Source organism: Anomalospiza imberbis, chromosome 2 (assembly GCF_031753505.1).
Source record: "Anomalospiza imberbis isolate Cuckoo-Finch-1a 21T00152 chromosome 2, ASM3175350v1, whole genome shotgun sequence".
In the NCBI taxonomy this organism is placed as follows: Eukaryota; Metazoa; Chordata; class Aves; order Passeriformes; family Viduidae; genus Anomalospiza; species Anomalospiza imberbis.
In genome coordinates, this window is record NC_089682.1 from 912,775 (window position 1) to 1,142,833 (window position 230,059).

The following is a 230,059-nucleotide window of genomic DNA, read 5'->3' on the forward strand; positions in this document are numbered from 1 at the left end:
CTCTGGGATCTGGGACAGACCCTTGAGCCCAGTGAGGGACGAGGAGCCTCAGCCTTGTCCCCCAGAGGGGCCCAGCTCTGCCAGCCCCGTGGGCACAGAGGTGGCAGCAGAGGCCGTGCCTGCCCTGACCAGCGCCTCTCCTTCCCTGCAGAGTCCCACGGAGGCCGAGCCGGCAGCTGCTGGCCCGGCAGGAGCTGCTGAGGGGCAGGAGTCCCCCGAGCCTTTGGCTCCTGAGGCAGAACAGGCAGCAGAGCCTCCTGCCCCTGTCGGGCCGCCCCGGGATCCGGTCCAGCGGGGTAGCCCCACAACTGGGTAATCCACAGGTGCCCAGATAGATATAGATAGCTCCACCAAAAAGACGAGAGGACGCTCTGGCTGCTGTAATCCAGGAGGGTCTATTGAAGGAAAGGCAGTCGGTGAGGGCAGGAGAGAGGGTGCAGGGAGACAACCACCCTGGAGGGAAGCAAGCTCTGAGAGTGCTGCCCCAGAGGAGGGGTCGGGATTATAACCAAGGGAGGAAAGGTGGGATCAGGGTCCAAAGAACCAGTAGGATAAGATGGGGTGATCGGGGGAAAACCAATGGGAGAGAGAGAGAGCTGTGGCTTCAGCCAGAGAACCAGTACCAACACAGAGAACAGAGAACTCTCCGGAACTGGGGATGGTACAGCGGGGTGGTGGACATTAACAGGGGAGGATACAACCAATGATAGACATGAGGAAAGGCAGGAACCCTAAGGCAATTAACACTACTGCAGTATCCCAGGGCACCCCTGTCGGATCTTTCCCTGGGCCGCCTCCCACATGCACCCAGGGAGGAGCTGCCATCCGCAGGGACACAGAGCCCAGCCAGTGTCACCCTCAACACCCTGGCCAGCAGCCAGCCTTCACCGGACTGGGACCACAACATCTCCAGGGTGATCAGGAGCCAGGCACTGCTGGAGAGCCAGGAGCTGAGGCAGCAGCTGGAAGAAGCAAATTCCCTCCAACAGGGGGTGGCTGTAGAAGTAGAAGCAGTTCCAGCTGAAAGGGAAGGGAGCTCCGTGCCTGCCCTGCACAGCCCCGCCAGCCCCGGGACTGCCCGGCTGGGAGCCCAGAGCCCCAGGGAGGAGCAGCAGGAGGAAAGAGCAGCAGCATCAGTGCGAGCAGGGCAAGAGAGCAAGGAGGGGACCTTGGCTGGAGATGACAATGAGGGGCAAGGCAACATGGAGCCAGAGCTTTCCCAGTGGGAGGGTGAGGAAGTCACAAGCTACCACCAGCTCTCCAAATGGGAAGAAAACTTGGAGCAAGAGCTGTCCCAGGGAGAAGTCAGCAGCTCCCAAGACCCCTCCGACTGGGAAGAATGCATCGAGCAAGTGCTGTCCGCAGGAAATGTCAGCAGATGTGCAGAACTTCCAGACAGAGAAGAATGCATTGGCCAAGACCAATTGGACAGCTTTAAGCAGGGCACGACTTAGGGACAAACCAACTTGGGGAAAACGTGGGGCGATAACAGAATGAACCATTTAACAATAATTTAATGAAATAAACACAAACTGCAACAGGTCCCTGCCTGCCCCACTGCTGTTGGGGTGCCGGGGCTGGCCCTTGGTGACACAAAAGGCACATGGTGTCACGGCCCTTTGTGATGTGGGACGTGCTGGTGGCCAGAGAGCCTTGTGACATCAGGGAGCCCCGCCCTGGCTGAGGGTGTCCAAGGGGCGCAGAGCCCTGGGGTGCCCAGTCCCAGGAGAGCCGCTCTCTGAGAAGGAAGCAGCTCCCTGGCTCTGTCTGTGCCAGACGCCCATAGCGATAGCGGCCGTCAGCGGCAGACAACAACTGCGACAAGGACAAAGCCAACTGCAACTCCCGGTCCCACAGCCCCTTGCCCAGCTGGCTGGAAGCCCCCAGCGGGCAGTGGTCAGGGGCGGTGGGCAGCTCAGTCCTGCCACTGTCACAGGCTGAGGAGGAGGAGAGGCCCTTCACTGGCATGGACCGCGAGCTTTCCCAGTGGGACGATACGCAAGAGACATCCCAGAGGGAAGTACCAGGAGCCCCAGAAATGTCCCAGCGGGGAGCCAGGAACAGCCAAGAGCTGTACCAAGGCCAGGTACGTGTGAGAGTTTGGGAAGTTTCCCTGTACAGAGGTGGGGCACACCAAGGGCTCTATGAACGGGAACAAACCATCAGAGCCCAGGAGCTGTCCCAGTGGGAAGAGGACAGTGAGATGTACCAAGAGGTGTGCGAGTGGGAAGAACGTGTGACAGCCCAAGAGATTTCCCAATGGGAAATAGAGGGGAGTGGGCAGCAGGAGATGGGATGGGGAGAAGACGAGAGATGCCACGAGCTGTCCCTGCAGAGAGATGTGAGTGTCCCAGAGGATTCCCAATGGGACGATGCCCAAGAGCATTCCCAGAGGGAAGGTGAGAGGTACCAAGACCTCTCAGCATGGGGACAAGATGTGCACTCCCACATGTCCCAGTGGGAAGACAGGAGAGAAGCAGGATTGTCCCAAGTGCGAGACAGCAGCGGCAAGGAGCTGTCCCAAGGACCAGACGCTGCAGCCCAAGAGCTGCCCTGGTGGGACGATGTGGGTGAGCGAAAGCTGTCCCAAGGGAGGAACATGTGAGCAGGCAGGAGCCCTCCCAATGGGGACATCACATCAGCTCTGGGATCTGGGACAGACCCTTGAGCCCAGTGAGGGACGAGGAGCCTCAGCCTTGTCCCCCAGAGGGGCCCAGCTCTGCCAGCCCCGTGGGCACAGAGGTGGCAGCAGAGGCCGTGCCTGCCCTAACCAGCGCCCCTCCTTCCCTGCAGAGTCCCACGGAGGCCGAGCCGGCAGCTGCTGCCCCGGCTGGAGCTGCCGAGGAGGAGGAGCCCCCTGAGCCTTTGGCTTCTGAGATAGAAAAGGCAGCAGAGCCTCCTGCTCCCAGGGAGGAGCTGCCATCAGCAGGGACACAGAGCCCAGTCCCTGCCCCTCCCAGCGCCCCAGGCTGCAGCCAGGCTCTGCTGGACTTTGCATGGAGCATCAGCTGTGAGATCCTGAACCAGGCACTGCTGCACATCCAGGGATGCGGCCATCAGCCGGAGGAACAGAGGCACCTGGGAGAAAGTGAGGATGCAGCAGTGTTAGCAACAGGCACAGCAGAGAGGGAAGAGAGCCCGGTGCCTGCCCTGCACAGCCCCCCCGGCCCCTCATCTGCCCAGCTGGGAGCCACGGCCCCCAGGGAGGAGCCAGAGTGGGCAGTGGCAGAGGTGATAGAGCCAGTGCTGGCACAGCAAGACAGCCAGGAGGCCTTGGCTTGGGAGGATGACTGGGAATCCTACAGTGAGGAAGAGGAAGAGGAGCAGGAGGAGGAGGAGGAGGAAGAGGAAGTAGAGTCAGAGCTGTCCCAAGGGACAGACTCTGTTGTCCAAGAGCTGTCCCAGGTTGAGGATGATGTGAGCTCCAGTTCTGGGGAGAAGCCTGTGGGCCCAGTGAAGGAGGAGGACACCCAGCCTTGTCCCCCAGAGGGGCCCAGCTCTGCCAGCCCCGTGGGCTCAGAGGTGGCAGCAGAGGCAGCCCCTGCCCTGCCCAGCGCCTCTCCTGCCCCAGGCAGTCCCACGGAGGCCGAGCCGGCAGCTGCTGCCCCGTCCAGACCTGCTGAGGAGGCAGCAGCGGGGTCAGTGCTGGCACTGCAGGAGAGGATGCACGACTCCAACGAGGAAATGAAATTCTGTCAGTTCTTGGATGACGTGGAGCCTTTCCTGGCTGGAGACCCAGAGCTGTCCCAGGAACCATCTGACTGTGAACAGCGCCTGGGAGAAGATCTGCCTCACGGGGAAGTTGAGGAAGTAATGAGCTACCACCAACTCTCTGACCAGGAAGAATATTTAGAGCAAGACCTGTCCCAGGGAGAAGACAGCAGCTCCCAAGATCCCTCGGAATGGGACGAATACATCAAGCAAATGCTGCCTGGAGGAGCTGCCTTCATCTGTGCAGAACTTCCAGACAGGGAAGACTCCGTTGGCCAAAACGTGTCCAGAGGGAATGGCAGCAGACCCTCAGGACACTCCCACGGGGAAAATGATAGTGACACGGGGCTCCTGCAGGAGAACTGGCCGGAGCAGGGCATCTCAACCAAACCCTTGTGCCCAGAAGACAGTGAGGGGGACAGTGATGTGAGCCTCCTGGAGCTGCCCCCAGAACTGGACAAAGTCCAGAAATGGGAAGTTTTTGCGGCAGACGGGCTCCCAGTGCCCGTCCCTCGGGAGGCCTGGCAGCCAGCTGCCCCCAGGAAACGTCCCTCCCGCTTCAGGCGGGCGCTGCGGGCGCTGCGGGGGCTGTTCCACTGTCCTTGCCTCAGGCCACGGACTGAGGAGTAAAACAGACGAGGAAGAAGATGAAGGCAAAGAAGGTGAAGAAGAGGAAGAAGAGGAAGAAGAGGAAGACGACCGCTCCTGCCGGTGCCGCCCCTCTGGTGTCGGAGCAGCAGCTGTTCGGTTCAGCTCGAGGGGCTGAAGGATTGCTGCTGCAGCTCCTCCAAGCCAGGGAAGGGAAAAGCTTTTGGTTGGGCCAACAAAGCCAAGCAAGCCAAGCAAAACCAAACCAGGCAGAGCCACGAACACCTGGGCAGTGAGGCTTGGAAAAAGGGAGGCTTTAGCCCTTCCAACGAACCCAAAGCTCCTCCCTTCCCTGCCCCGCACACACCCGGCCCCGGGCCCTGAAGGTGCAGCGACCATTTCTTGGGCACAAAGCAGAGGCTCCTGGAACAGACTCTCAGCACCAACCACTCCAAGACAACGGCAAAGAAGACAAAGGCAAAGAAGATGAAGACAAAGACACAGAAGAAAATGAAGAAGACGAAGACGACATAGCAGATGAAGAAGAGAGACAGTGAAGAAAATGAAAACAATTAAGACGAAGAAGATAAAGCAGAAGATGACAAAAAAGAAGAAGGCAAAGATGACGACTAAGAAGACAAGACGGAGAAGGCTTATTTAAGAATAGATAGGAAAAGAATAGTAATAAGAATTCAGAAATACTTAGAAGAAGAAAAGTTCTAGGAATAGGAGTAAGAATTTAAAAATATGTAGAAGAAGAAGAAAAAGAAGAATAGGAATAGGAGTAGTACTAGGAATAGGAATAAGAATATAAAAAGTACATAGAAGTAGCAAAGAAGAAGAGTAATAATAATAAGAAGAAGAAGAACCATAAGAAGAATAGGAATAGAAAAATGAAGAGAAAATTTATGGAATAAATAAAACTAGCAAATAATTTCATTTTATTACATATTGTTTGTTTCTGTTACAGTCTATGATGCAGAAACATTGCTATACCATATGTTGTGATTACAATACATTTTAATGTCCCCACACTGTTCCCGTTATTGAAGAATCTGTGTGTTTTCTAATAAAGTTTGTAAGGCACAAGAGCAGAGTGCCCAGATTCCATGTGCTGTCTCTCAGAGGTGCCGGGGTATTTTCTCAGCCCGTGCCACGGAGTGCCCTGTGAGCAGTGAGTGCTCAGCCCCAGCGGCAGCGGGAGAGTTCCCGGCCGGGCCGGCAGGGCAGGGCTGTCGCTGCTCTCTGCAGGCAAACTGAAGGCGCAGGTTGAGCCCGGCCGGGAGAGAGCTGTGCTGGGAAGCCCTTTGCAGCAGGGCTGCGCAGCCGCCGCAGCGAAGCCACCAGAGCCCCGCTCTGTTTGGGCATCACATCAGCTCTGGGATCTGGGACAGACCCTTGAGCCCAGTGAGGGACGAGGAGCCTCAGCCTTGTCCCCCAGAGGGGCCCAGCTCTGCCAGCCCCGTGGGCACAGAGGTGGCAGCAGAGGCCGTGCCTGCCCTGACCAGCGCCTCTCCTTCCCTGCAGAGTCCCACGGAGGCCGAGCCGGCAGCTGCTGCCCCGGCAGGAGCTGCTGAGGGGCAGGAGTCCCCCGAGCCTTTGGCTCCTGAGGCAGAACAGGCAGCAGAGCCTCCTGCCCCTGTCGGGCCGCCCTGGGATCCGGTCCAGCGGGGTAGCCCCACAACTGGGTAATCCACAGGTGCCCAGATAGATATTGATAGCTCCACCAAAAAGACGAGAGGACGCTCTGGCTGCTGTAATCCAGGAGGGTCTATTGAAGGAAAGGCAGTCGGTGAGGGCAGGAGAGAGGGTGCAGGGAGACAACCACCCTGGAGGGAAGCAAGCTCTGAGAGCGCAGCCCCAGAGGAGGGGTCGGGATTATAACCAAGGGAGGAAAGGTGGGATCAGGGTCCAAAGAACCAGTAGGATAAGATGGGGTGATCGGGGGAAAACCAATGGGAGAGAGAGAGAGCTGTGGCTTCAGCCAGAGAACCAGTACCAACACAGAGAACAGAGAACTCTCCAGAACTGGGGATGGTACAACGGGGTGGTGGACATTAACAGGGGAGGATACAACCAATGATAGACATGAGGAAAGGCAGGAACCCTAAGGCAATTAACACTACTGCAGTATCCCAGGGCACCCCTGTCGGATCTTTCCCTGGGCCGCCTCCCACATGCACCCAGGGAGGAGCTGCCATCCGCAGGGACACAGAGCCCAGCCAGTGTCACCCTCAACACCCTGGCCAGCAGCCAGCCTTCACCGGACTGGGACCACAACATCTCCAGGGTGATCAGGAGCCAGACACTGCTGGAGAGCCAGGAGCTGAGGCAGCAGCTGGAAGAAGCAAATTCCCTCCAACAGGGGGTGGCTGTAGAAGTAGAAGCAGTTCCAGCTGAAAGGGAAGGGAGCTCCGTGCCTGCCCTGCACAGCCCCGCCAGCCCCGGGACTGCCCGGCTGGGAGCCCAGAGCCCCAGGGAGGAGCAGCAGGAGGAAAGAGCAGCAGCATCAGTGCGAGCAGGGCAAGAGAGCAAGGAGGGGACCTTGGCTGGAGATGACAATGAGGGGCAAGGCAACATGGAGCCAGAGCTTTCCCAGTGGGAGGGTGAGGAAGTCACAAGCTACCACCAGCTCTCCAAATGGGAAGAATACTTGGAGCAAGAGCTGTCCCAGGGAGAAGTCAGCAGCTCCTAAGACCCTCCGACTGGGAAGAATGCATCGAGCAAGTGCTGTCCGCAGGAAATGTCAGCAGATGTGCAGAACTTCCAGACAGAGAAGAATGCATTGGCCAAGACCAATTGGACAGCTTTAAGCAGGGCACGACTTAGGGACAAACCAACTTGGGGAAAACGTGGGGCGATAACAGAATGAACCATTTAACAATAATTTAATGAAATAAACACAAACTGCAACAGGTCCCTGCCTGCCCCACTGCTGTTGGGGATCCGGGGATGGCCCTTTGTGACACAAAAGGCACATGGTGTCACGGCCCTTTGTGATGTGGGATGTGGTGGTGGCCAGAGAGCCTTGTGACATCAGGGAGCCTCGCCCTGGCTGAGGGTGTCCAAGGGGCGCAGAGCCCTGGGGTGCCCAGTCCCAGGAGAGCCGCTCTCTGAGAAGGAAGCAGCTCCCTGGCTCTGTCTGTGCCAGACGCCCATAGCGATAGCGGCCGTCAGCGGCAGACAACAACTGCGACAAGGACAAAGCCAACTCCAACTCCTGGTCCCACAGCCCCTTGCCCAGCTGGCTGGAAGCCCCCAGCGGGCAGTGGTCAGGGGCAGTGGGCAGCTCAGTCCTGCCACTGTCACAGGCTGAGGAGGAGGAGAGGCCCTTCACTGGCATGGACCGCGAGCTTTCCCAGTGGGACGATACGCAAGAGACATCCCAGAGGGAAGTACCAGGAGCCCCAGAAATGTCCCAGCGGGGAGCCAGGAACAGCCAAGAGCTGTACCAAGGCCAGGTACGTGTGAGAGTTTGGGAAGTTTCCCTGTACAGAGGTGGGGCACACCAAGGGCTCTATGAACGGGAACAAACCGTCAGAGCTCAGGAGCTGTCCCAGTGGGAAGAGGACAGTGAGATGTGCCAAGAGGTGTGCGAGTGGGAAGGACGTGTGACAGCCCAAGAGATTTCCCAATGGGAAATAGAGGGGAGTGGGCAGCAGGAGATGGGATGGGGAGAAGACGAGAGATGCCACGAGCTGTCCCTGCAGAGAGATGTGAGTGTCCCAGAGGATTCCCAATGGGACGATGCCCAAGAGCATTGCCAGAGGGAAGGTGAGAGGTACCAAGACCTGTCAGCATGGGGACAAGATGTGCACTCCCACATGTCCCAGTGGGAAGACAGGAGAGAAGCAGGATTGTCCCAAGTGCGAGACAGCAGCGGCAAGGAGCTGTCCCAAGGACCAGACGCTGCAGCCCAAGAGCTGCCCTGGTGGGACGATGTGGGTGAGCGAAAGCTGTCCCAAGGGAGGAACATGTGAGCAGGCAGGAGCCCTCCCAATGGGGACATCAGATCAGCTCTGGGATCTGGGACGGACCCTTGAGCCCAGTGAGGGACGAGGAGCCTCAGCCTTGTCCCCCAGAGGGGCCCAGCTCTGCCAGCCCCGTGGGCACAGAGGTGGCAGCAGAGGCCGTGCCTGCCCTAACCAGCGCCCCTCCTTCCCTGCAGAGTCCCACGGAGGCCGAGCCGGCAGCTGCTGCCCCGGCTGGAGCTGCCGAGGAGGAGGAGCCCCCCGAGCCTTTGGCTTCTGAGATAGAAAAGGCAGCAGAGCCTCCTGCTCCCAGGGAGGAGCTGCCATCAGCAGGGACACAGAGCCCAGTCCCTGCCCCTCCCAGCGCCCCAGGCTGCAGCCAGGCTCTGCTGGACTTTGCATGGAGCATCAGCTGTGAGATCCTGAACCAGGCACTGCTGCACATCCAGGGATGCGGCCATCAGCCGGAGGAACAGAGGCACCTGGGAGAAAGTGAGGATGCAGCAGTGTTAGCAACAGGCACAGCAGAGAGGGAAGAGAGCCCGGTGCCTGCCCTGCACAGCCCCCCCGGCCCCTCATCTGCCCAGCTGGGAGCCACGGCCCCCAGGGAGGAGCCAGAGTGGGCAGTGGCAGAGGTGATAGAGCCAGTGCTGGCACAGCAAGACAGCCAGGAGGCCTTGGCTTGGGAGGATGACTGGGAATCCTACAGTGAGGAAGAGGAAGAGGAGCAGGAGGAGGAGGAAGAGGAAGAGGAAGAGGAAGAGGAAGAGGAAGTAGAGTCAGAGCTGTCCCAAGGGACAGACTCTGTTGTCCAAGAGCTGTCCCAGGCTGAGGATGATGTGAGCTCCAGTTCTGGGGAGAAGCCTGTGGGCCCAGTGAAGGAGGAGGACACCCAGCCTTGTCCCCCAGAGGGGCCCAGCTCTGCCAGCCCCGTGGGCTCAGAGGTGGCAGCAGAGGCAGCCCCTGCCCTGCCCAGCGCCTCTCCTGCCCCAGGCAGTCCCACGGAGGCCGAGCCGGCAGCTGCTGCCCCGTCCGGAGCTGCTGAGGAGGCAGCAGCGGGGTCAGTGCTGGCACTGCAGGAGAGGATGGATGACTCCAACGAGGAAATGAAATTCTGCCAGTTCTTGGATGACGTGGAGCCTTTCCTGGCTGGAGACCCAGAGCTGTCCCAGGAACCATCTGACTGTGAACAGCACATGGGAGAAGATCTGCCTCACGGGGAAGTTGAGGAAGTAATGAGCTACCACCAACTCTCTGACCAGGAAGAATATTTAGAGCAAGACCTGTCCCAGGGAGAAGACAGCAGCTCCCAAGATCCCTCGGAATGGGATGAATACATCAAGCAAATGCTGCCTGGAGGAGCTGCCTTCATCTGTGCAGAACTTCCAGACAGGGAAGACTACGTTGGCCAAAACGTGTCCAGAGGGAATGGCAGCAGACCCTCAGGACACTCCAGCAGGGAAAATGATAGTGACACGGGGCTCCTGCAGGAGAACTGGCCGGAGCAGGGCATCTCAACCAAACCCTTGTGCCCAGAAGACAGTGAGGGGGACAGTGATGTGAGCCTCCTGGAGCTGCCCCCAGAACTGGACAAAGTCCAGAAATGGGAAGTTTTTGCGGCAGACGGGCTCCCAGTGCCCGTCCCTCGGGAGGCCTGGCAGCCAGCTGCCCCCAGGAAACGTCCCTCCCGCTTCAGGCGGGCGCTGCGGGCGCTGCGGGGGCTGTTCCACTGTCCTTGCCTCAGGCCACGGACTGAGGAGTAAAACAGACGAGGAAGAAGATGAAGGCAAAGAAGGTGAAGAAGAGGAAGAAGAGGAAGAAGAGGAAGACGACCGCTCCTGCCGGTGCCGCCCCTCTGGTGTCGGAGCAGCAGCTGTTCGGTTCAGCTCGAGGGGCTGAAGGATTGCTGCTGCAGCTCCTCCAAGCCAGGGAAGGGAAAAGCTTTTGGTTGGGCCAGCAAAGCCAAGCAAGCCAAGCAAAACCAAACCAGGCAGAGCCACGAACACCTGGGCAGTGAGGCTTGGAAAAAGGGAGGCTTTGGCCCTTCCAACGAACCCAAAGCTCCTCCCTTCCCTGCCCCGCACACACCCGGCCCCGGGCCCTGAAGGTGCAGCGACCATTTCTTGGGCACAAAGCAGAGGCTCCTGGAACAGACTCTCAGCACAAACCACTCCAAGACAACGGCAGAGAAGACAAAGACAAAGAAGATGAAGACAAAGACACAGAAGAAAATGAAGAAGACGAAGACGACGTAGCAGATGAAGAAGAGAGACAGTGAAGAAAATGAAAACAAGTAAGACGAAGAAGATAAAGCAGAAGATGACAAAAAAGAAGAAGGCAAAGATGACGACTAAGAAGACAAGACGGAGAAGGCTTATTTAAGAATAGATAGGAAAAGAATAGTAATAAGAATTCAGAAATACTTAGAAGAAGAAAAGTTCTAGGAATAGGAGTAAGAATTTAAAAATATGTAGAAGAAGAAGAAGAAGAAAAAGAAGAATAGGAGTAGGAGTAGTACTAGGAATAGGAATAAGAATATCAAAAGTACATAGAAGTAGCAAAGAAGAAGAGTAATAATAATAATAAGAAGAAGAACCATAAGAAGAATAGGAATAGAAAAATGAAGAGAAAATTTATGGAATAAATAAAACGAGCAAGTAATTACTTTTGATTACTTATTGTGTATTTCTATTACAGTCTATGATATAGAAACAATCGTATACCATATGTTGTGTTTAGAATACATTTTAATGTCCCCACACTGTTCCCGTTATTGAAGAATCTGTGCCTTTTCCAATAAAGTTTGTAAGGCACAAGAGCAGAGTGCCCAGATTCCATGTGCTGTCTCTCAGAGGTGCCGGGGTATTTTCTCAGCCCGTGCCACGGAGTGCCCTGTGAGCAGTGAGTGCTCAGCCCCAGCGGCAGCGGGAGAGTTCCCGGCCGGGCCGGCAGGGCAGGGCTGTCGCTGCTCTCTGCAGGCAAACTGAAGGCGCAGGTTGAGCCCGGCCGGGAGAGAGCTGTGCTGGGAAGCCCTTTGCAGCAGGGCTGCGCAGCCGCCGCAGCGAAGCCACCAGAGCCCCGCTCTGTTTGGGCATCACATCAGCTCTGGGATCTGGGACAGACCCTTGAGCCCAGTGAGGGACGAGGAGCCTCAGCCTTGTCCCCCAGAGGGGCCCAGCTCTGCCAGCCCCGTGGGCACTGAGGTGGCAGCAGAGGCCGTGCCTGCCCTGACCAGCACCTCTCCTTCCCTGCAGAGTCCCACGGAGGCCGAGCCGGCAGCTGCTGCCCCGGCTGGAGCTGCTGAGGGGCAGGAGTCCCCCGAGCCTTTGGCTCCTGAGGCAGAACAGGCAGCAGAGCCTCCTGCCCCTGTCGGGCCACCCCAGGATCCGGTCCAGCGGGGTAGCCCCACAACTGGGTAATCCACAGGTGCCCAGATAGATATAGATAGCTCCACCAAAAAGACGAGAGGACGCTCTGGCTGCTGTAATCCAGGAGGGTCTATTGAAGGAAAGGCAGTCGGTGAGGGCAGGAGAGAGGGTGCAGGGAGACAACCACCCTGGAGGGAAGCAAGCTCTGAGAGCGCCGCCCCAGAGGAGGGGTCGGGATTATAACCAAGGGAGGAAAGGTGGGATCAGGGTCCAAAGAACCAGTAGGATAAGATGGGGTGATCGGGGGAAAACCAATGGGAGAGAGAGAGAGCTGTGGCTTCAGCCAGAGAACCAGTACCAACACAGAGAACAGAGAACTCTCCAGAACTGGGGATGGTACAACGGGGTGGTGGACATTAACAGGGGAGGATCCAACCAATGATAGACATGAGGAAAGGCAGGAACCCTAAGGCAATTAACACTACTGCAGTATCCCAGGGCACCCCTGTCGGATCTTTCCCTGGGCCGCCTCCCACATGCACCCAGGGGGGAGCTGCCATCCGCAGGGACACAGAGCCCAGCCAGTGTCACCCTCAACACCCTGGCCAGCAGCCAGCCTTCACCGGACTGGGACCACAACATCTCCAGGGTGATCAGGAGCCAGGCACTGCTGGAGAGCCAGGACCTGAGGCAGCAGCTGGAAGAAGCAAATTCCCTCCAACAGGGGGTGGCTGTAGAAGTAGAAGCAGTTCCAGCTGAAAGGGAAGGGAGCTCCGTGCCTGCCCTGCACAGCCCCGCCAGCCCCGGGACTGCCCGGCTGGGAGCCCAGAGCCCCAGGGAGGAGCAGCAGGAGGAAAGAGCAGCAGCATCAGTGCGAGCAGGGCAAGAGAGCAAGGAGGGGACCTTGGCTGGAGATGACAATGAGGGGCAGGGCAACATGGAGCCAGAGCTTTCCCAGTGGGAGGGTGAGGAAGTCACAAGTTACCACCAGCTCTCCAAATGGGAAGAATACTTGGAGCAAGACCTGTCCCAGGGAGAAGTCAGCAGCTCCCCAGACCCCTCCGACTGGGAAGAATGCATCGAGCAAGTGCTGTCCGCAGGAAATGTCAGCAGATGTGCAGAACTTCCAGACAGAGAAGAATGCATTGGCCAAGACCAATTGGACAGCTTTAAGCAGGGCACGACTTAGGGACAAACCAACTTGGAAAAAACGTGGGGCGATAACAGCATGAACCATTTAACAATAATTTAATGAAATAAACAAACTGCAAGAGGTTCCTGCCTGCCCCACTGCTGTTGGGGTGCCGGGGGTGGCCCTTTGTGACACAAAGGGCACATGGTGTCACAGCCCTTTGTGATGTGGGACGTGCTGGTGGCCAGAGAGCCTTGTGACATCAGGGAGCCTCGCCCTGGCTGAGGGTGTCCAAGGGGCGCAGAGCCCTGGGGTGGCCAGTCCCAGGAGAGCCGCTCTCTGAGAAGGAAGCAGCTCCCTGGCTCTGTTTGCCCCAGACGCCCATAGCGATAGCGGCCGAAGGCGGCAGACAACAACTGCGACAAGGACAAAGCCAACTCCAACTCCCGGTCCCACAGCCCCTTGCCCAGCTGGCTGGAAGCCCCCAGCGGGCAGTGGTCAGGGGCGGTGGGCAGCTCAGTCCTGCCACTGTCACAGGCTGAGGAGGAGGAGAGGCCCTTCACTGGCATGGACCGCGAGCTTACCCAGTGGGAAGATGTGAACGAGACATCCCAGAGGGAAGTACCAGGAGCCCCAGAAATGTCCCAGCGGGGAGCCAGGAGCAGCCAAGAGCTGTACCAAGGCCAGGTACATGTGAGAGTTTGGGCAGTTTCCCTGTACAGAGGTGGGGCACACCAAGGGCTCTGTGAACGGGAACAAACCGTCAGAGCCCAGGAGCTGTCCCAGTGGGAAGAGGACAGTGAGATGTACCAAGAGGTGTGCGAGTGGGAAGAACGTGTGACAGCCCAAGAGATTTCCCAATGGGAAACAGAGGGGAGTGGGCAGCAGGGGAAGGGATGGGGAGAAGACGAGAGATGCCACGAGCTGTCCCTGCAGAGAGATGTGAGTGTCCCAGAGGATTCCCAATGGGACGATGCCCAAGAGCATTCCCAGAGGGAAGGTGAGAGGTACCAAGACCTCTCAGCATGGGGACAAGATGTGCACTCCCACATGTCCCAGTGGGAAGACAGGAGAGAAGCAGGATTGTCCCAAGTGTGAGACAGCAGCGGCAAGGAGCTGTCCCAAGGACCAGACGCTGCAGCCCAAGAGCTGCCCTGGTGGGACGATGTGGGTGAGCGAAAGCTGTCCCCAGGGAGGAACATGTGAGCAGGCAGGAGCCCTCCCAATGGGGACATCACATCAGCTCTGGGATCTGGGACAGACCCTTGAGCCCAGTGAGGGACGAGGAGCCTCAGCCTTGTCCCCCAGAGGGGCCCAGCTCTGCCAGCCCCGTGGGCACAGAGGTGGCAGCAGAGGCCGTGCCTGCCCTAACCAGCGCCTCTCCTTCCCTGCAGAGTCCCACGGAGGCCGAGCCGGCAGCTGCTGCCCCGGCTGGAGCTGCCGAGGAGGAGGAGCCCCCCGAGCCTTTGGCTTCTGAGATAGAAAAGGCAGCAGAGCCTCCTGCTCCCAGGGAGGAGCTGCCATCAGCAGGGACACAGAGCCCAGTCCCTGCCCCTCCCAGCGCCCCAGGCTGCAGCCAGGCTCTGCTGGACTTTGCATGGAGCATCAGCTGTGAGATCCTGAACCAGGCACTGCTGCACATCCAGGGATGCGGCCATCAGCCGGAGGAACAGAGGCACCTGGGAGAAAGTGAGGATGCAGCAGTGTTAGCAACAGGCACAGCAGAGAGGGAAGAGAGCCCGGTGCCTGCCCTGCACAGCCCCCCCGGCCCCTCATCTGCCCAGCTGGGAGCCACGGCCCCCAGGGAGGAGCCAGAGTGGGCAGTGGCAGAGGTGATAGAGCCAGTGCTGGCACAGCAAGACAGCCAGGAGGCCTTGGCTTGGGAGGATAACTGGGAATCCTACAGTGAGGAAGAGGAAGAGGAGCAGGAGGAGGAGGAGGAAGAGGAAGAGGAAGAGGAAGAGGAAGAGGAAGAGGAAGTAGAGTCAGAGCTGTCCCAAGGGACAGACTCTGTTGTCCAAGAGCTATCCCAGGCTGAGGTTGATGTGAGCTCCAGTTCTGGGGAGAAGCCTGTGGGCCCAGTGAAGGAGGAGGACACCCAGCCTTGTCCCCCAGAGGGGCCCAGCTCTGCCAGCCCCGTGGGCTCAGAGGTGGCAGCAGAGGCAGCCCCTGCCCTGCCCAGCGCCTCTCCTGCCCCAGGCAGTCCCACGGAGGCCGAGCCGGCAGCTGCTGCCCCGTCCAGAGCTGCTGAGGAGGCAGCAGCAGGGTCAGTGCTGGCACTGCAGGAGAGGATGCACGACTCCAACGAGGAAATGAAATTCTGCCAGTTCTTGGATGACGTGGAGCCTTTCCTGGCTGGAGACCCAGAGCTGTCCCAGGAACCATCTGACTGTGAACAGCGCCTGGGAGAAGATCTGCCTCACGGGGAAGTTGAGGAAGTAATGAGCTACCACCAACTCTCTGACCAGGAAGAATATTTAGAGCAAGACCTGTCCCAGGGAGAAGACAGCAGCTCCCAAGATCCCTCGGAATGGGACGAATACATCAAGCAAATGCTGCCTGGAGGAGCTGTCTTCATCTGTGCAGAACTTCCAGACAGGGAAGACTATGTTGGCCAAAACGTGTCCAGAGGGAATGGCAGCAGACCCTCAGGACACTCCAGCGGGGAAAATGATAGTGACACGGGGCTCCTGCAGGAGAACTGGCCGGAGCAGGGCATCTCAACCAAACCCTTGTGCCCAGAAGACAGTGAGGGGGACAGTGATGTGAGCCTCCTGGAGCTGCCCCCAGAACTGGACAAAGTCCAGAAATGGGAAGTTTTTGCGGCAGACGGGCTCCCAGTGCCCGTCCCTCGGGAGGCCTGGCAGCCAGCTGCCCCCAGGAAACGTCCCTCCCGCTTCAGGCGGGCGCTGCGGGCGCTGCGGGGGCTGTTCCACTGTCCTTGCCTCAGGCCACGGACTGAGGAGTAAAAGAGACGAGGAAGAAGATGAAGGCAAAGAAGGTGAAGAAGAGGAAGAAGAGGAAGAAGATGAAGACGACCGCTCCTGCCGGTGCCGCCCCTCAGGTGTCGGAGCAGCAGCTGTTCGGTTCAGCTCGAGGGGCTGAAGGATTGCTGCTGCAGCTCCTCCAAGCCAGGGAAGGGAAAAGCTTTTGGTTGGGCCAGCAAAGCCAAGCAAGCCAAGCAAAACCAAACCAGGCAGAGCCACGAACACCTGGGCAGTGAGGCTTGGAAAAAGGGAGGCTTTGGCCCTTCCAACGAACCCAAAGCTCCTCCCTTCCCTGCCCCGCACACACCCGGCCCCGGGCCCTGAAGGTGCAGCGACCATTTCTTGGGCACAAAGCAGAGGCTCCTGGAACAGACTCTCAGCACCAACCACTCCAAGACAACGTCAAAGAAGACAAAGACAAAGAAGATGAAGACAAAGACACAGAAGAAAATGAAGAAGACGAAGACGACATAGCAGATGAAGAAGAGAGACAGTGAAGAAAATGAAAACAAGTAAGACGAAGAAGATAAAGCAGAAGATGACAAAAAAGAAGAAGGCAAAGATGACGACTAAGAAGACAAGACGGAGAAAGCTTATTTAAGAATAGATAGAAAAAGAATAGTAATAAGAATTCAGAAATACTTAGAAGAAGAAAAGTTCTAGGAATAGGAGTAAGAATTTAAAAATATGTAGAAGAAGAAGAAGAAGAAGAATAGGAGTAGGAGTAGTACTAGGAATAGGAATAAGAAAAAAGTACATAGAAGTAGCAAAGAAGAAGAGTAGTAATAATAATAAGAAGAAGAACCATAAGAAGAATAGGAATAGAAAAATGAAGAGAAAATTTATGGAATAAATAAAACTAGCAAGTAATTACTTTTGATTACTTATTGTGTATTTCTATTACAGTCTATGATATATAAACAATCCTATACCATATGTTGTAATTACAATACATTTTAATGTCCCCACACTGTTCCCGTTATTGAAGAATCTGTGTGTTTTCTAATAAAGTTTGTAAGGCACAAGAGCAGAGTGCCCAGATTCCATGTGCTGTCTCTCAGAGGTGCCGGGGTATTTTCACAGCCCGTGCCACGGAGTGCCCTGTGAGCAGTGAGTGCTCAGCCCCAGCGGCAGCGGGAGAGTTCCCGGCCGGGCCGGCAGGGCAGGGCTGTCGCTGCTCTCTGCAGGCAAACTGAAGGCGCAGGTTGAGCCCGGCCGGGAGAGAGCTGTGCTGGGAAGCCCTTTGCAGCAGGGCTGCGCAGCCGCCGCAGCGAAGCCACCAGAGCCCCGCTCTGTTTGGGCATCACATCAGCTCTGGGATCTGGGACAGACCCTTGAGCCCAGTGAGGGACGAGGAGCCTCAGCCTTGTCCCCCAGAGGGGCCCAGCTCTGCCAGCCCCGTGGGCACAGAGGTGGCAGCAGAGGCAGTGCCTGCCCTGACCAGCGCCTCTCCTTCCCTGCAGAGTCCCACGGAGGCCGAGCCGGCAGCTGCTGCCCCGGCAGGAGCTGCTGAGGGGCAGGAGTCCCCCGAGCCTTTGGCTCCTGAGGCAGAACAGGCAGCAGAGCCTCCTGCCCCTGTCGGGCCACCCCAGGATCCGGTCCAGCGGGGTAGCCCCACAACTGGGTAATCCACAGGTGCCCAGATAGATATAGATAGCTCCACCAAAAAGACGAGTGGACGCTCTGGCTGCTGTAATCCAGGAGGGTCTATTGAAGGAAAGGCAGTCGGTGAGGGCAGGAGAGAGGGTGCAGGGAGACAACCACCCTGGAGGGAAGCAAGCTCTGAGAGCGCTGCCCCAGAGGAGGGGTCGGGATTATAACCAAGGGAGGAAAGGTGGGATCAGGGTCCAAAGAACCAGTAGGATAAGATGGGGTGATCGGGGGAAAACCAATGGGAGAGAGAGAGAGCTGTGGCTTCAACCAGAGAACCAGTACCAACACAGAGAACAGAGAACTCTCCGGAACTGGGGATGGTACAACGGGGTGGTGGACATTAACAGGGGAGGATACAACCAATGATAGACATGAGGAAAGGCAGGAACCCTAAGGCAATTAACACTACTGCAGTATCCCAGGGCACCCCTGTCGGATCTTTCCCTGGGCCGCCTCCCACATGCACCCAGGGAGGAGCTGTCATCCGCAGGGACACAGAGCCCAGCCAGTGTCACCTCAACACCCTGGCCAGCAGCCAGCCTTCACCGGACTGGGACCGCAACATCTCCAGGGTGATCAGGAGCCAGGCACTGCTGGAGAGCCAGGAGCTGAGGCAGCAGCTGGAAGAAGCAAATTCCCTCCAACAGGGGGTGGCTGTAGAAGTAGAAGCAGTTCCAGCTGAAAGGGAAGGGAGCTCCGTGCCTGCCCTGCACAGCCCCGCCAGCCCCGGGACTGCCCGGCTGGGAGCCCAGAGCCCCAGGGAGGAGCAGCAGGAGGAAAGAGCAGCAGCATCAGTGCGAGCAGGGCAAGAGAGCAAGGAGGGGACCTTGGCTGGAGATGACAATGAGGGGCAAGGCAACATGGAGCCAGAGCTTTCCCAGTGGGAGGGTGAGGAAGTCACAAGTTACCACCAGCTCTCCAAATGGGAAGAATACTTGGAGCAAGAGCTGTCCCAGGGAGAAGTCAGCAGCTCCCAAGACCCCTCCGACTGGGAAGAATGCATCGAGCAAGTGGTGTCCGCAGGAAATGTCAGCAGATGTGCAGAACTTCCAGACAGAGAAGAATGCATTGGCCAAGACCAATTGGACAGCTTTAAGCAGGGCACGACTCAGGGACAAACCAACTTGGGGAAAACGTGGGGCGATAACAGCATGAACCATTTAACAATAATTTAATGAAATAAACAAACTGCAAGAGGTTCCTGCCTGCCCCACTGCTGTTGGGGTGCCGGGGGTGGCCCTTTGTGACACAAAAGGCACATGGTGTCACGGCCCTTTGTGATGTGGGACGTGCTGGTGGCCAGAGAGCCTTGTGACATCAGGGAGCCCCGCCCTGGCTGAGGGTGTCCAAGGGGCGCAGAGCCCTGGGGTGGCCAGTCCCAGGAGAGCCGCTCTCTGAGAAGGAAGCAGCTCCCTGGCTCTGTCTGTGCCAGACGCCAATAGCGATAGCGGCCGTCAGCGACAGACAACAACTGCGACAAGGACAAAGCCAACTCCAACTCCCGGTCCCACAGCCCCTTGCCCAGCTGGCTGGAAGCCCCCAGCGGGCAGTGGTCAGGGGCGGTGGGCAGCTCAGTCCTGCCACTGTCACAGGCTGAGGAGGAGGAGAGGCCCTTCACTGACATGGACCACGAGCTTTCCCACTGGGAAGATGTGAACGAGACATCCCAGAGGGAAGTGCCAGGAGCCCCAGAAATGTCCCGGTGGGGAGCCAGGAGCAGCCAAGAGCTGTACCAAGGCCAGGTACGTGTGAGAGTTTGGGAAGTTTCCCTGTACAGAGGTGGGGCACACCAAGGGCTCTGTGAACGGGAACAAACCGTCAGAGCCCAGGAGCTGTCCCAGTGGGAAGAGGACAGTGAGATGTACCAAGAGGTGTGCGAGTGGGAAGAACGTGTGACAGCCCAAGAGATTTCCCAGTGGGAAATAGAGGGGAGTGGGCAGCAGGAGATGGGATGGGGAGAAGACGAGAGATGCCACGAGCTGTCCCTGCAGAGAGATGTGAGTGTCCCAGAGGATTCCCAATGGGACGATGCCCAAGAGCTTCCCCAGAGGGAAGGCGAGAGGTACCAAGACCTCTCAGCATGGGGACAAGATGTGCACTCCCACATGTCCCAGTGGGAAGACAGGAGAGAAGCAGGATTGTCCCAAGTGCGAGACAGCAGCGGCAAGGAGCTGTCCCAAGGACCAGACGCTGCAGCCCAAGAGCTGCCCTGGTGGGACGATGTGGGTGAGCGAAAGCTGTCCCAAGGGAGGAACATGTGAGCAGGCAGGAGCCCTCCCAATGGGGACATCACATCAGCTCTGGGATCTGGGACAGACCCTTGAGCCCAGTGAGGGACGAGGAGCCTCAGCCTTGTCCCCCAGAGGGGCCCAGCTCTGCCAGCCCCGTGGGCTCAGAGGTGGCAGCAGAGGCCGTGCCTGCCCTAACCAGCGCCTCTCCTTCCCTGCAGAGTCCCACGGAGGCCGAGCCGGCAGCTGCTGCCCCGGCTGGAGCTGCCAAGGAGGAGGAGCCCCCTGAGCCTTTGGCTTCTGAGATAGAAAAGGCAGCAGAGCCTCCTGCTCCCAGGGAGGAGCTGCCATCAGCAGGGACACAGAGCCCAGTCCCTGCCCCTCCCAGCGCCCCAGGCTGCAGCCAGGCTCTGCTGGACTTTGCATGGAGCATCAGCTGTGAGATCCTGAACCAGGCACTGCTGCACATCCAGGGATGCGGCCATCAGCCGGAGGAACAGAGGCACCTGGGAGAAAGTGAGGATGCAGCAGTGTTAGCAACAGGCACAGCAGAGAGGGAAGAGAGCCCGGTGCCTGCCCTGCACAGCCCCCCCGGCCCCTCATCTGCCCAGCTGGGAGCCACGGCCCCCAGGGAGGAGCCAGAGTGGGCAGTGGCAGAGGTGATAGAGCCAGTGCTGGCACAGCAAGACAGCCAGGAGGCCTTGGCTTGGGAGGATGACTGGGAATCCTACAGTGAGGAAGAGGAAGAGGAGGAGGAGGAGGAAGAGGAAGAGGAAGAGGAAGTAGAGTCAGAGCTGTCCCAAGGGACAGACTCTGTTGTCCAAGAGCTGTCCCAGGTTGAGGATGATGTGAGCTCCAGTTCTGGGGAGAAGCCTGTGGGCCCAGTGAAGGAGGAGGACACCCAGCCTTGTCCCCCAGAGGGGCCCAGCTCTGCCAGCCCCGTGGGCTCAGAGGTGGCAGCAGAGGCAGCCCCTGCCCTGCCCAGCGCCTCTCCTGCCCCAGGCAGTCCCACGGAGGCCGAGCCGGCAGCTGCTGCCCCGTCCAGAGCTGCTGAGGAGGCAGCAGCGGGGTCAGTGCTGGCACTGCAGGAGAGGATGCACGACTCCAAAGAGGAAATGAAATTCTGTCAATTCTTGGATGGCGTGGATCCTTTCCTGGCTGGAGACCCAGAGCTGTCCCAGGAACCATCTGACTGTGAACAGCGCCTGGGAGAAGATCTGCCTCACGGGGAAGTTGAGGAAGTAATGAGCTACCACCAACTCTCTGACCAGGAAGAATATTTCGAGCAAGACCTGTCCCAGGGAGAAGACAGCAGCTCCCAAGATCCCTCGGAATGGGACGAATACATCAAGCAAATGCTGCCTGGAGGAGCTGCCTTCATCTGTGCAGAACTTCCAGACAGGGAAGACTACGTTGGCCAAAACGTGTCCAGAGGGAATGGCAGCAGACCCTCAGGACACTCCAACGGGGAAAATGATAGCGACACGGGGCTCCTGCAGGAGAACTGGCTGGAGCAGGGCATCTCAACCAAATCCTTGTGCCCAGAAGACAGTGAGGGGGACAGTGATGTGAGCCTCCTGGAGCTGCCCCCAGAACTGGACAAAGTCCAGAAATGGGAAGTTTTTGCGGCAGACGGGCTCCCAGTGCCCGTCCCTCGGGAGGCCTGGCAGCCAGCTGCCCCCAGGAAACGTCCCTCCCGCTTCAGGCGGGCGCTGCGGGCGCTGCGGGGGCTGTTCCGCTGTCCTTGCCTCAGGCCACGGACTGAGGAGTAAAACAGACGAGGAAGAAGATGAAGGCAAAGAAGGTGAAGAAGAGGAAGAAGAGGAAGAAGAGGAAGACGACCGCTCCTGCCGGTGCCGCCCCTCTGGTGTCGGAGCAGCAGCTGTTCGGTTCAGCTCGAGGGGCTGAAGGATTGCTGCTGCAGCTCCTCCAAGCCAGGGAAGGGAAAAGCTTTTGGTTGGGCCAGCAAAGCCAAGCAAGCCAAGCAAAACCAAACCAGGCAGAGCCACAAACACCTGGGCAGTGAGGCTTGGAAAAAGGGAGGCTTTGGCCCTTCCAACGAACCCAAAGCTCCTCCCTTCCCTGCCCCGCACACACCCGGCCCCGGGCCCTGAAGGTGCAGCGACCATTTCTTGGGCACAAAGCAGAGGCTCCTGGAACAGACTCTCAGCACCAACCACTCCAAGACAACGGCAAAGAAGACAAAGACAAAGAAGATGAAGACAAAGACACACAAGAAAATGAAGAAGACAAAGACGACATAGCAGATGAAGAAGAGAGACAGTGAAGAAAATGAAAACAAGTAAGACGAAGAAGATAAAGCAGAAGATGACAAAGAAGAAGAAGGCAAAGATGACGACTAAGAAGACAAGACGGAGAAGGCTTATTTAAGAATAGATAGGAAAAGAATAGTAATAAGAATTCAGAAATACTTAGAAGAAGAAAAGTTCTAGGAATAGGAATAAGAATTTAAAAATATGTAGAAGAAGAAGAAGAAGAAAAAGAAGAATAGGAGTAGGAGTAGTACTAGGAATAGGAATAAGAAAAAAGTACATAGAAGTAGCAAAGAAGAAGAGTAATAATAATAATAAGAAGAAGAACCATAAGAAGAATAGGAATAGAAAAATGAAGAGAAAATTTATGGAATAAATAAAACTAGCAAGTAATTACGTTTGATTACTTATTGTGTATTTCTATTACAGTCTATGATATAGAAACATTGCTATACCATATGTTGTGATTACAATACATTTTAATGTCCCCACACTGTTCCCGTTATTGAAGAATCTGTGCCTTTTCTAATAAAGTTTGTAAGGCACAAGAGCAGAGTGCCCAGATTCCATGTGCTGTCTCTCAGAGGTGCCGGGGTATTTTCTCAGCCCGTGCCACGGAGTGCCCTGTGAGCAGTGAGTGCTCAGCCCCAGCGGCAGCGGGAGAGTTCCCGGCCGGGCCGGCAGGGCAGGGCTGTCGCTGCTCTCTGCAGGCAAACTGAAGGCGCAGGTTGAGCCCGGCCGGGAGAGAGCTGTGCTGGGAAGCCCTTTGCAGCAGGGCTGCGCAGCCGCCGCAGCGAAGCCACCAGAGCCCCGCTCTGTTTGGGCATCACATCAGCTCTGGGATCTGGGACAGACCCTTGAGCCCAGTGAGGGACGAGGAGCCTCAGCCTTGTCCCCCAGAGGGGCCCAGCTCTGCCAGCCCCGTGGGCACAGAGGTGGCAGCAGAGGCAGTGCCCTGCCCTAACCAGCGCCTCTCCTTCCCTGCAGAGTCCCACGGAGGCCGAGCCGGCAGCTGCTGCCCCGGCAGGAGCTGCTGAGGGGCAGGAGTCCCCCGAGCCTTTGGCTCCTGAGGCAGAACAGGCAGCAGAGCCTCCTGCCCCTGTCGGGCCGCCCCGGGATCCGGTCCAGCGGGGTAGCCCCACAACTGGGTAATCCACAGGTGCCCAGATAGATATAGATAGCTCCACCAAAAAGACGAGTGGACTCTCTGGCTGCTGTAATCCAGGAGGGTCTATTGAAGGAAAGGCAGTCGGTGAGGGCAGGAGAGAGGGTGCAGGGAGACAACCACCCTGGAGGGAAGCAAGCTCTGAGAGCGCCGCCCCAGAGGAGGGGTCGGGATTATAACCAAGGGAGGAAAGGTGGGGTCAGGGTCCAAAGAACCAGTAGGATAAGATGGGGTGATCGGGGGAAAACCAGTGGGAGAGAGAGAGAGCTGTGGCTTCAGCCAGAGAACCAGTACCAACACAGAGAACAGAGAACTCTCCAGAACTGGGGATGGTACAGCGGGGTGGTGGACATTAACAGGGGAGGATACAACCAATGATAGACATGAGGAAAGGCAGGAACCCTAAGGCAATTAACACTACTGCAGTATCCCAGGGCACCCCTGTCGGATCTTTCCCTGGGCCGCCTCCCACATGCACCCAGGGAGGAGCTGCCATCCGCAGGGACACAGAGCCCAGCCAGTGTCACCCTCAACACCCTGGCCAGCAGCCAGCCTTCACCGGACTGGGACCACAACATCTCCAGGGTGATCAGGAGCCAGGCACTGCTGGAGAGCCAGGAGCTGAGGCAGCAGCTGGAAGAAGCAAATTCCCTCCAACAGTGGGTGGCTGTAGAAGTAGAAGCAGTTCCAGCTGAAAGGGAAGGGAGCTCCGTGCCTGCCCTGCACAGCCCTGCCAGCCCCGGGACTGCCCGGCTGGGAGCCCAGAACCCCAGGGAGGAGCAGCAGGAGGAAAGAGCAGCAGCATCAGTGCGAGCAGGGCAAGAGAGCAAGGAGGGGACCTTGGCTGGAGATGACAATGAGGGGCAAGGCAACATGGAGCCAGAGCTTTCCCAGTGGGAGGGTGAGGAAGTCACAAGCTACCACCAGCTCTCCAAATGGGAAGAATACTTGGAGCAAGACCTGTGCCAGGGAGAAGTCAGCAGCTCCCAAGACCCCTCCGACTGGGAAGAATGCATCGAGCAAGTGCTGTCCGCAGGAAATGTCAGCAGATGTGCAGAACTTCCAGACAGAGAAGAATGCATTGGCCAAGACCAATTGGACAGCTTTAAGCAGGGCACGACGTAGGGACAAACCAACTTGGGGAAAACGTGGGGTGATAACAGAATAAACCATTTAACAATAATTTAATGAAATAAACACAAACTGCAAGAGGTTCCTGCCTGCCCCACTGCTGTTGGGGTGCCGGGGGTGGCCCTTTGTGACACAAAAGGCACATGGTGTCACAGCCCTTTGTGATGTGGGACGTGCTGGTGGCCAGAGAGCCTTGTGACATCAGGGAGCCTCGCCCTGGCTGAGGGTGTCCAAGGGGCACAGAGCCCTGGGGTGCCCAGTCCCAGGAGAGCCGCTCTCTGAGAAGGAAGCAGCTCCCTGGCTCTGTCTGCGCCAGACGCCCATAGCGATATCGGCCGACAGCGACAGACAACAACTGCGACAAGGACAAAGCCAACTCCAACTCCTGGTCCCACAGCCCCTTGCCCAGCTGGCTGGAAGCCCCCAGCGGGCAGTGGTCAGGGGCGGTGGGCAGCTCAGTCCTGCCACTGTCAGAGGCTGAGGAGGAGGAGGAGAGGTCCTTCACTGACATGGACCGCGAGCTTTCCCAGTGGGACGATACGCAAGAGACATCCCAGAGGGAAGTGCCAGGAGCCCCAGAAATGTCCCAGTGGACACCCAGGAGCAGCCAAGAGCTGTACCAAGGCCAGGTACGTGTGAGAGTTTGGGAAGTTTCCCTGTACAGAGGTGGGGCACACCAAGGGCTCTGTGAACGGGAACAAACCGTCAGAGCCCAGGAGCTGTCCCAGTGGGAAGAGGACAGTGAGATGTACCAAGAGGTGTGCGAGTGGGAAGAACGTGTGACAGCCCAAGAGATTTCCCAATGGGAAATAGAGGGGAGTGGGCAGCAGGGGATGGGATGGGGAGAAGACGAGAAATGCCACGAGCTGTCCCTGCAGAGAGATGTGAGTGTCCCAGAGGATTCCCAATGGGACGATGCCCAAGAGCATTCCCAGAGGGAAGGTGAGAGGTACCAAGACCTGTCAGCATGGGGACAAGATGTGCACTCCCACATGTCCCAGTGGGAAGACAGGAGAGAAGCAGGATTGTCCCAAGTGCGAGACAGCAGTGGCAAGGAGCTGTCCCAAGGACCAGACGCTGCAGCCCAAGAGCTGCCCTGGTGGGACGATGTGGGTGAGCGAAAGCTGTCCCCAGGGAGGAACATGTGAGCAGGCAGGAGCCCTCCCAATGGGGACATCACATCAGCTCTGGGATCTGGGACAGACCCTTGAGCCCAGTGAGGGACGAGGAGCCTCAGCCTTGTCCCCCAGAGGGGCCCAGCTCTGCCAGCCCCGTGGGCACAGAGGTGGCAGCAGAGGCCGTGCCTGCCCTAACCAGCGCCCCTCCTTCCCTGCAGAGTCCCACGGAGGCCGAGCCGGCAGTTGCTGACCCGGCTGGAGCTGCCGAGGAGGAGGAGCCCCCTGAGCCTTTGGCTCCTGAGATAGAAAAGGCAGCAGAGCCTCCTGCTCCCCGGGAGGAGCTGCCATCAGCAGGGACACAGAGCCCAGTCCCTGCCCCTCCCAGCACCCCAGGCTGCAGCCAGGCTCTGCTGGACTTTGCATGGAGCATCAGCTGTGAGATCCTGAACCAGGCCCTGCTGCACATCCAGGGATGCGGCCATCAGCCGGAGGAACAGAGGCACCTGGGAGAAAGTGGGGATGCAGCAGTGTTAGCAACAGGCACAGCAGAGAGGGAAGAGAGCCCGGTGCCTGCCCTGCACAGCCCCCCCGGCCCCTCATCTGCCCAGCTGGGAGCCACGGCCCCCAGGGAGGAGCCAGAGTGGGCAGTGGCAGAGGTGATAGAGCCAGTGCTGGCACAGCAAGACAGCCAGGAGGCCTTGGCTTGGGAGGATAACTGGGAATCCTACAGTGAGGAAGAGGAAGAGGAAGAGGAGGAGGAGGAGGAAGAGGAAGTAGAGTCAGAGCTGTCCCAAGGGACAGACTCTGTTGTCCAAGAGCTGTCCCAGGTTGAGGATGATGTGAGCTCCAGTTCTGGGGAGAAGCCTGTGGGCCCAGTGAAGGAGGAGGACACCCAGCCTTGTCCCCCAGAGGGGCCCAGCTCTGCCAGCCCCGTGGGCTCAGAGGTGGCAGCAGAGGCAGCCCCTGCCCTGCCCAGCGCCTCTCCTGCCCCAGGCAGTCCCACGGAGGCCGAGCCGGCAGCTGCTGCCCCGTCCAGAGCTGCTGAGGAGGCAGCAGCGGGGTCAGTGCTGGCACTGCAGGAGAGGATGCACGACTCCAAAGAGGAAATGAAATTCTGTCAATTCTTGGATGGCGTGGAGCCTTTCCTGGCTGGAGACCCAGAGCTGTCCCAGGAACCATCTGACTGTGAACAGCGCCTGGGAGAAGATCTGCCTCACGGGGAAGTTGAGGAAGTAATGAGCTACCACCAACTCTCTGACCAGGAAGAATATTTAGAGCAAGACCTGTCCCAGGGAGAAGACAGCAGCTCCCAAGATCCCTCGGAATGGGACGAATACATCAAGCAAATGCTGCCTGGAGGAGCTGCCTTCATCTGTGCAGAACTTCCAGACAGGGAAGACTACGTTGGCCAAAACGTGTCCAGAGGGAATGGCAGCAGACCCTCAGGACACGCCAACGGGGAAAATGATAGTGACACGGGGCTCCTGCAGGAGAACTGGCCGGAGCAGGGCATCTCAACCAAATCCTTGTGCCCAGAAGACAGTGAGGGGGACAGTGATGTGAGCCTCCTGGAGCTGCCCCCAGAACTGGACAAAGTCCATAAATGGGAAGTTTTTGCGGCAGACGGGCTCCCAGTGCCCGTCCCTCGGGAGGCCTGGCAGCCAGCTGCCCCCAGGAAACGTCCCTCCCGCTTCAGGCAGGCGCTGCGGGCGCTGCGGGGGCTGTTCCGCTGTCCTTGCCTCAGGCCACGGACTGAGGAGTAAAACAGACGAGGAAGAAGATGAAGGCAAAGAAGGTGAAGAAGAGGAAGAAGAGGAAGAAGATGAAGACGACCGCTCCTGCCGGTGCCGCCCCTCTGGTGTCGGAGCAGCAGCTGTTCGGTTCAGCTCGAGGGGCTGAAGGATTGCTGCTGCAGCTCCTCCAAGCCAGGGAAGGGAAAAGCTTTTGGTTGGGCCAGCAAAGCCAAGCAAGCCAAGCAAAACCAAACCAGGCAGAGCCACGAACACCTGGGCAGTGAGGCTTGGAAAAAGGGAGGCTTTAGCCCTTCCAACGAACCCAAAGCTCCTCCCTTCCCTGCCCCGCACACACCCGGCCCCGGGCCCTGAAGCTGCAGCGACCATTTCTTGGGCACAAAGCAGAGGCTCCTGGAACAGACTCTCAGCACAAACCACTCCAAGACAACGGCAGAGAAGACAAAGACAAAGGAGATGAAGACAAAGACACAGAAGAAAATGAAGAAGACAAAGACGACATAGCAGATGAAGAAGAGAGACAGTGAAGAAAATGAAAACAAGTAAGACAAAGAAGATAAAGCAGAAGATGACAAAGAAGAAGAAGGCAAAGATGACGACTAAGAAGACAAGACGGAGAAGGCTTATTTAAGAATAGATAGGAAAAGAATAGTAATAAGAATTCAGAAATACTTAGAAGAAGAAAAGTTCTAGGAATAGGAGTAAGAATTTAAAAATATGTAGAAGAAGAAGAAGAAGAAAAAGAAGAATAGGAGTAGGAGTAGTACTAGGAATAGGAATAAGAAAAAAGTACGTAGAAGTAGCAAAGAAGAAGAGTAATAATAATAATAAGAAGAAGAACCATAAGAAGAATAGGAATAGAAAAATGAAGAGAAAATTTATGGAATAAATAAAACTAGCAAGTAATTACGTTTGATTACTTATTGTGTATTTCTATTACAGTCTATGATATAGAAACATTGCTATGCCATATGTTGTAATTACAGTACATTTTAATGTCCCCACACTGTTCCCGTTATTGAAGAATCTGTGCCTTTTCCAATAAAGTTTGTAAGGCACAAGAGCAGAGTGCCCAGATTCCATGTGCTGTCTCTCAGAGGTGCCGGGGTATTTTCTCAGCCCGTGCCACGGAGTGCCCTGTGAGCAGTGAGTGCTCAGCCCCAGCGGCAGCGGGAGAGTTCCCGGCCGGGCCGGCAGGGCAGGGCTGTCGCTGCTCTCTGCAGGCAAACTGAAGGCGCAGGTTGAGCCCGGCCGGGAGAGAGCTGTGCTGGGAAGCCCTTTGCAGCAGGGCTGCGCAGCCGCCGCAGCGAAGCCACCAGAGCCCCGCTCTGTTTGGGCATCACATCAGCTCTGGGATCTGGGACAGACCCTTGAGCCCAGTGAGGGACGAGGAGCCTCAGCCTTGTCCCCCAGAGGGGCCCAGCTCTGCCAGCCCCGTGGGCACAGAGGTGGCAGCAGAGGCCGTGCCTGCCCTGACCAGCGCCTCTCCTTCCCTGCAGAGTCCCACGGAGGCCGAGCCGGCAGCTGCTGGCCCGGCAGGAGCTGCTGAGGGGCAGGAGTCCCCCGAGCCTTTGGCTCCTGAGGCAGAACAGGCAGCAGAGCCTCCTGCCCCTGTCGGGCCGCCCCGGGATCCGGTCCAGCGGGGTAGCCCCACAACTGGGTAATCCACAGGTGCCCAGATAGATATAGATAGCTCCACCAAAAAGACGAGAGGACGCTCTGGCTGCTGTAATCCAGGAGGGTCTATTGAAGGAAAGGCAGTCGGTGAGGGCAGGAGAGAGGGTGCAGGGAGACAACCACCCTGGAGGGAAGCAAGCTCTGAGAGCGCTGCCCCAGAGGAGGGGTCGGGATTATAACCAAGGGAGGAAAGGTGGGATCAGGGTCCAAAGAACCAGTAGGATAAGATGGGGTGATCGGGGGCAAACCAATGGGAGAGAGAGAGAGCTGTGGCTTCAGCCAGAGAACCAGTACCAACACAGAGAACAGAGAACTCTCCAGAACTGGGGATGGTACAACGGGGTGGTGGACATTAACAGGGGAGGATACAACCAATGATAGACATGAGGAAAGGCAGGAACCCTAAGGCAATTAACACTACTGCAGTATCCCAGGGCACCCCTGTCGGATCTTTCCCTGGGCCGCCTCCCACATGCACCCAGGGAGGAGCTGCCATCCGCAGGGACACAGAGCCCAGCCAGTGTCACCCTCAACACCCTGGCCAGCAGCCAGCCTTCACCGGACTGGGACCACAACATCTCCAGGGTGATCAGGAGCCAGGCACTGCTGGAGAGCCAGGAGCTGAGGCAGCAGCTGGAAGAAGCAAATTCCCTCCAACAGGGGGTGGCTGTAGAAGTAGAAGCAGTTCCAGCTGAAAGGGAAGGGAGCTCCGTGCCTGCCCTGCACAGCCCCGCCAGCCCCGGGACTGCCCGGCTGGGAGCCCAGAGCCCCAGGGAGGAGCAGCAGGAGGAAAGAGCAGCAGCATCAGTGCGAGCAGGGCAAGAGAGCAAGGAGGGGACCTTGGCTGGAGATGACAATGAGGGGCAAGGCAACATGGAGCCAGAGCTTTCCCAGTGGGAGGGTGAGGAAGTCACAAGTTACCACCAGCTCTCCAAATGGGAAGAATACTTGGAGCAAGACCTGTGCCAGGGAGAAGTCAGCAGCTCCCAAGACCCCTCCGACTGGGAAGAATGCATCGAGCAAGTGCTGTCCGCAGGAAATGTCAGCAGATGTGCAGAACTTCCAGACAGAGAAGAATGCATTGGCCAAGACCAATTGGACAGCTTTAAGCAGGGCACGACTTAGGGACAAACCAACTTGGGGAAAACGTGGGGCGATAACAGCATGAACCATTTAACAATAATTTAATGAAATAAACACAAACTGTGACAGGTCCCTGCCTGCCCCACTGCTGTTGGGGTGCCGGGGGTGGCCCTTTGTGACACAAAAGGCACATGGTGTCACGGCCCTTTGTGATGTGGGACGTGCTGGTGGCCAGAGAGCCTTGTGACATCAGGGAGCCTCGCCCTGGCTGAGGGTGTCCAAGGGACGCAGAGCCCTGGGGTGCCCAGTCCCAGGAGAGCCGCTCTCTGAGAAGGAAGCAGCTCCCTGGCTCTGTCTGCGCCAGACGCCAATAGCGATAGCGGCCGTCAGCGGCAGACAACAACTGCGACAAGGACAAAGCCAACTCCAACTCCCGGTCCCACAGCCCCTTGCCCAGCTGGCTGAAAGCCCCCAGCGGGCAGTGGTCAGGGGCGGTGGGCAGCTCAGTCCTGCCACTGTCACAGGCTGAGGAGGAGGAGGAGAGGCCCTTCACTGACATGGACCGGGAGCTTTCCCAGTGGGAAGATGTGAACGAGACATCCCAGAGGGAGGTGCCAGGAGCCCCAGAAATGTCCCAGTGGACACCCAGGAGCAGCCAAGAGCTGTACCAAGGCCAGGTACGTGTGAGAGTTTGGGAAGTTTCCCTGTACAGAGGTGGGGCACACCAAGGGCTCTGTGAACGGGAACAAACCGTCAGAGCCCAGGAGCTGTCCCAGTGGGAAGAGGACAGTGAGATGTACCAAGAGGTGTGCGAGTGGGAAGAACGTGTGACAGCCCAAGAGATTTCCCAATGGGAAATAGAGGGGAGTGGGCAGCAGGAGATGGGATGGGGAGAAGACGAGAGATGCCACGAGCTGTCCCTGCAGAGAGATGTGAGTGTCCCAGAGGATTCCCAATGGGACGATGCCCAAGAGGATTCCCAGAGGGAAGGCGAGAGGTACCAAGACCTGTCAGCATGGGGACAAGATGTGCACTCCCACATGTCCCAGTGGGAAGACAGGAGAGAAGCAGGATTGTCCCAAGTGCGAGACAGCAGCGGCAAGGAGCTGTCCCAAGGACCAGACGCTGCAGCCCAAGAGCTGCCCTGGTGGGACGATGTGGGTGAGCGAAAGCTGTCCCCAGGGAGGAACATGTGAGCAGGCAGGATCTGTCCCAATGGGGACATCACATCAGCTCTGGGATCTGGGACAGACCCTTGAGCCCAGTGAGGGACGAGGAGCCTCAGCCTTGTCCCCCAGAGGGGCCCAGCTCTGCCAGCCCCGTGGGCACAGAGGTGGCAGCAGAGGCCGTGCCTGCCCTAACCAGCGCCCATCCTTCCCTGCAGAGTCCCACGGAGGCCGAGCCGGCAGCTGCTGCCCCGGCAGGGGCTGCCGAGGAGGAGGAGCCCCCCGAGCCTTTGGCTTCTGAGATAGAAAAGGCAGCAGAGCCTCCTGCTCCCAGGGAGGAGCTGCCATCAGCAGGGACACAGAGCCCAGTCCCTGCCCCTCCCAGCGCCCCAGGCTGCAGCCAGGCTCTGCTGGACTTTGCATGGAGCATCAGCTGTGAGATCCTGAACCAGGCCCTGCTGCACATCCAGGGATGCGGCCATCAGCCGGAGGAACAGAGGCACCTGGGAGAAAGTGAGGATGCAGCAGTGTTAGCAACAGGCACAGCAGAGAGGGAAGAGAGCCCGGTGCCTGCCCTGCACAGCCCCCCCGGCCCCTCATCTGCCCAGCTGGGAGCCACGGCCCCCAGGGAGGAGCCAGAGTGGGCAGTGGCAGAGGTGATAGAGCCAGTGCTGGCACAGCAAGACAGCCAGGAGGCCTTGGCTTGGGAGGATGACTGGGAATCCTACAGTGAGGAAGAGGAAGAGGAGCAGGAGGAGGAAGAGGAAGAGGAAGAGGAAGAGGAAGAGGAAGAGGAAGTAGAGTCAGAGCTGTCCCAAGGGACAGACTCTGTTGTCCAAGAGCTGTCCCAGGTTGAGGATGATGTGAGCTCCAGTTCTGGGGAGAAGCCTGTGGGCCCAGTGAAGGAGGAGGACACCCAGCCTTGTCCCCCAGAGGGGCCCAGCTCTGCCAGCCCCGTGGGCTCAGAGGTGGCAGCAGAGGCAGCCCCTGCCCTGCCCAGCGCCTCTCCTGCCCCAGGCAGTCCCACGGAGGCCGAGCCGGCAGCTGCTGCCCCGTCCAGAGCTGCTGAGGAGGCAGCAGCGGGGTCAGTGCTGGCACTGCAGGAGAGGATGCACGACTCCAAAGAGGAAATGAAATTCTGTCAGTTCTTGGATGGCGTGGAGCCTTTCCTGGCTGGAGACCCAGAGCTGTCCCAGGAACCATCTGACTGTGAACAGCGCATGGGAGAAGATCTGCCTCACGGGGAAGTTGAGGAAGTAATGAGCTACCACCAACTCTCTGACCAGGAAGAATATTTAGAGCAAGACCTGTCCCAGGGAGAAGACAGCAGCTCCCAAGATCCCTCGGAATGGGACGAATACATCAAGCAAATGCTGCCTGGAGGAGCTGTCTTCATCTGTGCAGAACTTCCAGACAGGGAAGACTACGTTGGCCAAAACGTGTCCAGAGGGAATGGCAGCAGACCCTCAGGACACTCCAACGGGGAAAATGATAGTGACACGGGGCTCCTGCAGGAGAACTGGCCGGAGCAGGGCATCTCAACCAAACCCTTGTGCCCAGAAGACAGTGAGGGGGACAGTGATGTGAGCCTCCTGGAGCTGCCCCCAGAACTGGACAAAGTCCAGAAATGGGAAGTTTTTGCGGCAGACGGGCTCCCAGTGCCCGTCCCTCGGGAGGCCTGGCAGCCAGCTGCCCCCAGGAAACGTCCCTCCCGCTTCAGGCGGGCGCTGCGGGCGCTGCGGGGGCTGTTCCACTGTCCTTGCCTCAGGCCACGGACTGAGGAGTAAAACAGACGAGGAAGAAGATGAAGGCAAAGAAGGTGAAGAAGAGGAAGAAGAGGAAGAAGATGAAGACGACCGCTCCTGCCGGTGCCGCCCCTCTGGTGTCGGAGCAGCAGCTGTTCGGTTCAGCTCGAGGGGCTGAAGGATTGCTGCTGCAGCTCCTCCAAGCCAGGGAAGGGAAAAGCTTTTGGTTGGGCCAACAAAGCCAAGCAAGCCAAGCAAAACCAAACCAGGCAGAGCCACGAACACCTGGGCAGTGAGGCTTGGAAAAAGGGAGGCTTTGGCCCTTCCAACGAACCCAAAGCTCCTCCCTTCCCTGCCCCGCACACACCCGGCCCCGGGCCCTGAAGGTGCAGCGACCATTTCTTGGGCACAAAGCAGAGGCTCCTGGAACAGACGCTCAGCACCAACCACTCCAAGACAACGGCAAAGAAGACAAAGGCAAAGAAGATGAAGACAAAGACACAGAAGAAAATGAAGAAGACAAAGACGACATAGCAGATGAAGAAGAGAGACAGTGAAGAAAATGAAAACAAGTAAGACGAAGAAGATAAAGCAGAAGATGACAAAAAAGAAGAAGGCAAAGATGACGACTAAGAAGACAAGACGGAGAAGGCTTATTTAAGAATAGATAGAAAAAGAATAGTAATAAGAATTCAGAAATACTTAGAAGAAGAAAAGTTCTAGGAATAGGAGTAAGAATTTAAAAATATGTAGAAGAAGAAGAAGAAGAAAAAGAAGAATAGGAGTAGGAGTAGTACTAGGAATAGGAATAAGAAAAAAGTACATAGAAGTAGCAAAGAAGAAGAGTAGTAATAATAACAAGAAGAAGAACCATAAGAAGAATAGGAATAGAAAAATGAAGAGAAAATTTATGGAATAAATAAAACTAGTAAATAATTTCATTTTATTACATATTGTTTATTTCTATTACAGTCTATGATATAGAAACAATCCTCTATCATATGTTGTGATTACAATACATTTTAATGTCCCCACACTGTTCCCGTTATTGAAGAATCTGTGCCTTTTCCAATAAAGTTTGTAAGGCACAAGAGCAGAGTGCCCAGATTCCATGTGCTGTCTCTCAGAGGTGCCGGGGTATTTTCTCAGCCCGTGCCACGGAGTGCCCTGTGAGCAGTGAGTGCTCAGCCCCAGCGGCAGCGGGAGAGTTCCCGGCCGGGCCGGCAGGGCAGGGCTGTCGCTGCTCTCTGCAGGCAAACTGAAGGCGCAGGTTGAGCCCGGCCGGGAGAGAGCTGTGCTGGGAAGCCCTTTGCAGCAGGGCTGCGCAGCCGCCGCAGCGAAGCCACCAGAGCCCCGCTCTGTTTGGGCATCACATCAGCTCTGGGATCTGGGACAGACCCTTGAGCCCAGTGAGGGACGAGGAGCCTCAGCCTTGTCCCCCAGAGGGGCCCAGCTCTGCCAGCCCCGTGGGCACAGAGGTGGCAGCAGAGGCCGTGCCTGCCCTGACCAGCGCCTCTCCTTCCCTGCAGAGTCCCACGGAGGCTGAGCCGGCAGCTGCTGGCCCGGCAGGAGCTGCTGAGGGGCAGGAGTCCCCCGAGCCTTTGGCTCCTGAGGCAGAACAGGCAGCAGAGCCTCCTGCCCCTGTCGGGCCGCCCCGGGATCCGGTCCAGCGGGGTAGCCCCACAACTGGGTAATCCACAGGTGCCCAGATAGATATAGATAGCTCCACCAAAAAGACGAGAGGACGCTCTGGCTGCTGTAATCCAGGAGGGTCTATTGAAGGAAAGGCAGTTGGTGAGGGCAGGAGAGAGGGTGCAGGGAGACAACCACCCTGGAGGGAAGCAAGCTCTGAGAGCGCTGCCCCAGAGGAGGGGTCGGGATTATAACCAAGGGAGGAAAGGTGGGATCAGGGTCCAAAGAACCAGTAGGATAAGATGGGGTGATCGGGGGAAAACCAATGGGAGAGAGAGAGAGCTGTGGCTTCAGCCAGAGAACCAGTACCAACACAGAGAACAGAGAACTCTCCAGAACTGGGGATGGTACAACGGGGTGGTGGACATTAACAGGGGAGGATACAACCAATGATAGACATGAGGAAAGGCAGGAACCCTAAGGCAATTAACACTACTGCAGTATCCCAGGGCACCCCTGTCGGATCTTTCCCTGGGCCACCTCCCACGTCTCCCCCTTCTTTACAATTAAATAAACATTCCCTAAAGTTTTAACTGAAGTTTTCTTAAAGATGGTTAAAGCAAAAGAGATCATAAAGATAATAACTAAAATCCACAGGAGTCCTTTTAAAATTGGAATTACCCACCCAGGGATACCCCATTGTGTGAGCAGCCTGTGTACCGCGTTCACAGCCCGTCTTTCAGTCTTTAGGTCTTTGACTTGTGCTTGGATCCGCTGGATATTCGTTTGGATTGATGCACTTGTTGATGACGAGTTGAAGCAGCACATTCCAGTGAAGTCCTCACGGCCATGGCCTTGGGCAAGCAGTAAAATGTCAATGGCTGCTCGATTTTGAAGTGTCGCATGCCTGGTGGTTTCTTCGTCTGCCAGCAGGTCGGAAAGTGCGGCGGACGTAGCATTGGCCTGCTTACTCAGCCAACACCCCAGGTGAGAAAGCTCACCGAGGACCTTTGCTGCTGCATACCAGGGCAAAAAGATAGATGCAGCGACCCTCTTAGTTTTGTTCCAATTGTAGATTTTAGAATTGCAATTTGGGTCGAATTCAGTATAGGATCTCTTTTGAGGAGCCAATCTATTCTCTTTCTTCCAATCCATAATTTGGGTTTTGTTGGGGGTCAGTGTAGTAAGCTGGCCAAGGCTGCAGGGACCCCCTCTCTGGTGTTGGGGCTGTTCTGGTGTCCCTCTTTGGTGCAGGGCCCGTTCCGCTGTCCCTCTCTGGTGTTGGGGCTGTTCTGGTGCCCCTCTCTGGTGCAGGGCCCGTTCTGGTGTCCCTCTCTGGTGTTGGGGCTGTTCTGGTGCCCCTCTCTGGTGCGGGGCCCGTTCTGGTGTCCCTCTCTGGTGTTGGGGCTGTTCTGGTGTCCCTCTCTGGTGTTGGGGCTGTTCTGGTGCCCCTCTCTGGTGTTGGGCCCGTTCCGGTGTCCCTCTCTGTTGTTGGGGCTGTTCTGGTGTCCCTCTCTGGTGTTGGGGCCGTTCCGGTGTCCCTCTCTGGTGCGGTGGCCGTTCCGGTGTCCCTCTCTGTTGTTGGGGCTGTTATGGTGTCCCTCTCTGGTGTTGGGCCCATTCCAGTGTCCCTCTTTGGTGCAGGGCCCGTTCCGGTGTCCCTCTCTGGTGCAGGGCCCGTTCCGGTGTCCCTCTCTGTTGTTGGGGCTGTTATGGTGTCCCTCTCTGGTGTTGGGGCCGTTCCGGTGTCCCTCTCTGTTGTTGGGGCTGTTATGGTGTCCCTCTCTGGTGCGGTGGCCGTTCCGGTGTCCCTCTCTGTTGTTGGGGCTGTTATGGTGTCCCTCTCTGGTGCGGTGGCCGTTCCGGTGTCCCTCTCTGTTGTTGGGGCTGTTATGGTGTCCCTCTCTGGTGCGGTGGCCGTTCCGGTGTCCCACTCTGGTGTTGGGGCTGTTATGGTGTCCCTCTCTGGTGTTGGGGCCGTTCCGGTGTCCCTCTCTGGTGCGGTGGCCGTTCCGGTGTCCCTCTCTGGTGTTGGGGCCGTTCCGGTGTCCCTCTCTGGTGCGGTGGCCGTTCCGGTGTCCCTCTCTGGTGTTGGGGCCGTTCCGGTGTCCCTCTCTGGTGCGGTGGCCGTTCCGGTGTCCCTCTCTGGTGTTGGGGCCGTTCCGGTGTCCCTCTCTGGTGCGGTGGCCGTTCCGGTGTCCCACTCTGGTGTTGGGGCTGTTATGGTGTCCCTCTCTGGTGTTGGGGCCGTTCCGGTGTCCCTCTCTGGTGCGGTGGCCGTTCCGGTGTCCCTCTCTGGTGTTGGGGCCGTTCCGGTGTCCCTCTCTGGTGCGGTGGCCGTTCCGGTGTCCCTCTCTGGTGTTGGGGCCGTTCCGGTGTCCCTCTCTGGTGCGGTGGCCGTTCCGGTGTCCCTCTCTGGTGTTGGGGCCGTTCCGGTGTCCCTCTCTGTTGTTGGGGCTGTTATGGTGTCCCTCTCTGGTGCGGTGGCCGTTCCGGTGTCCCTCTCTGTTGTTGGGGCTGTTATGGTGTCCCTCTCTGGTGCGGTGGCCGTTCCGGTGTCCCTCTCTGTTGTTGGGGCTGTTATGGTGTCCCTCTCTGGTGTTGGGGCCGTTCCGGTGTCCCTCTCTGGTGCGGTGGCCGTTCCGGTGTCCCTCTCTGGTGTTGGGGCCGTTCCGGTGTCCCTCTCTGGTGCGGTGGCCGTTCCGGTGTCCCTCTCTGGTGTTGGGGCCGTTCCGGTGTCCCTCTCTGGTGCGGTGGCCGTTCCGGTGTCCCTCTCTGGTGTTGGGGCCGTTCCGGTGTCCCTCTCTGGTGCAGGGCCCGTTCTGGTGTCCCTCTCTGGTGTTGGGGCTGTTCTGGTGTCCCTCTCTGGTGCAGGGCCCGTTCTGGTGTCCCTCTCTGGTGTTGGGGCTGTTCTGGTGCCCCTGCCTGGCGGCACAGCCGGAGGAGTAGTGCCCACACCTGCACCAAGCCGGGCCTGGAGGTGGAGGCAGGGCAGCACCTGGGTGGGACAAACGTCCGGGTTGTGGCTCCTGGAGACCAGCACAACCGAGCACTGCAAGCGCAGGACTCGGGCCAAGGGGTGGCCATGGACCAAGAGCACCAAGGTCCCCCAAAGCTGCCGACCCTTTTCCAGAGGGTCTGAAAGAACAGACTGTACAAGAGACCCAATTTGCATAGAGGTATGAAACCCATTTCAGGGTGGGGAACCCAGTCCATAAAAGGGTACTCCCACCAAGCCCCTGACCCTGGACATCCCAACAGCTGGATCATTGCTGGAACTAGGAGTGATGTCCCCTCTTCTGGATCACTGCTGGAACCAGGAGTGACATCACATCAGCTGGGTCAACACTGGGACCAGGACTGATGTCCCATCAGCCGGAACCATGCTGGAGCCAGGAGTAATGATCTCTTTCCCCTTTCTTTCCTTGTCTTTCTGTCTGTCGTCCCATTTAAATTCATCTTTCCCTTTCTCTCTGCCCCCTCACCCTTTCCCTTTATGCCAAACTCACTTCCACGTGTTTTTATTGTAGGTCGGGATCAATGTAGCAGTTGTGTAGTAATAAGTCAAATTAACAAAATATTAATACATTGATTAAAAAAATCGTAAGTATTTAACACAAGGTTTTTATTATTTTGCAGATGTTCCAGCTTTTATTGTTGCTTTTGTCTCTCAGCATTTATGATTGTTGGGTGCTTCCTTCCCCTTATGGGTGGGTGATCACAACACGTTAATAAAAAATGCTGTTTTTTCCAATTGTGCTTGTCTGTGCCTGGAGAGCAAGGCAGGTGCTGGCAGCGCAAATAGTCATGGAATCATGGAATATCCTGAGCTGAAGGCACCCCCAGGGATCCCCCAGTGCCAGCTCTGCCCTGTCCAGACCCCCACCACCCCAGCCTGGGCATCCCTGGCAGCGCTGTCCAAAGGCTTCTGGAGCTCTGGCAGCCTCGGGGTCGTGCCCATTCCCTGGGGAGCCTGGGCAGTGCCAGCCCCCTCTGGGGAAGAACCTTTCCCTAAAATCCAACCTAAACCCTCCTGGGCCAGCTCCAGCCGCTCCCTGGTGCTGTCCCTGTCCCAGAGCAGAGATTGGAGCTTGAGGGAAGAGCGACTCGTCTGCAGATTTCCTGACTCCATCTTCCTCTTCTGCAGCACTTCTCAGAAATGTGACAGCGCCCAGGTAAACTTTAAAAAGTTATTCTTGCATCATTTGCGTTTATTCTTGCATCATTCACTTGCTCAAGGCCGGTCTCAGCTGTGTCTGACATTGCACAGCCCCACACCAGCTGTGCCACCACAGCTGGGAACAGCACCAGGCCTCACACAGAGGGGCACAGTTTAAGGACTCTTGTTCAGTTATACTTTGTCTGTAAATGGAATTGTTTAACCAGGAGCGACTGAGGAAACAAGACATTCACAGCACCTGAAGTAAGTTAAAATTGCATTATGAGAAACAGTACTGCCTGATGCATACCTATTACAAATGCCATAAAAAACAAAAGGAGTCATCTTCACAGAACAGATATTTTAGTGAGGAAAGTTAAATATGCTGTAAATGAACAATACAAATTAATTGCATTTTCTTGAAAGAAAGGGTAACTTTATCTTCTATTGCCAGATAATTTTTTATAATGCCTTCATAATTTTTTGGATCATACAAAATCTACAGACAGTAGAATTTTTCTCTGGTTTACTTAAAAACGAAAAAGGGAATTAATCCATACCATTTGTTTGGCAAAAAGCAAAATGTGCGCTAAAAAGCCAGGGTGAGATGGGGAAGAGGGAGCAGCACCTCTCAGAGGGTGGGCAGGCCCTGGCACAGGGTGCCCAGAGCAGCTGGGGCTGCCCCTGGATCCCTGGCAGTGCCCAAGGCCAGGCTGGACACTGGGGCTGGAGCAGCCTGGCACAGTGGGAGGTGTCCCCATGGCAGGGGTGGCACTGGGTGGGCTTTAAGGACCCCCCCAAAGCATCCTGTGATTCCCTGAAGAGCAGGGTTGGAGACAGGGCCAGGCCCTTGGACCAGCACCATGGTCCCACACCCAACCCTCTCTTCCTCCTGTGTCACACCACAGTTCTCTTTCCATGGAGCAGCTCCTGGAACTGGGATGGATTTCCCTTCCCATCCATCACCCTTCAGACACCCAGCCGCTTCTGGGGGATGGAGGGAAGGCAGAGCTCCTGCTGCTCACCAAGCTCTGGTCTTGCAGCTCTGTCCCTGTTTCTTCTTTCTCCCCCTCTCCTGTGCTCAGGGCAGGGGCAGGAGCTGGACCCAGGGGCTGACGGGGGCTTGGAGGAAGCCCCAGTTCCCTTGGCTTGCACAGCACTGTCAGATCCCAGAACTGGCCCCTAAATCCAGGGACAGTGACACTTTGGCAGCTTTACAGGCAGCCAAGGAATTGACCCACGGTCACAGCAGAGCCTTTGACAACTCTATCAAGTAATTAGGGCCATTTAACAGACTCTTACTGCAGTTCTTTATTTTTTTTAATGAGATCCTAAATACATCCTCCTACATACAGAAAAATAATTTCCTGAGGACACTCCCTCTTTTAAAATATTTAAATGAACAAACAAAACCAGGTGCCTTTAAATGCTTTTCTGTGAGATTTACTTGGTATTTGACAATGACAACAGAGCTGTATTTTTATACTCTATGTACAACAATCACATATATATCTATAAGCATGTACTGAACTCTGGCTTCAGCAATGTGCATGTAGGACAGGAGTGGAGAGGCTGAACAAAGCAAGGGAAGATGTGGAATGTACGCACAGAGCAAGCCCTCAAAGTAATTCCTCCTGATTCCCAGCTCCTCCCTGTTCCAAGGGCTTTGACTGCTGGATTTGAATGAACTGAGATTTCACCGTGACAAGCAGAGCAGTCTGGAACCAGGCACTGCTGTTGGAGTCAGAGTTTGGACTTGTCACATCTCAGTTTTGAGAATATATGTTAGAAAAAACTCCATTACCCACGTTTCCCACCCTAATCCTCCTCACACGTAACAAAAAGTGACTGAATTGTTTTTAAAGGGTAAAAAAATTGTAAAATGAGCATTGAAAAAGTGCCCTCATAAAAACTCACATTGAGATAATACTGAGTAATTAAGTGCATCTAGAAAAAAACCTGCTGCAGTCACTCAGCTCTTTGGCTCAGTGTCAGCTCAGAGCTGGGCTCTGGCTCCCAGGTGCCCAAGTCCCTTCCCCAGCTCTGAGCAGCCTCTCCTGGTTTTACAGCCCAGCTCTCATCAGCTCTGCCCCGGGCAGGCTCTCAGCATTTCTGAGCCAATGCCAGCCTGGGGATAGTTTTATTTTACAGGATTTCCAAGTGCTCAGGCCTTGGCAGGGGCTGCCCAGGGAGCTTTGGAGTGCCCATCCCTGCAGGTGTCCCCTGGAGGTGGCACTCAGAGCTCTGGGCTGGGGACAAGGTGGGCATGGGGCACAGCTGGGACTCAGTGGGCTGGGAGGGCTGTTCCAGCCCCGGGGATTTGGGGATTCTGGGACTCCAGGAAGCACATTTCTGTCTGGGAAGCTGGCAGTGCTGTGTGCCACCGAGCTCCAAGGGCAGTGACGCTGTCACCAGGGCATGGACACAGCCTGTCCCCCATGCACAGGGACAGGATGAGCTTCCCCTTTAGCACGGGACTGATTATGGGGGATTCACTGGATACCCGTGAGCCCAACCCCAGCCTTTCCTCATCAGTGTTTGAGCAAACCCTGCTGGCACTGGCGGGAGTTCAGCAGTGCTGTGCACCCAGGAGGACGGGACATCCCAAGCGATGGGGCTGGGAAGGGGCTCCTTCTGTCTCAGTTCCCCAAACCAGGGCAGTCCTACAGGCTGCTACAGCACTTCCCTGGCAGTGGCAAGGTTGGATGGGGCTTGGAGCAGCCTGGGACAGCGAAAGGTGTCCCTGCCCATGGCAGGGGGTGACACTGGATGGGCTTTAAGGTCCCGTCCAATCCCAACCATTCCGGGACTTTCTGATGTCCATGCCATGGGCTGCAATCTGAGAGGGGCCCCTGAGTGAAGGGTCCCCCACTTCCAGCACCAAATGAGCCTCAGGCAGGTGCAGCTCCCTGGGGCTCCCTCCAAAACCCTGCCCAAGGTTCCTGCATTCCAGCCACGAGATTTTTTTTTTTGTCCTGTTGGCCAGTTCAGCTGTCACTGTAGTTGATGCTGGTGAAATGACACTATTAACAAACAAAGTGATGCTACTTGTGAAACACTGAAATGAATGTTCACCCTGTTGGCAGCACTGAGTAAAATTAGGACAGCAATAAAAGGTTAGACAATGACATTTAATGGTACTCCAGTAATAGATTTTATCACTTTTTTTATCCTACCACAACAATGTGTATTTTCATATACGTTATATTTAATAAAATGTATTGATATGGAATTAGGAAAGCATGGGTTTAGTACTATTTACATATTTTAATTGAAACAATTTTCTTAACAACATTGAAAAATAGAAACTTAAAGTTCTCTTAATCGTGTTTTCAGCCAGTTAGTGGTAAACAAATGCATGCCTAGGAAGTCACACTCCCTCTAAAATGTGGTCAGTTGAAAGTTTCTAACTAAAGTGTGTATCTCTGTTTTGTTTCAAAAAATACATAAGTATGTCTGTCATTTCTGATACAAAATTCTACACTATCTTCAATAAATAAATAATAAAGCGATTCTGAAAAGTATGAAATGTAAACTTTGTTGTCCCTCCAACATACATTTTTTCCCTTCCCATTGCTTGAAACATTACAGTGGTCTTTTAGGAAATTATAATACACAGACACTTCCCAGCACAGTTTACACTTATTACCATACTGATCTACCTACCTGTTATGGATATATCCTAATTTCCTAATGGAAACCAATAAGACTTGGAGTGCTAGAGAACACCGCCGACACAGGAGAGGTGGGAACCAGTACTGAAAGGACATGCAAGGAACACCAAAACCTAACAACAGCTCCACGAGAACGTTCACATGCGAATGACACGGGCTGGCACCTCCCATCCGGAATGAAGTCCTTACAAAAATACCAGTGGATGCGTGGCAGGGCATGAACAAAAGGAATCCAAGCAGAACAAAGAGGAATTTGACTCTCAGGGATCTTTTGTCCCCCGAGTCCAGACTCAGCAGGGCACTCACACGTGTGCCTGAGGGAAAGCAGACGTCGGTGCCCACCTGGAGCCGGGAGCTTTGCCAAACGGGGACGTGGGCCGGGACGTTGTTATCCATGGAGTGAAACGGATGGAGGGCCCTGGCATTGCCCCGAAGGCTCTGGGTTCCCCACTCGGCAGCACCGCCCCGAGCTCTCTGGTGACATCCAGCAGCCGCCGAGCCCCCGGGGCTGCCCCGAGGCCCCGTGTCCTGGCTGCACACAGGTGAGCACGGCTCAGCTCCACCACCTGGGCACCTCACACTGCTGTGCACACCAGGCCCTGCAGGCTGGAACTTCGCTTCCTCAGCTGGAGCCACGACTGTTTCTTCTTCTTCCCCACTGCAGGCGACGCCCAGCCTGGGAGCAGCAGCAGTGAAGGAGTACCCAGGAGGTACACACGACACCCAGCAGGGCTCTGTGCCTCACCCTTGGCTTCCTGCCCCAGCACTTACAGTCCCCTGGGGACAGCAACTTCCAAAGGGACCGAGGGCTGGACTCTCCTGGAGTGCAATTCATCTCTGTGCAGAAGGCCTGGACAGCTTTTATTTTCAGGGGCGACACGAGTCATGAAGTGGTATGTTAATAGAATCTTCTCTGTTTATAGATATAGACTATTTATTTTCTAAGTCTTTTCAGTACCATCATGAAGATCTTCAAAGATCTTCTTGCTGCAAAACTGTTCCTTCCATTCACTCACATTTACACACCACTCTGCTAGGCAATAGGCACAGAACCCCTGAAGGGGAAACCTTCAGAAAGCCTCCAAACACACCCACACCGCCTCCTCCACGGGAATTGAAGAGCAGGGCAGCTGGAGCAAGCACAGCCACCCATGTGTTTTGCCAGCCATCCCCACTGCGGCACAGGGAACAACAGGGTTGTTTCACCAGCCCAGGAAACCAACGCCAAGTTCCACACAGGGAGATTGAGGGAGATCTCCTCACTAAATTGGGATTCATGTGTTCAGTGAGAATTATCAAGGCACAAAGCTGCTCCTGTTTGCTTTGATAACCCTCTGACGTGTGAAGGGCGAGCAGTAGTTTCACGCCACACCAGCAAGGACTCGGTGACAGCTTCTGCAGGCACCTCCTGCAGTGAACTCTGGCTGAATTCTGACACTGGCCCCTCTCTCCTAAGGCTCATCAAACAGCTGCAGGTCCAGGCGCACCACGATCTCTCCCGTGGGGACTTCGTGCAGAAGGAGACACTTTGTAACTGGTCCCTTGGAACCCTGATCCTTCTTGATGTCTGCCACACGGATCTCTGTCCTGCCCAAAAAGTCTGGAATGCAGAAACACAGCGTGCTCAGGAAAGGGAAACCAGAGCCTGCAGAAGGACCTGAACTTCCACCCACACACAACACAAGAGAAAATGAGCCCTCGGTCCAGCTCTAGTTGTGCACTTGAAGAGGGCCAAAGGCTGCCAAACTGCAAAGAAGGGCATTTAGCCAGACCATGTTAAACAGTAGCAGCATTAAAACTAAATGGGCCCATGAGTGGAAAAACCCACTACGGAATTCACAGCTGCCTCGCTTCTTGATTTTATGACATGTTAGCAGAAGGCCAAAGTTCTCAGTTAAACCTGAGAGTGAACCTGCTGGAGATGACAGAGCCAAGCAGGTCATCAGCCCAGCAACGAGGTCAGTGAGCCAGTACCAGTCCTATCCAAACACTGCCCGAGAGACTGTGACTCCAAAACACACCCTGTGATCCTCCACAAGTTCATCCCGGCTCATGAAGTAAGAATGAGAGAGGCTGTGGAAACCCCACCCCTGGAAGTGTTGAAGGCCACTCTGGATGGGGCTTGGAGCAACGTGGGATAGAGGAACGTGTCCCTGCCCATGGAAGGGGTTGGAACTGGATAATCTCTAAGGTCCTTTCCAAGCCAAACTGTTCCATGACTCTATTGGGTTTGGAATCCTGGGCTCATTTTTGCTACTGTTACTGGAGCTCAAAGACATTCCTCTTCCTCCTGCCTGACCCCATCTGTGTGCAAGCAGCATCCAGAACTTTCTGTAGTCTTAGCAGAATTACAACTCGCATTTTAGTTGTTGTCAACTGCACAAGAAAAGGAACTCTCAAAACCCAGGGGGAGCTTCAGCCTTTTTGTGCTGATACTGGGTGGAGCGAGGTTGACTCCTAAATAGGCAAAGAAGGTCAGATCTGGGGTATCTTTAAAGATCATCTCCCAGCCCAGCCCGTTCCCTCTGATTTCCCTCAGCAGGAATGCTCCTCCTCAAAAAAGAGCTTTGCAAATGCCCCTGGCGGGGGCAGCCCCGTACGCACCATCCGGGGAGAACTGGTCCCGCTCGAACACCGTGATGCACAGCACATCCTGCTCCAGGTCCTTGATGAAGAACTGGCAGTTGGAATTCCACTTGGGATTGAGGGTGTCCTGGATGGTCTTGGTGATGTGGCACTGAGAGCCCATGGTCACCTCGCAGTAGGGGTTGCTCTTTCCTGGGAAGATGGGAACAAACAGAAACGAGCGGGGCTTTTTTAGCTGCGTGCTCCTGCTCCTGAGCTTCCTTCTGCTCCAACAGCCAGCTGAGCTGGGAAAGGCTTTGGACACACCAGGCCTCTGGCCCCATCCCAGGCTCTGCTTCACTGCTTCTGTCATGGGCTACATTAATTAACGTAACAGTGAATAAATGCTCTGCTGGCTGCTGAGCACCCTCCACTCTTCCCTTCAGGACATTATGGCTTGTGTGGTGGAAACTAAGCCAGACTGAAACAAAAGCCTCGAGCAGGACAACTGCAGGACCAGGCTCAGCTGCACAAAGTCACCTCTGCCTATTTTACCTTCATTAAACCCATGTCATCTAACAAAACCCTGTCTGGGACAGATCCCTGCAGAGTTAGGCTGGCAAACGGGAATGTCCTCTGGATGGAGCAAAGAAAGCCAAGGCACTCACCATGGGACCTGCAGGGTTTTAGCTCAATGCCTTCAACAACATTCACCATCAGCCTCCCGATGCCTGTTGCTCTCTGAGAGCGAACTGCGGTGGAACAGAAGAGCAGAGAGAAATGTCACCAATGGATTTTCCTGCCCAGGGACTATTCCACAGAAGATGAGACCCCCACATCCTATGCTGTACCTAAGTAGGCCTTTTCCCTCTTCTTCTTTTCAGTCTCTATGTAAAGTTCTGAGGCAGCTTTGATCTTCTGAACCCAGGCAGTCCTTCAGAAGGAAAGAAGAAAAAAAGTTGCAAAATGCCATTTCTGCGTTTCCCTGCTGGAGCACAGCAGGCAAAACTAAAGCTGTCCCTCCTTCCCAGCCAAGGCTCTGGCCCCATCCCAGGCTCTGCCATCCCACAGCTGTCTGCCCGGAAGGGATCTTCTGGAATTCACAGCACCTGCAGAATGTAACCATCCCAAGGCAGCAAACCCCAGCACACAGAGAAAGCTCAAGAGAGCCACGAGCAGGAGATGCTTGCTGAGAAAACAAAAGGTCTAAAGAACAGGTTTGCTTTCATCCAGCCCCTTGTTTTCCTGAAGTAAACTGATTTCTTGGAGTCAGGAGGGACAAGACACCGCTGCTGCTGAGGTGGCCACTGTCCTTGAGATTGGTCCCTGAAATTTCCTTCCCAATTCTTCTGACTCTCAGGACTTTAAAAGCATAACCTGGGGAGTCCACGGGTGGTGAATGGGCCCTTCTGGGAAACCATTTCATGCTGAGGAATCACTGAACATCCTGAATTGGAAGGGACCCACATGGGTCACTGAGCCCACCCCAACATGCCCAGCCTGTGCCTGAAGGAGGCTGAGGGGAAAGGTTGCCAGAGAAAAAGAGTGGCAGAAGGGCTACTAAGTGACCTCAAGGGCTTAGAAGCACTGCTGTGACATACAAGGGAGCCTGAGTCAAGGAAACATGGGAGAATCTGGAGGCTGTGGATCAATTTTGGAACCCCAAATGAAGAGATGCTGCTCCACAGGACATTCATGGTTTGGGTTGGGAGGCATCCTAAAGCTCACCCAGCTCCACTCCCTGCCATGGGCAGGGACACCTGCCACTACCCCAGGTAACAGCAGAAGATAGAACTGCATCTCTTGCCTTCTTCACGTTACCATAAAATGTGAAATGCAGCCTCAACATCCACCCTCAGCCATTTCATCACTGGCCTAGCTGGAATTCAGAAAACGTCATTATTTCTCCCTCTTTTTCAGATCACCATATTCCCAATAAGGAATTTTCCAGTCTTGTAAAATAACCAGCTTGGAAGTGCTCTGCAAGTTTCCATCACAACTATTCCCATCCTACATTTACCAGACTTTTTGAAGGCCCATGAAGGCACTTACCTTTCGTTAATGCTTTCGGCCCGAAGTGTGTAGACTCTGTCAATGTGGGAGATGTGGAAGATGGGCTCATCTCCAGAAGGGTCTGTGGGTAATTTTACCAGTACCTCATTTAGGAAAATGGGCTGTAAAACATCAGCAGAGCTGGAGTTGTACTGCAGAGTCTGCACGGGGGCATTCAACACACATCAGCTCACAGCAGGTTTATTCCATGCCCCAAGTATCTCCCCCCTTCTGCCTCCTGTATTTCTGCAGAAAAATTTAAAAGCTGACAAAGACAGAGGTGCCTGCATGGCCTGGGGACACTCCTGGAGAGAGCCAAGCACAGCAGAGTTTCCTCCCCCAGAGAGCAGTGAACGCCGCTCTCCCTCCGCTCCCTCAAACACACGAGCCCTCATGGAAGAGTTTTATTCAAGCAAAACCTCAAAAGCATCTTTTCTTTTCTCACTAGAGCACACAGCCACCCTTCCTGCCATCAGCCCCTGAACCCCAAAGCTTTCAAACTCTTCTCTAGGAAGGCTCTTGCCCACACCCCCAGAATGGAGCTCCTGAGCCCTGTCCCCATCCCCGCGTCAGAGCAGCACTTACAGTTTTGTACATTTTGTATTGCAGGTTGGACTTGGGGCTGAAGACCTTGTCTGTGCCGGAAGAGCCAAGAGGTTTTATGATCTGAGTGAGGAGGAGGAAGTCGTTGAAGAGAAAACCATACAGCTCCTTGTTACTCTTGGCTTTATAGAGCTTCCCACTGTGCAGGAACTTGCGTGGTCCCAAGCAGTTTGTAACTGAATTAAAAACGAGTTGCTGCGAAAAGTAGAAGAAGAACAACAACGCACTGTATAAAGTGAAACAATCGGGGCTGCCCTGCAAGAGACCAAATACAGTTTTGAGTCCTGGTTCCAGTCTGTGTCACAGGGGTGACGAGCCATGCCTCGAGCACGACAAGCGGCGCAAGTCACAGGCGCCCCATGAGAGTCCCCTGAAGGTCACAGGGGCACGGGCTGGGCAGGCAGGGGGAAGCCAAAAGCATCTGTACCCCCTGGCCATGCACATGCACCTCCAGGGGTGGGACCGAGCCAGGGCACCTGTCCTGGATGAGCAGCAGCTCTGCCAACGGCCTCTCCACAGGCTGAGCTTCCTTAAGGGCTGCATTCTGAATTGTGGTTGAATTTCACCCCTTAAAACACCCCAAAGGACTCCGGATGGCCACAATACCCCGAGTTAGAGCTGCTGACCGCTGGGACTGGTGCAATCCCAGACTCAGCCAGGCCTTGTTAGGGATCAGCAGAGTCTTGCCCTTGCCTGAAGCGCCATTTTCAGGTTTATTTTCACCAGGGTTTGGCACAGCTCTCCCCACCCAGGGCAGCTGGCTCTGGAGGAGCTCCTTTGGCAGGCTGGAAACCCCTTGGACAGAAAACAGGGAGAGGCTGGGCTGTTCCCTGCCATGGCTGGGGCTGCTGCTGGTGTTACGGTGCAGCGAGCACCACAGGCTCTGTCAGGGTGTGGAGCTGCTGTTCTGGGGCCAGGCACCACCTACAGAAGAGAAAAGCAGCCACTTTCCTGTTGGCAGGCAGCTGGATGTGCTGACATTGTCACACCCGTCCTTCTCCCAGAACAGTCAGACTTCCTCAGGTGAAATGCAATTTTTCTACTTTATGAACCAACCGGTGCTCATTATTTTTTTACCTTCCAGAATGGTGCATACTTTGAAAATCAAGTTGTGATCTGTCTGCCTCTGTTACCTCCACCACCAACAGGAAGGCCAACAGAATATCTTCCCTCCTTTTGCAGGACATACAAACAGAGTATTTCTAGAAACTTGCCACGTAACCATAAAAAATGACATGGCATGGGAGGCAGGGGTCCTCTCTGTAAAGTCTCCAGAGACTTGATCAGTATTCTTGAGCTTTCCAATGTACACAAAGCTTTATCACAGAAAATATTTCTAAATATTTGGTTTTTAAAGCACTCCGTAGTGGTCAGGCACAGCTTTGGAGCGGGATGCAGCAGCCCCATAACCACTGCTCCACCAAGGACTGGGAAACTGGGAAGCGGTGGTTGCAAATGGCAGCACGGAACCCGGGACTGCTCCGGAGCCAGGCACCCGAGCAGGGCTCACCCCGAGGGGCAGGAACACGAGCAGCAGCCAGGAGGGGTGCAGGAGGCCAGGTGGGGACAGGGCACAGGGGACAGGGGATGGGGTGGCTGCTGCCGTGTCCCCAGTCCCCGTGGCCAGCGTGGCCAGCCCCCGGCGAGCCGCGGTTACCTCGGAGAGGCCCTCGCACTGCACGTGGGCCTGGATCCACTCCAGTCTGTCCGAGTTCTCCTTCTCCCGCACGCCCTCGTTCACCTGCGAGCACAGCTCCTCCGCCTTCTCCAGGGCGTGCTTCAGGTGGCTGTGGTCAGGGTGGTTCTCGGGGGTGTTCTCTATTATCTGCACAAAGCAAAGCCAGCGTCGGGCTCCTGGCACCACAGCTCAGCTGCACTCGCTCTGTCAGCCCCACGCTGCCATTCCAGGCCTTCACTGCCAGCAGAGCCAGCCCCACGTTTATTTTCCTCCTTGACAGACATGAGAAATGGGACACAAATACTATTTGGGAACAGCTGGATTGCAGGCCTGCCTGCACAGCCTTTGCAGCAGGACACTGCCGGCTCCTCCGACAGAGGCGCACGCATTGCAGCCAAATACAGGAACGCAGCCACGACTGCTGAAGGAATCCCTTAAACACCAACATCCGCCTCATAATTCCCTGTGAAAGCCTTGGGCCACGTTCCATGGCGTTATGTGGGATGGGAAGTGTTAAGCAACAAGTGGAAGTTAGGAAAGGGCTGTAAATCCTCCAGCACCATCAGCACAGGGGGAACCTGCAGCAATCCAGGCTCAGCCCGTGGGGAGGGAATGGCACTGAGGGGAAAGGCAAATGTGAGCACAAGGTTGTCTTGTTGCTCCTGTTATCTGAATTTAAAATTTTCACTCAGCACTCGCTGCCTTCTGGTTCTTTGGGTGCAAGCTTCATCTCTGTTTCAAATGGAAATATCGAATAATTTTGCCAAAGCCCAAGGAATGATCCCATTTTCTATACTGAAATCGAGTATTAAAGGACATCCCACATTCCCCAGCACATCAGAAATCTCCCAGTGACAAAGCCTGACACAAATAAGGAAACAACCCTGTAATTAAGGTGTAAGCAAAGCAGCACCAAACCCACCGCGTGTGTGAAGGAACGTACATTTTTAATTATTAGTGGGTATCTGGTTACCCGTTGCATAGGCTTTAGTAGAAAACTTGATAGTGGCATTCCTTTACAGCGAGGATCCATTGCTAACCTCTGAAACATTAGAGAGGTAAAATCTGGTTAGTCGGGTGGTTTAAACCCCAAAAAATGAGCTCCTCCAAGAAAGGAAAAGGGAAGGCAATAAATGAGCACCAATCCTCAGCTAAATCTGCTCTGAGGTCACAACATCAGTAGGAGAACTCCTGGTGGTTTTTACAACACTTCTTCACCTGCCCTGTCTGGACAAGAATCCCAGGATCACCAGGGCTGGAGGAGCCCTTCAGGATCACCCAGTGCCACCCCAGGAGCACCATCACCACCCCAAAGCCTGTCCCCAAGGGCCACATCCAGCCACCTCGGGGACCTTCCCCGAGACAGTGACTCCAAACCTCCCTGGGCAGCCTCTGCCAAGGCCTGACCACTCTGTGAGAGACAAAAATGTTTCCAGTCTGCATTCTGAGCCTCCCCTGGTGCAATTGGAGGCCATTTCCTCTCCTTTCCCTTGGGACACGGCAGCACAGCCCGACCCCCCGGCTGTCCCCTCCTGGCAGGAGCTGTGCAGAGCCACAAGGTCCCCCCTGAGCCTCCTTTGCTCCAGGCTCAGCCCCTTCCCAGCTCCCTCAGGAATTCTCCAGTCCCTTCCCAGCTCCCTTCCCTGCCCTGGACCTGCTCCAGCCCCTCCAGGTCCTTGTTCAAGTGAGTGGCCCAGAAGTGGACAGAGCCCTCGAGGCGGAGCCTCCTTGGCTCAGCAGATCAGCCAGGTGAGAAGATGCGCAGAATTCCCAGGGGTTGCTGCTTCTCCTACCTTGACAAACTCCTTGAACTCGGGCACTTCATCCGTCTTCTGCTGGATGAGGGCGGCCCCGTTGAGCTGGCAGCTGCAGAACCTGATGTAGGGCTGCATGTGGGGCAGCTGGGCTGTCAGGATGTCCCCGATCATCTTCACCGGCATCTTCTCCCCGGACATCTTCTTCCTCACACGCAGGGCCCTGAGCAGGAGCAGGGCACGGGGTTGGACAAAGAGCCACTCCTCAGTTATGGAATAAAGGGGTGGGTTCTTATTCATTATGGAAACCCAGAGAGCCATAAATACATCAGCCACAAGGTTTACTGCAAGGATACAATAAATAACCCAGGCTGCACCCCCAGCCAGCACCTTCCTCTCTCCTGGTCACCCAGCTGCTGCTTGACTTTAATGCAACGCCAGATCACAGGTGACAGAAAGAGGGGGGTAATTTCCTTTTCTATTGCTTTAGAAAGAGAGTTCCTGATGTGTGAATGAGGCAGGCAAAAACCCCATGCCTTAGAGTTTTTAGCCTGGTTTCCTAAGGAAAAACCTTAGACCTTCATTGTCATTTGTCCTGTCACTGCCACAACTTTTCACCTCGTGGGCCATTTTCAAACACATTTTACAAAAACAAGGAGATATTACAAAGCTGTAAAATCCCTGTAGGTTCAGTGAAAATTAGCGGCTGAGTAGGGAAAGAAAAGAACTTTATTAATGCTTTTACTTATCAAGGTGCAGGTTTAACTGTGCCCTCACTGAGTTTCCCTGGCAGTGATGTGGGGCAGCAGCACCCAGAGCCTTTGGAGAGGGGTGCTCTGGTACAAACCCTCTGGAAGCAGGCAGGGAAAGTCCTGCCCTGTGGGAAGCCTTGGCAAGCCCTGCTCTTCAGGCAGAGGAGGACTTGCTTTCTGCAGCACAGGAACCAAGTGAGTGCAAATGGCAGAGAACTGCTGGGTTCTTCTCAACAGCTCACAGCAAACTCTGCCCCCAGTTTGCTTTTTCCCCCATGGAGAAACACGTGGCCCTTCTGGTTAGGATTTGTGTAAGTGGCAAATGTTTTCATGCAGATAAAAGGAGAAGCAGGGGGGGAGGCCCAGGGTTCTGTTTTTGTGAAGTATGGGGGAAAAAACCAACTTACTTCAGTAGTTTTATATTGCACATAATCAGCTCCTTCCAATTCACAAAAATCATGGCAACTTCTTTTTCTGTGACCAGCTCAGACTCCATCAGTGGTTTCTGGAAGATCTGGGGAGTCAGAAGAGGCCATTCAGAGTGCACAGGGTACGTACAGACAGACCCAGCATGTCCAGTGTCCCAGACTTCCATGGTGTTCCCTGGGATGGCTGGGACTAAGGAGACCCTCAGGAATGAGGGGCTTTAACAGGGAATACTCTGAATTTGTAGGGGTGGTGGTGTTAATTCTGATCTGGATAATCTGTTTGAAACCTGGGAATTTTAGCAGAGCTCTCCTGCAAAATATCCCAGCATTCCTTTGATAATGCAACTGAAAATAGATTTTACTTTGGACTCCTCTATGGAAGACCTGATTTCTCTGACAGACCCAAGTTTTGCATATCTTGAACTCTCCTTCAAAAAAGGACTTTTCTTCTCTGTCAAAAGAATTGTCCATAGTTGTCTGTACTAATTCCCTTTTTTTCTACCTCTAAAGGCAATCACAGGAAGTGATAACTGAACCCCCCTGCTCAGTTATCACTCAGTATCACTACCCCCCTCAGAGCATAGGGAATGTGCTTCATTCCAGAACATTTGTTTAAGCTTCACAACTTGTACGTGAGAAATAAACACTGAGAGTTGGGAGCAAAAGGGCTTTGCTAAAATGACACTCCAAACACCAGCATTTCGGTGCTGGTAGCACAGGGGATTGCCACGGTTTGCACCCACCCACAGCTGTATCTGTATCTGTATCTGTATCTGTATCTGTATCTGTATCTGTGTCTGTGTCTGTATCTGTATCTGTATCTGTATCTGTATCTGTATCTGTGTCTATATCTGTATCTGTATCTGTATCTGTATCTGTATCTGTATCTGTGTCTATATCTGTATCTGTATCTGTATCTGTATCTACCTGTACCTGTATCTATCTGTATCTATCTGTACCAGTATCTCTATCTGTATCTGGATCTGTGTCCCTCTCTATCTCTATCTCTATCTCTACCTCTGTCTCTCTGTATCTGTGTCCCTATCGATCTCTATCTCTATCTCTCTCTCTCTATCATCTCTATCTATCTCTATCTCTATCTCTATCTCTATCTCTATCTCTATCTATCTCTCTCTCTATCATCTCGACCTCTATCTCTGTCTCTGTCTCTGTCTCTATCTATATCTCTTATCTATATCTCTTATCTATCTCTATCTCTTATCTATCTCTATATCTTATCTATCTCTATCTCTATCTATCTCTCTCTCTATCATCTCTGTCTCTGTCTCTGTCTCTGTCTCTGTCTCTATCTCTATCTATCTCTATCTCTATCTCTATCTCTATCTCTATCTCTCTCTCTATCATCTCTACCTCTATCTCTGTCTCTGTATCTGTCTCTATCTATATCTCTTATCTATATCTCTTATCTATCTCTATCTCTTATCTATCTCTATCTCTTATCTATCTCTATCTCTATCTATCTCTCTCTCTATCATCTCTGTCTCTGTCTCTGTCTCTGTCTCTGTCTCTGTCTCTATCTCTATCTCTTATCTATCTCTATCTCTTATCTATCTCTATCTCTATCTCTATCTCTCTCTCTCTCTATCATCTCTACCTCTGTCTCTGTCTCTGTCTCTGTCTCTATCTCTTATCTATCTCTATCTCTTATCTATCTCCATCTCTTATCTCTATCTCTTATCTCTCTCTATCTCTGTCTCTTATCTCTATCTCTATCTCTATCTCTATCTCTATCTCTATCTCTATCTCTATCTCTATTTCTGTCTCCATCTCCATCTCCATCTCTATCTCTGTCTCTAATCTCTCTGTATCTCTGTCTCTCAGTATCAGTATCAGTATCTCTCTATCTCTATCTGTGCCTGTATCTCTATCCCCAGAGATGAATGAGGATTGCACAGGGCCCCCCCGGCAGGCAGAGCAGCAGTGAAAGCTGAGCTTTGCCCAGTGCAGGGACTGGTGCAGCCGAGGCTGCAGAGCTGCCCCACCTCTGTCACCAGCTGCAGGTCGGTGACGTAGTTCTCCTCGGTGACGATGAGCTCGTGGATGTAGCCCTGCCTCTTCCTCTCCGTGGGGGTCAGCATGTCCAGCAGGTGCAGGTCTGCACACCCTGCAAAACACAACAGCACGCGGCCTTCAGCGGGCTGAGCCAGAGCGGCTCACGCCTGCGGCAGCCGCAGCAGCCCTGAGTGAGCAGGAGCTGCTGCCTGCTCTGGTCTCCATCACCGCTCACGCGGCACAGCCCCCGCCATGCTCCGTCTCTTCCATTTAACACCTTTTTTATTTATTGCAACAAAGCCATCCCTGTGCGTCAACTCCTCCCTGGTGGCCAAGCTCACCTGTGCCCGCCCGTTGCCAGCCTCACCCTGGAGGCCCCCCACCCCTTGGGTTGTGTCCTTCCAATCCCACAGGGAGGGCTGGCAATGCAAAAGGGGGAAAGGACTCCATGTGCTGTGAGGAAAACGCAGCGGTATCCCAGAGGGAATCAGGGAAGAGCTGCAGTGACCCTAATGCTCCAAGGGGCACTTTGGAAGGAGGCCCTCAGCTGATGGATGCTCCATGTTCAAGGTTCACCTCGACCCTTCTGCTCACAGAAATCCTGCTCAGGAAGGGCCTGCAGGGCCTCTTCACTTCTTTACACTTCAGTCAAACACTGCTCCCAAATGTTTGAAGGGCTTGAGCCAGGACATGCAAAGGTCACTGAAGAGCCCCAGATTCCACTCATGTCTGGGCCAAGCCAAGGGGTGGATTTTGTTCTCCTTCACATTTAAAAGCACGGGCAAAGGCTGGCACTGAGAGCTCCTCTTCCATCAGTTTTGGCCTCTCATTGCTGCAATCCTCCCTTGCACTGACCCCCTGTAGATGGGAGGATTTTTATATCAATTCCACAATCTTAAATTTTCTTTTCTACTCTGAATTAGACAGAACATTTAATTCCATTCTTTCTTCCGTAGGCCATTATTTTTCAGCTGAGCTTAATTAAGTTCTTCAGAGACTGGAACACAGAACGTTTTCTTCCAGTTTTTGCTACTTTTCTGCATGAAATACAATGCATTTCAAAAAGCAAAGTTGATTTCAAACAGGTGGAAAATGCTTGGCTCTAAAAATGATCTATTTCAACTATTTTCATACAACCAAAATTCCCCAGCTGAATTTTTTCCCTCACCCCTCAGCAAATTCAGTATATTCCCCATGGAAACAAACTTTCCTCATGGAAACATCAGGCCCCAGGTAGCTCTTTCAGTTCTTTGCATATAAAGTTAATACTTAGGCAGTATTTCCTGCATTTTTAGCTTCCTGAATGGAGCTCAGACAATGCCACCGGGAAGGTCCAGGTGTATCACCATTATTTCCATGGAATACCAGCAACATCTGCTTTAACTGATCTGTGCTCCTAAAGGGGGAATGATGGATTTGACTTAAAAATAACAAAAAAAAAAGCACCACAAAAAAACAAAAAACCAAACAAAAAAACCCAACCAACCAAAAAGAACCCAAACAAAAAAAAAAAAAAAAAACCACCAAAAAAGCCAAACCAGACCCAAACAAAACCAAATGAAACAAACCCAGAAAAGGAGATAGAGACAGTCAAGGTTGTTTCCTCTCTGACTCTGAAGCTGGGAGGGATCAGGTTGGAGCTGGGATCAGGTGGGAAGCAGAGTAACACTGACAGGGCTCCCTTGAGACACAGGATGTCACAGCCCTTCACAAAGTGCAACTGAAACTTTGCTTGGAATAAAAAGCACTTGTGGAGAAATACCATCTTTATGCCAAAACAATGAATTTTGGCCCCTTCCAAAAGCCACAAGTTTCATCTCTGTTGAATAAATGCCTGATTTCAGAGCAGCTTCTTTGGTACCAAGTACACCACGGGCCCAAGAAACAGCCCCAGTTCTCCCAGTGCTTCATTAGAAGAGAACGAAGTGTTTAATTAATTTTCCTTGGGGAAGTCCTTGTTCAAAGATGTTCAAAATCCTTGGCCTGAAGGTGATTTCCAACCACCAAGCCCTTGGAGGGAGCACTGGCATTTTGAATAATGCACCATTTTAGTGGCTCCCGCAGCTGGGCTGTGAATGGGCTGCTCTGCCCAGACACAAACACTCTGCGTTTGGATATGAAGTATTTGGGGGGAAAAAAAGCCCAGATCTGAGCAGAACATCCCAAAGAGACTTTCCTGGTAGGGGATTTTCTTTGTGAGGTGCACAAGTACAGAGATTTTTCTTGTCTTTGCATTAAGAACACTGAAGAAGAAGTGGATTCCTTTCCAGGTGGAAATGTCTGACTCATTCTTCATGGAACTGGACTGCACAGATGACAGAATCATGGAATGGTTTGGGATGGAGGGACCTCAGAGCCCATCCAGTGCCAGCCCTGCCATGGCAGGGACACCTCCCACTGTGCCAGGCTGCTCCCAGTGTCCAGCCTGGCCTTGGGCACTGCCAGGGATCCTGGGGCAGCCCCAGCTGCTCTGGGCAATTCTTTGCTTCAATCCAGAAAAGCCAGGAAAGGATGGGGAAATGACAACAATTAATTTGGTTGTTCTCAGGAGAGTGAATCCATGAACTCTGCCATTCTGGCTGGACTTGGAGAACCAACAGACAAATGCTGGAACTGCAAATCTGTGCCTTGACCTCCCAGCACCACAATCCCTGCAGAATAATGGGCTCCAGAAATGCAAAAAAACATTCCAAATCTCTTTGTATAGAGTAAAGATGTTGTTCCTCTTCCTTACAAAGTCAGCCCTGAAGATCTGGGTCTCCCAAGACAAACACTGAGCCTAAAACAAGATGCTGCTTTTTGGGAAGGGAGGTTCTGCTGTGGAAATCACTGATCCACATCCATGGCCACAGTTGCTGATTCCTTTTCCTTTTGGGGAGGTTTTCTAAGCAGTGCCACTGCCACATTTCCCTGTAAGCCTCGTGCTGGCCCAGGCCGTGGTGACCGGGTCACAGGGGACAGGAATCTGTCCTGTTAGAGGGAACCAGGAGCAGGCAAAAGTGATGTCACAGCTTTCCTCCAAATCCTTAAGGAGAAGGGAACCGCACACCAGGAGAGCACCCTTCACTCAGGTAAATTATTCACAGATCCCAAATCCCCGGGGCTGGAAAAGCCCTCCCAGCCCATGCAGTCCCACCTTGTCCCCAGCCCAGAGCTCTGAGTGCCACCTCCAGGGGACACCTGCAGGGATGGGCACTCCAAAGCTCCCTGGGCAGCCCCTGCCCAGGCCTGAGCAGCCTTTCCATGGGGAAATTCCTGCTGCTGGCCAAGCTGAGCCTGCCCTGGCCCAGCCTGAGGCCGTTCCCTCTCCTCCTGTCCCTGTTCCCTGGCAGCAGAGCCCGACCCCCCCGGCTGTCCCCTCCACTAATAGTTAATTAATAATATTAACAACAGTGTTAATGATTAGCAACTTAGGTCAGGAATAGAAAGACAAACATTTACAGGAAGACAAAATAAAGATTTTCCTTTTAAAGGAATATATTCTGGCCAAAAGCCATGAAACGGAAGCCCTGTGGGGTGAGAGTCCCTGAGTCCCCATCCTCTCCACGCTGAGTTCTTGGCAGAGGACTCTGATCTCTCTCAAACTCAGCACGTGGTTGGAAGGTTGTGAACTGCTGTGTTACAGCGGTCCCTGCAGAAGGTGCTCTCCCTTTGGAGGATGCTATAAATGCATTTCTTGTAGAATCCTGGCCCTTTCCAAAGCATGAAGTGCTACCTCACACACTTTTCTGAAGCCTGGACCTCCCAGCTCAAGTTGTCAAAACCTCTTCAGCAGCACGAGGTGAAACAGCACCTGAGTATCAACATCCCATCTTTCCTACAAACCCTGCAACTTCCCTGGGCCGTTCTCTGGAACTGCAGCCTTTTGAGGAATCAAGCAGCTGACAGCTTCAGTTTGTCATGGAGGATTGAAATGACATCACTCAATGCTAAGAATAAATGTCCTGTGATCCCTGAACACCAGAGTGAGCCCCAGGGCTGCTGTGGACTCCCCTGGACCCCTGGCAGTGTCCCAGGCCAGGCAGGATGGGGCTGGAGCAGCCTGGGACAGTGGAAGGTGTCCCTGCCATGGCAGGGGTGACACTGGATGAGCTCTGAAGTCCATCCCAACACAAGTCATTCTGTGATCCCACAATTCCACAGAAAGTTTTCATTTTGGTTAAGGCCAGGACTGACTGCACTGCCATGGCTTTGGGTCTCTCCTCCAGGTCTCTCCTGCAGGAGCCAGAACTGGACACAGCCCTCGAGAGGCCTCAGCAGTGCTGAGTTAGTTAAATCCCAGCATTTCAACATTCAGCTTTCTTAGCACCTGTTTCAGATGCAACCAATTCCCCTTGAATCTCCTGGGATGGACCCTCCACTGAGAGGCCACCCCAGGCTTCTGGTGAGGAGACGGCCTGGGATCAAACAGATCTCTCCAAATGCAATGCCCAACCCCATTTCTCAGCTCTTTTCAACCATTTCAGCAGGTTTGGGAGTTCTCAAGCAGACCAGTGTGTCCAGTTCCTGTTAGAGCAGAGCACTTCCCTCTGAGGTGCAGGGAAGGAGCTGGGAACAAATCTGGGCAGTCCCACTGGCAAAACCTGCAGCACTATTTCAGGGTGGAATTGCCCTCTCTGGAATGTTCAAAGGAGGTTTGGATGTGGCCCCTGAGGATGTGCTCACTGCTGGTGCTCCAACCCCAACCATTCCATGAGTCATGGTTCTACCAATCCCTTTCCAGAGGCTGCCTGGGGACAGTAAAATCCCACATGTGAGGGCAAGAATGCATCCAAAAATGTAAATCCCAGAGCTGACCAGGCCCTGGAATGGTTCAGAACACATCAGGAAACGAAATCTCACCTCTGGCTTGTGACCCAGGGCCTGTGGGAGCCCCTGGGCACTCAGGGCACAGGAGCAGAGTCCCAGGCAGCAGCCACGGGTCCAAGCAGAAGGGCCTGCACAGCCCCATTCCACAGGGAATGCCACAAAGAAAGGTGCTGTGCAGGCACTTCACTTGGATCCAGGAATCTGGGAACCAATTGCAGTATTTAAGTGTTCCAACCTCTTATCAAACAACATTTTAGCACTTTTTCACTTTCATTTGGCAGAGGGACAGCTCTGATCTCTGCTCCTGTGACCTGAGAGCCCCCAGGGAGCGGCTGGAGCTGGCCCAGGAGGGATTTAGGTTGGGTTTTAGGGAAAGGTTCTTCCCCAGAGGGGGCTGGCACTGCCCAGGCTCCCCAGGGAATGGGCACGGCCCCGAGGCTGCCGGAGCTCCAGGAGCCTTTGGACAGCGCTGCCAGGGATGCCCAGGCTGGGGTTGTGGGGGTCTGGCACTGGGGGATCCCTGGGGGTCCCTCCCAGCTCGGTTCAAGAGCTTTGCTCATTGAAGCCCCCAGGTGGGCAGTGAAGTCTTGGTGGAAACCATTTTCATTTTAACTGCACCAGGACAATGTCCTGGAACGCAAAGGTCACCTCAGCCCCGTGTTTAGCTAAGCAGCCCTTGGTCACCCTGTCCTCTGTGTCAATTCTGCTGATGCAGTAATATTTGAGGTATATTGTTCCTGAATCTAAGGAAGCTGTCTAAAATAAAGTTAAAAACAAGTCATTTGTTATCTGATTTTACTGCACAGAAGTTGCTATTTAACAAGGTGAATAGCTGGAGTCAATAGCCACAAAGAACTAGAAGTGCTTTAAAACCAGAGAACAAAACCAGAATTTCAGTGATTTTGCTTATGGGAATAAAATGTGCTCAATGAGCTCATGGGGACAGAAAGTGAAGCCACTAAAGCTCCAAAAGAATTGAGTTTTAAATAAAACTGATCCTGAATATACAGCAAAATGTTCTTGATAAACCCACATTTCAGACTTAGAGTTGCCTTGGACAGATTTCAAGTACTGAAAAGAACAAATTCTCTGAAAGACCATCCATAGGAATTCTTTGTCAGCAGTTGAATACAGAAGGAATTCCCACAAACAGTAAAAACAGTGAAGAATAAAATCCAGCAGCACTGGCAGCCTCAGGAATTCCAGCCTCCTCTCCATCCCTCAAGTGACAATTCCTGTGCAACAGGAGAAGGCACCTGGCACAGGGAAGTGAAGACAAAGAACCAATTCACAGGATGCCAGGACGATTTGGGCGGGAGGGCATTTTAAGGATGAGCCAGTGCCAGCCCTGCCATGGCAGGGACACCTCCCACTGTGCCAGGCTGCTCCAGCCCCAGTGTCCAACCTGGCCTGGGCACTGCCAGGGATCCGGGGACAGCCCCACCTGCTCTGGGCACTGTCAGACTCCCTTTCTCATACATATGTTTATATACATTTTTATATATTGATATCCATCAAGACAAGTAAAGCAGTCACCGCAATGCCTTGTTCCCTGCAGCGCAGGAGAATCCCTGATGAGGAGGAAGAGGATGGAACACTCCCTGCTGAGCTGGCAGAGCACCCTTAGGGACTCAGGGAGGAAATGAACCTTACAGGGATTTCAACATCTGTCACTCAAGCCCCAAGGGAGTGTCTTTGTCTGGGACTCTGTACATGAGATTTATTTTGCTCTTCTGCCTGAGGAGTCCTGGCACAAGCAGTGCCTTGCGTGTGTTCAACTTGGCCAGCAGCAGGAATTTCCCCATGGAAAGGCTGCTCAGGCCTGGGCAGGGGCTGCCCAGGGAGCTTTGGAGTGCCCATCCCTGCAGGTGTCCCCTGGAGGTGGCACTCAGAGCTCTGGGCTGGGGACAAGGTGGGACTGCATGGGCTGGGAGGGCTTTGCCAGCCCCAGGGATTTGGGGACTCCCTGTGAGTCACAGAGGGACAATCCCAGACTGTTCCTCCCAGTCACGGCAAAGCTGCCCCCAGTGATTTTGGCAGGCTCCAGTCTCAGCCCTGAAGACACGGGGAGAACCTGCACCCTCAGGGCACTGCAGGAGCTTCGTTTTTCCTCTCACTCCATGCAAAGAGAAAGAAAAGAGCAGCACCTGAATCCCCTACAGCTGAAGCATTGCAAATATTTCACCACAGAGTCAATCTGTACTCCTGGCCTGAAGTCCCAGGACCCACAATGTCCCTAAGTGCCAGTGCTTTCAGTCGAGTCTGTTTTTCAACCCAGCAGCTCAGGATGGGAAAAGAGGCAGAGGCTCTCGTTCAAATATCAGTTAATGCACAAAATATTGACAGAGTGGAGTCAAACCTGGCTCCATCCCCTCAGAGAGCACTGAAAATCACAAGTGGGATGTGCTGTTCCATTTCTGCAGTTGTCAGCAAGAGGCCATGATGGAGAAGAATTACTTTTTTATGGTTGAAGTGAAAGATGTATTACTATTTAAACACTGTTTTCAGACTTGAGCTTCTGCCATAAAACAAATCCCAAATCCCAAACCCATGGCAAACCAAGAAAGAATATTTAATTTCTCTATTAAAAAAAAAAATCAAAATCCACTGATTGGTACCACGTCGAAACCCAGGGTAGGGAATCAGAATCCCAGAACATCCTGAGCTGGAAGGGACCTGCCAGGAGTCCAAGGACACCCAGCAATCCCCCCTGAGCCAGAGGGGCAAAAGGCCGCAGAGAACAAGGACGAAGCTGAGGAATTACAGTGAGACCACGTTCCAAGAAGCCAGGCAGGCGTCCCTGTGAGGGGCACAGGGCTCCAGGCTGTGCTGCTGGCAAAGCCCTCGGGGCGAGCTCGGTGTGACCCAGCAAGAGACAACAAACACGTGCCGGCCTCTTTTGTACGAAGGATTTAATTCTCTATACATGGAACTAGTTGGAAAGGCTGGATTACAGTTGTTAAAGCTGCAGGTTTTTATATATTTATATAATTTACATTCATAGTGATGAAATACTGAAGTGCAACTGAATAAGGAGCTTCACTTGTCCTTTGCACCGCAGGATGGGTCGGGAGCAGGGAGCTGGGCTGGGAGTGCTAGAGGTGCCAGCAGGGGCTGGGGACAGTGGGACACAGGAACCGGGACGGAACTCCGTGGTAAATCATTAGTAGCAGGGCTCTGCTGTGCTCCAGGCGTTGGGAGAGGGCACTGCCAGCCCATTTCAGCAAGAGCCGGGCGCTAGCGCTACGGAGACGGGCACGGCTCGGCTACAGCACAGCTACAACTCCACTGAAAGCTCCACCTCGTATTAATCTGTATAAACTCCACAGTCTAGTTTAAAAAATGTAAACATTGGAAATGAATTGCAGGGAGATAGTTCTATACATTCGTTCTTGTCAGGAAAATGACTCGTTCAGAAGGTGGTGTTCCACAGAAAGCACAGCTGAGAAGCTCAAGTGCCGGCCCCGGGGGGGAATTTGGGAATTCCGGCACCCCCAGGAGGGAACATTCCACCCACTTCTGACCCGGGAATGTGACAGACCGAGGGACACGACACAAACCAGGCTGTTTGCTCACTGTTTGCAGCTACAAGTAATGTGCAAAATCAAATGAACAGAGCTGGGTAAGACATCACTCCAGGTTTGCCTCTGGCACGGGAGGAGGGCATTTCCCCTCCCCTCAATGGGTTACACACTCAACAACACCACCTGTTACAAACAGTACAGTAACTACAACAAAATACCTGGAACTGGGCACATTTAAACTTCCTTAAACTGATTTTAACTCCTTCTGTTCTTTTGTAATTAAAAATAAAAAAAAAAAAAAGAAAATTAAAATAATAAAAAAAAGAGACACATTGACAACACTGGACAAGTGAACAATAAAAAAGAAAGATACATAAAGTCTCCAATTCATGGACATTTGGAACAATTTTAATAGCACATGCAGCATTCCTTGATAGTGGGTCTTTTTGCACAAACAAAATTGCAATGAAGAAATTAAATTTATACTTTTCCTTTAAAAGGCTAGAATATATCTTTAAAAAATAATTTTTAAAACTACCAAAAGCACCTGTGCAAAGGTGGAAAAATTAGTTTGGTAACTCTGAAAGCCACAAAAGGACCCACTATCCTCTGATTTTTATTTTTTTTTTTTTCTGCGTGTGTGTGGTTTTGTTTCGTTTTGTTTTGAATCAGTTTAGTTTTGTCGGTAATTAACTCAGCCATTGCGATTCCATGCAACTAAATGTCAAATGAGGTAAAACTGCTGTGCAGTGTGTTCTTGACTCAGAAGGCAGTAGATGATCATGCTGGAAGCCACATGATCAAGGCTGCATCTCCCATCATCCCTCTGGGCACTGCTATGGGATAGTGGGTCTCTTTGAGGACTTTCAAGCCTGAGTGGGGGATGGACAACATATGATTCCTAGAAAAAGGAGGAAAACAACACATAAGCAAAACAAAACAATGAGCAAATTCAAGCTAGGGAAATGAGGCAGGCGTGGCGAGGCATGGAGCAAAAATGGTGGGGGGTGGGGGACGTGCCAGGGGGATGGGAGCGAAACCAACCAAACACAACGGGGACAGAAGGTCTTCAAAGAGCCCGGGGGCCCGGGGGCAGCGGGGCCCGGCAATGCTGCATGTGGGACACACTGGGGGACACTCACACTGCTGGCTCGGGTCCGTGTCCGTGGTCAGCTTCACGTAGTTGGACGGGAAGAGCCCCACGTGGCCGTTGACCTCCCCCTTCCACCAGTCGGGGTCCTCCCTGTTGAGCACGGTGATGATCTGGCCCTTGTTGAAGGCCAGCTCGTCGTCGTTCTGCGCGCTGTAGTCGTACATGCCGATCACCTGGCACACTGTGGGGGACAGGGGTCACCTGGGGGCTGCAGCCACCCCTGCAGGGCATCCTGCTGGGCAGGACCCCCAGGGATCCCCCAGTGCCAGCCCTGCCCTGCCCAGACCCCCACCACCCCAGCCTGGGCATCCCTGGCAGCGCTGTCCAAAGGCTCCTGGAGCTCTGGCAGCCTCGGGGCTGTGCCCATTCCCTGGGGAGCCTGGGCAGTGCCAGCCCCCTCTGGGGAAGAACCTTTCCCTGCTCTCCAGCCTGGCCCTGCCCACATGCAGAGGTTGCCTCTGGACATTGCCCACGGCTCAGGACAGCTCCACAGAATTCACAGAGTTCACAGAATCACCGGCTTGGAAGAGACCTCCAAGACCATCGAGTCCAACCCAGCCCCAACACCTCAACTCCACCCTGGCCCCCAGTGCCACATCCAGGCTTTGTTAAACACACCCAGGGATGGTGACTGCACCACCTCCCCGGGCAGCCACTCCAGAACTTTATCACCCTTTCTGTGAAAACCTTTTCCTGATCTCCAGCCTGTATTTCCCTTGGTGCAGCTCGAGGCTGTGTGCTCTGGCTCTGTCAGTGCTGCCTGGAGAAAGAGCCCAGCCCCAGCTGGCCACAGCCACCTTTCAGGAGCTCTGGAGAGCGCTGAGGTCACCCCTGAGTCTCCTTTTCTCCAGGCTGAGCACCCCCAGCTCCCTCAGTGGTTCCTCACAGGGTTTGTGCTCCCAGCCCTCTCCAGCCTCGTTGCCTCCTCTGGATGTGCTCGAGTGCCCAGGACCCTGCAGTGACCAGAGCCCATCCTGGGGCTCAGCTCAGCTCCCCAAACTGACTCCAGGGGGTTAAAAATCCCAAAGAGTTTCACGGAATCCCAGCAGGGCTTGGGTTAGAAGGGACCTTTAAGCCCATCCACTGGCACCCCTGCCATGGACAGGGACATACATCTTCCACTGCCTCAGGGTGTTCCAGCACGGCCTGGAACCCCCCACCAGGACTGGTCAGTGGACAGGAAAATCTGGGACACACGGGAACTTCCACTATTGGAAGCTGCATAATCCAAAAGAAAGCCAGTGGTGATGCCCTTGCTGTCCTAGTGAGGTTTTCAGAACAAAAAATCTTGGAAAACACAAGAGAAAATTAACAGAACTGGAGAAAAGCATCCCAGGCCATCCAGGCTGCTCTGCTGGCAGCCCAGGACTGGTTCCAGCAGGGATTTTCTCTTTCCTTGCAGTGGAACTCACCCAATCTCAGAATACAGCTGGTTCTGCTCGCTTCTGACAAAGCAGTGCCTTGAATTCTCTGAAGCAGCAGGACTGTTCAGTTAAATAAATAATCCCCTCTGTTTCTCTGCTCTTTTCTCTTTGCCAGGCCACAGGGCTTCTGGTTTCTCACCAGACATCAGACTTCTAATCATGAGCCTTGATGACACGTTCTCTCCAGTGGATTAATCCCAAAAATTTGCTTTTATTTTCATCCTTGTACCAAGCCAGCAACTTGTTTCAATTTGCCAAACAGTTTCTCTCTTTTTGTTAATTACAGTTCAATTAAGATTTTAATGTTCTGCAAAAAGTGCTAAGATTTTATTCTGGAAAATTTAGCATGTGGAGAAAGCCCCAGATTGTCAAACCTGAAATAATTTTAAAAAACCATTAAAAAATCTCATCCAATTTCCTTGCAAAAGGTTGTGTCTCAAATGCTGAGTTGCCATTCTAAACCTGAATTCCACGAGGCTTCAGAGAGACATTTTCTGGATCTTTATAACAACCACCAGAGGGGCCAGCCAGCAGCAGTCCCACAAACCCAGGACCATGGAATGGGGTCTGGGAAGTCCCTTCCAGCCCAGCCAGGCTGTGATTCTGTGGAAATGTTCCTGTTCTGTGGCTCCTGTGTCCCTTCCCAAACCCTGCAGTGCAGGAGGAAAGGTCCCTCCCCATGGGGGTTTGTCCCACACCACCGCAGACCAAGGGGTTCTGCAGGAGAGGAGCCTCAGGTGCCAGCCCTGGACCCTCCTGAGCCTCTGCAGCTCCTGCTGCAGTCAGGGCTGGGCTGGTTTGGGGATGCAGGAACACCCCAGAGCTCCTGTCCCACAGTCAGGACAGGGATGGGCTGGTTTGGGGATGCAGGAACACCCCAGAGCTCCTGTCCCACAGTCAGGACAGGGATGGGATGCAGGAACACCCCAGAGCTCCTGTCCCACAGTCAGGACAGGGATGGGCTGGTTTGGGGATGCAGGAACACCCCAGAGCTCCTGTCCCACAGTCAGGGCAGGGCTGGGCTGGTTTGGGGATGCAGGAACACCCCAGAGCTCCTGTCCCACAGTCAGGACAGGGATGGGCTGGTTTGGGGATGGAGGAACACCCCAGAACTCCTGTCCCACTGTCAGGACAGGGATGGGCTGGTTTGGGGATGCAGGAACACCCCAGAGCTCCTGTCCCACAGTCAGGGATGGGCTGGGCTGGTTTGGGGATGCAGGAACACCCCAGAGCTCCTGTCCCACAGTCAGGACAGGGATGGGCTGGTTTGGGGATGCAGGAACACCCCAGAGCTCCTGTCCCACAGTCAGGACAGGGATGGGATGCAGGAACACCCCAGAGCTCCTGTCCCACAGTCAGGACAGGGATGGGATGCAGGAACACCCCAGAGCTCCTGTCCCACAGTCAGGACAGGGATGGGATGCAGGAACACCCCAGAGCTCCTGTCCCACAGTCAGGGCAGGGCTGGGCTGGTTTGGGGATGCAGGAACACCCCAGAGCTCCTGTCCCACAGTCAGGACAGGGATGGGATGCAGGAACACCCCAGAACTCCTGTCCCACTGTCAGGACAGGGATGGGATGCAGGAACACCCCAGAACTCCTGTCCCACTGTCAGGACAGGGATGGGATGCAGGAACACCCCAGAGCTCCTGTCCCACAGTCAGGACAGGGATGGGCTGGTTTGGGGATGCAGGAACACCCCAGAGCTCCTGTCCCACAGTCAGGGATGGGCTGGGCTGGTTTGGGGATGCAGGAACACCCCAGAGCTCCTGTCCCACAGTCAGGGATGGGCTGGGCTGGTTTGGGGATGCAGGAACACCCCAGAGCTCCTGTCCCACAGTCAGGACAGGGATGGGCTGGTTTGGGGGATGCAGGAACACCCCAGAGGCTCTGGAACACCACACCCCTCCCAGCTGAAGGCCCAGCACAGGCACAGCACCCAGGGAAGGGGTGCCAGGGGCAGGCAGGGCTCACCTGAGGGTGCTGCAGGCCTGGGCAGCTCGGTGGGGGTGCTCTTGCTGGTGCCAGGGCTCAGCAGCTTGACGTAGTTGGCCGGGAACCAGCCGATCTGGCGCTTCTTGCCACGTGCCTGTGGAGACAGCGGCTGCTCACCCCGAGCCTCAGACAGGCACCAGGAGCTCAGCAACAGCCCAGCCCAGGGGGGAAAAGGGGTTTGGGGAGGAAAACTCAGCTCTTCTGTGGCACTAGCTGAATGTTACAATATTAACACAGAACCTTATTAATGTTTCTAATTAAACACTTGTTCATCGTTACACTTGTGTGGCAGCACATTCTTCTCTCTCTCAGGATTTTTCACAGAGGAGCACAGAGAGAAAGAAAGAGAAAACAATTTCTATTTCTGCTCCTTGTTTTCCCCACGTGGAATGTGTTTGGAGAATTGTTTACCTGGGGTGATTGCTTGGTTGGATTGTGGTGAGGATTGTTTGAGCTGATGGCCAATCCAACCCACCTGTGGCTGCATTCAGAGAGGGGCACCAGTTGTGAGTTAGATTTGGTAGTTAGAAAAGTAGGTTTGTAGTTTTAGTATCTCCTTTAAATAGTATATTAATGGATTATAGCACAGTTATAATAAAGAAATCATTCAGCTTCTGAGCTGGAGTCACACATCAGCATTTCTAACCACCAAGTTCACCTACATTTACAATAAGCTTGTTACATTTTAATACATCCCCAGGTTGTGACAGTTTAAACAGAGATTAAGAGTCCAAATTTCTCCTTTTCTTTTACAGAAACATGTTGCACTGTATTGCAGAATTCCTGTCTCTTAGGAACAGGGGCATTCTACAGAATCATATCCAAGCTTTTCAATGCCTTGTGTCACCAAAGCAGGAAACCTCATCCTGTTATCTCCCCAAATCCAATGTCCATTGCAAATCAAAGCCATAAAAATTCCTTACAGTAAGAAAGGTTCTTCCAGAACTTTGAATCCCAGCTCCTAACTCTATCTCAAGGATGATTTTAACGGTTTATTCTGTTTGTGTTAGAATAAGGTTGGCATTTTGGGCAAAGAGGATTCTGCCTCTGAAAAACACACTGTTAACTTTGGTGGAAGTCATCTAAAGGATTTACTATCCTTGAACTACTTTCTCCTCTGTCTAAATCTTTACTAAAAGAGAAAACACTTGATCTAAATTCTGTTTAGATAATTTAAGAAAATTTTGAACACTGCATTAAGCCAGCAATGCAATGCTTATAACATTTGCCTTATTTTCCTTCACTGTGACCCCCAAGTGTGGAGCAGGCGAATAAAAAGAACAGTTAGGGATTGCTAACAAAGTAAAACCCAATTGTGAAACCACATGTAAGACATTAAAGCAGCTAAACTTACATAGAAGTATTTACACAACCAAAATGGAATTGTTTCAGGGCCTCCCAGCAGCTGCTCAGTGATAACTGTGGCAGCTCTTGCCCAGAGAAGTTTCTTTTCTGTCTTAAAATACATTTAATGCTAAAGGTTTTAAAGCTAAAAGTTACCAACAGCATCAAGGTCAGAGAGAAAACCCCAAAGGAATCCTGGAAGAGGATTTCTCCACAAAAGATGAAAAAAACATCACCAGGCAAGGCAAAAAGGACAGGTGCAAAGTGTTAAAAATAACTGAATTAGTCTGAGATCTGCACTGAACAAATAAATCAACGGCATTGTTCCATCTCAAATTTCCTTCTAAAAACCCCAAGCCAAAGAGAAACTCCTTCAGGGGGACCAAATTGTCAAGTTCTACTCTCAAAAACAGCTGGGAGGGTCCAAAGCAGCCAAACCTGCCCTGAGCTCCTGCTGCTCTCCCAAATCCAGGCATGGCAGGTGTGGGGTGCTCTGGAAAGGTTTTTTGGGAACTGCTGCACTGCAGAACGTTGTCAAATTTATTTCTCATCAACACATTCAGCATTTTCAACTACTAAATATTTTTTTTTTAAATGGGATTTTACTAGTTAAAAAAAAAAGGAACTAACTTGGAGCTCTCCTTCCCACCAACCACCTGGATTCTTCTTTCTGATGAGAATCAACTGGCCAGGAGCAAGAGTCAGCTGTTCTGGGCCTGTTGCTGTGTAAGAGGCAATAACCTGGGCAATTTCTGTTGAAGCAGAGGAGGAAAGAAAAGGTTAATTTGAAAAAAATCTGAGCACATTTTAGCCAACATTAATTCTGCTATAAGACTGTGTTATTCCTTTCCATAAAACTGTTACGGATTTATGTATTTCCATGAATACATGTGGTAATTGTAAAATATATGAGAGGTTCAGAGCACTACAGGAATAAAGAAGAAACCAGAGGTGCAGCAGCTCTATGGCTGGAGATCAAAAATGTTTGAAATAGAGAATAATAATAATAATAATAATGATGATAATGATAATGATAATAATAATAGGAACTGTACAGCTCTTAAAATGCAGTGTTTTCCAGTAAATACATCTTTGCACTGAGCTCCCTGAGGAAAGGAGACACATCAATGACAAAATAATGAAGCTGCACCAAGAGGTACAAATGAAGGCTGGCAGAGAATTTCTCACCCCCTGGCCCCAAAGGAATGTTTTCCAGTGCAGCAAAGAGGATTTCTCTGGAAATCTCTGTTCCACGGAGGCTCTCACAGAACAGGTGCTTTCTCTACTCCCCTCCCAGCACGAGGGGACACAGAGGAACTGGGAGCTCACCATTCCAGGGAATTACCCCAGGCAGGTGTTGGAGTTTCCTCTGCCCCACGGTGCTTGTGGAAAGGCAGGGAACAATTCTGGTTCCCACAGGGTTAAGCCAGGTTTGGATCCGAGCGGAGCTGCAGGAATTCTGGTGTCCTCCCAAAGCCAGGCTTAGCCCTGTCCCCAGGGCATGTGCAGGGTGAGGGGGACACTTTAACACCCACAAAGTGGGGCTGCTGCTGCTGAAGCTTCCTGAGGGATCCAGGACATCACTCATCCCCCAGGGATTCATTCCAAAGGCAGCTGGAGGCAGAGGAACCCACAAACCCCGCAAGGCTGGGAACTGAGGGGGGCTTTGGTGCAGGGAAGATACAAAGAGAGCTGAAGCCCAACATGGAAATGATCAAATGATTGGTATGAAATTTAGGAGGAAAGGACCAGTAGGAACATTACAAATTATCAGAGAAGCAATTGAGATAAAATGAGCAGCACGAGGAGGATGAGGAGCAATCCAAGGGCACTGCAAAGAGCACAGGGGTCAGCTGCAGCAGAACCTCCCTCAGGAGCTGCCAGCAGGACAGGCAGGGACAGGGGAGCCAGGCAAGTGGGAGCCAGGCCTGGAGCGATAAAGGTGCTTTAAACCTGGATCTGGGATTAGCACACAAATTCACGGAGTCATGGAATGGCCTCAGAGCCCACCCAGTGCCAGCCCTGCCATGGCAGGGACACCTCCCACTGTGCCAGGCTGCTCCAGCCCCAGTGTCCAGCCTGGCCTTGGGCACTGCCAGGGATCCAGGGGCAGCCCCAGCTGCTCTGGGAATTCCATCCCAGCCCCTGCCCACCCTGCCAGGGAACAATTCCCAGTTCCCAATCTCCCAGCCAGCCCTGCTCTCTGGCAGCAGAACTGTGTTCCCAGCCCAACCCCTCCCTGGCTTTGCCCTCACCAGCACTGACTCTGCTCTTGGTTTTTCTCTGTTTAAACCTTCCACTCTCCTGCCAGCACCTCCTGTATTTAATGAGAAATTCCTCCTCCTGTCTTCTGCTTTCACAGCTAAGAAACCTGGAGAGGGCCTTGGGCCAAGGGGGAATGGCTCCCACTGCTCTGCTGAGCGATCCAGCAGGAAGTTCACATTCACTTCTGAGCAAGCAGATTTTTATTCTCTAGCTACATGTTATTTAGTGATGGACACACTAGAATGATTAGAGGATGAATTCTTTTATTACAGTTACATTATTTATTAACTGCATGTATTCCAGTTATTTTATAATGGTTTTCATCAGTGCAAACTACTCCAAGATGACCAAGAGCAAACACTCTGTTTTCATGGAAAAGGTTTTGTTGCCATTGAATTGAACACTTAAGAACAGAGAGAAGGTGCTGTCACAATGTTTGACTCACCAGGTTTCTTCCCTAAGCTTCCTGTTTTCCCAGCTGCTCCTGGAGCCTTGAAATGGAGAACAAGAGGCAAGTTTAGCACTCAGGTTTCTTTCTCCAGTACACGAAAATGATTTACAAAGCTTCACTCAACAAGCATGTGAGTCAAAAACTCACAGGAAATTCTGTTCTTACAGAAATCCTTAATATTTTCGATGGCAATAAAAACCTGGGAATAAATACCAAGCACAAAGTGGATATTGGTTAATGCAGAACTGCAGACTTTTATTCCCCTTCATGGGCTGCAAATACTAAATTTGTAATCCCAAAGGAGATCCCATTTGCAATTGCAAATCCATGTATTTACATTATGGGAATTTTGTGGAGGTAAGCCGAAACAATAGAAGTTTTCATCCCTCCAAACTGCTGGATTGCAAATATTCCTGAGCAACTCCCTGCACCCAAAAGGCTGAGGTGAGGGATGAACATCTGCATCCAAGGGATTGGGAAGCAAAGCCTTTGAACAGCCACAAGAAATCCAGCAAAACCTGACATCAGTCCAGTCCCTGCTCCCTAAATAATTCCTGCAGTTTCCTCCCAGGCCACTGACAGTTTTATGTCCTGCAGTAAGGAGGCCTGAGGTGGGTAACAGCAACTTAAATCTAAACTGGACTGTGGCCAGGAATGTTGGGGAGCCATAAAACTCCTCCTGCCTTCAACACTTCACCTCCCTCAACCTCACCTTCAGGATCCTCCTCACAAACTTGGAGCCAACATCAAACCACCTGAAGTATTCCACAGAATCCTAACTCCTGTGTGGAAAAGAACAGTTTCCTCCTCCATATTCTCCCTGTCAAGCGATGTTTTGAAAATGTGGGGATTCTGGCAGAAATTAAACTGAGGAGTAACTGAAGAACAGCTCGGTGGCTGAGAGAAAAGGGCCACTCAAACCCCTGTGCTGGCTGTGAGTCACCTATAACATGGATTAGCAGATTCCTCTTCAGCTTGCCTTGATTATTACAGATTATTACAGATTATTACAGTTACAGCCCACAGGAGCAGCAGATCTTCCTCTCCTCCCTGCACTGCCTTGATTGTCCCCAGATCCCCACCCTTCCCTGCACCCTGTGAGCTGGGCCACAGAGCAGGGACCCAGGAGAGCCCCCAGGGGATCAGGGGCCACCCCAGAGCAGCTCTGGGGATGGGGAGATGGCCCTGACAGCCCCAGAGAGGGGAGTGAACCAAAGCACTGCCAGGGGATCCAGCAGTTCCTCCTGCTCTGGGAAGTGCTTCTGGCAGAGGAACACCCTCTGCCCTCCTCAGGAAAGATCAAGGACCTTCAGAGAAGCGCTCCTCCCAAACATGCCCTGGTCAGCATCCCTGCTGCTGGATTAGAAGCACATGGACAGACCAGACAGGCTGGGACATTGCCTTTCTGTGAAACAGGAGGTGATTTCAAAATAAAAACTTCACAACCACCTTGGCCAGACTGAGGGTGAATTGCCTTTGAGGATTCTCTGACTCCTCGGTGCAAAAGCAGGAGGAGCACATGGAAAAGTCTTACAGCACTTCAAGAAAGAACTAACTTCATAAATAACACATTTGTCATGGTCCCCATTTCTGGCCCACTCAGGAGAGGGAGAAGCATTTCCTACTCCTTCTGCTGAGAGAAAGCACAGCAGCAAGGACAGACGCTGCTCTGCCTCCCCTGCACTCCTGGGACACTCCCTGAACACCTGAGAGGGCACTTTGTGACAAGTGAAGTCTCCTGAGCCAGCAGAGCAGAGCTTGCTCTGTCAATTTAATAATCCCCTGCAAGGACTTGCCAATTGTGCTGTACAGCAGGGCCCTCCAGATCCCAGCTTGACCCATTCAGGGATTATCTTCTGAGCCCCTATGCAAAGATTTATAATCACATGTCCTGAAATCGTTGTGTTTCCAAGCCATCCCCACAGAGGGAATTCTCACCAGTGTCCAGAATAAAACCCTGTCTCCATCCACCCCCTCGAAGGAACACCCTCAGAATGGGCCATTGTTCCTCTGAAGAACAAAGACTTTCCCACTTTTTTAATAAACTGAGGCTTGAAGGAACAGGGAATGGTTTATTTTAGCACCCTGAGGTGAATGGGCACAGAAGAACAAATTAAAAAAATTCTTCTGCTGTAGAAACCATTGAGATTTTGAGTCATTTCTAGAAACTCTGCCCTTGCTGCTGAAGGATCACCACTGCTTTTCTTTGGTTCTGTCAATAGTGCAGAGCACATGAAATGATTCCTCTTTTCAGAACATTTTCCAGCCCAGGCAGCTGTCCAAGCACAGCAGCACATCTGAGTGCCCAGAGAGCCAGGACTCTGAAATCCTTGCAAAAACTGGCTCTGGGAGCAGGCTGGAGAGCAAAACCCAGGTCTCCACTTGGAGGCAGATCCCTGTCCTGCAGGCACAGGAGCCCTGGCATGGGAGCAACCTCCCAGCAGCAGGGGCTCCACCAGCTCTGTGCTTTCTCCTCCCTCTCTCATCAAGAGTTGAGCCAAAGGTGGGATTTTCACCAGCACAAAGGGCACTTGGAGCAGCCCTGGGTGAAGTGCCCTGAGCTGCTGCAGCCCCAGCCAAGCTGAGGTGACAGAAACACCAAACTGAGCTCTCTGACAAAAGGGGACTCAGACCTGAACACCTGAGCTCTGCACAGGGACTTGCCAACAGTGCCCCCATCGCACCTGCCCAAGGCCTGCACTACTAAACATCACTAACCACCAGCTTTTTAACCCTGGCCCAGAGGGTGATCTTGGAATTTCTTGACACTGCAGAAATTTCCTCTTGAAAGGTTTCCTACAGCTGCAGATTTCACTGCAGCTCTTATCCTGTGGCTTTTCCAGCAGCAGGAATGGCTTCAAGGAGTGACTCTGCTCAGGCTCTGTGCTGCAGTCTTTCACTGAGTTCTTGTGCATTACCATCCAGATCCCCCAAAATCCACTGATTTTATTTAATCATCTTTAACCCCCCCATTATTCCAGAGATATAAACCAGAATCCTTCTCATCAAGAGATCAGTCGTGTACCCAACTCTGAAGTTAAACTAATTCCTGCTGGGAGATAAATTATCCTCTCAAGCCATATAAATGAGAGAACATCTCTCTATAGAATGCCTAAATAGAAAGCAAAAAAACACCCCAAAAAAAACTCCAACAAGGATGTGGTCTGTGGAATTACTTCAAGATAAAAAGAGATTAAACAGAACCTCGATTATTCCGTCAAAAACTGACAAATAAATACAGTAGTTAGCAAAGTTTTGGTGCAAAATTTGTTCTAGATTGCAAGAAATGATAGGGAAAAAATGTAATAGACTGTAATATTACTGTGTAGATTTTTGGGTTCTTTTAAAATAATGGCAGTAAGATACAGCTCAGGCATTAAAAACTTACCAGGGCAATAAAATAATCATGACTGTTCTGATCAGTGTCTAAAATCTGCCGAGTGCACTACTGATGTTGGCATTATTTTCATGGATGATCCCCCAAGTTATTTATGATATTAAGTTGTAAAAAGCAACTATTGTTATTGTAATTGTTTTTCCTTTCCAATCTCAGTCAATAAATCTGCAATGCATTTTTATTTCCCCTACCATGCCCTGCCTGGCAGCTACCACTACAACCCCAAAGAAAACATTTCTCTACCTCAGAATCTTTGAGTCTCACATAATTAGATGGGAAAACTCCTGATTTATCACCCAGCGTTCCCGTCCACCAGTCACCATCTTTCTTTGTCACCAGGATCAGGTCACCTTGTTGGAAAGTGAGGTCTCCCTGCTCCGAGCTCTCGTAGGTGTACATGGCAATGTACTCTGGAAAAGGGAATACAGCACATGGAAAACTCCTGAGACACCCCCTGGGATCCCCTGCAGAACCTCGTTCATATCAGGGCTAGGCACAAGGCAAATGTATTATTTATTACTCATAGAAACATCAATATCTCATGAATAAAACTGTATCTGTCAGAACTGAAAAGGATCTATCAAAAGGCTGCCTCGGGGGGTTTGTATATGATTTGCCATTTTAATTAAAATGTACATAAATCCTTTATTTAGATATTAAACATGTTTCCCAGTGGTTTCTGGGTTGTGCTGATGAGTGGGATTTTCAGAGTTAGGGATGCAAAGTGTACACACCTTAAAAATCACCTTCTGCACATGAGCTTTTCTGCAGCCCTCTCAACAGAAGATGTTGAATCCCTGCTCTATTGTTTCTCAAAACCACAGCTTTTTTGAAGTGTTTAAACAAAAGCTGTGTTCTTTTTAATACAAACACAACACCACAGATATCCCACCCGGGACAAGACTCTGCATGCCCTCAATTCCTTCTCCTCAAACACCAGGAAAACCCCAACAGGGTGCTCTTTAAGGTCCCTTCTGCCCCAAACCAGCTGGGATTCTATGGAATAACTACTGAGCAGAGCAGCTGTACTTTGAAAGAATGGATTATCTCCCTTTTCTCTGCTGCTCCCTCCTTTTAGTTTCTGTGGTGCTCAGGCCAGACACAAATTAAATGCTAATGTCCCTAAAACTGTACCTGGAATTGCAGTTAGAACCTTCAGGTGTGCTGTAGGGACCACACACAGGTAACCTACATTTAGACTAATTGATCTCTTCTGCCTGTGATTTAATTAATTACCTCTGAGCTGCCTCTGCACTGGAGGGGATTAAGAGTTAAGGCAGCTCAGGTGGGGACATTCCCCTGCAGCTGAAGGGTGGCAACAGCCAGGAATTCCCCTTTTAAAACCCTTCAGAAAAACATCTGTGAATTCTGAGCCTGTGCCCCAGGCCCCAGCTTTAAAATGGAGCTGACCATAAAGATCCCAGTATTCCCTAGTGACTGGCAGTGCCCTCATTAAAAGCTCTAATGAAACACTGGGAACGAGCTTTGGGGGAAATGAAAATATTTACCAATTCCTGACACCATGGACACATGGACCGAGGTGCTTACTTGGCCCTCTGTGAAAACCCATTCTAGATCAGAAAAGGTTACCAAAATAATGGCAAAAAAAAAAAGAGAAATATTGGAAAAAGTACAAACTACAAAATGCATTTTCATCTCTCTTATTTTTTGTACTTTTCCCAGTATTTCTATTGGATGTGCTCTTATCTTTTGTAGTTTGTACTTTTCCCAGTATTTCTATTGGATGTGCTCATATCTTTAGTAGTTTGTACTTTTCCCAGTATTTCTATTGGATGTGCTCATATCTTTTTTAGCTTGTACTTTTCCCAGTATTTCTACTGGAGGTGCTCATATCTTTTGTAGTTTGTACTTTTCCCAGTATTTCTATTGGATGTGCTCATATCTTTTTTAGCTTGTACTTTTCCCAGTATTTCTATTGGATGTGCTCATATCTTTTGTAGTTTGTACTTTTCCCAGTATTTCTATTGGAGGTGCTCATATCTTTTTTAGCTTGTACTTTTCTCAGTATTTCTATTGGATATGCTCATATCTTTTGTGATATGTGAAATTATTCCTTCTCTATACACAACATACAAAAACTGTTACTCTAAAAAGAATGATTCGAAATTATTCTAGAGGCAAACTGATTAGCTCTTGGATTTTAAGACCACTTGAAGAGCACAATCTGCTTGCTGATTTTGGCAAAAAAGCAGAGTTCTTGTGTTCAATCCAGAGTAAGAGGCTGCCAGGCCAGCCAGGACTCACCTTCCCCTGACACCGCTGCCTTGGCTGCTGGGGATGCTACCCTTTTCAGACTAGCAGGACTTTCTGAGGAACCAGAATCCATGCTTTAGAAGAAAATAATGGTTATTGAAGAAATTCAATCTCTTCAGAAAAATTATTATGACATTTCAAATACAAAATGCCCGTGCACCCCCAAGCAACTCCCTGGGTTTTAAAAGAAGAGACAGTAAATGTGCAAAATAAAGCTTTGAATCCAGTGATCTGTCATGGTCACATTTAAGCAACTGCCTTAAATACAGAACTTTCTGCATCTCCTCTTTTTCCTCAGGAAAAAAAAAAGATCTAAAATCATTCTCAATTGTATTCCTAATGCTAATGTTGCCTTCAAAATACAAAAAAATGAGATTTTAAATGTTTGATCCTCCAAGAATAATGAGAAGTGATTTAGATTTGAGGAATACCTTTTAATTTTGGGCAGAGAGGAGCTCTGACTTACACAGCTGTACTTCAGAAAGTCCAGTACACTCATTTTTCAGTTGCAAGTCACATAAAATTAAGAAGGTTAATTAATCTTTTGTTGGTGAGGCAAGACCCGAGGAGAACTGAGGTCAGTATTCTTATTCTCTTATTTTTATTCTTATTGAGGTCAGTCTTCTTATATCTTAAATTTTTATTTTCTTATATTATAATTAATTATTTTCTTAATTTCTCAGTTGAGAAATTGAAAAATTCTTAAATTTTCAGGGTTGGAAGTCAAAACCCTCCAGATAAAAACAAGGTCCCTTTTACAGGGTAAAACTTTAAAATTCAGTGGTCCAGCTCCTCCTATTTCCTTCTACCCGAGTACAGAAGTGAAGGACAGGAAAAGCAAACAAAATACCTCGTGGACTTCCGAATGGGGCCTGAGATGAGCTTGACGTAGGATTTGGGGAACCAGCCCTTCTGGCCCTGCACCTCCCCAAACCACCACATGTCCTGCTGCTCCAGCACGGTGATCACATCGTTCTTGTTGAAGTTCAGGTGGTTGTCTTTCTTTGCTCTCCAAGGATACAGAGCCTGGGCCTGAAGCCCCTCCACTTTTTCACCCTTCAGAAAGAAAAACAGGAGTCAGTCATGCTCCACCTTCAGCAAGAAAGCTGCTTAAGGAATTACATCCTCAGGCTGCTTAGACAGCAACAAATACAGACTGTCTCTCAACTAAAGCAACAGTTAAACTCCCAAAGTAATTCCAGAAATGTGTACAGTCCTCCTGCATTTCTGTCTGTTAATACATCAGGAATGCAAGGCAAGATTAAAATAATTACTTTTATTTAAGATCCACATGTCATAAACCCTTGTGAAGCTGCTTTGGCAGGACTTCTAGTCCATTTTATGGAAAATGATGCTTTGCTGCACTTTATTCATTGCACATTCCAATTTCTTTTTGCTCTGAGGTAGATGTGTAGCACTTCCCAGAACACATGAGCTCCCAAGAACAGTTTGTTGTTCCACTGAGAAAAAGGAAATGCCTGAAGAGAGGGACAGAATTTAGCTGGGAAGCTTTGCCATTGCTATTCCACTTAAACCACTTGGGAGTGAAGGTTGTCAGGGGAGTGAAGAAAGCCCCAAGGAAATGACCCAACCCTGCACCACCAAAATCTAAAAAAGCCATCCCAGACCAGCACACCAGAGGCTGCTTTGTGTTAAATCCTGCCCCAGATATTGGCAATGGATCAAAGATCCAGAGAATGGCATGGGTTGGGAGGGGCCTCACAGCCCACCCAGTGCCACCCCTGCCATGGCAGGGACACCTCCCACTGTCCCAGGCTGCTCCAGCCCCAGTGTCCAGCCTGGCCTTGGGCACTGCCAGGGATCCAGGGGCAGCCCCAGCTGCTCTGGGAATTCCATCCCAACCCCTGCCCACCCTGCCAGGGAACAATTCCCAATTCCCAATCTCCCATCCAACCCTGCCCTCTGGCAGCGGGAGCCATTCCCTGTGTCCTGTCCCTGCACTCCCTGGAAATTGTCTCTCTCCAGGTTTCCTGGGGCTCCTCCAGGCCCTGCAAGGCCACACTGAGCTCAGCCCAAAGCTTCTCCTGTGCAGGTGAACAATGCCAGCTGTGCCAGCCTTTCCTCCCAGCAGAGCTGCTCCATCCCTCTGCTCATCCTGGAGCCTCCTCTGGGCTCTCTGCAGCAGCTCCAGCTCCTCCCTGGGCTGGGACGGGGCTGGGGCAGCTCTGCAGGTGGGACCCTCCCTGCCACCCCTCCTGGAGGTGCTCACTATGTCACATCAGGTGAGTGTGTTAATGCACAGGCAAGGTTCACACTTTGCTCTCCACGCCTTTGTGGTGGCTCAGAGCAGGTGGGTGAGGCCAGGAGCTCACCTGGCCCAGCACAGGGGACGGGGACGAGCCGGTGACAGTGGCGGGGGTGAAGGCCGAGCGCTGCCGGAGCTGCCCCGCGCTGGGCACGGTCAGCGAGGGCTGAGCCGCCCAGGCATCCCAGTTATCACTCTCTGCCTTCTCACTGGTGTTTGCTGGCCAGCTGGAAAGAAACAGAAAAGAACAATGTGATTCCTACTGTTTTTAACAGTAGGAACAAAAAAAAAAAAAAAATCCACACAGAACCAATATTTCAGCATTCCTCATGAATTTCTTTTCCATGAGTATCCAGCTCCAGCACCTTAACTCCAGGTGCAGCAGTGCAACTGAACGCTGGTTAACCACTTGAACAACTTCACCTTCAAAGGCAACCCCCAAACTGAGCTCCTTGTCCTTGCCACTGAAGGACAGGGTTTTATCTCAATTCTTAGCTGTGTCCCTACGAACAGAAGTTCAAGCAGTGCATGCTGCATTACACACAGTGGAAACAGAAATAAAAACAATCCATCATGCTTTCCAAAACTGGTTTGAAACCTTCCCCTCTGCACATCACTGACCTCTCACATCCCTTTCCTTTAGACACACAATCATGGAATGGTTTGGGTTTGGAGCTCAGAGCCCACCCAGTGCCACCCCTGCCATGGCAGGGACACCTCCCACTGTCCCAGGCTGCTCCAGCCCCAGTGTCCAGCCTGGCCTTGGGCACTGCCAGGGATCCAGGGGCAGCCCCAGCTGCTCTGCGCACCCTGTGCCATCGAGATATCAGTTTATAAATATGGACTTCATGGTCAGAGAAGGAATTGCAGTTGATAAGTGCCCAGTGTATTGTGATTCCCAGGGATGGGCACGTGTTCCAGTTCCAGCGGGTTTGCTAATGCTGTGATCAGGAATTAAAGCACCTTTTCATGTCATCTCTGCCATTAGCATATGATACATAACAATAAGCAAGTTGGAAGCCTTCAATAAGGCTTGGTGGATGCAAATGTAGGAGAAAGGGATTTAGGAGGTGGCAGTATCTGAAGGGGCTCCAGGAGAGCTGGAGAGGGATTGTTCCTTAGGAAGAGGAGTGGCAGGGCAAGGGGGAATGGGTTCCCACTGAAAGAGGGAATTTCAGTGGCAGACGAGGATGGAATTGTTCCCTGGCAGGGTGGGCAGGGGCTGGGATGGAATTCCCAGAGCAGCTGGGGCTGCCCCTGGATCCCTGGCAGTGCCCAAGGCCAGGCTGGACACTGGGGCTGGAGCAGCCTGGGACAGTGGGAGGTGTCCCTGCCATGGCAGGGGTGGGATGGGATGAGCTTTGAGGTCCCTCCCAGCCCAAACCAGTCTGGGCTTCTGTGATTCCAAGGAAGTGAACACCTTGGGATTTTCCCCCTGCCCACATCCTCACATGGGGATGTCTCCTGCTCATGCTGTGCCCAGGCAGGTGTGATGGGAGCAGCCCCAAATCCTACAGGGCTGCAACTCGACCTGATTCCTACATCTGGGGAGCGGAAAGCATCTTCCACTCCCCAGAAGGTGTTTTTAGTTTGCACTCTGGCTCTGTGCTCAGTGCCAGTTCCAAAGGACCCCACACACTGAGGGGCTGAGCAGCACCCAAACCTACGTGGAGCTGAAGTCTGCCCAGTTGTTGGCTGCTGCAGGAGCCTCTGGAGGGGCAGGGGCTGCCAACGGGGTGGAGGTTTCCTGCACAGACACTTTGGGAGCAGCAGAGGGCTCGGCCACGGGCTTGGCAGAGGCTGGAACTTCACTGTCCGGAATCTTCTCTGCATAGTTTGCAGGGAACCATCCAGTTTTCCCCTTCAGTTCTCCACCAAGCCACCCTGGCTCTCCAGTCTGGCTTTCATCCACCTGCAGACACAGGAAGTCAGAGAGTTAACACACACATCCTGCAAATGGGAATTTTACTGAGAACAACGCACATCTCCTCTGCAGTAATGAACTTTTTGCAATGCAAGAGGGCTTGACAATTGTTTTTTCCTTTTCTTTCCATACTGAAATCACTAAACCATGGAATGGTTTGGGTTAGCTCAAACCTGTTCTACTCCACCCCTGCCATGGCAGGGACACCTCCCACTGTCCCAGGCTGCTCCAGCCCCAGTGTCCAGCCTGGCCTTGGGCACTGCCAGGGATCCAGGGGCAGCCCCAGCTGCTCTGGGAATTCCATCCCAGCCCCTGCCCACCCTGCCAGGGAACAATTCCCAGTCTCCCATCCAGCCCTGCCCTCTGGCAGTGGGAGCCATTCCCTGTGTCCTGTCCCTGCATCCCCTGGAAATTGTCTCTCTCCAGGTTTCCTGGGGCTCCTCCAGGCCCTGCAAGGCCACACTGAGCTCAGCCCAAAGCTTCTCCTGTGCAGGTGAACAATGCCAGCTGTGCCAGCCTTTCCTGCCAGCAGAGCTGCTCCATCCCTCTGCTCATCCTGGAGCCTCCTCTGGGCTCTCTGCAGCAGCTCCAGCTCCTCCCTGGGCTGGGACGGGGCTGGGGCAGCTCTGCCTGAGGACAGGGGCACAATCCCAATCCCAATCCCTTTCCTGACCCCAGCTGGGGGCTCAGCCCGGGGCAGGGATGGATCCCCGGGCTCCTCAGAGGAGCTGCTGCCAATTTCCTTAGCCTCGGGCCATTTGGTGACTCTGTGCCTGCCAGTGGAATTTGCCTCCACCCTCCCCCTCCCGGTGCAAACCCATCCCACATTCCTGCGGGTTTGGGGTCCCCTCCTCGTCTCTCAGCCCCTGGCAGCCCAAGGCAATCCCAGAAATGACGGCGCTCTGTGCTTGACCGGTTCCATGTGCTTTTCCTGCAGTGCAGAGCAAAATTCCCACTGCAGCAGAGATGGGAAAGCAGCAGGGTGGGAGAGGGAAGGGCACAGCTGAGGGGGGATCTGGGAAAAAGGGATTAAAGCACCGAGGGGCTGAATAATCCACACAGGGATCAGTGACCCCAGCTGGACTCACTGCAATCACCACACAGAGGAAACAAACAGCACTGCAAAGGCAGATCTGGGTTGTGGAGATGCTCTAAAAAGTGCATCTTTGAGGAGAGCCCCAGGCTTACAGAAACCACTGGGATTCTTCAGGCATAAGGAAAAAAAAAAACAAAACAACCACAAGGTTTTAGACCCATGCAGTTAATGGCTCTTCAGGAGAGGATGTGAAGCTGCAGTAATTCTAAAACTGCCTGTGAGGATACAGATCTCTGTTTATTCAACCCAATTAAGTTCTCTATGCACACTCATGAAAAGGCACTTTGAAGGATAATTTAAACTTCATAATTCATTTCAGCTCTGGCTTCTTCTTCATCTAAAATACAAACCACATCTGGTTTTGCATTACCATACTGAAATTTTATATAAATTCCTTTGAATCTTTTTAAAGCTAGTTTGTTTCAATTTCCTTTAATTTTTACACCCACCATCCACAAGTCCCAACAACAATCCCAGATTATTTTTTCCAAAATACAACCAGACTTTAAATGCACACCTGAATAGTGAATTACAGTGTGTGGGAGGCTGTTTTTATTTATTCAGCTGTACTTTAGAGCCACAGCTGACAACTCCTTAGTTCTGTGGATCACAAAGATTGACTCCAATTCCATCAATCGATAACCAAGAAATCTGATGAGAAACTGTCATTAGAATTCAATGTAGATTTTTTCAGGAAGAATGTCTGTCCCCACACAAAAGCTTGGTTGAGCTATAGCCAGGATTAAAATCAATCTCAATTTACAGTGGAAGAAATTTAAAGTACATTGGAAGGATAAGAGAATGAAAAAGTGGGAGAATTAAAAAGCCAGAGTAATTGTGGAATCCATGGCTCCGGACCCAGAGGTGCCACAGGCTCTTCCCAGCAGTCAGGCAGAGCAGAGCCCTCCCCAGACTGGCAGAGCCTTTTCCTTCCTGCATAAATCCTCCTCCTCCTGGTTCCCTCAGCCAGGGCTCGGGGCTGGTGTTCACACGCTTGGAAAGAACATTCCCAGGCGCTGGGAAAGGCCCAGCTCCAGTGGCAGAGCGAGCTCTGCAAGCCCATCCCAGGCAGGATTCCAGGCAGGATCCCTGCCCTGGACCCCAACCCAGCGCTATGAGTAGTATGGATAATTCGCGCCTACGAAGTGATACATGGGTAGAAGCTTTATATGATTAAAATACAGACATCCAGCAGGCGAGCCAGGGCAAGGGCGCTGCCGCAGGGAGGTTGAAACCATTGCCGAGAAGGCTTCAATTGCAAGTTAATACATGTGGCTGGCTCGGAGACTGGGAGACAGAGACCGGCTGTTTCTTGAGATGATCTAGGAACTCCCAGGCATGATCGATGATCAACTGACAACTGCCTGAGATCGGGATCGCTGGAACCCCCGGGCGATGCACCTCTATGCCGGGTTCCGTAACTCCGACACCCTGACTCCGTCACCCAGACTCTGTCACCTTAACTCCGACACCCAGACTCCGTCACCCTGACTCTGTCACCTTAACTCCGACACCCTGACTCCGTCACCTTGACTCCGTCATCCTGACTCCGTCACCCTGACTCCGTCACCCTGACTCCGACACCCTGACTCCGACACCCTGACTCCGACACCCTGACTCCGACACCTTAACTCAGTCACCCTGACTCCGACACCCTGACTCCGTCCCCTATGTGCATCGCTTCCCGGACCTCGGGTTGTTCAACCCGGTGCGGAGAAAAGAGACTTTATGAGTGTGTGGGACTTCGAATGGAAAGAAAAGGCTGATGGCGGAAATCCCGGCCTGGAGCAAGATAAACTGTATAAAAACTGTGAGGCACAGGAGACCCTCTGCTGGAGCGGTCGGACCTGTGTCTCAGCCAGCGCCGATCCCGGGCTCGGCGCTGTCCTTTTCTTTGTGGCTGGCTCAGACAGAATTTGATCGCTATAATAAAAATTGTTTTTTTCTTTTTGATTTGGCTGGGTCAATTTTTACCTATAACACCAGGATCCAGGAATTCCAGCCCAAAATTAGATCCCAACTCAGGAATTCCAACTCAGGAATTCCAGCCCAGGAATTCCAGCCCAGGATCAGAACCCAACCCAGGAATTCCAGCCCAGGAATTCCAGCCCAGGATCATATCCCAACCCAGGAATTCCAGCCCAGGATCATATCCCAAGCCAGGCATTTCAGCCCAAGAATTCCAGCCCAAGAATTCCAGCCCAGGATCAGATCCCAACCCAGGAATTCCAGCCCAGGATCCCAGCCCAGGGCTCTGGTGGCACCTCCTGCCAGGACCACTGGTCCAAAACGGGTCAGGATTTGAGTTCCAGTGTGGGAAAGCTCCACTGGTGTGCGGACAGTCATCCAAGGAGCAGGGATTTGGTGGGACAGGAAGCTGCCAGCTGGAGTTCAGCTCCACTGATGCCACCAGGCAGCCTCACCTTAACACTGAGCTTGGAAATTGCTCTTTTCCAGGGAAAGGCACCACTGGCACCTTTGGAAGCACAGGACAAACACGGGAGGGCTGGGGGAGGAGCCAAAGGCAGCATCAGAAGCAAACCCTGGTCCAGGGTGTCTGAAGCACTTTTGATAACGAGCTGGGCTGGGTTAATTTGACCCCTGGTGGGCTCAAAGCCAAGGACGTGCAGGAGACCCAGCTCTGGTGGGGTCAGCGGAGCCCCTGAGGAGCTCCCTGGCAGCACTTACCCACTCCCTTTTCACCTCCAGGGGAAGCAGGGATGCAAAGCAAGGCATGGTTACAGCACAGCTCAGCACTGACCCCAGCAGCTGCCCAGAGCAGCCCTTTAACCCTTCCTGCAGGGCAGCAGAGCCCCCAGGAACCGCTGTGATTATGGTCAAAATCACTTCAAAAAGGGCAACTGAGAGGAGTTACCCTGCTGGGGCTGAAGGGGTTAAAATTGAGTCCATAAACAACAGCTAACAAGACTCAGATGGCCTCAAAGTCTCCATTTAAAATACATGCAGTGCTCCTTAGGATCACATATTTTGGGGGGAAATGTTATTTCCCTGCAAATCTCTCTTTAAAAATTATCTCAGCGCTCTTCAGAATTGTGTATTTTGGGAAAAATGTTATTTCCCTGCAAATCTCTCTTTAAAAATTATTTCAGCGCTCCTTAGAATCACACATTTGAGGGAAAATATTATTTTCCCTGCAAGAACAGAGATAAATATGTGCAGAACTGCCTAGAACCACATATTTTGAGGAAAATATTATTTTCTCTGCAAATCTCTGTTTTAAAATGTGTGAAATGCTTCTTAAAATCACAGCTTTTGGGAAAATTGATATCCTTCCAGCAAGTCTGCCTGACAGTGATCACTCTTGCAAACAGAATGACCTGTAAATCCAGGCCAGCCTCTATTTCCCAGGAAAACAAGGCATCCCAGCAGCCTCCAGAGTCTCCTCTCCAACACCATTTCCTGCAGCTTTACAACCTGTTGTATCCTCACTCAGAGTCCTCAGCAGTGACACCGAGCCAGGATTCACTTTGGATTTTCCAGAAGCCCTTTCCAAGGCCACAAACACCCAATAAGTAAAAAGCCAAACCAACCCCAAAAGGTTCAATTTCCCAGAACAGGTTTTTTAAAAAAATAATAATTACAATTTAGAGGATGCTACAAAATGTATTTTTACAAAATCCACAATTACTAAATGGAGCTAAAATGTAAAAGCTCTTAAAATCGATTCTGTTGGGTGGAACACTGTTGAGAATACACTTCCCCCAGTGCACAATATTTAAGTATTCCCCCAGGAATTTTTATTCTGTATGTTAAGAACATACTAATGATTAATTAGTACTAATATCCACTTAATCCCTGCAGCCATTAACCAGGGAATTAAAACTTAGAGAGACAAAAGCAAACCTTGCTTCGGAGTTTGACACAACCCACTGACCACATCCCTGAAAAACTGGAAATTATTCTCTACCAACACACCTGCAACCAGATTTTTGGGATTTGAAGTTTCCTTTCTTGCCATATAAAACTGACCCCAGCCATGGCAGAAGCTGAAGGCTTTTCCCAGGGAATATCCCAAGCCCTGCTTACCATGACGATGTCTCCAGGCTGGATGGTGATCTCATCGTGGCTTCTGGATTCAAAAGGATACAGAGCTCTATAATACACTATTTTTACATCCTCCTGAGCAGAAATGGTTAGAGGAGCTTTCTCTGAGCAAAGGAAACAAACACACAGATACAGAGAGAAGAAATCAAACCACCTGATTTTTAAACATTTGGAAAATGGGGTGGAAATGGAGACGAGAGTCACCAAACCCGGCAGGGTCTGCAGAACAACTTTATCCCCTTTTTACACAAGGGAAATCTAAAAATTGATTATTTAAATACATTTTTCTTTTTATTTACTCCTCTTAACAACAGGGAAAATCATAGAAGCACAGAATGGCCTGGGCTGGAGGGACCCTAAAGCCCACCCAGTGCCACCCCTGCCATGGCAGGGACACCTCCCACTGTGCCAGGCTGCTCCAGCCCCAGTGTCCAGCCTGGCCTTGGGCACTGCCAGGGATCCAGGGGCAGCCCCAGCTGCTCTGGGCAGGATTTAGTTATAAAAGTGATGCAGTCCTTTGGACAAATATTTAAACCAGCTTTACATTCCCAAACAGTTCTCGTGCATATCCAAGCCACTTAAGAGGGAAGCAGGATTCCCAATAGAGGCAAAAATCCGGATACAATGCACGGAAAAAGCTCTCAGCTGAAAGTGAATGTGTGGAGAGCAAAAAAGGGGGATTAAATCTTAAATTTCAGGTCATTGGTCAGTGAACAAAGGAAGGCAGGAAAGGAAAAGGGTGACTGAACAACATATTGGTCCTTCTCTGAAAAATCCCAAGGCATGTATCGCAGACCAAAATAAGAACAACAGAAATAGTTTTGACATCTTGCATCCAGCTCCTTGCAGCTGAGATCCCCCTTCCCTTGCCCTGCAGTCTCAGAGCTGTGCTTGCCCCTCTGCCTTTGGGGAAGAGCAGTGATGCTTAACAGAACCTTTTTTGGAGCCTGGAGCTCAATCCATGCATTAGTTACTTTAACAAGACTCCCAGTCCAGCCCTGACCACCCCCTTGTTCTGTGTTAAATGGGAAAAGAGAAGAGAACTGAGCTGTCCCAGAGCATTCCCGGCTGCTGGACCCTACCTGCGTTGGACCACGGAGCCTGGCCGGGCTTGTTGGGCTCCTGGTGGGGCTGGAAGAGTTTACTCAGCTTCTCCTGCATTTCTTGTTTCCCCTTATCCTCACTTTCCTTCTTCTTGGGTAGTTCTTCCCTTTTCTGCTTCTCATCTTCCTGGATTTTTTTTTGCCACTGTGGTTCTTCCTCTGGCTGTCCCCGCTCCAGCCGCGGTTTGTCCCGGTCCTGGATCCTCCTGGGGGACAATGGGGACAACAGAGCCACTCAAACCAAAGCCACCAGAGCTTTTGGGTCATCTCCAGTACCAAGTGTCCTCTCTAGGGCTTTTCCATGCCCTAACTTTATTTTGGTGAGTTATCAATCACTCCCCAGCATCCCCTTCCACTGGGAATGTTTCCCAGAAACCACAAACGCAGGGAATGGTTTGGGTTGGAAGGGACTTTAAAGATCCAACCCAAGGTAAGACTTCAAACAGGCAAATCAGAAAGAGAAAAGCAGGAATCAGAACATGTGGCCATCCTTTTCCTCATGCTGAGGGCCAAGGAGGAGAGGTATTTGCAACTTTTACACAGCACTCCAGAGAATTATTGGGAATGTTTCCTATTCCCAACCACCAGAGTTAACAAGTCCTTCCCCTCCACCAGAGGACAAGACACCAAGAAAAGAATAAATACTCTCTGCTGGAAACAATTTGCAGCTCTGAAGATCTAAAGGATGCCCAGTGTGCTCCAGTCTGTTCCATGGCCTATTCCACTCCTCGAATTCTTTCAGATTTAGAGACAAATGCCTGGGAAGCAGCTGCTCCTCACACACTTGGTGTGTTGCAAAGAACAGACCTTGTCCAAGGACGATGTCAATTCCTGACCAGAAACAGTGTCAGGAAAAAAACTAATTCATGGAATCCCAGAATCCCCAAACCTCTGGGGCTGGAAAAGCCCTCCCAGCCCATGCAGTCCCACCTTGTCCCCAGCCCAGAGCTCTGAGTGCCACCTCCAGGGGACACCTGCAGGGATGGGCACTCCAAAGCTCCCTGGGCAGCCCCTGCCCAGGCCTGAGCAGCCTTTCCATGGGGAAATTCCTGCTGCTGTGTCCAACCAATCCACTTCCCAAGCTTTAGAGGGTGGCACTAGAGGACACAAACCTCATCTGCATCCCTGGAAGTTTTGGGCAGACAGGAATGTTTTCCAGGAGATGCCAAGGGAGGTGTTACATTTAGGGCTCCACTAAAGCAGTTTGTTACCTCTGAGCTTCTTTTTGCTTTTCCAGCTCCACTGTTTTCCTTTCCTGTTCCTTCTGTTTCAACCTCTCAGCTTCCAAGCTCTTCTGCTTCTGGAGCTGTTGTTTGTTATGGATTTCTCTCAGCTCCTGGATTAAAAAAAGGCAAACAGGTGTAAAAATCCACTCTGTGAATCAGAACTGATGGCCCCAAAGAGATCCCTGTGAGGGGACAATGCCTGAGAGTGGTTGGGGATCTCTCAAAGTCACACTCCTGCCAAATGCAGATATTTCAGGTTCATTCCCAGGGTCTATAAACCACCTACTGTTTTCCTATTTTTATCCATTAAAGGGTTAGGAAACCAGAAAACCTTTAAATAGGACTCTGAAAAACGGACAAGGTTTAATCTGAACAGTCACTTCTGTTTTGTTTGTTGGTTTATGGAATCCATTTATTGAATTCCATACACAAATCTGCCCTCTGAGCTCTCACAACAGCAACTCTTAATCAGTTTCATTTGCCAATTAATGCTGATTTACTAAAGACCCTTCAGGGCTGGTTTATACACAGGAGTCTGAAATCCTTAAGGAATGTCTTTGGGATGAGTCATGGTACAGAGACCATTCATATATAAGTCAATTTCTCTTCAATTGCCTGAAAAAGTTGGAATATAAATAATAATAATAAAACCGTAATATTTTCCTCAAGATTTGTTTTCTGCATTAATACCTATTAACACAAATCCAACCTTTATCTGGAATTTCTTTGCATGACCTGGAATTTTGCATCTGAACTCCTCAGCATTACAGTAGAAAAGGGAAAATTTACCTATGACCACTGAGGATTTTCACTGAAAATACTTCACTTCAAAAACTGGTATCTTATCATGAAAATATGGTAAAGGTAAAACTGAAACAGTTAGTCCTGGAAGTATTTGGATGGTTTTTCAGAAATTCACAATCTACAAACCACAGGAAGTTTTCATTCCTCATGCACTGACCCAAATGAGAAAACTGCATAAGAAACAAAAAAAAAAAAAAAAAAAAGAAATAAAGAAATTGAAATGATTCAGACCCATTGGATAAAGGGGTGAAAATTTCAAAAGGGAAGCTGATTCTTGTGGCCCAGGTCTCAGTTTTATTTCATAAATGCTCCTCAATTTTAAATTCAATGAAAACTGAGCTCAGCGTCATTAAAGAGAGAATCAGTTCCCAGGGAAGCTGGAATTAAAGAGGCATTTTAAGAGGCATTTTAAGAATCATTTAAGTTTTCCACAGACATTTTAACACACTACTCCCTCCCAACATCAGCCAAGCTGATGTGCTGGGTCAGTGTTCTGTGACAGGCTTTTTCTGTGACAGAACTGTGTGTTAAGAAAATCAAACCTAGTTTACAGTGCTGGCACTAGATGGAGCATTTTTGGAGATGAAAAAATTCCATATACATCCCTTTGGGGTCAGCCAGGAGGAAACAAAGATGTGCTGGCCATCTCATGCAACACTGTTTTACCGAGTGGGAGGAAGAGCCAGCACCTCCCACAGCTCTACTGGAAACCAGTTGAGCAAAATTCTGCTAACACCTCAACAGCCAAGACATTTCCAGCTGGATGCTCAGCTCCTCCTGCACAGACACAGCTCCCAGCTGCACATTCCCCCTCCTCTGCTGCAATTCCAAAGACACCCCAAGGCTTTGCTCATTCCTGGACAAGGAATGCCTTACCTTAAAAGCAGAGAAATTGTTACCCTGCTATTTAAATGCAAACAGACCAACAAGGAGGATTTGAGGTGTTAAAACAGCCACATTCATGTTATTGAATAGGAATTACAGCATTTCAACATTCACTGCACACAGCCAAGTCATCTGCTACAAAAACCTTCATGGCAGAAGTGGAGTTGTTTTGGCCCTGACTGTGCCGTTTTGACAGAAAGACAACAGGACCTGGGATGTTCAGGGATTACAACCCAAGGTTTCCATCAGGTCTTCTCCCCCTGAGAGCAGCAGAGCATTTGATGCCAGAGGAAAGGACCCTGCAGTTCTGCGCTCCCTGAAGCTTTTCCAGAGCAACCCTCTCCTGCCCCATTCCCCAGCTCCCAAAGCCTCTGCTTTGGCCTTGGCAGACAATCCCTCCCTTCAGCCCACCCTGGGGTTGTTGGGCAAAGGAAGGGAGCTGCCACCCCTCTCCTGCCTGGAATCACAGATTACAGTGATGTGTAGGGATTCTTCCCATCCAAGTGTTTGCTTTTTAAAAATTCTGAGACTAGTGACCAAAACTGGCGATTTACTTAAAGCCTTGAAGTTCCAGATAAGCAAAAGACAAAAATAGCTCACTAGGGCTGTGCCCAAGTTGCAATTCAAGGCACACTCCTCAGGCAGGCAGAAGGATTTGATAAAAATCCAATGCTAAACTCTTCTCTCTGGTTTTGGTTTGGGGCTGGCAGCCCTCAGCAAACACTGCCTCAGTGAAACACTGCACACTCATCTGCTTAGGGAAAGTGAAGCACATAACTGGAGGAGGCTCCTCACTCAGAGAGAGCGGGGTCCTGCCTGAGCAGGCCATGGAGACCTTTGGGAAGGAGTGTAAGTGCTGGATGCAGCCCAGGAGGAGAGCCAGGCACTGCAGCATTGCCTCTTCCACTGCCACTGACTGGAAGAAAGAAATGCTGAGATGTAAAGAGGGCTGGGAGCAGGACTGCCCTGCTGACACTGACACACAGGCACCGACAGCCACGGGACACACGGACAGCACTGGGACAGCTCAGCCCGCTGGGGGTCACTGCTTTTGCCAGGCACTGGGAAAGAATTCTCAGCAAAACTACTTCACAAACATGAAATCAGTCCTTGTGTGCTTTTGGGCAGGAACAGCAGCAAGAAATTCTGGATTCTTCCATGTTATAAGAAATGGGCATTACGTCCTTGGAGCTGGGAGAGTCACTTTAGATCCAGGGACACTGGGGAGGAATTCTGTACCCTGAGGGTGGGCAGGGGCTGGGATGGAATTCCCAGAGCAGCTGGGGCTGCCCCTGGATCCCTGGCAGTGCTCAAGGCCAGGCTGGACACTGGGGCTGGAGCAGCCTGGCACAGTGGGAGGTGTCCCTGCCATGGCAGGGGTGGCACTGGGTGGGTTCTGAGGTCCCTCCAGCTCAGACCATTCCATGATCCCAAAATAAACAAGTGACCAGATCCATTTCATTGATACCTGCACCGATATTAATTATTAGATCTCTAGGCTGAGACTTTAAAAGTTTCACTCCTTCAACTGTAAGACACAAAGAAGTGGCCAAACTTTCAACCTTGTAACAAAGTCAGTCACTTCATAGCCAAACACAGCCCAATCCACCAGATAAAATGCCCCAAACCTCATTTGAAAGGATACCTGAGCAGCCAAACAAGCAGCAGAAATCTCCTGAAACCATGTGGTTCTACCTCAAGATATCCAATACCACAATTCAAATGACCTGATCTGAAACACTAATAGCATTTTCTAAGCCTGAAAGCTGTTGGTGGAAATGCATCAAATTGTAGGAATATTTCCTACTCCAAAGAACTCATCAGAAGGAACTGAAATCAGTTGTTTTGGAGAGATGACAAAAAGATCCAGCAGAAAAAAAAAATAAAATCTCATTTATCTCCCTAATCACTGCTATAATATTAAGACACACAGCAAAGATGATGTACTTTAACACTTGTATGAAGTATTCACTTATTACAGAACATAAAAACATGGAGACAAATCCAGAGTATCCTGTAAACTGCTGTGGTTTGGAAAAGTTGCCTGGTAAACTAAATTACCTTGATTAAATCCAGAGTTTGTAATTTATTTGTTTGACAAAAATGTATTTTAAAAAGGAAGATTTCCATCCTTCCCATCTTGACTTATATCCCTTAATTTACAAGAAACCTTTATCATATTTAGAACTCAGCTGTGGCGGAGTTGTTGAGACACAATTTGAAAAATTTCCCATTTCATTGCAAGCATTATCCAGCTGCCTGGAAAATGGATAATCACACAGGTGGCACCACAGGACACAGCCAGGGGCTGAGAACTCAACAAGTTCTTCTGCTATTTAGGCAAATTATTAATTTAGCATTATTTACAAGCCAACTTTTACCTACTGTCAATGTCAGTCACTTTTCCAGTGGTGGCTCCTAAAAGTTGTCGCAGATGTTTGATTTTTTTAGGTAATTGTATGTGAGAATTACGGGAGCTCATAATGACCTGGTTTGGAGTGATGTGATCACTGAGATACCATGTGATATGACAGAGGCATGTTCCCTGTGGGTGGAGAACTCCCACTTCACACAAATCCCAGTAAACCCAGGATTCCAGGAAAGCCTTCACTGGCCTTGGGCACAAAATTCCAGGGTGCTGGCACTGCCCAGGCTCCGCAGGGAATGGGCACGGCCCCGAGGCTGCCAGAGCTCCAGGAGCCTTTGGACAGCGCTGCCAGGGATGCCCAGGGTGGGGTGGTGGGGGTCTGGCACTGGGGGATCCCTGGGGGTCCCTTCAGCTCAGGACATTCCATGGTTCCATGAAGAACAACAGCCATGGAATCACTGCTGCACTCAGCAGCTTCTGAGTGGTTTCTCCACCCCTTCCATGCTGAGCCCACAAAAATCCATGTGCCTTTTCAGGGTTTAAAATCCAGTTATAAAATCCTCCAGGCCCCCCAAAATATGCCTTGCACATCTTGAGAAACTACAAAAGGGAGAAGTGTCAGAATTCAGCTCCCACTGCTCAGTTCCATAGTACAGCTGGGGCGGGAGCGTGTGCAGGGCAGGGAAGGGAGCTGGGAAGGGGCTGGAGAATTCCTGAGGGAGCTGGGAAGGGGCTGAGCCTGGAGCAAAGGAGGCTCAGGGGGGACCTTGTGGCTCTGCACAGCTCCTGCCAGGAGGGGACAGCCGGGGGGTCGGGCTGTGCTGCCAGGGAACAGGGACAGGAGGAGAGGGAACGGCCTCAGGCTGGGCCAGGGCAGGCTCAGCTTGGCCAGCAGCAGGAATTTCCCCATGGAAAGGCTGCTCAGGCCTGGGCAGGGGCTGCCCAGGGAGCTTTGGAGTGCCCATCCCTGCAGGTGTCCCAGCAGTGTGGGGTTGTGGCCCTTGGGGCAGGGTTTGGGGTGATGTTGGGGTGGCACTGGGTGATCCCGAAGGTCCCTTCCCACCCTGACAATTCTGGGATTCTGCGACTGCCCCTCCTCAACTCAGCCCATCCAAGAAAGTCCAGGAAGCTCAGCAAGGCAGAAATCCCCAGAGACAGCTCCTCCTGGCAGGTGAGCCCCAAAATCTCCTCAGGCCAGAGGAGACCTTCTGCTCTTCCCAAAGAAGTGTCTCCACAACTCCTTACCAATTGATTGAAACCAATTTTCCTGTTAAACTGCAAATCATTTACCTTTAGTCAAGGCATTCCTGGCACATGCTGATAAAACTGTGCTTAATGGGCAACTTCCATTTTTAATTATCATCAGCTCGTTATCTGGGAGGTGCAATCCTTCAATATTTAAAATTTAATATTTAAAAGACTGAGTTTTGGGTGACTGGTTTGTTGGTTTGGGTTTTTTTTTTTTGCTGCTGTCACAATGCCAAGACTGCTCACCCCTTTCCCATTTATGTTTAGGTAATTTATGATCAAACAAAATACAGGCACTAATTTTAGAATTAATATCCTCTGGTCCAATTTATCACTTTTAAAGGACTCCATTAAAAAAAAAAATAATACCCAAGAAGCACAACATGCTAAGATTATCCGAAACCCACATAGGGAGAAAAACCAAGCGAGGCTTAAACCTCAAGGACTAATTAAGCAAGGGTTAGACCATTCTATTTTCTTTCAAATATAAATTGTGCCCATTTTGTTTGTTCTGTGTCTGACTCTGCAGAGATTCTCCCCTTCCATCCTCCCTGTCTCAGACTGGGAGAGTCATCTTCAAATGATGAAGATGACTTCATCTTCCCCTTAAAAGAGGGGCTCACTTTTAATTGTTCCTGTAATTATTAATAACTCCAATTGAAACAAGCTCTTTGTTGCTTAAATTCAACCCCACCTCCCATCTTAAATTGGTTGATTTAATCCCAGTTGATCGACTTTCATAACAACTCCATTCATGTCTCAGTCACAGTTATTTTCCTGCTGAATACTTGTAGCACAATTTGTGACACCTTGCAGGAAATTGAGCATTTTTGGTCAGCTTTCAGGAGAACCCACCAGTGGAATTAGCAGATAAAAGTACTTGAACACTGGAATATTTTATGAAAAAATGAATGCTATTAAAAGTTTGTAACTACAGACTGATTTCCAACTTGTCTCTGCAGAACCCTGACATTGCCAGTGCAGAAATACACAAAAAAAAAAAAAAATCACAGTTTTAACAAAGACTGAGCAGTAAAGCATGAAACCACAAACCACAGGCAGCTACACTCAGGGACAAGCAGGAGCACACAGACAGCAGATAACAATTCTGGGTGGCAGCAGAAAATCAAGTCTCTTTTATTCAGGATTTCAATTTGAACTCCTGATTCCAGCAGATTTGCTGGCCTTGTCCTGCCCTTCCTGGATGCAAAAGCACAGCAACTGGTAATTCCATTTTGGCCATCATGGATTCGGAATCAGGGCTCAAATCTCCTCCTGAAGAGACTCTGCAGATTAAATTGATTCAAACCCTGAGTTTGAAAGCTGAGCAGCATTTTCTTAAAACAAAAATTAATAAAATCCTCAGCAGACAGATTGAGAATGCTCCCCAAATTGACATTCTTCATCATTTCAGTTCATTTTCCCCCCCCCTACAATCAAGTTAGAAAATAATTAACTGAACATTCAGGAAGGCTTAACGAGTCCTGGGTTACCTTCAGCTGGTTATTGAAAATATCAATTTCCTGCAGTTTAGACCTGGTTTCTTTCTCCACCTCATCCAGCTGGTCCCGGAGCTGCTGCCGTGCCAGTTCCTTGGCTTCCAAGGCTCTTTTGATGGTGAGAAGGGAATCCCCTGGTTTGGAACACATTGTCAAGTCAGTATTTTCTTCTGTGGAACAGTTTAGGTCAAAGAAAGCAACATTTTCCCATCTGCATCTTGCAACACACAAAGAGCAATTCCAGGGGACACTACAGTGAGGGAATGTGTCCTGGCCCAGCTCAGGCACGCCCCAAAATCTACTCACTGTGCAAACTGTTCTGCTGGACTTGCTTGAGCTGATCATTGAGCAGCTGCTTCTCTGGAATCAGCCTGCCCAGCATCTGCTGGGACTCCTGGAGCACAGACATGGCAGGGAAAACAAGAACACAACCAGGCACCAAGGTGAGTGAGGGACAGCTGCAGCCACCAGACCTCTCATTTTCATTTCTGCTTTACTTGTTCCCTCACTGAATGATGTGTTATCGCTTGTTTCCCTCCTCTGTGTTACTGATCTGATCCAAGCACTGGCTGTGTGGTATCCCCACAGATCCCAGACATTCTCTGCCAGTCCAGAAGAGTGGATGCATGGAATAGACCTGATTCTCACTGAGTATTGAGCCTGGCTTGGAATTACCCAAAACTGAGGGCAGAGAGACAAGGATAAATTTGAGGAAATGTTCAAACAAGCACTTACAAAATGTTTAATTCCAATTTTAATAAATGAAACACAGAATCCCAGAATCCCTGGGGCTGGAAAAGCCCTCCCAGCCCATGCAGTCCCACCTTGTCCCCAGCCCAGAGCTCTGAGTGCCACCTCCAGGGGACACCTGCAGGGATGGGCACTCCAAAGCTCCCTGGGCAGCCCCTGCCCAGGCCTGAGCAGCCTTTCCATGGGGAAATTCCTGCTGCTGGCCAAGCTGAGCCTGCCCTGGCCCAGCCTGAGGCCGTTCCCTCTCCTCCTGTCCCTGTTCCCTGGCAGCAGATCCCGACCCCCCGGCTGTCCCCTCCACTAATAGTTAATTAACAACATTAACAACAGTGTTAATGATTAGCAACTTAGGTCAGGAACAGAAAGACAAATATTTACAGCACCTGAGTATCAACATCCCATCTTTCCTACAAACCCTGCCACTTCCCTGGGCCGTTCTCTGGAACTGCAGCCTTTTGAGGAATCAAGCAGCTGACAGCTTCAGTTTGTCATGGAGGATTGAAATGACACCACTCAATGCTAAGAATAAATGTCCTGTGATCCCTGAACACCAGAGTGAGCCCCAGGGCTGCTGTGGACTCCCCTGGACCCCTGGCAGTGTCCCAGGCCAGGCAGGATGGGGCTGGAGCAGCCTGGGACAGTGGAAGGTGTCCCTGCCATGGCAGGGGTGACACTGGATGAGCTCTGAAGTCCATCCCAACACAAGTCATTCTGTGATCCCACAATTCCACAGAAAGTTTCCATTTTGGTTAAGGCCAGGACTGACTGCACTGCCATGGCTTTGGGCTGTCCCACTTTCCTCCTGCCAGACCCAGAAGGGCTCTGCAGTGCCCAGCTCAGCTCTGAGCATTATGCAACAACTGCAGCCTCCTGTGAGCTCCTGATGTTCCAGAAAATACCCTGAGACAGCACACAGCACAGTCAAGGACTTCAGGAATTCACAATTAGCAAAATTCAGATAAACTACAGATTAGATTATGAGGAGCTGCACGTGTCCCTCACAGCTGCAGGGCCTGACACAGCAACAGAGCTCTCCCAGCCCCTCAGGGAGATCCCAAAAGCTGGATACTCCAATCCTCCCCTGCCTGGGGCAGCCTCGCCTCCAGTGCTGGGGACAGTTCTGGCTGTCTCAATAAAAGATCAGAAGCTGTTGGAAGGCGTCCAAAGGAGGGACACGAGGATGGAGAAGGTCTGGAGGGGCCCCCCGAGGTCCCGGGGTCAGCTCAGCCTGGAGCAGCCTGAGGTCAGAGCTCCCCGGGGCTGCAGCTCCTCCCGAGGGCAGCGCAGGGACAGCTCCGATCTCTGCTCTGGGACAGGGACAGCACCCAGGGAGCGCCGGGGGCTGGGCCAGGGCACCTCAGGCTGGAGAGCAGGGAAAGGTTCTTCCCCAGAGGGGGCTGGCACTGCCCAGGCTCCCCAGGGAATGGGCACGGCCCCGAGGCTGCCAGAGCTCCAGGAGCCTTTGGACAGCGCTGCCAGGGATGCCCAGGCTGGGGTGGTGGGGGTCTGGCACTGGGGGATCCCTGTGGATCCTTCCCAGCTCAGGACGTTCCCTGCCTGCCATCCTGGGACCATTGTCTGCCTGGAACAAATGGGAATCAGCAATATACACAATATATAGCCCTGCTCTGGTGGGAGGTTCCCTGCCCATGGCAGGGTGGAGGAGCTTTAAGGTCCCCTCCAAACCCAACCTCTCTGTGTTTCTGTGGCTCTGAGAATGCTGCAGATCAACCAAGCAGCAGAACGTTCACCAACAGGAAACAAAAATTCTCCTTCTCCAAGTACAGAAAGCACCACAGGACAGCATTTGAGGGTGGAATGTGATCACAACATCAGCTGCTTTGTTTGTGAAGGCCAGAACACTTCCAAACATCCCAGATTACTCAATGCACCGAATAGTTTGGGGAGTGTGTAAGGACAGAGAATGCCAAGGCATCCTGAAGGTCAAGTCCTGTTTCCTGAAAGCCCAGACAGCCATGGAATAAGCATCTAGCCAAGAACACCCGCCACATGGATTTCACATCCCTGCCTCATACTGAAGAAACAGATGAAAGAAATTAAGGGCACCACAAACTCTGGAAACTCGTGCAACAAGAAATGGCCAAGAGTTGAGTAAAGTCCCACGTGGAGGGGAAATCAAAACCTAGCTCCTGCCCCCTGGACAAGGGAAAATTCTCTTCCAATCACCGAGGAGGTCAGAAGAATAATTACTCCTCTGAATGAATTCATCTTCCCACAGCAAGTGTCAGATGTATTAGACTCAACTACTTCCAGTGAAGATACATCACCCTACAAAGGTAACGACACTATTGACTTTTTAACCTATTTGAGAGTTTAGAGGATGAAAATCTCCTTTCCTAAAGCTCATTTATGTCTTTGTCTGTCCTCTACAGATGAGATAGGAAAGTTTACAGGATATTTGAAAAAAAACCCAACTTTTTTTCAGGAAAAAGCTTTAAGGTTCTCCCCAGACAAAATGTGGCCTTTTCTCCTAAGCAGTGACATTTTCTGGCATCACAATTGGGATAAAATCACCTCAAGTGACACTAGGAGAAATATCAGTGGTGGAGATCAGTGAGAGCAGGCATCACCACACAGCCACAGCTATTGCTGCCAAGCCACCTCAAAGCCCAAAACCCAACAGAACAACTGCCAGGGAAAGCAGGAGTGAAGCTGGGATGGAATTATTTTATTATAATTATTACCATAAAAAAGATTTCTAAAGTATTATTATAATATTTAAATTTAAATACATTTAAATTTATTTAAATTTTTATAAAAAGCACAGACCCTCAAAAATACAGTTTCATAATCTGAAGGTTGTGAGTTTGATCCTGACATGAGGCACCACTAAATATTGGTTTGTGGGTTTTTTTGTTTGTTTTTGTTACAGCTGGGATTGAAAGTGTTTGAAATGGTATTTTGTGTTTGGACTTGGATTTTTATTATTTTTTACATATATCATAGTTTTATAAGTTGTGAGATTTATAGTATTTTATTAATAAGTTATAAAATTGTTTTGTATTTATCTTTAAAAGGTTTTTTAAGGAAAAATTATTTAATTATGAAATTATTTTTATTTTTAACTTAATATCTAATTACTTTTTAACTTAATTACTAATTTTTATAATAAAACAGCAGGATCAGGTTTTAAGCCAGGTTTTACACCTCAGCTCTGTAGGTGTGAGATTCTTTGAAGCGGTACAAACACACTGAGAGCCCCCCATGACCAGCCAAGAATTAATTTCAAGCACTATGAAGTATTTAATCAGGAGAAAAACTCCTGAATCAAACACTACAGCCCATTGAAAAACCCTTACAAACTACAGGGAATATTCTTTCACTGAAGGCAGACACCTGCTCAGCTCCAGCTCTCATGTGACAGAATTCTACATCAGTAAGAAAGGCAAACGCCAGGCTTAGATCAACAACTCCCTGCTGTCACTGGGAGCTTCCGTCTTCAACGCTCATTATTTTTATAATTAAATAAAACCCATCAACAAGCCACTTCACTGCAGCCAGTTCTTTTCCCCAGCACACAAACAGCAAAATGTACACAGGACAATTTCCTTCCCCTCACCCCCAAAAACACCTGCAGCCCAAGCATTTCCTGCTCCCCACACCCGGAGCCCAGGGGGATGAAAGGATAATCCCAGACACACCTTCAAGTGTAGGAAGCAGTTCCTAGACACCTCTGAAGGACACGAACTTACAGGAACGACAAATTATCTTTAAGTGTGAGGAACAGCTCATTCCAAGTTTCCTCAGCAGATTGATGTTTTTGAGGAGGTCAAAATTCAAGGCTAAGAATAAAATTAGAGAACGCTCTCTCACCTGTAGCTGCTGCTGCAAATGGGTGATTTCTGCAATTCTGAGCTCCCTGGATTTATTTGTACTTTCAATTTCTTGTCTTTGGGTCGACAGCCGACACCTGATATCCTGAAGCTTCCCCTCCAACTGGTTTCTTTTATCATTCTTAAAAAAAAAAAGAAAAATATCTATTTAATAGGTGTTCTTTTACCATAATGTTCAGTCATGCAAGTCTGGATCTAAAAACTTCTTTTAAAAACTCCTTTTTAAAAACTCATTTACATCTTTAGGGATAGGAAAGTTTACAGGGTATTTGAAAAAATTTTTTTTTTTTCAGGAAAAAGCTTTAATGTTTTCCCCAGACAAAATGTGGCCTTTTCTCCTAAGCAGTGACATTTTCTGGCATCACAATTGGGATAACAACACCTCAAGTGACACTAGGAGAAATATCAGTGGTGGAAATTGTAGAAAACAACCACGGCCAGGGCACAGTCACCACCACGCTGTGCTTGTGTGTGTGAGCTGCTCCACCACCACTCACAAGAGCTTCCAGCTCGAATTCCAGGGTTTTCTTCTTGGCCTTCAGCACCACGATGTCCTCCTGCTCCTTGTTCCTCTGGTTCAGCAGCTCCTGCCGCCGGTTGCGCTCCCACTCCAGCTGCCTCTGCCTCTCCAGCTCCCGTTTGGCAGCCTGCAGTTCAAAAATCAACATCTGGAATTTGGGATATTCCTATTCTGATATTCAGTTAGAAGGTTGGCACAAACCAGGGGCTGCTCTGGGATCTGCACACACAAATTGCTCGGAGGTTGCTTCCAGCAGATGATGCCTTATCAAGGCTGACCTAGAGCAGAGCTGGGCAGAGTCACAGAATAAAGCAGGGATCTATCCAAAGGATCTCCTCTGGATCCACCTTGGGCAGCACCAGAGCCCAGCCAGGGCTGCACCCAGGATGAACCCAAATGGTCCCAAAATGCACGAGCGCTCCCGGGGGCTCTCACTGGGATCAGCTCTGCTCCATTGGCACACTGGAGTTCATTGTCCCATTCCAGCTTTAGCCCATGCAGTCCCATCCTGCTTGTTTTCCTCTCTCCAGCCCACGTTGTTTGTGCTCCTGGGCTGAGATTTGGATCATTTGTCCTTGGTGCCCAGCTGGAGAAGGAATTGTTTTGTCTCCCTGCTCTGTGCAGAGAGCTCAGCATCCCATAATGTGAAGCTCAGAACTGCACACTAAAGCAGCACAGAACGTGGAAAATAGAAAAGCCAAACCTGAGGCATCACAGAGGTGACTGAACAGAAATCCCCTCTGTTTTCCAAGATCCAGTTTGCTGATTTAACAGGTTGTTTAACACTGGGACTGGGAGAACTCTCTAGGACATACTCAAATCTCTTTCCAACCTCCAGCATCAGACCTTCTGTAGCTTTGCAAAGAACAGGCAAGTGTTTCTGTGCTGAACCTATCAAGGTTTGGCAATGGGAGAAAAGGGGAGATTTTTGGGTTAACCAGGGTGTGTTTCTTTTAACAAGTCAAAGGCCAGGTTGGATGCTGCTAGCTGGTCTGGTGAATGTTATCCCTGCCCATGGCAGAGGGTTGGAACTGGAGGATCTTGAAGATCCCTTCCAACCCAAACCATTCTGGGACTCTATGAAATGAACTCATTCCTGGAAAATCATTAATACCAGAAGATTTTTCTCATTCATTCACACACCTCTTAACACCCAATATAATAACAGTAATAATAAATATTATTTTTAAAGAAGTGAGAGGTCAGGAGCATGTTGTCCTAGATGTCAGTGTCTCATCCATTCATTTCACAGGACAAATGAAGAAAAATCTACCCCTTCCTTGCCTTTCACACCCCAGAAATTTTAGTTCCTGCTTTAAAAGTTTGCTCCCCACCCTGGCAGCACCACACTGAGTGCCCAGCACTCACCTGGAGGCTCCCAAGCTGGGGCACTATTGGAGCCCTGGCTGCTGAGAATTCCAGACTTTCTGTGCTGCCAGGCCCTGACCCCCAGGAGAACACCGCACTGACCTGAGGCCCTGGAGAAGCTTCCAAAATGGAATGACAGAACTGGGATTGTGGGGTGGAGTTTGAACAGAAGTGTGTGATATCACAGGGTGGGAAACTCAGAGTTTAAGGGTTTAGGATGCAGCAATAGATATAAAGCAAGAGGGAGGTTTTAGGGTGGAGGCTGCTCCTTCTCCTCCACCTCCTTCTCCATGGGTTTGGGTGGTTTTGTGGAATTGGATAAAAAAGTCCACATTGCGGGCACGGGTGGTTGGGTATTGGGTTAAAAGTGAAAATAATTGAGGTGTCATTTCTTAATTGGACAGTTGATCCTTAAAAGGCCTTGGAGAGAGAGAGATGGGCTCCATTTTTAGTTTGTTGGAGTGAAGTGCTGCAGAGCTCAGGGTTTGTGAGACTGTGACAGAGACAAGAGCTGATAAACATCTGAGTCCCAACCAGAAATACTGTCCACACATTTAATCCTGACCTTGGCTAAAAAAAGAAGCCAAGACTCCACAGGCCCAGCCCCTCCCTGTGCTCCCCAGCTTACCTCTCTCCTCTCGATCTCCTTCCTCCTCTCCTCCTCGCGCTGCCGCTCCAGCTCCCGCTGTTTCTCCAGCTGTTTCTCCAGCTCCAGCTGCCGCTTGCGCTCCTGCTCCTGCCGCTCGCGCTCCTTCCTCTCCTGCTCGGCCCTCTCCAGCTGGGCCAGCCTCTCCTGCTCCTTGCGCTGCTGCTCCAGCAGCGCCTGCCTGCGCTTCTCCAGCTCCAAGTTGCCCCGCTCAAAGTTCTCCCGCTTCTTGTCCTCGAATGTCACTTTGTGCACGGAAACGTGGGGCAAAAGGACATTAAACTCTGCCACTGACTTACAAGCAAATAAACCATAGAAACCCAGAGGAATCCCCAGCAAAGTGAATCCACCTTCCAGCAGGAGAGGATGCACCTCCCCACTAGGGATAAGGGCGCCACAGGTCAGCCTGGGGTCTAGTGTGGGAAAGGGAAACGGATTCAGTGTGGGGAATGGATTTGTAGAGAGATCTCAGGGCCTGACAGAAGGCTCACACAGTGCATCTGTATGCAAACTCTGAGATTAGAAATGCCATGGAATAGGACAGACATTGTTGAGAGAGAAATGGAGCTAGAAACAAGTTTCAGAGGATGGCCTTGCAAATAAGACTGGATACTTTGGAGAAATAGAACTGTGAAAGATTGATGTTGCTGACCCCCTCAAAGCCACATCCTCAGCAAACCAAGGAGGGAATTCCCATTCCTCGGGCCTCCAGCTTTCTCCACAAAACTCAGCAAGGGGAGTAATTTAGACAAACCATTCTCCAGCTGATCCTCCATGAGAACATGGATCTGAATTCCTCAGCACACTGGATAATAGCAGCAGTCCAAGAGCCAACACTTCCATTAGTGCAGAGCAAAGAATTCAGCTGCTGACATCATCAAAAGGCCATTGTGCAAATGACCAGAACTTACTGAAAGTTGCTATTCTCATTAGATTACTCATTACTGTCAGGAAAAGAAATGGTTTAGGTTCTTGAGCAGCTGAGCTCAGGAAGTCTGGATTCCTGCAGATCCACATCCTCACCACCTACTGTCCTAGAAGAACAGCCTCACTTCCAGCACCGCTTCCCTGACATCCCTCTGCAGTCCCGGGGACTGTCCCTCCTTCCCCTCACTCCTCAGCACCTCCATCCCAGTGATTCTTTCACTCCACCTTCTGCTCCTTTTCACACCCTCTGTGTGCCACTCCCACAGACCAAAGTGCAGGTTTCTCTCCCTTGTGTGGCCAGCATGGACATCTTTGGGATGCAGGGCCAGGAGAGCCCACATTGCCTTCCCAGTGTGCACAGTTGGACACATCAGCCCAACATCTGCTGAAACAGCTGAATTCTTGTGTTTTCCAGTTTGTGCCCCTTTCCAGCTGCCAATCCCCTCTTCCTTTAGTTCTTTTCCTGGAACTGCTGAAATCTGTATTAAGCCCCACACTGTTGCACAGACTCCAAGGAAACAGCTCTCTGTGGGAATACTGGGATCTTTCACAGAGCACCTCAGCCAAGCTTTGCTCCACCTAATTCAGAGGATGAAGGCAGCAGGAATTTTTCCTTGCAATCCTGTGCCAGGGCTGCAAAGGGCTGGGTGGAGAGCGCAGGACATGAGGAGCCTGAAGGCTCTTCCCATCTCCAGTGGCACCAACCCCAAGGATCAGGCACAGGAATGAGCTGGGCCCAGCAATGTCTTGGTTGTGCCTTGACCTGTCCCAATTTGCTCTGGAAAGACATTTCTCTGTCAGCCCATGTAACCTCCCAGGCTGCGACCTGATGGGAAAACCCTTTTGGAACAGCACACTAAATATCCTTGCTTTCCCTTGCTCACCTGGTAATTTCTTTTCCAGTTGCTGTTGTTCTTCTTCCAATGCTGGTTCTTCTGGTAACCTTTGGTCTACAGACACTGAACTGGCAGCAGAAATCCCACTGCCAGAGCGGACTCTTCTGCCAAGGAAACAGGAATTATGAGTGCTTAACACAACCCAGGCCTACCCAAACTATTTATGATTTAATGATGAGATCAAATTAAATGCAATGATGTAATGTTTCATGGTACTCAATGTTCATTCAGTGCTGCCCAGAGGGTCTCACTCAGGCATTGCCTCAGGACAAGATTTTCCAGGATCCCAGCAGCTCACTGGTGAGCTGAGAATCCCAGTCCCAAATTCTTCTTCCAGATGGGTTCACCCCTGTCCCCAAGATCTCTCACTTGGGGGGAGATTTTTCCCTAACCAATCTGAGTTTGGGGAAATGCTGACTTAAACCACAGCAAAACCAGCAGAGACAGAGGAAGAGCTCACTATAGTCAAGCTAAAAGCAAGATCCCAGGTGGAATACACAAAAATTGGGAATCTTTAGGAGGATACCTGAAGAACACAGTCAATAACCTCTTATTTTCACTGCTGTTACTTTCTTCCCATCTGTTTCTCCACAAAGAAGTGAAATGGAGCAAGAGAAGTGATGAGTGACCCCACTGTTCCCAAACCCAGCTGTACCAAAGGTGGTCTGGATGTGGTGCAGTGCAAATCCATACTGCAATTCCAGTACATTCTGACTGCTCTACAGGACTATAAGCCTGAACGTAAATCTAGGCTTCTATGGCCAGACTGAGCAAGTCTGGAAGGTGTGCCAGCATAAACACCCACACAAACCCTGTTCTGGCAGGGCAAAAGGTGAGGGCTCACTGCTCAGTTCCTGCACTTGGCACTCCCAGAACCATCCCAATGACATAGAGAACTCAGCAGGGAGACTCCCAGGGGGTGAGCAGTCACCTGAATGAAGGTGGGATGTACTCTGGGGGCAGGGCAGGTGGCAGTGGCTGACCAGACATCGCTACATCAATGAGGTGCATAGCCAGGATAAACTCCTCAGCTGTCAGCTTCCCATCTTGATCAATGTCAGAGAGATTCCTTGTTAAAGGGAAGGGACAAAGCAAGGAAATTATTAAATATTAAAAAACACTGTTCAAAGGCATTGTTTCAACATATACAGTTCCAATTTCATTTACATTTTTCACTATTTTTTCCACACTACTTGGTTTTTTCAAAACAAATGAAAAGCAAACCCCAAAAGCTTCCCTATTTCCCCCATTTCTCATGGCTGCCTGTCTGAAATCCAGCCTTGCAGCCACAGCTTCTCCTTCACCTGCTCTGAGTTCTGCCAGGAGCTCATGCCAGAGAAGGAGCTTTAACCAGTGGAGTTCTCCTGAACACCTCGTGATCACCCAAAAGAACCAGCTCAGGTGTTTGGCAGGACTTTTAGGTTTGATCTCCTTCCTCCCTGGAGGCTCCTATCTGACATTCCAGGGCACCCACTGGCAGTGAAATCAAAGCCATTGGTGTTCTAGTCCTGACAAGCACCAACCCACCCTGGCATTATGCACATATTAAAAATTACAGCGTAATGTCTCTGGATGGCCCCAAAGCAGGGCTCCAACAGAGGCACAAAATGCTTTTACTCCTGTTACGGTGGTGTTGGACAAAATTAACAGCCAGGGACAGCACCAGGGAGCGCCGGGGGCTGGGCCAGGAGGGTTTAGGTTGGGTTTTAGGGAAAGGTTCTTCCCAAAGGGGGCTGGCACTGCCCAGGCTCCCCAGGGAATGGGCACGGCCCCGAGGCTGCCAGAGCTCCAGGAGCCTTTGGACAGCACTGCCAGGGATGCCCAGGCTGGAGTTGTGGGGGTCTGGCACTGGGGGATCCCTGTGGGTCCCTTCAGCTCAGGATTTGTTTCTCCAGCATGCTGCACTCTAAATCATGCAGGGAAACCTCCCATGATACGGTGAAAACCCAAGGGAAGTAAGTAATAAATTCTTTTGAAGTCCCAAGGCACAGGACTTTGCTGATGGGATTTAAATTTGGGAGACAATCGCAGCCTCACTCAAGCCACACCTGTGACACTGAACTCCTCAGGCTGGAGCACAGGAACAAGCCAGGAGACTGGGAATGCAGCATGCACAGAAATGACTGATCAGCTGGGGCAGAACTCCCAGGACAGCCCAAAGGCTGAGCATCAACTCTTCCCTTTGAGTGTCTGAGTCAGGGATTCCAGCCCCAGCACAGGCTGACAAACCTCACCCCAGAGCAGGGCCCAGGAAAGGACCAACAAGAGCGGGAATATCCCCTCCTTATCCCAGTGCACTGGCAGCTGTCAATGGCCCCAGCTGAGTGAGTCCTGTTTGCAGCTCCTGCAGTGAGCTGGTGGCAGCTGCCTGCCCACACAAGCACTCCAAGGCTGGCAAAAGCAGAGCATTTCTTGGTTAATCATCTGCTGGGGGACTGGGCTGATTTGTTTTTATCCCTTTGTTAGGAAACAGAGAAGGAAAGAGTGGTTTTTAATTTATAACACAACTCCCAGTGCTTTGCAAAGAGAACAAGTGCAGCTGAATGGCCTTGTCAGAGTGACTGCACCACTGCCATCCTCACACTGAGCCCCTGGGCCAGCTCCAATGCTTCTCAAGCAAACACTCCTAAAGGACAGAAGTTAATTAGGAACAACTTCCCAGGGGGCAATAAAAACATAATAAAGTTCAGCAAACAACAAGTTGGAAGGCAAAAGGGAAGCTGAGACAAATGCTTTTAAAATCCATTATTGTACAGGTCTGTAAGTCCAGTCCCTGGGAAATCAGCCCTCCCATGCCCATGGAAAAGGCAGAGAAACCTCACAGAAAGTGTGGCTTGGGTTAAGCTCCCTGTTCTACCACCTGCGCAAAGGTGAATGTCTCCCTGGTGCTCTATATCAGGGGATGTGCAAGGCACAGGGTGCTGAACATCTGCTCTGCCTAAAAACCCAGCACTGAACCACAGCTTCCAAAACATCACACAGAAGAGGCTCCTGGTGCTCTTGTGGAATAATATTAGTAAAGGCATAGAAGGTCAGGTTTTGTTTATAAAGTTACACACGACAAAGAGCAACGTGTGATTTATCAGTGAGACTGAAAATGGAGAAAACCCCACGGGCTCTAGTGCAGAGGTTTCAGAAGAGTTTGTGTTTTGATGGAAACATTTGTTTTACCATATTGTAGCCAGCTGAGCCTGGGGTAAACTTGACTGCATGAGAATTGTTCTTGCTTGGGGACCTAAAAAGGAAACAAATATTAACAAAATAAGCAAGAGATGTGACCAGCAGGAACTTGGCTCCCCAAATAACCAAGAAATAATACTTCACTTCTGCACAATAACCACAGAAGCCCAGACTGGTTTGGGTTGGGAGGGACCTCAAAGCCCACCCAGTGCCAGCCCTGCCATGGCAGGGACACCTCCCACTGTGCCAGGCTGCTCCAGCCCCAGTGTCCAGCCTGGCCTTGGGCACTGCCAGGGATCCAGGGGCAGCCCCAGCTGCTCTGGGCAACCAAATCCCTCAGACTAAAACCCAAGAAAACGCTAAACCACAAACATGCACCAGAACTGGCAAAATCAAGCCAGGGGACCAGTTCTAGTCTCTCCCTGGAACTGGACACTGCTCTCAGCAGTGGGTGAACCAAGCACTGGAAATGGCTGCACAAGTTTTCACAGAACCCACGGTGCCCTTTTCCCAGGGTCAACTTTGCAGAAAATAAAGGAAAGATGGTGATTAAATGATCCCAGTGGCAATGAATATTTGCTTCTAAACAAGAGCATTAAGCACCTGGGAGAGTCAAACAGAAAAATAGTGATGAGCTTTTTACTATGTGAACAACACCCTCAGTGGCAATAAATTGGCTCTTACAGCTCAAAATAAGGAGACAACAGAAGCAGTGCCAGTACCTGTCAAGTGTCCACTCATGGTTTTGTCGTGGCTGTTGAAGAGCTGCCGGTACTTGAGCCGTGAGGACTGAGGCACGGCCCACTCTGCCACGGCAGGAGAGCTGCAAGGACAGCAGGGAGAACAGGGAGAACTGGAGAATTCATCTCGTAAAGGTCAGGAGAACAATCACAGAGTCATAAACCACAGCAGGGTTTGGGCTGGGGGACCTCAAAGCCCACCCAGTGCCACCCCTGCCATGGCAGGGACACCTCCCATTGTGCCAGGCTGCTCCAGCCCCGGTGTCCAGCCTGGCCTTGGGCACTGCCAGGGATCCAGGGGCAGCCCCAGCTGCTCTGGGCACCTCAGAACCTCCCCACCCTCACAGCAAAACCGGGGGAAAGAACATTTTCAGGCATAAAACTTGTTCTCAGTGCAGCACTTCAGCCTCTTTGTGAGGGTGCTGAGGCCCTGGCACAGGGTGCCCAGAGCAGCTGGGGCTGCCCCTGGATCCCTGGCAGTGCCAAGGCCAGGCTGGACACTGGGGCTGGGAACAACCTGGCACAGGGGGAGGTGTCCCTGCCACGGCAGGGGTGGCACTGATGAGCATTAAGGTCCCTCCCAACCCAAATCATTCCATGATTCCACCATCTAATATTCCCTGCTATTCCTGCAACCACCACAGGCTTGACCTCCTGTTTGCAAACATTCGTCCCAATTCAGTCTCTTGGAAGATGGTTTGTTTTTAAAGAGTTTTGCTTTTTTTATTTACTGGCAGAGAATGCAGGAACCTAAATTGATCAGAGGAGCTACAGGATTTTACCTGAACATGTAATAGGAAATGCAGAATAACATTTTACTCTGCCTTAACTGTTTCTCTTAGCCAAACAGAGCTGATGAAGGAAAACAAATGTAAAATATACTGGAAATGTAGAAAAAAAAAGGTGTGAAAAAGCCACACTTGAATGTAAAGTTTCTCATAATGGAACAAGTGAGGAATGTAATATTCCCAGTTCTAATCCATTCCCAGAACAGTCTCAGTTGATTTGCAGCTCCTATTTCCCAGGCCTGATGGCTGAGATATCCTAATTCTGAAAAACAAGGAGCAGAGTTTTTCTGCCTTTAGGCACATTCAAAGTTTGTCCTTTTTTTTTACCTTATAAAAGGACAAGACACATGACAAGACACAAACCAGTACCTCTATTTCTATTTTTGATTTCCAAACTCCTGAGCTTTTAATAATACACCTTCATGGGAGCAAAGCAAAAGCAAGCTGTCCCTTCAATAATGAAAATAAGAAAAAAGGCCAAATATTTAATTTTTACGCATAGGAATTCCTCCTCAGTTTTGCTGGATTTGGGGGTTCCACATATTTTTATTTCTGTGTTATGCATAAACTGTACCAGAGTTTACAGTTAGTAAACTGTTCCTAGCCAGTTCAGGTTTCAGAGAGAAAATGAATTGTTTTGAAAGACTTTTAATTATTTGCCAATACTGAGTAGTGTCACTTATCTAATAGCAGGGCAATGGACAAGCCAGCAGAAGGAAATGAAAATAAAACCAGATCATTTAATTGTGTCCCAAGCCATTTTCCTCTTGCAAAAAACCTGTGCCATTGATCCGTGAGACAGATGATTTAAAAGTACTTTAGGAAATCTCTCTCTTAACTCCTCTCAGGAAGTTTCCTTTTGTTAGATCCATTTTTTAAACCACAGTAAAACACTTTTTGCCCAACCACACGTTTCTCTAGGCCTTGGAATAATCTAAAAGCCCTTAAAGTGATTTTTCACACAGGACTTGAAGAATATAGAAGAAACAGTGATGTGGAGTGCATTTAAAATATGATACCTATTAAATATTTTGCTTTCAGCAATTACCCTGCAGTTGCTGATTTTAAATAATGCGTTACTTGTCTTGTTTTCCCAGTACCAGGAGTGCCTGTGTACGACGCAGGTTTTGTTTATAGAAGCAAATGCTGTTCTAAAACTCAAGTGAAGATAATGTCAGCGCTGTCAGTAGTTAATTACTTTACTTCCATGATTCCCTGCTCCTGGAGCATTACGAAGGTGGAGTAAAGCCACAGCACCCCACGGAATGCTGAAGGGGTACCTCTGCAGAACTGATTTCTGCCAGAACTATTATTTCAGATGACCACTTTGGGAAAGGGAAGGAGTTTTCCCGACCCTGGGGACCCAACCCCCTGCCCCAGCCCCACCTGGCCACATCGAAGGATTGTGCCTTTTGCAGCTTTGCATTGAGCTGAGCTCCCGGCCCGGAGCGGCTGAAGGAAGAACTCTTTGGCAAAGTGGCTGGGAAGAGAGAAAAAGGGATTTATGGCTATTCACAGTGAACTAGGCAATTCCTGTGACATTCATTCAGCCTACATCAAGTTACAAGCACTGTCTGATGGGAACTTTGTAACAATAGAAAGATCAGAGAGTCCAGCACGACAGGGGGAAACACAAGGGCACTTTCCTCATATCTTTTCACTTCCAGAGCTCTATGGAAACCCTGTTGATACCAAATTATATTTTGGTATACGTTAGAAACCAAATGCAGTTCAGCATTAAAGTCACCCTAACAAAGAGCAGTACTTCAGTAGCTATAAAGAGACAGGAGAGGCCCAATTTCCAGGCAACAGCTTCCTGGCAAGTTCATTTCTCCAAGTGCTGCTTTATTTTCTCACCACGAGGGACTCCAGCGGGAGGCCATGTCCACATTCCTTCTTTTAGCTCTTCTCCAAGTGTGCCAAGTGGGCTAAAGCAAAGCACAGTCCTTCCCCAAAGGCATCACTGGAGTGGCTAATCCCACGTGGAAATGCAGGGGAGCTGTTAGGAGCAGGAGACAGAGAGTGAGAGCAGCGTACCGGGGTGAGCGAAAGCAGGCAGGGGCTGGATGACAGCAGGAGCTCCGTTAGCCAGGGGAGGGACGGCGGCAGGGACAGAGGACACCAGTGGGGGGGACATCCCCACGACTGGGATGGATGCCATGGGCACCGGGGCCACAGTGGTGAGGGATGGCACGTTGGCAATGCCCCCGAGACCTACGGGCGAGAAAAGCACAGGTTGGTTCTGACGCACTCCCGAGTCACTGACACCTCCAGCGGCAGCTCCCAACCCCTGGGACAGCCCTCCCAGCCCGGGGCAGCACAGCAGGGCCGGGAACGGCACACAGGGCACAGGCACAGCCCCACAGCGGGGGCAGCACTGCCCCGGCCGCCCAGCAGCATCTGCTACAAAAGGAATCTGTGCCTTGACCTGGGTGAGGAGCCCCCAGGCTGCCCCAGAAGCTGCAGGGCTTGGTGCTGCAGCCTTTGGTCGGGATGAAACAGGGCAAAGCTGATGGGAGAGCACAGAAATGAGAGGCTAGGGTAAGCACAGCTGCCAGGGGGAACCAGGGGGGTTAAGGAGGGCCAGTGGTGCCAGGGGAAGAACGAGGGTGTGCAAACAGCTCACATCAATCTACAGGGAATGAGAGCAGGGGGGATCACTCATTTGGCTGGGCTTTGTGGGGGTTCATTTCATTTTGCCTTTTCTCACTTAACCCTGTATTGGCTCTGCCCAGTTTCACTGTCTTCTTCCAAAGAATTTTACTTCTGACTGTAAAACTTGTGGGGGGTTACAGTGGATCAACCACACTGCTGCAAGCAGTTTATCAAAGGCACTGTTCCCTTTCCTCAGGACATTAGATGGGATATTGGGAATTAGGAATTCTTCCCTGGCAGGATGGGCAGGCCCTGGCACAGCTGGGGCTGCCCCTGGATCCCTGGCAGTGCCCAAGGCCAGGTTGGACACTGGGGCTGGAGCAGCCTGGCACAGTGGGAGGTGTCCCTGCCATGGCAGGGGTGGCACTGGGTGGGCTCTGAGGTCCTCCATCCCAAACCATTCCATGATTCCCAGGCACCAATAACTCTGAGCCACAGCAAAGCCTAAAGCAGAAAGGGAAAGAACCTCCCATGACACGACCAAGGTGTCAGAGGTTTGGCTTTATCTGGTTATTTTCCTTTCCCCATCCCACCTTCCCTACTCTTTTCCTAGAAATGATGGTGACTTTGGCAATACTTCACCCCAGCAGCTCCTACCAGAGCAGCACTGCTCATCAAAGCAGAAGGTGCAGGGATTGTAAAAACTCAAGAACAACAGAGCACATCTTGCCAAACCTGGAGATCCAGTAATGCCAACAGGTTAAACCACAACTCCAGCCCTTTGGAATGCACTAGCCCTGCTGCCTGAGCCATGTTTTGTTTGGAGCAGTGCAAACCTGAAGCAAACAGGAGCTCAGCTCAGGTAAAAGCCCAGTGCAATTTGTCTCAGTGCGTGTGCAACATCCGGGTTTGAGTCCATGTGCTTTTAGAAGCACTTTTCCCTAAAGTTTTCTTGGAGAACTGCAAAAGGACAATGGAATTGCTGCAGTCCCAGGCAACAGTGAGGGAAATGGAGGAGAACAGGGATCTTACCAAATCCTGGGGCACCGGGCAGGGCGAGGGGCGGCTGCTTCATGACGGGCGGCAGCGCGGCCGGGAGCTGGTAGCCCTGGAGCTTCAGTTTGATAAGTTTCATAGCTATGGAAAACTCCAAGGGATCCATCCTCCCATCATTGTTCATGTCAGCTAGAGCCCTGCAAAACACAGTGTTTGCACAGTTACATCCTGCACTTAGGAACTTCAGGCCCTGCCGCAGGAGCAGGCTCACATGAGTGTGGATATTCAAGGCTGATGAAGGGACTGGAGCGCCAGGAGGGGCTGAGGGAGCTGGGAGGGGGCTGAAAAATTCCTGAGGGAGCTGGGAAGGGGCTGAGCCCGGAGCAAAGGAGGCTCAGGGGGGACCTTGTGGCTCTGCACAGCTCCTGCCAGGAGGGGACAGCCGGGGGGTCGGGCTGTGCTTCCAGGGAACAGGGACAGGAGGAGAGGGAACGGCCTCAGGCTGGGCCAGGGCAGGCTCAGCTTGGACAGCAGCAGGAATTTCCCCATGGAAAGGCTGCTCAGGCCTGGGCAGGGGCTGCCCAGGGAGCTTTGGAGTGCCCATCCCTGCAGGTGTCCCCTGGAGGTGGCACTCAGAGCTCTGGGCTGGGGACAAGGTGGGCATGGGCACAGCTGGGACCGCATGGGCTGGGAGGGCTTTGCCAGCCTCAGGGACTCTGGGATTCTCACTAATTTCCACCCAAAACGATGCCAGGCTAAAACTAAGACTCTATTTAAACTTCAGAGCTCCTTGATTTCTTTCCTTGGGTGATTAATAAATATTTGTGAAGTTGCTTTTCAACTCTTGCAGGAATTACAACGACGCATCCAGAACAAATGCAGCTGCACAAAAACTTTGCAAAATCACACCAGTGAAAGCACAGGGTCCTAAAACAGCACCACAGAGAAGCAAATCACTGAGTCTGCAAATCTGTACTTTAGCTCCACTTAAAACATTCTTTAAATCTGTGACTCCCCTCAGCACTGCTCCATCTGCGAGTGTGCAAATGTGTTTTCAATTAAACAATAGCACTCAAGATGAAACATTGAGCCTAGGCCTTGAATAGGCTTTCAGGGGAAGGAGTCTGACTTAGACAGTCTGCTTTTTGTTCCTTGCCTTGCTAGCTAAGAAAACCCAGCTCAGCAGGGAATAGGGGTGGGAGCCTGGGGGGAGAGAAGCAGGAAGAAGAGTGTCAGTTCCTGCCACTGCACACCAAAAACTCCCAAGTAAATGCACATCAGCAACAGAAATAGCTGTGAACTTACTTTTCAACACCATGTTTATTTCTTTGCATTTGTTTGAAGAATTAAGTACAGATTTCAGCACTGGGGTAATACAGATTTTGAAGTTCATGCATTTACTTCTCTGTCATGGGTGTGGCCCTGGGCACAGTGTGGTTGAAGCAGAGCTTCATTTCTGATCAAATTCCTCTCAAAGAGAGCTTTTGTGGAACTAAATGAAAGTTATCCCAAAAGTACCCCCGTGAATTGACAGCTATTTATAACTGATACACAAGGAGACAGCCAGGTATAAGTAGTGGCAAAATGGAAATCCTCCCACTCCAAAAAAAACACCCAAAACTTGAAAACCCCCATGGAGAGGCAGAACCCAGCAGGGAGCAGCACAAGTTTAGATCCCCAGCAGCATCACAGACACTCCAAACCCCTCCAGAACTCCTAAGAAAGGATTTCCAGTGGTGTAGCTGCCTTAATCCACCAGTTCTGATGCCATGGGGCTAAATAACAGAATTAAAACCTGGGAGAAGCATTTAAAGAAACTCTGGAGAGGACACTGAGACACAGATACTGATATCCTTAAAAAGCAAGTGCTGCACCTGTGCCTGGAAGATGCTGAATCCCAGAATGCCAGACTGGGCTGGGCAGAACCTCAAAGCTCATCTCATTCCCACCCCTGCCACGGCAGGGACACCTCCCACTGCCCCAGGCTGCTCCAGCCCCAGTGTCCAACCTGGCCTTGGGCACTGCCAGGGATCCAGGGGCAGCCCCAGCTGCTCTGGGAATTCCATCCCAGCCCCTGCCCACCCTGCCAGGGAACAATTCCCAATTCCCAGTCTCCCATCCAGCCCTGCCCTCTGGCAGTGGGAGCCATTCCCTGGCTCCTGTCCCTCCAGGCCTTGTCCCCAGTCCCTCTCCAGCTCTCCTGGAGCCCCTTCAGGCCCTGGCAGGGGCTCTGAGCTCTCCCTGGAGCTTCTCCTCGCCAGGTGAGCACCCCCAGCTCTCCCAGCCTGTCCCATAATAGTCTTGCCAGTGGCTTGTACACCTGCAAATACTTTGATTTATAAGATAAAATCCCTTCTGTTAATAAGCACAGACAGACCCTCGGGGTTCTATCCCTGACCAGGAAAATGCAGGAAGAGTGAAGATCACCCTGTAGGAGCCTTGGCTCTCCAGGCACCATTTCCTGCTGGGACACCGCAAATCTTTGCACCCTACATGGGAAAACATTCATTGCCCAGCAATCAGAAAATCTGATGTGCACCTGATGTGCATCTGATGTCACTGCTCTCATTGAACTCCAATTCACATCAGCAGCTGTAGCTTTTCATTCAACATCTGACCTTCTGTGAACTCTTTTACTCTACAGCAACAGCTTCATTATTGAAATTACCAGCACAAATATCAGTGCAGAGAGTTCTATGTACCCCTTGGAATTTCTCTAGTTTTACAGAGTGCAAAGAAAAAGCAGCTTTTGTCTGACAAACTCTTCCTGCAAAAAAAAGGACACATTTCCATTTCTAGTTGCAGAAGCTGGTGTCAGGCTGCTGGATTTTAGTGTGCTGCTCTGGAATAAGCAGCACCTGAAATGCAGGGAACCAGCAAACACCATCTAATTCCACTAATTTCTGCTCCTAATGAAAATGGGGACAATGTGGTGCCCTTGCATTTGTTTCATTTGTGACCTGGCCGGAACCAGTGCAGAGTAAATGGATTAAACACTGACTAAATATTTATTATCTCCTGTAAGCCAGGCCTGTGTTTGTATCTGATGACAAGAGCTGCAGTGGGCTCAGCACCACCCCAGGGCTCAGGTGCTGACAAATCCTTCCCTATGGATATTTTCCTCCTGCCCTCTCTCATCCTTTCTGCAGAATGAAAAGCCAGCTTGATTACTGTTGCATGTATGAGGTGCAGAAACTGAACACGGGCAGTGTTCCCACCAAACATGCTGTAATCAGCACACAAACCACCCATCCATGAAAGCAGCCCTGTGTTAAAGCAGGGATCACTGTGCAGCTCCCAAATGTGGACTGATTTAGCTGGACATTCCCCCCTGGGTTACACAGTCCCAGATGTGTCACAGCCACGAGCAGTGAGCAGCACTCAGGTCTCTATGGATGCCTGTGCAGGAAGCCACAGCTCCCAGAATTACCCCACTTTGCCCGCCCTTGGACAGATTTAGGAAGGCTGGGAGGGAAGCAGATGTCAGGAACAAGGAAGTCACCCAGCGACTCTGTCCTGACAAAATAAGTAACTCCAAATGCACGGAGAACAGCTGGCATTGATTATTTCAGTTCTCCTTTCATTCCAGGGGCCAGGCCACACAGGAGATGCTCTTTGAGGCCCCATTCCTCAGGGCTCTAAAAAAAGGCAGATTATTCTGCTTAAGCACAGTTATCTCCCAAGCCACTGCAGGCCCAACTCAAAGCCCAATTAGAGGCTTCTTAATTGAGCACCAGCCTGCAGAGTCTGGAGCTGGTGAAGGGCAGAACAGCACAGAAGCTGCACGGCAGACCATAATACTTCACTCCTTTGCTCACTGAGGTCCCAGAGACTTTTTTCCTTGCATGAGGAGTACAAGGGACACAGGAATTCTCCCTGCTAATAAAAACTGCTGTTTCAAAGGACTGTGAATTCTGGGGAAGCTTTTATGGGCCCGAAATGAGGGGAGGGATTGATCAGATTTATTCCTCGTGTCCCTCCAGCTGTGAGGGATTCTTCAGCAAACACAGGCCAGGCTTTTCTCCCACTCTTCCAGTCAACTGTAGCTAAAAGCAGGAGAATGATCAAGAATAGGAAAACACTTCCAGAACAGCACACCCAGACAGACACTGCCTCAGGGACTCCCCATCCCTGGCAGTGCCCAAGGCCAGCTTGGACACCGGGGCTGGAGCAGCCTGGCACAGTGGAAGTGTCCCTGCCACGGCAGGGGTGGGATGGGATGAGGTTTAAGGTCCTTCCCAACCCTAACCAGTCTGGGATTTCTTAGATCAGAAAATTAATTCCAGAGTTTTACAACTTGATTTAACTCAGAATTACTTTCCTTCCTTGAGGAATCCTGTCCCTCTCCTTCTCTCCCAGTAACAATCAAAAGCCCAACCCAGCTATTCCAGGAGCAAACACTGATGGAAGAGCACTTTTCTGCAGCTCCCATCTCTCAGAGACTTGGGGCTCATTACTCCACAACTCCCCCTCCAAAGTACTTAAGGACCTGTATAAAGATTTTTACCTAAATATTTACTTGTTTTAATTCAGAGATGACTAAAAAAAAAAAAAAAAGAGACAGAGAAAGGAATGCCCATGAGCTGCTTTATAATTTAGAAAGGCAGCTTGAATAAGTTTTAGTTGAGCTTCATTAACAAAAATGTGCAGGTCTTGTCTCTATGACAACTCCAGAGGGAGTGGAATGATTCCCTTCCTCTCAAGAGCCTGGAAAACTGAATAATTCAGAGAGGAAGAGATCCTTAGTCAGACTATTTACAACTGTTTGGATTTGTTAACACCTATTTAAAGCCAAGGCTTATGGAAGATTTTTGGAGAAAGGATGTCTTGTTTAAGACAAAACTTCTCTCCTTGTTTAATTCAGAGGCAAGAGAAGTTCCAAAGGGACATCTGAACACTCACTGAGGCTTCAGCAAATAAGACAACCAGTCCAGCTTTGATATTTGTAAGATGAAGATAATCAGAAAAGAAAATAAGCTCTTTATTTAAAAGCCATGTAGGTCTGGGCATGCAGATTTCCAAAGCAATTAAATAATTCTCCTCTTTCTCCTGTCAGAGCAAAATTCTGCCTTTAACAGCCCTTATCTGCACCAGAAAGTTTTTGTAATGGCAATAAACTCCTCAAATAGTTCACAGAGGAAAAGGAAACAGATTTCTCCAAAGTTCTCTATCCCTCTTACCCAATTTGGAATGAAAATCAGTTTTAATTCTCTGTCTCACACCAATACCTGTGTTGGTAGTAATATTATTAATGCAAACCATGAATATTCATGGGATTCAACGGTTTGGGTTGGGAGGGACCTCAGAGCCCACCCAGTGCCACCCTGCCATGGCAGGGACACCTCCCACTGTCCCAGGCTGCTCCAGCCCCAGTGTCCAACCTGGCCTTGGGCACTGCCAGGGATCCAGGGGCAGCCCCAGCTGCTCTGGGAATTCTATCCCAGCCCCTGCCCACCCTGCCAGGGAACAATTCCCAATTCCCAATCTCCCATCCAGCCCTGTCCTCTGGCAGTGGGAGCCCTTCCCTGGGTCCTGTCCCTCCACACACAGGTGCAGGTCTGGCAGGGCCAAAGCATTTGGAGCAGAAACACTTTCATTCCTGCAGGAAAATCTGGCAGTGTGGGAATGTCTGTGCTGTGTATTGGGCAGCAGGCTGAACTCACCAAGGAGTGACAAAAATTAACAATTTCAAGCTTGGACTCCAATTGCAATGCAAACAGACTATGTCAATCTTCATTTTTGTAGCTAACACTCCAGGTCTTGCCTAGGCTCTCCCATTAGCAGATTTATTAGTAATTACTGTGCTTAGCAATTGTATAATTGTATTGTAGTCAGTTTTTACAGGGCTGAAAGCATTTAGCAACTTGAAATGAGGGTTGGAAACTGCCAACTTCCAAAATTGCTGGGACAGCCCAGGGCCATCAGCCTCCTGCCCCCCTGGGGACACCTGAGGACACCTGGGCACCCCTGGGCTTGTGTCCAGCCTCTGCCACCAGCACCTCCAGGGCCCTTCCCAGCCCCTGTGCCCCAAGACTGGAGTGCTCCATGGGGCTGTGGTGACCCCAGGGCAGGAGCCACCACTTGTCCCTGTTGGCCCTCACCCTGCTGACCCCGGCCCAGGGGTCCAGCCTGCCCAGATCCCCCTGCAGAGCTCCCTGCCCTGGGGCACAGCCACACCCACCCAGCCTGGCACTGCCCAGGCACTGCCCGAGGGGGCCCTGGATGCAGATCCCCACCAAGAGCCTGAGCAGGGCTGGCCCCAAGCCTGGGCCACCCCAGGAGAGCCCAGCCCCAGCTGGACTCAGCCCTGCCCACACACAGCCCTGTGCCCACCCCACACTCACCATATCTGTGCTAGCACTGGCTGAGGTAACCCAGATTGGAAAAAAAAGTTCCTGGCTTGATCACCTGTAAAATAAACAGGACATGGCTTCAGCTCCAGCTCCAAACACCTGGCAGAGGGAACGGGGAGTCAGGAGGCAAAACCATCTGCAACAGAAGCCCAACCCATTCCATGGCTCATGATCATGTACAAAGCACTAAGAAAATTCAATGTAACAAAACAGAGTAATGAAGAGGAGGCCTCCTATTGCCTTTGAGACCAAAGTTTGATGAAAATTTATTAGGATCAGCACAATTCCTTGATTTGGAGCTTTGCTTCCCACTGCTTCAATCAGTTCTGCATTTAGATCTTTCCAAGAGGTCAACCATGCTGATGTCAGTGCTGTACAAACTGAATTTCTAAACCAGATTTCAGTTAAATTGACATGCCTTTATTTAATCAGACCTTTTATTTATCACAATATTAGTGTGGTGAGCTGACCCCAGGCACAAAGAACTCATCACTCCCTTCCACAGCAGGATGGGGAAGAGAAGATATCAGAAAATAACAGAAAAGTTAGGGCTGATGTGGCAAAGTATTTGAACAATGGGATATAAAATAAGAAATACCTGTTCAAATGTTCTGATTGTTATGCCCATATGTCTCCCAGGCAGCTCTGCACACATTTAGGCTCCCTAGTTAAGATTTAACTAAACAAAATTAGAAGTGGAAACTGTTTGTTTACCAGTGATAAATCCAGCAGTTGGTTTCAGACTATGGAACTGTTGATCATGTTTTGCTCTCTCCTCCACAGTAATAGCCCAGATATCCAGGTTGCCTGGTTCAAAAGAAATGGAGAAATGACATTAAGAAACATTCCCTAAAAATCAACCTCTTTTATTTCTGAGTGTAATTATCTCACAGCATTCTGGGCCTCCTCAAACAAGCCAAGGATGGGAGGTCACTTGCCCCCCAGAGCACAGAGAGCTGAAACTCCAGTTCCTTTACCTGCAGAGGCACCTCTTCCCCCCAGCACCCCATCTGACCCTGCCCACATGCAGCCCTGACCCTCAACACATGCACCCTTTAAGTGCAACCAGAGCAGTTTCTGTCTCAGCACTGATAATTCTCTTTTGTAACCCTTCTGCAGATCAGCTGCAGAACTCGACTCCCAGACGGATTCCCAGGACCTGAAGGGGCCTGCAAGGAAGAGGGAACTGAGTGACAGGGATGGGTTCAGACCCAAAGAGGGGAAATTGGCTGAGCTATACAGCAGGAATTGTTCCCTGGCGGGGTGGGCAGGGGCTGGGATGGAATTCCCAGAGCAGCTGGGGCTGCCCCTGGATCCCTGGCAGTGCCCAAGGCCAGGCTGGACACTGGGGCTGGAGCAGCCTGGCACAGTGGGAAGTGTCCCCATGGCAGGGGTGGGATGGGATGAGTATCCCAATCCAACCAGGCTGGGATTCTGTGATTTCATGTGAATAGCAAAAAATCCTGTCCCTACTGCACTGCCAGGGCCCATCCTGGATTTTTCACTGCATTTCCAGATGCTGCAACTTCCCCTGCTGTAAATGAAGAGCTAAAAAATGTGTTACTTTTGTTCTAACCTAAATGTGGGTGATGGGACAACAAGGGAAAAACTGGGAGTGATACCACCCAAAGGCATCTGCTGGACCTTTCAGCAACTAACAAGTCCAGAAGCCTGAAAGGAAAAAGCATCTGCACTTCTCCAGTGCGAGTGGGGCAGAAGGAGGTGGTGCCCACTGCCTGAGTGGCCTGGCTGTGCCTGCAGGGACAGAGGGAGGGGCTGGAAGGGATGGCTGCAGCACACGGGGCTCTGTGCTCTTGGCTGGGAGGTGTCTGCAGAGCCACCACAAAGCAGAGAAACTCTCAGCTCAGAGAGATGCACAAACACTTCCCCAGAGAAAGCCCTTGGAAAGGAACACGTTTATGCCAAGTTTTTGCACACAGGAACAGTTCAGAACACATCAGAAACCACTTACCCCCAAAAGGTGTTGGAAACTGAGCCATGGTTCTGTCACTTTTAGCTTGTTAATAGATGCCTGGAAAAGAAAAAAATATATATGTTTGACACAGTATCTTCCATTTTCCATGTATTTTCTGTATAATTAATTACTACAGGAAAAAAAAAAAAAGGTAGTGGAGAAGCAGGATTGCATCAATACTTCCCACGCCAACTGGGACTTACAAAACTCAGTGTCTCATTTTTGCACTTCCCTGTGCATCTATGAGGGCATCTTCCTACCAGCAAACAGCTACATTTCAGTTCTGCTTTAAGAATGGCCTCAATACCAGCCTTTATTTATAAATAAGTATTTATTTATAAATAGCCAGAGATGGAGTGAGGGCAGAGCTCAGTCAGATCCCAGCGATGCTGCTCCAGGCTCCGTGACTTTCCTGAGTGCCACAACCCCTGCTCCTGCTTAGGAGGGAAACTGGCTCCATTTCCAAGTACTGCAACCCAACATCAGTGATCTGGTTTTTATTCCTGACAGCAAATGCCCTGCCTTGCTCGGGGTCCCTTTGTTTTAAACCATACACATGATAAAGATTAAACTCCATGTCCTGCTTTGTCCCCAGCCCAGCCCCAGACCTGAGGAGCACCAAGTGCCCAAGGTGCAGTGGAGCCTCCAGGAGAGCACCACTGGCTCTGCCAACAAAGCCACCACACAGGCTCCAAATTTCAGCTGGACGCAGAAAAGGAAAAACATTTTTCTTGCTGCACACAAAGGCTGACATGAGCTGCCTGAGCCAGGGGACAATGACCAGCACCGGAGCTGCACAACAATGAGCCGTGGCCTCTTGTCCTGGGAGATTCCACTCGTGTCTTCCAGGCAACAGCAGAAAGGCAAAGGGGAACAGAATCAGGAGAATAATTTAGGCTGCTTGAACAGCAGCAGAAATTTATCAATATCCCTAAGAAAAGGCATTCACTTGCACCAACAATTTCCTTTTGTCTGAATTGCTGTTTGCTCCCCTCCCCATCCCCCTTTCACACTTCCCACATTCTCTTCTGGTTTCCAACTTGGGAACCTCCTCTGTATCCCCTCCCCAGATGTCCCTGCACAAACCCCTGGCACTTTTGCCAGCCAGGCTCCCCAGCAGTTGGAATTTAGGGAATGATGGACACAATCCTGACTCTTTTCCCTCCTAATTTGGCCAAGCAGGTGACTCCAAAGCCCTGTGCCCCAGGCCAGGGCAGGCAGCTGATGCTGCTCCCTGCACAGCAAGTGTTATCCCAGAAATTTCAAATTCCAGGTGCAGAGATCCAAAGGTTCAGAGCGAGCTCCCTGAGCTGGGGGGCTCTCCCAAAAGCGTTCCTGAAGTGCTGAAAGATCAGCACTTTTATCTTTGCCTATGTTTTCTTATTGTTCTCTGCTGTGGGAAAGAACTCAGTGATGCTGCTGGGTTTTATGACTGCAAGGAAACCTTGAGGAAAAAATAAAAGGAAAAAAAAAAGAGGAAAAAAATGGGTGCAAAGAAGAAGGAAAAAAACAAGGAGATAAAACCAAAAAAACAAATAAAAAACCCAAACAAGCAAAAAGCAAACTAAAACGAAATGAAACTTAAAGGAAAAAAAAAACATAAACCAAACCAAAAACCAACCAAACAAACAAAAAACCACACAAAAAAAAGGAGAAAAAGTGGGAAAACTCAAAAGCAGAAGCCCCTGAAGTCCCTCCTCTCACTGCCAGGCAGTTTCCGTATTATCTGTCCCTTTTTAGCAGGAGGGGAAGCAGCAGAGCATTTACAGTGCCCAGCCCTTAGGGAAGAGCCTCCTCCACAGACTGCCCAGGATTCCAAAGGAACTGGCTCCCCTTTACCTTGAACCCAGGAGGAAGAGGAGAGGCAGTGGGAAGTCTGAACACCAGCCCCGTGCTGGATGCCAAGGAAAGCAGAAACTATTCCAAAGAATTTCCAGAGGGTAAAAAAAAAAAAAAAGAAGCAAGCGAGAAAAAAACCAAAGCCAGCTGGGGGAATGGAGAGAAGGAGCAGAGAACTGTGGTTAAATGTGAGAGGCTGAAACCCAACCCAAAGCTGGCTGCAGACAGAGAGACAGGGAAGCAAAGTGAGGGAAAGGCAAATCTCTCCCCTACTGGAACGTGCTGGAGTTTGCTGCTCATTGCTGACGGATCACCTGAGCTCCACAAGCACAGGTTTCACTGGGCATGACTGAGGTGACACCAGGGACCCCAGGCCTCTCTCCCACAGGCTGGACCACATGGTCTTTCGAGGTCCATCCTGACCCAAGTTGCTTTGTGATTCTGGTTTTGGGGCTGAAGGGCTCAGGGGTGGAGAACAGGTATTATTTATCCCCAAAAACATCTGGCACAGTTGTTATAGTATAAAATATCATATATATGTAAAGTATTGTGAAGCAAATAAACCAGCACAGGATCCCCGGGGCTGGCAAAGCCCTCCCAGCCCATGCAGTCCCACCCTGTCCCCAGCCCAGAGCTCTGAGTGCCACCTCCAGGGGACACCTGCAGGGATGGGCACTCCAAAGCTCCCTGGGCAGCCCCTGCCCAGGCCTGAGCAGCCTTTCCATGGGGAAATTCCTGCTGCTGGCCAAGCTGAGCCTGCCCTGGCCCAGCCTGAGGCCGTTCCCTCTCCTCCTGTCCCTGTTCCCTGGCAGCACAGCCCGACCCCCCGGCTGTCCCCTCCTGGCAGGAGCTGTGCAGAGCCACAAGGTCCCCCCTGAGCCTCCTTTGCTCCAGGCTCAGCCCCTTCCCAGCTCCCTCAGGAATTCTCCAGCCCCTTCCCAGCTCCATGCCCTGCCCTTAACACTCTTCAACCCCTCAAGGTCTCTACTGCAGTGAGGGCTCAGAACTGACATCTGAATTTCCAACCTTATTTTGAAACAGTAACCAATTGTTTAGCTGTGCCTTCCACATTCTCCAGTCTCTACCAGTTCCACAGCAGCACTCACTGCAATCCTTTGCCTTCCTTGTCTCTCCCAGCATCCCCAAGAAAGAACCCACAGTGGGATAAAACAAAAATCCAAAAATCATGAAGGAGCCAAACACCCAGAGAGCTGCCAGAAATCCGGGCTGGATAAGCTGAGCTCTGTGCCAATCCTTCCCTCAGGAAAGCTGTGATTTCACTCCAGCCACTGAGATTTGTATAAACCTGGACACCTCAGCAATTTTTTGAACTCTGCTAAATTCAGTTGCTGCTGACCAATGAGTTCAGGAACGATTCAAACAGGAAGAAGGGGAGACGAGCAGGGGAAGCACAACTGGGCCGTCAGTGGATCGCACACAGCTCCCTGGGGAAGGCAGCCCAGAACGCCCACACCAGCAAAAGCACGCCAGCAATGAAAAGTGACCAGCAGTGCCTCAAAGGGTGTCTTCTGCACCAGTCAGGAGATGCAACTGCTACTTTATCCTTCTTTTAGAGAGCACAACAAGGAACTTTGAGCTACTCACCTTTGCCTGTCATCAAAGAGCGTAAGCCACAGCTGCACTGGGATTTGCCAAACCAATCCAACATTAAACAGCTCCTTCCTACGTAAATCCCTTCTTCCCTGAACAGCAGAGACCCACATCTTGTCCACAGGGTATAAACCACTGAACACTGGGGTCAGTCACGAGTTCTGTACTTCCCAGCCCTCCAGAAAAGGCAAATATTCCAGCTTTCAATTCCCAGCGTGGTCCCAACAGCAGCCATCCCACAGGTCCTCTCCCCACCGAGGATCCCTGGGGCTGGAGCAGCCCTCCCAGCCCATGCAGTCCCACCTTGTCCCCAGCCCAGAGCTCTGAGTGCCACCTCCAGGGGACACCTGCAGGGATGGGCACTCCAAAGCTCCCTGGGCAGCCCCTGCCCAGGCCTGAGCAGCCTTTCCATGGGGAAATTCCTGCTGCTGGCCAAGCTGAGCCTGCCCTGGCCCAGCCTGAGGCCGTTCCCTCTCCTCCTGTCCCTGTTCCCTGGCAGCAGAGCCCAGCCTGCTGTCTCCTCCTGGCAGTTCTGTGGGGCACTGGAGCGTGTTGGTGTTCCCAGGTCAGGGAGAGCAGTGACAGATCAGTGACACTGCAGGGGATCAATAATGGGAAATGCTCACAGCCCCATTCCACAGCTGCTCTCTGTGATTTCCCCCTGCTCGGGGTCTTTGGCCTGTGCTGTTCTGGGCTGGCAGAAAGGCCCTGGTTGTGAAAGTTGTTCCAGTGGCACTGAACATCTCCTGGCTTCTGGGGTTGACCTCTGTGTCATCTGGGAGGGGGAAAGCCCAAAAGGTCTGGGAGTGAAATCACAGAATCATGGGATGGTTTGGGTTGGCAGGGACCGTAAAGCCCACCTAGTTCCATCCCTTTGCCTGGTCCCTTGCCAAGGACACCTTGCACTAGAGGAAACTCCACAGCCTCTCCATCCATGGTTTCCCATAGAGCTCAGAGCACAAGGAGCCTTTCCCCATGCCTGGCCTGGGGATGATGAGATGGCTCCTGGCACAGGGATGGAAAGTGAACAACAAACACCAGCAACGAGGCTTTCCAGCAGCACCAGTTTTAGATTAGGCACAACTGGAACTCTATCACCTGCACCATTATCTTTATAGACACTAATGAGAAACATTTGCTATCCCCCAGCTCTGAGTGAGGGACACAAGGCCCTGCCCAGCCAGCTCAGCTGTCAGGGCTCTCCCTTCCACCTTACCCTGCTGTAGCTAAGCTCAGAAATACCTGAATTCTTGATTCTCACTCCACATGCCTTCTTCTCATAAACCAATACTCTGTACACAAGCAGTGCTTTCATATATATATGGGTTTATATTATATATATATATTATATATATAGGTTTTATACATATATAGGTTATATATATAATATATATTAGGTTATATATATATATAAATATCTAACCTAACCGTAACCCTCGAAGTTGTTCACATAAAGGTAAAACTGAACCATGTAGAGAAAACTCCACATATATAAAATCCCAGACCACATCTAAATTTAAGTACTGATGTTTAAAGCTTTTACCTCAAGAAAATGAGCATGTTGAAGATAACTCCAGTAAAAAACATTTATTCATAGGAGTCAGGCAAAGATGAAAATTCCTTTCACAATCTATTCTACATGGACTTTAAAATATGGCTCAGAAATTTATTAGAGTTTCTATTTAAAGTTATCTGTGCTCTGCTGAGGCCATGTTTACAGAGAAAACTGCAATAAAACCACAGGAGGTATAAATTAAGAATAATTGAGCTGTTTCAGTGCTGTGTGTCTTTATACAGACACGTTTCACACAAGAAAGATCCTAGTTTTGTTCTCCCTAAAATGCAACCCAGCATTTCTATTCCTAAACAATTCCTCATGAGATAATTCTTGATCTGAATGCCAGAATTAATTCCTGAGGCCACTTATCAGTCACCTTCCTCCTCCTAGAGGAAAAAAAAAAGACAAACCCAACCAGATAAAGTCCCAACATCCTCCAAGAATTCCAAATGACAGCAAAATCCCCCCAAGCAGGACATCACATGAGTGTCCCAGGCTGACAGCAGGGTTTGGAGTTTGCAGCTGTTCCATGGGAAAGCCTCTAGACCAAGATCAGTCAAGGGACTCAGAGTTTTAGCAAAGCCTGGTAAGTTTGGATCAATGTGGGATAACAAAAGCATTTTGAGACATTCAGGGAATTCTGATCCTTGCACTTTGGAGATCAGATTTTAACTCAGTCACCACTTTGCAGAACTTTCCAGGGTTTCTGTTCCTTACAGGAATGACTGGGAAAGTAAAAACCTTCACAAATGTCAAGTCCTACCATTTATTCTATTTTGTACCAAGCACCCAGAAGAGATTAACAAAGCACCTCCCCACTGCAGACATTTTTCAACAGCTGTGGCAATGATCAAACTGCTGAGAAGTCACTTCTGCATCTCAGAATCGTGGAATGGGTTGGCTTGGGGAGGGACCTTAAAGACCATCTGCCTGACAGGAGGGGCAGCCAGAGGGGAACTGGGACAGGAGGAGAGGGAACGGCCTCAGGCTGGGCCAGGGCAGGCTCAGCTTGGACAGCAGCAGGAATTTCCCCATGGAAAGGCTGCTCAGGCCTGGGCAGGGGCTGCCCAGGGAGCTTTGGAGTGCCCATCCCTGCAGGTGTCCCCTGGAGGTGGCACTCAGAGCTCTGGGCTGGGACAAGGTGGGCATGGGGCACAGCTGGGACTCTATGGGCTGGGAGGGCTTTTCCAGCCCCGGGGATCCCAGGATCTCTCACACATGGGCTTCTCCAGCAACTCCAGTCCCAATGAACTGTGACTGGACTGTGGCAGCCTGTTCAAGAGGTGACTGACTCTCATTTTAAAAGATTTAACACAATGAAAAGCCAGCGTATCACTCAACTGTTTCTAAACCCCTTAATAAGAAATAAGTGTCGTTTTATTTTCAGTTTAATAGCTGTTGGCTTCATTCAGAACCACCAGACTCTGTAAAGCGGGAATTCCAGGACTTTCTTAGTGCTACAATTTGTTGATTTTTTAAGTTGCCTTTACTCATACAGGTACAGCAGTGACTTGTTTGCTCATTTTGTTTGTTTGGGGGAGTGTGTTAAAAACCCTCATTAACACAATGGCAGTGGGCAATTTCTGACTCCTCCTCCTTCAAAACAAGTACTGAACCCAAAAATCTGGAAGACAAGGATTAGGAAGCTGGGAATACTTGCACATCTACAACAACCTTCACGGCAGCCTGACATTAACTTCAAGAATGATCTGGAAAGGAGGACAAGAAAGTGCAGGATATCCTGCTGGATGTGAGTGCTGTGTGCCCTTGCATCTCCAAGTCTGTTTTGTCTGACAGACCTGCAGCTCCCAGAGCAGATCCAGCAGAGCTGAGCGAGGGCCTGGAGCAGCTCCGTGCCCAGGAGAGGCTGAGGGAGCTGGGGCTGCTCAGCCTGGAGAGGAGCCCCAGTGAGAGGGGCCTCAGCCCTGGCTGTCCCTGGCTGTCCCTGGGTGTCAGTCCCTGGCTGTCTGTCTGTCCCTGTCTGTCCCTGGCTGTCCCTGTGTGTCAGTCCCTGGCTGTCTGTCTGTCCCTGTCTGTCCCTGTCTGTCCCTGGCTGTCCCTGTGTGTCAGTCCCTGGCTGTCTGTCTGTCCCTGTCTGTCTGTCCCTGTCTGTCCCTGGCTGTCCCTGTGTGTCAGTCCCTGGCTGTCTGTCTGTCCCTGTCTGTCTGTCCCTGTCAGTCCCTGGCTGTCCCTGTGTGTCAGTCCCTGGCTGTCTGTCAGTCCCTGTCTGTCCCTGGCTGTCAGTTCCTGTCTGTCCCTGTCTGTCAGTCCCTGTGTGTCCCTGTCTGTCTGTCCCTGTGTGCAGGAGGTCAGAGCCGGCCCAGGCTCTGCTCCAGGCCCAGCAATGGCCCCAGAGCCACGGGCAGGGGCTGAGACCAGCAATTCCCCTGCCCAGGAGGCACAACTTCTGCCCTGGGCAGGGACCGAGCTGGAACAGAGCCCGGAGAGGGGCTGCAGTCTCCTCCCTGGGACATTCCAGAGCCACCTGCACACAGCCCTGTGCCCTGTGCTGGCCCTGCTGGAGCAGGGAGGTGGCACCAGTGACCCACTGTGGTCCCTCCCAACCTCACCCATCAGGTGACTCCATGAATCCCAAGAGAAGCAGGTAAAGCAGGTGGGTGCTGGTATTTCCATCCCATCAGCTGAAGACAGTTATGCTTTATTTCCAAGCTGTCCATCCAGCTCTGTCCATGGCTCTAGGATCCCTAAGCAGTGGCACTCAGGAGACGCTTGGAACAAAAGAGAAGAGTGGCCAAAGCCCGGAGTCCAGCCTTGGCTGAGTTTGAGTGCTCTGTAACCCCTCAGTGCCAGTTTTATCCTAATTTTATGGGAGTACAATATTCTAAGAGCAGTCTGGCAGTCACATCACACCTTTAACCTGGCCACCTTTAACTCTTTGACTCCAGCTTTCAGAGGGCAGAGCACAGCTGCTTTGAAAGCCCAGTGCAGCCCTGGACCACTTCTGTGGGCATTTTCCCCTTGCCACATTTCTGACCTCTCCAGTCCTCACCTTGTTTCTTCAGTTACTGCCTCTGCAAGAACCACCCCAATTGGGTTAGAGACTAAATAATTACATGGCTTTTTGCAGATTATCCCTTTCCTTACTCCTGCATCAACTCTCACACCTACTCCACCTACCTCAGGCCACCTCCTGTAGCAAGGGGGACACTGCTGCAGCACATCCAAGTCAAGAAGAGCATGGAAATATTCTGGGAGGTGGCTCATAAACGTCTTCCCTCACTTTCCTACAGATGCCCAGGACACAGCTCTGCAGGAACTCCTGTGTTTCAATCCAGCTGGATGTTTTTAAAGGAATCAGGGCAGCCAAAGGAATAGTTCAGAGCTGTTAAGTCTGGCTTGGACAGCAGTGGTGCCTTCCAGCCCAAGATTTAATCACTTGTAGGCCTGACCTAATCCCACATAGCTATGCTGTGAAAATCCACATGCTTGTCCCAACTTTAGAGCTGATCCTTTGAAATGGGGACAATGAAAAAAAAAAAAAAAAGAAAATCGGCTATTCTTGAGTTATTTCACTTCACCTTCCCCATCTCTGTCACTAAGTAACAGCTCTGCTGGAGGAAGGGTAGGAAGGAAGAAAAAGCCCTGAGTCAGCACAAGTGCTGAGTCAGGGAGTTCAGGATGTGCAGTCCATTCCCTCTCCCCTGCTCCGAGGCACATCCAGCAGATAAAAGGTCTGGCCGGGCAGGGAGAGGCTCCAGCTGGTGATGAAAGCAAAGGCTCTGTGCTCTGAAGGACTCAGGGAGGTCACTCTGTCCCCTGCAAGCAGCTGCTCTCCTGAACTCTCCCAGTTACATAAGTGCAGGGCTCTGCTGGTGCAGACCTGGGAAGCAGATTTTCTAACCAGTCATTTAGTAGGAGAATTATTGAGCATCTACCAGGTCTTATCAGCATCTCAGCAGCTGTGTCAGCCCACATCACCGCTGCCTGAGGCAGCTCCTCTCTCCCACCCAAGGACATTGGGCTCTGAATTTCTTCCAAGCTGTTTTCTCAACTCCTGCAGAACATGAGGAGCTCTTCAGATGCACAAACAGAACTTCAATTGTGGCATTTAGACCAGGCTTTCTGTCATTCACCCTCCTTCTGGTCACACTTAGCCCTGCTGCTCCAACACTGGTTGATCACAGGTGGCCAAGAAGAGAAAGTGTCCAGCAGACAAGAAACAGCAGCTTTATGGGGAAGAAATGCAAATGTTGGAGAAACAGACAGAGAAACTCCCTGGGCTGTTTCTCCCAGGGACAGGACAGGCCCTTGGGCATTTGTAAAATCAAGGGATTTCCTTGCACTGCAAAGGGGGCTGAGCAGGCACCAGCTCATAGGGACGGTCAGGGACTCTCACATTGTCAAAGCACAGGCTGCATAAAGCCTAAACAAGGAGTTAACCATGGTGAAGTTCCATTGCTAGAGCTCCTGTCTCCTATTTGAAATATCCTTATGCACTCTCTAAGGAAATGAAACAAAAAGAGCTTCACTGCATGAGACAGGGAATATCCCAAAGCAAGGGTTTCCTGGTTCCATGAGATCAATTCCCTTCAAAATGCTTAGAACCAGTTTTCACACAAGAGCAAAACCATCCCAGATGTGACCACCAAACCAGGCAGGTGATACATGCAATGGGGTGAGGGAAAGGACAAACAGTCTGCACGATAAAACACAAACTGTAAATACATACAGAACACATACACATACATTTTAAAAGGCACAAACCAACTTAAAAATCCTATTTCTATATTAAATAAATTATTAATTGACTGCAAGTACATTTGAATGGCAGAAAAAAGTTGTGTAAAGGCATGTGCCAAGCTTGCTTTCCAGGTGACAACTGTGCTTTCCCAGCAGTTCCACATAAACCAGGCTCCTGCATGTCAACAACAACTGGAAAAACTTTAACCTCTGGCCAGGGTAAAGGAATCACTGAATGTTTTGGATCCTAAAGCTCATTGCGTTGCACCTGGGCAGGGACACCTTCCACTGTCCCAGGCTGCTCCCAGCCCCAGTGTCCAGCCTGGCCTTGGGCACTGCCAGGGATCCAGGGGCAGCCCCAGCTGCTCCGGGCACCCTGAGCCAGGGCCTGCCCACCCTCACAGGGAAGGATTTCTCCCAGTATCCCATCCAACCCTGCTCTCTTCTAATGCTGAGATACAAGGCCAGGAATAATCCTGCTGGATGCATTACCAGTGGTAATGACAAGTTCAGACACAGCAAAGAAATGAGCAAAACAGACACAAAACAAGGGAAGACTTTCCATGTATTTCACTGGACTTGAGAGGTGAGGATTTAGGGAACAAGATTTCCCCAAAGCAAACAGAGAGTGAGGTTCAGGTTTGTCTCAACACAAAGCTACAGGTCAAGGCAAGAGGTTATTGGGAGAACAGCCAGATTTCAGCTCTAGCTCTGCCCCACAGCAGCAGCACTGAACCACTGAGGATCTCTCCAAGTGACCCCAAGTTACTCTGCATTTCTGCCAAGGGCTGGGAATCATTTAAGGCCATGCAGGAGAGAACAAGGATAGGCACACAAAGCCAAGAACTCCAAGGAAAAATCTAGATATGGAAGACAGGGTCTTTAAAAAAAAACAAACAACCATTTATCAAACAGTTAGGGAAGAGATGCTCATCCTCACTATGTAAGTACTTGGAGCTGCTCTGAAGGATGCAGGTTGGGGAAGAAGCACCATGTGCACAGGCATTTTCCATGCTGGCTCTGGAAAATTTTGTTATGGTCCTTCTCTAAATGACCCAGGAAGTCTGGACAGTTAATAACACTGCAAAGAGTAATTTTCCTGTCCTGAAACGCTTTAATATGTCAGGATAAAAATTCCTTCCCTCAAGAGGATAAGAACATTAAGGCTGTTGTTAGTGCTAATGGTTTATTTACTGTAAGTCACAAATCTGTGGCATGGGGAGGTTTGTTTCCTGTAGCTCACAAATTTCTCCCCTGTGGGTACTTCAAAAGTCAACTGGTTTGCAGTTCCCTGTAATCAGGAAAATTTGCTACAAGGTTGTGGGGCAGCCTTGCACTGGGAAAAAAAATCCAATTACAAAACTGTAACATGATGCTGATTTCCCAACATAATAGATCTAAAAAACCTTTCAAGTTTGATTCAAGAAGAAAGCCAAGGCAGCTGTGAAAACAAACCTCCTTAAAACCCTCACATGTGCAAGTTTTTAACATGCTGACATGTTCTCCTGGGATGTCACAGCCTGACCCTTACCCACTGATGCTGTGTGCTGGTAGCAGGCTGGTTCCTACAGAGCCACCCTGAACTCTGCATCCCCAAGAGAGAGAGAATCCCCAAATCCCCGGGGCTGGAAAAGCCCTCCCAGCCCATGCAGTCCCACCTTGTCCCCAGCCCAGAGCTCTGAGTGCCACCTCCAGGGGACACCTGCAGGGATGGGCACTCCAAAGCTCCCTGGGCAGCCCCTGCCCAGGCCTGAGCAGCCTTTCCATGGGGAAATTCCTGCTGCTGGCCAAGCTGAGCCTGCCCTGGCCCAGCCTGAGGCCGTTCCCTCTCCTCCTGTCCCTGTTCCCTGGCAGCACAGCCCGACCCCCCGGCTGTCCCCTCCTGGCAGGAGCTGTGCAGAGCCACAAGGTCCCCCCTGAGCCTCCTTTGCTCCAGGCTCAGCCCCTTCCCAGCTCCCTCAGGAATTCTCCAGCCCCCTCCCAGCTCCGTCCCCTGCCCTGGACACCCTCCAGCCCCTCCAGGTCTCTCCTGCAGGACCAGAACTGGACACAGCCCTCAAGGGACCTCTCAGAGCCAGACCAGAGGGACAATCCCTGCCCTGCTCCTGCTGGACACACTGGGGCTGGTCCAAGCCAGGATGTTTCCTCAGCAAAGGCAGGGAGAGAAAAAAGGTAAGTGAAGAGATGAACCACAGTAAGGAGAGGTCAGGGAGAGGAGAGCCAAGGAATGATGAAGAGCAGGAAGGGCAGGATACAGCAACACCATGGTGTAAACACAACTCATCCCTTTCCTCCCTCCAACTCCCACAGCTCTTACAGCACTCCCAAAGCACAGCACAGTCAAACCTCCCAAAGGTTGAGCTTTCCAAGGTTCACAACTTGGCAGAGATCAAACCTGCTCAGACGATGGTGCTACACCCACCACAGAGCAATGATCTGAAGACAGAAGTTTCCTTTAGGGTCTGACTTGCCTTGGCAGCGGCTTTGAAAGAACCTTTTCCTGATCTCGAGCCCAGACCTCCCTGAGACAACTCGAGCTCTTCCCTCAGGTCCTGTCCCTGCTCACAGGGAGCAGAGATCAGTGCCTGACAATGACAGATATGAAAGGTTTGTACAACTTATAGCATATGAGGAACAAGTGGCACAATTTATAGCTCACACTTGCAGCAGTGGATTAAATCTAAAAATCCAAATTCATCCAGGTGATTTCAGAAGCTGCTGTCACTCCTGAATGTGGATCAGGACTCCTTTATTTCTCCATCTGGCTTGCTAAAAATAGGGGCAATTTGCCTTGGCAGCAGTCTTGTGACTCCAGCAGGAGATGGCTCGAGGGCCACTTGCTGCAGCACCAAACCAAGGCCCCAGCAGGGCTGGGATCAGCGTGAGGAGCAGAGGCTCTCCCAGCTGGCACTGCAGTCAGCAGGAACTGCTCAGCTCCTGGCTCCAGCACAGCACAGCCTTCTCCACAAGCTGGCAACTGCCAACATCTCCAAAATAAACTCTGCACGCTAAAAATACATTTCTGGTTATTTACCTTCTGAGTTGAGAGCTCAAAATGAAAACTGGCGTTCTAATGATGAATCCACAACTTCATCAGTCATTACCTTCTGAAACAGCAAGCAAGAGTTTATGGCAGTCACTTGGCTGCAGAAGTGTAACCTAAAGATATTTTACAGGAAAAATTAAGTTGTCAATATTTCAACTATTCAAAACCACCCTATACTGAAGCACTTACAATCAAACCTTCATCAGTCAAAAGAGCCTTTCTCAAAATCAACAGTGAAGTTGGCAATTCTCCTGAAAAGTACCACAGGTGTTTACTGGTGCTTGACGTGAAGAGAAAACCCAAAATGAACTTGCTGGGGTGAAGAGTTGGCTGCTTGCAAAGGAAGGTATCTGAAATTTGCCTCAAAATTAACTTGTCCCCCATTGGGGAAAGGAAAGGGTAATAATACTCAACCACCACTGACACCAGGAAAATGAATACACAGAACCAGAAAATGGTTTGGAAAGGACCTCAAAGCTCATCCCATGCCATGGGCAGGGGCACCTCCCACTGTGCCAGGCTGCTCCAGCCCCAGTGTCCAGCCTGGCCTTGGGCACTGCCAGGGATCCAGGGGCAGCCCCAGCTGCTCTGGGCACCCTGTGCCAGGGCCTGCTCACCCTGCCAGGGGGAAAATTTTTCTTAATATCTGATCTGAACCTGTAATTTTTCAGTTTGAGGCCATTCCCTGGCTCCTGTCCCTGCATCCCCTGGAAATTGTCTCTCTCCAGGTTTCCTGGGGCTCCTCCAGGCCCTGCAAGGCCACACTGAGCTCAGCCCAAAGCTTCTCCTGTGCAGGTGAACAATGCCAGCTGTGCCAGCCTTTCCTGCCAGCAGAGCTGCTCCATCCCTCTGCTCATCCTGGAGCCTCCTCTGGGCTCTCTGCAGCAGCTCCAGCTCCTCCCTGGGCTGGGACAGGGCTGGGGCAGCTCTGCAGGTGGGCTCTCACCTGTGGGGGCACAGGGGCACAATCCCAATCCCTCTCCTGATCCCCAGCTGGGGCTCAGCCCAGGGCACGGGGGGCTCTGGGCTGGGGCAGGTCCAGGTCCATCTCTCCCAGGACTGCTCCATCTGCTCATCCCAGCCTGGATTGATCCTGGGGCTGTCCCAACCCAAGTGCAGCACTTTGTACTTTCCTAATGCAGAAGCAACAGAGGCACTGAACGTGCCAAGGATGATCCATAGCATTTTCCAGGCGCTATGTTCAGTTCCCAAGCTGTGACCAGCCAGACCAGGCCCCATGGAGCACTTATTACATCAAATCCACTTTGCTTTCTCACAGAAATGAATAATTCAGTACCTGTAGAGATAAAACTACATGAACATGCCTCATTTCTCATCTGATTAAATGCTGCTTCTGACAGTTTGAGAACCCAAGCACTCAGCACTCCTCCAAATGTTCAGCTGGACTGGTGCAACTTTCAAGCAGGAAACCCCAAGTTACACAAGAAAAAAAAAAAGTCCAGTAAAAAAAAAACAAAACACTTCATATGTTTAAAGGAGGAAACAGCAGCAGCAAATAATCCTCAGCTAAGGCCCCCAGCAAGAGATGCCCTCACACTCTACATTGAAGAGGCCATTTACTCACACACTTCTGTTCTTTTCCCTTTTTATTTGTAATTCTCCAGCAAACATTATCCATGACAACTTTCAAGCTAGAGGAGCTCTATATGGCAACAGCTCATGGCTTCCAGCCCTGAAGAATCTCACTAATTATTTCAATGAAATGAGGACAAATGAAGGAATAACACAAGTATTGGGGTATATGTTTGTCTATGGCCCTTTTAATCATTGCTTGGACAGCTGGGAATTGGAATGCTCAAGGAGTAGCAAGAAAGGAGGAAATAAACCCAAGCAGCACCTCTTGTTCTTTCAGGACATGAACAAAGGGGAAAGATTTTTGAATTGGGCCCAGCAGAAAAATCAGCATCTTCCAATCCTGAGATCATTCCCTCAGCCTTGTGAAAGGTTCCTGTTTAAGAGCCTCAAATGAGGGCTTGCAGGGGCCTCCCAAATCCTGGCTGCCAGCAGCTAGGACAGGGTCAGAGCACTGTTAAAATCCTCCAGGAACTGGAGGTACCAGCTGGGAGAATCATGTTGGAATGAGACAAAGAAACTGGGCAACAGAGCAAACCCTGCAGGCTGAGGAGGAAATGCAACACCTCGGGACAACATGCACTAGAACCTGTCAGGGAACTCTGGGAAAGCTCCTAACAACCACCATGGAAAAGGAGGCAAAAGTTCCTGAAACACAGACAGGCATGGCAGAGCTGAAACAAGAAATCCCAGAACGCCAGAAGGACTGCACAGGGAGGGACCCTAAAGCCCACCCCTGCCATGGCAGGGACACCTCCCACTGTCCCAGGCTGCTCCAGCCCCAGTGTCCAGCCTGGCCTTGGGCACTGCCAGGGATCCAGGGGCAGCCCCAGCTGCTCTGGGCACCCTGTGGTAGCCCAAATCAGGCTACCAGAGGACTAAGTGCCGTGTTTTGCTCACCTACTTCAGAACTTGGAGAGTTTTCTGTGAGTCTTCCTTTGAAATTCATTTCATTGCTGACAGTTCAGGAAGCTGTTAGACCACTTCTAAATAAAACATGCAGAATATTAAGACACATCCCAACACACCTGCCTGAACAGGCTAACACCACATGTGGCTTCCCCCAAACCCTGGAGAGAACATTCCTAACAAATCCTGCAGGGATACAGGATGAAGGGCATGAAGCACCCTGCCCACATCCTGCGTTTCAGGCTGGTTTCCTACTAAAAAAGCTTTGATTAGGTAGTTAAAACCTTTAGATTTGATATTCCAGGGGACTGCACATGAGAATCTAATGGAATTCTGGAAAACACTCCGTGTGACAGAAGAATTGATCTGCTTTGGAAAACAGCAGGTGCAGAGTATCAAGCCCCAGTAACACACAGAAATCATGTGTGAATTAAGCATTATTAAAAAACAAAACAAACAAACAAACAGAAAAAAAAACCAGCACCAACCCACACACAGAAAAAGAACCTGAGAGGGAACCATGGATGTTCCAAGCAGGATCTCACAGTTCCAAGTGAGATTTAATTTGGTTCCAATGTGAAGTTCAGTGTTTGAGACTCATAATAAACTCACACAAACCTCATTTTTAAAATGCTTCTCCCTAGACTGGACAAACTGAACAGATACACAAAGATCTAAGGGAAAAAAAAAAAAAAAGAGTCATAATATTAAAATGTAACAGCCTGGCCAAAAATATGAGTAACCAGATCCACAGTGCCAGAGGTCAGAGATCCACGAGCACTGCTCCTGCCAGCCATTGAAAACCAGGAATAAGAGAGTCCTGCAAGGAGGCACTAAGCCAGCACTGTCCCCAGGGACAAAGAACTTCACACATTTTTTCAGTTACCTTGCCAATAACTTCCCCACTGTATCCAACACTAACCATTGAATCTGGAAGGAATATAATGATTCTATAGCAACCAGCTGTGGAGATATTTTTCAAACAGAACAAATTGGATACAAATGCCAAATACTTTCCCAACCAATTTAGCCTATTCCTAGTGGGAGGAGAAAACTATGTTCACTGCTGTGATCCAAAACACAGTGTAAATCTGAGTTCTGTAGAGAACTCAGGCAGTTTAAAACAAATCTGATAACCAGGAGCAGATAAACAGACACCCAGGTGTGCACCTTTTGTTAATCTGCCAAGACATCACTCCAGCAAGCCTCTCTCCTTGGGAGCAGCATTTCCATGAGACTTTTCCACACTGGTTACACTCCCCCAAACAACAGGCCAAGTTTACTAATATTTCCATGTCCCTTGGAAGAGTTCATCAGAGAATCTTCTGGGGAGGTGAAGCAGTCACATTACACATCAGCTCTACAGTGGCACCTGCACATGAATCACAGCAAGAGAGACCTGGAGAGGCTGGAGTGTGTCCAGGGCAGGGAACGGAGCTGGGAAGGGGCTGGAGAATTCCTGAGGGAGCTGGGAAGGGGCTGGAGAATTCCTGAGGGAGCTGGGAAGGGGCTGAGCCTGGAGCAAAGGAGGCTCAGGGGGGACCTTGTGGCTCTGCACAGCTCCTGCCAGGAGGGGACAGCCGGGGGGTCGGGCTGTGCTGCCAGGGAACAGGGACAGGAGGAGAGGGAACGGCCTCAGGCTGGGCCAGGGCAGGCTCAGCTTGGCCAGCAGCAGGAATTTCCCCATGGAAAGGCTGCTCAGGCCTGGGCAGGGGCTGCCCAGGGAGCTTTGGAGTGCCCATCCCTGCAGGTGTCCCCTGGAGGTGGCACTCAGAGCTCTGGGCTGGGGACTCCCTGGGCTGGGAGGGCTTTTCCAGCCCCAGGGATTTGGGGATTCTCTCTCTGTAATCTGGGTCCTGTGAGCTCCCAGAACAATGCAGTGACCTGGCTGTCACCATGTTTAGTTGAAGCCACTCCTGCTCTAGGTTTCCTGATGTGCAGAGCTATAACAAGACCTAACCTCCCTCCTGTAGGCCAACAAGCACCTCAGTTGAAGCATTTTTCTCAGCAGAACAAGAACAAGGCAACCTGAGAATTTGTGTGTGTGCTTTCCCCTAGCTCAAACACAAACCAGCAAACCTCCAGGTAACTTGTAAAAATAAGAAAAATCAAGTCTAATATTATGTTCATATACATCAGCCCAAGTGCACGCCCTTGGAATGCCTATTTTAGAAGTCTACAAATCAAAAGAGAGGTGGAAACTACATATCTAGGTAACAGCTCTCCTTCCTTCTATCACAACAAGGCTTTGTTTCTATTTAAAACTTCACAGAATAAAGTTTTTAATCTTTAATGAGAGACAAAGCCAAGCTAATGCACGATGGAATTATTGGCAGAATGCATTCACCTGGTTTCATAACACTGTACAGGGATAACAACACAACTCAATAGGTAAATGTCCAAAATCACAGGATGGTTTGGGTTGAGAGGGACCTTAAAGCCTCCCACTGTCCCAGGCTGCTCCAGCCCCAGTGTCCAGCCTGGCCTTGGGCACTGCCAGGGATCCAGGGGCAGCCCCAACTGCTCTGGGCACACTGTGCTAGGGCCTGCCCAGCCTGCCAGGGAACAATTCCTAATTCCCAATCTCCCATCCAACCCTCCCCTCCTTCCTCTTAAAGCCATTCCCCTTTGTCCTGTCACTCCATGCCCCTCCAGGGACTGAAAAGTGCCTCAGCTGAGATGGATTCCATTTCCCCCTTTGGTTTGTTCTGCTCACCTGGTGTTTTCCCAGCTCCTCTCCCCAGCTCCAGAGCCTGGCTCCTCCTGGGAGCTCCTTCACAGAAGTCCTGGAGAACTGGCACAGGGTGCCCAGAGCAGCTGGGGCTGCCCCTGGATCCCTGGCAGTGCCCAGGGCCAGGCTGGACACTGGGGCTGGAGCAGGCTGGCACAGTGGAAGGTGTCCCTGCCATGGCAGGGTGGCACTGGGTGGGATTTAAGGTCCCTCCCAACTCATTCAGGGGCTGCCAGAAAAGCCAGGGCAGCCCCTTGTCCTCGGCTGGTACAGAACCAGACACTGCTGGTGCCACCTTGAACTCGTTCATCAGAGCAAAGCCAGCCTGAGGAGCTGCATCCTGCTGGATCCAGGCCAGCTGCAGCCTTGTGCCCTTGTATTTACTGCCTTTCCAAACCTCTCCAGCTAAAAGCTGTCTCAGATGGAGAGGAACTGCACACAAGGGTCTCTGGGGAAGATTCAAGGAACTTTTGTTTAATAAGAATTTATTTATTTCTCCCCTTTTCCTTTTTTTTTCCTCCCTTCTGAAGTTGGGAAATTATAGTAAAGCACAATAAACCTGCCCACAAAAGGAAATGAAGTGTCACCAGGATTTCAGTGCTCAAGTTCCCTGGGTCTCATTTCAGTGCACAAAGCTGGACTGAGTCAGCATTTTTCATTCATAATGCTGGCAGGATTTTGTAGGGGGTGTTTTAAGCACAAGGACTCGATTTCTGTCACTGGTTTGAACTTCCCAAGCAGAATGTCTCATTTTAACATAACAACTGAAGAGATTCAGCATGATTATATTCCCTGCACACATGTAGCTGCTGCCCTGCCCCAGCTAGACTGTGCTTTGCTTTCCCTAAGAAACCCCAGGTGGTTTAATCCAGGATTGCATCAAGGTAATCCAGGGAAAGCCGGAACTTGGCATTACCATAACAGATTCTAGAAACTCTAGGAACTCCAGCAGGACAGCCTGATTTCCTTGGAGCTACAGAGTAACATTTTCCTGGCTGAAGCACAGAGAGCAGGAAAAAAATGCAACATTATTTCAGATGCTTCACCTGATTTCTGATTGCAGCAACTTTATCACCCATCAAAAGATCCTCCCGGCCTCTTTCCTTCCACCAAAGTCCTTAAAACCCCCAAAGACACAATGGGCACAAAGTTTATTACCCAGGCTCCAGCAGAGCCCACCCAGCAATGACTGCAGCTGAACAGAGAGCAGCAGCCTGTGAGGCTGAGGCTCCAGCTAGCATGTCATCCCTGCAACACGCTCATCTCCCGAGCCCAGCACCAGCACGAGCCAAGGCGCCGAAAGGTCAGAGCTCCAGCCCTGCTAGCCTGCCTCCAAGCTCTGCTAGCCTGCCGCCAAGCCCTGCTAGCCTGCCGCCAAGCCCTGCTAGCCTGCCGCCAAGCCCTGCTAGCCTGCCGCCAAGCTCCAGCCCTGCTAGCCTGCCTCCAAGCTCTGCTAGCCTGCCTCCAAGCCCTGCTAGCCTGCCTCCAAGCCCTGCTAGCCTGCCGCCAAGCTCTGCTAGCCTGCCGCCAAGCCCTGCTAGCCTGCCGCCAAGCCCTGCTAGCCTGCCGCCAAGCCCTGCTAGCCTGCCGCCAAGCCCTGCTAGCCTGCCTCCAAGCCCTGCTAGCCTGCCTCCAAGCTCTGCTAGCCTGCCTCCAAGCCCTGCTAGCCTGCCTCCAAGCCCTGCTAGCCTGCCTCCAAGCCCTGCTAGCCTGCCTCCAAGCTCTGCTAGCCTGCCTCCAAGCCCTGCTAGCCTGCCTCCAAGCCCTGCTAGCCTGCCGCCAAGCTCTGCTAGCCTGCCGCCAAGCTCTGCTAGCCTGCCGCCAAGCCCTGCTAGCCTGCCGCCAAGCCCTGCTAGCCTGCCTCCAAGCTCTGCTAGCCTGCCTCCAAGCCCTGCTAGCCTGCCTCCAAGCCCTGCTAGCCTGCCTCCAAGCTCTGCTAGCCTGCCTCCAAGCCCTGCTAGCCTGCCTCCAAGCCCTGCTAGCCTGCCGCCAAGCTCTGCTAGCCTGCCGCCAAGCTCTGCTAGCCTGCCGCCAAGCCCTGCTAGCCTGCCGCCAAGCCCTGCTAGCCTGCCGCCAAGCTCCAGCCCTGCTAGCCTGCCGCCAAGCCCTGCTAGCCTGCCTCCAAGCTCTGCTAGCCTGCCGCCAAGCCCTGCTAGCCTGCCGCCAAGCCTCAGCCCTGCTATCCTGCCTCCAAGCGAGGGGGCAGTCCAGCAAGGAACAAGCAATCCTACAGACCCCTGCTCTTTTCAGTCCTGCAGTTCTCATCCTTCTCCCCCTCTCTCAGCAAGGACTCCAAAGCCTGTCACGAGAGCCAAGCAGGAGCAGAGTGAAACCAGCTCAGATCCCACCAGTTCACCTGAGAAATTCTGAATTCTCCAACTGAAATCTCAAGGGTTTGGCTGCAGTTTGACCAAGAGGCACAACACAAACACATCAGCATTGCAAAGAGCTGCCCAGGGAGCTTTGGAGTGCCCATCCCTGCAGGTGTCCCCTGGAGGTGGCACTCAGAGCTCTGGGCTGGGGACAAGGTGGGCATGGGGCACAGCTGGGACTGCATGGGCTGGGAGGGCTTTTCCTGCCCCAGGGATCCTGGGAAATTATGATGTTTAAGGGCTCAGAGATCCCACATCACACTTTGCTGTACAAAGAGTGTATTCAAATTAAAAGTGTGATTAACAGAAAACTTTGCCACATTTCCTAAAATCATAGAATCCCAGAATATCCTGAGCTGGGAGGGACCATCCAGTGCCAGCCCTGGCCTTGCCCAGACCCCCACAACCCCAGCCTGGGCATCCCTGGCAGCGCTGTCCAAAGGCTCCTGGAGCTCTGGCAGCCTCGGGGCCGTGCCCATTCCCTGGGGAGCCTGGGCAGTGCCAGCCCCCTCTGGGGAAGAACCTTTCCCTAAAATCCAACCTAAATCCCTCCTGGGCCAGCTCCAGCTGTTCCCTGGCTGCTGTCTCTGCTCACCAGAGAGAACAGGAATGGGCACCACATATTAATGGAGAGCTAGGGGGATAGGAGAGGTACTCAGGGGTTTGGTTTTAAGTTCTAAAACTCTCTGGGTTAAATATCCCCAGTAGTTAATACAGATAAAGTGATTTTTGAGCCATACAATAGCATTTGTCAGCAGCTCAGAGTAACGTTGAGAGCACTTGACTCTAAAGGATGCAGCTTTTTCCCTCCTCACAAAGCAAAATTGTTCTGCTTGCATCATTTGCAGACAGCACGAGTTCGAAGCAATGCCCTCAGATTTAGATGCTGTGTTGAAAAAGCAGCACCAAACAATTCATGCCAATCAATCCTGCCAGACTGCAGCTGGAGAACTTCCTATTCCTGTGTCACAAGAGCTTCCCAGCCACCGCGCAGAGCTCTGGGATTTACGGGTCATCCTTCACTTCTGACTCTGCAAAAAGGATGAATAAACAACCTAAAAAAAGCATGGAGCTGGTAAAGTGAAAATGCTGCACAAGCTTCAGCTCCATTCAGATTACTCTGATAACAGCTGTGATCAGGAAGCACATTCTGAGCATGGATAACACCTCAGCTTCCTGGCAGCTCAGCAGGCTGGGGTCAGAGACCAGGAAGCACCAAACGGGAGGATCCATCTGGCTCAGTCCCACGTCAGTTAAGGACCTCCTCCTCAGGAGCCAAACATCCCCTTTGGTCCCACCAAGGCCATCTGAAGGGCTCTGGGCCCACGGGAATTTCCAGCCCTGACAGAGACTCCCTGATCCCAATGAAGCCAGAGATTGCTGGGCACAGCCAGCTGGAGCTGAGCAGTAATGCCCACACGGCATCCAGTGCTACACCACCCAAAGAATGAACTGCCTTTGCCTTCCTCCTCTGGCCATGTCAGCATTTTCTGACAACATTTCCTTGAAGCAACCTCATTTCTCAGCAGCAAATATCCACAAAAACTCGATTTCACTCACATTTCTTAAAAGCCATGCATTGTGTTAAACAGCAGGTTGCTGATTGTTCTTTAATAAGCACATTATATCAGTGAGGTTTGAGAACAGAACAGCAGAACATGCAGGAGTTTCCAAGCTGGATCATGGCTGTTTCCAAACTTTGTCCTTAGACACTTCAAAAATCCACAATGTCCTGCCATGAATTTAAGTATAGATGACCTCATGTGAAAACATATTTTAACACCTTTATGCTTTGAACTCTTCCTCTGAACAGAAATTTTACAAACCAGAACTTAAAAAAAAAAAAAAACAAAAAAAAAAAAAAAAAACAACCAGCAGTTGGAAAAGAACAGGGGAAAACCTTGTTACCTGTCTTGTCTGCTTTTAAATTTAGTACTTCCCTGAACACCTACAGTAACTACATTCCACACTACTTTATTCCAACAAAAAAATCTGCCCTCTTCTCTTTGATGCTTATTCTCTTGTTTGCAATTCAAGCCCACACAAAAGAATAGAGGTGTTAACAAGGAAGAAAATTTTAAAACTATTTCAGATCTCTCTACAACCCAGTTCCAGTTATAAAGCTTTTCCTGGTTGGGATTGGCCCTTACAATCCCCAACAGAAGAAAACCCATGAACATTAAAATACAAAGGGTGAGAGGGAGAGAACACCTGCCAGCCTTCAGATAATGCTGAAACTCAAGAGACCATTAAAATGAAGAAATACAGATGCAGGACAAAAGGAAGAGAAGAACAACAGGTAAGAATGGGGATGGCTGCAGGCAGGGAAAGCAGGCACAGGCAGCAGCTGCAGCAAAGGTGCAGGGCAGAGAATTGCCTCTGAAAAATTGAATTACACCAAATGTCCATGCAAAACAGCCAAGCACCAACCCTACACAGGAGCCTGTCTGTCTGAGAGCTCCAGAGAGCTGAGTTCATCCAGCTGGGGCTCACATGTGACTCAAAGGAAAATGTCAGGATTTTTGCTCAAGAAATTCAATGATTACATCATCCCATTTGGTACATGACCAGATTACCGGCATTTTAATTACAAAACACAGCTCTCAAGCTGTCAGCTCTTATGATTTTCTGTAAGAATTAACTGTACTTCCCCAAAATACCCTGAAGATTTATGAAGTTATTAGAACTTGCACTGGGTAACTGAGCCCCTGGCTGCACCTCCTCACCAAAAGCTCAGGAGTCCCCACACAACCTGTCCACACCTGAAGGACATGTGCAAAACTTACTCAAAAACTATTAAATATTGCACCTGGCAGTTCACAGGCCAGCCCACAGCAGGGTGCTTGGGAATCTGAAATTGTAATATAAATGAAAAAATGTATTTTTGAAGTTAGAATAAAAGGCTTTATCACCATAAAGACATGATTAACATAGTTCTGTGTTTAATTTGCGATTAACACAAAATTGGCTCAACTCTATCTCCAGTTTTCAGATCAGTCTTGTGAACACTTAAGATACAAGCAGCAAGTTCCCAGCACACAAGCAGCGGTGTTAAATTGTACCACAATATAAAGATTGCCATGGGAAGAGCCCTCCCAAACTCACCCTGACCTTTGGAAGCTGAATGTGCAGCTGCCTTTCCCCAGCCTCAGCGAGCTGGGCAGCTGAGGCTGCTCAGGCTGCACAGACACAGCTGAATTCCCTGCCCAGCAGCCAAGGTTGGATCTCCCCTCCACAGTTCAGCTGGGAGGGCAAGGAACAAGAAGTCCGTGTGTGCTTGGCAGGAGGAGCATCAGGCCGAAAACAAGAGAGGCCTCTTCTCCTTCCCCCCAAGATGGGTGGGGGCTCTTTTGCAAACACAAAACCAGACATCATTTAAACATTTCTCTCATACACTGCTTCGAAGGGCTCAAACAGAGAGACCTAGAGGTGCTGTCAGAAAAGACTAAAAGTTCTTGTTTCCCCAGAGCGGCTCTGCCATGGGCACCCTCTGCATCTGCAGGATCCCAGAGGGAGGCTGGAAAAGCTGGACTGCCACTCCCAGCAGGTGTGATTCAAACACAGGGTGGGTTGGGCTGGGAGGGACCTCAAAGCTCATCCCATCCCACTCCTGCCATGGCAGGGACACCTCCCACTGTGCCAGGCTGCTCCAGCCCCAGTGTCCAGCCTGGCCTTGGGCACTGCCAGGGATCCAGGGGCAGCCCCAGCTGCTCTGGGAATTCCATCCCAGCCCCTGCCCACCCTGCCAGGGAACAATTCCCAGTTCCCAATCTCCCATCCAGCCCTGCCCTCTGGCAGTTTGGATTATTTCACAGGAATGTTTAAATGCAGTAAATATTTACAGTTCTGTATGGAAGTACAGAAACCCATGTGCTCCAGAGCAGGTTCATTCTGAGTCCTGCAGAGAGGTGCCAACCATTCCGGGTGGCTCCATGGGAACGCTCCTTCAGGAATCACAGGTTTAAATCCAGGTGTTCTGTGTATTTTTTATTATGTGTATTAATAACTATTTTCTACAAACTGTGCATTTCTGTGGAGCACGTGAATCTGTACCTTGAGATGATGCAAAGCTAAATCCCTGCCCAGTCATTTACAGCCAATTAGTCATGCCCAGGGCTAGATCCTTCAGAGATACTGAGGGAGAGAATCCCCATGGAAATCAGCAGGGCCAAAACACAAAGGGAAACCTGAACTTTTGAGACAACGTGTCTCCAGTGGAATTATTTTAATAATGTCATTAGGATTTGCTAATCCACACTATATGGAATATACCAGCAGGCCCTTGATTTTCCAGGATTGCCATCCCACAAAACCTTGCTCTTACAAACTCATAAGATGGAGAGGTCAGCTCTCACAACTGTGGGCACACACAGCCATGAGGGACAGTGCAGGGAAAGGGGATTGGAAACTGCTGCTGAAGAGAAACACTGCAGGCACTGAGGTTTCAGACACTCGTGATTATTTCACAATTCCTGACTCACATTTTACCACAAAACTCATTGAAAAGCAGAGTTCACAGAGAAAAGATGTCCATTTGGACACTAACACTAACATTAATTCAACTACCTTAAAAACAACACATGAAAAAGTAAAATATCCTATCCAACAAATGCAAGTTTGATAAGAGAAAACCAAACCTTGGGTGTACTATGTCCGTCAAGTTTTCTGTGTTTTCACTAATTGCAAAGAAGGGAATGCTGTAAAATGCACCTTTTACAGTGAAAATAGAATAACCTTTCTTCTTGAGAATGCCCAAGGATACCTCTCTTCACTCCTTCCCTCTCAAAGTTATTTAATTTCTATTAAGTAGAAATTTTCTATTCCTGTCAAGAAGCTGATCCTCTGGAGGGGAGGACAGACAATGCCCTGTTCACATAGGAGAGATTAGTTTCTAATTACTATCAGTAATTAGTGCTTTCCTGCAGCTAAAGCTGGAGTTTCTCTGTCAGGAACCTGACCACCTCCAGCCCTGCCACACACAGAGCTCCAGAGAGATTCATTCCAGACAGGTGGATGCACCGGACACCTCCATCAGTCCCAAACCTCACAGCTTATGTTTGCTGGATGAGGGCCTGGCAAATACTCTTCTAAATCCTCCCATCTGCAATTAAAATCCTATGGAGACAATGCCAGCCAAAAATAACCGGTGTAATCGAGTAAAAAGTGCACAAAGTGCACTTTTAAAAGAGGCTAACTCCTTGTGCCACAGATCCCACAGAGGTTTTAGCACCTCTCAGTGAGGTTTCCTGTGCACAAGTCATTCATCACCAGATCTCAGCCTGGAGCCCATTTCTGATTGTCCACCCCCCCACCCCCAATTTCATGCTTGGCAAGTAAAAACAAAACCAAGTTGCTGTGGAGGGGGCAGCCCAAGTTCAGCAGCTGTGTCCAACACAAGAGCAAGGAGCACTCAAAGCTCCCAGCACACAGCAGCAGCTGAGGCAGTCTCTGGGTTATTTTATGGCAAAAAGAAACCAAAACCCCTCGCATCTCTTGGGTTCCAAGCAGGTCAACTCTGAGCCACCGCAGCTGAGAGGTGCCCCCAAACCCATCTGCTGAAGGCTCATCGTGCCCTGCTACTGCACACAGCACAGGGAAATGCTTGTGACTGGGAACTCCTGATCACAGAATCCCAACTGGCTTGGGTTGGGAGGGACCTCAGAGCCCACCCAGTGCCACCCCTGCCATGGCAGGGACACCTCCCACTGTGCCAGGCTGCTCCCAGTGCCAGGGATGCAGGGGCAGCCACAGCTGCTCCGGGCACCCTGTGCCAGGGCCTGCCCGCCCTCCCAGGGAAGGGTTTCTTCCAGAAAACTTCCACTCCACTGATCTCCCAGTTCCTCAACCCACTGCTTGTATTTTCCTTAACTTCTTTTTCTTTATTCTTCTATTCCTCTTTTCCCTGGTGTTATCCTACTAAAAGCTAAAATTACAATCCCTGATTACAGTACAAAGACACACCATAAAAGGCTATCCAACGTCACAATTCAGAAGTATTTCATTGCTAGATTCACATTCCTTCCTGAATCCAAATCTATCCTAACTGCAGGATTAGAGGCATTAAGGAAGGGCCCCACAGCAGTGAGAGAGGGAACAGGCACTGCAGCTCGTGGCTCTGAGACCCCAGTTCTTACTTTATCGAGGAACCAGGACATCATGGAAAATTATCAAGCAAACACAGCTACTCTGCAAAGGCTCTTATGTGGAATGAAAGGCAGTGGGATAGCAGAGAGGGAACACAGGAGCTGAAAGAATGGAGTGTGGTTTGTGAAGCAGCAAGTGCAGGGTGCAGCCCACTCAGCTCCGGGGAAGCCTGAGCCTCAGACACTGGAGAAACTGTTCGGAAACGCTGGTCTGCACGAAACATGACCCCTGTCAGGCTGCCAAAAGCAGGGAGGGCACTCCGGGGCTGAGCACACAGCCTGGCTGCCTCAGCCTGCTGGCATTTACAGCCCTGAGCCCCCAGGGAACAGACAACAGCTGGATTCTCCACCTGTGACACCTGCTCGCACCCACAGGCAGGTACCCCCCGCTGCAGCTGGCCATGGGCATGCAGGCAGGCAAGACTCCTCCTCCCACACCTCAGACAGGGCTCTGGGGGAACATTTAACAGAGAGAGGAGAATTGGTATCGGTTCACTGGTATAAACTACCACAGGATCACGGAACGTCCTGAGCTGGGAGGGACCCCCAGGGATCCCCCAGTGCCAGACCCCCACAACCCCAGCCTGGGCATCCCTGGCAGCGCTGTCCAAAGGCTCCTGGGGCTCTGGCAGCCTCGGGGCCGTGCCCATGCCCTGGGGAGCCTGGGCAGTGCCAGCCCCCTCTGGGGAAGAACCTTTCCCTAAAACCCAACCTAAATCTGCCCTGGCCTCACTCCAGCTGCTCCTCGGGTCCTAAGGAAGTTTCCTGGGTGAGAACATCACCAGGTCATATCCAGCAAGGGAAGTTACAGGTGACTACAACAAAAGGTAAAAGAAAGAAGGAAAGACCACATGAAGTAACACTCTCCAGAGCCATCGACACCCAAAATACCGTTTGGCTTTTTGGTTTAAGAAAATGCATCCATTCGGAGCTTGACTCCAATATGTATTCAGTTAATATCCACAGCTATTGCCTTAAATATCTGTTGCCATATAAGCTCCAAACAAAAAGCACTTTGGAACTGGGTAGTGGGAAGAGGTAGAGGAGGACTTGTTTTAACGAGGGCCACACTATCCCACCTGGAATGCCGGATGGTTCACTAACAGGAATTATTTACCAAACAATTCTCTCTGATGAGCCATGGAAGCGTTTTCCCTTCACGGGGCTGGAATTCACAGAAGATACTGTTTTCTACACGCAAACCCCATATTCCACCCCAAATAAAGCGGCAGCTGAACCAGAACAAAAGCTATCCAGAGGGAATACCACCCACAACCTTGCCTGCTCACCGGAGGCAGAGGCACACGCAGGGACACAACCCCGTGCGTGGACCCGCTTCCTTTCCCTGACGCCCCTTCAACACCCCGCCGTTCCCCCGGTGCCCTTTGCCGAGCCCTAAGGGACGGCACTGCCGAGGGACGGCGTTCCCAGGGAGCGGCATTCCCAGCGGAGGGCTCTCCTCGCGCCCCTCGCTCGGGGCGCAGCGGGACCAGGGTGATTGACGCCGCAGGATCCCCGCCGCGGGGCCGCCACACGTTACGGCCGCAGCAGCAGCCCGAGGCGGCCGGCCCCGGCAAGGCGAGCAGCATCGCTCACCGCCCGGCCCGGCTACCGAGCGAGGCGAGGAGGAGCACCCGGGCCCCGGCACCGCGACACGCCCGGGCACCGTGAGGGGCTGAGGCGGCGCTGCCCCCCCGCCGGCCTGGGCTGAACGGCCGCCGCTCGCAGCCCGCGCCCCCCGCTGCCCCCGTCCCGCCGGGCCGTACCTCATGTCTGCGCGGGCCCTACTCACAGCCCCGGCCGCGGCCGGGGCACCGAGGGGCCGGAGGGGCCGGAGCGGCGCCCGCAGCCGCCTCCGCCGGACGCGCCATCGCCGCCCTCGCCCCGTCTGAGGGGAGGGGGGAGGAGCCCCTCGCGGCCGCCGTACTGACGCGCGGACGCGGCCCCCGCGTGACTGACGGGGCGTGCCACCAATCAGAAATCGGGAACGCGGCAGAGCCCCGCCCCCCCAGCCAATCAGGGATCTGACAGCCCCGCTCTGACGCGCGGCCTCGGCCCGCCCCCCGCATGACGAGCGGGACGCTGCACCAATCAGAGGCCGGAACAGCGGCAGGACCCCGCCTTCCTGACCAATCACGGCTGTGCCAGGCTGAGGGCTGAGCGCTCGGGGAGCGGTGCGGGGCCTGTACTGCGCATACGGCGTTACTCATGAGGCAGTCGCAGGGGGCGTCTCCTCCCTGTCCCCGGCCATGTCCCAGAGGCCGCGCCGGGCGTCGCCTCCCTCCCCGCCTCACTGAATGAGTGACATCCGCGCGGGCCAATCGCGCCTCGGCTTTCGCGATGAATGGCGGCCACTGTGACCAATCGCGAGCGCTCACGGTGCTGCCGGAGGCTGTGATTGGTTGCGGGGCGGGGGGGGCGGGGCCTGAGGCCGAGGCGGAAGTGAGGGAGTGTCATGGCAACCGCGGGCGCGTCGCGGCGCTCGGGAGTCCCGCGGAGCCGCTGAGGGCCGGCCCGGCGCTGTCGGAGCCTCTCGGTGCGGGCCGGGTTCGCTCGGAGCCCTGAGGGCTCCCCGGCGCTGTCGGAGCCTCTCGGTGCGGGCCGGGTTCGCTCGGAGCGCTGAGGGCCGGCCCGGCGCTGTCGGAGCCTCTCGGTGCGGGCCGGGTTCGCTCGGAGCGCTGAGGGCTCCCCGGGGCTGTCGGAGCCTCTCGGTGCGGGCCGGGTTCGCTCGGAGCCCTGAGGGCTCCCCGGCGCTGTCGGAGCCTCTCGGTGCGGGCCGGGTTCGCTCGGAGCCCTGAGGGCTCCCCGGCGCTGTCGGAGCCTCTCGGTGCGGGCCGGGTTCGCTCGGAGCGCTGAGGGCCGGCCCGGCGCTGTCGGAGCCTCTCGCTGCGGGCCGGGTTCGCTCGGAGCGCTGAGGGCTCCCCGGGGCTGTCGGAGCCTCTCGGTGCGGGCCGGGTTCGCTCGCAGCGCTGAGGGCTCCCCGGCGCTGTCGGAGCCTCTCGGTGCGGGCCGGGTTCGCTCGGAGCCCTGAGGGCTCCCCGGCGCTGTCGGAGCCTCTCGGTGCGGGCCGGGTTCGCTCGGAGCGCTGAGGGCCGGCCCGGCGCTGTCGGAGCCTCTCGGTGCGGGCCGGGTTCGCTCGGAGCGCTGAGGGCCGGCCCGGCGCTGTCGGAGCCTCTCGGTGCGGGCCGGGTTCGCTCGGAGCGCTGAGGGCCGGCCCGGCGCTGTCGGAGCCTCTCGGTGCGGGCCGGGTTCGCTCGCAGCCCTGAGGGCTCCCCGGGGCTGTCGGAGCCTCTCGGTGCGGGCCGGGTTCGCTCGGAGCGCTGAGGGCTCCCCGGGGCTGTCGGAGCCTCTCGGTGCGGGCCGGGTTCGCTCGGAGCGCTGAGGGCTCCCCGGGGCTGTCGGAGCCTCTCGGTGCGGGCCGGGTTCGCTCGGAGCGCTGAGGGCTCCCCGGCGCTGTCGGAGCCTCTCGGTGCGGGCCGGGTTCGCTCGGAGCGCTGAGGGCTCCCCGGGGGTGGCGGGGCGGGCACGGGCCCGACGTGCGGGGGTCTCGGGTGGTCCCTCAGGGGTTAGAGCTGCAGCAGTGGTGCCATGATCTCCTGCCTCTCTCCGCCCTGCTTTCCTCTTTCCCTGTTAACTCAATTTGACTGGTTGGTTGTTTTTGGTTTTTTTTTTTTCTTTTCCTTTCTAAAGGTTCCTGTTCGTTGAGGACGACTCGGGAGAGGAGAGGCTGAGTCGGGAGAGGAGCCGGAAACCCCGGCGGTGATTTTTGGTGAAATCACGAGTGAGTTTCGCTGCATTCCTGCCCAGGAGCTCCCTGTGCTCCCTGTGCAGTGCCCCACGCACAGTGCCCAGTGTGTGAATTGTGTGGCTGGGTGGCAAAGAGCCTCTGGCCTGCCCGGGGCACGTCCGTGAATCCCGGGTCCTGCAGGGCCTTTCCTGCTGCACCGAGGGGCTCCAGGAGAGCTGCAGAGGGACTGGGGACAAGGTCTGCAGGGACAGGAGCCAGGGAATGGCTCCCACTGCCAGAGGGCAGGGCTGGATGGGAGATTGGGAACTGGGAATTGTTCCCTGGCAGGGTGGGCAGGGGCTGGGATGGAATTCCCAGAGCAGCTGGGGCTGCCCCTGGATCCCTGGCAGTGTCCCAGGCCAGGCTGGACACTGGGGCTGGAGAAGCCTGGCACAGTGGGAGGTGTCCCTGCCATGGCAGGGTGGCACTGGGTGGGCGCTGAGGTCCCTCCAAACCCAAACCAGTCTGGGATTCTGTGATCCTCAGTCCTGTGGATTTTCCCTGTTATGGGCAACTAAACCTGTTGATCTGGTTTAGAGCTTCTGTATCACAAAGACTCGAATTGCCTGCAGACAGTGTCTGTGATTCTTACAGAGTGGTTAAATTAAATTAAATTTAATTTAATTTAGCAGGGCTTTAGTGCCTTGTTTGCCCAGAGCCACTGCAGATGTCACAGTTTGGTTGCTGTGTTTTTCAGGTCACTATGAAGGCCCTGTATGGTCAGCAGAATTCTCCTGGAGAGGAAATGACATTTGTGTTCCAGGAAAGAGTGAGTTCCCTCCAGAACAGCTCTGTCCATCAGGCAGTGGGACAGGAGAGTTTGGCTGAGTGCCACGGGGGAATTGAGGCACAGAAATCTTGTGCAGGCTTGGGAAAGGAGTGGTAGGATCCTGGCACACACAGGCAGGGGAAGGAAGGTAGGGGAGGTGCATTTTGTCATCAGGCAGCGCTTGCCAAGACCACTGCTCTGCAGTTTTGGTGCCCAGACTTTACAATCAAGCTTTGTAGGCATGAAAAATGAGCCCTGGATCCACATTTCCTGGCTGAATCTTCTAGTCCCTGAAAAAGTAGAAACAGAGCTTGAGGGATCTATCAGGCTTGGGCTAAGAACGCCAGTTCTTACTGGAGTTGTTTCTTTGACATCATTTGGACCTCATTTTGGACTTGGATGTTGACCTCCGTGGGTTTGTCAGGATTTGTGCCTCAGGTAAAGTGAAAAAAAAACCTCAACAGAAAAATAATGTCAGTAGCTGATGAGGTTTAGTAAGGTCTAGTGGTCAGTTTGCAATAATAATATCATAATATAGTAACATAATAATAATGACAAGTAAGGCCTAGTGACCAGTTTGCAAGAATAGTAATATAATAATACAATAATATAATAATATAATGACGATGATAATGATAATAATAATAACAATAATGTTGTACATGTACTCAAAATGGTGTTGTAAACCCCTTTTCATTGAAAACACCTGCCTGCTCTCCCCACAAAACAGTCTAAGAAGTGGAGAAGTGCTTTCAGGAGCTGGAGAAGCTCCTGGGGGCACATCCAGGCTCTAACACAGCAACTGTAAATCTGTCCTAGGAGAACCTTCCTGCCAGCAGAGACCACGATGTGAAGGTGCAGGTCAGAGCCTGTGCTCTGAGCTGCGTGGATACAAAGGTATTTGCTCGGTGTGGTGTAGAGCTGGGGGTGGCTGTGGTCCCCATGGCCCTTGGCTGGTGTCTGGCACAAGCTGAGCTGTGGCTTTGCTGCTGGCAGTGGGCACAGGATTGGGCTGGGCTTCTTGCACAGCTCTGATTAAAAACCATCTGGAATGTCATTCCTAATTCATGGAGACAGATCACTTGTCAGCTGTGAGATCACGTGCAGTAAATCCCTTTTATCTTCATCTGACTCTAAGTCACAGGTTGGCTTGGCTGGCAGTAACTCCCTGCTTTTATTTTTTAATATGCTTCTAAATTTAAATACAGAACTCAGTGCCACGGTTTAATACCGCCTGAGGAATGTGTGCGCTTTCTTGCCCTGGATAACATTTTGGTAATGGCCCAAGCTTCCTGTGATGATCCAACACTGTAAGATGGTAATACATTTATAAACACAGAGCTTTAGCAAGGATGCTGTCAGCACTGTTTTCATGTAGCTCCTGTCAGAAATCAAACTGAAGAAGGAACTTGTGCCTGTTGGGCGAGAAATCTCGGGAGTGGTGCTGGAAGGTGAGTGAGTGTCACTGCCCAGGGAGGGGAGGGAGCAGGGATTCCCCCCAGGACAAAGAGTTCTCTTTGGGCAGGGCACTTCAGGGCAGGAGCTCTTTGCTTCCTTGGTTGCTGTCCCAGTGCTGGTGTCACCCCCTGAGGTGGAGTGGCCAGCCTGGCTCTCAGACTCCACCTGTGTGTTCCTGCATGGAGCTCCTTGTGGCTGAGGTGCCAGTTTGGGAATTCAGCATTTGGGCTTGGCATGTGTGAACATCAATAGAATTATGGGGTTTTTTTTCACAAGAAATATGTATCTTTAGTTTTGTGAGTTAGTGATAACCAGGGCTTCCAAATGCACATCCCATTCCTGCTATAAATATTTATCTTCTTCCCTTCTTTCCTCCTTTTCATCTCTCCATGGTGAGTTGGAAGCAAGGTGACCTTTTTCCAGCCAGATGATGAAGTGGTGGGTAAGTTAATGCCTGTTTGCCTCAACTGACACCAACAGTCATCTTTTTATAATGAATGGCTGAGGTTAGAATAATTGGTAAAGCTAAATTGACCATATATTTTCAAAATTAAACTGCTGTCACAGGAATAAACTTATAAATGGGAATTGTGTTCTAAGAATGTTCCCTTAGGATTTGAAATATGATGTTGTATTAACCACCAAATTGTGAATGATGCCTTAGGAGAGAGGAGTTATTTCTTAGAGCCGTTCTGTCCCACGTGTTTATATTTTGTGTGCTGAATGAAATTATTAGAGGATGACTGAAGTAGGACAGAGTGGAGAGTGATGTGGGGAGAGTGTGTGTTTGGGCATTGTGGTCCTTGCACTATTCCCTCACTGCACGAGAACTGCTCTAGGCAGCTCCTAGAGACTGGTTATTCCCTGGAGAAACCCTGGAGACAGCTGCAGGTGTGCACAAGCACATTTTTAATGGGAACTGTGAAAGACTGGACACAGCAGCCAGTTTTGCAAGGCAAAGCCATTTGGTCTAAATGGAGTGTGAGATTTGTGGGGGAGAGGGAAGAAAAGAATGGTTTTCCCTGGGATAGAGGGGAGAGCAGGTGCCAGAAGCTCCTGTTCAGGAGATTCTGTGGCCAGCGAAGGTGAAAAGCTCAGTTACAACCAGGATGGAGGGTTTTTTTCTGCCTACTCTGCTTTTGCTTTCTCTGCCTTCCTGAGTTTTTCCTGCACTTCCTTTTTTCTGTTCCTGCTTTTTAACACTTCCACATTCCTGTGTGTTCATCCCGTGCTTCTGCAGCACTCTGTGGTGTCCCCATTCTTTCTCCCTCAATCCCAAAATGCTGTAGAAGCACCTCTGGAACTGCCTCATGCCCCAGTACACCCCAGGCTGGGACCTGGCCAAGGTCTCTTACCTGTCCTAAACCTGCCAAGAGGGGACTGAACCCAAACAGGACCAGGGAATTCCTTGGGAGAATGCTTTGGTTGGAATGATAGCTTGTGTGAAATTCAAGGTCTTTGTTCCTTTTTTTTTTTCAGGAATTCTGCCCCTGGATTCTGAGGAGTCTGGTGTCTGTGAAGTTATCCTGGTTCACGAGCATTATTTGGGTTTGTAGACTATACAGTTTGCTAACAGTAATTTTTACTGTATCTGTAGACTTTGTTTTAGCTTTTCTAAAAGAGAGCCCATTACCTTGGAGCTCTGGGCACGCTCCTTCCATTCCAACATTCCAAAATTCCAGCTGCCCCACCGAGTCACAGAAGTTTGAACACTCAGTGCTCTCAAGGGCTTTTTCTTTGCTGTCACCATTTCACAGTTCATGATGGCCTAAACCACACAAGCTGACCCTGGTTTTTTCCTTTTCCTTTTATTTCCCTTCCAGCTTCCCATTCTATTGCTTCATTGTTGTTATACTTTTCCCTAACCTGTCAAAAAACTTAATGGGGAGAAATTTGCTTTTTTCTTCTCTTTGACTCAGTCCAGGAATATCACTTGGGACCAGACTAACAGATGGGGTGAAACAAGGAGACTGGAATTTTCAGGAATGAGGGTCAGGGAAAGCCTAGTATTGAAACATTGTTTTCAATTATTGTGAGCTTCCAGTTTTCCCTTTCTGGGCATAGATTACTTTAATGAGTAGGGTACTAAATGTGGGAGTCCCTGTTCTTCTTCCAACAGTTTGTTACCTTGAACAAGCTATTCTTTTGCTCAAAGTTTGCTCTTCCCAAAGAAGCTGTGGCTGCCCCATCCCTGGAAGTGTCCAGGGCCAGGTTGGACACTGGGGCTGGGAGCAGGCTGGGACAGTGGAAGGTGTCCCTGCCATGGCAGGGGTGGAACTGGGTGGGCTTTGAAATCCTTCCAACCCAAACCACTCTGGGATTCTAAAAATCTACATTTGGGTTGTGTTATTTCTGTGACTGGCCATGAATTCCAGCTGGGTAGTTATGAGGTGGCTCCCTTAAACTTGGTTATATCAAAATTGAATCCCTAATTTAATTGTGTGAAATATGGCAAAATATCCTCTCCATGGCTTCTTAATACGAGAGGGAAACAGGAGTCAGAGGTGTTTGCAGGTGGAGCCTTCCTGACTCACTGCGGCAGGTTGTGCTAAACAAGCCCCAGGGATCTGCTGGGGTTTTTACCATCTGTTGGTGTGTTTGTTGGTGTGTTTGGTGTGTTGGTTGGTGTCTGTCCCCTCAGTTCACAAGCCAGAGAAGGTCTGCTGGGCAGAGGCTGCCGGGACGGTCCGGGACGGGCTCCGCGCCTACACGGCCCTGCACTACCTGGCCCAGGTGTCCCCTGGCACAAGTGTCCTCGTCCTGGATGGAGCAAGTGTGAGTAGCAGCTGGGCAGCGGTCACAGATTCCCCCTGCACAAATGTCCCTTAGCACACAGCCCCTGCATTTCTGGGAGTGCTGGCAGTGCCCTTTGTTTCATGGGCTTGCAGGCAGGGCTTTCCCCTGTGAGGTCCTGACCAGGAACATTGTCCTGCCTGGAGTGTGGGGCTGCAGACAGGGAGGGTGTTCTGGTGTCCTACAGTGACGCAGTTTTGCCCTGAGTCCTCAGGGATAACTGCAGGAAAATGCCTTATTTTTTAGTCCTCTCCCACCTCTGCTGTTTACCTTTTCTTGGATATAAATAATTTGATTTGCTTCTTGCAGTTCTTAGTGCTAATGAAGATGTGGGGCTCCCTTAGCCAAGGTTCTGTAATATAGACATGGCTGGGGCTTTTTCCTTGGAGCTTTTTTTCCCTTCAAGCTCTGAGTTCCAACTGCAGTGACGGTGACTATGGTAATTAAAGTAGAATCTGAGCTATTTTGTTGAAGACAAGAACCATTTACTGACTAAAAGTTCATTTTGGCCTCACTTAGGACAGAAGCAGATCTGTGAATATTCAATTCTTGGCTCAGCTGTGGGTTTTTTGCAGGAGTAAGTTCATTTCTGGGTACTCCCCTGACTGGCCTTTACAATATAATTGTTCTTAAACAAGACCAAATAGTTGGTGTAAAATAAATGAATGAATGAATGAATCAATGACTCTGCTTTTCCCTTCTCAGCCGTTCGGTACCATCGCAATTCAGCTGGCCCAACACAGAGGGGCCAAAGTCATCTCCACTGCCCACAGCCTGGAAGACAAGCAGTACCTGGAGAGGCTCAGACCTGCTGGGGGTGAGTTTTATCCTTCAGTGCTGTAGTTTGGCCTAAAGAATGTCTCAAAATTTATTTTTTTTTTTGTCTGTCAGGTTTAGAGACTTACTTCTGTAAAAATTAAATACAAATTGATGAATAGTCTAAGTAAATTGTTTTCAGGTTTGTTCTGTGCTCCACAGGTAATTAATTTCTGGTTTAGGTGTACTTAATGGCATTTTTATTCTCCATTTCAGTTGTAATGACTGGCAGTACTTCCCAGTAGTGCTGAGTGCTGGCTTTTGGCCTAAGTGCTCAGGAAATCTTTCCATGTGATGAAGTGGTTGCTGTGGAAGGAAGGATTGCTGACTCACCACTACCCCAGTGTGTGCCAGAGCTCACACACCTGACAGCCAGCACTCAGCAGCCTCAGATTGCTCCTACAAGTGGTCAGCCAAGTGTCAGGTACTGCCACAGCTGGAGCTGGGCATGCACAGGCTCTGCATTCTCCTGCTTTCTAAAGGAGCTTGGCCTCACACACAGCACCTGCATTCTTCCCTGACTTCTCTTTGGTACTTCAAGTTTGGGGTTTTTTCCCTCTGAAAATAACATGAGAAGATACTCTGTGTAGGAGCTACCGGCATCTTTTCTGACCAAAGTTTCCATGGTGTTTTGTGGAGGAAAGTGGGATATTCCTTTATTCTGACAGTTTTAAAGTAAAGGATGGCTTGTCAGTCTGGCTGGATTGCAGCAAAAGGTTAAAACTGGTGCCTGCTACTTCCTCCTGCAAATACCAAGTGCTGCAGTGTGATTGCCAGGTTTATTTTTCAGAGGATGATTTTTGTTGGCATTCACTGAAATTACAGAACAGCAGCTGTAAAATGCCTCTGGGGAGAGCCCTGTGCAGCCCCATCTGCGTGGTTACAGCTGCACCCACCACAGCACCCCAGGGCTGCCACTGCAGCACCTGCCAGACTGATTGCTCTGGAGCTTGATAGCAACACTTTTTTTTTTGCAATTTGACCCAAAAAAGCCCCTATTTTTTCCTGATTGCAGCAGCCTTTTTTACTGTCTCTATGTTTATATATTTTACTGCACTAGCAGTCGTGACAGACATCAGAACTGGAAGATTTTTGGGAATGCTGTTGCTATGCAGAGCCTTGTTGCTCCAGCTGTTAGAGGGCCAAAGAGGAAATATAGAAGACCTAAAACTTCCTTTTGTAACATTTTATGGGTATATTTTGCTAATTATATAAAAATTTATGAGCTAGGAAAGGATTTAGCAATTTTATTCTCACAGTGCTGAGTTTACAGCATTTTTAAGTTCTTTAAATGTTAATGTCAAATAGATCCTATGTAAGCCAAGCTCTAAGTGGCTTCTTGTGCGTGTGGGTGGAGAATTTTCAATTTTGTGCTTGTTCAGTGGGTTCTTGGTTAGTTTTTGGCAGTTTTCAGTGAGCAGCAGTTTGTGTTATCATTGTTGAACATACCAAGCTGCTTCCTGGAATGGCTGAGGGGGAAAAATGATAACTGCAACTTTATTTCAAATAAAGAAATAGAACCTGGGTACAGCATTAAAGAGAGAAACAGTTTGAGTGCAAAAGCAAAAAGCTTTTAAAAGTGTTGAGACTTTCTGATTTGTTTGTTAGTTAATGTGATTCCAGTGCCTGAAGTAGAAGTTCCTGGTCATGTTTCAGGATTTGTATTTATACCAACAGGATGGGGCTTTTTGTTGTCTTAAGTAATCTCTGGAGTAAAAGTTATAATAGAATGAAGGAGGGGATTTTGACAAATTTTGACATTTTGATGCCTGTGTTTCAGGCTGGAGACAGACTATTCCATAAACAATGGGATGAGTTTCTGTTAGAGAAGCCAAGGAGAAGTATCTGTACATACACAGATATTTCCTCTGCTCCCAAGGGCACCTCCTGCTTTTCTTTTAGTTTGCTTTGTGAGGTTTTATTCTGTGCCACCAACACTGAGCTCTCAGGGGATGCCTCTGCTTAGAACCCCCCAGAGCAAACTCTGGGAACAGGCTGTGGAATCCTGGTGTTTCTGTGCCTCCCAGCAGTGCAGGAGGAGAGAAACTGAAGTTTTGCCAGTCAGAAAAACGTTACTTTGGAAGCTGTGCAAGTCACAGCAGAAGAAACTGAACTCATTTACCAGGATTTTGTGAGAAATACAGAAATGACAAAGGATTGTGGAAAGTTATATTACAGTTTGTTGCTTGGCCTTTTCCACGGTGGTGAGAATTTTTCCCAGCATTTTTTGGGAAGGATTTTGATGAGTAGTGTTTGAACTATTGTGCTGAGTTAAGGAACAAAACGGGACAATCTTCCTATACAGAAATCAGAAAATAGTCAAACTGGTAGAACTCTGGCCTTTATTTTTTTTTTTTTGATTGCCAGGCTTTGGGTCTATGAAACCAGAATTATTTTCAAAAAGTGAAATTATTTGCAGAAATATTACCATGTCAAATTGCCCTGGTAAGGAAAACATTTTAACTTCTTGACTGAAGGAAACTAAGAAGAAAAGGATATTATGGGGGCTTATTTGCATATAGGGAATGTGACTGTCATTAATAATCAATTATTATCCCATCTTTAGTAAATTTTGACTGTGTGTTCTCTCCAGTGAAATCATTTGACTTCAGTGAAAAAAAAAAGAGGAAATTACTTGGGATTTGAACGCATCCTATGGTTAGATTGGGGATGTGAAGGGACAAAAAGAACCCACCCCAAGGCATTTATCGATGATTTGTTAATATCCTTAATGACCAGCTCCTTGCATTTTTTCTTCCCTCCCTCCTTCCTTCCCTCCCCTTGCTGGGATCACATTCCAGGAGTCCGGCAGCCTTTGGTGGGTAAGTGCAGATCAGAGCTCAGGCCTCCAAATTTGTTTGATGTTCTTTCAGTTCTCATTTTGCTGTGAAATCTTTGGCCTGTTTAATTTATAAATGTCTGTTCTACCTCATAATGATGAAACAAACCCTGTGGCTGCTCCTTCTCTGTGTTATTGTTATAATATTAAAAATGGCTTTTACCTGAAAGAGAGCAGGGCTGGATGGGAGGCTGGGAATTGGGAATTGTTCCCTGGCAGGGTGGGCAGGGGCTGGGATGGAATTCCCAGAGCAGCTGGGGCTGCCCCTGGATCCCTGGCAGTGCCCAAGGCCAGGCTGGACACTGGGGCTGGAGCAGCCTGGGGCAGTGGGAGGTGTCCCTGCCATGGCAGGGGTGGGATGGGATCCTTAAGGTCCCTCCTGATCCAAACCATTCCAGGATTCTCTCTTTCCTGATTCTGTGGTTCATCTTTATAACCAGCCATAAACAGGGCATCATAGATGCCAAGACAAGGAAATGTGTTGGTGGCTTTCAGGTCAGCAATATTTCAACAGCAGATGTAAATTCCTTCATCTAAACTTTTAATTAATGTTAAGAGAGCCAGGGCTTGGACAGAATAGCAAAGAATGAACTTAGAGAAGGATTTCTAACCTTAGAGTGCCACATTTTATCCTTTTGGGCCAACAAACTCCAACAAACTCATGAATTAACTTCTGCATTCATAATTTTTGGTGTTGATTTTGCACTGTGTTGAAAATGAAAAAAAAAAAAAAAAAAAAAAGATGTGCCAGGTTTTTTTGGGTGTAGCTGCAAACCCGTTTGTGGCACCTGCAGAGAGCAGAAACTGCGTGTGCCTCTCGGGACCCGAGCTCTCAGCTCTGAGCACCTGTACTCCACTTCCATGGATCTGAAGTGGTTTTTGCTGCTGTCCTGCTCTGGCAGCCCGAGTGATCGACGTGTCCCACGGGAAGATTGACGTGGCCGAGAGCTGCCTGGAGGAGACGGGCGCGCTGGGCGTGGACATCGTCCTGGATGCCGGAGGTACTCGGGAGCAGTTCTGCCTCCCTGGCAATCGCATCTCACTACCCCACAGGGCTCCTCTGTCACCCCCTGCTGCTAAACGGGGCTGAAATCCTCCTCTGTTTGAAACTGGCAACTCAAAAATGGCTCTCAGGAGCAGAGCTGTGTCATCGTCGGTGATGCTGCCGTGTTTGAATACAGAAATTAACCCTAATTAACAGCACTCTCAACCTCTATTGGAACCCAGCTCTAATAGGTGAAAACGCGTGTGAAAACTCGTATACTCTACTGTAATAATGTGTAATAACATTTCATTTCCATAACTCTGAATAGTAACTGAGGTTACTATTAGTACTATTAGTAACTAGGTTACTAACTGTAATAATGTGTAATAACATTTCATTTCCATAACTCTGAATAGTAACTGAGGTTACTATTCAGAGTTATGGAAATGAAATGTTATTACACATTATTACAGTTAGTAACCTAGTTACTAATAGTAACCTCAGTTACTATTCAGAGTTACGGAAATGAAATGTTATTACATATTATTACAGTTAGTAACCTAGTTACTAATAGTAACCTCAGTTACTATTCAGAGTTATGTAAATTAAATGTTATTACATATTATTACAGTTAGTAACCTAGTTACTAATAGTACTAATAGTAACCTCAGTTACTATTCAGAGTTACGGAAATGAAATGTTATTACACATTATTACAGTTAGTAACCTAGTTACTAATAGTAACCTCAGTTACTATTCAGAGTTATGTAAATTAAATGTTATTACATATTATTACAGTTAGTAACCTAGTTACTAATAGTACTAATAGTAACCTCAGTTACTATTCAGAGTTATGGAAATGAAATGTTATTACACATTATTACAGTTAGTAACCTAGTTACTAATAGTAACCTCAGTTACTATTCAGAGTTACAGAAATGAAATGTTATTACACATTATTACAGTTAGTAACCTAGTTACTAATAGTAACCTCAGTTACTATTCAGAGTTATTACACATTATTACAGTTAGTAACCTAGTTACTAATAGTACTAATAGTAACCTCAGTTACTATTCAGAGTTATGGAAATGAAATGTTATTACACATTATTACAGTTAGTAACCTAGTTACTAATAGTAACCTCAGTTACTATTCAGAGTTACAGAAATGAAATGTTATTACACATTATTACAGTTAGTAACCTAGTTACTAATAGTAACCTCAGTTACTATTCAGAGTTACGGAAATGAAATGTTATTACACATTATTACAGTTAGTAACCTAGTTACTAATAGTAACCTCAGTTACTATTCAGAGTTACGGAAATGAAATGTTATTACACATTATTACAGTTAGTAACCTAGTTACTAATAGTAACCTCAGTTACTATTCAGAGTTACGGAAATGAAATGTTATTACACATTATTACAGTTAGTAACCTAGTTACTAATAGTACTAATAGTAACCTTAGTTACTATTCAGAATTATGGAAATAAAATGTTATTACATATTATTGTACTAGATATTATATATATTACTATAGTTATGTATTATAACACACTGCTGATATATATTTATATATAATAGTATCTAAATATATAAATACTATCTAAATATATAATGCTATCTAAATATATAATATCTAGATATATAATGTATGCATTTAAATTATATATTATATATATTATCATATATATAATACACTGTTTTATAGTTGTTATATGTGGTGTTTTATACATTATGTTATATATACTATATATTATATATTTTATATCTTATGTATAGTATATTATGTATAAATGTATAGTATATTATGTATAATATATAGTATTATGAATAAGATATTATGTTATATACTATATAATATAGGCTATATTCCAGTCTATAATGTAACTATATGGTATTATGAATAAGAATATAAACAAAATATTGCTCTGAATAGTAACTTCAGAGCTATTATAAAACATCATTCTGAGTAAAGTATATTAAATACTCAGGGTATAAGTAAAATAACAAATTCAGAGTTTTTCAACGATTTTTACCTGAAACAACCTTAGAGTTCCACTGAGAGGTGTGGAAATAAATAGATACTGAATTTTCCACATCTTCTCCTGAGCTCAGAGGAATTTATTGTCCCTCCCCAGTGAGGTTATACAGTGCTGAAGATGAACCAGCTTCCAAATGCCAGCTGCTGCCTCACAAGCACGACATCATCACTCTGCTTGGGGTTGGGGGACGCTGGATAACGACGGAAAGGAACCTGCAGGTAAAGATGCCTGTGGCAGGGAGTAGTTTGTCCCACAGAAAATAGAGATACAGACACATAAAAGTGTTGTTTCAACCTGTCAGTGTTACGAGTTTCCTCTCTTTTAAGAATGGGCAAGGGGTGTTTTTTGTTTGGTTTAACCATCTCTATAAAATAACCATTTAACCTTTATTTTTGCGTGGGAAAATGTAACTAAATAACATTTTTCTTCAATTTGCTTCAGCTGGATCCTCCAGACAGCCATTCCTTGTTCCTTAAGGGAGCCACAGTGTCCTTCCTGAACGATGAGATCTGGAACTTGTCCAGTGTGCAGCGGGGGAAGTATCTCAATATCCTTTGGCGGTGCTGTGGAATTCTCACTGCTCAAAGGGGTGAAGATACAGCTGGGAAATCCCACTGAGAGGTTCTCCTCTGCTCAGTGCTGCAACCTCGCTGAAAGGTGGAGATAACATATGAGACACTCAGGTTTTAAGGTATTCTCTGCATTCCTTTTAAATACATCATGGAAGCCCAGACTGCTTTGGTGGGAAGGACCTCAAAGCTCATCCCACCCCACCCCTGCCATGGCAGGGACACCTCCCACTGTCCCACGCTGCTCCCAGCCCGTGTCCAACCCGGCCTTGAAAATGTCTCTACAAGCTTCAGTAAAAGCAGTGCTGCAAAACACCCATTCTGAGAGAAAAGAACGCAGTATTTTGTTTCATTATTGAACCAATTAATTGAAGATTTGATTCTATATGTTTTTATTTTATGAAATTGACATTTTGGGGTTTTGTTTTGGTTGTTGTGCTTTTGGGCATTAGATGCATCACCTGTAAACTTAATGCACTCATGTTCACTGCAAAAGTGGAAGTGTTTTGGCTTCCTAACTTTTCCTTTATTTGCAATGTACAGAAATATATGTACAGAAAATGTACTGATTTGTTTTGTACCTGAAATTTATGGAGGGACAATGTGGGTTGGGAACAGGAAAAGGAATGTCTGCTACATTTGGGCTGATGCAGCTGGACTGAGCTCCTTGGGCAGGACATTTTCAGCCCTGGAAGGTTTGGGTGCTTTTTGGTTTAGGAACTTGTGAAATTCTGGAGCATCTGGCATCACTGTCATCTGAAGAAATCACAAACTGATCACTTTTTAAAAGAACTTGGGCTTCAAGTATCAGCCTGATTGCCCTTAAAATGAAGGATGAACCTTGTAGTTTGAGTTTCAAAGACTGAATACAGCCCCATGTGTTGTGCTGTCTTGGCTGGTGGTCATGAACTCACAGACCCCTCACATGGCAGTGTGCTCCAAGAATTTTCAGCCTCTGCAGTGTTCCCAACTTCATTTTGGCTTTTTATCAGGTGCCTGTATGAACAGTCACAACAGCTACCTGGTCCCAAAATCTGTTCTCTTCATTCTGCACAAAAAATGCCATTGATTAATGTTCTAATAGTGCAGGCTGCACTTGTATTTCATATTGAAATACTGAATAATTTCATATTGAAGTAATTGAAATATCCCATATTTCACTTCTGCATCCTGTCTCAGGAAAGGAGGTTTCTGATATACAAACAAGTGCAAAAATCTGATCTAAAGCCTGAAATTGAGGTTAATTTTCATTTTGCCTTGATCTTGCTGAGTTTGTGTCAGTACAGGGCTGTGACCAGCAAATGTGATTGTAAGGAGATTTCTCCCCAGCTCGATTGTTCCTTAACAGTCCTCTTGGATACCCATCCTGGAAGATATCATGGAGAAATTATCAAATGGCATTTTCAGGTGAGAGATGCGGAGATTTTGTGGGTTTTTTAATTCAGCATTAGAAGTAGAAAACTCTTGCCAGCACTAACCCTCCTGAGCAGAGCTTCAGGAGATAGGAAGACTCCCATAATAAGGTGGGAATGGAAGATGCCTTCCCTTAAAGCAGGATAACAGCTGCTGTTGATCAGAACCCTCCGCACCACTCCCTTTTTCCCCTGCTAGAAGGATCTCTTTTAATTCACTTGTGGCTCCTGTTTGCTCTGGGGCTTTTCCCTTCTTCTGTGCACTGGAGCAAAGCCATAAAACTGTTCCTTTGTTTGAGGAGGGAGGCTGACACTGTGAAAGTAAAGTGTGTCCTGTGCTATTTCTGGTGGTCTGAGTGTGCTCACCAGCACTTTTTACTGTTTCATTTCAGGCCTCAGCTGGATGAACCGATCCCATTGTATGAAGCCAAAGTTTCTATGGAAATAGTTCAGAAGAATCAAGCAAGAAAGAGACAAGTCATCCAGTTCTGACACACAGCTTCTGATTTCTCAGCCTGGGGAAGATAAAGAAATGTATTTGTGGAGCAAATCAGTGTACACGTGCAGGCAGTAAACAGAATTTAAACATTCTTTGTACCTCAGCTCAAATGGTCTCTGAAGCTTCTGTGACTTCAGGGTTTTTAAATTCCCTTGAGCACAATGTTCCCATCAGCAGCTTCTAAAGAAGCAGCCTTGACATAAAAATCTTGTGTGCCCTGCCGCACTTAAAAATGTCAGAAACATCGACAGGCAAACTCAGTTGCTGTTGGTTTCCAACCCTAAGAAATTAAAGAGGTAAAAAAAGATGTTTTTATTAGTCTTTTTGTCTCCAACCCCTACCAGTAGTTACCTTTATAGTTACCTTTTGCTTTTGACTGCACTGAGACCGAATGCTACACTTAAAGATGTTAGTCCACATTTAAAATTGTTATTCAATTGAAGAACAGACAAAACTATCGAGGTTGGCAAGGGTGCCAGATAGAAAGGACGTGGTACTGACAGCAGGAGTTTCCCCCAGCTCTTTCCCTTCATTTCAGCACTAAGGCAACAAACCTGGTAAATCCAGAGTCCCCATGCTGGTGGAATTGTGTGAGTCAGATGTTTGAGGCACTTTGTGTAGCTTGTTACCTTTGGTATCTCCCTGTGCTGTGCATGTTAACCTCAGCACAGCCCAGATCTGTCTCTCCAGCATTATCCATCATTGTGGCCTGTCTGAAAGTCAGCAAGGGAAGTGGGGAAGGAACTGCATTATGCTTTCCTTGAAGCATGTGCCTCCCTACATGCTGTGATTCGAGAGCAAAAATGCTTTTTCTCTTTCAGCCGTGTTGCTCATTTTCGCTGTGGATCACTCAAACCACGGACATGGCCACTTCACCGTTGTGTCACTGGGAAAATCTGAGAGCAAACAGATTATCCAGAGCCACACTTGACCTGTCTCGCTCTCACCCACTGCACTTGCAGGAGGTTCTGGATAAATGATGCAGGGTGTTATAAATTGTGATGAATAATTTACTCAGTCTTTCAAGAGTCAATTAGAAACTTTATTGATTATAGCAAGCAATGGCCAGCAAACAGCGCTGGGCGTAGCCGAGCAGCCAGCGCTCTGCCAGCAGCTCACACCAATCTCCCCCTTCCCACAGGCTTTTGTACTTCCTCCTCTTCCGCCCTCGTGGCGTTTCCGGGAGTTTTCTGCGCCGCCGCCTCTCCTTGCTCGGGGTTCGTCTTCTGCTCTCTGGTGGTCGTCTGAGGAAGGCTTTTCTCCTCTTCCTCGGTGAAGGTTTACGACCCTGGAATGACCTTTCCATACGTGGTTATACACCCTTCGGCCCTAGCTGCATAATCAGCCTAAGAAATCGACACACTGTCTGGTTTCTGCTCTGCGGTTTGCTGTTACTTACACAAGCCCCTTTCTTTATTTGAGTTTCTGTAATGATGAACAGTCTCCTTTTACTTATCACAGTCCCCCCCTTTCTTTTTTTTTATTTTGTTCATCAAATCTTTTCATTTCTTGTAAGCTGAGGGCTAAGGTTTCGTTAGCCTCAAGGTCCTCAGGTATGGGTTCATATTTGGCTCTAATCAACATGATGTGAGCGGCTTCTAATCTTCCCTTTACTATATCAAGGATTTTATTAAAAATACAGGGGCCAAAGGTTAGTCCCAATATTAACAAAATCAGGGGCCCTGCACTTGTAGACAATAGAGTGGTCAACCACGGAGAGCTGTTGAACCAGGTTTCATACCAGCTTTGTTGGGCTTTTCTTTCCCTTTTTCGTTTTTCTAGTTTTTCCCTTAGTTTTGCCATTGTGTCCCTGACTACTTCTGTATGATCAGCATAAACACAACATTTTTGTCTGAGGGCAGCACACAAGCCTCCTTGTTGCAAAAGCAGTAAGTCTAAGCCCCGTCTATTTTGTAAAACAACCTCAGACAATGACCGTACAGATTTTTCTAATGCTGAAATAGATCATTCTATCCGAGTTAAGTCTTCATCCACCGCGATTCTCAGATTCCTAAATTCTGTATTCTGTTGTACTAGGGAGGCTACCCCGGTGCTTACACCAGCACTTCCCATAAGCATTAAGGTGGCTGCTGTGAGTGCCGTTAGTGGTTCCCATTTCTGCAGGTGGTGTACTGAAGTGGTTTGTGCGTCGTATACATACTCATTAGAGCGATATATGATTGCTGCCCGTATACAGTAGCCAGAGGTCTCATTAAATATTTCCAGAGAAATGCACAGGGTCAGTCTTCCCTTTGAACATATCCACTTAGTGTTTTTAGCCAGAATTGGCCATCTAGCTGGATTATCTTCCCTTTTAGCCTTGGTGACTGTCGCACAAAGGTATTCCATGTTTGTAGGGACCCTTCCAATACATCGTCCCCTCCCTGTTACTGAAGAGAGAGTTATCCCCTGTGCTTGGCTTTCTTTCTAATTACGTTGAGGAGGATTATTACTATTCAGCTGACTAGCCCTTTCAGATATTCCTATAGTTTCATAATATGGGGGTCAAATATCGAAACAGAGCCAACAATGTTCTGTGAGAGAACGGTCAGACTTATTAAGGACTTGACAGGCCCCTTCTATCAGTTTCTAGAGAGTACTAAGTTGAGGGTTACCCGTTGGTAATACCTTTGTTTGATTACTGATGGTTCGATTAGCATCTCCATCTTCTGAGTAGGTTGAATTACTACTTTCATCAGAGTAGATCTCTTTTCCTTCTTCAGCTATCAGAGGGTTTGAGCCTACGGGTTGTGGGTCTTGAGGCACAATCCCTTTCTTTACTACAAACGTATTACCTCTGTCCTTACCAGGCTCCCAGTATCTAATTCCCCAGGTTCGCCCCACAATCCATCCGGGATCTGTTGGTTCAGTTATATTTAGATATATAAATTGACAGTTTCCCGGACTTGTTACCCCGCCACTTGAGTCACGTTTTGGAGGATTACAGCCATAGGGCCCCCAGGATACTTTAAGAAATTTATCTCTTTCTACTACTTGCCAGTCCAGGGCTATCGTCTCACAACCCCAATATCCACAGAAAAATTCCCCAGGATAGTTACAGTACTCTCTTCCAGGATTTGAGGCTGGACACATATAAAATCCTTTCTGGTCTAAGCAGGGTTCTATGGGAGCCAGCTCACATAACCGGGGGTTGAAGCTCGGAGATCCAGACGTTATTTTTTCTTGAATTTCTATACCATCTATTCGGGTCAGTGTCCATCTAAAGGGTTGATGTGAGATTTGGGAACCTTTCCCTTGATTCAAGGCACAGAGTACAATTATTCCTATAATTTGCCAACAAGGGTGGGGCCTTGGCCTCACTAGATCAAATCGATAGTATCTCATTTCCCCCTTTTGGATTTGTTGCCCTCTAGGTGCTTTAAGGTCGATTGAGTCTTTCTGCGGAGGGAGATCAGTATTCAGTTGGCAGTAACTGGAGCATTTCAGCATTATTCCACTCGGAGGGGGCTTGGTTCTTTCTCCTCTGCCTCGCCCGCCGACTCAGGTGCTTCGAGCCGCGGGGTAAACCATCTTCTCGGCAGCAGCGGTACTCACCAGCACACCCAGCCTCTTGCTCTCGCCTAACTTTATACTGCTCCTAATTTTTATCTTTGACCGGGGTTGAGTTACACGGGATCCTTTTTACTTCCGTCCGACAGCACCTTTTTATAATCTGGGCAACAAAGGGAGTAGGCTCGTTAGAGTGGAAGCAAAAATTCTCTGGGTGCACTCCTTTGGAATAAATCTCCCACCACGTCTCAGTCTCAAATCGTACCCACTCCCCAGCCAATTCCCCTAATTTTAGTACCACCTCTGTCAGTTCCCGTTCCTTTTGATAACGCCTCCCGCAAACTCCAGTAGGTGGCTTTCCCTTCCGGCAATGGACCCACCACCGTTCTTGGCAAATTCTACAAATAAAGCATACAAAAGGGTGACATTTGCAGTTCACTTTTTCACAAACAACCTAACAATCACTAACAAGGGGGTAAGTATATCCTTTCTGATCTCCTGTATGGTTAGTCTGTACCACTGGTACTGAGTCCCTCAGTTCCTCTTCAGAGTAACCTTTGTATCTCCCGGCTGGCTGGTAATTTTCCAGTGGTCGCCTGAAACGACTGGTCCCTTCACCCGGCTCGCATGGGTCCACCCTCTCTCGGCGGTTCGTATTGCGGTTTCTGTAGTGAGCAAAACAACATATGGGCTTTCCCAACGAGGCGTTAAAGACTTCTCCTTCCATGATTTAATAAACACTTTATCCCCAGGCTTAATTTTATGCATTGCCAAGTCCAGTGCTGGTCTTTGAACCAGGAGTCCTTTTTCCCTCAATTCCTTCTTTCTGTTCATAATTTGCGTAAGGTAATTGTTAATCTGCGAGTTGTCTAGGCAGGGATGATTAACAGGGGCTTCCAAATCATACGGCATACCATTAACATTTCAAAGGGGGAAATTCCTACATCCGTTCGGGGTTGTGTGCAAATATTTAGCAAAGCTACAGCCAAGCATTTCACCCAAGACATCTTAGTTTCCATCATCATCTTAGTTAATTGTTTCTTAATTTCTCCATTCATTCATTCATTCCACTCTTCCCGAACTTTGTGGGTACCAGGGGGTGTGGTATTTCCACTGAGTGCTTAGGGGCTGTAAAAACTTCCTTTGCTATTTTAGAGGTGAAGTGGGGACCTCGATCTGGATCTATCATTTCTATTAATCCATATCTGGGGATTATCTCCTCCAGCAGTAATCTCACCACTGTCTGCGTGGTAGCCCTTGCTGTGGGAAGCGCTTCCACATAATGAGTCAGATGATCTACCATCACTAGCAGGTACTTATATCTCCCCACTTTTGGTAATTCAGTAAAGTCCACTTGTACATGTGAGAAGGGTCTTTGAGCCAGTTCCCTTCCTCTCATTACCTTCTCTCTTTGCCGTTGTTTGTTCACCCTTTGGCATGTTAAACATTGCCGTGTTACCTGTTTAGCTAAGTTGTATATTCCTATACACATATACTTAATGGCGAATTGATCAATTAGCGCCTGGGTTCCCTAATGAGTTTTATTATCTATTGCTTGTAATATCCTTAAGGCCGTTGCTTAAGGATATTTACCCATTTCCCTTCCTCTTGCACCCCATTTGGTCTAGCCTTTCCTTTTCTTGTGTTGTGAATGTTAAAATGTGTTTTACACCATGAAAATAACAATGCTTTTTCTTAGGATTTTCACAGGCGCATCGTATGGAATCTACTCCATACATCTTCCAACATGACCAACAAGGTGTTGTCTCTAGATCTTTTCCACAGGTGGTAGGTACAGTCTTCCCTTCGCATGATCACTGGTTTATATGTTAATGTCAACAATGCTGCTCTTTTCGCTTCTTGATCTGCTAGGTTATTTCCCCTTACTGTAATCCCCATCCCTGCCTGATGTCCCCGTACATGTACCACGGCTGTTTTCTTTGGGTATCGGAGGGCTCATAAAATTTCCTTTATTAATTCTTTGTGAATCAATCCTTTCCCCTGAGAATTTATCAGCCCTCTTTCTTCTCAAATCTTTCTAAATGTATGCACTATTCCATAAGCATACTTAGAGTCGGTATAAACGGTTCCTTCTCTCCCTTTCAGTAGCTCTAATGCTCTAAGTATTGCATATAACTCACATGCCTGGGTGGACCAGCGAGGGCTTAGGGGACCGGACTCAATTACTTTTAAGGTTTTTCCATCTATTATAGTGCATCCAGATTTTCGTTTCCCCTCTACAACTCGGGATGACCCATCTACAAATAACCGATCTCCGAGCTCCAATTCTTCTTCTTCTAAATCTGGTCGAATCTTTGTCTGTTCTTCTATTTGTTGGAGGCAATCATGGACAAGCTCGGAGGTTGGCTCTCCATACAAAAACTGGGCAGGATTTTGTACGTTTGCGGTTTCTATTGTTAGTTTAGGAGATGATATCAAGATAACTTCATACTTTAGGAGTCTAGCATCTGTAATCCACTTCTCTGCCTTCTGTTGTAATACTCCTCTTATGTTATGGGGTGACATAACTCGCAATTCTCCCCCAAAGGTAATTTTAGTTGTTTCTTCTACCAAAAGAGCTGCTGCCACTATTACTTGTAGACAAGAAGGCCGTCCTCGGCTAACTGGATCTAAGAGTTCGGATAAATAGGCTACAGGATTTTTTGCTTCCAGCCCAATCTTGGGCTAAGACTCCATATGCTGTCCCTTCACTTACCTCAACAAATAAATAAAAGGGTCTCTTGAGGCCCGGGAGGCTGAGGACAGGGGCGTTCACCAGTTCGGTTTTAAGGGCTTTCAGCCGTTCCTCATCCTCCGAAGACCATTTTAATAACCCGTCTTTAGTTAATTTATCATAAAGGAATTTAACTTTCCCACTAAAATTTTCTATCCATTGCCTACAGTACCCCAAAAGTCCCAATAGTTGTCTTACTTGTCTCTTTGTCTTGGGAGCTTGAAGTGAGAGTATCCCTTAGACTCTCTCAGGATCCAATTTCTTAGTTCGTTTAGTTAATCTGTGTCCCAAGTATTTCACCTCCTTTTCCACAAATTGTAATTTAGATTTTGATGCTTTTAGTCCCTTTAAACTGAGGAAATTTAGCAATTTAATAGTTTCTTGTCTTACTGTTTCTTCTTCCCTTCCTGCAATTAACAGATCATCTACATATTGTATTAGAGTTGTCCCCTTCCCCAGTACATAATTTCTTAGGATCTGCTCTAAGGCTTGCCCGAATAAATTAGGGGATTCAGTAAACCCTTAGGGAAGCACGGTCCATCTCAGTTGTTGCTTCCTATGTGTGTCCGGGTGCTCCCATTCAAAAGTGAATAATTTCTTTAAGGGGGCAAGCCCAAAAGGCATCTTTGAAATCTATTACACTATACCATTGGTTCTCAGGTCCCAGTTGACTTAAAAGGGTGTAAGGGTTGGCAACTACGGGAAATCTTTCAATAGTTCTTTTATTTATTTCCCTCAGATCGTGTACTAACCTGTAAGTGCCGTTTGGTTTCTTTACTGGTAAAATGGGGGCATTAAAAGGAGACATACAGGGTTCAAGCAGTCCTTGCCTTAGGAGCCTGTCTATTTCTGGCTTCAATCCCCGTCTCCCTTTGTTGGATAAAGGATACTGTTTGACCCTTACAGGGACCTCAAGGATTCCTAATGGTTACTTCAAAGGGTTCCATTTCTAACCTTCCCACTGTGTCAGGGGTATACCAAACTTCAGGGTTTATTTTTGCTCCATCCACAGCTCTTAAGGGACACAATTTAACACTTAACTTATTTTCCATTATGTCTACTCCAATTCCTAATTCTATCATTAGGATAGAATTAGGAATTATTCTAATAGAATCTATTATTTATCTCGCCCTAAGAGGTTATAGCCTGCTTCTGGACCTAGTAGGAATGAGCCTATCCCTACTTTAGAATGGGTTTCAAGAAAAACATCTTTTATTACAGGTACTCCAAAAGGCTCCCCTTTGGCCCCGACTACCTGTACTGTGTCAGACGATATTTTACACCCTCGGGGAAGGGTTTGGACAGTTGATCTCTCTGCCCCCGAGTCCACAAGGAACTCGTACTCCTTACTCCTGTTGCTGGGGCCTAATTTAACCTTTACCAGGGCCTCCGTTCTTTCCCATGTCCCCAGCAAATAGAGCCCCTGACACCCCTAGTCTTCATGGAACTGCTTCTCATCAGCCATCCTTTGTCAGCATTCCCACTTCATATGACCTTTCCTCCTGCAGTAAAAGTAAGTAATCTCTTTTTCCTCCTTTTTCCCATCTGTCCTATCAGTCCGTCTTGGACTCCGCTTATCTCCCCGCACAGCCGTTCCCCTTTGTAAAGGGGAGGGAGCAGCTTTTTGTCCTTCCCGAACTGCCGCTACCATAATTCTGACTTGTTTCTTAGGAGTTTCATCCTCTCTTCTTACACAAACCTTTTGTGCCCCTTGCTGTAATTCATCCAATCCCCCTTCCTTGCCAATTCTCCAATTTTTCTAACTCCTTCCTAATGTCTACCCATGAGTTCGCTACAAACTGAGTTTTTAGTAGGGCCTCTCCCACTGGGGTATCGGGGTCTACTCCCGAGTATAACGGAAAGGTTTTTCTCAGCCTTTCCAACCACTCTGTGGGGTCTTCATCTTTTTTCTGTCGTTCACGAAAAGCCCTGTGAATATTCTGTCCTCGGGGGACAGCTGTTCTTATCCCTTGTATGATAATGTTCCGCAAATCTGCCATACGGGCTCTGTGCTGCGGATCCTGGTTATTCCAATCGGGGCGTTGCATAGGCCATTTGGTGTCCGCGAGGGGCCCTTGTTGGTGCTCATCGTCTCATATTCTCATCCCTACATCTCTGATCATTCTCCTTTCTTCTGAGGTAAATAATATACCCAAAATAGATTGCATCTCATCCCAAGTATAAACGTTCGGACCCAGAAATTGATCTAGCCTTTCGGCATCTCCAAGGGGGTCCTCTAAGAGGTGTCCCATTTCCTTTTTAAACTCTCTAACATCTCCCGAGTTCAAGGGTACAGACACATATCCAGCCTCTAGGATTTGGGCCTGTTGTCCCGGTTGCCCTGCATTAGGGTTAGGGACCATACCCATTCCTGCTTCTCGGAGTGGGAACAGTCCGGGTTCCTCCCGCCTTTTCCTAGTCTGGCTTCTAGTTACCCGCTGATTATTCCCCTGGAGCTCAACATTCAGCTCATCTCCCTCTGAGTCATCTGGTACAGGGGCAGAGGGTTCGGGAGGAGGTAGGGGTGGGTAAAGGTTCCGGGGAGGAGAGCGGGGAGGAGAAGGTGGAGGTGGAGGTGGTGGAGGTATGTAGGGTGGAGGGGTGGAATCGAGTAAGTCTGCATCTTCTTTTGATCTTTTCTTCTTCTCTCTAGTACTAAGTGCAAACAATTTAGTGCGAGTTTCCCCTACTATCCAAAGGGAGGCATACTCACTTTCCTCTAAGTTGAAGGGCTCTTTAGAATTCACATAAATATTTAAAGCTTGACATACCCAATCCTCAAATGAGCCAAACACTGGCCAATACAGGTGGTCTCTTCTTACTTGTTTTCCTCCCCAGACTTCCATGCAACAGTGCACCATTTTCACCTTGTCTTTTCCTTTCCCGGAGGGGAAGGCATCCCAATTCTTGGCCATTAGTCCTAATGGGCTATCTGGAGGAATTTGGGGAAGCTTTACAGGGGTTCCCCCCACCCATGGGACCAGAGGGCTTGCTTTTCCTCTGTCCCATCTTCCGGAGTGCCTTCTCACACGCACCTCAACGCTTCCCTCAGTTCGGGGCCCGGCTTGTCAGCACTCATCACACTCCGGGATCCCAACCCCGACCGAGCCGCCGCCGTCCCCTTTCTGAACGGGGCAACCCCAGTAGCCCCGAAGGGCTGCCGAAATACACTTACACAGTGCTGCGTCTTCGCCCGGAGCTCCGTGCACAAAGATTAAGGGGTTGCCGGCTATTCTTTGCTTGCCGTTGAATTTGGGTTCGTCGGTAAGGCTTCCAGAGGAGAAACTCCTAAGCGGGGCTCGTCGCTGCAGCAGAGAGGGCGCCTTCCCGTAAGGAGTTTCCGACGGACGGCCCTTACCCGAGTCGCGGCACCAAACTGTCACAAATTGCGATGAACAGTTTACTCAGTCTTTCAAGGGTCAATTAGAAAATGTACTGATTATAGCAAGCAATGGCCAGCAAACGGCGCTGGGCGCAGCCGAGCAGCCAGCGCTCTGCCAGCAGCTCACACCGATCTCCCCCTTCCCACAGGCTTTTGTACTTCCTCCTCTTCCGCCCTCGTGGCGTTTCCGGGAGTTTTCTGCGCCGCCGCCTCTCCTTGCTCGGGGTTCGTCTTCTGCTCTCTGGTGGTCGTCTGAGGAAGGCTTTTCTCCTCCTCCTCGGTGAAGGTTTACGACCCTGGAATGACCTTTCCATACGTGGTTATACACCCTTCGGCCCTAGCTGCATAATCAGCCTAGGAAAGCGACACACTGTCTGGTTTCTGCTCTGCGGTTTGCTGTTACTTACACAAGCCCCTTTCTTTATTTGAGTTTCCGTAATGATGAACAAACAGTCTCCTTTTACTTATCACACAGGGCAAGCGTAGGGAACCGGGAGGAACTGTGATTTCGCTCCTCGTGTGCTGCCATGCAGCCCCGGAAAGGAGAGGAGCTTTTGTGCACGGCTGAAGCGTGCGAGTCCCCCGGGAGTTCCACACCCAGGCTGAAGCCTTGGACCCAGCTGTTGGCTTTTCCCTGATGCTGCTCACTTTTGCCTCAATGTCCTCCAAAGAAAGAAGATTAAAAAAGACACTAGCAAGTTTTAAAAAACAAGCACAAGCAGTGACAAAACTGCAGACGAAAGATCTTTTAGTAGTATCGTTTTTCTTTCATTAATTCTTTTGTCAGTAAAATTGTTGCTCCTAATGACCTCTTTATGACTTTTGGACCACAGGTATTTCTACTTATACCTTTCTAGTATTTGCTATGCCTTTTGAACTCCATGTACAACAGGCTAGTGCCATTGAAAGTAGTTTTCTCTCCCAAATAACTCGTTTCTTGCTCCCGGAGTGACGGAACGCCGTGTGTTTGGTGTCCCACCGCACACCCCGGGCCCCGGTATCTGCACAGGGGATTCGGCCCGGGGGCAGCCGTGCGGCGACGCTGCCGCGGCCGAGCCCAGCCCTTCGGGCCGCTGTCCGGGTGCATTTGGAAGGGCACGGACACAATTTCAGCGGCGTCTGTCTCTGCGCTCCAGGTTTGTGCCGCCGGTGCGGGCGGAGCGGGGCTGGCGGGAGCCGCGCTGCCCTCAGAGCCGCTGAGGGCGGCAGCGATGGCGGCGCCGCTCCCTCAGCGCCGCCCCGGGGCGGAGCGGGCGCTCTTTGGCGCCAAGACGGGAGCGCGGCTCCTCCGGTCCCCGCTCGGCCATGGCCGCCCCTGCCGAGCCCGGGCACTCGCCCGGCTTCAAGAAGCCGCCGGCGCTGCTGCGGCTGAAGCGCAAACGTCCTGGACGGAGGAGCGACCCCGCCACCGCCGCCGCGGAAGCCGCCGCCGCCCCGGCCCCGCGGGGCTCTGCGGCCGCCCGCCGCCGCAACCCCTTCTCCAGCCTGGACAACGCTCCGCGGCGGGCGGCGGCCGCCCCTCAGCCTCCGGCAGCGGCCCCGGCGGGCGGGGATCCATCGGCAGCGCCCTTCTGGCAGGTGGGACCGAGCCCCGGCAGCGGGGTCCTCCGCTCTCAGCCCTCAGCCCTCAGCCACCGCATTCAGCCATGGCCCTACGCCCTCAGCCATGGCCCTACGCCCTCAGCCATCGCATTCAGCCATGGCCCTACGCCCTCAGCCATGGCCCTATGCCCTCAGCCATCGCATTCAGCCCTCAGCCACCGCATTCAGCCATGGCCCTATGCCCTCAGCCATCGCATTCAGCCATGGCCCTATGCCCTCAGCCATCGCATTCAGCCATGGCCCTACGCCCTCAGCCATGGCCCTACGCCCTCAGCCATGGCCCTACGCCCTCAGCCATCGCATTCAGCCATGGCCCTATGCCCTCAGCCATGGCCCTATGCCCTCAGCCATCGCATTCAGCCATGGCCCTACGCCCTCAGCCATCGCATTCAGCCATGGCCCTATGCCCTCAGCCATCGCATTCAGCCATGGCCCTACGCCCTCAGCCATCGCATTCAGCCATGGCCCTACGCCCTCAGCCATGGCCCTATGCCCTCAGCCATCGCATTCAGCCATGGCCCTACGCCCTCAGCCATGGCCCTACGCCCTCAGCCATCACATTCAGCCATGGCCCTATGCCCTCAGCCATCGCATTCAGCCCTCAGCCACCGCATTCAGCCATGGCCCTACGCCCTCAGCCATGGCCCTACGCCCTCAGCCATCGCATTCAGCCCTCAGCCACCGCATTCAGCCATGGCCCTATGCCCTCAGCCATCGCATTCAGCCATGGCCCTACGCCCTCAGCCATCGCATTCAGCCCTCAGCCACCGCATTCAGCCATGGCCCTACGCCCTCAGCCATGGCCCTACGCCCTCAGCCACCGCATTCAGCCATGGCCCTACGCCCTCAGCCATGGCCCTACGCCCTCAGCCACCGCATTCAGCCATGGCCCTATGCCCTCAGCCATGGCCCTACGCCCTCAGCCATCGCATTCAGCCCTCAGCCACCGCATTCAGCCATGGCCCTACGCCCTCAGCCATCGCATTCAGCCCTCAGCCACCGCATTCAGCCATGGCCCTACGCCCTCAGCCATGGCCCTATGCCCTCAGCCATCGCATTCAGCCATGGCCCTATGCCCTCAGCCATCGCATTCAGCCATGGCCCTATGCCCTCAGCCATCGCATTCAGCCATGGCCCTACGCCCTCAGCCATGGCCCTACGCCCTCAGCCATCGCATTCAGCCCTCAGCCATCACGCTCAGCTCTCAGCCCTCGCCCTCAGCCATCGCATTCAGCCATGGCCCTACGCCCTCAGCCATCGCATTCAGCCATGGCCCTACGCCCTCAGCCATGGCCCTACGCCCTCAGCCATCGCATTCAGCCCTCAGCCATCACATTCAGCCATGGCCCTACGCCCTCAGCCATGGCCCTACGCCCTCAGCCATGGCCCTATGCCCTCAGCCATCGCATTCAGCCATGGCCCTATGCCCTCAGCCATCGCATTCAGCCCTCAGCCATCGCATTCAGCCCTCAGCCATCGCATTCAGCCATGGCCCTACGCCCTCAGCCATCGCATTCAGCCCTCAGCCATCGCATTCAGCCATGGTCCTACGCCCTCAGCCATGGCCCTACGCCCTCAGCCATCGCATTCAGCCCTCAGCCATCACGCTCAGCTCTCAGCCCTCGCCCTCAGCCCCTTTCCGATGCACCCCGGGCTGGTCCCCGCCGCCCCCAAGGCCCTGCTGGGCTCGGGCTGTGGCTCAGCGCTGGGTGCGGATCTTGTGCTCGCCCCGAGCGGGGTTTGTTGGCAGCCCCGGTGCTGAGGATCACTCGGGCAATGTCGCTGCAAGGACGGTTTTTAAAATGATCAGCCCGGTGCCTCCTTTGTGCTGTGCCTTCCTTATGCTGTTCTTTCGTTCAGTTTTTAGAGCCGGCCTGTGAAGAGAAGCCTCCCGGGAGAGAGGAGCCTGCTGAAAGTTCCGACACGCTCGCCCTAAGCCAGGTATGGAACGGCACACGCTGCTGAAAATATTCCAGCTGTTCTCAGGGCACGCCGAAATCTGAAACTCTTTCACGTGGTATTTGGTGGCCCATCTCTGTGTAAAAGAATCTACTGAAATGTCCCTATTCAAGGAAATTTCTTACATTGGTTTCCGTTCTGGTGACAGTCTTTTAAACCCAGCCTTCTGCCTGACCTCTCTGCTCTTGTAGTTCCATGGACGGAGGTTGTTGCCTTTCAGTTTTCCTAACTATGATTTTACTGTTTCTTAGTTTTATATGTAGTTGAGATGAGGATGCTCTTCACCAGATAGCTCCTGCATTCTGGTTTTCAGCTACAGAACTGGAGCGCTTCATCCGGCACATAAGAAAGCAAGAATTCCTGAAAACCAGCCCTTGAGATTGAAACCGAGTTTCAATAGACATCCTCTAATGTAGTTCTAGGTACAGAAACTGAAGTTCAAACTAAATTAGAAGGATAGAAAAAAGAGAGCAAACTGTTTTGGAGGTGCCCAGGGCTTTTTTCAGCATGCGACCTTACAGTCACCAGGAGAAGGTGAAATGAAATAATCATTTTGGCATGGAAATTCTTGTCTTCATAAACATCAGGCTCAGAGCTTTTTAGATATAATAATTTATAACTGTATAATAATTATTATTGTATAATTTATTTAAATCATGTATAGATATATATTTATTGTTACACAATAATAATTTTATTTGTTCCTGTTTTATACTGTTGGAAGGACTCATGAGTGCGAGCCCTCTGGTGTGGTTTTATAGGCAATGGGATCGAGTATTTTTGCTAGAATCTGGTACTGAGTAAAATAGTCAAAATAATAATAGAAAAATATAGATATATATATAATACATATAAAAATAAAAACTATAAAATACAGAATATAATTAATAATATAAATATCGTAATAAATATTATAATAAATATAATAAATAACATAATAAATAATGTAATAAATAACACAATAATATCATAAACAACATAATAAATAATAAATAATATAATAAACAATATAATAAGCAGTACAATAACCAATATAATAAATAATAGGGTAAATGATATTATAAATTCTATAATAAATAATAGAACAGTATAGATATAAAATAATAATAGAATGATATATAGAATAGTAGCTGTGCCTCTGGTTCGGCCCGTGAGCAGGTTTGATTTTCTGCGAGTTGACTGATGCTGTTTCTGTCTGCTCAGGACCTTCATTCGCCCGTGGCTGCACCCAGAGCTCCCTCCTCGCCAAGAGAGGAATTCCCCGCAGACTGGAGCATTAAAACCCGGGTTCTCTTCATGTCCTCCCAACCCTTCGCCTGGGCAGAGCACCTGAAAGCCCAGGAGGAGGCGCAGGGGTTTGCTCAGCACTGCAGGGCTGCGGAACCCCCCTTGCCCCAGAGCGTGCAGGTGAGGGCCGGGCGGGTGCCCGGGGCCGCGGCTTTGCGGGTGGCGGCTTTGCCGTGCCCCTCAAACCCCGTGGGACCCGCAGGAGCCGCGGCTGTGCACGGAGCTGCGCTGCGCCTTCCAGCAGAGCCTGGTCTACTGGGTGCACCCCTCGCTGCCCTGGCTGCCGCTGTTCCCCCGCCTCGGGGCAGACAGGAGGATGGCTGGAAAGGCCTGTCCTTGGGCGCAGGACGAGGCCCTGCAGCAGGTGCTCATGAGTGAGTGGTAAGTGCAGCCAAGTTACTGGTGGGCTGGGTAAGAGTGACACAGGGAGATTTTAATTAATCACAGAGTCGTGGCATGGGTTGGGTTGGAAGGGAGCCTAAGGATCATTGCATTCCCACCCCTGCCACGGCAGGGACACCTCCCACTGTGCCAGGCTGCTCCAGCCCCAGTGTCCAGCCTGGCCTTGGGCACTGCCAGGGATCCAGGGGCAGCCCCAGCTGCTCTGGGAATTCCATCCCAGCCCCTGCCCACCCTGCCAGGGAACAATTCCCAATTCCCAGTCTCCCATCCAGCCCTGCCCTCTGGCAGCGGGAGCCATTCCCCGGGTCCTGTCCCTCCAGGCCTCGTCCAGATTCCCTCTCCAGCAGGGGAGAACTGCCGGGTGTGCCAGCGCGGTTTGTCCCCCTGCCAGGTCGCTGAGCTTCACCTCTCTGTACAACCTGCTGCGGGCCCGGCTGTGTCCCTACTTCTACGTGTGCGCGGCGCAGTTCTCGGTGCTGTTCCGCGCCGCGGGGCTGGCGGGCAGCGCCGTGCCCACGGCCGCCATCGCGCCCACCACGCGCGGCCTGCGCGAGGCCATGCGCAGCGAGGGTAAGGGCGGCGCGGGCCGCGGCGCGGGCGCGGGGCGGGGCTGGCACACAGCCCCTCACTGCGGCCTGTCCTCCGCCCCAGGCATTGAGTTCTCCTTGCCTCTGCTCGAGGAAAGCAGAACCGGGAAGCAGAAAAGCTCTGAGGAGAGTTTGGAAGCGGACACCGCCGAGGGCCTCGGAGGGGGCAGCGGCGTGGCGGATGCGGGGTAAGTAACAGTGTTGTGTGTCATCGTGGCTGTTTGTAGTAAAGGGATGGGGCCATGGGGCTGAGGACCATTTACTGCTCAGACAAACACCATCTCGGAGGCCCTGAGATTTTAGAGGAGCAAGCATTCGGCCGTAGCTCAAAGCACTCACAAGTTTCTTTGTTACAAGGCAGTATAGAACTTTCTAACCCAATGGACAGTTGCCACGGGGTTTGTTTTGCTTTTCTGTCACCTTTACTTACTTCTACGGCACTGCGGATACTTTTATCCAGTGGGCTTCTAACTCGCATACACACAGATGCTTCTGTTATAACTTCTAAACTCTTGGATACTCTATACAACCACACCCAGTTATATATAACCAATTATAGTATATAATGTAATTATAAACCCTTCACCATCTTATCAATACAGTTTCTTACTTACCTAAGGCATATTCTTACTTACAACTACAGAAAATAAGTTTATTATTTTTCTACGTAATGTCTGTTCTTTGTTCTTAATGTCTGTTATTCTACTTAATAATGTACTCTATTTTTTACATCAATCCAAGCTCCTTCCAAGGCTGCAGATCAAACCCTCCTGAATCTGTGGAAGTTTCTATCTTTCCATTTCCCACAGTTGTGAGTGCTGGAATTCAAGGCTCCTGCACAGTCCATTTGGAAAACCTTCCTCAGAGGCGCTGCCCTCCTAACACTCATCCTGTGTCTCCAGGGAACCAGCTCCCAGCGATGATGATGATGATGGAAGCTTCTCTTGGCTTGAGGAGATGGGAGTCCAAGACAAGGTGAAGAAACCAGATACTATTTCTATCCAACTGTATCCTTCCTTTGATCTTCCAGATGTGTGACATGAGAAAACCCTGCAGCTGTTACGGTGCTGTGCTTCACATTTAAGTTCTGTAGAAGTTTTTGAGAACTGTTTTCTAAATATGAATCCTCACGTTCCTGCATTTTATGAGATACTGCATTTTCTTTTTAGTTACTTTGCCAATATTTCTAGGATTTGAAGCCAGGATTAAGATGCTGCTTAATACCTGAAGAGCAGATCTGGATGGGTGCAGAGCGGGGTGGGGTTTGGTTTTGGGGATTTTGGCCAGATGGGGTGTGGGGGTGCTCACTGCTACAGCCTTTTGGCACATGGATGCTTCCCACTGCGCCGTGCTTTTCCCTTGACTCGGCTCCCCAGGCGCAAGGAGAAGCACGAGGTGCAGGTGGATCACAGACCCGAGTCGCTGGTGCTGGTGAGAGGCAGCAACACCTTCACGCTGCTGAACTTCCTGATCAGCTGCCGCAGCCTGGTGGCCGTGGCGGGGCCGCAGGCGGGGCTGCCCCCGACGCTGCTGTCCCCGGTGGCCTTCCGCGGCGGGACCATGCAGACGCTCAAGGTGAGGGACACCTCAAGGTGAGGGACACGCTGGCTCCAGGAAGGGGGAGGACGCGGTTCCTTACCCGGGGGATCAGACCCTGACTTGGTGACGTTTCCCTCAGGCAGCACGGCGGGATTTTTGTGGCTAAAGCCTGAGTCAGCATTCTGTCTGCAGGCACAGCCTGTTCCTGAATCCCTACATCACATCCCTGCACTGAGCTGGAATCCCAGTGTTCCCTTTCCTCGCCTCCCGAGAGACGAGAGGCTGTGCAGAGCTGCCCAGAGGGAAAATGGCTGTTAAGGTTCTCCCCAGATCTTACGGGGTCTCAGACTATCCCAGCCCCTTGCTCGAGGAGCCCCTGAGCCACGGCACACCTTTCTGTTCCTGCAAGGAATGGTTTGGATCGGGAAGGGACCTTCAGGATCATCCCAGTCCCAACCCCTGCCATGGCCACTGTCCCAGGTTGTTCCAAGGCTCGTCCAGCCTGGCCTTGGACACTTCCAGGGATCCAGGGGCAGCCACAGCTGTGCCAGGTCTTCCTCACTCTACAGCCAAGAATTCTTTCCCTGTATCTAACCCAAATTTCTTCCCAGGAAGAACAGGATGAGCTACTTGTTCCACCAGAGAAGTTCATCCCGTTCTTGTGCACTTCCCTTCCCAGTCCCTACAGAATTCCTGCAGTCCAGGGGGTACATTTTAGGAGTTGTTACAGGGACAGTAAAACCTCATGCATTGCACCAGCAGTGGACAACGTTGAGAAGTGTTTCTACTTCCAGTGGGCCCGTGGCCCGGCAGGCAGTGCCGGGGCTGGTGAGCGCTTGTCCTGGCTGTGGTGTGGGCAGCACTAACCGCGGTGTTCTGCCCCCAGGCTCGGACCGTCAGCGGCCGCGCCCGGGTGCAGGGGGGCTTTGAGGACATGTTCAGCCTGGAGGTGCTGGGGCCCGTCCTGCCGCACGCCCTGCACGCCCTGACGCTGGTGCTGGGCCCCGCGCAGCGCGGCGCCTTCCGCGCCCTGCTCAGCCCCCACGAGCCCAGCGCCGCCTTCAACACCCGCCCGGCCCCGGCCCAGGTGAGGACGCCCCCTCGGCCCCGCCCGGGAGCCGGGCGCGCAGACCGGGACCCTCCCTTCGCAGGGCTTGGCACGGGAATAGCCGGGATCCCCGCCTGCAGCCCCTGGGGCTCGTCCTCCCTCGGCACTGGGGTAATGGGGAGCGCCCCAGCGGGATCCCGGCGCCGGCCGGAGCCGCGGGCCCTTCCCACAGGAACGCTCACCCCGTGTGTGTGCCCTCCGCAGGAGGACGTGCAGCAGGACCTGCCTGCCTGCGGGCTGCATCCCAAGACTTTGGATCAGCTGCGGCAGTGCCCGACTCTGGGCAAAGCCTCCATCCGCTTGCTGGAGATGAAGGATTACACCTACACCTGGAAGGCCTAGGAACGCTGCTGGTCCATGGAGCAGGACACTCCCTCCCAGGGCTGCAGGTGCTGGGCTCGGGGCAGGACAGGGAACCCCACACAGCTGCTGCACAGGAACACTTCCAAGGGCTTGGAAGGAAAGGGGGGGAAAGGCCTTGGACATCTTTTTTATCGTAGAAAGTTTTTTAAATAAAACGTGTTTTTATTGGTCTGGTTTGCCCCTGGCAGGTTGCTCTTCCCCACGCACAGACACCTTCTGTTCCAAGTAAGGAATTTCTGCTCCTGCTTGGGGCAGGAACTCATAACCAGCTTGGAACTAGAACCCCCCCAGGGCAGGGGATAGGAACCAGATGAACCCTTCCAGCCCAAACCTCCTGGGATCCTATGGATGGGTGGAATGCTTGGCACAACCCCATCCCAGAGTGTTTACAGCCCCCTGCCACCCTCGGTAGCTGCACCTTGGTGTGTGGCACCTCTCGGGCTGGGGTCATCTTTGAACTCCACAGGGAGGAATGGAGATCAGAGGGCCCCAGAGCTGCTCAGCAGAGCTCCCACACCCACCCCAGGCCTACAGACCACAGCCTGGAGGGGAACAAGGGGAGGAATTAAATTGGCTGCAGCCCCTGAGCAGGAGGAAAGGCTGCTCAGGCCTGGGCAGGGGCTGCCCAGGGAGCTTTGGAGTGCCCATCCCTGCAGGTGTCCCCTGGAGGTGGCACTCAGAGCTCTGGGCTGGGGACAAGGTGGGACTGCATGGGCTGGGAGGGCTTTTCCAGCCCCGGGGATTCCATGGATCATAGACAGAGGAGCAGGGTCTGACCAGGGGCTCTGAGCTTTCCCTGCAGGTAGAGGGGTCCCAGGCCTTTTGGGGAGTGTGTTGCTTTTCCACAGCTCTTGGCTGAGCACATTCCTGCAGCAGGGAATGCCAAAGCTGAGTGGGAAGTAGAACCAACTCGTGTTTGTGCTCTCCAGCCATATCTCTATAATCTGGAGTTTCTTACTGGAAGTGAAGCCGTGGGCAGCAAGGCTCAGCTTTCCCTGCTGCTGCCCCTCGGGTCTGGGATCACCGAGCAAAGCCCTGCACACCCAGCACGGGCACGGGGCAGCCCCTGAGCCTGGGCCAGCAAAAGCAGCTTCCTCTGCCTCCAGACCCGTTCTGCCCCGGGGACCCAGCAGGGATGCAGCTCTGCTGGGATTCTTGGTGATTAACCATTGCTTTACAGAGCTGCTGTGACCTGTGGGCTCCAGGAGCAAATCCCAGCTGCTCCCAGCTCCGGGGTGCAGGGCTGTTCCTGTCCCAGGGTGCACACAGACTCCCCACCCAGCTTTAAGCCATGAAATCCAGACCCTTCCTAATAGTCATTTTTCAAATGGAGTCTTCAGTGGGACTGGATTTCTCTGCTGCTGGGAGAGAACTTAGGTCTTTACCTCATGCATGGGAAACAGGGATTACAGAAAAAGGAACAAAACGAGAAGAGGGGCTCGTACATTCCCAAATTTGGTCGCGTCCAGCTGTGAATTCTGAGCTGCCACGGAGAGCACAGACCGGAGAGAATCCTCAGCAGCTGCGAGGTTTGGGCTCTGCCAAGCCACCGAGTGTGGTGGGAGCTGCTCCCGGCCCCGTGGAGCCAGCCAGCCCCCAGCGCCCCCAGGGTGCCTCCTCCCAGGTCTCCTGGGGTTTTCACACCTCCCAGGCAGTTCCCAGGACAAGCTCCACACATTTAGTCAGACCGAAGGCGAGATGCCAAAGGGAAAAAAGTTTAATTCAAGACAAGAACGTCCATGAAATGAAGATCAACTGAAGCATTTCCAGAGCGCTTGGACAGACTCAGAGGGGCTGTTCTGTCTCCAAACCAATCCCAATTCCCTGCTGCACAGGAAACACCAACCCTTGTCCCTGCAGAGCAAGGAGACTCCGCGTTCTGTGACACTGATGGGATCCACGCGGCTCCAGGTACCAGGAATTCCTCAGCTCCATGGACCCACGGCCAAAGGGTCGCTCACGTGAGGCCTGGGCAGCCTGGCTGGGCTTGCTCTGTCCCCAGACCCAGCTCAGGTTCACACCTCACAAAGACCTGTCTGGGACAAGCACCCGAACGACCGCAGTGCAGAAATCCTGGCAGCCTGCTCCTAACGCGGATCCCTCAGGGAGGGTGCACTGCCCCTTCCAATCCCACGTGCACACAAATCAAAGATGAATGCTTCTTAAATAAAAGATAAAATTAAAAGCAGGAAAAGCTTTCCACGTCCTCTCCCACTGTCCAACTGCCCAAACTCTGGACCAGGCCCCTTGAGAGCAGAGGATCCTTATGGAAACATTTCTTCCCAAGGAGTTATTTCGTAAAAGTTCAAACAAAAACAACCAGACCTGCTCCTGCCATCCCAATGGCTGTTGAGAATCCTCACAAAGCCACTCCTGTATTGTCTGTGTTTCTTGCAGAAGGCATTTCGGGGTATTTAAATTCCTGTTTCCTGGCTTGGCATCCATTGGAATTACTGTTTACTGACCAGGGGTGAAGATTATGAACTTGTGCTGCTTTATTGACCAAGTTGGGTACAACAATTGAAGCGTCATTCTACCCCCTCCCTCCCCCCAAATCCAGTTGTAGATTTGTTAAGAGTTTAAAATTCACATGAACCACAAATCCGTACAATCGGCATCAGGCAGTGGATTCACTGGTTGGGAAGAGCAGCCCCAGGTCCCCCTCCTGGGGCCGCCAGGAGGCCGGGCCGGGTCGCGTCCGAACCTCCGCGTCCCTCCGGCAGCGCCCGCGGCTCCGGCGGTCCTGGGGCACAGGCGGCACCTGGGGGCAGAGCCCGGGCACGGCCCCCGGGTGTCCCCAGCACCCCCCCGAGCCCAGGGAACTCTGCAGCCACTACAGAACTGTATCAAAGGGCCAGCGTTCTGACAGGAGAGGAACTGCAGGAGCTTCAGCCAAGGGTCTGGATTTCTGATGCCTCCAGAGTCTGTCGTCCGATTTAGTCGTTTAAGAAATAATTACATCACTAATGTAAACAATATAAACATACCAAAAACTAAGTATGATTTAAATACATTTGGATGGTACAAAAGAAAAACCTGTGGGTGTCTGTACAGTTTTTACAAGGTGGGAATCGCCGATGTATTTACAACATGAGAGGGGCAAATACCATTTCTTGTGCAGAGTACAATGCTCAGAACCAGTGTCCCAGTAAAGCCAAGCTTAGCGGTGTGAGGCACTCCTGAACATGGTGGTATTGACCATGCTTTCCTTTGGTACGAGTCCCATGGCCTGCAGCGCCGCCGTGGCCGCCGTGGCTTTCGCGTGCTTCTTGTTAAGGCTGGCAAAGGTGGGCCTGTACTCGTTGCCATTGACTCTCACCTGGCACGGGGGAACCAGGGGTTAGCGAGGGGGCCGTGGCTGCCCCGGGCACAGTCTGGGCAGTTCTTCTTTAGGGACACACGGAACCCCTGGCTGCCTCTCAGCACGGATGTTTTGTGGCATCCCACCGGGCTTTGGGTTGGGAGGGACCTTAAATCTCATCCCACTCCACCCCTGCCACGGGCAGGGATACCTTCCACTGCCCCAGGCTGCTCCAAGCCCAAGTGTCCAGCCTGGCCTTGGGCTCTGCCAGGGACCCAGGGGCAGCCCCGTGCCAGAGCCTGCCCACCCTGCCAGGGAACAATTCCTAATTCCCAAGATCCCAGCCAGTCCTGCCCTCTGGCAGTGGGAAGCCATTCCCTGTGTTCTGCCCCTCCAGGTCTTGTCCCCAGTCCCTCTCCAGCTCTCCTGGAGCCCCTTTAGGCCCTGCAAGGAGCTCTGAGGTCTCCCTGGAGCCTTCTGTCCTCCAGGTGAGCACCCCCAGCTCTCCCAGCCTGGCTCCAGAGGGGCTCCAGCCCTGGGATCCCAGAAAAAAGTGCTCCAGGGACTCGGTTTGGCCTTTCCAGGAACAGGACTTGCACATTCCAGCACCGAGACGGCTCCACCATCCTCAGCCAGCCCCGTGAGGTGTTTCTATCAAACAGAAACATGGATTTCACCCCTGGCAGAGAGAAAGCAGCACAGGGGCAGGCAGCCCAGACCCACCTTGAAGATGAAATGTTTGCGGTGATCAGGCCCACTGTCGTCCACCAGCACGAACTCGGGGGGCGTCCACCTCCTCTTGTTGCAGATCTCCATCAGCGCAGACACCGGGTGCTTCCCTGCATGCAGACATTGCAGGGTCAGGGCCCACCCAGCCTCTGGGAACTGCATTATTCCAGACAAGAACCTCACCTGAAAGATCCTTCATCACCACGTAATGGCCGGACCTCTTCTGGGCCTTCTCTCCCACAGCAACAAGCCCTGCAAACAACACAGGCACGCTGACATTCCCCATTCCCACTGGTTCCTGAGTCATCAGCAGAGCACATCCCGGGATCACAGGGGACACCTGGAGACTCCACCCAGCTCTCAACCCTCCACCTTGTTCCGTCCATTCCACTCAGCACATTCTCCCCTCAAAGGCTCCAGGAAGACTCTGAAGCAGCCAGGAGGAGAAAACTCTGAGAAGTCTTAAACAAGCCAGGGAACACCTGGTTTTCCATGGAAACCTGGTTTTCCATGCCCTCTTTGGAGAAGCAATCAACAAGGGAGACAGCGAAGAACATTCTCCTCCTGTTTTGTGCAGCCCAGAGTCACCCCCTGCCTTCAGTCTGCCTCAGACACGGGGGCACAGGAACCATTCCCATTATCCGGAAATGTCCCTGTGTCCCCTCCTGCAGGAATGACACACGGATCCCGTGCGCGCTCCGAATTTACCAGTGTTCCAACAGCCCAAGCTGAGAGCTCCATCCCACCTGGGAGCAAAGCAGCAGAGCGTGGAACAGCCCCAAAGGGATGCAGGGAGCACAGGCAAACACCAAAGCTCAACACTGTTCTTCTGAAAACCTTACAAGACCAAGAAATGAAGAACTGCCAGAAATGTCTGAAATTCCAGTGACAATCCATCAGAGAAGCTCAGGCTTCTCCCCGTGGATTTTGCCACTCTCAGATTCCAACCTTTCAATATTCCTTTGTTTCTTACCTCAAGTTTTCCTGCTGTGGCTTTGGTGAATAAAGACAGGGAGATACTGCAATTGCTTCCAGTGTCTTCCTGCTCCTTCAGCTTTTTTGGGTGCCATTTGGGTTTCTTTTGCTTTACAGGGAAATCCTTCCCTCCTTACCAGATATTCATCCCAATATTCCTGCAACCCCTAAGCAGGGCCTTTCCAAGGGCCATGAAGCCATCAGAGACAATCCCTGAAGGAAAGGCTGAGGGTTTCCCCCCTTTACAGAATCTCAAACCCAAACCTAACAAGGGACTCTCATCCTCCTCATTAAACTCTCCCTGTTGCTGTCACTGACGCTCCACTCCACCTCCTGTTCCTGGGACCTCAACTGGGAATTTCAAACAAGCTGCAGCCTCCTGAGTCACTTCCTGTAACCAGGAACCGTATTTTATTGGGGGCTGGCTTATATTTATAAATATACATCAATATTTATTAAAACAGATATTTTAATAATTATTGAAATATAAACTTTAATAATTTAGAAAATAAAATACTGGTTTATACATTGAAAAATGTCTAATAAATTCCCAAGAACATGGATGTCTGAAAAACTACTTGTCCTCAATATAAAATCTCTAAATATATAATCCCTTGTCCCAAATATATATAAAATATATACTATATAATCATGTTTCCTGCTTGTCTGTGAGCAGGACACCTCCTGCCCCTCGTCTCCCTGTGCCGCAGACCTGGGTGGAGAGCAGAGGGAATTCTGCATCCAGGCACATCTTTTGTGGGAATGTTCAGGTAAGGCTGCACATGAGCATAAACATTTGGCAGCCAGGAAATCCAAAGCACAGCCCGGCTGTCTGAAGGCTGCCCCTGCTTTCAGATGACTCTCACAGGCCAGGAGGAGCCCTTGGCAATCACTGCCACCAGGCACATTTCAGGTTTCATTTCTTTCTTTACACTGAAAGGTTGTAAAGAAAAACACGGGAGGAGTTTGGCCATTCCAAGCTCAATTCTGAGCAGTGAAAAAGCCAACACAAGTCCTGACATCCCAGAATGGTTTGGGTGGGAAGGGACCCTAAAGCCCACCCAGTGCCACCCCTGGCAAGGCAGGGACACTCCCTCTGTGCCAGGCTGCTCCCAGCTCCACCCAATGGCCTTGAAATGAAAATTCTGAGTATTTCCACCCCTTGCTTTGAGACGGGATTGAAGGCTCCTGGTGCAGAAGAAATCTTGAGAACAGCAGGAATCTGTCCCACAGTCAGTGTGGAGCTGTTCTGTCCCATGCACAGCAGAACAATTAAATGAGAAATCCTGACTGCTGAATTCTGGATTTAAAGCAGTCAGAACCTGGAGAGGTGTTTCAGACGGAGGACCTCCATCAGCACTCAGCACACAAAGCACAGTGGCCAAGCTGAAGGAGCAGCACCACTGCCTGGACTCACTGCATGGCTCTGCTGCACCAGTGAGCTCTCCCCTGTGGCATGGACAGGAAACCATGGAAAACAGGGGAGGTTTCCATGTCAAGTGGAGGCAAAAACCTCTGGAACCAGCCCTGAGGATGAGCAGAGATGCTTCAGCAGGACCAGGCTGGAGATGAACAGCAGGGAAATGAGGGACAGAAAAAAGGACCAGAATCCCCAGGGAAGCCCCAAAGCCCTCAGCTTTGGGGCTCAGCTCTGTCCTCACTGAGCCCAGGCCTTGGCAAACCTGAGGCAAAATCCCAGAGTCTGTTGGGGTGCCAGTGCAGCCACCAGGAAACACCTCCTGCTTCCGAGGGCCCCTGGCACCTGCAGGCAGCCCGAGAGCGGAGAAGCCACCAGACATTTCTGAGGCAGGACTCACCTTTTCGATCCGTCTTAAAATCCACCATGATGGGCTCAACGCTGCCTTCCTTGTTCTTCCCAAGCCCTTCTCCTTCTCTCCAGCCCATTTTCCTCATCAGCTGAGCTCCCATTCCTCCAGTTACAGGGGCTGCTCTTAAGAACTGATCCTATCCAGAAAAAGAGAAGTAAAACAAGGCCTGAAGTTAGCGCTGTGCTTTTAAGTAAGAAGTGGGAACTTCCAAAAAATGTCTCTAACAACTTTTCACAGACTCAATTAAAAAAAAAAAAAAATAAAAAATCCACCTGAGCTCTGTGGATTTTTAGCCCAAACCAGTGCGTGGAACCCGGAATTCACGCGGACACACGAGACACAAATCAATGTTTGGCAAAAAAGAACAACTTAGGAAAAGTCTAAGGTGATCCCAAAGTGGCAGTGACCCTTGGCACACAGATGTGTTTAATCAAGCGACAACCATCCGGTTCTAAACACTCTGCTCTGATCCCAGAGATCTCCTCAGCTCGGGAAATGGGAACGGATCCCGGCACAGCTGTGCCAGGGGCACCTCCTCGTCCAACAGAACACAAGCACATTTAGTCATGACATTCACAGGCTGTTCAGGCGTATTTAAATCTAAAAAAAAACCTCTCCCCACCTGATCCATTACACAGCAGTTGCACATTCAAGTTCTACTCTGAAATTCCACATGGAACAAACAGGTTTTGCTTTCCCCTCTCTTTTATTTTAACGGAAAAAGGCGCTTGGCCCCCCAGTTTAGCAGCAGCAGTCGTCACATTCTTTCAAATGAGCATTAACAAAAGTTGTTAAACGGTGAAAGCTTATCAACAGAAAGTTTAAACATCTGCTTTGATGTAAAGAACTGTAAAAACTCCTTAAATGTTACGTACCTAGGCCTCGCTGGCCGCAGTGTTGTGAATAGTAGGGCTGGCACTGACCGTGGCAAGAAGGCGGCTACAAGGATTTGACCCTGAAACAAGTTTCCATATAGAGGGGTGAAAGTTCACAGGTTATTCTGTGAACTATCATCTCTCGTGCCCCCCCGCTGACCCCAGAAGCAAGTCAAGCATTTCCATCACAGCAGAACCTTGCTTGCCTTCCCGCACACCAGTGGAGCCCGGCGCGCAGCAGGGGCGGCCCCGGAGCCGGGCAGGGCTCGCTCGCTGCCCGGGCACGCCCGCACAACACTCGGGGCTCTGCTTCCTCTGGAGCTGTGCTTGCAAGGGCAGGAGTTCCCCAGAGTTCCCAGAATCACGGGATGGCCCCAGCTGGGAGGGACTGCTGGCCCTGCACGGACAGCCCAACAATCCCAGCCTGGGCATCCCTGGGAGCTCCTGGAGCTCAGCACAGGCCTGGGGCTGTCACCGGAGCAGGACTGACGGTCCCTGGCTTCCCAGGGCTCCCAGGGCCCTGCTTCCCATCGGCAGGTCACAAAGCCACAGGTGTTCCTCCGCAGACCACGCGTTTCCCAGGGATTCCTGGCACACGTCTGTGTCCAGCCCCCACGCTGGAGGCTGGCAGAAGTGTGACAGGAAAGCCTCGCTGGAGGCTGTGCCAGGAATGCTCCCAGTCTCTGCCTATGCCAGGAAATCCCTGCCTGGATCCACATGGATCCACGCGGCTGGAGGAGCAGAGCCACAGCATCCAGCCACAGCATCCACACCCCTTCCCTCAGATCCCGCTCCCTCCTCCCGTCTTTTCCAGGAACATCCCGAAAGAGAGCACCCTCCAGGCTCTGGAGCTGGGCTGGCTCCTGCTGGGAGGGCAGGATTTGGCTCCCTGGCTGTTCCAGCACCACGGGGTGTGTTCAGTTCACAAAGGACACAGCGCAAGCTCCTGCTGAGGTCACTGCGGGCTCACTCGGCTTTCCCAAACACCTGGACGTGTCCTGGCTCAGGGCTGGAGCAAGGACAGAACAGAACCAAAATCTCCTGTTCCTGGTCAAAGCCCTGAGCTCCTACAGAGGAATTACCAGAGCCTGAACAAACTCCAGAAACTGGAAATAGGAAGTTCTAGGTGCCAAAGGGCCGTTGGTTAAAGCACCCCTTCCATGGGAGAATTCAGGATCCTGGAGGGGAACTGCAGCAGGAATTTTGTGCTGACTCTTCTCATGTGACCAACAGAACCAGCACAACAAATACAATATTATTATTATTATTATCATCATCATCATCACCACAATCATAAATATTAAAATATCAATATTATTTATCGATATCAATACAATAACAATAACAACAATAATAATAATAATTTAATTCCAGAAGACACAAATACTTGTGCATCCCACTCAAAGGCTAGAGGAAGGAATTCTGATACCAGTGGAAAAGGAGCCAGGAGAAGCCCACTTGGACTCAGGTCACTGAAGAAGCAAAGGTCTGCAGCAAGGAAAAAGTTCCTGCATTTTGATTCTGGGGTTTTTTTTTTTTTTTCTTTTAATAATAAAGTGAATGTAAACCTCTGATGCCACCTGTACATTGTATTTTTTTGTAGTTTAGGAACAGAAAACTTCCCTCAGCCCATGATTTAATGCGTGGTGATAAAACTGGTGCTGGGTTTGGAATTCATTGAAAACCATAGAAGTAACAGAAATGATCACAAAAGCAGGGAAGCAAGAGGCACAATTCTTCTCATTTTAAAAACCATCCAAGGGTGAGTCTCCCAAAAACTCCTGAGCAGCTCTGGACCTTTGCAGATACAAATTAAAGGGGATGCAATGCAAGAACCCCCAGGTTTCTGAGCATTCGGTTACTGCTGTCAGAACTAGCTCTTCATTTACAAAAGCATTTCTCTCTCATTCACTGATCTTAATTTGAGGGAGCCTGCAGGATAATTTGATACCTTTTTCCTTATATTTTGAGCTCTAAATTCCATGAAATCCCACTTCCATTCTGCCAACACACGAAGACACTCCAGAGCCATACTCCTGTGTCAGCACTTGCTTTAAAGAGAAGGTAAAACCTGATTCCTTCAGAGGGTTTAGAGCAGTTTTAATTAACTCTCTTGCTGATTCTTCAGGCTGACTCTTTGGAGCAACAATTTAGGAAGCAAAGACAACCAGCCCTGAAGGAAGGAGGAGGCAGTTCAGGTACAGCACAGGGCTGGACGAAAGGCTGAACTCCACGGAACAAGCATCACTTTGGAAAAACCTGTGCCAGGCAGCAGAATTTCCCATTAAATCCCAGCATTTCCTGAGTGGGAAGGGAGGCACAAGGACCATCCAAGTCCAGCTCCTGGCCCTGCACAGCCCAATAATCCCAGCCTGGGCATCCCTGGGAGCTCCGAACGCTCCTGGAGCTCTGACCACGATCTGCTCCCTGTGGCACCTTGCAGGGATCCTGAGGAAGGGAATTTGGGCTGGGTGCTGAACTGGAAGATGCTCTGGCCCTTTCAGCAGCAGTCCCAATCCTTCCCACAGACAGGAGCAGGAATCCCTTGCTGAAGAACCCCAGCAGATGCCTCACAAGCCCTGTGTTCCCAAGCACCTGCAGGTGCTGCTCACAGCTTTGCATAACAGCAGGGAAAAGGGAATGGCTGGGAAAGACAGCAGCCAGTCCAACAGAACTCACCTACCATGGAATCATGGAATCCCAGACTGGTTTGGGTCAGGAGGGACCTTAAGGATCATCCCAGTGCCAGCCCTGCCATGGCAGGGACACCTCCCACTGTGCCAGGCTGCTCCAGCCCCAGTGTCCAACCTGGCCTGGGGCACTGCCAGGGCTGCTCTGGGCACCCTGTGCCAGGGCCTGCCCACCCTGCCAGGCAGGAATTCCTTCCCAAGATGCAGTATCTGGTGAGCACAGAGCTGCTCTGCTCTGCCAGGTGAGCCTCTCCCAAGGAAAGCTCCTTGTTCCCAGCAGGAACAGCAGGTGTGGCTGAGGGGAGCTCAGCAGTCCGGCAAGGGGCAGCCACAAGGCTCAGCTTCACCTCCACCCTGAGAGGAGTTCTGCTCTGCTGTGCCTGCAAGAATGGAAGGGAGCTTTGCACTTCCCAGAACTTTCTGCACCCCAGGGATCAGCACAAGTGAGTGCCCCAGCAGCTCCCCAGGGCCACCCCTGAGCACAACCCCGGGTTTGGGGAGCAAGTTCAGGCTCCAGAATTGAGCTGAGAAATCCAGAACCAAGGGGTGAGTCTGGGAAAGGGGGAGTAAACAGACCTCAACAGAATTTGCTTGGAAAAACAAAAGGAGTTTGACCACTTGCTCTGACATTTCTTCAGCAGCACAGTGTGTTTGGAAGGAAAAAGGGAATAAAAATAGAAGCAACCTTCAGAAAAGATGAGTCACATTTGTGAACTGATTACACTGATGGTGACAAACTGAAACAGAAGCCACTTTTTCAAAGGAACAGGTGAGATTGTTCATAAATTTTTTATACCTAACACCACATCACTCTTTTATGGACCCTGCTCAGGCCCCTGCACATAAACACCAGGAATTAGTCCAGGAGTTAAAAACATAAACCTTATTGCTACTTAGTGTCCCCACCCCAGTGCTCCACATGAAACCCTGCAGTACCTAATTCCCAAATTGAGATTCCAGGCAGTCTGGTTTGAGTGCATATTACCTCTCCAGAGTCACTGGGAAAGGACAAGAACAGGTGAAATCCACGAAATGCAAAGTGAAGACAGAGCTCAGCAAACAAATTCCCCAAGTCCCTTCCTGCCCTCCTGAGTCCCTCTCCTGTTCCAGCTCCCTGGTGTTGTGGTGACCTCTGTCACACCCAGTGTCTGTGCTTGCTCTAATTCCTTCTTTCCTGAGACCCAAATGCAGCGGCTGCCACAGGCTCAGTCTGTGCTGGATGGTCACAGCTCCTCCCACGGCAAATTCCCAAGGGAAGTGCCTTCAGCAAACAGCCTCAGCCAGCAATGGGCATTCATTCACAGACACAACATCCCCCAAGAAACTCCAGAGCCCTGCCTGCAGATAAAAATCCCAGAAACACAGAACACCCCGAGCTGGAAGTGACCCCTAAGGATCAAAGTCCAGCTCCTGGCCTGAGTGAAAAATACAATGTTAAGATACAGTTTTTAGGCCAAAAAAGGGAGCACGAAAGGGAGCACAAGCCTGACTTAGTAACTGATCATTGTCACACAATTTCAGGTGTCCAAGTAACACACAACCAGTACTTTGCATTTCATGGGTGGTTTGTATTCGTGTCCCTGAGAAAGATAACATGGATTCAGAACCACGTGCCTACTTCTTCCTGTGAAATCCTCCTGCAGCCACAGGAGGACTCCACATGAAGCTCTGTGAGGCTTTGCCAGCCCCACCACTCCTGAAGCCCCAGGGCACTTCTGGGCAGCTCTGGGCCCTTGGGGCTGTCAGGGAAGGGGAACCTGGCAGAGCAGGAGAGCAGCTGAGGAATGCCAGAGCAGGGAGAGGACTTTGCCCTCGCCTCCCTCAGCCTCCAACTCCTCCTGCTGCCAGCAGGAGCCTCCTCTGTGCCCAGCCCCAGAGCCTGCACTGTGACCACGGCACATTCCCAGCTCTGGGCAGGGCAGGAGAGCTGCTGCTGCTGCCTCACTGATGCCCAGATCCAACAAAACCTTCCAACATTCCTCTGCTCCTCGCAGCAGTCGTGTCCACAAGCACAGACCACACTCTTCTCCCACTCTCTTCCCACGAAGCATTTTGTTGGGCTTGTATCTGGTTTTTTTTTTGGCTGCTGTTTTGGTTTGTTTAGTTGGGTTGCTCTAAAGCAGATCCCAGAGTGAAGCTGGAGGACAGGAAAATCACACCTGGCCCTTTCCATTTCACCCTTGTGAGCAGCCCCTCCTGTCACTGCCATCACAGGAGACCCCAGGGAGGAGGTTTGGGAAAGAGCTGCTCAGAGCTGCTCCCTTTCCAGGGCCTTGGGAACCCATTCCAGGTGCTGTAGACAGGGAGAACCCTCCCCTCACAGCCCTGCTGATCTCCTTCCCAAGCCCCCCAGTGGAAAAACTCCTTCCTCACCAACACATCCCTGTGCTTCACAGTTCCCTCTGCCAGGAACAAGGATTGCCTTCATCAAAGGCAGCATTTTGCTACAATCTCACTTGTTCATAGTTGTTAAAAGCAGGCTTTATCATGCACATTCTGCATTAACACTGACAAGATCCCAGAAGATTCCCATCTGGCCAGTGACTCAAATCTGTGTTCCCTGGCTCTCTGCACTGCTTGGCTATATGAAGTGGAAAAATAAGTTAGTGAATCCTGGTAAAAAAAAATGCTTCTATTTTCAGGATATTATAATTCCAGACTTTTGTGTTCAGCTGACACCAACTTTTATGGAAAATTCCACCTAAGCCTCAAATCTGACCTCCCAGCTTGGAGGATGTCCCAACCCAAGCTGATACAGACTCAACTGCAGCACCTGCCAGACTGACCAGCTTAACTCCTTATTCCTTGTGCCTGGAAGGTGGATGCTGCTTGAACTCCTCAGATCTCCTTCCTGACAGAGCACCAGCTCAGTGTTCATTGGCAAAGATGCAGCTTGAGTAATGTACAAAACACATGGATGGAGGACGCAGCCAGAATCAGCCAGTGATAACCCACAGCAAGAGGGAACTACTGCACTGTATCTAAACAATATCAGAGTGAAAGTAACTTATTAACTCTGCTTTAATCCTCCCCATCTCTGGCTCCCAGAAAACCCTGGTGATCCAGAGAGAGGCAAAGGAGCAACCAGAGAGAACCAAGGCAATCGCCAGGGCAGTCTGGGACTCGGTTCGCTGAAGCCGATGCCAAAACCCGCCGATTTCAACAGCAGCAGGATCAAACCCTGCCTGTCGTGTCCCAGTGCCAGTGAGGCACTGAGGGATCTGCCACTGCCAGCACAGCAGCACCAGCAGTGTCCCGTCAGTGGCAGGCTGCGTCGCGCCGGTCGCACCTCGCGGTGACAGCCAGGGACAGGGGCTGAGCCCAGCCTGCTGCACCGGGCACATGCTCTGCCACAGGGTAAGGCACTTGTCTGGCATTTTGCAATCCTTGACTGCTGTCAGGCGTGGTGCTGAGCCAGCAGTGTCTGTGTCACTTGTACCTTTCGAATCCACGCCTGGGGCCCGCTGTTGGTGAGCTCGTCCGAGGACAGGATCTGCGCTCCGGTGCTGCCCGTGAACTGCCCAGGGATGGAGTTGGACTGAGCCCAGGCGTCGATCTGCAACGGCAAAACCCACGTTGAGAGCAGCACTAACATCTCCACGTTTTCCTCTGCACCCCTCTGCTGCCTCTCCGGAATTTTCACATCGTGTTGTTGGTATTTGGTGTGTTCACTGCCACTCAGATGAAAGCAGTGCTCCCAAAATCTGAGCATCTGAATGGTCACCCTGAGACCTGAGCTCCACCTCCAGCGAGTTCAAGGTCTCCTCATCCCCAAAACTGCTGAATCTACTGTTTTGGAAAGAATTACCTACATCTGTGCTGCTGAACTACAAAAAAAAAAATTAAAGAAAATTAAATTTGAAACTATGTTTCAGAGTGACTTGAGTGAAAACATGGAATACACAAAGGAGCTCATCAAAGCTCAGTGTTAGGAAGTGCAGAACTTTGAAACACTGGTCCACGACTGGGTTTCCAAACCTAAGCAGGAGAGGAAAACCAGCTGCCATGAAAGGAAAACAACAGATTTTCCTCAAGCTCCCCAAAATGCTGCTGAAAGGCAGGCCCCAGCTTACCTGCTCCTGTGCCCGGTTCAACATGCACATGGCCTCCAGGTCAAAGGAGTTCTCATTGAGCCTTTTCTGGGCCACTGCTCTGTCGTTCATGGCTGTGGTTATGTCCACACACTAGGAGGAAAAAGAGCATTTGTAAAAACACAGCAGAGCACACAGTGTCCAATTGAGCTGGAAAAAGCTGCTGGAGAATCAGTGCTACCAAGTGGGGTTATGGAGTGAATTGTTGGCTTGACAAAGGAATAGGCAACGTGATGGAAATCCTGGGACTACTTAAATCCACACAAGATGGGCTTTCCTGAACAAAGACAAATCTGAATTTAAACTGTAACGCCCTGGTAATTTAAAACCACCTGTACACACAAAATATCCAATGACTTATTTTCTAAGAACTGTTTGTCACAAAAAAATTCTGGTGTGCAATAAACCGAGAAGCATTTTACTGTTCAATGAGATCTTAACCAACAGAATTAAATGCAATTTAACTAAAAATTCATGCAGAGCTGTTCACATGAGCACTCTGCTATTAAGTCACACTAAAGCTTGTCTGTATAAAGTAATTCCAGCATGAATCAGATGCATTCCACAATCTTTAGTGTTTCTAATTTTCATCTTCAGCCTAAACCAGAAGGGAATGGAGCTGGGAAGGGGCTGGAGAATTCCTGAGGGAGCTGGGAAGGGGCTGAGCCTGGAGCAAAGGAGGCTCAGGGGGGACCTTGTGGCTCTGCACAGCTCCTGCCAGGAGGGGACAGCCGGGGGGTCGGGCTGTGCTGCCAGGGAACAGGGACAGGAGGAGAGGGAACGGCCTCAGGCTGGGCCCGGGCAGGCTCAGCTTGGCCAGCAGCAGGAATTTCCCCATGGAAAGGCTGCTCAGGCCTGGGCAGGGGCTGCCCAGGGAGCTTTGGAGTGCCCATCCCTGCAGGTGTCCCCTGGAGGTGGCACTCAGAGCTCTGGGCTGGGGACAAGGTGGGCATGGGGCACAGCTGGGACCGCATGGGCTGGGAGGGCTGCTCCAGCCTCAGGGATCCTGTAAAACCAGGCTGTGAGCTCACAAAATCCACTGCTTTGCTAAGAATTATCTACATCTGTGCTGCTAAACTACAGTAAACTATAAAGAAAATAAATTTGAAACGACGCTGCAGAGTCACTTGGTGAAAATGTGAAATACACAGAGGAGCTCACTGCAAAGCTTCACTCTGAGCAAAGCCACGGGGAGAGAAATCCACAACATCTGGGGCTGTAACGAATTCTGGCTGGTGTGGAGCTATTTTATAAAATCCTTCTGCCCTGCTCCTCAAAGGATGTGCATTTTATGGATCATTCTGTTTGGAAGGCAGGAAGGGAAGTGTGTGCAAAGAAAAATGGAATTTCTTGAGATGTGGCAGAAGCTGGAAGGGCTGGGGCTGTTTGAGGCACAGAAGAAACCCAATAATCAGAAATGCAGCTGGCACACACACATCAAGGTGATGGGTTAACCTGAACTTCATTTTCATTTGCTTTGTAAAAGCCCTGCCTCTTTTGCTGTCACTATCTCAACCTCGACCTCTAACACATTTGGTACTAAAGGGCCAAGAAGAGAAACTGAAAGTCTTTTAAAATTGACTCAGCTGAACAAAACAAAGACTGTTAAACCACAAACCCTGTCCCAGGAGCCTGGTCAAGAATTCAGTACTACTGAAAGGAAGAGACAGATATGAACACCTACAATGGCATCAAACACAGGAATTGCTTTTGTGCTCTATTAAATCTGATTTGAATATTTTTTTTTTCCCCCTGTCTTTAGGAAAAAGGTGTTTCGATTGGGAAGATCACTGGCACTGACCAAAACAGAGCTAAAATCCCTCAAGTCCCAGGTGTCTATGGACTGAGTTCAGTGCTTATTTCTTGTCACATGGAACATAAAAAAGGCATAAGAAGAGTCAAGATATTATCTAACAAGCCCCTCACACAACAGCACAGATGTAAAAATGCCTGTTTCAAATGCACACTGGCTGAGTTGTCACGTTTCTCTCACATAAACAATTATTAAAATAATTATTTAAGGTTCTGTTTATGAAACTGGTCCAGGAGATAAATAAAAGTTCTTCTACTCACCAAAAGTTTCAATCCAGCAATACACAAAGGCATGGAAGCAGTCCATGAAAGCACAGGGGACCACTGCCATGCTAAACAGGTGTGTTAGTGCTTTACCGGACTGGGGCCTAGCAACATTCCCTGCTGGGTTAATTCCCAAACACTTCTCCATTTTGGAGACCATCAGGGCTCTGTGTTATGTCAAGACACTCGATGGCAGCTTTGGATCTTGAAAAAAAAAATTATCTCTGCTTGAGGTATAAGAAGTTGTTGTTATTCCTGAGTCAAGGAAAACAGGTGGAAGTGAGGTGCTGTTCTCTCCCAGAGCTCTCCTGGCTGATGCCCTTTCTGTCATTTGCCCCCACAAATCATAAATACTGAAGCAAATAAAAAGCAGGTTTTACACACTCTGGAGGTCCATGAATGCTTTTACTGCATCCTTAGATCCCAACACTCTGCAGAGTCACCTGGGCTAGCCCAGCCCTGGCACTCTGCACTTCCAAACACTCCTTCCTCAGAGGTGTCTCTGCCTGCTACAGACATGGTGAGCCCTCAGATCACTCCAGGCTTTCCCCTCCATCTCCTACTGCCACACACAACTACTTTAAGGCATCAGGTTTTATTAAAACAAGCTGTAGTGTATTAGCAGGGTCATTTCAGACTAAGCCCATAACTAATATGAGAATTGAAACACAGCAACAAAACCAATTGTGTGGGGCTCCACGTCAAGACTTGCACCAGAACTGTCACAGTATTGCAAAATCAGCAACAACAAATGGAGGTCAATTCTAGGTGAAGCTTAAGTTCCAAGCACCCCCAGCTCTCTACTCCCCCAGCAAGGGAGCTGATCTGCCTCATGTTGCTCCAAGGGAGCCATTTCCACCACAGAGTCCTCCTGAACATTAAAGAATTAAGCAGAGAAGCACTGTGTTACCTGTCAGGCTCCCTGGAGAAACACACAGCAATTCTGTACCTGCACTTCCCAAACCCCAGGGGATGGAACAGCCTGCTGGGAGCTGAACGCCCCTGAAATCACCCTTAACACAAACCAAGTTAAGGTAAAGGCAAATAAAAATATTTATTTACAAAATATAAAAACAGACAACATAGTTACAGGCATTTACAAAGGTACACACAACAGAAAGGAAAGGAAGTTATGTTAAATATATTTACTGCAATGAAACTGGGAAGGACATTCTGCACAAACATCTCAGGGTTTTACTGGAGCAGGAGAGCCCACAGTGCAGCTCCCTCCTGCGCTGAGGGAACAAGGAACTGGGTGCCCAACCATCAAATTCTGAGGGATTCCACGAAAAAGCTGGCTAAGTTACATCCTCTGTGCTTTTGGTGTTGTGGAAGAGCCAGAAGAAAATTCCTTCTGTGCCTCAGGGAGTGAACTGACCAGTATCAGAAAGGTTTTGAGAAACAAAATGCACCAAGCGCTGAGATGGCTTTGTCAGAAATTGATGGGGAGGCTTTGGGGTTTGGCTTTGGAAGGTGTGAGAACAAGGCTGCCAGTGCACTGAGGCAACACACACTTAAAAATAGTAACATCTCTCTTAAATATTTAATTTACTTACTTACAACAGCCCCCAAAAATGTTCTTTAGAAGAAATTTCAAGGGGAAAAACACTTGCTTTGGTTTTCTTAGTTTATTATCCATACAATTAGATTCTCCTTTGGAAGGCCACGTGCAAGACAGCCATTGGAGAAAATACGACTGGAAAGTTAAAAAAATCAATACATCCAGAGGAAGCGACTTACAATTTTTAATGGATTACATTCCAGTGTGATGTTCTTGTTCTAAGACTGGCGGGACAATTTTAATCAGAGCTACATACATTATTGTGCAAATCAAGGTATTATTAATTAACCCCTGCAGGAAACTGAACGAGGAAGTTTTTTCATCTTCCAGCTACAGTTTAAATTCTGTTGAGACCAAGAAGCCACCAGCTGCCAGAAGCAGGATGGGTACAGGCTGCTTTCACCACTGCCCATGTGAGCATCCCCATTTGCAGAGCTCAGCTCCTCAGCTTAGTGCAGTGTTAGGCACGACCTTTTTAAGTGCCTTTTTTGTTTTCCCAGACTGTGATTTGGTACCAGACTGCCCAGGTGATGGTTTTGGTTTTCTTATATGATATGCTCTCCTTGCCTTCCTTACCTCAATGGCTGGCTTGGGGAAAACATCGTCCTTGCCGTCGTCTTTGCCGTTTTTGTCCACGGGAACCCACTCTCCATACACACTGTCTGCCTCCTTCTTCCTATGCTGAGACCCAGAGGAAACAGGGAATTCCTTGGACAGGCTGACCTGGTTTTTTGGTTGGGGTGGTGGTGCTGGTTTTATGCTGGGAGTCTGAAAGAAATAAAATGAGAAAAAGTTCAGGCTTGAAAACACCCAAGAGTTATGAGGTGGTTTTGTTGCAAACACCTGGGATTTGGTTTTTACAGAACAAAACGAGTAAGAAGCCTTTATAATTAATCATTTTGGCACAGCCCTAAAAACACACAAGTGACCTACAAATTGTGCTATCAGAGAAGATGAAAAAGCCCTAAAAACAACTTCAGCAGCCCAAAATCCCTGACCCTCCTCTCCCAGCTGGCCCCATTCACACTGAGAACAACCTCCACCTGCCACAAAGGTACTTTGAATGGAAAGCTCCAAGGAAAAAATCCTGGGCAGCAAAACATTGCCTGTGATCAAAAGCTGCCCATGAGTGGAGAGAAAACAGCTCTCAGCATTTGGGTTTCTAATTGTGGCATATTTTTAGCAGCAGCCTGAGTCCCCGAGCAGACGATGTCTATGGCCTTGTTTTGCTTGGTGCTGTTAATGCATTAAAAACCTGCAGAAATCCCTGCCGGGTTCCCTTCCAAGAGGTAAACACAACTGGCAGCACTGGATAATATTGGATAAACTCCTAGGAATACAGATAGGAATGGTTTTAGGAGAGAGAAAGAAGGGTCAAAAACAAGACCAAGAGGCAGAGCAGCCCATAACAACTACAGAGCATTCATTCCTCCTCGGAGCCTGGCAGAATTCCAAGGTTTCTGGAGTTTCCTTGTAGCCTTTTCTAACAACATAATATAAAATCTAAATCCATTTCTACCTTACACCTTACCTAAATGTGCACTAATGCTTATTTTGTGTACAGCACAAGCCATACCTATTAATACACAAAACCAGGAATGTTATTTCTGGTTTTGCTGAGCATATTAAAGCTTTTTTAGTGCTTTATATCCTGCAAAATCAGAACAGACCTTCATGGGCACAACCCCCCACCCCAAATAAAACCCACCCACCACCCCAAAAAAACCCAAACCCCAACTAAATTTAAACAAATTCTAATCCATGCTTCAAAGCATTTGATTTCCAGATGCATTTGAAAAAACACTCAAAATTTTACCAATTACCAAAGCTGGATTATCAATTTAATCTTGAAGGAATTGGGAGTGTTCCTTTAAATTGATTAAAAAATACTGCCAGTTCCACCAAGATTATCAACCCTTGATAAATTTCTATAGAATTACTTGCATTATTTAAAAAGAACCAGGATTGAAAGCATTGAAAATGTAAGTAGCACTCACACTTAAATTGAAGAAAATAGGTTTGGGTTCACTCAGCTTAAAAGGATGGTTATAGAAAGGACGTTCTTCCTCCTCTTCATCAGAAACGTGAGGCTTGTTCACTATCACATCATCAGTGCTCTGAGCAATCTTCTTGCATTTCTGAAAAATAAACCAGAGGGAAATGTCAGCTCTGAGCAAACCTGAACTTTCAACCCAAACTCACAAAGCACATTTTTATCAAAAGAAGTGGTTTTCTTTACCAAACCAGGAATGGAAAATCTTTTAGCAACAGCACCAATAGGTGTACTTTGGATATTCGACACAAATTACCCAACACCACCATGGCTTTGCCAGGCACTCCTTGGTTACTGACTCAGCTCTCTGGCAGAGCAGGGGCCCTGTCACAAGTGATGGCTCCAAGAGAGCTCAGATTCTTCTGGAATGCTGGGGAGTGTGGTGTGGGTCAGCCATGCAAGCCACCTCCATCTGCTGTGCAACAGAACTAAAACACAGAGGGGATACCACAGTCAAACTGGGAGGAGCCTCCAAGGGGGGAAAAGAAAAGAGAGGAAGAAAAGGACCAAAGACAAAAGGACTTCCTCAAGGGGCCAGAATTTTACAGTTAAAATGTCTCTACTTATTTCCTACCACCTGCACTGCTTCTGTGGACAATTTCGAGTCAAAAGAACAGAAACATGACTCAACAGACCTCCAAGGTTGGAAAGGGAAGGGAAGTGCAGATGTGGGGCCTGCAGATTAGCACAAGCTATGCTGGATCTTGGTCAGGGTACGTGAAAAACCACCCAGGATGTCACCACAGGGCTCCTGCACCAACTCAGCTCTTGCTCAGAACTTCTGCACCCCCAGCCTAGGGAACAACTGCAGATTATCTCTCAGCACCTGACATTGCTTCATCTCAGATTATTTCTGTAAACACAATTTCAGAACTGTCACGCTTATGATGCAATTAAAAAACAAAAATTAAGGCACTTTTCTATTCCAGATTTTCTCCATTCTGAGGGAAGTCCAAGGCCAGGCTGAACGGGGCTTGGAGCAACCTGGGATAGAGGAAGGTGCTCCTGCTCATGGCAGGGGGTGGGACAGGCTGAGCTTTGAAGTTCCTTCCAACTCAAACCATAACTAACACCACCAGAACAAAAAAATCAGGAGTGAAAGCTTTGGATTTCACTGACAGGACTGCAGGACAACCACCAATTTGTACAAAAGGAAAAAAAAATAAGCAAAAGCAAAATAATTTGATTTCATGCATTTCCACAGAATTCCAATCTACCAGTTTTGATGACTTTAAAAAAACCTGTGAGGAGAGTAAGGGCTCAAAGGGGTGCTCAGGCCTTGGCAGGGGCTGCCCAGGGAGCTTTGGAGTGCCCATCCCTGCAGGTGTCCCCTGGAGGTGGCACTCAGAGCTCTGGGCTGGGGACAAGGTGGGCATGGGGCACAGCTGGCACTCCATGGGCTGGGAGGGCTGCTCCAGCCCCCGGGATTTGGGGATTCTGAACATGAGGCAGCTCCCAGGTGACAGCAGCACACAGGGACAACCTGCCACAAGTCACCAACCCCAGTGTGGTCATTTCCAGGCTTGATGCTGCTGTTCTGCCTCACCTCAGTGAGCTCCTTCAGGGTGTCCCTCGAGGACTTCTGGTTGGCTTTGTCATCCTTCTTCTGGGACAGCAGAGGCATCAGGCTCGGGGGTAAGGGCACGCCAGACTTCGCGCACATGGCGGCTGCGTTGGCTTTGGCGATCTCAAGCAGCTGGGCCTTGTCTAAAAAGATTTGTGGTTTTTTTTTTTTTTTACAGAGAAGTCATTATTATTATAGATTCTTGTTTGAATAACGAAGAAATGTTTCTGGCAAACTAAACAAGGTTTTACCCACACTGTGCATTTTTAATGTTCTGTGAAAATAACTGGAATTGTACCGAGCTGCTCTAGACTGTGCAGAAGGCAAGTGAAACTGCAAATGTAACCCAGCAGTCCCACAGCAGCCCCAAGTACAACATCCTCCAACCACCCCAGTTCTGATGTCTCTTACTTCACTGATTCATTCCTGTTTAGGCAATACTGAGTCCTTCCTTCCAGAGTTTCCTCATTATCTACCTCTGAAAAGCTCTCAAAGCTCTGGAGGAAGTCTCATCTCCCCAGATGTAGCCCAAAAGCTACTTACAACCACCAAACAGAAAAACAAGCTCTGAGTAAGTAAAACATGCTCTTGCTTAAAACACAATTAGGTGCAAAACTGTTAACAGAGCAGTACTTTGCTTTAATAAGAAGAAAAAGGACAGCCCTAACACAGAAATAGCAAATGAAATTAAATTAAGCCTTCTGCCAGTTTGCAAGTAACTCCCTAACTGGAAGGCTTCCATGGCAACTCTGAGGCAGGACTGGGAAGTTCAGAACCTCAAGTCCACCACAGGTTTCCTCAGACACTGTACAAGGGGTGATCTCCCAGTTCAAATCTTCTTTCCCCTTATTAACTCATTACCCAAGAAACAACACAGCCTCTCTTCCTCCAAGCACAGAGGAAAGATGCAGCTGTTGAGATTTTATTTTATTTTCCGACCTGCCGGGTCTGGGAGTATTTTCACAAACAAGTCTCTCTTTCCTTTAAGTTCTTACCATGGGAAAGAGGCAAGACAGAGTTCTGGGAACAGCTGACAACAGAGCTTGGGACTCTCCAACTGGCACCTGAATGACCTTTGTTCTCAGGAGCAGAAATTCTAAATTTTCTTACATACAAGTACTTGAAGTACTTGGCCTTTACTGTTATTCAGAATGGTCCTGGAGGCTGCAACAGGCTACCTTTGTACAACAGCTTTAGAACCAAGGTAAAACTGGCTCTAAAGAGGCTTTCATTCAAATGCTCAGCACTGATTCCTCTCCAACATAAAACCTCCTGCTGGAAGTCACCGCCTGAAACCAACGCACAGAGTGACTTCTAAGAGATCCCTTATGAATGCTCCAGAGCTAAATCAGACAATGCAAGTCCACCCACTACCACCTCAGCACGGACCACTGAAAATAAAGCACTCACTTACCCAGGTCTGTAAGACGTTTTGGTGATCTGCTGGAGAACTCCGAGGACCTGGACCTGCGCCGGTCGGGGGACCTGCTGTAGCGCCTTCTCCCCGAGGACCGCGAGCGCCGCAGCCGGATCGGGGACCTGCTGGAGCTCCGTCTCCTTCCCCTGGACCGCGACCGCCTCTGGCGAAGAGGGGTCCGACTCCTGCTCCGCAATCGGAGTGATATCCTGCGGTCTCTGGAGTCGGATCTTCTCCTTCTCCTGTCAGTAGATCTCGATCTGTTTCTCTGAGACCTCTTGCGCCTGTCTCTGGACAAGGAGCGCCGCCTTCGCGATGCCGACCTTGACCTGCTTCTCCTCCTGTGCCTGGAACGTGACAACGAGCTGGAGCGAGACCTGGATCCTCTTCTCCGCGTGGCTGACCTGGAGCGATTCCGTCTGGAGCGCGAGTCTGCGTCGTATCTCTTGGACCTACGCTGGGAGGACCTGGAGCGCCGGCTTCTGGACCTGCGTGATGACTCTTTGTCTGCTGCTTTCTCCACGGACTTGGACTGGCTCCTCTGGCGAGCAGTGGACCTGGAGCGTCTCCGCCTGGACCTGCGGGAGGACTCCTTGTCTGCTGTTTTCTCTACAGATGTTGACTGGCTCCTCTGGCGAGCTGTGGACCTGGAGCGTCTCCGTCTGTACCTCCGCACGGATTCCTTGTCTGTTTTTTCCACAGATGTGGATCGACTCTTCTGGCGAGCAGGAGACTTTGAGTGTCTGCTTACAGATCTCTGTGGAGACTCCTTGTCAGATGCTTTATCAACAGATTTGGATCTGGATTTTTCACGCTCGGAAGACTCAGAACGTCTACTTTCAGGGACAAAGGAAGAGTCCTGTTCCTCTGACTGCTCAAGAGGCATGGAATCCTGCTTTTCCTCATCTGCCAAAGAGGGTTCTGCATCCTCTCCCTCCTCTTCACCACTGGAAGACTCTGACTCATGCTCATCTGACGATGTGGACTCTCTTTGTTCAGCCGTCAAGGAGGGCTCTGCATCCTCTCCTTCCTCTTCAGCAGTGGTAGACCTCGATTCAGCCCCATCAGGGGATGCAGAACGTCTGTGTTCAGCTGTCAGAGGTTCCACATCCTCAGCTTCTTCACCAGCAGTAGACCTTGACTCTTGCTCATCTGATGAGGTGGAATCTCTCTGTTCAGCTGCTGAGGAGCGTTCCACATCCTCTGCATCTTCACCACCAGTAGACCTTGACTCCTGTTCATCTGAAGATGTGGAGTGTCTACGCTCGGCTGTCAAAGAGAGCTCCTGGTCCTCTGCTTCCTCACCAACGGTTGACCGTGACTCACGTCCATCGGGAGACACAGAGCGATGCTCAGCTGTCACATCCTCTGTTTCTTCATCGGCTGAAGACCTCGACTCATGGTCATCAGAAGATGTGGAGTGTCTACGTTCAGCTGTCAAGGAGGGCTCCACATCTTCTACATCTTCCCCAGCAGCAGACCTCGACTCACGGTCATCAGAGGATATGGAATCTCTTCTTTCAGCTGCCAAGGAGGTCTCTGCATCCTCTGCCTCTTCTCCAGTGGTTGACCTTGACTCGTGCTCATCAGAGGACTCAGAGCACCTACGTTCTGTTGTCAAAGGCTGCTCCAGATCCTCTGCTTCTTCACCAATGCTAGATCTTGACTCGTGCTCCTCAGGGGAAGTGGAACGCCTCTCCAGATCATCCATTTCTTCATCTGCAATGGACTTCTGGTCATGGCCCTCAGGGGATGGGGATCGTCTATGTTCAGAAGTCACAGAGGACTCCAGACCCTCCTCCTCCATGGGAGACCTCAGCTCGTGACCTTCCTGGTAGGAGGATGTGGAGTATCTACGCTCAGATCTCAAAGATGGCTCCAGATCCCCCGTTTCTTCACCAGGGCCCACACTGCAGTTATCAGGAGACACCGAGCGCCCTTCAGGCATTAAAGAAGGCATTGCATGATCCATTTTTTCAACAGGGGTGGAATTCAAGTCACTGTCATCAGGGGACATGGAGGCTCTATCATTCAGTGTCAAAGGTTCAGGACCATCTACTTTTTCAACAGTGGTGAATCTCAACTCCTGCCCATCAGGAGATGCTCCATGTTCATTTTCAGGTGTTGGAGAACGGTCCTGCTCATCTGCTTTCTGAAGAGAGGTGAAACTCACCTCCTGGCTCTCCAAAAAGAGATGGTCACGTTCAGCTGTCAAAGTAGAATCCACACCCTCTGCTTCCTCAGCACGCGCCAGTCTTGACTCGTACTCTTCAGGTGGCAGAGCATGTTCAGATGTCAGAGAAGGTTCCTTGGCTAGTACTCTTTCAGCAGGGATGGACTGCAGCTCCTGACCTTCAGGAGTCATGGGACATTCACCTTCAGACAAGGACAACTCCTGCCCCTCTGTTTTTCCAGCAACAGCAGACTGCAACTCCTGGCTATCAGTGGATATTGAGCTGTCACTTTCAGATGCTTCAGAATGTTCCTCCAATTCTTCTTTTTCGACAGGACTGGATATCAAATGATGCCTTTTGGGGGACGCCTCGTACTCGTTTTCAGACAGCAAAGAACACTCCTGCACCTCTGGTTTTTCAGGGTAAGCACAGATCAGCTCCTGCCCCTTGGGAGATGCAGCGTATTGGTTGTCTGGGACCAGCACTGGCTCCTGCACTGCTGTGCTTTCAGTGGGGCCAGACTGCAGTATTTGGCCTTGATGGAAGATGGAATATTCACTGCCCGGTGTCAGAGAAGGTTCTTGCACCTCCTTCTCAGCAGGGCTGGCCGTCACCTGCTGGCCCTCAGGAGACTCACTGTATTCATTTTCAGGCAGCAGAGAACACTCCTGCACTTCTGGTTTTCCAGCCAAGGGCAATCTGTGATCTTTAGAAGATACAGCACTGTCAGGAACCACAGCCTCCTCCTGCATCTCTGCCTTCTCAGGAGAGCTGGACCTCAACTCCTGGCCCACCCAGGACACGGCATGTTCATTTTCAGACACCAGAGCAGGCTGTTGTACCTGTGTCTCTTCAGCAGAGGGTGACTGCAGGTCCCGGCTGTCGATGGACTCCAGACAGCTTTCTTCAGGCATCTGATAAAGCCTCCGCAGCTCTGTTTTTTCAGCAGGAGTTGATGTCAACTCCGGGCCATCAAGCCCTACTGTGTACTCATTTTCAGACACTTGAGAAAGCTCCTCAGCTCGTTCAAAAGTGGTGGATGCCAACTCATGACCATCAGAGGCAACAGAACACCTGCTTTCCCGTATCAGAAAGGGCTCCTGCACCTGCACTTCTTCACTGTAGGCAGAGCTGAGCTTGTAGCCATCAGGGGACACCAGGTGTTTCACTTCGGACGAATTCAGCATTTCTGCTTTCTCCGCAGGGACGGGTCTCAGCTCGTGACCGTCGGGCAACAGCACGATCCCACCTTCTGATGTCACAGCAGTCACTGGGGGCTGTAGTTTTTCAGGTGTGCCCACTGATTCACAGCCGTCAGCAGACACGGAGAAACCACTTTCCAGTGAGAGAGGAGGTTTCTGGATCTCCACTTTTTCAACTGCAGCAGATGTCAATTTATAGCCTTCAGGTAAGATGGAACACCGGAGCTCAGGTGCCGTTGACAGTTCTGCGCTTTCTGTTTGTTCAAAGGAATTGTACTTTGCTTTGAGGCCATCGTGGCATATGGGAATCCCACCTTTAGATATCACCAAAGATCCTGCACCGTCTATTTTTCCAGTTAGGTATCTCGATTCATGCATTTCCGAAGATCTGGAGCAGTCAACCTCAAGCACTTGTGGAAGTGTTGGACCATCTAAAGCTTTCTCAACAGATGATCGGGACTCACAAACTTCAAAAGAAGACACTGAAATGACGTCAGCAGACCCCTCAACAGAACCACACACAGATGTCAGGGAAACATCTGGAGTCTTGACTTTTTCAACAGATAAAAATCTCTGTTCATTTCCATGTGGTGACTTAAAGGACTCATCTACAGACAATGGATGTTCCTCTACTGGTGCAGCAAAGCTGGATCCTGATCCATGTCCATCAGGAGACACTAAGTGTCCACTGTCAGAAGCCAGAGAAGGCTCCTGCATCTGGCCTGAGTCACAGCCATCAGGGATCACAGGGCAGATCATTTCAGGTGGCAGGAAAGGCCTCTGAGCTTCCAGTGCTCCAGGGCTGTCAGCCAGCTGGGAAGACTCATGTTCAGGTACTTGCAGAACCTGTGAAAGCTCTTTGTGTTCACCAGGGATGTGCTGCGATTCATGACCATCAGAGAAGTTGGAAACCTCACCTTCGGCTAGGAGAGAAGATGACTGAATTTGCATGTCTCTTTTAAGTGCTGGAGGAAGCTCTGGACCTTCTACTTCTTTGAGAGGTGCAGTTCTGGACTCATCTTCATGGGATGCAGAGACATGAAATTCTGCTACTGAAGAAGTTTCTAGATCTCCCCTTTTTTCAACAGATGAGGCTCTTGACTTGGATGTGGAGTATGGAAGTTCAGGTGGCAATGAAGACTCCAGAGCTGTTGCTTTTTCAGTTGATCCATTTTCAGATGTCATAGACAGCTCTGAATCCTGTGTTTTTTCCACAGATGTGGATCTCAATTCCTGGTCATCTGGGGTTCTGGAGGTATCAAATTCAGATGCGGCAGGATGCTGCAGATCTGCTGTTTTTTCAACAGATGAGGAGTTTTCCTCAAGATTCTCTGAAGTTTTGGATAATCCACTTCCAAATGATGGCGGCAGCACTGGGCCGTTTACTCCATCAGACAAAGCTATTGATGTGGGACCATTAGAGGATTTATCTTCACTTCCAAAAGAAGATTGAGGAACATCTTTATCAAGACCTTTGGCTGACTCCTGAAGTTCAGAAGACTCCACATGCTTGCTACCGGACTTTGCTGAGGATAACTTATCTTTTTTTTCTACAGATTTGGACCTTGACTTAACACTGTCAGAGGACTTGGAACGTTTCCGTTTGGATTTTTTTGAAGACTCCTTGCGCTTTTTTTCGACAGACCTAGACCTAGACTTGTAACGTTCAGAAGATTTTGAGCGTCGACGCTTAGATTTTCGTGAGGATTCCTTCTTTTTTTCCACTGATTTGGATCTAGATTTGTAGCGGTCGGAGGACTTGGAGCGCTGACGTTTAGACTTCCGCGATGATTGCTTTCGATCCCTTTTTTCTACTGACCGGGATCGAGACTTGTAGCGATCCGAGGACTTCGAGCGCTGACGTTTGGACCTCCGTACAGATGCCTTACGACCTCTTTTCTCAACAGATCTTGACCTGGATTTTGAACGATCAGAGGAACCAGACCGATGTCTGAACCTCCAGGAGTATTCTTTGCCTCCTCCCTTTTCTGAAGACCTGGATCTAGATTTTGAACGGTCAGAGGACCTGGAATGTCTGCGGCGGGATCGCCAGGAGGACAACCTCTTTTCTGCTGACCGTGACTTAGACCTGTAGCGGTCGGATGACCTGGAACGTCTCCGCCCGGACCTTCGGGAGGACAGCCGCTTCTCCACTGACCTGGACTTGGATCTGTAGTTATCAGAAGACCTGGAACGTCTGCGCCCGGACCTTCGGGAGGACAACCGCTTCTCCACTGACCTGGACTTGGATCTGTAGCGGTCAGAAGACCTGGAACGTCTGCGCCCAGACCTTCGGGAGGACAGTCGCTTCTCCACTGACCGTGACTTAGACCTGTAGCGGTCAGATGACCTGGAACGTCTGCGCCCAGACCTTCGGGAGGACAATCGCTTTTCCACTGACCTGGACTTGGATCTGTAGCGGTCAGATGACCTGGAGCGTCTGCGTCTGGACCTTCGGGAGGACAGTCGCTTCTCCACTGACCTGGATTTAGACCTGTAGTGGTCAGACGACCTGGAACGTCTCCGTCTGGACAATCTCTTTTCTGCTGATCTGGATTTAGACCTGTAATGGTCAGATGACCTAGAACGTCTACGCCTGGACCGCCGGGAAGACATTCTTCTCTCTCTCTTCTCCACAGATCGGGACCTAGATTTGGAATGCTTTTTTCTGGAAACAGAATAGTTTCTGCTCCTAGAACGCGCTCTTTTAGAGGTCAAACGCCTGGAAGTAGAACGTGACCTTGATTTTTTCTTCCGCTTCCTAGACCTGGACTGAGACTTGGAACGGCTCCTTTTCTGTTTCTTTGAATCATGTTTTTTCTCACTGGTTCTATGACTACTTTTTTCAATAACATTCTCAAGTCTCATAAGAGTCTCCTTCATTCGTGCCGCCACATCAGGTTGCACATCGGATGTTTCCGAGTCTCTTTTCTCTGAGTCCTCTTCAGGAGTTGCTTCTTTGACATCCTCAGCCTCTGGAGTGTCTTCCAACTGGCCTTCCTCTATAAGTTCTGGACCTGCTTCTGCATCAGTCTCAGGTACTGGAGCTGCTTCCAAATCTTTTGTCTCTGTCTCCAACCCTCCTGCTGCTTCTCCATCTTTCAGCTCTCCATCAGTCCGAGGAGCTGTTTCCAAATCTTGTGTTTCTGCTACAGGAGTCTCTGCTGAAACTTTTTCCTCTGCTGCATGTGAAGAACTAAGAACTGTTTCTGCTACTAAAGGCTCAGATGTTTGAGTCTGCTCTGCATCTTCCTTCTCAATCACCATATCCTCCACCTGTTGACTCTGTACTCCTTCTACATATTGTATCTCGGCTGTCACTTCATGTTCCAGTGTGGTTTCCAGGCCTTTCACATCCCCTGGTTTTGGAACTGCTTCAGAAGATTTCATTTCAGAAGCACCCAAGATTTCTGGAATCTCTTCTGAATTCTTCCATTCTGCAGCAGGTTTTGCTTCTAGAACTACTTGAAGATCTTGCTGCTTTTCAGCATGCAAGTATTCTGGAACAGCTGCTGAAGCATCACCCATGGGTACCTCAAGCTCTTCACCTGTTTCAGAGCCTTTCACCTCTACTGCTGCAGACTCTTTCATGCTCTCCAACCACCTCATTCCTCCAGCCTCTGATGCTGGCTCCAGATAGTGTGCTTTCTCCATTCCTGAGAGCTCATTTCCTTGCATGCTGGTCCTCCTTGCTGCAATTTCATGTTCTACAGCAGATCCCTGAGTTTGCACATCTGGCAATTCTGTCAGTACTCCTGATGCCATACTGTTTTCTTCCACTCTGGGCAAAGACTCCAATACTGCTGCTGAATGACCTACTATTTGTTCCTGAATAGATTCTGAACTGGTTTCTGAAGTTCGCACAGTTTCTAGGATTGCTTCTCTGCTCCCTGTCTCTGCTTCTGGAACATGTTCCGAATCCTTTCTCTTCCTCAGCACCTCAGTTTGTGAGGGCCTTGTGTGTGTCATGATCTGCGACTGGGCAATGATGGAACTCTCTGTCTGGCTTGCATGGAGAGGTTCTCTCTCTGCTGTGGCTTGCCATGGCATCCCCCCTGCTGATGCCTCAGCCTCTCTGACTGGTTCCACGCTTTCACATGCAATCACAGGTTCAGGGGCCCTTTCTACAGCAGGAAGTCCTGGACTTGCAACAGTCCCACAATACATAGCTTCTTCTGAAGCTGTCACACCTTCTACTTGTAAGGACATTGAAGCTGTTGCAAAAGTTTTTGCTTCCACCACAGCTGCTGGTGTCAGGACTCCTCCTGGACCTTGTGTGTTTTCCTTCTGCAAAGACAGGGAAGGTGCCAAACCTCTCACTTGTGATTCACTCTCAGGTCTTGATTCTCTCAGCAATGAAGTACCTTCTGAATCCTTTGCTTGTGGACTCCTAAAACCCTCTGCCATCTGGACTTCTGGAGCTGTTTGGGGAACGAAGGTCTGTACAGCCGCTGTGGGTTCTGAAGCTGCTCCTAATCCTTTTGCCTCTGCAGCCACGTTCATACCCGTCAATCCTGCTGGAAGTGCAGATCCCTGGGTTCTGTCCACACTCCTTGTTTCTGCCAAGACTCCATGTTGTAGGAACATTCCTGATGCACTCAGTGCTGTTGCAGAACCAGTGATACCTTCCACACTTTTGCCTTGCAGACTGTCATGAGCTGCTCTGACATCTTTTGCTACAACACCCACAGGTTCCATGGTTGTTTCTAAAGCTTTCACACTTCCCATAGCTGGTTCCGTATCCTTAATTTTTGTAACAGCTCCAGGTCCTGGAGGTGTTTTGGCACTTATTTCCATGTGGGTCACAGGGGTGGCTGCAGATACTGTCAAAGGATGTTGCAAAGGTACACCTGCTTTCAGAACACTGGAAGCCTCCACAGGGCTGCCCTGCGTCATGTTCAAACTCCCAGATATAACTGAGGGCTGCAGGGATGGCTCTGAAGTTCTGCTCGCATCCCCCAGTTCCAAAGGTCTCTCCACACTTCTCACATTTCCCATGTGCAGAGATTTTTCGGTTGTTTCTGGAATTTTCACTTCTTGCCCAGCCACGGCCATGTGAGCTACAGTCACAGCACTTGGATGTGCCCAATTTGCAGGTGTAGGGGTTGGCGTCACACCACTTGCCAAGGACACGGGTTCTGGAGCTGTGTCCAACCCCTGTGCTGCCCTCTGAGACACAGACTGATGAGATGCTTCCGAGTAAGTCAACACCTCCATGGTCTCAGGCTCGAGAGCTGCATCCGAAGCTTTTACTTCCCCAATGCCTTGAGATTTCAGAGTGACTTCTGTACCTCCTAGTGCTCCTACTGAATCTTTCTGAATCTCCGATTTACTGACAATTCCAGATGGGATGCTAGACCAAGTAAAATTTCCAGTATCAACAACACTGGCATTAACAGCTACAGGATAAATATTTTCATGGGACTGTTGAATTTGTTCTTCACTAGTGCAAATTCTAGTTTGAGCTATACTAGTATTTTCTGCGATATTAGACTGGATGCTTTCTAAATTAAATGGAGGATTTGCTGCACACAAAGTCCCCTCCCCACTTCCAAGATTTTCTGCAGATTGCTGAGAATCAGTCACTGAATGAGAAACAAGTCCTAAAGCTTGATTATCAAGCCCTTCAGTTGGTTTTGAGCACAGCTCTGGCTGCACGTGGCCAGCCAGGTTTGCATCTGCAAGCACTCCATGCTGTACATTCAGTTGGGAGCTGGACTGCTCTGGCACCAAGAGAGGGGCCGGCTGCACGCCTGCAGGTTCCCCGGGACGTGCACTCAACTTGGATTCCTTTGGTTGCTTTTTATGCTTTTTCTCTTTCTTCCTTTTCTTCTTCTTTTTCTTCTTCTTCTTGCTTTTGTGCTTCTTGTTTTTCTTTGCTTTTTTCCTAGGAATTTCATCTTCACCAGTAGAGCTCCTTTTTGCAGACTGAGTACTATTTTTCACAGTATTTTTGTCTACATCTAGAAAAAACGACATTTACCTTGTAAACATTTGTAAGACTTCATATAAAAAATTCTTTCAGAGTAGATGCGAAGTACATGAACAGAGGTACAAAACAATTAAACTTGTAAACCATGCCCAATTCACTAAACTACCACACACAAGCAGCACACACTCCTCTTCCAGCTCTCTTTCCTTCCTCTCAGAGTTGTTTTAAGTAATAAAACAACACTTCTTTCAAAAAATTGCCCAAATCTTATTAGTCAGGACAGAGGTCCAGAGGGAACACAGCTCTTTCCGAGCAGTATCATAGTCATGGAATGGTTTAGGTTGGGAAGGACCTGAAAGCTCATCTTGTTCCACCCCCTGCCATGGCAGGGACACCTCCCACTGTCCCAGGCTGCTCCCAGCCCCAGTGTCCAACCTGGCCTTGGGCACTGCCAGGGATCCAGGGGCAGCCCCAGCTGCTCTGGGCACCCTGTGCCAGGGCCTGCCCATCCTCCTAGAAAGACTCTTCTCGTAATGCATGATCTAACCTTGTCCTATGGCAATGAAAAGCCATTCCCTTGAAGAAGGCAACAGAGTATGATTCTGGAAACCACCACCCTGTCAGCCTCACCTCCGTGCTGGGAAGATCATGGAACAGATCCTCCTAGAAGCTCTGCTAAGGCACATGGAGGACAGGCACGTGATTTGAAACAACCAGCACGGCTTCACAAAGGGAAAATCCTGTCTGACCTTCTGTGGTGGACTGACTACATCAGTGGCTAAGGGAAGAGCTGCAGATGGCATTTATCTGGACTTCTGTAATGTATTTGACCCAGTGCCCCCACAACATTCTTCTCTCCAAACTGGAATGAAGAATTTGGACAGGTGCAGTCAGGTGCATTAGCAGTTGTTTGGATGGTCACATCCAGAGGATAGAGGTCAAAAGCTCAGAGTCCTGATGGACATCAGTGACCAGTGGTGTCCCTCAGGAGTCCATATTGAGACCAGTGTTACTTAATAGCTTCATTAATGAATCAGTGTTATTAATAGCTTCATTAATGACAGAAGGATTAAGTGCACCCTCAGAAGGTTTGCAGGTGACACCTATAAAGGATGGGGCCATCCAGAGGGATCTGGACAAGCTCAAGAAGTGCCCCATGGGAATCTGCTGAGGTTTAACAAGGCCGGGGGCTGCACTTGAGTCAGGGCAACCCCTGGGATCAATCCAGGCTGGGATGAGCAGATGGAGCAGCCCTGGGAGAGATGGACCTGGACCTGCCCCAGCCCAGAGCCCCCCGTGCCCTGGGCTGAGCCCCAGCTGGGGATCAGGAGAGGGATTGGGATTGTGCCCCTGTGCCCCCAGAGGTGAGAGCCCACCTGCAGAGCTGCCCCAGCCCTGTCCCAGCCCAGGGAGGAGCTGGAGCTGCTGCAGAGAGCCCAGAGGAGGCTCCAGGATGAGCAGAGGGATGGAGCAGCTCTGCTGGGAGGAAAGGCTGGCACAGCTGGCATTGTTCAGCCTGGAGAGACTTCAGGTGACCCAACCATGACACTCCAGTACCCGGAAGTATAGTAAAGGTGATGGAAGACTACTGACAAGAGCCTGGAGTGACAGGACAAGAACAGTGGGTTCCAAATTAGGGAGAGTAGGGTTAGATTAGATCGTAGGAAAAAATTCTCCCCTGTGAGGGAGATGAGGCCCTGGCACAGGTTGCCTAGGGAAGCTGTCCCATCCCTGGAGGTGTTCAAGGCCAGGTTTGACAGGGTTCGGAATAACCTAGGATAGTGTGAGGTGTCCCTGCTCATGCCAGGGGGTTTGGAATCAGAGAATCTACAAGGTCCTCTTCCAACCCAAACCATTTTATGACTCCCTTGTGTCCTGTCCCTGCATCCCCTGGAAATTGTCTCTCTCCAGGTTTCCTGGGGCTCCTCCAGGCCCTGCAAGGCCACACTGAGCTCAGCCCAAAGCTTCTCCTGTGCAGGTGAACAATGCCAGCTGTGCCAGCCTTTCCTCCCAGCAGAGCTGCTCCATCCCTCTGCTCCTCCTGGAGCCTCCTCTGGGCTCTCTGCAGCAGCTCCAGCTCCTCCCTGGGCTGGGACAGGGCTGGGGCAGCTCTGCAAGTGGGCTCTCACCTGCAAGTGAGCAGGGTAGATGGGTTGGATGTCCCTCCACCCACATTCAGTGGGGCAGCACCTTCTAACAGGACGCTGGAGATGAGCTTTCAAACCCCCAATGCTGCACATGGAACATAAACAAAAATTCCCATTTTCCAAACAAATTACCAAAGTGGGGATTTATGCGACAAGACCTGACCAGCCACTCTCCCCTGCTGTGCTTTAACCCCTGAGTCCAGTGTTGCTGCTGTGTTAGAAATTCTATGTATATTTACTGACCGATTTACTCGCTAGGGTCTAACAAGTTTGGGAAAAGAGCATCTCTGTCCCCAATCCCAACCCCACTTTAAGGCACTGCAGGAGGAACAGCTCCTCCTGGGAAAGGCAGGACTGCAGCTACAAAGCTGCACGCTCCAGTGAGAGTGCTTGCTTCCAGCAGGAAAGTAACAAAATCAGATTAATCTGGGGACAAGCAAATCACTGATGGGGAAGGGAAAGAATGAGTCTGGGGTTTCCATCACCACCTTTTAATTCTGCACCTCACTTCCCTCTGGATTTAACCTTTGTTAGGTTCTTGCCCTTTTGGAGCCCTAGTGCCACGTTTTCAGGGGAAAGGCACTTTGTTAAAGGAACTTGCTGGGAATTCTGTGAAACATGAGCTGTGCATTGGAGTCTGCTTGCATGTTCCTTTCAATGATTCTATTTATACAGGTCAGGGCAGCAACACAGACCATCCAATTAGAATCTGTGATCCCAAAGCTCACTATTTTCCAGTCTCCAAAATCTTGCAAAAGCATTTGGTAATTGCAATACTGTTAAATGAATGTGACTTGGGATTCCACAAGTATACCAGGTATGTATTTAGGAGATAAGCGATTTAGAAATAGTTTTTGCACCAGCATTGCTGTGAATGCATTGAGTGAAGCAGAGTCAAATTTGTGGACAAAATGTCCCGCCCACAGCTGGAGAACTGTGTTCCTCAGTGGGTGAGCAACTGGCCCACGGGTTGGGCACCGATGGTTGACAGCGACTGGGGTGACATGGGGCTGACACCACTCTCTAGTGGGGATCTGCAGGGCTCCATTCTCAGCCCAGTTCACTAACGACCTGGACACAGGGCTCAAAGGGATAATTAGTCTGCTGAGGACACCAAATGGGGAGGAGCTGTTGACTCTCTTGAGGGCAGAGAAGCCCTGCAGAAAGACCTCAACAAATCAGAGAGACTGGCAATCCCCATCCGTGTGGAGTTTAACAGGGGCAGTGCTGGACTGGGCAACCCTGGCTGTGTGGATGGAGAGCAGCTGTGGGAAGGGCCCTGGGGGTCCTGGTCCATGGCCAGCTGGAGCTGAGTCAGCAGTGCCCTGGCAACCAGGAGGGACACGAGGATGGAGAAGGTCTGGAGGGGCCCCCCGAGGTCCCGGGGTCAGCTCAGCCTGGAGCAGCCTGAGGTCAGAGCTCCCCGGGGCTGCAGCTCCTCCCGAGGGCAGCGCAGGGACAGCTCCGATCTCTGCTCTGGGACAGGGACAGCACCCAGGGAGCGCCGGGGGCTGGGCCAGGGCACCTCAGGCTGGAGAGCAGGGAAAGGTTCTTCCCCAGAGGGGGCTGGCACTGCCCAGGCTCCCCAGGGAATGGGCACGGCCCCGAGGCTGCCAGAGCTCCAGGAGCCTTTGGACAGCGCTGCCAGGGATGCCCAGGTGGGGTTGTGGGGGTCTGGGCAGGGCAGGGCTGGCACTGGGGGATCCCTGGGGGTCCTGCCCAGCTCAGGACATTCTGGGATTCTATAAAATGAACTTTTTGCAAAGATAATTCATTAGATTCAGACAATCAGATAATGTCTTGTCCAACTCCTTTTTTCGAGAGGGACAGTGGGAACATTTGCCACAGGTAAGTTTATTAACTTCCAAGTTAACACCTCTCACTTCCTTATTACCATGTGACCTTGCCTCAGTCCTCCACACAAGAGTAAAACAAAAATAAGCAAACAAAAATAAAAAAATCACATCACCAAACAAAACCAACAAAAACCACCAACCAACCAAGAACCTACCCAAACCGCCCCATGTCAGCCTGAAGTGCTGCTCGTAGAGCATAAATTCAAAACTTGAAAATGCTCAAGGTACACAAACCACTGAGCAAAACAGCCCCAGAGCAATCCCAAACCCCTGCCAGCAGAATCTCTGAAATTAACACTTTTCTGTGCTGCCTCTGGAACTGTACTCACCCAGCACACGGCAGCAACCTGTGTCTGAACTCCCAAAAATGAGAAATGCAGGAATTACAGCCTTCATCAGCTCACCAACCCTCCACAGCCAGAATTTTACAGCAAGGACCAGTCCCACAAGAGGAGACACTCAGACGTGACTTTTTAGCCTTAAAAATCTAGTAATTTATTCAAGATCTGAGACTGGCACATGAAAATCCCTTTGCAAGCCTGCAATGCAAGTATCTACACTTTAAAACAGCAAATCATCTTTTGACTGAACAGTTCATCACAGATCTGTTTTGTAATAAATATTATTTCAAAATAATCTTGAAAACCAACCCAAAGCAGAAACTGCTTCATATCAGCATCAGCTTTGGCACCAAGAACAGTTCCGTGATCCCGGAGTAGATTTATATAAAATAATTCAGAATTTATGGACATATATACGTATACATATGGAAAATATTTATCTGTTTCAGCACTGGAAAGAAAAAAACTCCAACTTCTCCCCATAGCAATGCTTACATATAACCAGCCCAATTTTTAAATTATTTGTTTCTCTGACCAGTTCTGGATGTAAAATCACAGCAGAGAAAATACTTAACCAACTCACAGCAAACGCACAACTTGCCCGAGGAGCAGCTCCAGGAAGCACATTTTCATCTCTGTAAAACTGATTTGATTTCAGGCACAGTCACAGCCTTCTTACCAACAACAGATCTGCCAGAGGGAGTTTTATTACCTGGGTTGCACTGCAGCTCTGTCCCGAGGGCTCCGGAGAGCACTTCCTCTATTTTCTGCACTATCTGATCACTCTGACAACTCCCAGCAGCTCCAGAGGCTTCGGAGGGCCCGGCCTGCTCAGCTGGCATCGTGTCACCATTGGGCTGGCCTTCCACCTTTGCACTAGCCAAAAAAATAAATAATTTAAAAATAAAATCAATTTAATACAAGCGATTTTAAGCCATTTTTTATCATTCACACACATTTATTACACCCAGCTCTTCAGAGCAGTATTCCAGCCTCCTGAAAAAGGCGTGCTCTTAGGGAAAAGTCCGCCTTTGGATTAATCCTCACTTATTCAGCCCCCACACTCTGAGACTGCTGAAGCTGAGACGCAAAGGGAAAAAAAACACATTCTGGAATGTGCCACATCCCCCGTGCTCGTACGACCTTAGAGGGGTTTCCTCCCCAAAATAAATACACGCAATGCGCTCTCTTCCAGCTTTTCCTTGCTCTTTCCAAGGTTTTCCTTCTTTTACGAAATAAACTCGGCAAATTTAGCCGTAAATCAGACAAACCATACAGGCGCCTGCCCCGACGGGAGGACAGCACCGAAGCCGGGAAGAGAGCGGCTGGTCGCGTCCTCCCACCGTCTTCTCTCGGCCCCCGGGCCGTATTTCCCTCAGGGCGCCCGCACGGCCGCGACCCCCCCGGCCCCGCCATGTTGCCGCCGACACGACCCTCAGGCCGCGGCCCGTCTCTCTCCGCCCCGCGCCCTTCCCCGCCGCTCCCCACCGCCCCGTTACCCGCCGTGCTGCTGCTGCTGCTCCTCCTGGATCTCCCGGAATTTGCTGACCACAAAGGAGCGGAGGATCTGCTCGATATTCGTCGCCATGACACCCCCCCTTCCTTCCTGCCCCGACGCGAGGCCTCCAGCATCCCACAGTGCACCGCGGCCCCGGGCGCGCGCTGACGTCCCAGCCGTAAGCCCCCTCGCGATTGGCTGCGTTCGCTATAAGCGCTCTCGCCATTGGCCGAGGCGGCGTGTGGCTGCGAACGGCCGCTCTAGCGCGGCGCACAGGCCATAGAGCAGCGGCGGGTTCCGGCGGGGGGGGGGGGATGGGGAGGAAGGTCTCGTGTCCCCTCAGCCGCCGCCGCCATGTTGTGGCGCTCCCGCCGCCCCCCCGCGCTCCGCGCCGGCCGCCACCGCCACCGGCAAAGCCGCCCCGAGCGTGTCCCCGTGCCCCGGTGAAAGCATTAAACCCGTCCCCCGGCGCTCCGCGCCCGCACCGCCGCCTCGCGCAGACCCCTGCCCCACACAGACACGACACACCGCCCCGCCGCCGCCGCCGCCGGCGGCCCCTCTCGCGCCCCGTACGCCGAGTCCGAGCCCCCGCGGCCCCGCGGAGGGCAGGAAAAGGCACCGCGGCGGCCGCGACCGCCGGTCCCGTCCCCCGCGCTCCCGCACAGCCTTCCCCGGCGCCGCTGCAGTCCCCGCGGCGGCCGCTGCTTACCCGGCCGAGGCCATGGCGGGCTGAGGCGCGGCGCCGGCGGGTGCGATCGGGAGAGATTCCATCGGTGCCCATGGAGCGGGGCCGAGCCCCGCGTGTGCTCCGGGCGGGCGGCGGCTCTCAGGGGGCTCTGCCCGCACCCGGGCGGTGCTGCTGCCGCCGCTGCTGCCGCTGCTGCTGCTGCTGCATCACCACGGGGCCCTCAGCCCCGGCTCCATGCGAGAGGCGCCCGCCCGCGCTCCCTCCCTCCCCCTCCGCCCGGCGGTGACACGCACATGTGCTCCGGGGGCTGGCAGCGGGGCCGCGAAAATTAAAGGAACAAAGGGGGGAAACCGAAGGGAGGGGGATAAATAAAGGGCGCCTTTTGCCCGCCTGGGGAAGTCGGAGCTTTTCTGGCGGTGATGGAACGCACCGAAATGAGTTTGTCCAGAGCACAGCCAGCTTGGGGACCCCTTCAGTGCTGCCCCTGATGCCCTGATCAAATCAAATTTTAATAATATGGGTGTTCAAACAGGCTGTAAAGCCGAAAAATCCTACGTCTGGAAGACTCCCCACACACACCGTTTCCGTAGCAGTAACTTAGGGGAGTTAGTTGACCTGAAATAAATTTAAAACACCTCCAAACTTGATCTGGTGAGCGGCATCCCCAAGTAAAACTGTTTACTTTAATTACTGTTGGGGTCTAAAAATTTTCACCGCCAATAGTTTCATGATCACTTGCAAGACCCCTTAAAAGCAGCATCATTCTTCACTATGTCCCGCTGATCTGCCTTAATGTTGACTTTGGAGAAAAAATGGATCAGTGACTTGGATCGGTTTGCTTCCTTTTTTTGCCACGCTTGATTTATTCCATTTAAAATATAAAGTAGTTACACTTAAGGAGTCCTTTTACCTGTTCATACCACGCTCACATTAATATATGTTAGATTTACTGGTAGAACACGATGTAATTTTTGATATCAAAATAAAGACTGAAAATGTTTCAGTTGAACAATTTCAGATATATTTAGATTCAGCTGATGCAAATGGCCTTGTCTCAACCAGGCATGTCAAAAACATGAAGAAAGGTGCCCCAAAAAAGCCAGAGAAAGACTTTAGTGTGTGGTGCATGTTTCCCTCTGACTCCATAGAAACAAAACGAATGTGATAATTACAAAAAGTAATTATTTTCCTAGGGAAAAATGCTCTCTCCATCTCTGCTTGCTGAATAAATTCCCTTTATTTAAACTCTTTTATTCAGTTCCAGTGTCAAATGGTTTTCAGATTAATTAAATATTTAACTTTCATCTTGTCAAGACCAGTGATTGTTGCTGGTGCTGCTCAATTAGTAAGATTAGTACAACATTAGTATTACATTACTAATGGTAGTTCTGCTACAATCATCACTACTACTTAGAGCATTTATTCGTGCAACTCTTCCCTTCCAAAGCAGGAGTCTGGTCTGGGGTGTGCTTAAATATGCAAAAAATAACATTAAACCTTATATCCTAAGGTATTTTACAAAAAAAAAAAAAAAAAAAAAAAAAAAAAAAAAAAAAAAAATCCAAAAAACAGTGATGTTCTCACATTCCAGCTCTGGAAGGGAGGAAAACTGCGGATCAAATCTTGTTTTTATTAACAGTTGTCGCTGAGGGACACAAAATGAGTACACAGAAGCTTGGTAAGTTCAAAAGAGAAAAAGAGCCAGTTTTATCCAAACATCTGGTATTTATAGAATTCCAAAGGTGACCGTGGATTGGAGGGTGGAATTACCACCTCTCCAACCACGCTGGTCCAAAGATCAATCCATCATTTCTCTCCAGCCACAGAGAAATATGGAAACTATTCCATTTATACATGAAATTGTGTAGGGACTTTGACTCTCAAATATGTCAACATTATCAGAAGGCTAAAGAAGTTTTAGGAGAACTTTAAAACTTTCAAAAGAACTATAAAAGACAACACTTTTAAAAAATCAGGGCAACAAACAGTATTGTAGCACAACTGTAATGCTAAATTAGACTAAACCTTGCCCAATACTCTTTGGTGTCATAAAGCAAGAAGCTCAAATGTGGGACGAACTAATGAGTTGCTCCCATGTGGTATTTCAAGGGATGTAGAGACAAAACCCACCTTTGCACAGCCCTCACAGACCACCACCCTCAGCCCCTGAGGCGATGGATAAAGTAAAAACAACCTAAAGTAAAATAAAACCTTTACTAAAATAAAGTAAAAACAACCCTAAGGCCTTTCGGCCGCCTCTCTCCCTTTCCCACCCGCCCTGGCTTGAGGGACTGCCGTGCGAAAGGAAACCCCGGCTCGCCCCATCGAGCCATTGCCCACAGCCTTCCGTCCCTCCTCCCGCCGCGGTGCTCGCTTGTTGCTGTAGTTCCGGAAGGTTTTCTCCCGCGCTCGAATCCTCTGCGGAGCACAGTAAGTCACCGAGCCGCGCTGGGAGCGGCCGCGGCTCGCTCGGGGGTGTGTGTGGCTGCCGCTGCCCGCGGCGCTGCCGCTGCCCGCGGCGCTGCCCGCGCCGGGCCGGGGCCGCGGGGCACGGCCCGGGGCCGTGTGCGCGAACCCGCGCCGCAAAATGGCGGGACGCTCACTCCTCACGGGGCATCCCCGCTCTTCAGGGCAGAGGCCCTCACGGCACCCCCCTCGGGGCATCCCTGTCGTGGCTTGGCCCTCACAACGTAGCCCCCACAGCAGTTCCCTCAGGGCATGGCCCTCACGGCATCTCCTTCGTGGCAAATGCCCTCACGGCTTGAGCCCTCACGGCACCCCCCTCGGGGCATCGCTGTCATGGCTTAGCCCTCATGGCAGTCTCTTCATGGCTTGGCCTCACAGCACAGCCCCCGCAGTAGTTCCCTCAGGGCATGGCCCTCACGGCTTGGCCCTCACGGTATCCTCCTCACTGAACGCCCCTCACAGCATCCCACTCATGGCAGTCTCTTCATGGCTTGGCCTCACAACGTAGCCCCCACAGCAGTTCCCTCAGGGCATGGCCCTCACGGCATCTCCTTCGTGGCAAATGCCCTCACGGCACCCCCCTCATGGCACCCCCCTCGGGGCATCGCTGTCATGGCTTAGCCCTCATGGCAGTCTCTTCATGGCTTGGCCTCACAGCACAGCCCCCGCAGTAGTTCCCTCAGGGCATGGCCCTCACGGCATTCCCATCACAGAACGCCCCTCACAGCATCCCACTCATAGCAGTCTCTTCATGGCTTGGCCTCACAGCATAGCCCCCACAGCAGTTCCCTCAGGGCATGGCCCTCGCGGCACCCCCCTCATGGCACCCCCCTCGGGGCATCTCTGTCATGGCTTAGCCCTCATGGCAGTCTCTTCATGGCTTGGCCCTCACAATGTAGCCCCCACAGCAGTTCCCTCAGGGCATGGCCCTCACATCACCCCCATCATGGAACGCCCCTCACAGCATCCCACTCATGGCAGTCCCTTCATGGCTTGGCCTCACAACGTAGCCCCCTCAGCAGTTCCCTCAGGGCATGGCCCTCACAGCTTGGCCCTCACGGCATCCCCATCACAGAACGCCCCTCACAGCATCCCACTCGTGGCAGTCCCTTCATGGCTTGGCCTCACAGCACAGCCCCCGCAGTAGTTCCCTCAGGGCATGGCCCTCACGGCATCTCCTTCATGGCAAATGCCCTCACGGCTTCAGCCCTCACGGCACCCCCCTCGGGGCATCCCTGTCATGGCTTGGCCCTCGCAATGTAGCCCCCACAGCAGTCCCCTCAGGGCATGGCCCTCACGGCATCCCCATCATGGAACGCCCCTCACAGCATCCCACTCATGGCAGTCTCTTCATGGCTTGGCCTCACAGCACACCCCCCGCAGCAGTTCCCTCAGGGCATGGCCCTCACGGCATCCCCTTCGTGGCAAATCCTCTCCTGGCATGGCCCTCACGGCATGGCCCTGTGAGCAATGATACTGGCTTTCAACAATTTAAAAGGTTTATTAAAACTTTATCAAAATACAACAGAAGACTGAATTGAGAAAATATTACGGGGCCGGGAGCAAAGGATTTTTTTCCCCCCGCCATGTGCTTTGAACCCTTCAGCCCCTCCCGAAGTTCTGCCCATCCACTCCTCCTTCCCTGTCCAGTGCTGGAGATCACTTCCTGACATCTTGACTGGAGGCCAGGTGCTGCCCTAGTAACAACGCCACCCTCCCAAACGTCCCAAAACCAGGCCACCCCTGATAACAGCACAAGGGGGTTAAAACATAACTGTAAATCTACAAAGCTTCTCCTAACAGATATACATGATATTTGCATTTTAATTGTGAGAGTCAACCGTGGCAGCCCTCATAGCAATCCTGTCATGGCCTGGCCTTCACGGCCAAAGTGGTGAAATATTTGCTTGAAGTAAATATTAAACTTTGAACGTCTCTGCTTTTGGACTTTGACTCACTTGAATTCTTTCCCTGCTGTTTGCAAAGTTGGGGGCTTACCAACTTTTTAAGCATTGAAAAAAAATGTATCCAGTAGATATTGGAATTAATGAGCAGAGTTAATACTTATGCCACTCTTTTGGGTATATAGCTGAAAGGATAATAGAAAATGCATTTCAAGGGTATTTCTCCCCCCATCATCATGATACAAAACACTGAGCACTTCCAGCATCCTACGTCGCTTGAGGTGTCAAATTTAGTACTGTGAGGGTGGTTGTAAAAGTTTATGATCCTATTTATTTTTAGCAGCAAAACTCGAGGGAGTGTTTTGCCTAGAAAAATGCCAAATGCAGCTGTTTGGAGGATCATACCTGGACACAGGTATGTCTGGGGCCTGTCTTGCAGAGCTTCAGCTTGGGCCATGAAAGACACATATAATAATGACTTTTTTTCCCTTTTATTTTGTTTTCTGCACCACACTGAATGGCAGGAGGTGAAACGAGATGATCTTTAAGTTCCCTTCCAACCCAAACCTTCCATGATTCTATATGACCAGGTGAGAGCCAGGAATTTCTCCTAAATAAAACACATGAGTTAAGCAAGCTTATTTAACCCTAAGCTCTAACTACAAATCGTAATTGCCACCAGATTCTGGAGGCCTCCAAGCTACTTAAGCAGCTCTTCATGTGTTGAAGTCTGAGGAAGTGAAAAGTTTTCTAAGGCTGTGTTTTTATCCTTCAGGATGAGCCTAATCCTGCCCCAGCCTAAACCTGCGGTTCCCTTGTGGGATTATGGCCATTTTGCAGGTTTGGTTGCCATGGCTGTTTTTTGTTGTGCCTCAGAGCTGCCTGCACACTTGGCTCCCCCTGGGAATTCCCGCTGGAAACTGAGCCACACAGGAAAAAAATGCAGAGAGAGGTGGATGTCTTGCCTCCGCCGCCCCTGGTTCCCTGGTGTGTCTCTGCCAGGGACCAGGGACAGGCTGGGGCAGGAAGTGGGAACGGGAATGCAAACTTGCAGCCACCTGTGGGGGTCCAGCACATCCCTCTGGCTGCCCTGGCTGTCTCGAGATCCTGGCAGGGGTCTCGGAGACCCTGGCATGAAGTCAGAAACACCTGTGGCTTTGATTTTAGCCCGTGGAAAAAGCTGCCAACTCTGTGTGAGGAATTGCAGGCCACAGGGGTTTGAGTAGTGTGATATTTGAACTAACACAGGGTGGAAAAGCAGAAATTTGGGATTTTTTGAATGGGGCTCAGGGGGGTACAAGATGGAGGAATTTGGGCGTGTCTGACCTTCTTCTCCTTGCCCTCCATGTCTTGCTGTGATGGTGACATTTCCTGTTGGTTTAAGGTAGGGACACGCTGTCCACCATAGATCTTAGGTATTGGTACGGGAACTGTAAACATGGTACACGTAGTTTTGAGTATATAACGTGGGAGCCACCCGAGGCTCGAGGCCAGAATGCCGTGGCCTCCTTGCTAGCCAGAGCTCGGCAGGTCAGAGGCAGAATGTTTAGATAAGAATAAATAAACAACCTTGAAAGCGCAATCGGAAGCATTCCAGGCTCCTTCTTTGGCTGCGTCGGGCTAAGGGAGAAAAGACTCTTTATGATCTTGGGGTCACCCTGACCTTCTGGACCCCGAGAAATCGACAGCCACCCAGTGTGTCCTGGTCCCTCCATCCATGGGGATGACCCGAGGGCACAGCTGGCTTTGCTCTTTCACCCTCCCTGGCTGCCCTGTGCTGCTGCTTCCCTTGTCCTCGCTGTGGTGATCCTTCACCCCTCAGGGATCCTTCACCCCTCAGCTCACTAAGCTGGGAGTATTTCCTCTATATACCCATACAGACAAATCTACTTTGCTGCACTGCTTACCATGGTGGTGTCAGCTTTCCAGCATTGTTTTCCCGATCCAAGTGACCGCACTCCCTTGGCACAGGCAGGAGGGAGAGGGAAGGAGAGCCTGCAGGGGGAGAGGTTGGTGGGACCAATGGGGAGCTGCCCCAGGCAAGGGCAGCTCAGCCCCCGGTGCACCCGCAGTCGCTGAACCTGCAGCCTGCGCATCCCCGGCCTGAACGGGGGCCAGCAGCTGGCAGAGATCCCCTGGGAAGGCTGGCTCAGAGCTCCCCTCCTGCGTGCCGAGCTCTGGGAGCACTCAGGATGGGCAGAGAGACTCAACCCATGGGGTAATTCGGAGAGCACAAGAGCTGGGTTCAGCCCATGGGGTTTGGTGCCACTTGGCCTGGCTGTGGGTGAGTTTGGGAGCTGAGTAAAGGATGGCAGGGTGGATCCTAGGAGGGAATTGAAGTTGAGAGGAGGAAGTTGCAAGTTTTGGCTTCTTCTCTAATCCCTTCTTTTGATTTTTTTACCTCGTAACAGGTCTATGAAAAAATAGAAACAGCTCAGACTGCTAGGGTCAGAAACACACAGCCCTCAGTGGGAACTACACAGCCTTCCCAATTTGGGCTTTTTCCTGTCTCCTGTGAGAATTCTTTTTTTTTTTTTTTTTTTTTTTTCTCCTGCCTAACTGCAAGAGGAAGAATGAACCTTGTCCTTTAGTCCAAAGCCAATTGAGAGCTCCTCTCCATGGCTGAGAGTTGTGGATTTGAATCTTCACAGGGACACTGGGCTTGGGTCTGTAGTGTTTGGGAAAGTGCTGGGCCGTTCTTCAGACTCAGCTCTAAGAAGGGTAGGAGTTCATTGCCTCCCAGGGTGGTCTGGGTTGGAAGGGACCTTAGAGCTCATCCAGTTCCAGCTCCTTGCCCTGTTGAGGGACACCCTCCACGAGACCAGGTTGCTCCAAGCCCTGTCCAACCTGGCCCTGAATTTAGACACTCTGGGTAAGGATCATGTCTTTGATCTAAAGAAACCTGGATACCTACATGAGTTTTCCTGAATCCCAGTGCTGGGAAACAAAGGAGTACAGAGGAAACCAACAGCA

At 50.7% G+C, this 230,059-nt stretch overlaps 4 protein-coding genes and 3 long non-coding RNA genes across 16 annotated transcripts; 3 read left to right on the forward strand and 4 right to left on the reverse strand.

Moving 5' to 3' along the window:
• Positions 1 to 38,466: 38,466 nt before the first annotated feature.
• Positions 38,467 to 40,317, forward strand: LOC137467710 (uncharacterized). 2 transcript variants are annotated; one of them, XR_010995607.1, is made up of 2 exons: positions 38,467 to 38,554; positions 40,184 to 40,317. It is a non-coding gene; the product is annotated as an uncharacterized lncRNA (long non-coding RNA). The 2 variants fall into 2 exon arrangements; XR_010995606.1 differs by lacking the exon at positions 38,467 to 38,554 and adding an exon at positions 38,567 to 39,140.
• A 1,333-nt stretch (positions 40,318 to 41,650) lies between these two features.
• Positions 41,651 to 149,192, reverse strand: ITSN1 (intersectin 1). 4 transcript variants are annotated; one of them, XM_068179209.1, is made up of 39 exons: positions 149,035 to 149,192; positions 120,763 to 120,822; positions 119,505 to 119,597; positions 118,782 to 118,845; positions 112,474 to 112,634; positions 110,884 to 111,060; positions 110,233 to 110,326; positions 108,041 to 108,141; positions 107,310 to 107,373; positions 105,070 to 105,207; positions 104,127 to 104,242; positions 102,298 to 102,560; positions 100,279 to 100,428; positions 99,762 to 99,902; positions 95,484 to 95,571; positions 95,172 to 95,311; positions 88,359 to 88,483; positions 87,127 to 87,353; positions 86,027 to 86,148; positions 80,627 to 80,871; positions 79,027 to 79,186; positions 77,544 to 77,749; positions 76,685 to 76,767; positions 74,663 to 74,829; positions 71,017 to 71,062; positions 68,937 to 69,058; positions 66,942 to 67,056; positions 63,533 to 63,724; positions 54,048 to 54,169; positions 52,024 to 52,130; positions 50,904 to 51,087; positions 50,054 to 50,152; positions 49,090 to 49,257; positions 47,415 to 47,627; positions 46,830 to 46,951; positions 45,629 to 45,711; positions 45,446 to 45,529; positions 44,817 to 44,990; positions 41,651 to 43,812 (listed from the first exon to the last, which is right to left on the reverse strand). In XM_068179209.1, exons 2-39 carry the CDS (start codon positions 120,788 to 120,790, stop codon positions 43,664 to 43,666), a joined length of 5,133 nt encoding a protein of 1,710 aa, XP_068035310.1. In that variant the 5' UTR covers positions 120,791 to 120,822; positions 149,035 to 149,192; the 3' UTR covers positions 41,651 to 43,663. The 4 variants fall into 4 exon arrangements, with proteins under 4 accessions (XP_068035310.1, XP_068035302.1, XP_068035315.1 ...); XM_068179201.1 differs by having other exon boundaries at positions 47,415 to 47,687; XM_068179214.1 differs by lacking the exon at positions 110,884 to 111,060 and having other exon boundaries at positions 47,415 to 47,687.
• Positions 149,193 to 151,692: 2,500 nt separating this feature from the next.
• On the forward strand, positions 151,693 to 165,325 carry CRYZL1 (crystallin zeta like 1). 2 transcript variants are annotated; one of them, XM_068179467.1, is made up of 12 exons: positions 151,693 to 151,824; positions 152,644 to 152,721; positions 153,203 to 153,275; positions 153,680 to 153,724; positions 154,762 to 154,830; positions 155,924 to 156,057; positions 156,781 to 156,892; positions 159,693 to 159,713; positions 160,633 to 160,731; positions 162,861 to 162,982; positions 163,206 to 164,740; positions 165,138 to 165,325. In XM_068179467.1, the coding sequence occupies exons 1-11, from the start codon at positions 151,723 to 151,725 to the stop codon at positions 163,380 to 163,382; spliced, it is 1,032 nt and encodes a 343-aa protein (XP_068035568.1). In that variant the 5' UTR covers positions 151,693 to 151,722; the 3' UTR covers positions 163,383 to 164,740; positions 165,138 to 165,325. The 2 variants fall into 2 exon arrangements, with proteins under 2 accessions (XP_068035568.1, XP_068035569.1); XM_068179468.1 differs by lacking the exon at positions 159,693 to 159,713.
• LOC137468109 (uncharacterized) lies at positions 164,511 to 175,525 on the reverse strand. Its single transcript, XR_010995762.1, has 2 exons — positions 174,664 to 175,525; positions 164,511 to 169,152 (listed from the first exon to the last, which is right to left on the reverse strand). It is a non-coding gene; the product is annotated as an uncharacterized lncRNA (long non-coding RNA).
• A 299-nt stretch (positions 175,526 to 175,824) lies between these two features.
• DONSON (DNA replication fork stabilization factor DONSON) lies at positions 175,825 to 184,280 on the forward strand. Of its 2 annotated transcripts, XM_068179470.1 has the most exons (10): positions 175,825 to 176,448; positions 178,333 to 178,413; positions 179,635 to 179,838; positions 179,921 to 180,099; positions 180,512 to 180,690; positions 180,772 to 180,895; positions 181,610 to 181,714; positions 182,084 to 182,282; positions 183,133 to 183,333; positions 183,559 to 184,280. In XM_068179470.1, the coding sequence occupies exons 1-10, from the start codon at positions 176,176 to 176,178 to the stop codon at positions 183,694 to 183,696; spliced, it is 1,683 nt and encodes a 560-aa protein (XP_068035571.1). In that variant the 5' UTR covers positions 175,825 to 176,175; the 3' UTR covers positions 183,697 to 184,280. The 2 variants fall into 2 exon arrangements, with proteins under 2 accessions (XP_068035571.1, XP_068035572.1); XM_068179471.1 differs by lacking the exons at positions 180,512 to 180,690; positions 180,772 to 180,895 and having other exon boundaries at positions 175,826 to 176,448; positions 183,559 to 183,927.
• A 1,227-nt stretch (positions 184,281 to 185,507) lies between these two features.
• On the reverse strand, positions 185,508 to 222,904 carry SON (SON DNA and RNA binding protein). 4 transcript variants are annotated; one of them, XM_068179474.1, is made up of 12 exons: positions 222,030 to 222,187; positions 221,243 to 221,406; positions 206,876 to 216,217; positions 205,444 to 205,604; positions 203,842 to 203,982; positions 202,421 to 202,612; positions 198,190 to 198,300; positions 197,556 to 197,672; positions 190,540 to 190,687; positions 187,931 to 187,999; positions 187,742 to 187,857; positions 185,508 to 187,036 (listed from the first exon to the last, which is right to left on the reverse strand). In XM_068179474.1, the coding sequence occupies exons 1-12, from the start codon at positions 222,116 to 222,118 to the stop codon at positions 186,878 to 186,880; spliced, it is 10,809 nt and encodes a 3,602-aa protein (XP_068035575.1). In that variant the 5' UTR covers positions 222,119 to 222,187; the 3' UTR covers positions 185,508 to 186,877. The 4 variants fall into 4 exon arrangements, with proteins under 4 accessions (XP_068035575.1, XP_068035574.1, XP_068035573.1 ...); XM_068179473.1 differs by lacking the exons at positions 185,508 to 187,036; positions 222,030 to 222,187 and adding exons at positions 187,043 to 187,669; positions 222,738 to 222,904; XM_068179472.1 differs by lacking the exon at positions 185,508 to 187,036 and adding an exon at positions 187,043 to 187,669.
• On the reverse strand, positions 195,547 to 197,545 carry LOC137468113 (uncharacterized). The gene is made up of 2 exons (XR_010995763.1): positions 195,874 to 197,545; positions 195,547 to 195,841 (listed from the first exon to the last, which is right to left on the reverse strand). It is a non-coding gene; the product is annotated as an uncharacterized lncRNA (long non-coding RNA).
• Positions 222,905 to 230,059: the final 7,155 nt, after the last annotated feature.

What these genes read in the sequence shown, in the direction of transcription:
- ITSN1 (XM_068179201.1), bottom strand. Translation starts at nt 120,790, where the DNA reads ATGGCTCAGTTTCCAACACCTTTTGGGG. An exon ending in GCCTGCTTTCGCTCACCCCG is followed by an intron (nt 110,327 to 110,883) that starts GTACGCTGCTCT and finishes CTCTCTTCCCAG; the next exon opens with CCACTTTGCCAAAGAGTTCT. An exon ending in CCAGCAGAACAGTTTGCACA is followed by an intron (nt 95,312 to 95,483) that starts GTGAGTAGATTT and finishes GTTCCAAACCAG; the next exon opens with GGGATTCCCTTCTCACCATC.
- CRYZL1 (XM_068179467.1), top strand. Translation starts at nt 151,723, where the DNA reads ATGTCACAGTTTGGTTGCTGTGTTTTTCAGGTCACTATGAAGGCCCTG. An exon ending in GCCAGATGATGAAGTGGTGG is followed by an intron (nt 153,725 to 154,761) that starts GTAAGTTAATGC and finishes TTTTTTTTTCAG; the next exon opens with GAATTCTGCCCCTGGATTCT. An exon ending in CGACGGAAAGGAACCTGCAG is followed by an intron (nt 162,983 to 163,205) that starts GTAAAGATGCCT and finishes AATTTGCTTCAG; the next exon opens with CTGGATCCTCCAGACAGCCA.
- DONSON (XM_068179470.1), top strand. Translation starts at nt 176,176, where the DNA reads ATGGCCGCCCCTGCCGAGCCCGGGCACTCGCCCGGCTTCAAGAAGCCG. An exon ending in CGAGGCCATGCGCAGCGAGG is followed by an intron (nt 180,691 to 180,771) that starts GTAAGGGCGGCG and finishes CCTCCGCCCCAG; the next exon opens with GCATTGAGTTCTCCTTGCCT. An exon ending in GGACCATGCAGACGCTCAAG is followed by an intron (nt 182,283 to 183,132) that starts GTGAGGGACACC and finishes TTCTGCCCCCAG; the next exon opens with GCTCGGACCGTCAGCGGCCG.
- SON (XM_068179472.1), bottom strand. Translation starts at nt 222,118, where the DNA reads ATGGCGACGAATATCGAGCAGATCCTCCGCTCCTTTGTGGTCAGCAAA. An exon ending in AAAACGTCTTACAGACCTGG is followed by an intron (nt 205,605 to 206,875) that starts GTAAGTGAGTGC and finishes AAATCTTTTTAG; the next exon opens with ACAAGGCCCAGCTGCTTGAG. An exon ending in GGTGATGAAGGATCTTTCAG is followed by an intron (nt 187,858 to 187,930) that starts GTGAGGTTCTTG and finishes GTCTGCATGCAG; the next exon opens with GGAAGCACCCGGTGTCTGCG.